General features: G+C 38.6%; 3 protein-coding genes, 1 long non-coding RNA gene and 2 pseudogenes across 6 annotated transcripts; 4 read left to right on the forward strand and 2 right to left on the reverse strand.

Moving 5' to 3' along the window:
- Positions 1-10841: 10841 nt before the first annotated feature.
- On the reverse strand, positions 10842-62439 carry ADAM21 (ADAM metallopeptidase domain 21). Its single transcript, XM_037007298.2, has 2 exons — positions 61818-62439; positions 10842-13713 (listed from the first exon to the last, which is right to left on the reverse strand). Exon 2 carries the CDS (start codon positions 13573-13575, stop codon positions 11419-11421), a length of 2157 nt encoding a protein of 718 aa, XP_036863193.2. The 5' UTR covers positions 13576-13713; positions 61818-62439; the 3' UTR covers positions 10842-11418.
- On the forward strand, positions 62140-64373 carry LOC108387817 (disintegrin and metalloproteinase domain-containing protein 29-like; annotated as a pseudogene).
- A 22733-nt stretch (positions 64374-87106) lies between these two features.
- Positions 87107-121857, forward strand: SYNJ2BP (synaptojanin 2 binding protein). Its single transcript, XM_017646179.3, has 4 exons — positions 87107-87276; positions 104477-104613; positions 114407-114502; positions 116383-121857. Exons 1-4 carry the CDS (start codon positions 87213-87215, stop codon positions 116521-116523), a joined length of 438 nt encoding a protein of 145 aa, XP_017501668.1. The 5' UTR covers positions 87107-87212; the 3' UTR covers positions 116524-121857.
- A 7792-nt stretch (positions 121858-129649) lies between these two features.
- On the forward strand, positions 129650-155143 carry COX16 (cytochrome c oxidase assembly factor COX16). The gene is made up of 4 exons (XM_073242205.1): positions 129650-129891; positions 135848-135919; positions 151656-151718; positions 154779-155143. Exons 1-4 carry the CDS (start codon positions 129838-129840, stop codon positions 154893-154895), a joined length of 306 nt encoding a protein of 101 aa, XP_073098306.1. The 5' UTR covers positions 129650-129837; the 3' UTR covers positions 154896-155143.
- LOC118968529 (cytochrome c oxidase subunit 7C, mitochondrial pseudogene) lies at positions 152376-152894 on the reverse strand (annotated as a pseudogene).
- Positions 155144-177392: 22249 nt separating the features above from the next.
- Positions 177393-249935, forward strand: LOC118968543 (uncharacterized). 3 transcript variants are annotated; one of them, XR_005056277.2, is made up of 4 exons: positions 177393-177886; positions 242810-244896; positions 247557-247629; positions 249532-249935. It is a non-coding gene; the product is annotated as an uncharacterized lncRNA (long non-coding RNA). The 3 variants fall into 3 exon arrangements; XR_012133770.1 differs by having other exon boundaries at positions 242810-247629; XR_012133771.1 differs by having other exon boundaries at positions 177393-177697; positions 242810-247629.
- The last annotated feature ends 6182 nt before the right edge of the window (positions 249936-256117 follow it).

Here is a 256117-nt window from a genome sequence, read left to right on the forward strand (position 1 = left end):
TTCTTAGTTCTTAGTTGTTGATCTGAGGTGTATATCATTAAATTCTCCCATTCTGCTTTCAAATGATGTGCTATTTAATACAGTATCACTTCACTTAAAATGTAACAACCCATTCTAGGCATACTCAAGGAGTATAATTGCATAAAATTTAGTATTTGTTCTACAGATATTTCCACAGCAAAATTGGGATAAACAAAGCAGAAATGGTACAGTTTTGATAACATGTTGAATGTGGCTGGTAAGTGTATAGGATTCATAATAATACACTTTTGGTTTTTGTATATATTCAAAAGTTTTTGGAAAATTTCAATGAATTTCTTAAATTACTAGAAATTTTTAGTTGAAAGTTCACTGATTTATTTTAAAATTAATGCAGAAATCCAAATAGAAAAAAAAGAAAGAGGTTAAGAAAGAAGAGAAGGAAGCGGAACAGGAGAAGGCCTGGAGCCAGTGTGACTTATCCGGTGAGGCACTGTGCTTATCAGTGGTAGGAGATGTAAGTTGCATTTAGTTGTCCTTCAGTTTGAAAGGAATGTTTTAGCATGCCCCAGACTGTTGTATCCCTAAACTGTCCTCATTGTGGTAGGCCCCTAAATATTTGCAGAAGTTTTCTCTCATGCTCTGACGTGCATTCACAATACTTGGCATTGCCTACTTGCTAGGTTTGATTAATGTGATAATATTGATATAGAGGACCAATGTGATGTTCTGAGGAGAGTCAGGATGATCAAATTATTTTAAGGTATATTGTAACAGAGAAGAGAAGAATTAAAACTAACATAGCTTTGAAGCAAGATTTAGGATTTACAGCCTTACCTCATTTTATTGCACTTCACTTTATCACCCTTTGCAGGTACTGTTTCTTACAAATTGAGGGTTTGTTGCAAACCTGCCTTGAGCAAGTCAGTTGACACCATTTTCCCAATAACAATTTCTCACTTAGTGTTTCTGTGTCACATTTTAGTAATTATCACAGTATTTCAACCTTTTAAATTACTACATTTGTTATGGTGATTTGTGATCAATGACCATTAGTATTACTATTGTAATTGTTTTGGGACACCACGATCTGTTCCTATATAAGACAGGGAACTTGATTAATGTGAGTGTTGTGACTCCTCCACTGACTGGCGGTTCCCCAATCTCACTCCCTGTCCTAGGGTCTCCCTATTTCCTGAGACACAACAATATTACAATTAGCATATTTAATAACCCTACAAAGGCCTCTAAGTGTTCAAGTGAAAGGAAGAGTTGCATGCCTCTCACTTTAAATCAAAAGCTGGAAATGATTAAGCTAAGTGAGGAAGGTATGACAAAAGCTGAAATAGGCCAAAAGCTAGGCCTCTTATACCAGTTAGCCAAGTTTTAAATGCTTAGCAAGAGATCTTGAAGGAAATTAAAAGTGCTGTCCAGTGAACACATGAATGATGAGAAAGAAAACGACCTTATTCTGATGTGGAGAAGTTTTAGGGTCTTGATGAAGACCAAACCAGCCACAACATTCCCTTAAGCCAAAGCCTAATTAAGAGCAAGGCCGTACTTCTTCAATTCTGTGAGGAAGCTGCAGAAGAAAAGTTTGAAGCTAGCAGAGGTTGGTTCATGAGGTGTAAAGGAAGAAGCTATCTTTATAACAGGTAAAGCAGCAGGCACTGAGGCAGAAGCTGCAAGTTCTCCAGAAGATTTAGCTAAGATCATTCATGAAGGTGTCTACGCTAAACAACAGATTTTCACGTAGACCAAACAGCCTTCTGTTAGAAGATGATGCCACTTAGGACTTTCGTAGGTAGAGAGAAATCAATGCCTTGCTTCAAAGTTTCAAAGGACAGGCTGACTCTCTTTTTTAGAGGCAAATGCAGCTGGTATCTTTATAGTGAAGCTGATGCTCATTTACCATTCTGAAAATCCTAGACCCTTAATTCTGTGAAATCTACTCTGCCTGTGCTCTGTAATTGGAACAACAAAGCTTGGCTAACCCCACATCTGTTTAATAACATAGTTTACTGGATATGTTAAGCTTGCTATTGAGACCTATTTAGTTACTGAATAATCCCAAGAGGTTGGGTGGGACAAGCATTATCATCATCCTTTTTAGCTTTTAGAGCAGAATGTTAGAAAATTTAAGTAATTTTCCCAAATTTTTACATCTCTTGAAAGCAATAGGCATTCTCACTACAGGGAATCCCTTCTGCACATAGACATCTTCTGGGCACTGAAGGGATGTCCCGTTGCACCACTCTGGAAGGTCACGTTCATTGACCTTAAGTCTACAGAGTTCCCCTGAGGGCATGAACTTGTAGTCTTTGCTTTTTCTATACTTATCATTAGGAAAACATCTCTCCAATTCCAAATCCTAATTCCAGTCCAAAACAGCTAAGTACTCAAGTGCTGATAAATGGGATCTACTACGTTGACAACTGGAAATACATCTTGTGCACCTTTGAGAAGTTTTTTTGGGGGTAAATGGAGTCTGGATTCTCAGATGTCTCTCTCCTTCCTTTCCCACAAATCATATTTGTGCTCAAGAAATACAAAGCGGGGGTGCGGAGCCAAGATGGCGGCATGAGTAGAGCAGTGGAAATCTCCTCCCAAAAACACATAGAGCTATGAAAATATAACAAAGAAAAATCTTCCTAAAATAGAGACCACAGGACACAGGACAACATCCAGACCACATCCACACCTGCAAGAACCCAGTGCCTTGTGAAGGGGGTAAGATACAAGCCCCGGCCCGGCAGGACCCGAGCGCCCCTCCCCCCGGCTCCCGGCAGGTGAAAAGAAACCGGAGCGGTTTTTTTTTTTTTTTTTTGGCGAGTGCTTTTTGGAAGCCTTAAAGGGACAGGGACCCCGTTGCTAGGGAGGCAGGGTGGCGGGACAGGTGAGCGGGTGCCTGGGACCGGCACTTGAGGACGGAGGAAATCGCGCATTTTCCCCCTTTTTTTTTCTCTTTTTGGCGAGTGCTTTTTGGAAGCCTTAAAGGGACAGGGACCCCGGTGCTAGGGAGGCAGGGCGGCGGGACTGGTGAGCGGGTGCCTGGGACCAGCTCCTGAGGACAAAGAATATTCCGCATTTTTCCCTGCGGGACCGGGGGGCGGGTGCCTGAGACCGGCACTTGAGGACGGAGGAAATCGCACATTTTTCCCTTTTTTTCCTCTTTTAGGCGAGTGCTTTTTGGAAGCCTTAAAGGGACAGGGACCCTGGTGCTAGGGAGGCAGGGCGGCGGGACTGGTGAGAGGGTGCCTGGGACCGGCGCCTGAGGACAAAGAATATCCCGCGTTTTTCCCTGTGGGACCAGTGAGCGGGTACCTGAGCCCGGCACCTGAGGATGGAGGAAATTGCGCGTTTTTCCCCTTTTTTTTTCTCTTTTTGGCGAGTGCTTTTTGGAAGCCTTAAAGGGACAGGGACCCTGGTGCTAGGGAGGCAGGGAGGCGGGACTGGTGAGCAGGTGCCTGGGACTGGCACCTGAGGACAAAGAATATCGCGTGTTTTTCCCCGAGGGACGAGTGGGTGGGTGCTTTTTGGAAGCCTTGAAGGGACAGGGACCCTGGTGCTAGGGAGTCAGGGCAGCAGGACCAGTGAGCGGGTGCCTGGGACCGGCGCCTGAGGACAAAAAAAAAATTCACGTGTTTTTTCCTTTTTTTTTTTTTTCTGTTCCCTCTCTCATTGTTGCTGTTGTTGTTTTGGTTTGGAGAGTGCTTTTTGGAAGTCTTAAAGGGGCAGGACAGGTCACTTAGATCAGAGGCAGGGAATCTGGGATTCTCTGGGCACTCTAACCCCCTGGGCAGCAGGGAGCACAGAGGCCCCTTACGGAGATAAATAGTCTCCTGGCTGCTCCCCCTCCAACGGGGCTCCACCATTTTGGAGGAGCAACCCCAGCCAGGCCACGCCCACAGCAACAGCGGAGATAAACCCCATAGCAACCGGGCAGGAAGCAGAAGCCCTGTCTGCACACAGCTGCCCAGCACAAGCCAAGAGGTCGCTATTCTCCCAGGTGAGGAAGGCCACAAACCAACAAGTGACTCTTCCAGCAGTCACTTGTACCAGCTCTGCACACTATCTCTATCACCATGAAAAGACAAAACTACAGGCAGACAAAGATCACAGAGACAACACCTGAGAAGGAGACAGACCTAACCAGTCCTTCTGAAAAAGAATTCAAAATAAAAATCATGAACATGCTGACAGAGAGGCAGAGAAAAATGCAAGAGCAATGGGATGAGATGCAGAGAAAAATGCAAGAGCAGTGGGATGAAGTCCGGAGGGAGATCACAGATGTCAGGAAGGAGATCACAGAAGTGAAACAATCCCTGGAAGGGTTTATAAGCAGAATGGATAAGATGCAAGAGGCCATTGAAGGAATAGAAGCCAGAGAACAGGAACGTATAGAAGCTGACATAGAGAGAGATAAAAGGATCTCCAAGAATGAAACAACACTAAGAGAACTATGTGACCAAGCCAAAAGGAATAATATTCATATTATAGGGATACCAGAAGAAGAAGAAAGAGGAAAAGGGATAGAAAGTGTCTTTGAAGAAATAATTGCTGAAAACTTCCCCAAACTGGGGGAGGAAATAATCGAACAGACCATGGAATTACACAGAACCCCCAACAGAAAGGATCCAAGGAGAACAACATCAAGACACATAGTAATTAAAATGGCAAGGATCAAGGACAAGGAAAGAGTTTTAAAGGCAGCTAGAGAGAAAAAGGTCACCTATAAAGGAAAACCCATCAGGCTAACATCAGACTTCTCGACAGAAACACTACAGGCCACAAGAGAATGACATGATATACTTAATGCAATGAAACAGAAGGGCCTTGAACCAAGGATACTGTGTCCAGCACGACTATCATTTGAATATGATGGTGGGATTGGACAGTTCCCGGACAAGCAAAAGCTGAGGGAATTTGCATCCCACAAACCACCTCTACAGGGCATCGTACAGGGACTGCTCTAAATGGGAGCACCCCTAAAAAGAGCACAGAACAAAACACACAACGTATGAAGAATGGAGGAGGAGGAATAAGAAGGGAGAGAAGAAAAGAATCTCCAGACAGTGTATATAACAGCTCAATAAGCGAGCTAAGTTAGGCAGTAAGATACTAGGGGGGCTAACTTTGAACCTTTGGTGGCCACGAATCTGGGGCCTGCAATGGCAATGGGTACATATCTCTCAATAGTCACCCTAAATGTAAATGGACTTAATGCACCAATCAAAAGACACAGAGTAATAGAATGGATAAAAAAGCAAGACCCATCTATATGCTGCTTACAAGAAACTCACCTTAAACCCAAAGATAAGCATAGACTAAAAGTCAAGGGATGGAAAAACATATTTCAGGCAAACAACAGTGAGAAGAAAGCAGGGGTTGCAGTACTAATATCAGACAAAATAGACTTCAAAACAAGGAAAGTAACAAGAGATAAAGAAGGACACTACATAATGATAAAGGGCTCAGTCCAACAAGAGGATATAACCATTCTAAATATATATGCACCCAATACAGGAGCACCAGCATATGTGTAGCAAATACTAACAGAACTAAAGAGGGAAATAGACTGCAATGCATTCATTTTAGGAGACTTCAACACACCACTCACCCCAAAGGATAGATCCACCGGGCAGAAAATAAGTAAGGACACAGAGGCACTGAAAAACACCCTAGAACAGATGGACCTAATAGACATCTATAGAACTCTACATCCAAAAGCAACAGGATATACTTTCTTCTCAAGTGCACATGGAACATTCTCCAGAATAGACCACATGCTAGCTCACAAAAAGAGCCTCAGTAAACTCCAAAATATTGAAATTCTACCAACCAATTTTTCAGACCACAAAGGTATAAAAGTAGAAATAAATTCTACAAAGAAGACAAAGGGGCTCACAGACACATGGAGGCTTAACAACATGCTACTAAATAATCAATGGATCAATGAACAAATCAAAATAGAGATCAAGGAATATATAGAAACAAATGACAACAACAACGCTGAGCCCCAGCTTCTGTGGGACGCAGCGAAAGCAGTCTTGGGAGGAGGGTGTATAGCAATCCAGGCACGCTTGAAGAAGGAAGAACAGTCCCAAATGAATAGTCTAACATCACAATTATCAAAACTGGAAAAAGAAGAACAAATGAGGCCTGGAGTCGGCAGAAGGAGGGACATGGTAAAGATCAGAGAAGACATAAACAAAATTGAGAAGAATAAAGCAATAGCAAAAATCAACGAAACCAAGAGCTGGTTCTTTGAGAGAATAAACAGAATAGATAAGCCTCTAGCCCAACATATTGGGAGAAAAAGAGAGTCAACACAAATCAACATAATCAGAAATTAGAATGGAAAAATCACGACGGACTCCACAGAAATACAAAGAATTATTAAAGACTACTATGAAAACCTATATGCCAACAAGCTGGAAAACCTAGAAGAAATGGACAACTTCCTAGAAAAATACAACCTCCCAAGACTGACCAAGGAAGAAACACAAAAGTTAAACAAACCAATTACTAGCAAGGGAATTGAAACGATAATCAAAAAACTACCCAAGAACAAAACCCCAGGGCCAGACAGAGTTACCTCAGAATTTTATCAGACACACAGAGAAGACATAATACCCATTCTCCTTAAAGTGTTCCAAAAAATAGAAGAGGAGGGAATGCTCCCAAACTCATTCTATGAAGCCAACATCACCCTAATACCAAAACCAGGCAAAGACCCCACCAAAAGAGAAAATTACAGACCAATGTCCCTGATGAATGTAGATGCAAAAATACTCAATAAAATATTAGCAAACAGAATTCAACAGTATATCAAAAGGATCATACACCATGACCAAGTGGGATTCATCCCAGGGATGCAAGGATGGTACAACATTCGAAAATCCATCAACATCATCCACCACATCAACAAAAAGAAAGACAAAAACCACATGATCATCTCCATAGATGCTGAAAAAGCATTTGACAAAATTCAACATCCATTCATGATAAAACTCAGCAAAATGGGAATAGAGGGCACGTACCTCAGCATAATGGAGGCCATGTATGATAAACCCACAGCCAGCATTGTACTGAACAGCGAGAGCTGAAAGCATTTCCTCTGAGATCGGGAACCAGACAGGGATGCCCACTCTCCCCACTGTTATTTAACATGGTGCTGGGGGTCCTGGCCACGGCAATCAGACAGAACAGGGAAATACAGGGAATCCAGATTGGTAAAGAAGAAGTTAAACTGTCACTGTTTGCAGATGATATGATACTGTACATAGGGAACCCTGGGGACTCCACTCCAAAGCTACTGGAACTGGTGTCGGAGTGCAGCAAAGTTGCAGGATACAAAGTTAGCACGCGGAGATCTGTGGCTTTCCTGTGCACTGACAGTGAATCGGTAGAGGGAGAAATCAGGAAAACAATTCCATTCACCATTGCATCAAAAAGAATAAAATACCTAGGAATAAACCTAACCAAAGAAGTGAAAGACTTATACTCTGAAGGCTACAAGTCACTCTTAAGAGAGATTGAAGGGGACACTGATAAATGGAAACTCGTCCCATGCTCATGGCTAGGAAGAATTAATATCGTCAGAATGGCCATCCTGCCCAGAGCAATGTACAGGTTTGATGCAATCCCTCTCAAATTACCAGCAACATTCTTCAATGAATTGGAACAAATAATTCAAAAATTCATGTGGAGGCACTGGAGACCCCGAATAGCCAAAGCAATCCTGAAAAAGAAGAATAAAGTAGGGGGGATCTCACTCCCCAGCTTCGGGCTCTGCTGCAAAGCCATAGTGATCGGGACAGTTTGGTGCTGGCACGGGAGCGGAGCCGCGGACCAGTGGAACGGATTAGAGACTCCAGACATTAACCCAAACATATATGGTCAATTAATATTTGATAAAGGAGCCATGGACATACAATGGCAAAGTGACAGTCTCTTCGACAGATGGTGTTGGCAGGGCTGGACAGCTACATGTAGGAGAGTGGGGCTGGACCATTGTCTAACCCCATATACAAAGGTAAACTCAAAGTGGATCGGGGACCTGAATGTAAGTCATGAAACCATTAAACTCTTGGAAAAAAACATAGGCAAAAACCTCTTAGACATAAACATGAGTGACCTCTTCTTGAGCATATCTGCCCGGGCAAGGAAAATAACAGCAAGGATGAGCAAGTGGGACTACATTAAGCTGGGGGGCTTCTGTGCAGCGAAGGACACCATCAATGGAACAAAAGGGAACCCTACAGTATGGGAGAATATATTTGAAAATGACACATCCGATAAAGGCTTGACATCCAGAATATATAAAGAGCTCACACGCCTCAACAAACAAAAAACAAATAACCCAATTAAGGGATGGGCGGGGGAACTGAACAGACAGTTCTCTAAAAAAGAAATACAGATGGCCGGGAGACACATGAAAGGATGCTCCACATCGCTAATTATCAGAGAAATGCAAATTAAAACTACAATGAGGTATCACCTCACACCAGTAAGGATAGCTGCCATCCAAAAGACAAACAAAAATGTTGGCGAGGCTGTGGAGAAAGGGGAACCCTCCTACACTGCTGGTGGGAATGTAGATTAGTTCAACCATTGTGGAAAGCAGTATGGAGGTTCATCAAAATGCTCAAAACAGACCTACCATTTGACCCAGGAATTCCACTCCTAGGAATTTACCCTAAGAACGCAGCAGTCAAGTTTGAGAAAGACAGATGCACCCCTATGTTTATCGCAGCACTATTTACAATAGCCAAGAATTGGAAGCAACCTAAATGTCCATCGGTAGATGAGTGGATAAAGAAGATGTGGTACATATACACAATGGAATACTACTCAGCCATAAGGAGTGGAAAAATCCAACCATTTGCAGCAACATGGATGGAGCTGGAGAGTATTATGCTCAGTGAAATAAGCCAAGCGGAGAAAGAGAAATACCAAATGATTTCACTCATCTGAGGAGTATAGGAACAAAGGAAAAACTGAAGGAACAAAACAGCAGCGGAATTACAGAACCCAAAAATGGACTAACAGGTACCAAAGGGAAAGGAACTGGGGAGGATGGGTGGGCAGGGAGGGATAAGGGTGGGGAAGAAGAAGGGGGGTATTAAGATTAGCAAGCATGGGGGGGAGGGAGAAAGGGGAGGGTGGGCTGCACAACACAGAGAGGACAAGTAGTGACTCTACAACATTTTGCTAAGCTGATGGACAGTAACCGTAATGTGGTTGTTAGGGGGGACCTGATATAGGGGAGAGCATAGTAAACATAGTATTCTTCATGTAAGTATAGATTAAAAATTAAACAAAAAAAGAAAGAAAGAAAGAAAGAAAAGGGGGATTACTCCTTGATAGGATAAAACTATTGGTAAATCAAAGATCAACGCATGCTTTAAATATCCTTAATGTTGATCACTTAAAGGGTGTCAGATGATCAGCTATGGAGGTACTCTTTTCTGATAATATTCCTTTCTCTTAATAAAAAAAAAAAAAAAAGCAGTTACTGTGTGCTGACGTCCAATGAGTTCTGCACAATGGTATAGAGGGCATGTCATAGTGTGGGCAAAGGGTCTGTTTGTTTCTATGCAGAAGATCAAGGCCTAGCTTGGATACCCAGAAAATGAACTAAGATACAATATGAGGAGGAGCTTCCGGCATCAGCACTCTCTGGAGGACTTGTGCCGGGGGATGACCATCAAAAAGCCTCCACAGGGATCCAGACGATACTGCGGTTGTGGCTGCATCCAGCCCACCTTCTCCTGGACTTGCCATAGGAATGAGGAGGGAGATGTCTAGGCTGGCATGTGCATACAGTGAGACAACGAATTTGACCGGATCTGTACTGTTGGAACTCAACCAGGAGTTGGGAGGGGTGCAAGGTGTAGCACTCCAAAATCTTATGACTATAGACTATCTACGGTTAAAAGAACATATGGGATGTGAACAGATCCCAGAAATGGGCTGCTTTAATTTGTCTGATTTCTCTCAGACTGTTCAAGTACAGTTGAACAATATCCATCATATCATAGACAAATTTTCACAAATGCCTAGGGTGCCTAAATGGTTTTCTTGGCTTCACTGGAGATGGATGGTAATTATAGATTTGCTTTGTTTATGTCACCGTATTCCTATTATGTTAATATGTGTGTGCAAATTAGTTAGTAGTTTAAAACCTATACATACTTAAGGTACTCTACAAGAAGATATGTCAAAGAAATAATCAATCCTCCCATGTTTCCTTCCATATGCTACATCTGTAGCTTTTCTTCTTTCTTCCTAATTACAACCCTTAAATAGAATTCGTGCCTCATATCGAATTTACCGAGTATCATAATTCCTCCAGGTGGTAAAGATACCTCAAGACAAGTGCTGGTCATAGAAGCCACAGGGCATAAATCTGCAAAGAAGTGAAAAGCTAACCTTTTCAAACCATATGGCTTCTCTCTCACTTACCAACTTTACATGTCCCTGTATGGCCCCGGAAGATGACTGGTTAGCCAGAGACGGGTAAGATTCCTCAAGGGAGGAACAACCTAAGACAGGCACAGTCGCAGGGGGGCCATCAGGTGAGAATTTGGGGATCAACAGAGGTGAGGCTCAGAACCTCACCCGCCCTGCTTTGAGAGAAATCTTCTGCATCCGTGGATGTTTTGCTGCCCTTGTCTAGCCTGGATTAATACTTAGTCCATAGGCATACACCTGATCATCTGATCATCTACATTTGCCCTCTTACAGCACTAAACTACGTTTTCTACCTTTATCTTGCATCTACCTACCACTTCAGCATTTTATTAAAAAAAAAAAATAATAATAATAATAATAAAGGGAGAAATGTGGGATCAACATATAAATCAAGTACAAAAATCAAACGAATATTCATATTTGACCTGATTGTTTATAGGTCATAATGCGTGATCAAAACCGAAAGTTTCTGTGATGAATGCCCTTGTACTGTTCACCATGTAAGAATTTATTCACTATGTAAGAATTCGTTCACCATGTAAGAACTTGTTCGTTATGCTTCAGAAGATTGGAGACTGACGAGAATTAGGCTTGAGATGGATTAATGATTGTACATTGAGCATTGACCCCCCTATACTGAATTTTATTGTTGTTAACAACCATTTGATCAATAAATATGAGAGATGCCCTCTCAAAAAAAAAAAAAGAAATACAAAGCGGACTAACTCAGGGGGAAATAGAGCTTTATTTGGTGCTTCCAACAATGAACAGTTTGTAGGAAGATGTTAAGAACTACTTTTGCTTGATGGCAAAGTTTCTTGATGCTGACAGTAGGAAAGTTCTCTGCGTTTTTCTGTAAACTGTTAGACAATGTACCCAGTTTCAGGCATGTAGTAACATTTCTACTGCGAAGAGTCTGAAACTTGATAATGCATAGCATATTAAATTAGAGGCATTTTCTTAACCTGAAGAGTGAGCCTGAGTCTCCTTGGGTCCAAAATGTTTTCGAAGGGAAATAAATATAGCAGTGGACAGTAAAACAGACACACTAAGACTAACAACTAGTGGCAAGAAAACTCTACTGGCAGGTGCTGGGCCGCTCTCAACACTACCTCCATAGCCTCTGTGCAGGCAGTAGGGTGGGGACCACCCATAGTTGCAATGGCAGTGATGTTTATTATTGCAAATCCCCTTCATGTTGCAGGTTTCAGGCAGGCAGACTTGTGACAAGAGAGGCAGACTGACACACTTCTTATGTATGCAGATCTTTTTTGGACCACACATAGTGCCGTCTTTCACTTCACCAACATCAGGTATGCCCATCCCTAAATGATAGTCAATACTCCAGCAGGTGACACCATTGATGTGAGTGCGCTGCAAAACAGAGTGATCACTAAGGTGGGGGATGTGTTTCACATTTTCACACTGAACTCTTCCACAGAAGATATTTGAGGCATTACATTTTAGGTATGTCATGCCGTTTATACCACAGTGGCCAAAACGGCTTCCCTGAGAGTTTATTTCTTCATAGCAACTCTGAGATGCACTCCTTGCACCTTCACCAAAAATATCCCTGCACTGTTCATCATGTTTATTACATCTCTTTTGATAGCAGTAGGCACTGTCACTACAGGGAATCCCATCCTGCACATACACATCCTCTGGACACTGATGGGATGTCCCATTGCACCACTCTGGAAGGTCACATTCATTGGCCTGATGTCTGCAGAGTTCCCCTGAGGGCATAAACTTGCAGTCTTCGCAGCAAAGCCCAAAAGCACAAGCAGCCCCAGGCCTCAGAGTGCGGTTCAACAGACAGCAGGGGTCTCGTTCACACTGCTTTACTGGTCCACAGTCACATTCCTCTTCCCCTTCAACCACACCATTTCCACAGCGCTTCGGCATAAAGACTTCCCCTGGACTTGGAAGATTGTGCAGACACGATCCCTGGTTTAAAGTGGTCTTTGTGAAATCTGCATAACTGCAATTGGTGAATCTCTCTGCTGGCACTCTGATAGCATTCATGATGCAACCACTTTGCCCACACAAACAGAATTCTTCATCGTGCCGCATACCCAAAGTGTGTCCTAACTCATGGGCCACAGTGAGGGCAAAAAGGGACCAAGGGTCTCCTTGAAAATTATTAACTCCACAGTCAATAGGAGGATGACATATTCCTGCAACATAGGCTATACCAAGTACACTTAAAAGTGAATTTTTAATGAAAATATGGGCAGCATCATACTGTAGCTGGGAAAGACTGATTTGTTTCCACTGAGAGAAGTCCTTCAGAACCTGTTCTATGCTTATCATTGGAATAACATTTCCATGATTCCAGATCTCAATCCCAATCAAAATCACATAAGTATCCAGCTGCTGATAAATGGAATCCACAATGTTGACAACAAGTAATACATTCTCCTCCACCACTGAGAAATTGCTTTGGGAGTAAATTAGGAAATTGTGATCTACCACCACAACCAGCTCCAGAAACAATGAGTGGGTCCGCCAGGTATAAGTAGAATTTTGTTTCAGAGTTGATCTCTTAGCCTCTTCAAATTCCAGCTGTTGGAATGCTGTTTCCTTCTCTGTTAAGCCACATCTCATAGGTGGGAATTGTGTCTCATTAGTGTTTATCTTGTAAACCAGGTGTTCAAATGTGGTAGAGTGCCTGATGGGCGTGATCTCATAAGCAAGGTCATTTATCTGTAGCATTCCTCGAAAACCTCCAGAACAGGTACTGAGGGCAACCAGGGACTTGGGGACCCCTGCCACATAACCATGATAGTGGCAGTCATCAGGAACAAAAGGCCGATCCTCCTCGAGGGCACTCTGGTCTGTGTAGGAGAATACTGGGAGGTGTCTGGAAACCAAGAGCTTCTTGACCTTCATGTGAACAATGTGTCTCTGGCCCCCAAACTGAAGGCTGTAGGAGAGCCAGCCTGGAGTCTTTGCCCCTTTGCCCCTGCCAGTCACCTTCAAAGGGATCACCACTTCTGGGGACCTGAGGTGTTGCAAGGGTGCAGTCTGGAAGAGACCAGAAGAGGGCAGAGATACTGCAGCCCAAAACAACAGGAGAACAACTCTCTTGGACACCTCGTCCTCACCAGCCACCATTATGGAGCTGTCATTGTGGAGCCGTCCAGAGAAAAAGAGTGTGAGGCACCGCTGGTCTGGCTCCTGAGCTGGTCATTGTGTAGAGCTGATCATTATGCATCTGTGTCCTGGCAGAGCTGGACCTTCAGAGCCGCAGTGCTGAAAGTGAAAATGAAAAGAAGGGTGGGGATGGTGGTGGGATTGGGTGAGAAAGGGGGGAGAGAGAAATAAATGAATGGTGAGAAAGTGATTCATGAATTAAGAATGTACGGATTTGCTTTCAAAGGGTTGGGGATTTAGGTGGGTATACATAAGACAATATTGGCCATATGTTGATAATTGTTAAGTTGGATGATAGATCCTTGAGTTTACATTATATAATTATCTTAGTAAATATAGATGGTACTAAAATCTCCACAATAAAAGCTGAAGTAAAACTAAAGAGACTTCAGTCTCTTGTAGGGTGACTGTGTTTCAATTTGCCAAGACCATGTTGGTTTATGCTTGCTGTGCTTGCATAATTACTGATACTTTATGACTCAAAATTACAGAAGTCAAAAAGAATCTCAATTCTTATGTCAGTTTGCATGGACTCATGAATTACTTTAGCCTCTCTTTATGTCAAGAAATACATGTCTCCTTGCTGTATTCTCCTACACTTATAACTCTACATGGCTGCAAAGTTTATGACTGAATGCAGGGTTTATGATTTTAATTCATTTTAGCATCCCCTATAATGCCTAGTATAGTTTTCTATACAATGAAAAGTGGGGAAGAGGGGGAGCGGTGGTGAAATACTTGGGTTATAGATGAATGCCACTTAAAATGTATTCATTTTTAGTAAAAAGCTAACCTTTGCAAACAATATGGCTTCTCTCTCACTTACCAACTTTACATTTCCCTGTATGGCCCCGGAAGATGACTGGTTAGCCAGAGACGGGTAAGATTCCTCAAGGGAGGAACAACCTAAGACAGGCACAGTCGCAGGGGGGCCATCAGGTGAGAATTTGGGGATCAACAGAGGTGAGGCTCAGAACCTCACCCCCCCTGCTTTGAGAGAAATCTTCTGCATCCGTGGATGTCTTGCTGCCCTTGTCTAGCCTGGATTAATACTTAGTCCATAGGCACACACCTGATCATCTGATCATCTACATTTGCCCTCTTACAGCACTAAACTATGTTTTCTACCTTTATCTTGCATCTACCTACCACTTCAGCATTTTATTAAAAATAAAAATAATAATAATAATAGGAGAAATGTGGGATCAACATATAAATCAAGTACAAAAATCAAACGAATATTCATATTTGACCTGATTGTTTATAGGTCATAATGCATGATCAAAACCGAAAGTTTCTGTGATGAATGCCCTTGTACTGTTCATCACGTAAGAATTTATTCACTATGTAAGAATTCGTTCACCATGTAAGAACTTGTTCGTTATGCTTCAGAAGATTGGAGACTGACGAGAATTAGGCTTGAGATGGATTAATGATTGTACATTGAGCGTTGACCTCCCCTATACTGAATTTTATTGTTGTTAACAACCATTTGATCAATAAATATGAGAGATGCCCTCTCAAAAAAAAAAAATTCATTTACAAGCATGCTTGGTATAGCCTATTTTGCAGGAATATGTTGTCCTATTGATTGTGGAGTTAATAATTTTCAAGGAGACCCTTGGTCCCTTGTTTGCCCTCACTGTGGCCTATGAGTTAGGACACACTTTGGGTATGTGGCACGATGAAGAATTCTGTTTGTGTGGGCAAAGTGGTTGCATCATGAATGCTATCAGAGTGCCAGCAGAGAGATTCACCAATTGCAGTTATGCAGATTTCACAAAGACCACTTTAAACCAGGGATCGTGTCTGCACAATCTTCCAAGTCCAGGGGAAGTCTTTATGCCGAAGCGCTGTGGAAATGGTGTGGTTGAAGGGGAAGAGGAATGTGACTGTGGACCAGTAAAGCAGTGTGAACGAGACCCCTGCTGTCTGTTGAACCGCACTCTGAGGCCTGGGGCTGCTTGTGCTTTTGGGCTTTGCTGCGAAGACTGCAAGTTTATGCCCTCAGGGGAACTCTGCAGACATCAGGCCAATGAATGTGACCTTCCAGAGTGGTGCAATGGGACATCCCATCAGTGTCCAGAGGATGTGTATGTGCAGGATGGGATTCCCTGTAGTGACAGTGCCTACTGCTATCAAAAGAGATATAAAAATGGTGACAAACATGTCAGGGAAATTTTTGGTGAAGGTGAAAGAGAGCACCTCAGAATTGCTATAAAAAAAAACACCCTGGGAAATTGTTTGGCACAAGTGGCCCTTTTCTCCTGAAGTGGGAGAGAAATAATAGCTGAAGAGCAATCACAAGTATAGATACAGTCCAAGAGCTCCAAAGACTTTTACACACTTGTCCAGAGCAAGTCTGTTATGCTGTCAGGGCTCAGGTGGGAAAACCTAGGACCACTGTACATGAAATGGTGACATCTGGGTGGATGCCCCTGAATATACTGGCTCTGCAGATCAATATGAACCCTCAGTGAAGTGTCCCACTTCTCTTCCTGGCTGCCCTATCTTATGTCTGGGATGCTGTACCCTACCCAGCATAATCAGGCTGAAGATGTACAAACCCTGATAAGGGAAGAATGAGATCATACTCTAAGGAAGCTGCAGGAACGAGGTAGCTTGTAGTGGTAAAAGCAAGGGGAATACACCTGGGATTGGAGTATATGAAATTTTTATTTGGTAAAGGGGGTAGATGTAATTAGGATAAGCATGAATTCATGAACTTGGGGGCACTTTCTTGAGATGTGGAATTTGTCACTCTGGCAAGGGCCCCACCCCAGAAGATGAGGCACACCCCCTGCTAGGGTGACACTTAACAACGGGAAGGAAGCAATAGCCCATCCTTGGCAAAGTGTAAATGTTAGTTTACCATGGAAATTGGCAGAACAAGTCCAAGAGATGTTGGTATGGCACATTGCATATATTATATGAGGCCAGAAGATCCATCAAGCATGCACTGGTATAAGGGATAACATAATCCCTAAGGAGTTCAGTTGTGTCTCTCCACTGCAGGCCAGTGCGGTGATGTGACACATTGTCACAGATCAGTATTTTAAGTTTTCCTGTTCCAGTTTCCCAGAGATTTCTGCTTGTGTGTTTCTGCTCTGGTTTAAGTGTGGCTTTCTGTATTCACTGTTGGTCTGTCCAGTTTCAGGGACAGCAGTTTTCCCCATGACCTCAATTCCCTTACACAATAGAAAAGGACTTAATAATTAGAAATTTTTTTATTTTAAATATACTAGATATAGTATATTGGTTTCAGATGTACAACATAGTGATTCAACAATTATATACATTACTAAATGCTCACATGGACAAATGTAGTTACCATCTGTCACCATTACCAAGGTACTACAAAATCACTGGCTATATGCCCTCTACTAGACTTCCATCCCTGTGACTAATTTATTTTATAATTTGAAGTTTGTACCTCTTTATCCCCTTCATCTATTCCCTCCCTCAACCTCGTCCACTGTCTGCTTTTATGAGTCTATTTCTGTTTTGTTTACTCAGCCTTTTACTTTGATGAACTAACGATGACTTCCAGAACATGCAGCAGGAACCCAAGTCTCCCTAGGTATACTTTTCTTGGTATTTATGCTGCTTGGTGTTCTCTGAGCTTCCTGGTGTTGTATGGTTTCTGTGATGAATTTTGGAAATACTGGCAGCCATTATTACTTCAAATATTTTTTTATTTTTTTCTACTTCTTTCTTTTCCTACTTGTACTCCCATTTTGTATATGTTATACCTTTTATAATTGTACTACAGTTCTTGGATATTCTGTTTTGTTTTTCTTTCTTTTTTCTTTGCATTTCAGTTTAGGAAGTTTCTACTGACATATTTTTAAGCAAGTTATAGAGTTCAGGTGGCTGTACTTAGCCAGAAACTAAGGGACCACAATTACGTACAAATTGATCAGCTTGAAGAGGCAACTGAACAGATTTATGCATAGGGACTTTTGAGGTATGAACAGATGGGAATCTCAGGTGGCAAAATATGAGTAGCTAAAGAGAATATTGCTTAACATCTACAATTAGGAGAAGGTGAAAAATGGAGCTGCAGGAGGCTGAGAATGGTTGTGTTATTAAAATCATGATCCCTGTTCAGTTCCTGGGCCAAAGCCAATTTTCAGATACAGAATCTGTTAACTAAAGAGATCATTACATTCTAGGAAGGAGCATATCAACACGACAAATATGTAATGCAATGTAATGACTCTCCCAGTCCTTCTCCTAAGAAACCTACAACCATTTTCTTGGGAGACTGTATAATAGGGGTAGAGAAATACATCATTTGTGAGCTTATTGTACACGGTGTCTACACTGACATTAATACTCAGAGCTCCAAAGCATCTTCCTGGGCCCTGTTATAGTGGGAGCCTGTGGATATCAGGCCTCAAGTGGAGTCGTAGCTGACATACAGTTTATAGTGGGTCCAGTGGTCTGCAGTCCAGCCCAGTGGTCACTTCTCCATGTCCCCAGGTATGTAAATGGGATTGATATCTTTGGCAGTTAGAATAACATGCTCCTAAAGGCCTTTGGCTTGTGGAATAAGACCTATCATCATAGCACTGCAGGTAGAAGCTTCTTGACTGTCCCTGTACCTCTGGCCAGCAAATTAAATCAAAGACAATAATTGCGTTTGGGGTGGGAAGGCAGAAGTAAGTGCTACCATTAAAGATTAAAAGATGCAATAGTTATTGTCCCTATCAGATCTCCATTTAATTCACCAAACTGGTTCCTGAAGAAAATGTGTTAATTCTAAGGACTAACTTCAGATTTCATTAAGCTCTACCCATTAGAGTCTCTTATTCCTGCTACTGGGTCATATAGATGTACAATTATTGCTAGAGTAATTTAATATGGTCTCAGGTGCACGGCATGCAGTTATTGATTTAGGAAATGTGTTATTTTCTATTTCATCAGAAAGACTGTCACAAAGAGTTAGCATTCATATGTCATGGATAAACTTATTTACTTACAGCTTTTCCCCAAGGCTATATTCACCTACCTGTCTCTGGCATAATATTATCCAAATATCTACACTATCTAAACATTCAGAAAACATCATACTGATTGATTTCAATAGTATCATGCTGATGAGAGAGGGCAAAAATGAGTAGGTTAGTTTATTGGAGTTCTTATTGGGAGACATGCATTCCCAGGAGTGGGAGATAAATCCTACAGAGATTTAGGGGCATATCATATATTAGAGTATTTAGGGATACAGTGATTAAGGTAATATTGGGACATACTCTCAGAGTAAAGGCAAATTGCCTCATCTTGCATTCCCTACCACAGAACATGGTGTCTGATATATGCCTCTTTGGGTTACTAAAACGTTTCACACTTATGAATACTATGCTGGCCCATATACTGATGACAGTGGGGGTGGCCATCTTTGAATGGGACCAAAAGCAAGAAAGGGCCTTGCTGTAGATCCAAGCCCTGATTCAGGCTGATTCATTATTTGGGCCATAAGTTCTGGTACACCAGAAGTCTTTGACCCTGTGGGAGTACCTATGGTGGAAAAAGATGTGGTGTGGCAGCTCCAGAGAGAAAACTAAGCACAGGCTCTTGGGGTATTGATATGAGGCCATACCATTTGCCTATCAAGAAACATCTCTTGGTACATCTATGTTACTGAAAATGGAAATATTTTATTCTTTTTTAAATGGCTGAACTGTATTCCATTGTATATATCTACCATATCTTCTTTATCCATTCATCCACTGATGGACACTTAGGTTGTTTCCATAGCCTGACTACTGAAAATAATGCTGTACCGAATATGGGGTGCATATATCATTTGAATTAGCATTTTTGTGTTCTTTGGATACATACCTAGAAGTGGAATTGCTGGATCATGTGGTAGTTCTATTTTTAATTTTTAGAAGAACCTTCATACTGTTTTCCATAATGGCTGCATTAATATATATTCCCACCAGCAGTGGTACAGGGGGCTCTATTTTGCCCACATCCTCACCAACACTTGTTATTTCTTAGCTTTTTGGTAATAGGCATTCTAACAAGTGTGAGGTGATAGCTCATTGTGGTTTTTATTTGTGTTTCCCTGATAATTAGTGATTTTGAGCATCATTTCATGTGCTTGTTGGCCATTTCTTACCTTCTTTGGGAAAATGTCTATTCATGTCCCCTTTCATGCCCCATTTTTTAATTGGATTGTGGGGGTTTTTGTTATTGAATTGTATGAGGTCTTTATATATTTTTGTATTACTCCCTTGTCAGATATAGATCTTTCTTGACTTATGATGACATTATGTCTTGATAAATCCATCATAAGTTGAAAATATCATTTGTCAAAAATACATTTAGTATACCTAACTTACCAAATATATTAACCAAACCTACTTTGAATATTCTCAGAACACTTACATTATCCTACAGTTGAGAAAATTATCCACTGCAAAGTAGATATAATTTATTGAATTATATATCATATAATTTATTGAGAAAAAGATTAGTTATATGGTAAAAAATGGTTGTAAGGGTATCAGTTGTTTAGTCTCATGATCACGTGGCTGACTGGGAGCTGTAGCTCACTGCTGCTGCCGATCATCCTGAGAGACTATCAAACTTCATATCACTAGATCAAAATTCAAAACTTGAAGTATAGTTTCTATTGAATGCATATTGCCTTTGCACCACCATAAAGTTGAAAACTTATAAGTTGAACCATCATAAGTCAGGAACCAAGTGTATATGATTTACAAATATTATCTCTGATCCAGTAGGTTGCCTTTTTATTTTGTTCATAATTTCCTTTGATGTGCAGAAGCATTTGAGTTTGATGTAGTCCCACTTGTTTATTTTTGCTTTTGGAATCAGATCCAAAAACTCATTGCCAAGACTGATATTAAGGAGTTTACCACCGGTGTTTTCTCCTAGGAATTTTATGGTTTCAGGTCTTACATTTTAGTCTTTAATCCAGTTTGAGTTAATTTTTGTGTATGATGTAAGTTAGTCTGGTTTCATTCTTTTGCATGTGACTGTCCAGGTTTTCTGACACCATTTATTGAAGAAACTGTCCTTTCCCCATTGTATATTCTTGGCTTCTTTATAGTACATTTATTGACTGTATATTCATGAATTTATTTCTGGGCTCCCTGCTTTGTTCCCTTGATCTGTGTATCTGTTTCTATGCCAACATACTGTTTTGATTGCTATAGATTGGTAGTATAGTTTGAAATCTGGGAGCATGATACCTCCATCTTTGTTGACTTTACACATCTTCTTTGCTAGAGGTTCTGGGACCTCTGAAAACTTTTCTGGGGTTATGCTTTTATTAGTGTATATGATTATTAGCATATATGACTAATAAATATGACTGGTATATTTATATTCTATATATGATTAGTATACATGACTGCTTTTAACTGTCTTGATTTCCCTAAGAGTTTTAATCTTGCTTCTTCTGAGGAGCTTTCAGTTTTGCTTTCTGTTGTATTCCTCTGCCTCTGTCTTCTTGCTCCCCACCGCACCTGCCTGTGGAACTGCAGATTCCCTGTTGCTCTACTGTGCCCTGGTGCTCACCTGTGTTTTCGCTTGTCTCTAATGGATGCTGCTGTTCTTGTTAGCGCTCTCAGTCAGGTAAGATAAACCAGTCCCTCATGCAGCCCCCCGGCAAACCAGAACATTGAAGAAATGTTCCACTCCTTTCTTCCCATCCTGAGGAAGGAGTCAGGAACTGGGTGATTTCCTCCTTATTGTGTCACGCTGTGCTGGTAGGGGTAGTATAAAGGCAAGCAGAAGCTACAAACTTTTCCTATTCTTTTTGGTGCAGTCCCTTCTTGACTATCTATTCAGCTGGGTGTTACAGCTTCTTAATTGGTATCTAGAGTTCTTGTAAAGGTATTTTGATCCATATCAGTGTCTCCCTAGGAACAATGGCCTCAGGCCCCTGTTCCTACTTTGACATCTCTTAAAATTTTCTTGTAGGGCAATTATGCTGGCAATAAGTTTGTTCAGTTTTTGCTTGCTTGAAAACATCTTTATTTCTCCTTCACTTTTTGTTAATTACACTATATATTTTGTAAAGTTAAACTGTATATTTTGAGGCAACTGCAGATTCACATACAATTGTAAGAGATAATACAAAGAAGTCTCACTCCTCATGCTGTTTCCTCAAATAAAAACATCTTGCAATCCTTAGCATAATACAACCACAACATGAACATTGATACAGTCAACATAGAGAACATTTGCATCATCACAGAATCCCTAATGTTGCCCTTTTACAGCCAAGCACACTTCCTTCCCCACCCCTACCCACTACTAGACTGTCCTTCTTTTTTATAATTTTGTAATGTAAGAATGGAATCATACCATATGGAAATATTTAGGGTTGGCTTTTTCTCTTAGCATAGTCTTTTGGAGATTCAGTCAGGGAAATATGAGTTCAATCCTTTTTATTCTTAATAGCATTTCATAGTGTGGATGTACCACAGTGTTTAATGTACCACTCATAGAGTGGATGTACCACTCACCTGTGAAGGACACCTTGATTGTCTACAGCTTTGGGGTAATACAAATAAAGCCACTCTAGACTTCATGCATATGTTTTTGTGTGAACATTATTAATCTTCATTCTTCTGGGATAAATGTCCAGACATAAAATTCATGAATTGTATGGTAGTTACCTTTCTAGTTTTCTTTTTTGAAACTGCAAAGATATTTTCAAGAATGATTGTACAATTTTACAGTCCCACCATTAATGTATGTGTTACCCCATTTCTCCAAATCACCATTTGGAGATGTCACAGTTTTTCACTTTTAGCCAGGTATTGGAGGAGGCTAGAAGAATTGAGACCTATAAGGTTGTGCTATAATTTTCCATTTCAACATAAATGTTCTCTCTATAGTCACCCTCCTATATGATCAAAGATGATCAAAGTATAGTTATTCTTGCTTATAAAGTAAGTCTAGTCTCATTAAATTTGGCCTGACTATTTATGTAAGTGCAGCAAGAATATAATTGACCACAAAGGCCATTTTGAGTTTGCTTTGCTGGAACTTTTTATAAGAATCTCAGATTAGACTTTTTAAAAAACTTCTCAAGGCTATTAAGCTGAGCCAAAAACTCACCACCAAACTTCACTTACTGTATCTGCATATTTGGGTGAATTCATCTGTTCTCAACGTCCCCAAAATATCTCAAGTTGCCTGGTCATGCTAGGAAGAAAGTTTCCTTACTCACCTGGAAGGCTGTAAAACCTGTAAGCCAGGAATAAGGCTGGTTTTTCCAAGAAAACTTTGTAAGCCAGTGGGTCTATAAAGTCAACTTTTGTTCCCAAAAGCTGCCTGGACATATCTCAACATCAGTCTAAAATATGACATTCCAGTAAAAGCTTTGGTGATATAACCAGTGTTTTTAATTGTTAAATTGTATGGAGAACAGTTTCTAATTGAACTAATACAAATAACCATATTGTCATGAAAATAAAAATAATCAGATTTTCTGAATTCTGGGGGGATCAGTTAGGGAGAAAAAAAATATTTTTTTAACAAAGGTATATTCTATTAAATTGTTGTGAGTTATTGATAGCTTGAGAGAAAAGCTTAAAAGAAAACAGAAACTTATATCCAGAATGATAATACTAAAGATTCAGGAATTCTGAAGTAAAAAAACAAAATGATAGTAATTCTTCATTCCCATGTAATATGTTCTTGCTTTGCTTGATCTTTGGTTCGTAAGTTATTTTGTGGCTATGGACAAACTGACTCCAAAGTTTATATGGATAAGGAGAAGACCCAGAATGCCCAACAGAATACTGAAGAACAAGGTCAGAGGACTGACACTACCCAGCTTCATTACTTACTGTAAAGCTGTAGAAATCAAGACAATGTAGTATTGATGGAAGAGTAGACAACTAGATCAGTGAAGCAGAATAGAGAACCCAGAAATAGGTCCATGTAAATATAGTCAACTGATAATTGACAAAGGAGCAAAGGCAATTAAATGGAGAAAAGATAGACACGTCAACAAATGGTACTGGCACAGCAACATCCACATTGCAAGAAAATGATTCTAGACACAGACCTTACACCCTTCACAAAAATGAACTCAAAATGTATCCTAGACTGAATGTAAAACAAAAGTATAAGACTCCTAGAATACGACATAGGAGAAAATCTAGATGGCCTGAAGTATAGTAATGACTTTAGATACAGCTCCAAAGGCATGATCTATGAAAGTAGTAACTAATAAGCTGGACTTCATTAAAATTAAAAACTTCTGCTCTGTGAAAAACAGTCAAGACAATGAGAGACCCACCACAGCTTGGGAGAAAACATTTGCAGAACACGTATTTGGAAAGGAACTGTTACCCGAAGTACACAAAGAACTCTTAAACTCAACAGTAAAAAAACAAGCTGATTTAAAAATTGGTGAAAGACCTGAACAGACACCTCACTAAAGAAATACAGATGGTAAATAGGCATATGAAAAGATGCTCAACACCATATGTCATCAGGAAAATGCAAATTAAAACAGCAATGAGGTACCACTACACATCTGTTTGAATGTCAAAACTCTAAAACACTGAAACATCAAATGCTTTTGAGGATATGGAATAACAGGTACTCTCACTGATGGTGGGAATGCAAAATGCTACAGCCAATTTGGAAGCTGGTTTGGCAGTTTATTACAAAGCTGAACATACACTTGTCATATCCAGCAGTCAGACTTCTTGGTATTTATCCAAGTTGAAAACTTATGTCCATGCAAAAACCTTGATGGTTATAACAGATTTACTCATAATTACCAAAATTTGAAAGAACCAAGACATTCTTAAGTAGGTGAATGGATAAACTGTGGTACATCCACAGAATGGAATATTATTTAGCATAAAAAGGAAATGAGTTATCAAAGTATGGAGGAGTCTTAAGTGCATAACACTAAGTGAAAGAAGCCAATCTGGAAAGGCTACACACTGTATGATGCTAATTATATGACATTCTGGAAAAGGCAAAACTATGGACACAGTAAAAATAACAGTAGTTGCCACTGTTGGGGAGCACGTTGGGAAACAGTTGAAACAGAGGATTTTAGGGTAGTGAAAATACTCTGATATTATTATACTGAAGGATACACATTATACAATGTTCATTCTTAAAATGTACTATTTTAAAAACGAACCCTACTATAAACTATGGATTTTGGATGATTAAGATGTGTCAGTGTGTGTTCTTGGAATGTAAGAAATGCACCATTCTTTGTAAGATGTTGATAGTTTGGAAGCCTATACATGTGGGGTTGAGGGGAGGGAGTTTATAGGAATTCTCTGTACTTTCTGTTCAATTTTGCTGTGAAACTAATACTCTAAAAAGTGAAGTTTATTAAAAATGAAAAAATAAACCCTTAAGATACAACTTAATGACCTTGAGATTGGCAGTGGTTTCTTAGATATCACAACAAAAGAAAAAATAGTTAAATTGGATTTCATCAAAATTTAAAACTATTGTGCATCAGATAATACTATCTGCAGAGTAAAAAGGCAATCCATAGAATGGGAGAAAATATTTGAAAATGGTATATTTGGAAAGGTTCTAGTATCCAAAATATTTAAAAAATGTATACAGCTCCATAACAAAAAGACAAATGCGATTTAATAATGAATAAAGTCTTTGAATAGTCATTTATGCAAAGCAGATGCACAGATGGACAACAAGTACATGAATATGATCAACTCCAGTAGTCATCAGGAAAATGCAATCCAAAACCACAATGAGATGAAAGTTCACATTTACCTGGATAGGTCTAATTTCAAAAAAGGAAATTAACACATCTTGGTAAGGATTTCAAGGAATTGGAATATTTGTTCTTTTCTGGTGGGAATGTAAAATACTACAGCCATGTGGGAGAAGTCTGGTGGTTCCTCAAAGAGTTTAACATAAAATTACAATATGAGCCAACAATTCCACTTCTAGGTATATACCCAAAATAATTGAAAACTGTTGTTTAAATGAAAACTTGTACAAGAACATTCATAGCCACTCTTCACAGCAGCCAAAAAGTGGAAATAGCATGGGTTGAAGAAAATGTCATAAAATTGGATTTTAATAATAGTTGTATGACTATGACATAATTTGATCACATCTTATGTTATGCAAATTAAGCCTCAATAAAATTGTTGTATATGGTAAGGTTGCTGTATGTATATCGTGATTGTGAATTATTGTGCCCCTTAATCCCCTTCCTCCTCCCTCCCATCCTCCCCAACACCTCCCCCTTGGTAACCACTAGTCCCTTCTTGGTGTCTTTTGAGTCTACTGCTATTTTGTTCCTTCTCTTTTTGTTTTGTTTTTATACTCCACAAATAAGTGAGATCACTTGGTATTTATCTTTCTCTGCCTGGCTTATTTCACTGAGCATAAAACCCTCTAGATCCATCCATATTGTGCAAATGGTAGGATTTCTTTTATTTTTATGGCTGAGTAATATTCCATTGTGTATATGTACCACGTCTTCTTTATCCATTCATATACTGATGGACACTTCAGTGGCTTCCATATTTTAGCTAATGCAAATAGTGCAGCAATAAACATAAGGGTGCATATATCTTAATGGCATCTGGAAACGTGTCTGTTACCTGTTGATTGAGAGAAGCTGCTTCCCCTGTAATCTTGACATTTTTAAAGCCAACTTCTTTCTAAAATTATCAAACCATCCTTTGATGGCATTAATTTCTCCAGCTTTAATCCTTAACCTTCCTTTTGTTTCAAGTTTTCATATAATGATTTCACTTTTTCCCAAATCACATTAGAGTCCATAAGTATACCTTTCTTAAAGCACTAAAAGCTGCACTTTCAATATGAGATAAAAAAGTATTTCACAAAAAGTGCAAGGTTTTCATGCCTCTGACATAGCTGCAGTTACAGCTCCACAAATTTCCTCTTCTCTGTTTCATCACGGACCTTTTGCTGGAGTCATTTATCTTGAAATGGCAGGCAACTGCAACTGCAGACCTCAGTCTTTTGATTGAAACAACTTTTCCTGTAATGTCATGACTTTTCTCTGCTTCTTGGGAACACTTCCAGTCTCATTAGTGGCACTTCGTATGGGTCCCCTGCCATTATTCAAGGCTTATGGTATTGTACATGGTTAACCTTAAAAATAAAACTCAGTTATTTTACCAGTAAAAAATTGTTTTCATTATGTATACTTCATATACAGTATTATACTGACTTCAAGTATACAGCAAGGTGGTTTGATGGTTACCTACATTATCAAATATACTATTTAATATATGATAGATAGTAACTGTACCATATTCTCCATTTCACTATTGCTGGTGAAAATATACAGCAAAGGCATCTGTGAAAATGTCTGGATCAAGGTACTTGGGTAATGTGAAGATAAATCAGGCATTTCTATCTTTATCTATCTATACATAGTCTGGTTTCAGAAAGAACTGAAGGCAGCTTTTAAAAATGCATAAAATACAGAAAGCAGAAATTAGGAATGCAGTTACTGTCAACATAGGTATTATGGTATTATTGACTAGATTCAGTATGCTGTACTTTGAGATTTTGTATCTCTTTATCCCCTTCACCTATTCCACCTACCTACCCAAACCATCCCTCATGTTAACCTCCAGTCTATTCCCTGTCTCTGAGTCTCTTTGTGTTTTGTTTATTTGTTTAGTTTAGTTTAGTTTAGATTCCATGTAAAAGTGAAATCATATGCATTTGTCTTTCTCTCCCTGGATTATTTCACTTAGCATAATACCCTCTAGATCCATTCATGTTGTTACAAATGGCAAGATCTCTTTCTTTTCTATGTCTGAGTATTATTTCCTTGTATATATGTACCACATCTTCTTTATCCATTCATCTATTGATGGACACTTTGGTTGGTTTCATATCTTCGCTATTGTAAATAAAGTGGCAGTACACATAAGGGAGTATATATATCTTTTCAAATAAGTGATTTTGTTCTCTTCAGGTAAATTCTCAGAAGTGAATTAGTAGGTTGTGTGATATTTTTATTTTCAGTTTTTTAAAGAACCTCCATACTGCTTTCCAAGTGGCTGGACCAATTTACATTCCCACCAACAGTGAGAAGCCTTTTCTCTACATCTTTGATAATACTTGTTATTTCTTGTCTTGTGGATAGTAGCCATTCTTACTGGTATGAACTGATATCTCATTATGGTTTTCATTTGCATTTGTCTGCTGATTGAGTGATGTGGAGCCTCTTTTCATATGCCTGTTGGTCATCTGTATGTCTTCTTTGGAAAAATATCTACTCAGATACTCTGCCTATTTTTTAATTGGGTTATTTGTTTTTACAGTGCTGAGTTGTATGAATGCTTTGTGTATTTTGGATATTAGCCTGTAATTGGGTATATCACTTGCAAATATATTCCTTTTTGTTTTGTTTATGGTTTCCTTTGCTGTGCAGGAGCTTTCTGGTTTGATGTAGTCCCACTTGTTTATTTTTGCTTTTGTCTCTCTTGCCCAGGAAGATGTACTCAGAAAAAAAATACATATGCTGATTTTCTAGAGATTTCTGTCTGTTTTCTTCTAAGTTTTATGGTTTCATATCTTACATTTAGGCCTTTAATCCATTTGGGGTTTGTTTTTGTGTATGGTGTTAGGGAGTAATTCAGTTTCATTCTCTTCTATGTTAGCTGTCCAGTTCTCCCAACACTATTGATTAAAGAGACTGTCTTTACCCCATTGTATATTCATGGCTTCTTTGTCATATATGAATTATATATGCCTCAGTTTATTTCTGGGCTCTTTATTCTGTCCATTGATCCATGTATCTAGTCTGGTGCCAGTACCATACTGTTTAATCACTGCAGCTTTGTAGTATAGCTCAAACATAATACCCCCAGCTTTACTCTTCTTTCTCAAGATGGCTTTGGCTTTTCAAGGTCTTTTGTGGTTCCCCATAAATCTTAGGATTATTTGCTGTAGTTCATTGAAAAATGCCATTGATATTTTGATGGAGATTGCATTGAATCTGTAAATTGCTTTGGGTAGGGTGACCATTTTGACAATATAATTCTTCCTAGCATGAGCATGGCATAGATTTCCATTTATGTGTCTTCTTTAATTACCTTCATTAATGTCTCATAGTGTTCAAGGTGCAGGTCATTCACCAACTTGGTTAGATTTATTCCTAAGTGTTTTATTGTTTTTGATGCATGGACTTGTTCTCTTGATTTCTCTTTCTATTTATTAGGTCTAATAGATTTTTGGTGGAGTCTTTAGGGTATTCTATATGTAGTATCATATCTACAAATAATGACAGTTTTACTTCTTCCTTATCAATTTGGATGCCTTTTCTTTTCTTCTCTTCTCTTCTCTGATTACTATGGTTAGGACTTCCAGTCCTATATAGAATAAAGTGGTGAGATTGGTCATCCTTGTTCCTGATCTTAAATGAAAAACTTGCAGCTTTCACCATTATATTAGGTATGGGTTGTCATATATTGACTTATGTTGAGGTATGTTCCCTCTGTACCCACATTGTTGAGAGTTTTTACCATGAATGAATGTTGAATTTTGTTACATGATTTTTCAGCATTTATTGAGATGATTATATAGCTTTTATCCCTTTGTTAATGGGGGTGTATCAAAGTAAAATTTATGGATATTTTTATCTTGCATCTGGAATAAATACCTCATGGTTGTGATGAATGATCCTTTTGATTTATTTTTTAATTTGATTTGCTAATATTGTGTTGAGAATTTTTGAAACTACATTCATCAGGGATATTGGTCTGTAGTTTTCTTTTTTATATTGTCTTTGTCTGGTTTTGGTCTTAGAGTAATAGTGGTCTCGTAGAATGAGTTTGGAAGCATTTCTTCCTCTTCTGTTTTTTAGAATAATTTAAGAAGGATGGGTATCAGTTCTTTGAATGTTTAGTAGAATTCGCTTGTGAAGCTATCAGCTCCTGGACTTTTGTTTGTTGGGAGTTTTTGATTACCAGTTCAATTTGTTACTAGTAATTGGTTTGTTCAGATGTTCTGTTTCTTCCTGGGTTAGTTTTGGAAGACTGTATGTTTCTAGGAATGTATCCACTTATTTTAGGTTGTCCAGTTATTGGCATATAATTTTTTCATAGACTTCTCTTATAATTCTTTGAATTTCTGTGGTGTCAGTTGTAACTTCTCCTTTTTCATTTCCAATTTTGTTTGTGTCCTCTCTTTTTTTCTAAATAAGTCTTGCTAAGGAATTGTTTATTTTAATCTTCTTGTTGAACCAGCCATTGGTTCTACTGACTTTTTTCCTATTGCTTTCTAGGTCTCTTATTTCATTTACTTCTGCTCTGATCTTTATTAATGTCCCTTTATCTACTAACTTTGGACTTTTCTTGTTCTTCTTTTTTCTAGTTCCTTTAGTTGTAAGATTAAATTGTTTATTTGAGAGTGTTCTTGTTTCTTGAGGTAGGACAGTATTGCTGTGAACTTCCTTCTTGGAACCATTTTTGCTGCATCCCACATATTTTGAACTATTGTGTTTCTGTTTTCATTTTTCCCTAGGTATTGTTTGATTTCCTCTCTGATCTGGTCATTGATCAACTGATTATTAGAAACATGTTATTTAGCCTTAATGTATTTGTGTTTTTTACTTTTCTTCATGTGATTAACTTCTATATTCATACCATTACGGTCTGAGAAGATGCTTCGTACATTTTCAATCTTCAATTGTTGAGACTTGTGTGTCTATATAACATATAACATATATTATAACATAAAATATGGTCTGCTCTGGAGAGTGTTTCATTTGCATTTGCAAAGAAAGTATTCTGCTGCTTTTGGGTAGAATGTTCTGTATGTATCTATTAAGTCCACCTGGTCTAATGTCTTGTTCAGCTCTCTGTTTCCTTTTCATTTTCTGTCTGGATAATCTATCCATTGATATGTGGAGTGTTCAAGTCCCCTACTATTATTGTGTTAGAGTCAATTTCTCCCTTGAGGTCTGTTAGTATTTGCTTTATATATTTTGGTGCTGCTATATTGCATGTACGGATATTTATGATTGTTATATCCTTTGGACTGATCCCTTTATCATTATGTAATGTCCTAATTTATCTCTTGTTACTTTCCTTACTTGGAAGTTTATTTTATCTGATATTAGTTGTCCTATTGTTGCTTTTTTATCTCATTTATTTACACAGAGTATCTTTTTCCACCACTTCATTTTTAAGTTATATGTGTTTTTAAATCTGAAATTAGTCTCCTAGACAACATATAGATGGGTCTTGTTTCTTTATCCATCAGCCACCCCATATCTTTGGTGCATTTAGTCCATTTACATTTAAAGTAATTATTGGTAAGTATGTACTTATTGTCATTAAAAATTGCAACTTTTAATGTCATTAATAGTTCCTTTCAGTTCCTTCCTCTCTTGCTCTCTTCCCTTGTGATTTGATTATTTTCTGTAGTGTTATACTTTGATACCTTTCTCTTTGTTTTTGTGTGTATCTATTATAGGCTATAGGTTTGTGGTCACAATTACATTCATAGTTTCCTAATATATATATATTAAATATATATTTTATTTTATAAAATATATAACATACATATTTATGTTAACTATAACATAACATAAAATATATAACAGTCTATTCTAAGTTGAGGGAGCTCTATTTAGAACCCAATCTAAAAGTACTTTTTTATTCTTCCTTCCCTCCTCCACACTCTATGTATGTCATAATCTACATACATCTTTTGTGTATCCCTTGACTAATTTTGTATATAGTTGATTTTACTACTTTTATTTTTTCAGCATCATGCTTGCTTTGTAAGTAATCGATCTACTACCTTTATTGTAGGTTTATTTTCACCGATGATAAACTTAAGATTTAAACTTTAAAAAAAGTTTAAAAAGATTTAAAGTTTAAAAAAAAAAGATGATTTAAACTTAAGAATATTTCCATCTATAGAAGTCCCTTTAACATAATCCTTGTAAGGCCAGTTCAGTGGTGAATTCTTTAACCTTCATTTGTCTGGGAAACTTTTAATCTCTCAATTCTGAATGATAGCTTTTCTGAGTAGAGGATTCTTGGCTGTAGGTTCTTCCCTTTCAGTACTTTGAATATTTCATGTCACTCTCTTCTGTTCTGTAAGTTTCTGCTGAGAAATCTGCTGATAGACTTATGGGGTTTCCCTTACAGGTAACTATGTACCTCTCTCTTGCTGCTTTTAAGAGTCTCTCTTTATATTTAATCCTTGACATTTTACTTACTATATGTCTTGGTGTTGTCTTTCTGGGGTTCCTTTTGTTAGGGGCTCTCTATGCATCCAGGTGCTGATGTCTACTTCCTTCCCTAGACTGTGTAAGTTTTCAGCTATTATTCTTCAAAGAGACTTTCTACTCCTTTGTCTCTCTCTTCTTTTTCTGGGACCCCTACTATGGAAATATTATTTCATTTGCAGGTGTTTCACAGCTCTTTTAGCATCTTCTCATTTTTAGAAATTCTTTTTCCTTTGTTCCTCAGCTTGGTTATTTTGCTGTTCTCTGTCTTCCGTCAGACTGATTCTTCTTCTTCCAGCAGTCTACTATTCCGCCCCTCTATTGTATTTTTCATGTCAGTTATTGTATTTTTAGCTCTGAATGGCTTTCTCATATATTCTATCTCTTTGTTGAAATTCTTCCTGAGATCATCTTTTCCCCAGTTCAGTGAGCATTTCTTTATGACTGTTACTTTGAATTCTTTATCAGAAAGATTCTTTGTCTCTGTTTGATTTAGCATTTTTTTCTTGTTTTTTTTTTTTTTTTTTTTTTTTTGGAACATACTGCTCTGCCTCCTCATTTTGTCTGGGTCTCTGTTTCTTCCTTTATATTAGATCAGTTATGCCTCATGTTCTTGAAAGTATTGGCTCTAGATAGTAGATGTCCTGTGGTGTCCAGAAGCTCAAGACTCTGCTCACCAGAGCCTAGTTCACTGTTGCAGTGGAGCCCTCACTGCTGTTCATGGGCTGTGGGTGAGGCCCGACTTTCTGCCTTTCGGCCAGTAATGTCACATATCCTCTGTTAGCCCCTGTGTGCCTTCTGCCAGTAATGGTGTAACCCCACAGCTACCCTCTGCATGCCCTTTGTGTGTTGTGAGATATTTCTACTGAGATTCACTGTGGGTGGAGCTGCCTTCTGCCTATTCCTCAGCAATGGCAGACTGCTGCTGGGAAAAGTGTGCTGGGTGGGGCAGCAGGGATTGCCAGGGCTGAGACAGCAGGGAGGATGGGGAGTTTCAGAGCTCACTCCCACATGCATCTGCTCAGTTGGACTGAGGGAGGGCTGGAAAAGTATTGTCTGCTTGCTTTTCTCAGCCAGAGAGAGCTCCGTCAGACCTCTGCCCCTCTGGCACATTTCCCATTGCTAGCCAATCTTTCAAACTGCTGTCTCTTTGTTAGGTCTTAGCTGGACTGACAAGGCATGCGACTCCTCCACAAGTGACTGGGGTTTCAGCTCTACACTGTGCTCCAGCTCGCCCTGGTGTCTGGACCATTAATCATCAAAGCCCAGTGAAATGTGGACTCATCTGCCTAGAGCAGATCCCTAGGGCCAGGTGTGCTGGGTCCCTGAGTGTTTATCCCCTCACTCTGTCCCTCTCCCTCCTGCTTGTGGACTAAGATGGGGGAAAGGCTTGGATCCCAATCAGTTGTGGCTCTGCCCCATTAATTTCTTGATGTGTCTTATCTTATTTACCAGTGTAGCTGGTCTGTTCTGCAGGCTTCAGATTGTTTTCAGGGTTAGTTGTATTTGACATAGTTGCTTTCTTGGTGTGAATGTGAGTGGAGGTTATCCCAGTGACCTCCTACTCTAGCATCTTCCTCCAACTTGTTCTGATTACATATTTTAATTCCTTTCTAATTGTAAGGCTGTATGGATTAATTTTTTCATGATTCAGCCTTGACCAAATAAAAATTGTGTGTTTTTAGGAATTTGCCCATTTCATCTAGGCTTTCCAATTTGTTAACATAAAATGTTCATAGTATTCTCTTACAGTCATTTTTATTTCTGTAAAATTATTAACATCCTCATTTCATTTCTAGTTTTGGTACTCTAAACCTTCCTTCCTATTTTTAAATCTAACTAAAGCTTGTCAGTTTTATTTATCTTTTACTACTACTTTGTTGATTTTTTCTTTTTTCTATTTTCTGCTTTATTGATCATTCTAATCTTTATTTTTCTTTCCATTTGGTAGCTTTGGATTTAGTTTGCTTTACTTTTTATAGTTCCTTAAAGTGCAAAGTTAGGTTATTAAATTGAGATCTTTAAATGTAAGCACTTACAGCTACAAATATACCCTTTGCTTTGTCTTTGCTGCATCTTATAAATTTTGATAGGGGATGTTTTTGTTTTAAGTTACCTCAAGGGAGTTTTCCTTGTGATATCTTCTTTGGATCATTGGTCATTCAAGACTGTGTTGTATAATTTCTACATATCTGAATTTTCCTGGTTCATTCTTCTCTTCATTTATACTTTCATGTCATTGTGTTTGGTAAAGATATTTTAAATTATTTCATTTTTTTTAACCTTATTAAGAATTGTTTTGTGGCCTAACATATACTCTAACCTAGAGAATATTCCATGAGCACTGTGGAAGAATGTGTATTAGGACTTCTAGTTTCTGGTTTCACATATAAAGAGTGTGGAAGTCACCTCTGTTCTAAGTCAAAAGATGAACAGATTGAAAACTGACAAGTCTTTTAGGATCCAAAAGAGAGCCAGAGCATATCCTGGCTCTCAAGATTGGAGAAACAGGCTATTACAGAGTTGTAACTCATGAGAGCAGAGATTCGTGAGTAGAAACAAGGTAGGAATGAGTCCCAGGAAATAAGAACTTGAACTGTAATTGAATAATCACTGGTGGTTCAGTGTGGACAATTCTGAGAGTTAAAAACTCCAGGATACCATCAAAGGGAGCCTTCTATGAAAATTAAGAGAAACCTCACTGAAATGGAGTTGGGAGGACAGAAGGGGGAGCTCTCATGTGGTACACCTGGTAGCCCTTTGCAGAACCAACAAAAAGAAGCCTGTACTTTACTATCCCAGTAACAGGAAGGAAGATTTCCTCCTTGCCTGGCACTGCTCATCCAGTGAGAGACTGTCATAACTCAACCAATGAAAGGCCACTATACATCGAATTCTCAGTTTACTCCACTGGATTTTTTATTTATAACAGCATCCTCCCAACATCCCCCTTTCCTCTATAAAACAGCATCCCCCTCCTTAGTTCTCTGGACTTGCCTGTGGTTTTGCCATAGCTTGTATGTCCTGAATTGCTCTACTATTCCCAAATAAACCCATTTTTGCTAAAATAACTGACAGTTTTATTTTTGAGGTTAATACCCTGCACTTTTGTGAGTTTGTCTACAAGAGCTTGTTGAGGATCTCACAATAAAAGAAAAACCCCTCATAGTTTGGGGTGGGGGCAAGGAATAATTTTGAAATATGCCAGAGCATTCTGTTCTTCTTCATAAGACCTGCCCTTAACAATAACTGGTTAACAAAAACCCACCATGTTTGGGTGCTACTAGAGCCCTAATGACCTGGGGGAAGGGAAATACCCAACTCTAGTCAGCTCTAGTCTTCCACATGGTAGAAGGGAAATATCCTAATCTGGTCCACTCTCTAGCCATCCTCTCTAACTCAAGGGGGAAGAAATAACATTAGAAACACTTGTGAATTTCAGGCACAATCCAGAGGCATAGACTCACTAAAAGACTGAGACCTAATCACAGCACTACATATGGTTATCCACATCTTACCACTACATTACTAAAGGCCTATATATGGAGCTTCCTTTTACATATACATCATGTCCATCCAGCAAGAAAAAATTACAAAATATGCCAGAAGGAAAACAAGCAATTATGAAGAGACAGAGCAAGCATCAAAACCAGAGAGAGATGTTGGAATGATCAGACTGGGAATTTAAAGCAAATGTGAGTAGTATGCTTAGGGCACTAATGGATAAAGTAGATGGCATCCAAGAACAGATGGGCACGCAAGCAGAGAGATGGAAATCCTAAGAAAGCATAAAAATTATAGAGGCCAAAACACTTTAACAAATTAATGCCACTAATGGACTTATTAGTATAGTGGACATGACTAAGGAAAGAATCTCTGAGCTAGGGGATATATCAATAGAATCCTCCAAAACAAAAAGCAAACAAAACAAAAAACCAAAGAGAACAAAGACTTTAAAAACAGATCAAAATATTAGTGGAACATCTACAAAAGGTGTAACATAATTTCAATGGGAATATCAAAAGGAGAAAAAAGAGAGGAAGTAACAGAAAAAAATATTTGAAACAATAATGATTGAGAATTTATCCAAATTAATGTTAGACACCAAGCAGAGGTCTAAAACTCAGAAAACACCAACCAGGATAAATGCCAAAGACAGCTACATCTAGGCATATCATTTTCAAATTACGTAAAATCAAAGGAAAAGACAAAATCCTAAAAGAATCCAAGGGGAGGGAAAAACATCTTACCTATAGAGGAACAAAGATATGATTTCTATCTGACTTCTTTTCAGAGAACATGAAAGCAAGTAGAAAGTGGAGTGAAATATTTAAAGTGTTGACAGAGAAAATCCTCCAACTTAGAATTCTGTATCCTGTAAAATTATTCCTCAAAAGTGAAAGACTTCTGCAAACAAAAATTGAGAAAAGTTTTGCCAGTAGACATGCCTTGCAAGAAATGTTTAGAGAGAAGGAAAACAATATAGATCACAAACTTGACTACATTAAGAAAACAGAATAAGTAAGGTAAAAAAAACTTTTATTTTTTGTATTCTTAATTGACCTAACATGATAATTTCTTGAAAATAAAAACAATGTATTTAAATTCTTATGTATATTATATGTATTTATAAATATATGCTTTTCATAATTACATATAAGTGAAACAAATTATAGCAATGATACAGGAATGGAACAGGAATTAGGATTATTTTATTATAAGATACACTACCTACGAAGTGGTACAGTGTTACTTGGAAGTGGAGTTGGATCAGCTGTAAATGACATGGAGATTACAAACCCTAGGGCAAACAATAAAAAGATAGGAAAAGTATAATTGATATGATAAGGAAGGAGAGAACATGGAATCATATAAAATGCTCAAATAGGACACAAAAGGCTGAAAAAGAGTGAGTGGAAGAGAAAAACAGAAAGAAAGAATAGGGCAACGAATAAAAAACAGTAACAAATATTTTGATACAAACTATATCCACAATAACTTTTCCAGTGGTCCAAATGCACTCAAATAAGTGGAAATACTGTATGACCCAACAATTCCACTTCTGGGAATTTACCTGAAGAAAACAAAATCACTAAATCAAGAAAATATATGCACACTTGTGTTCAATACAGCATTATTTACAATAGCTAAGATATAGAAGCAACCTAAGTGCTTTTCAAAAGATGAATGGGCAAAGAAAATTTGGTGCATGAATATAGTGGAATATTACTGAGCCATAAAAAAGAAGGAAATCTTGCCATTTGTGGCAATGTGGATAGACCTAGAGGGCATTCTGTTAAGCAAAATAAGTCAGAGAAAGACAAATAGTACATGATTTCACTTGAATGTGAACTCTAAAATGAAACAAAGAAAGAAATAGATCCATAAATACTGACAATAGACTGTTGGTTACCATGGGTGGGGGGTGAAATAGGTGAAGGGATTGAAGAGGTCCAAACTCAAATTACAAATAAATTATTCATAGGATCCAAAGTGTCGCATATAAGATATAACCAATAATATGGTAATATGTTGGTATGTTAATAAAGGGTAAGATAACACTTATCATGGCAAGCATATAGTAATGTATGTAATTATCGAGTCATTACATTGTATATCTGAAACCAATATATTATATATCAACTATATTCCAATAAAAAAGACCTAATTATATGTTATCTATAAGAAACCTACTTTATATATAAAGACAAATATAGATTAAAAGGAAATGTAATATGTATATGTATATATAAAGATACAGATAGATTTAAACTAAGTGACTGGAGAAAAGTATACCATGAATCAAAAGCAAGGAGGAATAGATTTATTAATTTTAAACAGAGCAGACTTTAAAGCAAGGAAAGTTTTCGGGGATAAAGAAGGCATTTACATAATGATAAAGGACTTAATTCTCAAGAAGAAATAACAATTTTTGATTTGTATGCACTTAGCAACAGAGCATCAAACTACATAAAGCAAAAACAGATAGGACTGTAAGAAGTCTATGAATCCACTATTATAGTAGGAGACTTCACACCTCTATCAGAAATGGAAGAGATACAGTAGGCAATAAGTCAGTAAAGACACGGTTGAACTTAACAAACTCATGAATCAGCTGGATATAATTGGCATCTGTAGACTGACTGCATTACCAAAGAGCAGCAGAATTCACATTCTTCTCAAGCTCACATGAAACATTCACCAAGGTAGATCACATTCTGGGTCATAAAACACACCTTAACAAATTTAAAAACTAAAATCATACAATGTCTGCCTGCAGATCATAATGTAACTAACCTAGAAATCAATGGAAAAATAACTGGAAAATTCCAACATATACACAGATTAAATAAATAGCACATTGCTGAATATCATGAGTCAAAGAAGAAATTTCAGAGAAGCTTAAAAATATTTTAAACTATGGAAACATAACATCAAAATTTGTCAGACACAGCAAAAGCAGTGCTTAGAGGTAATTTATAACATTGAATACATGTATTAGAAAAGAAGAAAGACCTAAACCAATAATCTTAAGTTTCCACCTTGGAAACCAGAAAACAAAGAACTAAGTCCAAAGAAAATATAAAGAAAGAGAAAGAATTAGAGCAGAAATTAATGAAATTCAAAACAGGAAATGAATAGAGAAAATTATGAAAAACAAAACTGGGTTCTTTCAAAATATCAATAAAATTAATAAACCTCTACGCAGGCTAATTAATTTTAAAAACCAAGAAAGATCTTCCTCCTCTGAGGATCTGTGAGAGTAAATTAACTAAACAATGAATAAAACAACAAAAACAAACAAAAAGAATGTGTATTTTGCTCTTGTTGGAAGGAGTGTTCTGTTAAGTCCAATTGGTTTGTGGTTTTGTTCAATTCCTATTTCTTTATTGATCTTCTGTCTTGTTATATAAAATATTTATAGTGGTGTGTGAAAGTTTCCAGCTATATTTGTAAAACTATATCCCTTCAATTCTGTCAAAGTTTACATCATATATTTTGGGATTCTGGTGTTTGTTGCATATATATTTATAATTGTTATATCATGTTGGTGAATTTAACCTTTAATATATTTATAACTTCCTACTTTGCTCTTTGTTCCTTACTTCCTTGAATATATTTAAGGCAGTTATTTTACAGTCTTTGTCTAGTAAATATGATGTCTGGACTTTTGGGGGGATGGTTTTTGTCAGTTTATTTTGTTCCTTTGAATGAGCCATGTTTTACTGTAGGTTTTTATGTTTCCTAATTTTTTTTGTTGAAAATTGGGCATTTTGAGCTTGTTCTTTAACAGAGGTTTACATGAATTTCTGGAGCAATTTAAGATGACTTATTTTTGATTGGGTGTTTCCTGTTAACCTTATATTTTCTCCCCCAAACTCCTATAAAGTTGGTTCAGTTAGTTTCTAGTTGTTATTTCAGTTTTTCTCTGAGGGAATGAGAGGTTGGAGCTTCCTAGTCTGCCATTTTACTAATGTCATTCTGAATACAAAGTAGTTTTATTCTGCATGTTTTCACAAAACAACACAGAGTAGTTTTAATGAAACCCAATATTTTGTCAAGAGTACCAGTGAGCAAGTATAAAAATCAAACGAATAATCATATCTGACTTGATTGTTTATAGTTCATGATGCGTGATCAAAACCGAAAATTTCTGTGATATGACTGCCCTTGCACTGTTCACCATGTAAGAACTTGTTGACCATGTAAGAACTTGTTGACCATGTAAGAACTTGTTTGTTATGCTTCAGAAGATTGGAGACTGTTGAGAAATAGGCTTGGGGTTATTAATGACTGTGCATTGAGTCCCCTATACAGAATTTTATTGTTATTAACAACCATTTGATCAATAAATATGAGAGGTGCCCTCTCAAAAAAAAAAAAAGAAAAAAAAAAGAGTACCAGTGAGCAAAACATAGTCATGTTTCATTTTTTGCCATAGGCAATGGTGTGAATTACAACCTTGTAAAGTCCATCGTATCATCTCTCATTTTCACATACAGCCAGACCTCTTTATGTAAGTCCTGTTTTGCTTGGCATCATTTATTGTTTGTTCTTTTCTTCTTTGTAATATAGAGTCTAATTCTACTGTAAGTATACCTCGGCCTATAGACTATTAACTTATTTTCTGGGCCATGGTAGTCTTAAAAATCTTACTGACTTTAAAACTGTGATTAATTTTAAATTTGTATGATAGTTTTTCAATTATAAAATGACTATTCATCAGCCTTCACATTCTAAACCCATATCAAAGACCCCTACACTTACTAACCCCATCCTCCTCCCCAAATACCCTCATTGCTCTCTCTTAAGCAGGAGATAATATGAACCAGAACAAGTATTGACAGGCAAGATACGAAAAAAAAACTTTTTTGAAAAGGTAAAGAGACTACATAAAACTAACTTATTCCTTGGTTCTTTCTGTGACCAGGAACAGTCTTCTTCAGAACATTTAGATGTGCCATGAATTTATGCATCATTTGCCTAGTGGCTTTCCGAGCGGTTCCTCCGCCCCTCCCTCCCTTCCTCCCTCGCTCCCTCCTTCCCTTCCTTCCTTCCTTCCTTCTTCCCTCTTCCCTCCCTCCCTCCCTCCCTCTCTCCTTCCTTCCATCTTTCCTCCAGCTATATCAAGATATAATTGACATGTAAGATTAAAGGTCACAGGCGGGAGCCAAGATGGCGGCGTGAGTAGAGCAGTGGAAATCTCCTCCCAAAAACACATAGAGCTATGAAAATATAACAAAGAAAAATCTTCCTAAAATAGAGACCACAGGACACAGGACAACATCCAGACCACATCCACACCTGCAAGAACCCAGCGCCTTGTGAAGGGGGTAAGATACAAGCCCCAGCCCGGCAGGACCCGAGCGCCCCTCCCCCCGGCTCCCGGAGGGTGGAGAGAAACCGGAGCAGTTTTTTTTTTTTTTTTTTTGGCGAGCGCTTTTTGGAAGCCTTAGAGGGACGGGCCCCCGTTGCTGGGGAGGCAGGGTGGCGGGACCGGTGAGGAGGTGCCTGGGAACGGCGCCGGAGGACAAAGAATATCCCGCGTTTCTCCCTGCGAGACCTGGGGGCGGGTGCCTGAGACCGGTGCCTGAGGACGGAGGAGGTCGCGCGTTTTTCCCCTTTTTTTTTTCTCTCTCTTTTTGGCCAGCGCTTTTTGGAAGCCTTGAAGGGACGGGGACCCCAGTGCTAGGGAGGCACGGTGGCGGGACTGGTGAGCGGGTGGCTGGGACCGGCGCCTGAGGACAAAGAATATCCCCCGTTTTTCCCTGCGGGACCGGTGGGCGGGTGCCTGAGACCGGCACTTGAGGACAGAGGAAATCGCGCGTTTTTCCCCTTTTTTTTTTTTCTCTCTTTTTGGCCAGCGCTTTTTGGAAGCCTAAAAGGGACAGGGACCCCAGTGCTAGGGAGGCAGGGCGGCGGGACTGGTGAGCGGGTGCCTGGGACCGGCACCTGAGGACAAAGAATATCCCGCATTTTTCCCTGTGGGACCGGTGGATGGGTGCCTGAGACCAGCACCTGAGGACGGAAGAAATCGCCCGTTTTTCCCCTTTTTTTTCTCTCTTTTTGCCGAGTGCTTTTTGGAAGCCTTGAAGGGACAGGGACCCCGGTGCTAGGGAGGCAGGGCGGCGGGACTGGTGAGCGGGTGCGTGGGACCAGTGCCTGAGGACCAAGAATATTGAGCGTTCCTTCCCTGCGGGACCGGTGGGTGGGTGCTTTTTGGAAGCCTTGAAAGGACAGGGACCCTGGTGCTAGGGAGACAGGGCAGCAGGACCAGTGAGCGGGTGCCTGGGACCGGCACCTGAGGACAAAAAAAAAAAAAAAAAAAAAATCGCTTGTTTTTTCCTTTTTTTTCCTTTTTTTTTTCTCTTTCTTTCTGTTCCCTCTCTCATTGTTGCTGTTGTTGTTTTGGTTTGGAGAGTGCTTTTTGGAAATCTTAAAGGGGCAGGACAGGTCACTTAGACCAGAAGCAGGGAATCTGGGGATCTCTGGGCACTCTAACCCCCTGGGCAGCAGGGAGCACAGAGGCCCCTTACGGAGATAAATAGTCTCCTGGCGGCTCCCCCTCCAACGGGGCTCCACTATTTTGGAGGAACAGCCCCAGCCAGGCCAAGCCCACAGCAACAGTGGAGATAAACCCCAAAGCAACTGGGCAGGAAGCAGAAGCCCTGTCTGCGCACAGCTGCCCAGCACAAGCCACTAGAGGTCGCTATTCTCCCAGGAAAAGGCTACAAACCAACAAGAAGGGAAGCTCTTCCAGCGGTCACTTGTACCAGCTCTGCAAACTATCTCTATCACCATGAAAAGGCAAAACTACAGGCAGACAAAGATCACAGAGACAACACCTGAGAAGGAGACAGACCTAACTAGTCCTCCTGAAAAAGAATTCAAAATAAAAATCATGAACATGCTGACAGAGATGCAGAAAAAAATGCAAGAGCAATGGGATGAGATGCAGAGAAAAATGCAAGAGCAGTGGGATGAGATGCAGAGAAAAATGCAAGAGCAGTGGGATGAAGTCCGGAAGGAGATCACAGATGTCAGGAAAGAGATCACAGAAGTGAAACAATCCCTGGAAGGATTTATAAGCAGAATGGATAAGATGCAAGAGGCCATTGAAGGAATAGAAGCCAGAGAACAGGAACGTATAGAAGCTGACATAGAGAGAGATAAAAGGATCTCCAGGAATGAAACAACACTAAGAGAAATATGTGACCAATACAAAAGGAAAAACATTCGTATTATAGGGATACCAGAAGAGGAAGAAAGAGGAAAAGGGATAGAAAGTGTCTTTGAAGAAATAATTGCTGAAAACTTCCCCAAACTGGGGGAGGAAATAATCGAACAGACCATGGAATTATACAGAACCCCCAACAGAAAGGATCCAAGGAGGACAACACCAAGACACATAATAATTAAAATGGCAAGGATCAAGGACAAGGAAAGAGTTTTAAAGGCAGCTAGAGAGAAAAAGGTCACCTATAAAGGAAAACCAATCAGGCTAACATCAGACTTCTCAACAGAAACCCTACAGGCCAGAAGAGAATGGCATGATATACTTAATGCAATGAAACAGAAGGGCCTTGAACCAAGGATACTGTATCCAGCACGACTATCATTTAAATATGATGGTGGGATCAAACAATTCCCAGACAAGCAAAAGCTGAGGGAATTTGCTTCCCACAAACCACCTCTACAGGGCATCCTACAGGGACTGCTCTAGATGGGAGCACCCCTAAAAAGAGCACAGAACAAAACACACAACATATGAAGAATGGAGGAGGAGGAATAAGAAGGGAGAGAAGAAAAGACTCTCCAGACAGTGTATATAACAGCTCAATAAGCGAGCTAAGTTAGGCAGTAAGATACTAAAGAAGCTAACCTTGAACCTTTGGTAACCACGAATCTAAAGCCTGCAATGGCAATAAGTACATATCTTTCAATAGTCACCCTAAATGTAAATGGACTTAATGCACCAATCAAAAGACATAGAGTAATAGAATGGATAAAAAAGCAAGACCCATCTATATGCTGCTTACAAGAAACTCACCTTAAACCCAAAGATAAGCATAGACTAAAAGTCAAGGGATGGAAAAACATATTTCAGGCAAACAACAGTGAGAAGAAAGCAGGGGTTGCAGTACTAATATCAGACAAAATAGACTTCAAAACAAAGAAAGTAACAAGAGATAAAGAAGGCCACTACATAATGATAAAGGGCTCAGTCCAACAAGAGGATATAACCATTCTAAATATATATGCACCCAATACAGGAGCACCAGCATATGTGAAGCAAATACTAACAGAACTAAAGAGGGAAATAGACTGCAATGCATTCATTGTAGGAGACTTCAACACACCACTCACCCCAAAGGATAGATCCACCGGGCAGAAAATAAGTAAAGACACACAGGCACTGAACAACACACTAGAACAGATGGACCTAATAGACATCTATAGAACTTTACATCCAAAAGCAACAGGATATACATTCTTCTCAAGTGCACATGGAACATTCTCCAGAATAGACCACATACTAGCTCACAAAAAGAGCCTCAGTAAATTCCACAATATTGAAATTCTACCAACCAATTTTTCAGACCACAAAGGTATGAAAGTAGAAATAAATTCTACAAAGAAAACAAAAAGGCTCACAAACACATGGAGGCTTAACAACATGCTACTAAATAATCAATGGATCAATGAACAAATCAAAATAGAGATCAAGGAATATATAGAAACAAATGACAACAACAACACTAAGCCCCAACTTCTGTGGGATGCAGCGAAAGCAGTCTTAAGAGGAAAGTATATAGCAATCCAGGCACACTTGAAGAAGGAAGAACAATCCCAAATGAATAGTCTAACATCACAATTATTAAAACTGGAAAAAGAAGAACAAATGAGGCCTAAAGTCAGCAGAAGGAGGGACATAATAAAGATCAGAGAAGAAATAAACAAAATTGAGAAGAATAAAACAATAGCAAAAATCAACGAAACCAAGAGCTGGTTCTTTGAGAAAATAAACAAAATAGATAAGCCTCTAGCCCAACTTATTAAGAGAAAAAGAGAGTCAACACAAATCAACAGAATCAGAAATGAGAATGGAAAAATCACGACAGACTCCACAGAAATACAAAGAATTATTAAAGACTACTATGAAAACCTATATGCCAACAAGCTGGAAAACCTAGAAGAAATGGACAACTTCCTAGAAAAATACAACCTCCCAAGACTGACCAAGGAAGAAACACAAAAGTTAAACAAACCAATTACAAGCAAAGAAATTGAAACAGTAATCAAAAAACTACCCAAGAACAAAACCCCGGGGCCGGACGGATTTACCTCGGAATTTTATCAGACACACAGAGAAGACATAATACCCATTCTCCTTAAAGTGTTCCACAAAATAGAAGAAGAGGGAATACTCCCAAACTCATTCTATGAAGCCAACATCACCCTAATACCAAAACCAGGAAAAGACCCCACCAAAAAAGAAAATTACAGACCAATATCCCTGATGAACGTAGATGCAAAAATACTCAATAAAATATTAGCAAACAGAATTCAACAGTATATCAAAAGGATCATACACCATGACCAAGTGGGGTTCATCCCAGGGATGCAAGGATGGTACAACATTCGAAAATCCATCAACATCATCCACCACATCAACAAAAAGAAAGACAAAAACCACATGATCATCTCCATAGATGCTGAAAAAGCATTTGACAAAATTCAACATTCATTCATGATAAAAACTCTCAGCAAAATGGGAATAGAGGGCAAGTACCTCAACATAATAAAGGCCATATATGATAAACCCACAGCCAGCATTATACTGAACAGCAAGAAGCTGAAAGCATTTCCACTGAGATCGGGAACCAGACAGGGATGCCCACTCTCCCCACTGTTATTTAACATAGTACTGGAGGTCCTAGCCACGGCAATCAGACAAAACAAAGAAATACAAGGAATCCAGATTGGTAAAGAAGAAGTTAAACTGTCACTATTTGCAGATGATATGATACTGTACATAAAAAACCCTAAAGACTCCACTCCAAAACTACTAGAACTGATATCGGAATACAGCAAAGTTGCAGGATACAAAATCAACACACAGAAATCTGTAGCTTTCCTATACACTAACAACGAATCAATAGAAAGAGAAATCAGGAAAACAATTCCATTCACCATTGCATCAAAAAGAATAAAATACCTAGGAATAAACCTAACCAAGGAAGTGAAAGACTTATACTCTGAAAACTACAAGTCACTCTTAAGAGAAATTAAAGGGGACACTAATAAATGGAAACTCATCCCATGCTCATGGCTAGGAAGAATTAATATCGTCAAAATGGCCATCCTGCCGAAAGCAATATACAAATTTGATGCAATCCCTCTCAAATTACCAGCAACATTCTTCAATGAATTGGAACAAATAATTCAAAAATTCATATGGAAACACCAAAGACCCCGAATAGCCAAAGCAATCCTGAAAAAGAAGAATAAAGTAGGGGGGATCTCACTCCCCAACTTCAAGCTCTACTACAAAGCCATAGTAATCAAGACAATTTGGTACTGGCACAAGAACAGAGCCACAGACCAGTGGAACAGATTAGAGACCCCAGAAATTAACCCAAACATATATGGTCAATTAATATTTGATAAAGGAGCCATGGACATACAATGGCAAAATGACAGTCTCTTCAACAGATGGTGCTGGCAAAACTGGACAGCTACATGTAGGAGAATGAAACTGGACCATTGTCTAACCCCATATACAAAGGTAAACTCAAAATGGATCAAAGACCTGAATGTAAGTCACGAAACCATTAAACTCTTGGAAAAAAACATAGGCAAAAACCTCTTAGACATAAACATGAGTGATCTCTTCTTGAACATATCTCCCCGGGCAAGGAAAACAACAGCAAAAATGAGCAAGTGGGACTACATTAAGCTGAAAAGCTTCTGTACAGCGAAAGACACCATCAATAGAACAAAAAGGAACCCTACAGTATGGGAGAATATATTTGAAAATGACAGATCTGATAAAGGCTTGACGTCCAGAATATATAAAGAGCTCACACGCCTCAACAAACAAAAAACAAATAACCCAATTAAAAAATGGGCAGAGGAACTGAACAGACAGTTCTCCAAAAAAGAAATACAGATGGCCAAGAGACACATGAAAAGATGCTCCACATCGCTAATTATCAGAGAAATGCAAATTAAAACTACAATGAGGTATCACCTCACACCAGTAAGGATAGCTGCCATCCAAAAGACAAACAACAACAAATGTTGGCGAGGCTGTGGAGAAAGGGGAACCCTCCTACACTGCTGGTGGGAATGTAAATTAGTTCAACCATTGTGGAAAGCAGTATGGAGGTGCATCAAAATGCTCAAAACAGACCTACCATTTGACCCAGGAATTCCACTCCTAGGAATTTACCCTAAGAACGCAGCAATCAAGTTTGAGAAAGACAGATGCACTCCTATGTTTATCGCAGCACTATTTACAATAGCCAAGAATTGGAAGCAACCTAAATGTCCAACTGTAGATGAATGGATAAAGAAGATGTGGTACATATACACAATGGAATACTACTCAGCCATAAGAAGTGGAAAAATCCAACCATTTGCAGCAACATGGATGGAGCTGGAGAGTATTATGCTCAGTGAAATAAGCCAAGCGGAGAAAGAGAAATACCAAATGATTTCACTCATCTGAGGAGTATAGGAACAAAGGAAAAACTGAAGGAACAAAACAGCAGCAGAATTACAGAACCCAAAAATGGACTAACAGGTACCAAAGGGAAAGGAACTGGGGAGGATGGGTGGGCAGGGAGGGATAAGGGGGGGGGAAGAAGAAGGGGGGTATTAAGATTAGCATGCATGGGGGGGAGGGAGAAAGGGGAGGGTGGGCTGCACAACACAGAGAGGACAAGTAGTGACTCTACCACATTTTGCTAAGCTGATGGACAGTAACCGTAATGTGGTTGTTAGGGGGGACCTGATATAGGGGAGAGCATAGTAAACATAGTATTCTTTAGGTAAGTGTAGATTAAAAATTTTAAAAAAAAAAAGAAAGAAAGAAAGAAAAGGGGGATTACTCCTTAACAGGATAAAACTATTGGTAAATCAAAGATCAACGCATGCTTTAAATATCCTTAATGTTGATCACTTAAAGGGTGTCAGATGATCAGCTATGGAGGTACTCTTTTCTGATAATATTCCTTTCTCTTAATTAAAAAAAAAAAAAAAAAAAAAAAAGCAGTTACTGTGTGCTGACCTCCAATGAGTTCTGCACAGTGGTATAGAGGGCATGTCAAAGTGTGGGCAAAGGGTCTGTTTGTTTCTACGCAGAAGATCAAGGCCTAGCTTGGATACCCAGAAAATGAACTAAGATACGATATGAGGAGGAGCTTCCGGCATCAGCACTCTCTGGAGGACTCGTGCCGGGGGATGATCATCAAAAAGCCTCCACAGGGATCCGGACGATGCTGCGGTTGTGGCTGCATCCAGCCCACCGTCTCCTGGACTTGCCATAAGAAGGAGGAGGGAGATGTCTAGGCTGGCATGTGCATACAGTGAGACAACGAATTTGACTGGATCTGTACTGTTGGAACTCAACCAGGAGTTGGGAGGGGTGCAAGTTGTAGCACCCCAAAATCTCATGACTATAGACTATCTATGGTTAAAAGAACATATGGGATGTGAACAGATCCCAGAAATGGGCTGCTTTAATTTGTCTGATGGTTCAAGTACAGTTGGAAAATATCCATCATATCATAGATAAATTTTCACAAATGCCTAGGGTGCCTAAATGGTTTTCTTGGCTTCACTGGAGATGGCTGGTAATTATAGATTTGCTTTGTTTATGTCACCGTATTCCTATTATGTTAATATGTGTGTGCAAATTAGTTAGTAGTTTAAAACCTATACATACTTAAGGTACTATACAAGAAGATATGTCAAAGAAATAATCAATCCTCCCAAGTTTCCTTCATATGCTACATCTATAGCTTTTCTTCTTCCTTCCTAATTACAAACCTTAAATAGAATTCGTGCCTCATATCGAATTTACCGAGTATCATAATTCCTCCAGGTGGTAAAGATACCTCGAGACAAGTGCTGGGCATAGAAGCCACAGGGCATAAATCTGCAAAGAAGTAAAAAGCTAACCTTTGCAAACAATATGGCTTCTCTCTCACTTACCAACTTTACATTTCCCTGTATGGCCCCGGAAGAGGACTGGTTAGCCAGAGACGGGTAAGATTCCTCAAGGGAGGAACAACCTAAGACAGGCACAGTCGCAGGGGGGCCATCAGGTGAGAATTTGGGGATCAACAGAGGTGAGGCTCAGAACCTCACCCCCCCTGCTTTGAGAGAAATCTTCTGCATCCGTGGATGTCTTGCTGCCCTTGTCTAGCCTGGATTAATACTTAGTCCGTAGGCACACACCTGATCATCTGATCATCTACATTTGCCTTCTTACAGCACTAAACTATGTTTTCTACCTTTATCTTGCATCTACCTACCACTTCAGCATTTTATTAAAAATAAAAATAATAATAATAATAGGAGAAATGTGGGATCAACATATAAATCAAGTACAAAAATCAAATGAATATTCATATTTGACCTGATGGTTTATAGGTCATATTGTATGATCAAAACCGAAAGTTTCTGTGATGAATGCCCTTGTACTGTTCACCATGTAAGAATTTATTCACTCTGTAAGAATTCGTTCACCATGTAAAAAAAAAAAAAAAAAAAAAAAAAATCCAATAAGAGGGCATCTTACAATATATTTTTCCAAAATGCTTCAACAATGTCACAGTCACTAAAAAACAAGGAAATTCTGAGAAATTGTGACAGCTGAAAGAGCCAAGTTTCCTTGAAATAATAATTAAGTGTAATATAGTATATTGGGTGGAATCCTAGAATGAAAAGAACATTAGGGAAAAACTAAGGAAATCTATTTAAATAAACTATGGTCTTTAGTTAAAAAAAAAAAAAAAAAAAGATTAAAGGTCACAATGTGTCTACTTGATACGTTTATATATTGCAAAAAGATAACCATCATATCATTAGCTAATATGTCCATTCTATCACCTTATTACTGTTCTCTGTGTGTGTTGAGAACATTTTACATCTCTCTTGGCAACTTCTTAGTATTTAACACAGTATTATTAGGTATAATTACCATGCTGTACATTCAACCCACAGAACTTATGATCTCCAGCTGGGAGTCTGTACCTTTGAACAATATATCCCCATTTCCCCCACCCCCAAGCCCCTAGTAACCACCATTCTATTGTTGGTTTCTCTGAGTTCATTTTTTTTTGATTCCACATCTAAGTGATCATATAGTGTGTTTCTGACTGATTTCACTTAGCATAATGCCCTCAAAGTTCATCCAGGTTGTCACAAATGGTAGGATTTTCTTTTTTCTCATGGCTGAATAATATTCCATTCATCCATTCAGTTTATGTTGTTTCTCTACCTGGCTATTGTCAATAATGCTGGAATGAACATTGGAGTGCACATATTGCTAAATTCCTGATTTAAATTTCTTTGTATATATGCCTAGAAGTAGGATTGCTGGATCATATGGTAGTTCTATTTTTAATTTTTTGAAGAACTACATGCAGTTCTTAGTGGCTGCACCAATTTGCACCCCTACCAACTATGTACAGTTATTAAGATGTAACTATCTAAATATATTTCCACACCCTCACCAACACTAATCTCTTGTCTTCTCAATGACAAACATCCTAAGACATGTGAGGTGGTACTTCCTTGTGTTTTGGGTTTGCTTTTTCCTGATGATTAGTGATGTTAGGGACCTCTTCATGTACCTGTTGGCCTTTTGTATGTCTTCTCTAGGAAAATGTCTATTTATTTCTTTGCCCATTTTTTAATTGGGTTAGTGCTTTTTTGTGTTGCTATTAAGTTGTATGAATTCTTTATGTATTTTTGATATTAACACCTTATCAGGTATATGATTTCCAAATTTTCCTCCCATCCCATACATTGCCTTTTCGTTTTCTTGTTTCTTTTGTTATGCAGAAGCTTTTGGTTTTAGGTAGTTCCACTTATTTTTGATTTTGTTGCTTATCCTCTTGGTGTCATATCATTCAGACAATCAGATCCAGACCTATGTTAAGGAGCTTTTTTCCTATGTTTTCTCCTAGGAGTTTAAAAGTTCCAGGTCTTATGTTTATATTTTCAATCCATTTTTTTAGTTCATTTTGTAAGTAGTATGATATTGGGCTCCAGTTCTGTTCTGGTTATCCAGTTTTCCCAGCATCATTATCTGTTATTCTTGGCTCCCTTGTCAAATATTAGTTTTACATAAGTGTGGGGAATTGTTTCTGGGTTTTCTATTCTGGTCCACTGACCCATGTGTCCGTTTTTATTCCAATACCATACTGTTTGATCACTATAGCTTTGTGTATAGTTTGAAATCAGGAAGGATGATGCCTCCAGTTTTGTTCTTCTTTCTCAGGATTGCTTTGACTATTTTGTGTCTTTTGCAGTTTTACATGAATTTTTGGACTGTCTATTCTATTTCTGTGAAAAATGCCATTTGAATTTTGATAGTCATTGCATTGTGTCTATAGATTGCTCTGGGTAGCATGAACATCTGAACAATATTAATTCTTTCAATCCATGAGCATGGGATATCTTTCTATTTGTTAGTGTCTTTTTCAATTTCTTTCACCATAGTATTGTAGTTTTGAGTGTAGAGCTCTTTTCACTTCCTTGATAAACTTTATACCTAAGTATTTTATTGTTTCGGCTTGTGTTTGGGACTGGTTTTTTTTCTTTTTCAGATGTTTTGTCATTGTTATAAAGAAATACTACTACTGCTTTCTGTAGTTGATTTTATATATTGCAACTTCACCAAATTCGTTGATTAGTTCTAGTGGTTTTTGGTGACCTTTATGATTTTCTGTGTATAATATGTCATTGGCAAATGGTGACAGTTTTACGTCTTCTTTCTGATTTGGATGCTTTTTATTTCCTTTTCTTGCCCGATTATTCTGGCTAGGACTTCCAATACTATGTTTTATCAGAGTGGTGAGTGTGGGCATCCTGTCTTGTTCCTGATATTAGAAGAAAATGTTTCAACTTTTCTCCATTGAGTATGATGTTGGCTGTTGGTTTGTATTAATGGCCTTTATTGTGTTTAGGTATGTTCCTTCAATACCAAATTTCTTGAGCATTTTTGTCATGAAATGATGTATTTTGTCAAATGCTTTCTCTGCATCTATTGAAATGATTATATGATTTTTATCTTTTTCTGAATGTGGTATATCACATTGATTTGTGTATGTTCATTTTTGTATCCCAAGGATAAATTCCACTTGATCATGTTTAATAATCTTTTTAAAGGGCTCTTTTGCTAATATGGTTTATGAATATTTTATTGAAATTTTCATATCAATTTAGCAGGGGTATTAATCTGTGCTTTCCTTTTCCTGTAGTGTCCTTATCTGGCTGTAGTATCAGGGCAATGCTGGCCTCATGAGTTTGGAAATGTTTCCCCCTAGCCAATTTTTTGCAAGCATTCTAAAAGGACTAGTGTTAATCCTTTAAATGTTTGATAGACTTCACCAGTGAAACTATCTGGTTATGGAATTTTCTTTGTTGGAGGTTTTTTAATACCTGTTAAATCTCCTTACTTGTAATTAGTCTTTCAGATTTTCTATTTCTTGATGATTCAGTTTTAGTAACTATTTATGTATGTTTCTAGGAATTTTTCCATTTCTTTCAGGTTACCCAGTATGCCAGCACTGAATTGTTTAGAGTAGCCTCTAATGATCTTTTGTATTTCTGTGGTATTGATTGTAATGTTCTCTCATTTCTGATTTTATATATGTGAGTTCTCTTTTTTTCTTGGCAAGTCTAGCTAAAGGTTTGTCAATTTTGTTTATCTTTTCAACATTCCAGCTCTTCGTTTCATTGATCTTTTCTCTTGTTTTTTGGGGGTCTCTATTTCATTTATTTCTGCTCTGATATTTATTTTTTCTTCCTTCTGCTAACTTGGGCTTAATTTGTTATTCTAGTTCATTGAGGTATAAAGTAAGATTGATTATTCAATATTGTTCTTATTTCTTATCACTTTGACACTATAAACTTCCATCTTAGAATTGTTTCTGCAGAATCCCATAAGTTGACATGCTTTGCTTTCATTTTCATTTATTTCAGTATATTCTTGATTTCCCTTTTGAGTTCTTTTTGACTCATTTGTTATTCAGGACCATGTGGTTTAATGTCCACTTATTTGTGGATTTCTAAGATTTACTTCTGTTATTGATTTCTTATTTCATAACATCAGGTTGGAAAAGATACTTCATGTGATTTTAACCTTCTTAAATTTGCTCATACTTGTTTTATGTCCTCTCATAAGCCCTATCCTGGAGAATGGTTGATGTACATGTGAGAAGAATGAATATTATGCTGCCGTTGAATGGAGTTTTCCTTATATGTTAGTTCCATTTGGTTTAAAATATGGTCAAATACAACATTTCCTCATTGATTTTCTATCTGGATGATCTGTTCATTGTTGAAAGTGGGATATTGAAGGTAGAGGAGAAAAAGATGGTGGACTACAAAGGTGAGGTAGAAAACTTCTTCCAAAAACACATAAAAGAAGAAACTACAGCAAATACAACTAAACCTGTAAAAGACCCGAAGACTGCAGAACAGACCACCTATACCTGGAGAAGAAAAGAAAACCACACAGAAAAGAGTAATGGGGCAGAGCCACAATTGAGCAGGACCCAACCCCAGCCCACAGGCAGGAGGTAGAAGAAAAGAGCAGGGAGGGGATAGAAGCCCAGGAACTTTTCACACCAGGCCCTGGAGATATGCTCCAGGAGTGCACATCCATATTACACTGGGCCCTGGTGATTCGTGGGGCTGGACATCTGGTCAGGTGGAATACTCTGGGAGTTTAGGACTGCAGCTGCTTATGGAGGACAGGCATGCTGTGCCAGTCCTGAGCCCAATGCAGAGGTGGCAGTTTGACTTGCCAAGAGGGGTGCCAGAGTACATTGGATGCAGCTCCATCCTCAGAAGAAAAGGCAAGTGAAGAATACCTCCCCAGCCCTCCCTTGGCCCAACAGGTGGGGAACTCTCAGGAGCTCCAGACATTCCAACCCCCTCAGTGGCAACACAGCCCCAAGGTGCCTGCCTGTGCACACTGCCGGTGAGCCAACCCACTCAGCCCAGCAGCAGCACATGACTTTGCTGTCTGGCAGGAAAAAGGAGACTCTCCCAGCTTTCTTGGTCCCATTTCAGCTCATCTGGGGAGGTGCCTGTAGGATCCCTAGAGTTCCTTACTCCCTGAGGGTGCCTAAGCCAGCTGCTGTACATCCCACCCTTCTCCAGAGCTGTAAAACAGCCCCTCCCACCCCATTAACACTGCAGCTCTGTCATCACTGCAAGGAGGCAGAGGGCAGCCCTGCTCATGTGATCCTAGCAGAAGTTTCAGCTGTGATCACAAGGGCTTCAGATGAAGCAAACTACAGGCACAGACTCAGACTACTATGGGAGAAATACAGAAGGATGGCTGTGCCTACTGTATTCCACCAGCTGGAACTTCCACAAAGTAGAACCAGGCACTGGAGAGTAGAGTTCTTGAGCTTCTGGGCATCATAAGCCTTCATAAATTCATTACTTCATAAATTCCTCCTTCATAAATTCATTACTCTATAGGCCAGGAAGTATAGCAGATCCGTCTAATACAAAGGAAGAAACACAGAAAACCTGACAAAATGAGGAGGCAGAGGAATATGTTTCAAACAGAACTACAGGACAAGACCCCAGAAAGAGCTAAATTAAACAGAGATCGCCAATTTTTGTGATAAAGATTTCAAAGAATAAGTCATAAGCATGTTCACTGATTTACAGAAAAGTATTCAAGATCTCAGGGAGACTTCAACAAAAAGACAGAAGACCTGAAAAAAAGCCACTTAGACCTGAAGAACACAGTAACTGAAATGAAACATACAGTGGAGGGAATGAATAGTAGATTGCCTCAAGTAGAGGAGACAGTCAATAAGATGGAAATTAGAGAACAGGAACACAATGAAGCTGAGGAACAGAGAGAAAAATGGATCTGTAGGAGTGAAAGGATGATAAGAGAACTGTATGACCAATCCAAATGAAACAATATTCGCATAATAGAGGCACCAGAAGGAGAAAAGAGAGACAAAGGAATAAAAAATCTCTTTGAGGAAATAATTGTTGATAACTTCCCCAATCTGGGAAAGGAAGTAGACACTCAAGTCATGAAAGTTCAGAGAGCCCAAAAGGAACCCCAGCAAGACAACACCAAAATATAATAATTAAATGGCAAAGATCAAGTATAAGGATAGAGTATTGAAAGCAGCAAGAGAGAGAAAAAAGGCTACTTAAAAGGGAAACCCCATCAGGCTATCATCAGACTTCTCAGCAGAAACTTTACAAGCTAGAAGGGACTGGCATGAAATATTTAACGTACTGAAACAGAAGGACCCTCAACCAAGAATCCTCTACTTAGCAACATTAGCATTCAGACTTGAAGCAGGGATTAAACAATTTCCAGATAAATGAAGACTTAAAGAATTCAGAACCACTAAACCAGCATTAAAGGATATACTAAAGCTACTGCCATAGATGGAAATGCTCCTGAGGCTAAATAGTTTTCAGCAGTGAAAATAAACCCACAGTAAAGGTTGTAGACATTTTAGTTAATTACCAAGCAAGTAGAAATTAAAACAAAAATAAGTAGCAAACCGGCCACACACAACATCAGTCAAGGGATGCATGAAAAGTGCAGATGATAACATCTGATACATAAAGTGTTGAGGAAGAGAAGAAAAAATAATTTTAGATTGTGTTGAAATAGAGCAATCACCAACTTATACAGACTGTTATATAGTCAGGAAGCTATCCTTGAACTACTATGGTAACCACACACCCAAAACCTATAATAGGTACACAAAAGTTTAAAAAAGAGAAATCCAACCACAACGCTAAAGAAAACTATCAAATAACAAGAGCATAAGAGAAGAGGAAAGGAACAGAGAAGAGTCATAAAAACAAAAGAATTAATAAAATGGCAATAAGTACATACCTATCAACAATTACTTTAAATGGAAATGGACTGAATGCACGAATCAAAAGACATAGAGTGGCAGAATGGATAAAGAAACAAGATCCATCTATATGCTTCCTGCAAGAGAATCATTTCAGACTCAAGGACATTCACAGACTAAAAGAGAGGGGATGGTAAAGATATTTCCTGCAAACAATAGGGAGAAAAGGGCAGGAGTAGCAGTACTTATATCAGACAAAATAGACTTCTAAACAAGAAAGCAATGAGACCAAGAAGGATATTACATAATGATAAAGGGATCTGTCCAACAAGAGGATATAATCATTATAAATATCTATGCACCCAATCTAGGAGCACCTAAATATGTAAAATAAATATTAACAGAATTAAAGGATTACAATACCTTCATCTTAGACTTTAACATACCATAGGAGACTTCACATCAATCGATCAACCAGACAGAAAATAAATAAGGAAACAGATGCATACACTGAATAGTACATTAGATCAGATGGACTTAACACACATCAACTGAACACTCCACCAAAAAGCAGCAGTTTAGATATTCTTCTCAAGTATACATGGAACATTCTCTAGAATAGATCACATACTAGGCCACAAAAAGAGCCTCAATAAATTAAAAAAGAATTGTATCAAGCAGCTTCTTGGACCCCAATGGGATGAAACTAGAAATAAATAACACAAAGAGAACAAAAAAGCCTACAAACACCTGGAGGCTAAACAACTTACTTCCGAATAATCAATGGCTCAATGAACAAATTAAAGCAAATCAAGTAATACATGGAGACAGATGAAAACAAAAATTCAACAGCCCAAAATCTGTGGGATACATGAAAGCAGTTTTAAGAGGGAAGTACATAGAAATACAGGCCTACCTCAAGAAACAAGAACAATCCCAAATGAACAGTCTAAACTCACAGTTAAAGAAACTAGAAAAAGAAGAACAAATGAATCTCAAAGTTAGTAGAAGGAGGGGCATAATAAAGATCAGAACAGAAATCAATAAAATAGAGAAGAATCAAACAATAGAAAAAAATCAACGAAACCAGGAGCTGGTTCTTTGAGAAAACAAACAAAATAGATAAACTCCTTGCCAGACTTACTACGAAAAAGGAGTACAAACATAAACGAAATAAAAAACAAAGAAGGAATAATCACAACGGGTACCACAGAAATACAAAGAATTATTAGGGAATACTAGGAAAAACTACAGGCCAATAAATTGGACAAACTAGAAGAAATGGACAACTTCCTAGAAAAATACAGCCTTTCGTGACTGACCCAGGAAGAAACAGAACATCTGAACAAACCAATTACCAGTAATGAAATTGAAATGCTAATCAAAAAACTACCAAAAACAAAATCCTAGGACCAGATGAATTATATCAAGCATTTCAAGATGAGATAATACCTATCATTCTTAAAGTATTCAAACAAGTAGAAGATGAGGGAATACTTCCAAATTCATTCTATGAAGCTGGCATCACTCTAGTACCAAAACCAGACAAAGACACCACAAAAAAAGAAAATTATAGACTAATATCCCTGATGAACATACATATAAAAATCCTCAACAAAATATTAGCAAACTGAATTAAAAATACATCTAAAAGATTATCCATCATGACTAAGTGGAATTTATTCCAGGGATGCAAGGATGGTATGATATTCATAAATCAATCAATATCATACATCACATTAGCAAAAAGAAGGATAAAAACCACATGATCATCTCAATAGATGCTGAAAAAGCATTTGACAGAATTCAACATCTATTCATGATAAAAATTCTCAACAAAATGGGTTTAGGGTGTATGTACCTCAATGTAGTAAAGGCCATATACAAGCCCACAGCCAACCTCATACTTAATAGCAAAAAGCTGAAAGCTTTTCCTCTAAGATCAGGAACAGACAAGGATGCCCACTCTCACCACTTTTATTCAAAATAGTACTGGAGGTCCTAATCATGGCAATCAGACAAAAAGAAATAAAAGGCATCCAAATTAGTAATGAAGAAGTTAAACTGTCACTATTTGTAGATTATATGATATTATACATAGAAAACCCTAAAGACTCCACCAAAAAAACATTAGAACTAGTAACTGAATTCAGCAAAGTTGCAGGATACAAAATTAATATACAGAAATCTATTGCATTCCTATATACTAACAATGAACTAGCAGAAAGAGAAATCAGGAAAACAACCTCATTCACAATTGCATTGAGAGGAATAAAATATCTAGAAATAAACCTAACCAAGGATGTGATATGCCTATACTCTGAAAACTATAAGACACTCATAAGAGAAACTAAAGAAGATACCAATAAATGGAAATACATCCTATGCTCTTGGGTAGGAAGAATTAATATTGTCAAAATGGCCATCCTGCCCAAAGCCATTTACAGATTCAATGTAATCCCTATCAAAATACCAACAGTATTTTTGATGAATTAGAACAAATAGTTCTAAATTTCATAGGGAACCACAAAACACCCCCAAATAGCCAAAGCAATCCTGAGAAAGAAGAACAAAGCTGGAGGGATTATGCTCCCTAACTTCAAGCTCTACTACAAAGCTACGGTAATCAAAACAGTTTGGTACTGGCACAAGAACAGACCCATAGATCAATGGAACAGAATAGAGAACCCAGATATAAACCCACACATATATGGTCAATTAATGTACAATAAAGGAGCTATGAATATACAATGGGGGAAAGACAACATATATGGTCAATTAATGTACAATAAAGGAGCTATGAATATACAATGGGGGAAAGACAGCCTCTTCAACAACTGGTATTAGGAAACTGGACAGCTAGATGTTAGAAAACAAAAGTGGATTATTGTCTAATTCCATACACAAAAATAAACTCAAAATTCATCAAAGACCTGAATCTAAATCATGAAACCATAAAATTCTTAGAAGAAAACATAGGCAATAATCTCTTGAACACAAATATGAGCATTTTTTTCCTGGAGACATCTCTTTGGGCAAGGGAAATAAAAAATGAATAAATGGGACTGCATCAAACTAAAAAGCTTCGGTACAGTAAAGGACACCATCATTAGAAGAAAAAGGCAACCTACAGTATGGGAGAATATATTCATAAGCAACTCATCTGATAAGTGGTTAATATCCAAACTATATAAAGAACTCATATGCCTCTACACCCAAAAAACAACCCAATTATAAAAAGGGTGGAGGACATAAACAGACATTTTGCCCAAGAAGAAATTCATATGGCCAACAGGCACATGAAATGATGCTCCACATTGCTAATCATCAGGGAAATGCAAATCAAAACCATAATCAGATACCTCCTCACACCAGTTAGAATGGCCACTATCCAAAAAACAAGAAATGACAGATGTTGGCAAGGATGTGGCGAAATGGGAACCCTCCTACACTGTTGGTGGGAATGTAAACTAGTTCAACCATTGTGAAAAGCAGTATGGAGGTTCCTCAAAAAACTCAAAACAGAAATACCATTTGACCCAGGAATTCCACTCCTAGGAATTTACCCTAAGAATGCAGGAGCCCAGTTTGAAAAAGACATATGCACCCCTATGTTTATCACAGCACTATTTACAATAGCCAAGAAATGGAAGCAACCTAAATGTCCATCAGTAGATGAATGGATAAAGAAGATATGGTACATATACACAATGGAATATTATTTAGCCATAAGAAGAAAACAAATCCTACCATTTGCAACAACATGGATGGAACTAGAGGGTATTATGCTCAGTGAAATAAGCCAGGCGTAGAAAGACAAGTATCAAATGATTTCACTCATCTGTGGAGTATAAGAACAAAGCAAAAACTGAAAGAACAAAGCAAAATCTGAAGGAACAGAACAGCACTAGACTCACAGAACCCAAGAATGGACTAACAGTTACCAAAGGGACTGGGGAGGATGGGTGCGAAGGAAGGGATAAGGGGAATAAGGGGCATTATGATTAGCACACATAATATAGTGGGGGGCACAGGGAAGGCAGTATAGGACAGAGAAGACAAGTAGTGACTCTACAGCATCTTACTACACTGATGTACAGTGACTGTAATGGGGTATGTAGTGGTGACTTGATAATGGGGGGAATCTAGTAATCACAGTGTTGCTCATTTAATTGTGTATTAATGATACCAAAAAAAAAATCCTAGTGAAATCTCCAACTTAAGCAATTTAAGCAATTTACAGCTCTTAATCAATAAGCATTTGTTTTGAGGTTATAAAACAACTTTTTTCCTGAATAATAAATAAATTGTTCATGTTGTTTCCTGTCTGATAAAATGGGAATAAGGACATCTGTTTACAAATACTGTTTATTTTTTTATTTGAAAAAAGAGAAAGACTGTCATCACAATAGTTCATAGGAATACTCAGTTACTGTCTCATAACAATGTCCTTTCCTATATAAGGTGATACAGTGCCAGACTGTATAATACCCTGTCTGTATAGTATTCAACAAAATGCATGGCAGCTTCTCTCTTCTTCTCCTTTGATTACATGGAAAATGAAAAAGAAAATTTATATATTTGAAAAAGACTGGATCCCACAATGGTGGGTGGTGAGGTGACCCTAGCATCACTGTGACCCTGGGCCACAAGTTTGGGAATACGGAGCATGTAACAACCCATAGCCTGGTGGCCTTTGGAGCAGCACGCTTTCCTGCACTACTTCAACAGAGGCATCCCCAGGCCACTGAAGTGCACCCAGGGGTCCGTCCTTTGCACGGCACTGCCGCGTCCAGTTTCATCTTGTGTACACGTTGGGGAGCTGGGAGTTTGAGAAATCCAAGAGGATGAATCTAGCTGTCTATGAAAATGACAGATGAGCAGCTCATCTGGATAATGGTTCCCTGTCTCTGAAGGACCCTTCTCTGGGAGAGAAGTCTAGATTTCAGGGTATTGAAGATACAATAAACTCCTTATGGGCTACACACACACACATTTAAGTTTCTTTGAGCCACATCACCAGAAGCTGACAGTCTGCAACCCTGATGAGGGCTCTCACAAGAACCCGACCATTCTGCCCTCTGATCTCAGAATTCGAAGTGTCCAGAACTTTAACCACTCTAGAAATGAGTAAGATGCTACAGTGGACATTGGGAGATCTTGACTGGAACTAAGGGGAAGAGAAAATGATTAAAATGTAACACTGGTCACATAAAAATAGCCCATATCAATTCAAACAACCCTCTGCTAAAGCATCTATCTTAACTTCCAATAATATATGGCTATTTTCTGAATGATTTTTTTTTTAAGTTAAACAAGTTACATGCTTCCAAAACACAATGGTAGGACTGGCATAGGATAGACACTCTCATTCCAAAAAGAAAAAATAGGAAAGAAGGAAAGAATAACAGATCCTAAACAAAACATAAGGGCAAGAGAATAATTCTCTTTGGCTCCATGTTCTTCCCCCTAGGTACACTGGGGATTTCACATACCCGTTTGCATGGAGGTCCTGCCTTCCAGACACACTGGGGTGGAAGTTCTGCCCCTGCATCTTTGCCGCACAGGGGTTGGCCACCCAAGGCTTCAGGAGGCCTCTCACATGGCTTTGCTGCGCTCAGCCCACACTGCAGTTGTATATCTGTGATTCTTCTGGACTGAAACAACACACAAGTGGCTCTACCAGTGTGAGGGCTTGGGCGTAGCCTGACTGCATGGATATGTAAGCATTTCCCTAGGAGGTTTTCTTTGTGGTGGCCCACCTCACTGGAGAGGAGCTCCTTCCCACACATCAGGAAACTGCTGGTATGATTTCTATTCCCTTGAATTAGTTTGCACTGTAATAGAACTTCACACAAATACAATCATATACTGAGTTCCTTTGGTCTGATTTCTATTATTATATCTGTGAAATAGACACATACATTTATGTGAATCAGAAGTTCTGATGTACTGAGAATTATTCAACCAAATGTATATGCCAGTTAGTTTATCCATACAACTATTACGTACTGGTTCCAGTTTGTGGAATAAATTCATAAATAACACAGCTATGAACATTTATATACAACTTGATGGTTATAATCACTGAAATATAGAGTAGGTATAGTTTATAAGAAAACATTACTACACAACTTACTTTTCTTCTCATGGCCTCTATTCACAGTTTGTTTCCATCAATCACCACTGACGGCATTCAATTTTTATAAAATGTGAGACACCCTCATTCAGTTCTCAAAATTCTTTTACAGAGAAGTTCCACTCTACTCACATTTCCTATTTTAATTACAGTTGACTCCTTATATTATTTAGTTTGAGGGGAAAAAAGTTATTAATTGTCTTAAAATCACACCAAACCTACTTACTATTCTCTTGTGACCTCTCCAAGACACCATAGGATCATTCCACCCAGATAGACACACGATTTTTTCCAGTTTCTCCTATTTTATCTCAGCTTTTGGGCCCTGTGCTAGGATCTCCGCCCCTGTAGGCACAACCTCCCCTATGAGCACCCCATTGTTAGGTAATAGCTTACCCACCCCCTGCACCTCTCTGGGGGTGCCCAGCCTCCAGCCTCTCTCTGCTCTCCTCATGACTACACTGATGGAAAAGGTGCTGTTTCAGGGATCATCTTGCCTGCCTTCCACTTGACTGCATTTCCTTCATCACTGGCTGCCTCACTAATGGGGGCTGCCTTGGCCCAGAACCACCTTATGGGTGAGCTCTGGCTGCCTCTGTTTGGGCTACTACTGTCCCCCCATCTGCTGCTCCCATGCCCCACCAGGATGGCGCTTCACTTCCTCTGAAATTGTGATCCCCAGGAAGGTGTCCCACAGGGGGTCTGGAGCTGAGATACAGGTCAGCTCTCCTACAAGATTCACTGTGGGGGCCAAAGATATGTGATTCACATGAAAGTCAAAAAGAGCTTGCTGCCCAGACATTTTCCTGTTATCACCAATAATGGTCAAGGTGCCATGCAGGAGGATTACCCCTTTGTCCCACGAGACTGTTACTACTACAGCTACCTGGAAGGGGTTCCCGGGTCCGTGGGCACACTGGATACCTGCTCTGGCAGTTTGCATGGCATGCTGCAGATGGATGACTTCACTTATGAAATAAAGCCACTGAAGGCTTCTTCCAAATTTGAGCATGTGGTATCTCTGCTCGTTTCTGAAGAAAGATCAGCAGAGCTAGGAAAGTGTGAGATTGAAGAGGAAGGTACAAATGAAGCATATGCAGAGGAAATACTTGCTGAAACTCCTAGAGCAGGTCCTGTGTATTTGTGGTGGCCACATAAGAAATACCTTAAAATACACTGTACTGTTGCTAACTCACTAGTTGTTCATAATACTAATCACACAAGTATAATAGAGAATATAGTGATTTTAAACAACATTATGCACACCATTTACAAACAATGTCATCTGGATATCAACATATGTGTTGTGTGCATATGGGATGCTATGGATCCATTTAATATCTATTTATATGCTGATGTGCAAAAAACTTTAACCGATTTTGGTTTGTGGAAATATTATGGATTTTGGGAGCAAATCCCATGACACTTCATTGCTTCTTACAGGACATAAAATCGGTGGGGTCTCATATTGCGCCCACCAAAATGGAGTATGCAACGCCAACTGGGGAGCATCATATGTTTTTGTAGGAAATTACCACATATTTTTAGCTGCCATGGTTTCAGTGCATACATTAGGTCATGGCCTGGGTGTTTCTCATGATTACTCTGGTTGTGTTTGTTTTCGAAGAAGAAATTGTGTCATGGTGCCTACACCTGGTCTTCTAGATACATTCAGCAATTGTTCTTATAACAGACTACATATAAAGCTTACTCATTGGGATCCTTGTTTGAGTGCTCCAAATGTACCATATGATAATTTTCCTTATGTAGCTCCTCGTTGTGGTGACAAGATCATAAACCAGAAGGAAGAACGTGACTGTGGCTCCTTAAAAGAGTGTGCTGACAATAAGTGTTGTGAGAACAACTGTTCCCTCTCCCTTGGCAGTGAGTGCAGAAACATGCATGGTATTTGTGATCTACCAGAATACTGTGTCGGGAATGCAGAAGACTGTCCAAATGACTTTTATATCCAGGATGGAACCCCATGTTCAGCATTAGCCGTTTGTGTGAGAGGAAACTGTAGTGACTGTGACATGCAGTGTCAGTCTCCTTTTGGCTACCAAATAAAAGACAGTTCACCAGCATGCTATCAAAAACTGAATGTGATTGGTGACCGATGTGGAAACTGTGGGGTGAGGCTGACCCGAGGAGGAGGAACACCTGTTAAATGTGAAGAAGATGATGTTTTCTGTGGACTGCTGCACTGTAGCAATGTCCACCAAATTTCTGGTGGAGGTGATCACACTACATTTCACCATGTAATAGTACAAGATGTTAAACAGGAAAGATGCTTTGGATATGATGCACACCATGGGACCAATCTTCCAGAAATAGGTCTTGTAGTGGAGGGTGCAACATGCAGCTTGGGAAGATACTGTTTAAAACAGAATTGTACTTATTATCAGGACATGAAATTTGACTGTGATGTCCAGACCTGCAGTTTCAGGGGCGTGTGCAACAATAACAAACACTGTCACTGTCAGTGAGGCTGGAGGCCACCAGACTGTAAAGAGAAAGGATCAGGCGGTAGTTTAGACAGTGGCCCTCCACCAGACACAGAGCCACGTCTTCATGCCAATGTACTTGTAACTGTAAACAAGACCCTAGTTCTATTAATTGTTCATTTAATTCTTCTTCTGATTTCAATTGTTATTGCTGTATTTTCACACACAGAATAAACTGTAGAAAAGGAAGCAGAGCAAGGAACTATTGAAGAGAGGTAATATCTTAAACCCAAGTAAACACTAACTAGAAAACACAAAATGGAGAACAACTCATTGGCATTTACTGGGAGAAATGATCAGTAATCACTCTGATAATTGCATAATCCTATAGGTAATCTGAGGTAGTCATTTTAAAATAAAATGACTTGGCAATGCAAGAAGGGTCTGTGTGTTTGAATTTGTTTAATGTTTAGTGTCTGGTCATATTTGTAGTGTTCCTATAGATGACAGGAGTCTCAGATTGACCAAAAAGAGGACCTGTACCTCTTCAAGATGTGGATTCTAATGTTTTATAGATGCACCTGTAGCATATCTTGTTTGCACGGATATACACTAGTTTAACAGCATAGTGAACTTTTCCAGCTGGTTATATACTGGACTTTTGGCATTTGTTCACTGTTCTGCTAGTGTCAAATAAGGATAAAAAGAAAACTTGACAGAGTCTGTAGATCAGAAAAACTATGTCATAGGCATGTGAATGTCAGCAGTATTCGACCACCTGCTAAGCATGTGATCTTGGACAAAGCCTTAAGCTTTCAGAGATTCAAGGTTACATGTTACATTGAGAGATGAAATGTGTTTTTCACAGGTCATAAGAAAGCATCTGAGAAGGGCCTGGAATGTGTTATGCTCTCTATGTTTTGAAGTATGGTTGATATACAATACTGTATTGGTTTCACATCCACAACATAGTGATTCAACAATTATTCGCATTGTAAATGCTTGCCATGACAAGTTTAGTTATCAGATGTCCCTACACAAAGTTATTATACTATTATTGACTATATTCCCTGTAGTGTACTTTTATGCCCACGATTATTTTATAATTCGATATTTGTATGTCTTTATCCTGGTCACCTATTGCATCCTACTTTCTTCCCTTATAGCAACCACCAGAATCTTGTCTTTGTTTATGAGTATATTTCTGTTTTGTTGTTTCAGATTCCAAATATAAGGAAAATCAATTGGTATTTGCTTTCTCTGCCTCATTTCCCTCTAGGTCAACCCATGTTGTCCCAGATGGCAAGATCTCATTATTTTCTATGGCTGTGTAGTATTTCATTGCATACATGTACCAGTTCTTCATTATCCATTCATCTACCAAGGGACACTCAGATTACTTCCATATAGTAGCTGTTGTAAATGCTGCAATTAATATAGGAGTACATATTATATTTTTGAATCAGTGATTTTTTTTTTCTTCAGATGAGCTCCCAGAAGTGGAATTGCTTGGTTATATGTTTTTTTTATTTTTAGATTTTCAAAAAACCAATACTGCTCTTCATAGTGGCTGGGCCAATTGTCATTCCCCAAACAGTGTATGAGAGTTCCCTTTTCTCCACATCCACACCAACACATGTCATTTCTTGTCTTTCTGGTAATAAACCATTTTGACTGGTATGAGGTAATATATCATTCTTGTTTTGAGTTTCATATTCCCAATGATTTGTGATGTGGTACGTCTTTTCATGTGTCTGTTGACCATCTGTTTGTCTTCTTTGGTAGAATGTCTGCTTAGGTCCTCTGCCCATTTTTTAATTGGAAGACCTTTTTTTTTCCTTTCTTTTTTTTTAGTGTTGAGTTGTATGCATTCCTTATATATTTTGGGTATTAACCTCTTGTCTGATATATCATTTACAGTATATACATTTATATATCATCTCCTATATTGAAGGTTGTCTTTTGATTTTGTTGATGGATTCCTGGGCTGTGCTGAAGTGTTTCAGTTTAATGTATTCCCATTGTTTATTTTTGCTTTTGTTTTCCTTACCTATTTGGATTTCCTATCATCAGAGGTCATTGTTGTCTAATGGCTACCGAGTGATCCCTTTCTAAAATCCCATTCTTAGAATCCACTCAGTATTGTTATAGTAGGCAGATTGGCAGAAATGAGCAGGGAGGGCCATGGTGCCTTTGGCAGGTGTTTACATTCAGTTGGATGTAAACTCTTCTGTGGGATGTAGGGAATAAGGGTATACATTACAGACCTGCCAAAACTGACTGGTTCCAACATGGAGGAGAAGTTGTCTTTGACCTTATCTCAAAATACATTATATGCTCATTAGCATAGTGAAAATCAGACCCCTGGGTGTCATGAAAGTTCCCAGGCAGACCATCTAAAGACAAGAAGAGGGTGTTTCCTTATTTTCTGGAAATTCCCTCCCTATTAAGAGAATACCTAATCTATGCTGATAAATATTCCACCACTGGCCTAAAGTCCAGATTTAAGACCACCCAACCCAAACCCCAACCTGCTGCTCATCTTGGACCATGCCCACTGTGGGGTAAAATAGCAATATTTCCAGAATCTCTTGCTTGGCCTTAGCCATTTGCATATCAATAGGTGTTTCTTCTCACAGCCTTGGGGGAGAGAGACTGTTCTCTCCTCTCCTCTGCTGTAATTGGTCTTGTGCCTGTCAGTCGCTGGGGACCTGCCTATGGAGTTTCCCCACCAAAGGGGTTGATGGAGTGGTGAGTGCACACCAGGATGGGAGAAACAGGAGGTCGTGGCTACAGAGTACAAACAGAGACAGACCTCTTGTGATCAACAACAGGGTTTCTCTCACCCTAGCTTTTCCCTTGACTGATTTGGGTTACACTGGTTTATTTGCCCCAGGCCAGGAACACACTTCCCCCAAAGCTACACCCACAATCCTTCTTGGAATGTGTACTGTTCCTTTATGAAACTACTTTTTGCTTGTACCTGATTGACCTGCTTGTGACTTCTTCTTCCATCAGAGTCAAGAACCTTCTCCTGGATCGAGGTCTCATTTAGCTGGCAGGAGATCTTCCTGTATTGGATTGCCTGAAAACAGTATTACTTCTGGTACCACCTATCTTAGATCAGTTTCTTTTTGATGTTAACTCAGAAAAAGATATGAGTTCAAACAGTTTATGTGAGAAGTGCCTCAAAAGCCCAGTTATAAGAGTGGAGAAATGAAAAAGCAAGAGAAATAAGGCAATACACTGTTAGTGAAAAGCCTATTACAGTGAGCACCTGGGAGTCCTTCATGATGTGGATCTCCAAGAAACTGTAAAACTTGCATCAAACTTGTTCAATATAAGTGTGGATAAAATTGCAATATTTTCAGAATCTCTCACCTGGCCTTAGTACATCTGCATATCAATAGGTGTTTGCAAGGGGTGGAGAGAAGTAGTCCATCTCCATATCAATAGTTGAGTATGATGGGGGTGGAGAGAGAGTGGGCATCTGGACCAGAGAGTATTTTTGGATTCTTAGCAGCTGGGTCATGAGAGACATGGGTGAGCAGGAATAGATGACTGCTTATAAGCAATAAATTGGTTTGTCCCACTTTATTTCTCCCTTGACTGATTTCAGCTTCAAAGGTTTATTTGCCTCAGACTGGGAACATATTTTCCCCCTGGAGTCACAACTGGCAGTAATTAGCAGGACCTCTGAACCCAAAATTTGTGTGCATGCGTGCAGTGCTTGGGCAGGCTACCCCTAGAGGTGGTAGGGAGATACCCAGAAACCACCCTGTGGATGGTGGGGAGGCCCCAGTAGCTGCTATGGTGGGGAATGACAACTCACCCTTCCCTCTGGCAGTGGTATATGGTGCAGCTGCACCCAGGAACCCCCATCTGTGGGACTTCCACTCGTGGAGCCTCTAGTGAGGAATTGGTGTAGGGTAAAGCACCTCCTAGATGGGTGGACCCTTCCCCAGAATTGGGAAGGGTGGAGATGCTAGAAGCTGTGGAATTAGCCCTCTGTGAGATAGAAGACTGCTTAGAGGCCCCGAGTGGCTGTGTGGTGGCCAGGATTGTGGGATGTTTGTTTCTTGAGATAGTTGAAAGGGTTATTAAAGAGAGAAACACTTCAGCATCACTTGGAGGAGCTGGGACATGACCTATGGGAATGCCCTTAAGAAAGAGAGACAGTTATTGACAAGTCAGGTCGCATTTCTGAAAGATATGTTAGAGTGAGGGAGGAGGCAGCAGGGGAATCCACGTTGCAGAGGAGAAACCATCGGTACCTTCAGCCCCAGAGATGGTAGAGGAAATATAAGGGGAGGATGAGAGGGTGGGGCTGAGGACCAAACTGTTGCCAAGGCCACCACCCGAGGCACAAACCTCTCCCATAATAAAGGCATGCTCATTTGTAATTAAGAAAATAAAACACAACCATGGTCTCCTCAGGGGGAGGAGCAATCCCTCCCCAGGTTGTGGAGCATTCCATGTACAGCCCCTATGGCCAAGATGAGCTGGGGAACATCCAGTTTTGGCACATGCCTTTGGAACCTCTGCCTATATGACTTTTGCATCTTTGGGATATGGGGGTGGAAAACATTGTTATGTCGGGTTCTGAAATGGGTAGACTGGTTTCCCTGATTATTCACCCTTCCCCCCAGCAGTGGTTGCCAAGTGCCCATCACACCCCAGGTAATCAGGCACTTCTGGATTGGCTGACAATAGCCATCAGAGCAGTTTGGCCTAATCTTGGTGATTTGCCATACTTACTCACTAGCTGGAAAACATACGCAGAGCTCCAGCAGATGTTATGGGAGTTGGGCATGAAAAATATGAGCTATAATATGGACCCCCAAGGCCCCAATGAGAAGTTGTTCACCATGGGAATGAGAAATTTGATGCTCTATACAACTCCCCCATCTCTCTTTTGGTTTCTAGTGACTATTCTTGCCACCACATAAGTGAGGCTACTTGTACTTTAGCAGATCTGGGGGTGGTTGAAACAATAAGAGCATGGAAGGGTGTATGGGCTGCAATGGAAAGTAGAGGGGCAAAGGGCCCTGTGAAGGTCTCAAGGACCCAGATGTGGGTTGATTTGATAAAGGCAGGGGTAGTGAGAGAAAAACTTGATGGGCAACCCAATAGGATCTTGTTAGAACTATGGCACCAATTAAAGCCAGAGCAGCAGTCCCAGCTGCTGAGGTCCAGGACATGGAAGCCAAAAGCAAATGCCCTGTGTTCATGTAGGACTTCCTGGGGGACAGTACTCAGGCTCTGCCTGGGCCCAGTACCAAGGTTCCAGGACCTGGTTTGTCTGTAAAGTTCTTGGGGGTTGTCTGGTTGGGTAAAACTAAAGTCATCAGAAGCAGTAATAGACAAGGTCCAGGCTTTCCCTACCCCTACCACTATGGCAGTATTACAAGAGTTTAAGGATCTTTTGGGCTACTTGAGAGTGTTTATCACACACTAGGCATAAATTCTGAAGCCCTTATACTGATTGGTATGAAAGGGCATCAGCTGAGACTGGGAAGAAAAATGTGCAACTGCTTTTACTGCTGCTAACTGAGCAGTTGAGACTGTACAGGCCTAGGGTGTAATTGATTTATCAAGACCCTGTGAGAAAAATGTTCATGTAACCAAAGACAGTTATGAATGGAGCCTTTGCCAGCAGCTTGAATGGACCTGCCAACCTATTGTCACAATTATAGAAAGGAGCAGAGATCTGGTACACCTTGAAAGAGAAGTAATGGGCTGCTTTGTACCACACCTTGCTGGCTATGGAGCTCATTACAAGAATAGCTCTGACCAAGGCAATAACTACCTATCCCATCATGGGGTGGGTGCAAGATGACCCGAAGGCAGTGGAGTGAAGTGGCACAGACACTTACACTGGCCAAATGGGGCGCATATTTACAGCAGCATAGCGCCCTTTCCACTAGCCCCCTGAATGGAGAACTCTAATGCTTATTGGGGCCAGTGACATACACCAGTGGAAAGCAGGAAGAATGTGTTTTGACCCAGTGGTAGCTGAGAGTCCTTATCAGAAGGGAAAAGCCCCGATACCTGAAGATCCTTGGTATACAGATGGCACCATTCGTGAGCAGCCCCTGAAGTGGAGGGCTGTGGCTTTCCATCCCAAGACTGAGACAATATGGATGGAGGACAGAAAGGGGAAGAGCAGTCAATGGGCTGGTTGCAGGCAGTATGGCTTGTGATCACCCGGGAGAACCTCCCCTACAGTTGTCTTTACTGATAGCTGGGCCATCTGTCAGGGCTTGATCCTGTGGCTACTGACATGGTACCATGCGAACTAGATGGTTGGTCACTGGCCCCTTTGGGGGCAAGAGTTTGGCAAGACCTATGGGCCTCTGTTCAGACTAAGGCAGTTACCGTATTTCATGTGATTGGCCATTTACCTTTGGCATCCCAAGGGAATGATGAAGCAGTCACATTAGCCAATGTGTGCTGGCTAGAAGGAAAGCCTGCCTCTTATGTAGCGCAATGGTTACATCAGTGTTTGTTGCACATGGGGCAAAAGAGAATGTGGGTTGTAGCCCATTGGTGGGGCTTGCCATTGACCTTTGAAGAAGTCAGCAGACCCTGGAAGGAATGCCTTGTGTGCTCTAAGAGGGACTTACACCTAGTCCCTCAGCTACATGGGACAATAGTAAAGGTGCTGAAATCCCTTTTCAGGTGGCAGATAGACTATATTGGGCCTCTGCCCGATATCAGTATGCCCTGACTTGTGTGGACACGGGTAGTGGACTATTGATTGCTTTTCCTGAACATCATGCAGATCAGCAAATGACCAAAGGGGGCCTAGAGCATCTCTTTGCAGCCTATAGCCAGCCGCAGGTGATTGAGAGTGATCAAGGCACCCACTTTACTGGACACGTGTTACAAGAATGGGTGCAGCAATTAGGAATAAAGTGGAAGTTTCATCTACCATATAACCCTACTGGGACAGGTATAATAGAGAGGTACAATGGTTTGTTGAAATCTGGCCTTAAGTCAGACACTAATAGTCTATGGGGCTGGTCAGTTCACTTATAGGCAGTGCTATGGCATTGAATGAGAAGCCCTAAAAAGGAGCCTTGAGCCCTGTGGACATGCTAACACACATTGCTGCCTCTCCTATACAATTGTATGTGCAAAGCAAAGAGGAGTTATTGAAGCCAGAATATGGCCATCAGAGCAACACCCTGCTGCCAGCCCCAACTGTATTAAACCCTGGAGACTGTTGAGTGCACTTGGCCTTGGACATTTTGACACACATGGACCAGTGATAGCTGGCCCTTTTGGCACCTTGGGGAAAAGGCCTGGAAGTTGGCCTCCTGTGTGTTCATGGAATAACAGTAGAATGGCCCCCAAAAATCCAAAGATCATGGTAGTTTACCCAAAACGTCTGGGAGATAAGAGCATCTTATGGGGAAGTTTTGTTTTATCTTTGTGGCCAATGCATGTACTTCCCATAGTCTTACATATTGACCCATCTGTAACTCCCACAGGGAAAGGGGTGAAGGTCTGGTATACTAGACCAAGATGAGATCCCTTCCTGCCACTGTACTATCACAGGACCACTCTCTCGCATGCATCCTACCTGATGGACAAGATTTGCCTATACTGGTGTCATTAAAACTTGTATCTTACTACCCTTAAGGTTATTTTTTTCTATGGTGGCCTTGACTGGCTACAGCTTCCATGTGATGATTGCCCTGAACTCTCTACACATTCAGCTACTGGCTGCCTGTGGAATGGATGAGCTATGGACTTAATCTGCATGGGACTTTGAACCCAGATGAATCCTCCAGGTTGAGTATTATCATCATTTTATTGCTGTTGTTATTGTATTATATTAGTCTAGTTACAGTGCTCGAGGTTTCTCACACAGGGACCGTTGTGCAAGATGGGGAGTGAGTAGATTGTGAAGCGAGATTTCTGGAGGGGCAGGCTGTGGGTAAAATTGCAGTATTTCCAGAATCTCTTGTCTGGCCTCCATGTGTCTCCATATCAATAGATGGTTCTGAGGGGTGGAGAGAAGTCCATCTCCATACCAATAGGTGATTACAAGGTGGAGAACAAGCAGGCACCTGGACTGGAGAGGTATTTTTGGCTTTGTGGCAGCCATGTTGTGAAAGACACAGGTAAGCAGGAGTAGATGACGGCTTGTAAGCAATAAATGGATTTCTCCCACTTATCTCTCCCTTTGACTGATTTTTGCTTCAAGGGTTTATTTGCCCTAGGCTGGGAACATATTTTCCCCCTGGAGTTACAATGAGGTATAAAGAAGCTGATTATTTATCTACTACTACCTCCCAGTGGTGGAGGGCTGTTTCTGGGATCATTGACTCCATAGCACTTGCTGCCCTTTCTTTTCTGAACAGAGCATTTTTCTGTACCTATAAAAAATAAAAATAATTAAAGCCCTCAGACAGAATCACAGTTAGATGCCTACATGTACTAGAAAAATAAGACAAAAAAGACACAGAATGAGGCATAGATCTACTGATCTGAGATACAACTGTAGGGGCCAAGAGCAGGCTGCCCCAAGATGTGCCATTGTGACATGCACATTAGTTCAGCGTTGAAATCAGTCAAGACCCAAAGACTCTGAAAATACTTTGACCTCCCACGTCTAATAGTACAGAAAGAATTTAAATAAAGGACCTCCTCCAGGAAGAGAGTTATCACCTTATATAACTATATTATAATGTAAACTAGGAGTGGAAAACATGGAGGAATGTGGCTAAGTCTGTTAAAATTCCTCTCTGTGCTTCCCCCATTGTTTTTGTGCATCCCAGCACATTTCTTTATTAAACATTTACTCTTTTCATATTCGTGTTAATTACTCCCCTTTTCCTTTTAAGTCTCAGACTTCTACTCCCTTCTCCTTGGTTCAGGATGACATATGTACCTCATTCTCTCTATCTTTGGAATCTATGTCTATGAATTCCCCTTACATATGTAATTAAGCATTGTTTGTTTGTTTTTTCTTTTTTTGAGAGGGCATCTCTCATATTTATTGATCATATGGTTGTTAACAACAATAAAATTCTGTATAGGGGACTCAATGCACAATCATTAATCAACCCCAAACCTAATTCTCAACAGTCTCCAATCTTCTGAAGCATAACGAACAAGTTCTTACATGATGAACAAATTCTTACATAGTGAATAAGTTCTTACATGGTGAACAGTGCAAGGGCAGTCATCACAGAAACTTTCAGTTTTGATCACGCATTATGAACTATAAACAATCAGGTCAAATATGAATATTCGTTTGATTTTTATACTTGATTTATATGTGAATCCCACATTTCTCCCTTATTATTATTATTATTATTATTTCAATAAAATGCTGAAGTGATACGTAGATGCAAGATAAAGGTAGAAAACATAGTTTACTGCTGTAAGAGGGCAAATGTAGATGATCAGGTGTGTGCCTATAGACTAAGTATTAATCCAAGCTAGACAAGGGCAACAAAACATCCATGGATAAGCATTGTTTTTTTTTTCTCCTGTTAATCTACCTCATGTCAACTTGATTCTTAAGCCAGCTAGAAGAACCTGGAGGGATAGAGGAAATTTCTTCCTGCTCAACACCACCAATAAGTATATATAAAATTTCCTAATGATTTTAATTTTGTTAGATAGAAAGACATGAGCAGCTGGAAAAGGGAAGATAAGATTCAAAGAGAAAGCCACCTGTAAGTCCAGGGAGAGGAAATCCCGGAGCAAAATACCTCTAAAAACCAAAATCAGTCAAAGAGAGAAATAAAGTTTAAAACCTGTTTATTGCTTACAAACTGCAGTCTGGGGCCTTCTCTCTTTCCTGCTCCAGCAGAGGCAAAACTGGCCCTCCCCCTTACCTCTTGGGTACAGATAAGCCCTCCTTGCCCAGGTAATTACCTATTGATATGCAGATGAACTTCTCTCCACTCCTGAGGAATGATGCAAATGAACTAAAGCCATACTTCTTTCCACCTCTGAATGCCTATTGATATGAAGATGTACTAAAGCCAGGTGAGATATTCTAGAAATATTACAATTTTACCCACAGACCACCCCTCCAGAAGTCTCACCTTACAATTTACTCATTCCCCCTCTTCCAACCAATCTAATAACATACAATAGCAACAGCAATAAAAGCTTGATAATCCTCAAGCCAGAGGATTCAGCCTTTGCTGAATTAAGTAAATGTACTTTACAGCACAGTCTCTCACTAAGCTCAAAATATGTTTCTACACTTGTTTACTCATTCTTAACAACCATGCTAGATTGCTCATAAAACTTTTACCAAATATTAGACAAAATCAAGGCTCCCTTTAAGCATTTTTTTCTTGACAACAGCAACACAATAATGATAATTCTCAAGCGAGAGGATTCAGCGAGGTTCAAAGTCTCATGCAGATTAAGTCCAAAGCTCATCCATTCCAGCCATCACATGGAAGCTGCAACCAGGGGACACATCCAGGACACAAGGACTGTAGAAGCAAATAACCGTGATTTTGGGGGGCCACTTTGCTTCCAGGCCTTTCCCCAAGGTGCCAGAAGAGCCAGTCATTGCCGGTCCATATGTCAAAATGTCCAGGGCCACATCCATTTTATTCCTAATTGCTGCACCCATCCTCACAACGCATGCCCAATGAAGTGGGTGCCTTGATTGCTCTCAATCACCAGGGACCGGCCACAGGCTGCAAAGAGATGCTCTAGGCCCCTCTTGGTGGTTTGCTGATCTGTACAATGTGCACGGCACTCCTTTTGGGCTTGGCTGACTTCTTCAAAGGTCAATAGCAAGCCCCACTGATGGGCTGCAGCCCACATTGTCTTTTGTCCCATGTACAAGAAACATTGGTGTAGCCATTGGCCTACATCAGAGGCAGGCTTTCTTCTAGCCAGTGTACCTGGGCCAATGCATCTGCTTCATTATTCCCTGGGGATGCCAAAGGCAAATGGCCAGTCACATGATATATGGTAGGTGTCTGTGCCATGCCACTCCATGGCCTTTGGGTCCAGTTTCTCACCCACTCTGTGATGGGGTAGGTGGTTGTTACCTTTGTTGGAGCTGTTCTGGCAATGGGCTCTGTAGCCAGCAAGGAATGGTGCACAGCAGCAAGTTGCAAGGTGACCCAGACCTCTGCTCCTTTCCATAGTTGTGACCAGGCTCCAGCTGGCAGCAGGAGCAGCAGTAGTGGCAGAAACAGTAGCCTTAGGCTTGGGCCATGGGCCGGGGTCAGTGCGGCCAGCAGTGGTGATGGTGCCTCCACAACCACACGAGTATAAACACACATCCTTCAATGTGAGCACCACTTCTCCCCATCATTTCTAAGGGTGGCCCTCTCAAAGGTCACACCCATTATGACAGATTTTGGGTTCAGAGGAATCCTACCAACTGTGCCAGATGTTAAGTCTGGGCAGAGGACATCCTGGGTCAAAATACCTCTGAAAACCAAAATCAGTCAAAGGGAGAAATAAAGTTTAAAACCTGTTTATTGCTTACAAACTGCATTTGGCCCATCTCTCTCTCCTGCTCCAGCAGCAGCAAAGCTGCAAGCAAGCCATCCCTCTCCCCTTAACCTCTCAGGTTCAGACACACCCTTGGTTGCCCAAGTAATTACCCATTGATATGGAGATGAACTTCTCTCCACCCTGAGGAATGATGCAAATGCCCTAAAGCCATACTTCTCTCCACCTTTGAAGGCCTATTGATATGCAGATGTACTAAAACCAGGCGAGATATTCTGGAAATACTACAATTTTACCCACACCCCCCTGTAGGGAAAATGGAAGTTCCATGGCCAGGACCCTCACCTAATGCCCACTGTGTATGTGCAATGAGGTAATACTTAACCTCCTGCCCAGGTGCTTGCTTGGATACCAGTTGGCAATAAGCCATTACTGCCAGTATTGCTATGAAAGTATTTCGCTCAGTGCTAAGAGCAGAGAGAAGCAGGAGAGCAGAGACTAAGCAGAAGAGCAGAGGCTGGGAGCCAGAATCTTGAGTGGAGGCAGGTGCCTGAGGCAGGCTGAGCCAGGGGAGGTAGTACTGAGATAGGCTTGTTACTTTAGACTGCCAGTTTCAGAAATGATTCCTACCCTTAACCTACCACCATGAGAATAAAACCTGATATAACCCCTTTTCACCCCCAACGTTGTTCTGCTGTCATTTTTCAGTCTCACAGTATCCAGAGTGAACATGCCCAGGGCTGAAACCCTCAAGTGAGACACACCCAGATAAGCTTCAAAGAAAAAGAAGCACAGACTCTGCACAGATAGGGGGTCCCAGTAAATACAACAAAGGCTTTACAGGGAGATAACTTCCTTCCCAAAGAGATCTCAATAGGGGGCACAATCAACTGAACTAAGAACTGCCCAAATCACATCTCGGCATGGGGAAAGGACATGCTCACTGACATGGATGACTGTGTAGAAGAACCTGTGAATCAAGTAACCCCATCTTGTCAAAGAGGTGCCTTTTGGCCACAATGTAATACATAAGCCTCCTGCCTAAAAGTTCAGTAACTTTGTCTACCTTAACTGTGGCCCACTCCTCACTTGCAGTGTATTCTAAAAAAACTTACACTCTGCTTCACTGTTATCTGTGCCTTTCAATTCTTTGTTGCGGCAGGGACAAGAACCAAGGAGAACAAACTCAACTGGTAACAATTCTACTTTGAATTTTCTATACTGTTCCACAGATCATCTTTCTGGCTATTCATTTATTGTACTGTTTTAATTACAAGTATTTAATTTAGAATATGTCTAAATATCAGATAGGGCTGTGAGAGGGCAAGCTCCCAGATCCTATTTCAGCCAATCGGAGCTTAGTCTCTCTCCAGTCAGCAAGAAGTACACCCACCACCCCTAGACCCTGCCAACTGACCAAAGCCACTACTCATCACCCCCCAACTACCCCCAGGCCCAGCCAATCAGCCAGAGCCATGGCCATCATCCCCCCAAACCGCCCTGGAAACCCATAAAACCTTTGTTCTGGGGAAAACGCGCTCTCTTTCTCTGGCACCTGGCCACTGTGTCGGCACGGGTGTGAGACTGAGCTCGGGCTCGCTCGAATAAAGGCTCTTTTGCTTTTGCATCGGTGTTGGCTCCTTGGTGGTCTCCTTGGGGTTCGCGACTTTGGGCACAACAGCTGTTTTCCCCCCTATTATCTTATTATTCTTCAGGAATTTTCTAGTTGGTTTATATTAATTTTCTATATATACGTTACAATCAAATCATCAACTCTAAAAAAACTTATTGATATTTTTATTGACTTGTTGAATTAATATCTTATGTTTGGAAGAACTGGCATCATTAGGAACGTAGAAGATGCTGTCCAAAAACAACAGGTATTTGTCTATTTGAACAAGTCAGGTTTTGTTTTATAGAATTTAAATTTCAATATATATATGTTGGGATATTTTTTACCAAAATACTCCTAATCTTTCATATTTGTTATTGTGAGAATTTCTCTTCCACTAAATCTTGGAAATGTAAGCCATATGTTCTTTTTTTAATATTAAAATAGTTCTATTATTAAAATTTATTATTTGTCATTATTTTATCATTTACTTATTTATTTATTATTGTAGTCCACTTTTCCAACCAATTCTGTTTTTGCTAGTATTTTGTTAAGGATTTTTGTGTGAATATTTATGAGGGATATTAGTTTAGTGTTTTTGTTTGTTTGTTTTGCACGGCCTTTTCTGGTTTTGGTATCAGGGTAATGTTAGCTCCATAAAATGAATTTAGAAGTCATCTCTGCTCTTCAATTTTCTGGAAGGAATTGTATAAAATTGGTGTTATATAGAATTCTCCAGTGAAATAAACTGTGTCTGGAGATTTTCTTTTGGGGGTAATTTTAAATTATAATTCAATTTCCTTAGTAGATAAAAGACTATTTGAATTATCTATTTCATATTAGATGAGTTGTGGTACTTTGTGTTCTTGTTTTTTGCTATCATTAATGTACAATTATATTAACAACATTATGGTTACTAGACTCCTCCTATTATCAAGTCCCCACCACATACCCCATTACAGTCACTGTCCATCAGCATAGTAAGATGCTATACAATCACTACCTCTCTTCTCTGTGTTATACTGCCTTCCCCATGTCCCCCTCACTACATTATACATGCTAATCATAATGCCCCTTTTACCCCCTTATCCCTCCCTTCCCACCCATCCTCCCCAGTCCCTTTTCCTTTGGGAGCTGTTAGTCCATTCTTGGGTTCTACGAGTCTGCTGCTGTTTTGTTCCTTCAGTTTTTTCTTTATTCTTATACTCCACAGATGAGTGAAATCATTTGATACTTGTCTTTCTCCACCTGCCTTATTTCCCTGAGCATAATACCCTCTAGCTCCATCCATGTTGTTGCAAATGGTAGGATTTGTTTTCTTCTTATGACTGAATAATATTCCACTGTGTATATGTACCACATCTTCTTTATCCATTCATCTACTGATGGACACTTAGGTTGCTTTCATTTCTTGGCTATTGCAAAAAGTGCTGTGATTAACATAGGGGTGCATATGTCTTTTTGAATCTGAGATGTTGTATTCTTTGGGTAAATTCCAAGGAATGGGATTCCTGGGTCAAATGGTATTTCTATTTTTAGTTTTTGAGGAACCTCCATATGGACTTAGTTGTATTTTTCTAAAAAGTTGGCCATTTCTTGTAGGTTGTCCTGTTTGTTACCATATAATTTTTCATAGTATTCTCTCATAATTCTTTGTATTTCTGTGATGTCTGTAGTGATTTTTCCTTTCTCATTTCTGATTCTGTTTATGTGTGTAGACTCTTTTTTTCTTGATAAGTCTGGCAAGGGGTTTATCTATTTTGTTTATTTTCTCAAAGAACCAGCTCCTGCTTTCATTGATTCTTCCTATTGTTTTATTCTTCTCAATTTTATTTATGCTCTAATATTTATTATGTCCCTCCTTCTACTGACTTTGGGCCTCATTTGTTCTTCCTTTTCTAGTTTCATTAATTGTGATTTTAGACTGTTCATTTGGGATTGTTCTCTTTTCCTGAGGTAGGCCTTTATTGCAATATACTTCCCTCTTAGCACGGCCTTCACTGCGTCCCACTGACTTTGCTGTGTTGAATTATTGTTGTCCTTTGTCTCCATATATTGCTTGATCTCTGTTTTTATTTGGTCATTGATCCATTGATTATTTAGGAGCATATTATTAAGCCTCCAAGTGTTTGTGGGCTTTTTCATTTTCTTTGTGTAATTTATTTCTAGTTTCATACATTTGTGATCTGAGAAGCTGGCTGGTACTATATCAATCCTTTTGAATTTACTGAGGCTCTTTTTGTGGCCTAGTATGTGATGTATTCTGGAAAATGTTCCATGTGCACTTGAGAAGATTGTGTATCCTATTGCTGTTCGATGAAGTGTTCTGTAGATGTCCATTAGTTAGGTCCATCTGTTCTAATACATTGTTCAGTGCCTCTGTCTCTTTACTTATTTTCTGCTGGTTGATATGTCCTTTAGAGTGGTGTGTTGAAGTCTCCTAAAATGAATGAATTGCCTTCTATTTCCCCCTTTAATTCTGAAAGTATTTGTTTCACATATGTAGGATATCCTGTGTTGGGTGCATAGATATTTATAATAGTTATATCCTCTTGTTGGACTGACCCCTTTATCATTATGTAATGTCCTTCTTGTCTCTTGTTACTTTCTTTGTTTTGAAGTCTATTTTGTCTGATATAAGTACTACAACTCCTGCTTTTTTCTCCCTGTTAGTTGCATGAAATATCTTTTTCCATCCCTTCACATTTAGTCTGCATATGTCTTTGGGTTTGAAGTGAGTCACTTGTAGGCAGCATATAGATGGGTCTTGTTTTTTTATCCATTTGGTGACTCTATGTCTTTTGATTGGTGCATTCAGACCATTTACATTTAGGGTGATTATTGATAGGTATGTACTGGTTGCCATGCAGGCTTTAGATTTGTGGTTACCAAAGGTTCAATGTTAACTTCCTTACTATCTAAGAGTCTAACTTAACTCACTCAATATTCTATTACAAATACATCTAAAGGTTCTGTTTTTTTCTCTTCCTTTTTCTTCTTCCTCCATTCTTTATATATTAGGTATCATATTCTGTACTCTTTGCCTATCTCTTGATTGACTTTGGGGATAGTTAATTTAATTTTGCATTTATTTAGTAATTAGCTGTTCTACTTTCTTTACTGTGGTTTTATTGCCTCTGGTGACAGCTATTAAACCTTAGGAACACTTCCATCTATAGCAGTCCCTCCAAAAAACACTGTAGAGACAGTTTGTGGGAGGTAAATTCTCTCAGCTTTTGCTTATCTGGAAATTGTTTAATCCCTCCTTCAAATTTAAATGATAATCTTGCCGGATAAAGGAATCTTGGTTCCAGGCCCTTCTGCTTCATGGCATTAAATACATCATGTCACTCCCTTGTGGCCTGTAAGGTTTCTGCTGAGAAGACTGATGCTAGCCTGATGGGCTTTCCTTTGTATGTGATCTTATTTCTCTCTCTGGCTGCTTTTAGTAGTCTGTCCTTATCCTTGATCTTTGCCATTTTAATTACTATATGTCTTGGTGTTGTCTTCCTTGGGTCCCTTATGTTGGGAGATCTGTGGATCTCCATGGCCTGAGAGACTATCTCCTTCCCCAGATTGGGGAAGTTTTCAGCAATTACCTTCTCAAGGACACTTTCTATCCCTTTTTCTCTCTCTCCTTCTTCTGGTACCCCTATAATGCGAATATTGTTCCTTTTGGATTGGTCACACAGTTCTCTCAATATTCTTTCATTCTTAGAGATTCTTTTTTCTCTCTGTCCCTCAGCTTCTTTGTATTCCTCTTCTCTAGTTTCTATTTCATTTATCCTCTCCTCCACTGTATCTAATCTGCTTTTAATACTCTCCATTGTGCTCTTCAGTGATTAGATCTTCGACCAGAATTCATTCCTGAGTTCTTGAATATCTTTCTGTACCTCCATGAGCATGTTAATGATCTTTATTTTGAACTCCCTTTCAGGAAGATTCATGAGGTTGATGTCATTTAAATCTTTCTCAGGAGTTGTATTAATAATTTTACTTTGAACCAGGTTCCTTTGGCATTTCATATTTGTATATGGCGCCCTCTAGTGTCCAGAAGCTCTACTCTCTGGAGCTGCTCAGCTCCTGAAGCAATGTTGGGGGTCACAGGGGAGTAGTATTTGTGCCTGGGGTGAGGAAAGAGCTGTTTCCTGTTTCCCGGCTGCTCTGCCTGTCTCCACTGGCTGAACCAGTGTGCCGAGCACACAGATATAAGCCTCTATGCTTTGCGTTTGTAGTTGCTGTAGACAGATCTTCCCTCTGGCTGGCCTAATGCCAGGGTAGGGTTTGCCGGTTTGCAAGCCAGGTGGGGCTGGCCAGGAGAAAGGTGCAGTAGGCTGTGTATCATGGAGGGGTCTTTGAAGCTGTGTCACCAGCCAGGGAGCTGGAGCACCTGAAGATCGTGAAAGCTCCCAACCTGCTGAGCAGAGTGCACCCAGACAATTTTGTGTACCTGTCCTTTCTCCTGAGCAGTAAACTCTGTGCAATCCTTGCCCCTTTAGCAGCCCTCTTACTAAGGGCTTCATTGTTAGGAAGTCCTCAGACTGCCTGCCTCTCTTTTGTCTCAGAGCAGCTGGATAGGGATCCCTGCTTTCCACAAGTGACTGGAATTTCATTCTCTCCAGGAATTCTGCCTGTCTTAGCTTTCCAATCCCCTAATCACGAGAGTATCATGAAAGCACCATGAAATGTAGGGTTGTGCTTCCAGAGCAGATCTCCAGAGTTAGGTATTCAGCAGTCCCATGCCTCCACTCCCTCCCGGCTCTGTTTCTCTTCCTCCCACTAGTGAGCTGGAGTGGGGGAAGGGCTTGGGTCCCACCAGGCCACAGCTTTGGTATGTTACCCTGTTCCATGAGGTCTGCTCTTTTCTCCAGGTGTATGCAGTCTGGCACAGTCCTCTTTCCTGTTGCTCTTTCAGGATTAGTTGTATTAATTATATTTTCATATTATATGTGGTTTTAGGAGGAAGCCTCTGTCTCACCTCTCACGCCGCCATCTTTAATCCCTCAACATGTCAAATTTTATTAACCACTTAACATAGAAACCAGTCAGGTGACTAAAAAAGGTGGACCAATCCAGAGAAATTGTGAAGGATTATATAGGAGGGAAACAACATAATTATATAGGTAGCTAATTTTTTAAAATAAATATTGACAATCCATTTCATAAGGTCATAAAAATATCACATCCATATCAATTGTTGCAAAGGCAGTCTGTGGAATGATGACTGAATATGCTAGGCAGGCCAACTCTCTCCAAAAGGGAAAAACAGCACATTTAAGAAGCAAGTGATCATACATCTGGGTCTGATATTGGAACAACAAGGTTTCATTTCCCAATAGCAGTATCTGATAAGGCCAATTACCATGAAAGAATAAAATGGTGTCAGTAGATACCAGAAGTAACAAGTTCTAATTTTAAAGAGACAGTTGCCAGTGTATATAAAAGCTGCAAACAAAGATACAGACTATGTAATTATGTAATTTAACCAGTTGTTACCAAAGGCACCAAATTATCTTTTGGCAGTCTGAAATAAATGAGACTACCTTTTGGAGGCAAACATTCTGGATTCATTTTGAGGCATAACGACCATCAGTGGGAAGAGCTAAAAGGAACACAGGCAATTAGAGCTAGGACACTATTAGGAGCAGCAGGTGATGAGAGAGCAAATGATAACTTCAGTGTGACCTTCAGCAAGTCACTGAGTTTAAGTTTCATCATCACTGAAATGCATTCAACCACTGATGGCCTACTATTTGCTGCCAACTCTTCTAGGTATAAGAGATATGGTACTGAACAAGAAGGAGTGCAGGCAGATGGTACAGCAAATGCAAACATCTAAAGCAAAGACAAGTTTATTTGAGGAATAGAGAGAAAGTCATGGAAGATGCAAAGTAGTGAGTGGGGGAAAGGAAGGGAGTTGTGGAGTAGATGAATTAGAGGGCTAGACAGAGGCCAGATTATGTGCAATTTTGTGGGCACTCTTAAGGACTTGGACTAAATTCTACATCACATGGTATTGATTGAAGGATTTCAAGCAGGGGCATGAAATGCTTTTACTTACATTTTTGCAGTATTGCTCCAACTGCTATGGGAAGAATGGATTGGGGGTTGGGAGTGGCAGCAGGGCAAACTGTTAGAAAGAATATTAGACATCTAAGCAGTAGATATTGGTGGGTTGGAATAAGATGGTAGTAACAGAGATGGTCAATACAGGCTATATTTTTTAGTACATAAAGACAACTGAGCTTTTTCATGGGTTGAATGTGGGGTATGAGGGAAAGAATGGAATCAAGAATGGTCCTGAAGATTTTTATTTGAACTGAGTAAACAAAGTTACCCAAGAAAGGAGAAAGACTAAAGGAGGTATAGGTATAGGGTATGGGAATTAGGAATTCTATTTTCATCATAGTAATTTAAGATGCTGTTTAGACATCCAAATCTTGAGATGACAGGTAGACAACTGGGTTACATAAGAGTGATGTTCAGTGAAGAGGTGAGGGCTGGCATAATAATAGCATTTACAGCCAAGGAACTCAATTAGACTTCTTTTGAGGAGGGTGTATATATATATATATAGAAAAGAATGGAGAGTACCAATCAAAAAGGCTGCTAGAGAATGAAATAACTGTAAACTCCTTGTTGTTATCAACAGTTGGGGCCTGCAGTGAAATTTACCCCAAGAACTTGGAAATTAAATAAATAATACTACTTTAGGGTTAAACTGTAAAACCAACATGTATTGGGCCAGAACAGAGATATGCAATATTTTAAAGATAAGGAACAGTTCCAAAATCTATAAGACTTCACTATAATCTGTGTTACAGATGAACTGTGTCCCCACAAAATTCATATTTTGAAGCCCTAATGCTTAGAGCCTCAGAATATAACTATATGTGGTGATAAGGTATTTAAAGAGGTAGTTAATTTAAAATGAGATCTTTAGGATGAAACCTAAACCAATAAGGCCCATATCCTTCTAAGAAGAGGATGTCTGGATATATACATGCACACTCATAGGAAAGATCATGTGAAGACAGAGGCAGAAAACAGACATCTACAAGGCAAGAGAGAATCCTGGGAAGAAACTGACACTGACAACACCTTGATCTGGGACTTCCAGCCTCCAGAACTGTGAGTAAATAAATGCCTGTTGTTTAAGCCATCCAGTCTGTGATAGCCCTAACAAACAACCATCTGTTTAAATGTAATAACACAACAGAGTAAAAATTGTGTCAATCAGAAAGAGGTTTAATCACCTAAGGAAGCATAGAAAATACAAAATATGCAAGAGTTTGAAACCAAAGAGGTCAGTTACAGGACAGCAATTGGAAACAAATGGCATATCAAAGGAGAGGTGGATAAGTCCTAAATACAAACACATCCATAAGATGGTCATCAGAGAGGCTGACAGAATAAAATATTGAAGGAGGAGGGAGCAGCAGCAGACAGGAGATTGGAAAGACAAAGTGAATGTATGACATGAAATGCACAAAAAACAAAGCAAGGTGTTAGTAACGTGCCTCAAGGTGTGTTTCCACTGATCTCATAAATTGTATGTTAAGGCCACCAAGTTTCTTACTTTTATTATATTTCAAGGTCATAAGGCCTTAAACAAAAAGGCTACTTCAGGCAGAAAGTGTCACTTCTTGTGTTGGAGACTACCAATGGCCTCCCAATATCCATTCTCACCTTCTATAATAGTAACCCTGATTTTTCAGTTGGCACATTTCCATCCCATTAAAATATAACATACCCTAGCCCTCTCTTACAGTTAAGTAGAAACAGTGACCAGGTTTCTGGCCAATGAGTTATAAGAAGTATACGAAACTTCCAAGAACTCTCCATAAGGATATGGAGCTTTCGTTGCCTATTCTTCACTGCTTTCTTGGAATGTGGATATGATGGATGAAGTTCTAAAACCCATCTTAACATCTTGGACCATGAAGCAAAGGCCACACTTCAGAGATGGGGGTTAGAGAGGGGAACAGAAAGCTAGAACAAACCTGGGTCCTGTTGACTGAGGAGCCTTCATATCAGCCCTGTACTGTCTATTTCCAGAGTTCTTTAATGTGAGAGAAACAAACTTCCCTCTTAGCCTATTGCATATAGTGCTCCTTCATGATCTGTTTCTAGCCCACTTTTTCAGTGTCACAGATTCTGTGTCCCATTCTCCATGGCTATCCTGATTCCATGATTTTTCTCAATTGTTTTCTTTTAAGTGGAAACCCCTATTGCCTGTTTTCTGCCTTCGTAGATTTTAAGTTTCCTAATTCTTAAAAACTATACTTATAATAAAAGTGTAAAGGCAATTTACATGCTGACTCTGTCCATTTAATATCAGCATTTCCTGAACTTATTTGATGACCCTTTTTATTTTACTGTTCTATGTGTTTCTTTTGAAGCTGTGTTTTCAGATGAAAAGGGCAATTTTCCCAGGTACAGATTAGTGATTTACCACTCAGTAGTCTACAAAAGATTTTGTTGTTTATTACCTTCCAAATTAATTAATTAATTTTGACATATAACTGACATACAGTATCCTATTATTTCAGGTGTACATCATAGTGATTCCATATGAAACCACTTAGTTGCCACTTGTCACTATGCAAATAGTGTAGTTACCATTTGTCACTATACAAAGTTATTATAATATTGACTATATTCCCTATGCTGTACATTACATTCCCCTGATAATTTTATAACTGGAAGTCTGTACCTCTTAATTCCTTCACCTATTTCACATGTCCCCCAAGCCCTTCCTACCTGTGGTAATCAACAGTTTGTTTCTTCTATCTATGAGTTTGTTTCTATTTTGTCTTGTTTGCTTGCTCCAAATTTATTGATGACTGTTTTGACTTTCTTTTCCCATTCCTATTTGATCTCTTCTCTCTTGGTGTTTCAAGGTCACTTACTTAACCTTTTTTCACTTATGATACCCTGCTTTTTATTATGATCATTTTGTTCACTCATTCAACCAAAATATACTGAGGAAGTTTGGAAGTGTAGGTGTAATGACTCTGAGTATGAAGTCAAGAAGCAATTTTTGGAATTTCATTTAATCCTTTCAACAACCTTTTAAAGATCTATTATCATGTCCTTTGTTAGATGGGGAAACACAGATGTTAGGTTACCTGTTCAAAGCCAGAGAACTGGAAGAAGATGGGAATGAAACTTTAGACCAGGTTTTCTGACATCACCTCATGTTCTTTCCAACTACTCTGTATTAACTTCTTTGAGGATTAGCAAAAAAGAGGCCTTCCTGCTGATTCTGCCTCTTTTTTGCTGGTTTGGTAAACAGTAGCATCTGGTTTCACTATTTAATCTAAATTTGATTCTTAATTGAAACTGCACTTTTCAGTCTACCAGGGTCCTCACCAATCCCTGAGGTCTAACTCCAGGTTGTTTCCCACATTTAGGTCACCTTCTTGGCCCTTTAAGGCTTTCTGAGTTTTTGACCCCTGAAAGTTCATTCAATCCCTGTTTTGGAATTCTACCTCAAACGTTAGGAAGGCTGGGCTGAAATCACAGCTAGTTCATCCTAGTCTTTCTTACTGAAAAGTGTGAAACATTAAAATTTTTTCCCTGTTACCACAAGGAAGAGACTTTTACTCCTATCACTTTTTTCTTGAGCAAACTTGTAATTAAAAACCCTTCCTCTGTCCCTTTTATATGTATATAAACCGTTTTAAAAGCGAAATAAGCCTCTCAAGGCAGGTACAGCCCCAAGTTTTCCTTAAGGTCCTGGGAGGCCACTCTTTGAAATGTAAAAATATCAAAGAAGATCGTGCCTCATCTGCCGTCACCGCGGGAGCTGGCCTAAGCGCCCTACTCCAAGCTGTACATACTATTGCAGAGAGAGAAGTTTTATTTTTCCTCTGCTTCTTGTTCATCTCACAGTTCGCTTTGAGGAGTGGGCGAGACGAGACAACGCAACGACGGCTGGAACCACGACTCCCAGAATCCCTGGCGCTCCTAACGCTCCCGGCTTCCTCTTCCGGTCCGGCAGCAGCGGAAACCGAAAGGGCGGTGTGGCCGCCGCTAGAGGTTGGTTCACCTTCACCTGTGCGAGTCCCTAGCTGACCCAAGTGGGTAGCTAGACAAGCAGTAAAACATGAATGGAAGAGTGGATTATTTGGTCACTGAGGAAAACATCAATCTTACCAGAGGACCCTCAGGTATGTGCGAAACAGGACATCCCCGGGAGTAGGGTAGGTGAGGCTGTAATTGCGAAGCAAGCACCTTTTCTGCTGGGCCAGATTCATTTAGCTTAGCAGGCAGGCGCCAACCTAGAGGTTTCCTGCAACGCCTGCGAACACATAGAAGAATATATTGGCATTCAGTGTTAGCCAGACACAGATCTGAAGAAACCATACCATTTTTCAGTCAAATTACCACATGTATTGACAGACTGGAAGGGTTTATTTCTGCTACTGGTACTAGTAAATTCTGGGGGGAAGCTTGCTTTTTAGCCAGCATACTGTGAACACCGCATCCTTCCTTCCATTGCCAGCTCTATCCCTGTTCCTATGAGAGACTGTTCAGTAAAAATGGGAGCATAAATGGTGTGGACTGTAAATGCACAGCCGTTTTCTTGGTGCTAGTATCCCTCCCCGCTTCCTTTCATTTCTGGAAAACTCATTTAGAGTGTTAGCTAGAATGTTAAAGCAGACAGAGACCTTAAAGATCTGTTACTGCAGTTCTTAAACCTGGTGCTACCCCAAAATTAAACGCGGGTTTTTTGGTTTTGCTTTAAAAAAAACGTTAAATCCTAGGTCCCAGCTCTAGGAATGTGGATTCAATGAAGGTGGGGTTTTTTTGTTTGGGTATTTTCTTTCTTTAGTCTTTAAGCAAGCGCGTTATGTTATTCTGATACTGCCAGATCCTCATTTAAACCCCTACAGTCCACTTCCCCCGTGACGCTTTACTCTCGACTGGGCTCTTAACATTACTATATGCTGCCTGCCTTGGATTTTCTTGCCTTTCTTTTATCGCTTTCTAGAGTTTGGAGTAAGAGCTTTAGTTTTGGGTTTATGTAGATCCAGATGTGCTATTTAATCTCTTACTAGTTCCTTGATATTTATTGGCTGATGATCATTACTGATATAAGGCTTAGTTTCTTATCTGTATAATGTTCATGATAACAGAATAGTATACTTAGCAGAGTTATGAGAATGAAATGAGTTATTTATGTAAACAGAACATTGACACCTGGTAAGCACTATGTGTTTGCTGCTATTGCAGTTATTGTTAATAGATGAATGGTTAGATTAACACAGTAAATCCTGTTAAATACTGTTATTCTAAGAATCTCGAATAAGTCATCAAGTACTCTGAAATGTTTCTGTAAGCCTTCCACTCCTTTCTGTTTCCACCACCACTACCTAGAATAGTATATCATCTTCTCTGGAAATTTGCAATAGCTTGATCACCATTCATAGATTATTCTTCATAATGTATGGCTTTCAGAATCATCCATACTTTGTCTTTTTGGAAGTCGACTTATGAGAATATATGTCATTGTTAGTCTGCATGATTTGGTGTCATGCTCCATATGAGCTCCTCAACTTTTGTCAAAAGCTCATTCAACATGCCCGAGTCTCTTAGATTCACTTTTCCAATTTTAGGTAAGTTTCTCCTTTCCAACTCAATATTTATTGACTTTTGAGGCCAACATGGAGAATTATTGTTAAGCCAAAATCTATGTTTCTGTACTTTTAATTCATTAGTACTTGTTCTTTTCCTAGGGCCAATTAAAACAATGATAGTTCCTTTTCTGATTGCCCCACCAAGTATTTAAAGGCATCAGTTGTACTCCTGTTCCATTTCTTCCTTAGTTAGCTCTCTTGTGATGATAATCTTATCTCTTGCTTAAGAATTAGTGTACTTTGATATAGTCCTTTGGCTATGGCATCCACAGTATTTTCAGGATCTCCTGACTAGAGCAGAGCAGAACTCTGATGTCGTTTTGCATGTTCTAGTCACCAAATACTTTTAAAGTTCAGAATAATATCACTTCACCTTTTTTTGGTATTTGCATAACAGTGTTAATGTTCATTTCACCATTCACTCAATTTTCTGGTCCTGTTGATTTTGCAGATCTAAAGTTTGTAGTGTTAGCATTTTTCTGAGTCATTGAAGTTAGGACAAATTTCAAGGGACTAAATAAGAAGACTATTTATATCTAGCTAATATATTTCATCCAAAAGTGGTTTAGTTTCTAGACGTATGTGCACTTATTCAAAATGAATGGATTTATTCACTGAGTGATTTATTTAATTTTCCTAAGGATTTTCATGTGTTACTCATAAGTTGATAAATTTAGGAGTTTAGGAGAGTAGAGCCACAAATTTAGGATTGAATTTGGATAAAAATGGTCATTTAAACTTTGGTTGGTTTAGTTAACAAGAAAGGTTCAAGTTTCTATTTGTCATCTCTTAGAACTGTTACCTGGTAGGCAGTACCTCTAAGAAGTCTCACTGTGTAATTCAGCTTTTCTTACTGCATTATCATGAAGAGGCACAGGGATTAAGTCAGTTATCACCACTGGAAACTTCCAGTAATTTTGGTAATCCTGTAGAGCTCTTTCTATAGAAGAAATATAAAATGCTTCTAGTTCTAAGTGTATGTTTCTGTTTGTAGGCAGCATTGCCATTCTTTGTGTACAACTTCCTATGCAGGGACCTGATAATTTTTTCAGGTAACTTCAAGAATGTATCTACTTTTTCTTTTTTGTGCTAGTGTTCTGTCACGGGCAAGAGTCTTGGATATTTCTATGTTTGGGCCCATTTTGCAAGGCCGATTAACCTATTCTGACTGGTCTTGCTTACTGCAAGGGAAATAATGAAATGATAGGGAAATTTTGACAATGAAGCAAGTACCTGGTGAGACAAAAAGAAGCTTGGCATGTAGTTTGACATCTGTCTTATGTGTACTTCCTCAAATGCATAAGGAGAGGCTTCGGCTGGGGGTTTCTTCCACTTCTAAGAGTTCCTGATTCTTAGGTCCATTCTGTGTCTTATGTTATGGTTCCTGCCTTTTTGGACTAACAGTGGGTGACCTGAAGAATCGCCAGACATATAGGTCACGATCTCAAATGCCTTCAAGGGTTAGGAGAGTTGGCTTTTATCCTTTATGGAACAGAGACTCTCTCTTTTCTTTCTATGGGAGTCCAACTTGATTATAGACTCTAAGCCTCCCACTTTTTCCTGTATGTACTTAAGAGTTCTTAACGTTGGAAAGATACAGTTACTCTAAGAAGTCTCACAAGAATATAATCTAACTTTTTTTCACTGTAGCAGGTAGAGGTTGGTCATAAAAACAACCCTGCTACACACTGGATGTTAGGATTAGGATTCCTAGATCAGGACTGAGGCCTCATGGGTTTCAGCAAGTTGCTCTGGATATACCATCTTTGAAGAGGGAAAACAACCTCTCTTTTTCTACTTTCTTTAAAGGAGTTACAAAGGTTAGTGGATTGGTACAGTGTTTTAATAATGAGTAATTAAGAAAACACTATCTTTCTGGCACTGTTCTAGTTATATGTATATGTACATTTATATGTATATTCCCTCATTTGATCTTCACAGCAACCCTGAGTAGTACGTGATTAATCTACATTATTAGTGAGGAAATTATCTCCCAGAAAGGTTAAGAATTTGACCAAGTTATGAAGCCAGTAAATTTGAGGAGCCAGGAATTTAACCCACATCTGTTGATTCTACTGTTCCATATCTTAATATATTACTTTCTAGTATAGTAGCCATGTTCAAGGAGCTGAGTGCCAACCTTTCCTTTATTTTGTTATATCATGCCTTGTTCCCAGAAGGATTTGAGACATCTTAAATGACTAACACAATCCACAGTGGAAAGTTTTTATAGTTTGCTGTTGATAGAGCTTCAGGCATATCAAGGTGAGAATCTAAAAACAAGAAACCCTATTAAATCCAAGTATTTAAGCTTTTGCAGACCCGTCATGTGCTTTGCATTCAACTTTGAGACTGTTGCTAACAGTTTTCTGATCTATTCCTTCATGCACCAAATAGATCTGAGACTAACATACTATATTCTTCCTCTGTTTTCTCTTGATTACATGAAGTCTAGCCATCATGGAATTTATCTTCCAAGAGGGTATGATATCATATGTAAAGTTAAGTCTCAGTGCAAAGGTACAGGTAGTTAAGGACCATGAGGAGCATGTATGCAGAGCAAAAGAAGTATGGAGGGGAGTCTGTTAATCTGGAAAAATTCAGAGAATGGAGCCATTGATGAGGGCCACACTGATCAATTACAAGAAGGTGGAATTTATGTTGGTCTTACATACAGGTTAGGCATTGCTAGGAACAGGCACAGGTATGGGCTAAGCAGTATAGAGAAAAGAAAATAACTACAGCATATTCTGAAGCCAGTGAGTCAACCAGCCTGGATAGAAGTGAGGCTCATTTAGGAGAGTTAAGGGAGATAAGTTTGCACAGGTAGGTAGAGACTGGAGTATGAAAAGTTCTCAGTGCTAATGTGGATACTTTACATCTTAATTTCTTCCCCTTCCTGTTCATTGGTTAAGGACTCAATGCAAGTACCTCCTCCAGGGAGCCTACCTTATCCAGTCTAAATGATATCTTACTATGAATATCATGCATCATTTATGAGTGCCTGTTATGTATGCCTTACTAAGCACTTTGTCTCTTCTATTCCCAATAAGGAACAGACGAAATGGTTATCCCACTTTATAAATGAAAGAACTTTGAATCTTATGTCACACAACTCTTTAAGTAGCAGAGGTAAGAACTGGGTACAGGTAACTTAAAAAACCTAACCTCTGAACCAGCAAAGGAAGTTTGTTTTTTTCCCTTTCTTACACTCCCAAATGACTGTGCATACCCCTGTCTTAGTGTTTATTTCTAATTTGCTTCCTTATTTGTGTCTCGTCCTCCCTCCAGTTCACTCTGAGCTCTTCTGAGTCAAAGGATGTATATTTCATTTCTTGTTTTCCTAAAGCCTTGCCTAGTGAATGACACAAAATGGTCAGTAAGTGTTTGTGGAATAACTAGGCAAACTGATGAATATCATAAAATAGAATGTTGGTAAGTAAAGAGAACCAGTAACATAGCCTGTTTTGCTTTCAAACACTCATGAATAAGGTTCTCCACTAAATGCAATGTGAGAATGAGTTTAAATACAGTGTATTATAATGGATAGGAAATTGACTTAAGATACCAGAAACAAGGAAATGGAATAGAAGGAAAAACAGAGTGAGAAGAGTATATGGTACAAGTCTCATGTGTCAAGGATCTGTCTTATTAAGATTTATTTCAAGACAGTCCTTAAGAATAACTGTAAAGTAAAATATCTATGAACTATTTTGGAAAAGTAGAAAGGCAAACTGATAGATGCTCAACTATAGAAACATTTTGCAAAGCCATGTGACCAGGCAGTAAAGTAGACTATATTTGAATAGATGCAAAATAACTTACTAAGGAAAAAATTTATACTTAGAATCAGAACAAACTATTGGTTTCATGAAACTCAGAAATAAATAAAGGGAAGCTGTTTTTGAAAATACTCATTTAGTGTTTTCTATGTGCCTATACTATGATGAGGAATCACAGATACTGGAGTAAAGAAGGAATAAGAAATGAGCCATATTTTTAAGAATTTTGCAGTTCAGTAGGAGGATAATTATCATGTGCTAAGTATCCTCAAGAGATAGAATAAACAAATAGCTATAATAATAGTATATAATAGTAATATTACTATGTATGATATAGTAATATATAACAACCAAAGGACCTTCATAAGATAAGTTCTGTTTCTTATAGAGTCAGATTCAATGGACCGTTTCAGACAAAAGACTCAAGAAAATATTCAGTGCCTTTAGGAGGTGTTTCAGAAACAAATTAGATGTCATTCTCCCCTTGTAGAAAACTATGATATATTCATGCCAAGTACAATGTACCATTTACCATGTGTTGGGCAAGAAGCAGTAGAATAAGAGAAAGTTGAAAAAAAGGGCAATGGAGAGGTACAAATTGTAATATGAGGCAGAAATGAAGAGATTGAAACATTTCAAAAGTAAGGAAGCAAATGGAGACATGATCTAGTACAGACCTGGCATATACATTCAGTGCTTGACCAAGGGCCTATCCTAGAATGAGAGAATAAGAATGCCTACCAAGATACTTGGAAGAGAAGTGCTGCCTGAAACATCTTTGGTAGGCCATGTTCTTTGTTGTCCCCATCAAGTGGATCACTGGGATGAGGAGGGACTGACCATGGGCATAATAACATTTTTTCACTGTTGTACCATCTCTCTGTTTCATTGAAGTTAAAGATTTTCCCTCTTTCTTTATTTGTCAATACGTATTTGTTACTGTCTTTTGGGAGAGGTAACAAGTAAAAGGTGACATATTTGATCCTTGGACCAGAGAGTTTCTCCAGAGAATATAATAGTTTTGGGTGAAAAGATACTTAGTCATTTAATCACATGAGTCACTCATTGGAATCATTCATTCATTCTTCAACTCACATGTCTTTATTGAACAACAACTATAGGGTCAGTTTCTGTTCTAGACAGTATGTATACAAAAGAGAACTGAATTTTAATATAATTGCACTGAACAGCAGATCATAGTGATTAAGAGTCACAATGCCTGAGTACTAGTTGTGTGACCTTGGGGAAGTTACCTCACTTCTATATGCCTGATTTTCCTTAGGTATAAAATGAATATTAATAGAACCTACTCATAGAGTTGTGAGAATTGTTTTTGTTTGTTTTACAAATACTTTTATAGTGTTTACTCTGTACCAGGCATTGTTCTAAGCATTTTACCAAAAGATAACTCAGGTAATTCATTTAAAGTGCTAAATGGTGCCTGACATTACTGTTGCTATGTGGAGAATAGGCTTTAGTGGGTCAAGAGTTGAGTCATTCAGGAAAGGCAGGGTAACCTGTGTCATAGGAATTTTAAGGACATTCGACTTTCCCTTCTATATTTCCCTCCTTTTCCTTTGTGTCTTCTTTTCTTGTATTATGAAAAAGCCTGTGAGAAGTTCTCAGAGACATTTTTTAACTTGCTAGGTTTCCCCAGAACTAAAAATGTTAGGAATCTTTGACCTATATGTTATTTTCAATAGCATTAACAGTCACTTGACACTGACTGAGGTCTGTGTATGTATTAGGCACAGGAGATATAAAAATGAACAATTACCTGCATATGGATGCTTATAGCAGCTTTATTCATATTTGGAATGAATTACTACAATATGGTAAAAAGATAATTCAACTGGTACATTTCAGTGAGGTATGTTTCCAGGCAAAGGGAAGAGGGCATCCAAAGTCATGGAGATATGGAACAGCTATTTGTGTGGAAGGGGGAAAAGCAGGGAGGTAGGAATTACTAATTTTTTAAAATTCATACTTTATTTATTTAGAGAGTTTTAATTTCACAGTAAAAGAGAGAGGAAGGTACTGAGGCATCCCATGTGCACCCCACCTGGATACATGCACAGCCTCCCATGCTATCAACATCACCCACCAGAGTGGGACATTTGTTACAGTTGATGGAACTTATATTGAAGTTGTAATCAACCAAAGTCCACAGTGTACACTAGGGTTCACTCTTGGTGAATTCTGTGGGAACGGACAAATATATAATGACATTATCACCATTGTAGTATCATACAGAGTATTTTCACTACCCTAAACCACTTGTGCTCTGCCTACACATCCCTCCCCCACCCCAAACCTAGTAACCAATGATCTTTCTACTCTCGTCATAGTTTTACCTGTTGGAGAATGTCATAGTTGGAATTATACAGTGTGTAGCCTTTCCAGATTGGCTTCTTTAACTTAGTAATGTGCACTTAAGTTTCCTTCGTGTCTTTTCTTGGCTTCATAGCTCATTTCTTTTTAGTGTTGAATAATATTCCATTCTCTGAATTATATTCCATTCCAAACTAGTTTATTCATTCACCTACTGAAAGACATCTTAGTTTCTTCTGTGTTTTGGCAGTTATGAATAAAGCTGCTAAAAACGTCTGTCTACACGTGTTTGTGTGCACATATTGTCAGCTCCTTGGATCATATGGTAAGTATGTTTAGTTTTGTAAGTAACTGTCAGACTCTTCCAAAGTAGCTGTACCACTTTGCATCCCCACCAGCAATGAATGAAAGTTACTGTTGCTCCACATCCTTGCTAGTATTTGATGTTATCAGTATTCTGGATTTTGGTTATTCTAATAGGTATGTAGTGGTATCTTATTCTTGTTTTAATTTGCATTTCCCTGATGACACACAACATGTAGCATTTTTTCATATACTTATCTGGCATCTGTATATCATCTTTGTGAAATTATTTAATTTTGTTGTTACTGTGTAGTGCAAAGCGTAGGGAGTGTCCAAAGGTAGCTAGAAAGGCTTCTAGGTCAGCATTTTCCTTTTTTTTTTTTAACTTTCAACTCCCATTCACATTAATATTTAATCTTGAGACCACACTTACAATTTTTTTTAATTTGTCATATTTGCATAAGAAAGGTGCTGTATAAGATTTAAAATAGCATAACCAAAATTTTTGCCTAATTGTCACCAAGTAATTGGTTCTTCAAGTAATTCTAGACTGTCTTTTATTATTGACTAATACTGTCACTAGCAGATGCTTAGAGTGCTTGCATATTTGCACTGACCAAGTTTATTTTAAAATCAACTTTATTACAGTATGATTGCCATTCAATAAAGAATGGTCTAAGTGTAAAGTCCTAAGAAGTTTGACAAAAATATACACATGTAATAATGACTCATCACTTCAGCAAATTCTGTGTATCCCTGTAGGCAGCTCATTCACCCCATGCCCCAGGCAGCCACTGATCTGATTTATGTCACTGTAGATTCCTTTTGCCTGTTATAGAAGTCATAGAAGTGGAGTCATAGAATGGATATAGGCTTCTTTCACCCATCTATGCTTTTCTTTTTCGTTGCTGGGTAGTATTTCATTGTATGACTACACCACAACATGATTATCCATTCATCTACTCATTTGTCATTTTGCTTTGTTTCTAAGTTTTGACTATTTTATAGAGCTACCATGAATATTCATATACAACTCTTCATGTACATATGTTTTAATGTATCTTGGTTAAATACCTAGTAACTAGGAGTGGGTTTGCTATTTTTTTTAAATTTTTTATTAATGTATGATTGATATACACTCTTATGAAGGTTTCATGTGAAAAAACAGTGTGGTTACTACATTTAGCCATATCATCAAGTCCCATCCATACCCCAATGTAGTCACTGTCCATCAGTGCAGCAAGATGTTGCAGATTCACTATCTGCCTTCTCTGGGCAGCACTATTCTCCCTGTGATCCCCCACACCATGTGTACTAAATATAATACCCCTCAGTACCCTTCTCCCTCCCTCCCCACCCACCCTCACACACCCCTCCCCTTTGGTAACCACTAGTTCATTCTTGGAGTCTCTGAGTCTACTGCCATTTTGTTCCTTCAGTTTTGATTCATTGTTGTACTCCACAAATGAGGGAAATCATTTGGCATTTGTCTTTCTCTGCCTGGCTTATTTCACTGAGCATAATATCCTCCAGCTCCATCCATGTTGTTGCAAATGGTAGGATTTGTTTCTTTCTTATGGCTGAATAGTATTCCATTGTGTATATGTACCACATCTTCTTTATCCATTCATCTACTGATAGACACTTAGGTTGCTTCCATATCTTGGCTATTGTAAAAAGTGCTGTTATAAACATAAGGGTGCATATGTCTTTTTGAATCTGAGAAGTTGTAATCTTTGGGTAAATTCCAAGGAGTGGGATCCCCAGATCAAATGGTATTTCTATTTTTAGTTTTTTGAGGAACCTCCATATTGCTTTGCACAATGGTTGAACTAGCTTACATTCCCACCAGGAGTGTAGGAGGGTTCCCCTTTCTCTGCATCCTCGCCAGCATTTGTTGTTCTTAGTTTTTCGATGCTGGCCATCCTTATGGGTGTGAGGTGATATCTCATTGTGGTTTTAATTTGCATTTCCCTGAAAATTAGCAATGTGGAGCATTTTTTCATGTGTCTGTTGGCCATCTGAATTTCTTCTTTGGAGAACTGTCTGTTCATATCCTGTGCCCATTTGTTAATTGGGTTATTTGCTTTTTGGGTGTTGAGGCATCTAAGTTCTTTATATATTTTGGATGTTAACCCCTTGTCGGATATGTCATTTACAAATACATTCTGGGTTTGCTATTTTTACAATATGTGTATGTTTAGCTTTAAAACAACTGCCAAACTGTTTTCCAAAGTATTTATGCCATTTTACACTTCTACCAGCAATATATGACAGTTCCAGTTGTTTAACATTCTTGTCAACATTTGATGATGTCATTCTTTTTATTTCAGCCATTCTAGGGGCTGTGGAGTGGAACTGTGGTTTTTATTTGCATTTCCCCTGATAACTAAAGATGAGGAGCATATTTTTATGTTTGTTGGCCATTCATATTTATTCTGAAGTGTCTAAGTTATTTGCTCACTTTTATTTGGTTTGTTTCTTCTTATTGGATTGTAGAACTTCTTTGTATATTGTGGACACAGGTCCTTTTTCATGTATATGTGTTGCAAATATTTTCTGGTCTGGCTTGCTTGTCCTTTTTTAAGGATAGGGCATGTGTTTTGAAGAGCAGAAGACTAAGTTTTATGAACATCAATTTATCAGTTTTTTTCTTTTATGGTTGGTGCTGTATGTGTCATATCCAAGAAATCTTAACTACCCCAAGGTAAAGATTTTCTTTTATGTTTTCTAATACAAATTTTATAGATTACCTTTTTTATTTAGTTCTGTGATCCACTTTGAATTATTTTGTATTTTGAGTTAAGCATTGAAGTTCATTTTTAATTTCTATCTTATATAGATATCCAGTTCTCCCAACACTATTTGTTGAAAATATTATCCTTTCCCCATTGAAATCCATTATTGTCTATATAAAAAAAAACACTTGACCATTTAATATGGGGGCCCCATATTGATCTCTGTTAGTTCCATTGACTTGTCTTTCTCTATACAAATACCTCAGTAAGTTGATAAATGTAGTTTTGTAGTAAACCTTGAAATAAAGTAATGTCTTCCAATTTTTTTCTTTTTCAAAAATGTCAGACTATTCTAGAATAGAACTTTAACAATATAAATTTTCATGTAAATTTTCGAACCATCTTGTCAATTTGTAGACAAAAACATATGCTGGGATTTTGATTGGGATTACACTGAAACTATCCATGTCAATGTAGAGAGAATTGCTACCTTAAAAATACTAAGGCTTCCAGTCCGTGAACATGATACATCTTTATTTAGTTTTTAATTAATTTCTCTCAGTAATGTTTTATAGTTTTTAGTATAGAGATCTTCAGCATTGTTCAGGAAATTTATCCCTAAGTATTTATGTTTATTTAAATAGTGTTTTAAATTTTTTTAAATTTACTTACATAAATGGTATGATTGCAAAATTTCACTTTCCAATTGATTGTTATATATTGACTACCCTGCAACTTTGATAAATTCAGCTATTGACTTTAGTAGTTTGCACATTTTTTATTTTTAGATTCGTTCACATTATCATCAGGTTATCTGTGAAAACTTTTGTTTCTTTCTAATCTTTGTCTTTTATTTATTTTTCTTATGGCACTAAGACGTCTAGGACAATGCTGAGTATTAGTGGAGAGAGTAGACATCCTTTCTTCATGCCTACTTTTAGAAAGGGTAGCTGTTTGCAGATGCTTTTAATCAGACTGATGAAGTTCCCTTATATTCTTAGTTTGCTGAGAATTTTTATTTTATGAAAAGATGTTCAACTTTACCACATGCTTTTTTTTGCATATACTAAGATAATATTTTTCCCTTATTTTATAAATTGCTGAATTTGTTCATTAGATTGACCAGTATTAAAATAAATTTACATTCCTTAAATAAACCCTGCGTTCATCCTTTTTATACATTGTTGGATTCAATATGCTAATTATTTCTTGATAATTTTTGATTCTATATGTAATTAGAAATATTTTTCAGTAGTTTTGTTGTAATTTATTTTTCATATTTTGGTGTCAGGTTATCTTGTCCTCATAAAATGGGTTGAGAAACATTTTGTGGAATTACTGAATTGTATTATGGAATTTGTTACATAAGATTGGAATTATTTCTTTGTTAAATGTTTGCTCCAACATGCCAGTGAACACTCTAGGCCTACAGCTGTCTCTGTGGGAATGTTTTTGATTATGAATTTGTATCTTTGATACATTTGGAGATATTTTTTAATAGATATGGTTCTATTCTGATATTCTATTTCTTTTTTAGTCAGTTTTGTTAACTTGTGATTTTTTTAAAGGACTTCCATTATATCTAAAGTTACCATAATTATTCATAATATTCCCTTATTTTTTTAATGTTGTTAGGATATATAGTGATAACCTATTTTGTATTCTTGATGTTGGGATGTTGGTAATTTCTAAATTCCATTTTCCCAGATGAGTCTTGCTAGCAATTCATTAATTTTATTAACCCTTTCAAAGAACCATCTTATTTATTTTCTATTGTGAGAATTTAAAGTTATAAATTTCCCTCTAAACATTGCTTTAGCTGCCTCCCACAATTTTTAATTTTTAATATTGTGATTTCATTGTCATTCAACTAAAATATTTTCTATTTTCCCTTATAATTTCATCTTTAACTTATGGGTTATTTTATAAATATTCAGGGATTTTTTTTGATATCTTATTACAGACTGAATGTTTGTGTTCCCAACCCCCAATATTTGTATGATATAATTCTAACCCCTAATGTGACTATTTGGAGTTAGGACATTTATGGAAGGAATTAGGGTTAAGTGAAGCTTTAAAGGTGGGGCCTGATCCTGTAGAATTAGTGTCTTTATACAATCTAATCTTCTAGATTTTAGAGAATATAAGTGAAATGAAAGGTTTTCCTTCTCAGGCCTGAAAGTAAGCAGTAGGGACCCTGACTAAGGTAACATAGCTCCAGAATGACCATCTCTACCTCTGGAATATGTTACCCTTGGGATTGTCCTACAACCCTTCTACCAACATTGCTTTATTCAGAGCCAGCCCAAAGACAAGTTGACTCTCAAGATAGTCAGCAGTGTTTAGCAGACTTTTTTTCTAAAGCAACTATTCATATTTTCTAGAAAGACACAGTATAATAAAACAGTTTAAGACTCACACATTAGAACCAAACATGCTAATTTAATATTTTGGCTGTGTCACCTTTTGTAAAGTTACCTAATCTCTTTATGCCTCATCTTTTAAATTCATCTGTAAAATGTGAGTAATAGTTACTTGGGTGTCCATTGAGTAGATTAAATGAGATAATGTATATAAAGTGCATAGCTACTACCTGGTACATATATTAAGTACTCACTAGTGTTAGTTGTTGGTGCTGGGATTGCTGCTCTTATTCATAAATAGGCTCAAGGGCCAGACCTGGAAATGGTAAATTCACAAGAAGGCATTTCTTGTTTAACTTTCCAAGGCTTTTATACTAGGCACACTTTCTTTCTTTCCCAGTCCTATGATGGTGTCATTCTTATGCCATCTTTACTTTTTTTTGCATCTAGACTTCTCTTCTAAATTAGAGACCAAGCAACCCATTTTAATCTTGCCACATTTAAAAAATTTGTCACATTATAACCAGAGTTCACTAAACATACTTCTTCATTCACCCACTTTATAAAAATATCTGTTGAGTCCTATTTTTTTTCCTTCTGCCTCTCCCCTCAACAACTTTTCCATCATAGATACCAAGAACTGAATTACATCCTATAGCTTCATAACACATTGTTATCATCAGTACATGCAAGATCCCTGTCTGTTTTATTTTTACCCTTCATCCTAAACCTCATCCTTTATCCTTCCTCCGTAAGTACCCACTCCAGTGTGTCTTCACATGTACTTAAATATGCATACATTTTAAAAATAGGTAACATTATTTTGTGTACATGAGTTTTTATTATATAAGAAGATATTGTGCTATTAATACCAACTTTAAAACTGTTACTTTATATATGATTACTGAGTGCTTATAACTTTTAACTATATTTTACTTACCTATTTTCTAGAGGATGGACACCCCAATTATTGCCAGTTCCACAAAATATGCTTCAAATAACATACTTTTACTCTACCCTTTATTGATTGGATGATCACATTGGTCCAAACTAAGATGCTTTTAACATTGAGGGGGACTGTTTTAATTACACAGGGACAGGAGGTGTATGTCAAGACTCTCAGACAAACCAGAATATGTGGTCCACCCTATTACAGAAAATTTTACAGACATAGCTGATAATCAGCAGATGTATACTGGGATAGCTCTTCCCCTTCTGGTTATTGCAATTGGTTGGTGCATGTGCTGGACTGATTGTTGCATGTTTTAAATACCATTCTTGTTAGAAACTATTCATGAGAGGGAATTAAGACATACTTAATTTCAGTAAGTTTGAGTTCCAGTCCAGTCTTTTCTCATTAATAGATGGATGGACTTTTTAATCTGTCTTCCTGTATTTCAGGACTTTTCACATTTGTATTGTATATTTATTCATCATTTCTCCATCAAACTATTTAGTTTGGAGGTGTAGCAGACGCTGCTAGTTGATTGATAGCTTCTCTTAGTGCAACTATTCAATATAGCAATCACAAGTAATTTATAAAGGATTTTTTCAGATTTTATGTTATTGACCCATAACAATTACCTTTTGAGGTAGAGAGGGCAGAATTTGTAAGTCTTATGTTACAGAAAAGGAAGCTAAGGATTGGAGGTACACTGACTTTCTTTAGTCCACATATCTGATAAGTTAGGGAGTTAAGTTTGTGTCCAGGTCTTCAGACTTTAATTTGTTTCTGTAAAATCTAAAAAGAACAGGAAAAAGGATAAATTTCTGTTTTGGGCTAAAGCAGGGACTGTCCAGTTTAGCTTTATGTCTTCTGCAGAATATAACACAGTGCCTGACACATAGTAAGATCAATAATTTTTAATGAACAAAACAACTGAGGATTATGTAGGTATCCATAGGACCCAGGTTTGAGTTGGTAATACTGCTGCTCAGTGTTTGGTGACTCTTGTTTATTGCAGCAGTGCTTTGAATTATAGGTATGGTCAGCTCTGTAAATGTTCTGGCTGAAGAAAGGGACTTCATGTCAGTCCAAGTGTTCTTGTAAGTGGTGGGGTTCATTTGTAACTGAAGTAGCAATAGGTTATAGACATGCCTTTATAATGGGATTTCTTGTGGGGGAGTAGACTGCATTTGTTGGATTATAGATCTTCAGTAAGATTTCTTCCACCTTCCTTTTTTGGACAGTGTTCTGTAGCTTTAAGTAACCAATAGCAAAGTCCCTTCTCTTTCTAACTGCTATATTGTATCAGCTGCTTAATACATGCTTCCTGTTCCTAAGGTCCCCAGAGGCAGCTGTAGTGTTTGGCAAGGATGTTGGATTTCATTGAAAGATTCTCTCCAAATAGTTTCTTCTCTTGTTGAAAGAGGCTCGTTGGTCTCAGCCATCTTTCTCAAACCCGTCACAGTTTTGAAGTCATTTTGGAACCTTCCATAATCAGGCTCTGTTTTCCTTTCCATCTTACCTCAAATAACTACTTACCATCCCCTGTCCAATACCTCCCATCCACCATGACACAAATTGAGAGTGTTCGAGAGGAACAATTTAATAACTTTAAGTTTTCATACTCTACCTCTCATGGAAGTTGAAGTAGTCATCTTCCAGAAGTAACTTTCTGACATGTATCCTTATTCCTTCTTTTCATGCTCTAGCTGTAGATACTCTGTACACAAGGTATGCTGTTTAAATTAGATGCTTCCTGCAGCTTCTCTCTTTGGGCAGAAGTTTCCTTGAATCACAGATTGATTTGCTAGTGCTTATTTTAATACTCTGAGCTTCACATGTAAGTTTGTATCCCACTAACTGGGGGAACTGTTTAAAAAATCCACATATGTCTCTTTAAATATCTCTTTTCTACTGAAATCAGTAGTAGGCTAGTGATTTTGGCTATTCCTTCCAAGTGTGCCATCAGATTTTTGTTTTTTAATTGTTTCCAAACTATCTCCTTTCTTTGTATTGTCACTCTGAAATGTACAGTATGTGACAATAAGAAAACCCTGGAGAAGTTCTTTTTTTTTTTCTCTTTAATGTACAGGTAAAATCCCTTTATAACAATGGTTTTTGTAAAGTGAAATCCTTCCCCAACTTAGTGGTTGGTCCATGGAAATAGTACTTTGGTAGTCAGTTTTCTGTCTTTTTAAAATTTAATTCTCTAACTGTTGAAATCACTATGTTGTGTATATACTTGAAACCAATATAATATTGTATGTCAACTACAATAAAAAAATTTTAAAAATACATTTTAATTTAATTCTATTGTGGCAAGAATGCTTAAATGACATCTACTCTCTTAATAGACTTTTAAGTGTACAGTAACACTTTATTATCCATACGCACAATGTTGTACATTAGATCTCTACTCTTGCATAACCGAAATTTTATAGCCATTTAAAATAGTCACTCATATAAGGGAAGAATAGAATGGTGGTTGCCAGGGGTTAGTGGGCGAGGGTAAGGGGGGATTGCTAATCAGTGGGGAGTCAGTTTTCAACAGTGACTTGAATGTATGTGGTTGTTTGCACTTGAGGTAGAAAAGGAAATAAGAGTAAGTTCGGAGATTTAATCATTATAACCATGAGTTACCTTGCTAGTTACCAGATTTCATGTCAACACCAATACTACAGCTCCCTCAACTCAAAATTGAAACTCCCAAAACTTTCTTCCAAAACACCACCCTACACCAACTCTCCTGAAGGTTGGGAGAAGTATGGAGGGGAACTTTTAGTTAGGAATCTCTCTCCCACTAAATTAGGAACAGTTCATTTACTAATTAACTAAAAGCATAATTTCTTCTCATGAATACAGCTAACTCTGTTATATTTTAATTGGTAAGTCAAGAATTGGGTCCTCTGAATGCCTCCAGCAGAATCAAAATCAAATGTGAACAGAAGTACATCTTACAAAAATCACCATTATTCTTTCACTGAGTTCAGTATACATATTTATTTTTATATTCCACAAACTATGTTGATCCCTGTTTTTGTATTTTTAGTCCTGCCTTGTCTGAGTCGGCAACTCTGGGTATGCTTGACCTGTTCGGCTAGTACTGTTCACTGACCTTGCCCATAACTCTTCCAGCTGCATCACATTCTGATTCACCAGCCTTGCCTCCCTATTTACTAGGCCCATCCTCTCTCTCCCATTCTGTTCTAATCCCTTTCTTTCTTCTTCACCCCTATCTCCTTCACAACAACTCCATGATTTTCTCAGGGCTGGGCTTCAACATCGTCGGTGGGACAGATCAGCAGTATGTCTCCAATGACAGTGGCATCTACGTCAGCAGCATCAAAGAGAATGGGGCTGCGGCCCTGGATGGGCGGCTCCAGGAGGGTGATAAGATCCTCTCGGTGAGAACTGGCTTCGGCCTCCTTCACTGTCCCTTGCTCCCTAGGCCCTAGTTCCTACCCTTTACCCCTTCCTTGGGAAGATTCCTGCCTGCCTTTTTTGGATCTGGAAATATCCAGATTGTAGAATTCAATGGGAGAGACCTTGATCAGCCATCTTTCCCATAGAACATGGGGATATTACCTCACTTGACAGATAAGGCATATTAAATCCAGAATATGAAGTTACTTACCCAAGTTCAAAAAAACATGAAATAGGGAGGCATGAGGGACTAAGATGGTGGAAATTTTTTTTGTTCTTCCATTATACTTTATCATTTCCCTTTTGCTGATTACAACAGTAATGTGTGTCTTCCTTTACTCCAAAAGAAACAAAAAAGGGAGGTAAGAATTAAGTAACCTTTTCAGACTCAGAGCCCGTTTTCACCCATTATTAAGATGTAAAATTGGGATGCAGTCTGATTTGGATATCTGGCCGCTGTTGCTCCCATTTCACTCTGCTAGTGTTTCTAATAAAGTAGTCATTACATGGTAACTATTAAGTTTATTCTATTTTAATTTTATTTTCTGAAAGTTCCTCAAGGGCAGGGACCAGATCTTTTTATTAACCTTTTACATCTTAGCACAGTGCCCAATATATATTTAACACATGAACAAATTAGGAAATTCAGGCAAACCTAGAAAGATCAAGAATATAAATATAATATCATGGATGACAATATCTCATTTTAGTACTTCCTCCTATTGTCCCTCTCTTCGGTCTATTAAGCTTCTCCTGGGTCCTGTTTTTTAATCTGTCAGATAGAGACAGTGATGATCAACCCTTTATTTCAAAAAGATGCTGAGAAGATCAGAAGCAGATTATTTCCTGTAGCCCTTAGGACAAAGACATTCTAAAACCATGAAATCAACCTGAGTGGTACATTAAGGAAAACTGAGACTGGGTTGTTAACATGAAGGTATACTATGTAGTTAGAAACTGTGTAATTTAATATTTGGTGCATACTGCATTCTCTCCGGAATACGGGGGCCTGGGCACCATGTGTGAAGAGAGATTTGAAAAGTATAGGGGTTAAAAAGAGAGCTATATTATTCAAAAAGCTTTGATTAAAGTTAGAGTATTAGAAAATGAGAATGGTTAGAAGTTTTTGAGCACTATATGCCAAGAAATATACTGAGAACTTTAAACCATTTAATAATGTAGTAATCCTATGAGGTGGGTACAATTAATATGCCTGTTTTGCAGTTGAGGAAGCTGAGGCTTGTTGAGGTCAAGCAGCTTGCCCAAGGTCACAAACTGTTAAGTGGCTGGCAGAGGACCAAAACTTTGGTCTCTCTGAATTTGGATCCTCTACTTTTAACCAGTATATTATATACTGCCTACTAAAAGGTAAATGAGGAGCTAAGATTGGTTATCCTAATCAGAAAGTTGCATGGTGAATTAATAAATTCTATGTATGGTTTTATATCAAAACTGAAATTAGCCTTTCTATAAAGGGGTAGAATTAGGGAGAAAAGGACATAAACCTCAATGTGAGAGAAATTTATTAGACATGTGGGCCATTGCCTTACAGACAGAAGAATTATTGGAAGTCCATTCAAATTTTTTAACAGAGTATGGTAGAAGATAAATGTCAATGAAGAGAAAAGTAGGTATGTAGAATTCTCAGCTCACTTGGCTTTAAAATTTATAGCAAAGAGGATTTTACTTCATCAAAATACAAGAAATATTACAAAGATCTATATAAAATATATGTAAGACATATTACAAAGAATGATTCAAGTTTATGTTCTGGCAATTAAAGAAAAGACGTGGAAGAAGAGAGGGGGACATGTCAGGCAAAGAAATGGCAAAAAATATCAGATGTGGAGAGAAATGAAGACAGAGGAAGAGGAAAAAAATGGAGCATATACAAGAGGAAAAGGCCGGCATAACCTCTCCATTCTTTCTGGAGCTACATCTTTGACTCCAGTTTCCCTTTCAAGAGTTTGCTCCAGAATTATTTCTAGATGCCATTCCCTCAGAAGTACCGCCGTAGCTGCCTCACTCACCGTCCTGTTCCCTCCCTATCCTTAAGTAAACTTGTTAGGCATTAACATTAAACAGTCACATCTATTCTTTAGCTCAGTTTATCCCTTTGATGTACTTAAGTACTCATTTATTAGTTGGATTTGGAGTCTCTGTAAAATGGTGCTAAATTATTTATTAGCCTATGTTCCCATATGTTCTTTTTGGGCTTTCCTGTTCTCCTCACATGAGTGATTTTTCCATGTTGTAAAATATGCCCAACTCTTGTTTTTGAACTTTTGCTATATAAACAAATTAAGAAATCTGGCCCTTCCTTAGCACATACCCATTTTGGTTAACAAATAGAAGTATCATTGAGTGATCTAGATTTCCTGTGAGTTATTATTGACTATTAATTTAATCTTCCATTTCTCCCTAAATAATGCACATATTCTGTTTTAATTTCAAGTTCTAAAATTAAATATCATGCAGTTACCCCCTTCTCATTAAAAGTGAAATTTAATTTTTTTGTGGTCACTGTGGAAGGTTTAAAAATTTAGAAGAGAAAAAAATTTTCTGTAGTGAATGTAAATGATTTTAAGGCCTTATTGCATCTGACAGCCATGAAACAAAAATATATTACCAAGATAAAAATAATAATAGAAGAACAGACCTGAAGTTGAGGTGAGAACTGGCGATTTCTTACCCAGAGTTCATATTGTGTGTGTGATGGTAAGGGTGATTTAATATTTGTATAGGTTACCAGGGAACCTGGGGATATTTTACTTTTGTGGAAATAAAAAGCAAACTAGGTTTCTCATTTCCACTGTGTGTCTGCCTAAATGAAGGGAGGTGGGTAGTCAAGAATAGCCAATCCTCAGTGAACTCTCCATTTTTGTGAAGCTCAGGGTGATGTAGCTAATTATTATACTGCATAGCTGAATGTTCCATTTTGATCAAACCCCTTATATAGCCAGATGGCACAGATTGGACCATAGCTGCATTTTATAGTCTCTTAAATACAATTCTTGATTTGGTGAATGGAAGAGTTGAGTAGTCATCAATATTTATTAACTATTGTATTTCATGTGCTTGCAGAGCACTGTGCTAGGTACTATGGAAAATTAAGAGAAAATGGAAGATTTGTCTCTGTCCTTAGTTTAGAAATCAATGAGAAAGATCCACCAGAAACCCTCATCCAATCTCATCCAATCAGCTGCAGAGACATCAAAATATATACAGAATCCTTTAGATGAAGTACCTCTAAGGGAAGAGTCTTTGTTTTCTCATCTCATCATTTTTGTATCCCCAGCACATAGGCCTAATAGCTGTCGCAGAGTAAGCATCTAGGAAGTCAGTTGCTCTGTGAGAGAATTAGGGCATAACTGACTTGTTGGTTGGGCCTGATTAATTGGAACTAGATAACAGTGGGGAAAATAGAAGTTCTTGTGGCCAGGATCTTTGCCCGACCCTAAACTACTTGATGATGTAATTGGCTTCCTGCTAGACTAGTGCTTCCAAACCTGTTGGCAATGAGCTATTATTGACTGAGTCACTGTATAAAGAGCTCTGCCCACAGATGGAGGTGGTCTAAGGACCTCTAGACTGCTGGATGCAGATGTGTTTCTAGTGCTCAATCTATCGCCATGACAATAAAGCTGGGTATAAAGCCTTTTATCTCAAGAATGTTCTTTTATCATTTCTGGTCTCACTGAATCCATAGAGAACTTGCTCAGGACTGCAACCCTCAGGCAAGACAATAACCGATTTTGTTTTTCTTCCTTCAACTTTGATGAAAAAAAAGAGGACCAATCCTCCCACCCCAAAAATCACTTCAGAATCTTGATTAATTACAAAATTCAAATATCCGGAGTATAATGAGGTCAATGCTTATATAATTGAGCCTGTTTTTTCTCTACATCTGATACATCTACATTTATATTATTCTGCAGTTAGAGCTCCTGTAATTCTAACTTTGTCCTAAGATGTTAGAGTATCCTGAGGTAATTCAAATTTATTAATCATCAAAGAAAACTAATTTTAATTCAGTTTACTCATTTTCTAAGGCAGGAAATAGGAAACTCATTTGTCAAGACAGGTAACAACCATAGTTAAAGCAAAAAATTATATGTTTTTCCCTTTAGTTAACTAGAACACCACCATCCCAGTTCTCTGAACAGACAGCAAAATTTTCTAGCATGCTGCACATTTGCCATAGTTTAGGTTCAGTAAAACTTACTATGCCATGAGTTAAGGAAGCTGAAATAGCAAATTTAGCAGTGTTTCTCAGGTGAGTAGCTCTTGGTACTAAAAAGTCCAAAGACTATCTGGCTACCACCTGGGAGGAGCTTGTTAGAAATGCAGTCTCAGGAACCTTCCCAGACCTACTGAAATCAAAATTTGCATTGTAACAAGATCCCTAGGTGAGACTGTGAGTAAAATATGAGAAGAATTGCTATAGGCAAGTGTTCTTTAAGCCTTTTAAATTATGACCTGTAGAAGAAAGTATTCATGCATATACACACATATAATTGAAGCAAAGTTTAACAAAATTATATTTCTCTCTTCTGGATGTGCTGCATCTGAATGTTGTGTTTTCTTCTAATTTTAAAAATTAAATACTGGCCGTGACCCACCTGATTGATGTCACTATCTTGTGTAATGTATCAACAGACCCATATTTGAAAAATCACTACTCCAGGAAGTGGGAAATCACCAGTGAAATCTGTGTATCCATAAAATATGTATTAAATAAGGTAAGTAGGCTGTGTATAGAGTTAGAAATGGTTAAAAGACTAGATAGTTAGAAGACTATTTCAGGTGGTTAGGTTAGCACTAACTCAAACTTCAGAATCACCTGGAGGTCTTGTTAAAGCACAGATTACTAGCCTACTCTTTTCTCCTTTTGACAAGTTCCCAGGTTAATGCTAATGCTGTTGGTCCTGGGATCACACTTTGAGAGCCTCTGGTCTATATTAGGAAGGCTGGTGATAAAGAGCGTGGATTCTACATATATTTTGTGGTAAAATCTATAGAATTTTGGTGGTTAGTCAACATGAGGTAGAATTTGTAAAAAGGCTTAGAGGGAGTAAAAATATTGGAAAGCAAATTTGACTTTGGAGCAGAGATGACATTGTCAATAGAAGAAGACTCACTGTTTTATGGGGCTGGTTTACCTTGGGCAAGGGATGAAAAATGTTTTTTTTCAAAAAAGAAATTCCCTGTGCATTTCTATAATGCCTCTTGTTTGGAGGTTTATTTTTAAAAGGCAGTTAGAGTAACTGTCCTCATTTATTAGATACCTTTAGGCACAGGGGAGGTTGAGAGGCCTAATTGTCCTTTGTCCTGTATAGCACCTTCTTTTGTCTGATGTCTCCAATGTCTTTCTTCCCTGTTAGCTGAAGGAGGCTCAAGTGAGGACGGAGATTACACACTGAGTCTTTGGCAGGTAAAGCTGCTGTTAGAGTCAAGGCCTTCCAGGCCATCAGCTTTGTGTGATATTGAGACTCTTTTAGTCAGGCTTTGTGTGGTTATGGTTTTTCAGGGTGTACTCTGCAACCAAACCTCAGGAAATCATGTGACGTTTATTATACTAAAGCACTGTTGTTCAAAGCACTATTCTGGTATTACAGGGGTTATAATGATGAGTCGAGATACAACCTTTCCAAGTTATTTACAGTAGAATGTGAGGTGATATAAGGCAGAGTTCAGTTTGAGCTTTAAGATAGTTACATAGTATGGAGATTCAAAGCAGTCAGTTACATCTAGTGGAGTTATCTAGAAAGGCCTTGTCAATAAAGTTGCACTAAACTAAATTACTTTTTAGGTTTAAATGCTACTTCAGTATGTACAGATGTGTAAAATATTAATATATAAGCACCTTAGGTTTTTACATAACTCTAAAATGTTTTAAATATATAACATAATTAGATACAAATAAAACTGCAAAACCAATAAAAATTTAATTTACATTAATGTGACTGATAGATAATGATATGTTGCTGAAATAAAATCCTTGCTTACAATGTCAGTATCTATAGTTTAGTGTTTAAAAATGAAGGGGTTGGGCTGCTTGAGTTTGAATCCTGGCTTTGCTACTTTCATTTTCTATGCCCATGGACAGGCTATATAGCAATTTGTCTCTAGTTTTATCACCTATAGTATGGGGATTCCTAGCTTATAGGACTGTTGTGAAGTCTAAGTTATTACATGTAAATAAAATGAATAGATAGCTCCAGACATGATAATAAAAATGCAGTTAGTTATTCCTGGCAATTATTACTGACAACTATGGCAAAGATTATTTTGAAGTCAGTGTTCCTGCCATTGAGTGTGTCATGTTGTGACTCAGTTCTCCCACTTGAATTTATATTACTATGAAATTTGTCTCTGATACTGAGCTGTGACATCTTGGCATTCGTTGACATGACTGCATCATAAACTTTTTGTCTCCGAGAGAAAATATCTATTTCCTTACAATGAGAAATAGTTACCACAGGGGCTAGCTTAGTTAAGAGCATTTTCACTATAATCAGCAATTTCACACCTATCCCCATCCCCAATCAACTGGAAAATTGAGTCATTAGGAACTCATTGTGGTAATTCTAGAAACTCTGAAGTTCTTTCCCTTTGGCATACCTACTCAAAAATCCAAGACATAATCAGAAGCTGGCTTGGTAGCATGAAATCCTTGTCCATCAACTGGAAAACCTGTATTCATTTCTATACTATAGATAGTAGGACTGATTCAATTTAAGATAAATCTTGGGAGAGAAATAGAAGTTTTTCAAAGGGAAGAGTATTCAGATGGTAGATGTAGCTTGAGCACAGGCTGAAGGCAGGAACATATGTTTTATGTCCCAGAGTCAGTGAGTTACATGAGTTAACTAGAGGGTAGGATATAAAGGGAGTAACAAGAGATTAAACTAGAAAGGTAGGCTGGAGTTGTTTCTTGGAAGACTTTGCATACCAGAATGAGAAATCAGGCATCCCCTCTTTCCTCTCCTGCTCCCAACTTTGTTTTTGTTTTTTGAGTAGTAAAGTGGTATAAAAAGAATTGTACTTTGGAAGGTTGATCTGGAGATACAGTATTTGACTGCTTAGAATGGGGGAGGACCTAGAGAAAAGTGAATCTGAGAAGTTGATTACAGTAGTTCAACAAAAACAATCCGCAGCCTAAAGAAAGAGGCAATAGAAAGAAAAAAGCATGAGTAATGTTTGTTAGACTATAGAATTTGGCAATATACTGTATGTGAAGATTGACAGTGGAGTTTAAAAGTATTATCAAAATTATAGTCCAAAGGAATTAGTAGTGGCAATAAGAGGGAAATCAGAATAGTTTGGTTTTGTGGCAAGCCTCTAATAAAGAGGCTTTGGATATGTTGAATTGGTATCTAGCAGAATATCTAAGTACAGGTACCCAGCAGGAAATTGGCAAATCCAGAAGTAGGAGTAGAGATAAAAGAAGTAGAGTTTCTTATAGATTACAGTTGGAATTGTGAAAGGTCACCATGAGAGAGAAAATAAGAGGACATATATATTAACTTACCTTAAAAAGGAAGGAAGGAAGGGAAGAGGAGTCCGAAATGGAAGAGTTCAAGAAACTTTAGAGAGCTGAGTGAGTGTTCATAAGCTAAGACAGGAGAGAACTGCAAAAGGGAGGAGATGGTCAGAAGACCGAAAAAGGGCTGCAGGACCTGGTGATTGGAGGTCCTGTTGACCTGCAGGACAGCATGTTCTTCCCCATCCCACCTCATATATTATGAGATTACAAGGGAATAAAGGGGGGATGGGTGCTGAGGAAGTGGAGGCAGTGCACACCAACAGATCTTTCAACAAATTTTTCAGTAATTGAGAAGGAGGATTCCAAGAAATATTATTTTTCTTTCTTTATAGATGAAGATAATTTTAGTTGGAAAGGAGCAGTGATATTGATTAAGAATCAAGAAGAGAAAGTGACTGCTTAAATTCTGTAAGGAGGTTAGAAGAAATGTGACCACGAGCACCAATGGATGCTTTAGCTTTGATAAAGGAAATAAATCTAGTTCAAAAACAAAGGGAAAGCAGCAGTGAAATGATATCAAGACTTGGAAGGGGAAAGAAATAAAATGTAATGTTTGTGAGAAGTTCTCAGTATTCTTAAAGGCAAGGCAAAGTTATTGGCTGGGAAGAGAGATGGGATTGGAGTTGAGGTTTGATGGTAGAAAAGGTCTAGAACAGCTCTGGCTGGATGTTTATCACGGTGTCACTAGATGAGTAAAAAGGCTATATGGATATAGCAGGAGCCAGCTAGCATAAATCTATGGTGGAGATTCCATATGTATGCAGTAAGTAGTAAGAGAGGTAGACAGTCTTTGGGGGAGACAATCTATGGGTATTTTTCTCCAGGAATAATACAACTAATGATAAGGCAAGTAAATGCATTGTGTTGCCCAGGGCTAGAAAGATGGCAAATCACTGGGGCAAGAGATTCTAATAGTTTACCAAGTGCTTTGTTGAAATAACAGGAACTCCTAGTTGGGTAAGGATGCAAGTCAAGTCTGAAAGGTTAAAGCTTTGATGAGGATAAAGAGGGCATTCAATAGAGGAATAAGAAATGTGAAGGGAGTAGAGATTATGGTCAGTTTTTTAAAGGTTTGAGATATTGGAGCTGAAGCATGCTGATGTGGAAGTCCAAGGCTTATGCCAGTTGGTGACTAAAACGGAATAAAGCTGGAAACCATTCATTTGGGAAGGTAGTCTATTCAGCCTACATGTTAGTAGATTAATTCACCTAGGATATTGGCAGGAGATAGAGTAGAGAGAAGATTATGAACCCCACAGAGAAGGAAGACTGTGGTAAGGAAGATGAGGGTATTGAATAAGTCAGTGGCTTGAACTTAAGCTGAGCAGAGAATACTTGGTGAGTCAAGGTGGAGGAATAATAGTGCAGAGGGAGCAGCAAAATGCAAGAGTACTTTCATCTTCCTTCCAGTATTTAACAACCCTAGCCCTAGTTCCTACCCTTACTATGACTTGGGTAAATTACCTACCTTGCTAAGCTTCAGTTTCTTCATTTGTGAAAACAAGATAAAAATAATGTCTACCTCATAGGATTATATGAATGTAAAGCATATAGCACAGAACCAGCTAAATAAATATATTAGATGTTCTTGCTGCTGTTATTGACATTGACATGAATAAAAGATATGTAGATCTTGCTTAAAGTGAGCTATGCCGTGTCACTAAGTGCAGCATAGGATAGATATCACCTGTGGTCAGGGTCACTCCTAACACTAAAAAATCTTAACACCAGTAGCTCTTCACATCTCTCACCTCTACATGGTAGGACTGACCTACACTGAAGCATTTTTGAGGAGTTTGTGTCATCACAGAAATAAGGTTTTTGGTAAAAAGGAGTACCCATGGAATTAAGCACAATTTTTCACAGTAGACAGGAGCAGAAAATGGGCCAGAAGGTTTGCACCACATCAAAATAAATTGTGGGAGTTCCATAGAGTTCTATTTCTAAAGTTGAAGCTGGCAATGCATGGGATTTGTATTAGAAAGAATAGGGTGATAGCCTGGAAGATATTCTTTTTATATGGCCCATGGAACCTCTCAGTTCTAGGAAAGCATAGCTTTGAAAACAAAAAAAGTTACCCTGAGTTCTAAGTAACTTTACCCATTCTCCTAGCCCTTGGAATTTGCTCTGTAGGAGTTTGTTTTTTCAAAGATGAAAGTAAATCTCTGACTTAATGAGAGTTTGCCTTCTACCTCTCTTACCACTTTCCTCGCCATTTCTGACAGGTAAATGGCAAGGACCTAAAGAACCTGCCACACCAGGACGCTGTAGGCCTCTTCCGTGATGCAGGCTATGCTGTGTCCCTGCGAGTGCAGCACAGGGTAGGTGTCATGTGCAGCCAGCAGCCTGGCCCAGGCTTTATACCATACTTGTGAATAAACCCTGGGGTGTGATCTGTAGTTGGCTTTTTCTTCTTTCAGTCTCACTCTTGAAGAGCTTGTCTGCTACAGGCAGGCATCTTTTGGGACTTCTGCTTATCATTAAAGGAAATTCTTAACAGTATGCTTGGAACCCAGAACCTAGCTTTAAGGTACTGTGCCTTAAAGATAAAACTTGGCAACCAAATTAAAGTAGATGGGGAAAACAATACAGTCAAATAAATTTTATTTTTTGGCAGGGAAGGAACATAAGCCTGCCCTTGACCATTCTCATTTATGAAATTCTAAGTACAAAGAGATGGTGGGTTTTCTAATACCCACTATGTGCTTTTCCTTCTCACTACCATGAACCCTTTTCCTATCAACTTGGTGACACTTTTGACCAAATCTCAGTGCTCGAAGGGGAGCTCCAGGAAAAAGGAGATGGAATTCAGAATTCAAACAAGGCAGCACATATCTGCACCTCTACTTTTTAGTTCCTAGAATTTTATAGTTTGCGTGATGGGAAGAGAAGCCTGGGTAGACATAGTCCTCCTGTAGCACCAAGGCTTCAGAGGCTGCAGAAGAGCTCAGTAGGAGATACTAAGAAAGTAGAGGGGGCTGGGCATGAAAAGGAGAAACTGAGAAAAGAGCCAGGAGTGCAAGTGGAATCTGGGTGTGATGGGTTAGGAAACAAGTCGATAAGAGATAATATTGGTAATCAGCTGCCTCTGCCTTGTGTCTTCTCTGTTTCTAAAGCATGGGAGAATTTATGTAATAGATAAAGATAAGTAAATATAGGTATACACTTCACTTTTTAGGAAATATCCATTAGTAATTCCTAAAACAGATCCTTTATGTCAGGGAATTGGCCGAGCCCTAAAATCAGTGTCTTTCTGCTGAGCATGCCCTTTCAGGGTAACTCAAGGAAATGAATGGAAGATGTAGAGGTGGGATAGAGGATAAAAAGGTAGTTTGTGTGATGTTGCCTTTCAGATTGGGTCAGTTTCATGGATTTAATGGAGAGGTTAAATCTAACCAAAACAAGATGGTACCATAATTGTTGCAAGTTAGCTATTAGAAGTTAATATTAAGAAATGTCACCTTTTTAAAAATGACTGAAATGACGAAACACCACCAGCCACGGAAGGGAATGCTTAGGCAATGGAAAATTATAACCACTGGGTTTTGACTTCTTTTTACTTATTTACTTCTGAGTCTTTTACCTCCATTCCAAGTAGGTTTCACCTTTACCTGTGTCCAGTATTACAGAATAGGGGATGAAGGACATGACCCCATCTTAGGAGGGAGTGGGTGCCTTTGAGGAGTTGGAAAGTACTTCCAAATAATGATATTGCAGCTGTGTTAACATTGCTTAGATTTGCTCTTACTGCACTCTGATGACTGCTAATCTTTCTAAATCAGCATTTCTAAAAAGATGCATACCCCGCTCTTTCCCTCACCCCAGTAATTTCCAGGTTCCCTTTCGGATCAATAGGCTTCATCTCATATCTTCATTTTCCTGATATGATACACATGTAACTAGTGGAGGCAGTACAGAAATACAAAGAGGTTGTCTGATTTATCCTTAGGAGTCCCTTTAGGTCACTTGCACAGCAAGGTTTTAAATGCCTCTCCAACAGATTATTTTGTTTTCAAAGAGTCAGTGATACTGATGTGTTAACCCAGGACAAATAGAGAGGACACCTTCTGCCTGATAGTGCGTGGGGTTTACAGCTTTGGGTGGTTATAAACTGTAGCCCCAGGTAATGTATCAACCTGGGTATTTCAGCTGTGCTAAACAGAGGTTGGTCACTAGAGTTAATGTTTTTTTCCCCTTCTAGTTACAGGTGCAGAATGGGCCTACAGGACATCGAGGTGAAGGGGAGGCGAGTGGTACTCCCATAGCTATGGTGCTGGTGCCAGCGCTTGCCCTCGCCGTGGTGGCAGCCTGGGCCTTCATGAGATACCGGCAACAGCTTTGAGAAGCTTGCTTTTTTTCAGTGCTCCCGATGAAGATACATTTCTCTCTTTCTCTCACCCTGCTCCCCTGCCATTCTCCTACATATTTCCATCTCTGCATAGCTGACACATGATGTAAAGAGACTTCCACCCAACCAGAACCTTGCTGTCCAGAATTTCCGAATCCTTATCTTCTAATGTGGGAGTAAAGGCTTGTGTGAAGGAGGACTGAAGAAAAGACTTGCATAGAACAAATGAGGTGTTATATACTTTACTAAGACCACCAATAGAAGTTCAGCTACAACCCAAAGACAGAAAGGTCCAGTCTTCCCATCACCATGGTTGATAACTTTTTTCTTAGCTGGCATGCCTCAAAGGTCAGCTATGTGGTATAAGAGGAAGAGAGGATTTTTCCTTTTTAATGATCTTCCTTGGGAAGTTTTTGTGGCCTTTATTTAGTTTCTGATTACATACTTGGGTGCCTGTATCAAAGGATAATGAGGAGAGCATTTTTAACTTCTTTAAGAAAGCAAATACATATTTATATACACACACACATATGCATATGTGATAGTATAATAGTGATGCCTTATGGAGGATGAAGAGGTGGAAAGCTACCCTGCAGTTTCCAGGTTTCTGATGTACAGGGTGATCCGAACTGAAGACTTTGATATACAGTGAGAGTGAGAGAGTGAGCCTTAGAAGAGGATGCCCAATCTGAGTCATTAAAAAATAAAGAAAGAAAAGTCAACTGAAGCAAATAAATAAGAATCTTAGAACAGTGTTTCTTTTCATAGTAACTGGTGAAGTTGAGGTAAAATTCCATAATCCAGCTTTGTATGAACCAAATTGTTCAAAAAACTTGGAGATGTAAAGATAAATCTTACCCATTTCTGGGCTATCCTAGTGATTTTTTTCATACCCCACAGCCTGTTTAGGGGTCAGTTGGAATGATTGTGGTCAGAGCTATGGTGATGGGCCAAACCAACCCAGTGGGAAAACTCTGAAAGGCAAAAAAGACAGTGCCTCCAAGGTGGTCACTAAACCCTTTCAGGCCATCTGCCAGTCTTTTCAGTTCCTAGTGACAGACAAAATCTGAGAGAAGGAACTGCTTGCTAGCAGGGGAGGCATCAAATCAGCTCTGCTTCTGATACGGTTACTTTGAAAGGGTTTGAATTACTGGCTTTTTGATAAGCTCTAAATACTAGTTATGGGCTTCTAATGAATAAACCATTTTGCAAGGAAGGAGAAGAAAAGAGTTCTTGTTTGTTTTAGGGGGTAGGGAAGCTTGGTGGATATTTCATGGGGAACCCTTTGGAGAAGAATATGGATACATGGGTACTAAAGAACCTGTGAATATTAATGAGGTGGGGACTATTCTATTCATGCGGTATTGAAGGTTGGTTTTAAATCAGTAAGGAAAGTTTGAACCAAGGCTAGTCTGGCTTTAAGAAAATCATTTCCATCTTCCAAATATACTGGCCAGAGTATAGGCTTTATGTAATCTTGACAGCAAGAGTATGAGGACTTGCCCTCAGGCAACCACTTGTGTTCAATTTTTAGCAAGGATTATCTAGTAGGAATTGTACAAATGTTGATTGGACATCAGTTTACTTCTACAAAGAAGTAAAATATGTAGCCTCCATCCTAATGGGTTTGTTTGGTTCCAGGTAGGAAGAGAATATCTGTACATAAAAATGGAATTGGGTGCACAGGTAGGACAACAATGTAAACTGGTGCCAAATTTACATTGCAGACAACAAAAGGGAACAATTGCTGGAAATTGAGACACTTGAGAAAGTTTCATGGAAGAAAGGGGCAAGTTAAGGAACCTTGAGGAGCTCATAGTCTTATGAGAATTCATAAATAGGTGAGAAGTTAAAAGTATAACATAAGGTTAAGTGACCATTGAGAACAATTCTAAAAGAAATGCAGCAGCAAAGATGTGCAGACAATCATCACTTTATTAGGAGTTTGTGAAAAGAAGGCTGCCATATAATGGCATCAGGCCCGAGTGGAAAGGAAAGGCTTTTAAGAATGAAAAAGTCCAGTAAGACCTTGCCTCTGGGTTAACTATTGTGAGAGGGAGCAACTTGCTTTAAACAATCCTGATAATGCCAGATGCCTTTAGACCTGAACTCTTCAGGACCTGTGAAACTCACTTAGACAGCTGCTCTCTTAGGGTCCACACAAAAGTGCTGACAGCTTTCCAATTTTCACCTGAACTAGACCATCTGTGGAGGCACAGCCTCTGGTCCCTCTAGAGGCTTGTGCAGCAGCTTCTGTTGTGGACCTGTTTACCTCCCAGGATTCTTCTCAGGGTTTGGATATTAATTCCCAAGAGGATCTTGAGATGTACACAATGAAGCAAATGGCAAGCAGAAAAGAAAGCCATTTAGTTCTTTGTATTTGTTGGTATATGTAAATAAAAACACCTATCCTGTACCATTATTGGTAGAAATTTTGCTTAGGTTGGTAATGATTCTGATGCACTTTAATAATTTAGTTCTTTTTTCCTGAGTGAAATAGCATTTAAAGATCAATATGGTAAAGTTTGGGGCAGGTATGCTATTCAATTATATTCCTATTTCTGATCCTCTAGAAAACTTACTTTAGATGAGGTGTTGGAGTCTATTGTTAGTCACCACAAAAATTCATGCTCCTTATAGATTGAATCTAATATTGCTATCACTTTGTAGATTTTATCTGATGTTACTACCAACCAAAATTAGTATATTCAAAGTTTTAAAAATTGAATTTGTCATCCTATTATTTGTATAATTCTAGCAATATATTGTTTGCTTCAGTCTCTATTTTATTTCCCTGCTAAGTTTTAATCTGTGCTATTGATTATTTAACTTAGTTGATCACAGCATCTACCCATGTATAATGGAAAAAGGAAATTAATATCTGTTACTGCATTCTGTGGCAGGGACTGTATTAAACTCTGATTGGCATGCTATTTGTTAATACCTCACAATTCTGAGATCTAATATAAAGAAAAGAGAATAAAATACTTTCCTAAGATTACCGGGGTGGTAATAATAGATTTGGGATTTAAACTCATGAGCAGTGGTATCACCATCAATGATATTCCTCTCTGGTAGCACTCAAAGTGAGGTCTCTGGACAAAAGCATCAGCATTACTTGGTAACTTATTAGAATAGCACATTCTTGGGCTTCACCCCAGACTTGCTGAGTCAGAAACTAAATGGGGCACCCAGCAACCTGAGTTTCACTAATCCCTGCACGTGACTGATTGACCTCAAAGTTTGAGAATCATTGCTCCATGCCAGTAGTTGTCACTATATTCCTTTTCAGGTTAGAAGTACCCTGAGGAGCTTATAAAAATTCTGATGTCCAGATTAAATAGAATCTCTGCAAGTGGGACTCAGGCAGCAGTAAAATAAAACTCATCAGGTGATTTCTAATGTGTAGTGTCAGTAAGAAACATTCTATGGCGTTTGAACTTGGACGCTATTTAAATTGCTAAATTACACACAGGCATTGCTCCAGCCGAAAATGAGAATTTCACTTGGGCCTTAATAGAACCTGGTTCTCTGTGAGCTTCTGTCCCAAGTATAGATACGGAGTAACAAGAAGCATTCTTTAGCTTCTGACTTGCTAAGGATGGAACAAACTCCAGCAAATGTATTAGTGTTTCAGTTTGTGCATCTGTTAAATCAGAACCAAATCACAGAACATTGGAGCTTAAGGGGAGCCAGGAAGATTCTAGAATGAATCTGTTTTAGAGATGGGAAAAACAAGTCTTGGAGTGGTAAGCTGACTTAACCCAGATCAAAGACTTAGTCTGCAGAGGTGCTCTGTCTGCCTCATATGTATGTCTTGAGTGTAGCCACTATGTAAACATACACAAAACTGTCCTTTTTATCTCAGTACACTTCCATTTTCTCTCTTTGGGACCGGAAGAACTGATGGGCAGCCGAAGGGTATTGCAAGTATCATGCAAAATTGGGAGATGGTACAGAATATTCTGAGAAAGACCTAATATCAAATTAATAGATGAACTCTTCGGAGACTACTTCCAATAGTTCTAAACTGGAGAATGTTTTTGACATTGGACATTGTTTTTATTGTGTAAATATACAATTAAAAAATATATTTAAAGAAATGAAATACCATAAGGAACATCAGGCTGTCAAGTATGTGGGGGAGTGGTGCTCATGTAATCTCATATGGAGCCTATAAAGATTTTATTCTAGTCAATTTTAGTCAAAAATTTATCTTGGATGGATGAGGGTTTTCTCCTTCATTCAACATGAGTGCCTGCTAGGTGCTGAACATATAAAGCTAAACAAGATAAAGTCACTCTTAAGCTGAAATAGCTCATCATCTGAAAGTGGAGGAGTATTTGTTTTTGATCTTACTATTTTTCTAACATCTTCTGAAGTAGAAGATTGAGTTATGAAGCTCTCTACCTCTCACCCATAATAGGTTTATAGTTGGTTACTATCCTGGGGTAAGCCCCTTTTGCTGTTTCTCTTCTCCAGATCGTTCTGAGACCAGCATTCACATCCAAAAGGGCAATTGTAATCTAAAGGAAGATGGTATTCTAGGGAAATATGTTTTGATTGGAACCAGATTCCTAACTGCCATAGACTCTTGTCTGATGCTGATATTTATATGTAGACTATCAAGCACTTGATATGCTTTCCTGATGCACTTGATGATACTGTAATAACCTATATTGTAAGTGTTACTGTGTCTAAGGAATCCAGTTGTAGCAAACACTAGGCCATGTTGCTGAACATTTTCCTTTCTGTTCTTATTCTCTTTTGCAGAGGTAAAAGGCTGGAGGAGAGGGCTGAAGTATGTTTTCAAATGCAAGTCAGTCATTAACAAACAGTGATTTATAAAAGAACTTTGTATTTATTGTAATCATTAAATGTATTGACCAATCACAGGAAAATGGGATGATCCTTCTTAGTTGCAGATTGGTGAATGGAATTGCAGAATTGAGTCCCAATTTAATTGATTTGAATTTGAGTTCTTACTGGGTATATGTGCATTTTGCCATCAGGCTGTGTTAGTTCTTATAAGTTATTTTCCTTATGAATCTTATTTTGCTTCCTTTCTACTTTCATCCTAATGTCACAATGCTTGCCAGGATCTAAACAGCAGATTATCAGATCAAATGGATGCCCTATAGATGGAAGACACATAGACATAAAACTATCTTCTAGGGAATATCACTACTGATTAAAAATGTTAATGCGGTTATCAAAATAGATAATAATCTCTCCTAAACTTTGCTACAGATACAGCAAGTGAGATAACGGTGTATCTAACTGCCTAGCTCAGTTTTGGCATTCAATAAAAACTTGTTGCATTTGTCACTGAATCTTTAAAATCTTTTTTTTTTCCATCTTATTTTGGAGATTGTTGAATAAGTATCTCCTTATTTTTCTGCCAACTTCTTAGAGTGGTACCTCTGATAGAACAATGAAAAGAAGAAAAATTAATCTTAATATAGGGCTTAGCTTTGACATGGAAGATAAGGAAATAAGGATAAGGGCACCATCACTGCTGCTAATATCACTGGCTAACAGTTGAGCTTTTATCAATATTTCTGCTACAGTTGTGAGCATGTGTTCATTTAGGCCTCATCACAACTTTGTAACTGCTCTTGTTATCCCCATTTTACAGATAAGTGAGGCATAGAAAGATTTAAATAATTTGCCTAAGTCACACAGCTATTAGGTGTAAGAGTTGGAATATAAACCCAGGCAGTCTAGCTTCAGAATTTGCATACTGAATTTTGCATAACTATGTATACAAAATTTGCATAACTATGCATACAGAATTTGCATAACTATGACACTATACTGTCTCTTCTCCATGGTGGGAGACATTACATTGGGCTGTCCTTTTGCATAATTAATGTCAACAAATGCTCACAACAATGCAAGGCAGTTTTAACAATTCTGTTTTTATAGATAAGCTTAAAGAAGTTGGTAAGTTACTCAAGATACACAGCTAATTAGCGCCAGACCTGAGGATTTACTTCAGGCCAATGAGATGTCCACTTCCCTTTCCCATCATTCCAGAAAATATGTATGCTCAATTTGGTTCAACCACACTATCCCAGTCTTCCATTATAGGTAATAAGGAATTGACTATGTTTAATGTTCTACAACAATAAAAGTAGCAGTACCATTTATATGAGCTTTGGAAGCAATTGCCAACATTTACTCTCACATGTATCGCACCCCGACTCCAACCCCCAAAAGCCTTACAGGTTACATAGAAGGCAGAAAAGGGTTTGTACCACAGGATGAAAAAGGCTTGTCAGAACTGAATGTTGACCTTTTGCCTAAGTGGCTGCATGTAGCTGATTTTGATATAAAAGATAAAAAGCAATTACATTGGTCATTATTGTTCTATCACATGGCTTAAGCGAAGTTCAGACCTGGAGTCAAAGTGCTTGTCTATAACTATAGGTGTGTACAGAATGACCATTTTCTCCTTTAATGGGCAAAGGAGTTGTGTTACCAGTCACATAAAAAAAAAACTACAAAAATCGAAGTGGCTTAGAATAACAATTTTTCAGTAATTTTTTGAAAGGTTCTTTGGTTTGTGTGTTTTTTCTGCTGACATCATATGGGGTCACATGCAAGTGCATTTATCTGATGGCAGAACAGGAGTATGTAGTCCAAGATGGCCTCTTCCTCCCTGTACGGCAGTTAGTGCTGGCTATCAGCTAGGGTGCGTAGCTTTGTCTCCACATAGCTTCTCATCTTCCAGTGGACTAGGTTGGGCTCTTCAAGGCATGGCAGGCGAAGGGTCTAAAGGAAGTGTTCCCAAGAATGTGAGCTTCAGTGGGGAAAGCACTAATCAAGCCTTTGCATTTGTCACATTTGCTGATACGTTATCGCCTAGACCTAGCCATGGCCAAGCACAGAGTTATTGTGGAAGGGGACCTAAACTTCACCCCTTGTTGGGAGTAATGAAGGCAATTTGTGGTCATTTTTAATACACCACCAGAAGAAATAAACTTTCAAACAGCAAAGACCAGAGGTCAGCAAACTTTTTCTTAAAGGACCAGATAGTAAATATTTTAGACTTGCAAGCTTTGGCAAGTTTTAGTGTAAAAGCAGCCATAGACAGTATATAAACAGAAGAATGTAGCTGTGTTCCAGTAAAACTTGATTTACGAAGACAGGAGATCCTGCCAGATGATAGTATAAGGGCCTTTGGCGAAGTCTAGACTCTGACATGGTGAGACAGACTCCCAGCAGTGAAAATGAGAGGAGAAATCCCCCGAATGCTGACCCCTTTGAGCCCCAGGTTGAAGAGCACTGACACATTCCTAGGAAGGGCTTTTTAAAAAATCTCTAATCCTTCAAGAAAGAGAAGCCAGGGCAGGTCCAACAAAAATTTCCGTGGGTATAATTTTGGAAATGAGTTGGGAGGATAACCATTGTCAGACTTAACTGAGTACCTTTCATTGCCAGGCCACCAAATTCAAGGATTCACATAAAAATACTAGCAATATTAAGTACTCACTTTATAGAAGTTATTTAATGCTTAAATAATCCTATTAGATATAGGTTTATTCCCCCATTTTAGACATAGAAAAACAGAACTTTAGAGTTTTGAAGTTACTGTCCCTAGTTAATATTACTAGGTTTGAATGATCAAGATTTGAAGCCAGAACCGGAGCTTTTTCTGTGCTCCTTAAAATCCACCACACTGCCCTTGCTTTTTGAGTTTAAGAGGAAAACAATGTATGTAAAAGGATAACTTATTCATGGGAAACTTATTGCTAATAGTCACAAAAAAATAGTGTCTCTTCAGGTGCAGATAGGAGATAGAGAAAAAAAGGATTGGCAGTTTTCTCCCACCTGTTTTAAATACTGTATATTAATAGAATACTTAAGATCTAATAAGGCCAAAAGATCAGGAGACACTGACACAAATGATGGTTTGTTACAGCTGCCAAGAGAAGGGGGCACAGCCCGCCATGGGACCACAGAGGGAAGCCCTGGCATTGGTCACCAGGGAGAGCGAGAGCCTTTATTGCAGTTTCTGTGGGAAGAAGCAGGCAAAGCCCCGTAAGCAGGATTAGGATTGGCTAATTTGAATAATGTCAGTAGTCTCTGTGGCACAGGGGCTGCCCCTCATCTGGTACCTGGCCATGGATGATGGCATCTGGACAATGACCCTGAGTGTGAGCGCTCAATAGAAGAGGCAGTTGGAACATGGATTCTAGATTAATTGGTTTGTATTTGAAAAGCACACTCATGACAGAGTTGTTTACTATCTCTAAAAACTGGCTAACCCTGGGAGGAGCAGTTCCTGCAGGGCCAGCAAGGCTTTAGATGTCAAAATACCAGAATGTAGGCAATAAAAAAATAGTGAATATGCTACCATGACTACTACAGTGGGTTCTCTGTCCCTCTAAGTTCTTCCTTTATTCCAAAGCCTACAGAAATTTACTGAAATATCCAAAGATAATAAGAACTATCTAGAAAACAGCCAGGAACAAGGAACAAAACAAAAAATAAACCACAAGCAACCAAAGCAGGTATCACTAAATCCATGCACAAAAGTCCTTAATTTTATTTTATACACCTTTATAACAAGATTGGTTGACCAGTTTCCTAGCCCATAATAACTACTAGTTAAAATAATGGCTAGCTCCATGACATGCCAAGGTCCAGTAATATGTACCTGCCAGGGCCCCAAGCGGGTAACTAGGAGGGGTTCCTTCATACCATGACTTTCATCCATCCTCAACTGCAGTGTAATTATATTTCATACTTTGCACATGGGTCAATGGTTCATTAGGAACCACTCCAGAAAAGAAGTTTTAAGCCAGTGTTTCTGGACAGCGACTATTAACTAAATCAGAGGCTACTGATCTGTTTCTGGCCATGTCAAATGACCCTGGGTACCCAATAGACCTTGAGCTTCTTAACTTCAATGACATGCTGCTTTAAGCATTTTATTCTGCCTCCTACTGATTATTCCCAACCTTTCACAGTGTTCCTTGAATCTCAGTCCAAACCTCCATCCAACTGCCTTCTTCACTATCCACTAGGTTCCCCTCCAGTTTGTCTTCCACAGACTAGAGATCCTGGTTGTGGATAAAATGAGAGTTCCTGTGGCCATGATTCTCATCTGGCCATGGTTGACTAGCTCACTGCACATCTGTTGGCAATACATGGCTGTTGACTCTATAAAAAGAGCTCCACCCAGTGCTCCGGGTGCAACACGGTGGCAGGGCTGCAAGGCTGCAGGAGAGCAGAGCAGAGGCTGGAGTGGTGGCAGCGCCAAGGACAGAGGCCCAGAGGACGGCTGTGCAGGACAACTGTGCAGAGAGGCCCAGAGGATGGCTGTGTGAGATGACTGTGCAGGATGGCTGTGCAGAGAAGCCCAGAGGACAACTGTGAGGACAGAGGGGCCCAGAGGTAGAGACTGGCTTGCTGCATGCAGACTCACTCTGACTGAATGGGATTCTAATGACTGACCTGCCACCTGGAAATAAAGTTGGGTATAACCCTTTCACCCCAAGAATGTTCTGCTGTCATTTTCTTTGGTCACACTGAATCCATAGCGAACTTGCCTGGGGCTGAAACCCATTGGCAAGACACTGGTAAAACATAGATTTGATCATGTCTCTCCTCTTTTTAAAAATCCCCTAGAAGTTTCCCACTGCGTTTAGAATTCAGTCTAAAATACTTAGCAAAACCCATAAGGCACTGCATGATCTGTATCCTGCCTTCTCCAAACTCATTTCACTCTGTGCTCCACTCTTTCTCGCCGATCCTTCTCCTTCCTAGCTTTTCCGTTACTCAGAAATGCCAGACTTCACCTCAGGGTCTTCCTATAAACTTTAAAGTTGTGTGTTTTTTCCACTGATTTTTCTAGCTAAATTCTCATCTTAGGGATATTTCCTCAGAAGCCTTCTTTATTTCCACGCTTCTTTAGCCTTGAGGACACTTTAGACTTGGCTGCCTAGACACATTCTACACACCCCCTCCTGGTCACAGCACATTTCAGGTACCTTCTTTCCATAGTCCCACCTGCCTTTCTGTGGAAACCTCCACAAATTAACCCTTTAATATCTAGCTTCTCCATCCATCAGTCCATTCTGATACAAACGATTTCCTTATTTACATTTGTCTTTAAATTTGCTTTTTTTCCCCTCAGTATTGCTGTAGTTTCCAATCCTTCCCCTTGGGTTTCTAAATCTTCCCTGTGCACTAACTCTGGGGCTACACAGAAAGTGATAATTTTTGTTTGAGGGACACCCAACATATATAGAGTGAAGACCTTTGTACCCAGAGAGGACATAAAAGGCAGCCTGTAAGAGCTCAAATGCTTCCAGAAACCTTCAAACAACTGGCAGAGGAAGTTGATATCAACTCTGATCATACAGACAGCCAGAGGAAAAAGGGCCTTGAACTCATAAACTATAAACCCCCTTAAGGTAACAGTGAAAGTACCTATATAATAGTTCCCAAGAAGATCTTAATAGAGAAGGAATAAAATTTTGCACAGGGGTGGTGGTACAGGAAACATGTTTATTTTAATCTAGCTTTGGGTGGGGAGAGGGTTCTGGTATACAAGTAAAAAGAAATTTAACAGCATCACTGCAGGGGGCATTTAATGTTTGTCTTTGCGACAACAAAGTGAATGACCAATTGCTGAGACAGAGAAAGTATAAAAAGCTTTTCTTCAGCTCAGCAGTATTTTATGGATAAGGAAATTTATTTTAGACTTTAAGTAAGTAAATATGGTTTTTCTGTGGCTGTGCTAAGTAGAGATTAATCCTCTTAGATAATGAATACGAGATCAAAGTTATCTTTCCAAGGGAACTTGTGCTTTGATACATGTGGCCAAAATAGAATATATTTTATTCCCACTGTTGATAAACCTTGCCCAGTCTATTCACTCTGTAGTTTGCTAAAAAGACCAGTTTTTCACTGGACTTTCGAAAGATAGTTGTAGTATGGCTCAATTAATGATGACTGTTTCCTCCTATGTCATAGCCAAGGGCCTACTCCTTCTTAATGGTAAATTTCCAATTTCCTTAGTAATTGGTATGTTTGACTTTTAAATGATCGTTTATTTTCTTATCACAAAACCACCAATTTTTCTAACTGTTCAATATATTGTAATAGAACTTAGAATTCTCATGTAATCATTTTTTAAACTTTTGTATGTGTTTTTGTCTGATTCCTAACAGATTTAAATATTTTTTCCTTAATCAATTAATTGACTTTTTGTAATAATAAGCTTTTGGTTTAATATTCAGTTTTTCTGGTTTCATTTGTTTTCCATTTATTTTATTTTAGCTAATTCTTCCTTTACACTTTCTTTTGGTTATTTTTTAATTTTGAGAGGTTATTTTTCTTTTTTATAAGAAGATTTGTTTTGTCATTTGGAGTCATAGTATTTCACATGAAATTTTTTCCTTGTTATTAATTTCCATATAACTTATAATTTCCATCTTGATATCATTCTTGATTTGGGGTTATTCAAAATAGTGTTACTAATAGTGGTATAGATCTTAAAAGTTCTCATCACAAGGAAAACAATTTTGTAATTATGTGAGGTGGTAGATGTTAAATAAACTTACTATGGTAATCATTTCACAATATTAGACATATGTTAAGTCATGTTGCACACATTAATCTCATATACATTGTTAATTATATCTCAAAACTGGAAAAAATTAAAAATTTGAAAAAGTGTTACATGATTTGGAAGTGGTTACTTTAGGAAGTAGATTAACTTTTGAGGTATCAAGTTCTAGTTTTATTGGCTGTTCATTGTATTTTGATTTATTACAAACTTTAGTACAATGATATTTGACTTTTTTTTTTAAACCAGTGGTAGATAACAGATGTTACTCAAGCACTTAAAACATAGAAGGGACATTTTTTAACGGTGTCCTTTTCAAAAAGTTTATCTTGAAACAAAAGCACACTTGCTCTGGATTGAAACATTTGTCTTTACATTTCTCAATAAAAATTTTTCTACAAAGTTTTTTTAAACATTAATTTCAATAGACAAAGTCTCGTTTCACCAATGACATATATCACAGAAGCACACATCCTCCAACCCAAAAAGGAGTATGGTGTGAATGAGAAAGACTGGCAGAAAAGGCAGGCCAAAGTCATATTACAAAGGACCTTGAATTCCTTGCTAAGAAAAGTGGAGTGATTACTGTAGGCAAAAAGCCAGGAGAATCTCATCATTAGCTACACCTCTTCGATAAGTTTCAGCAGTGTGGAAGATAGATTTGAGAATCACAATTAAGTTTTTTTGTTTGCTTCATATGTTTTTCATACCTGATCCAGTGGGCTTATAGGTATGGGTGGTGGTGTAGAAGCCTAAGGGTAGATCTGGAGTTTCTTCTCCGTAGACCACTTTGGGGCTACTTCAATTATGTAGAAAGATAAGGGATTAAACCAGGAACGATTCAGTGGCAATAGAGAGGCAGGGACGGATGGAAAGAGTTCAGGGAGAGTATGGGAAATGTCACTCTATGTTACCCGCACTCTATATTATGTCCTCTCACCTTGATAGGTAAGGCTTTCTCTTATACACGCTGGGAAAGGGCACACGCGGGAGCTGTTTTCAAAGCTACTGTTGTAGTTTAGGTACACGTTAATTTGTGTGAGCATTAGATTGCCAGCTTTTTTAAGACAGAATAATATTGTTTGATCTCAGTGTTCCCCCTGCAGAAAGGTGTGCTGAACGGAAGTTGAATGAGTGGAAAACAGACATTCGTAAATGACTGCAGATTACAAACTATCTAGCAGTAAGGGCACTAGCATTAAATCAGTGATGGCAAGACACTACACTGATTACCATTTGATCTAACATTTCGCGGCGATTTATTTCTAAAAATCTTTAAACTGGCAAACTCCCCGCCCCATAAATAAAACAGAAGCTACAATACTAACTCCAAAGTAACGTTTTTCCCCTTTAGCTGATTTTGTCAGCGGCTGTGTGACTGGGAGTGTGCTAAGACGCTGGTTAAGACCCAGAAAGTGGGAGGTACCGGTGTCCATATTTGACGATGCGTACAACGTAAATTCCGATTACAAACCGGCGACCCGGAACCCGATCCGCTTAACTCGAATTTCCGGGCGGACGCAAGTCTACGTTGCGATGGATCGATTGCTTTTGCCTGGTGGAGACTTAGGAGAGTACCATGCACCTGACGGGGGAGGAAGGGAGGTGAGTCAAGGACAGTCTTGTCGGGAGGGAACTTGAGCCGCTGAAGTCAGAAGGCTGCGCTGGGCCTGTTGGCGGGGCGTCCAGGCGAGCGGGAGAGTTCAGTCGTATTTGCACCGGCCATGATCCGCGCTTTGCGCAGGAACAAGACCCTCCGCTACGGAGTCCCCATGTTGGTGAGCGCAGGGAGGAAAATGTATGGGGGCGGGATTCCGGAAGGGGTGGGATCTCACGTTTGGCAGGTTGGAGGAGACTGAGGGGAGTCCGCCGCAACAGGTGAAGCTGAGAAGTGCAGCCGGGATGGGAAGGGGCTGGCTTTAGATAGAGAAATTGCAGTCAGTCGTCCTAGTCTTCTCCCCGCGTTGGTAGTACGATAGCATTAAAAGTCCCTCTCTTACCTTCCCTGGTGGCTACCAAGGTGTGCTTCAGAAAGCGATGTCAGAACCAGAATTTAACCCTAGTCTGGATGATTGTTAAGCTTGTATTTTCTCATCCCGCTATAGCTTGAAGATACTCTGGATCACGGAGACTAGATGTATTTACCTCATTTATCTGTACGTTCGGGCATCTCCATGTTTCAGCTTCCTAGTCTAGCTGGCATACTTCAGGGTTGTTAGGAGTTAAAGCCTTATGACGTGCGTATTTAGCACGGTGCCTGCCACGTTGTAGCAGCCCTCAAGGTGTTGCTGAATCGTAGTTGATATATTTAAAGCACATTGAAAGTAGTTTCTCTGTTCTTAATGTTTGCGTTCAGTTTTACACTACGTTCCCTGAAGATCCCTTTCAACATGAAGATACAGGTGGAAGTTGACGTAACACCAACTAGAGTTGGAATCCAGCCACACAGCTCCCCTTTATTTGCTGTTTAATCTTGGCAAGTTATTTTGTTTCAGCAAGTATTGATGTCATAGTGAATGAAAAAATTTAAATAAAGCATGTGGACAAAGCCACTTTCTTTTAAATACAGAATAGCTTATTATTGGTATGGATATTGGTACTGGTGAGGTTACCAGCTTTTGCATTTATTCAGGATTAAAGCAAATAAGTGACTAGAAAAACAATGAGTTTTTTTACTTATCTCTGATGAATCTGATTTTTTTAAAAGTCTTTGGAAACTCCTTTTTATATCTTTTTTAAAATTTAAAGAAAACTTTGTATTTATAAGATAGTATAGTCATTTATGTAGGGTATGTGTAAAAACTATCCTCTGCACATTCTTCTGCCCCCAAATGCAGGTCCATTCAGCAGCATTGTGATTGTAGTCACTAACTTGAGGTTACCTGTATGTCCCAATGGAAGCCAGTTTGATTTTGTTTTTTTCAAAATCATCAAAGCCAAGTATTGAAGCGCCTTCTAGAGGTTTCCTCATTTTTTTTAGGCAAAGTACCACAATAGCCTTTATTAACCTTAAACATAAAAGTTATTTTGCTAGCAAAAATGGATTTATTCAGAATGGCAGAGAATTGCAATTTGGAACATGAAACCTTTGGAGAAACCATAGGCATTAAAAGAGAGGAACATTATTTTATGGAGAAGAAGGAGGAAGTTGGGAGGGGTTATTTTGAATCAAAGTCCAAGGGGAGAAAAACAGGAGTTCAGGGTGATGTGGGTTTCTCATTGGTTGAGTTGCAAGGATAGTCAGTTTCCTGTAGGAAATGCAGTGTACATCTTTTCCCTTTTGGGGTTTGTAATGGATGATTCTTTCCTGTTGAGGCTTCTTCTGTTGGGGTCTGTAACTGACACGGAGTGGTACTGCTTCACCTCACTCCACTTTAGAGAGGTTTCCTTTTACTAATTTTCACACCTTCTTCACCAAGTGTATTACCTACCCAACATGGACCTAGGGGACCACGTTTCAAAATATGGGTCCTAAACATAAATAATTTTGTAGAGGAAAATGTGTAGTTCAATACTGTAAAACCCAGTGCTCCCGGAAAGAATTCAAAAGGTACACTCTTTTTATCATGTATCAGTCAACGCTACAGAAAGAATTAAAAATATACATTCTTTTTAATCATGTGTCAATCAAATATGTCATAATTACTATATTTATCTTTAAGTTGAAATTATTTCCTCTCTTGGAAAAATATTAATGCTTCATATGAATCTTTATTCAGCAACATACAGAAGAGGGCTTGGAATATCAGGTATATGCTAATAATACCCTTCTTACCTTCACTTTCAAACAATTTGAGAAAGAGAACTTACTTGTTGCTTCAGCTTCCACATTGTCCATTTAGTCCCTAGAATTTACCTTTCTGATCTGACCAGTGACTTAATTGTTCCTATACACCAAAATTAGCCCAATTAAAGCGTTCTCTTCCCTTGTTTTTAGTATATTCACAGTTATGAGCTGTTACCACAGTCTCATTTTAGGACATTTTTATCAACCCCAAAGAAACACCATCCCATTTTTAGTCACTTCCTTTTCTTTCCTCCCCCTCCTTCCACCCTCCCTAGGCAATTACTAATCTACTTCTGACTACAGATTTAACAGAATAGTACAACATGTGGTCTTTTGTGACTGATTCCTTTCATTTGGCATAATGTTTTCAAGATTCATTCAAGTTATGAAGTGTATCAAAACTTCACTTCTTTTTATGGCTAAATAATATTTCATGATTTAGATAGACAACATTTTGTTTATCCATTGATGAACATTGGGGTTGTTTCTGTTTTTTGGCTATCATGTATAATGCTGCTATGAACATTCATGTACAAGTTTTTATGGACATATGTTTTCATTTCTCTTGGGTATATACACAGTAGTAGAATTGTTGGGTCATATGGTAAGTCCTTGCTTAACATTTTGAGAAACTGTCAGCTGTTTCCCAAAATGGCTACATTATTTTACATTCACACAATGTGTGAGGCTTCTGATTTCTCCACATCCTTGCCAACACTTGTTATTGTTCATCTTTCTTATTATTATTATAATACCCTTCTGGTGAGTGTGAAGTGGTATCTCTTTGTGGTTTTGATTTGCATTTCTGTAATGACTGTTGCATGAAACATCCTTTCAGATATTTATTGGTTATCTGTGTATCTTCTTTGGAGAAATGTCTTTCAAATTTTTCGCCCATTTTTTTAATTGGGCAAAGGTTTCCTTAAACACCTGGAACCAGTAATTCTCTTAGCCTTTGTCAAAGGGCTCTGTGTGTTTGGGCATTGAAAGGAAGGAGCGACACACAGCAGCAATTCACCGGAGAATTCTGCTTTATTAGGGAAAGGTGCTGGGTTATATAGGAAGGGATATGGGGTGATTGTGGTGTTACTTCTACGGGGCTGGTGGCTGTTGGCTAGGTGCTGGGATTGGGAGGGAGGAGAGAGGTGATTGGGCTTCAGGTGGTGCCGGCGGGAACTGAGGACCCGGAAGAGAAGCCCGAGGTTCGCCATCTTACGGGTGGGGGCCCTTCAGGCATATCTTCAATACTCACCCAGGCAGGTTACAGCTCAGCCTTAAGCTTTTACTTTTGTTTTCTCAAAGCCTCAAGGTTAGCCATAGGTGAGTGTTTAGGGCCTTCTCAGGTCTTTCATGAGTTTACACACTGCTTTGGGCATAAGCACAGTTCTGTTCATGTGCATGTCCTAGATTCTCGGGAGTATGTTTGAGCTTTTCAAGTCCTCTATGGACACCTTATACCTCATATTTTCCTTTTAGGTGTTTTTGGTTGACAACTGTTTGCTGTACCATTGTCTACATAATTTTTTTTATGATTAATCATGCAATGGTGAACAAAGTTTTGATGATACAGGAAGTGGAAGAATTGATGTATTGGTATCTTTCAGTAAATGAGATGGGATCTGGTGCACAAATGAAGATATTTAGTTAGGGTTGTAGATACTATTGTAATGAGTGGTAGGTGGTACAATGTGGTACTGACACTGACTCAGAATTAGCTCAGACATCACAGATTAAGGGCAGAGTCCTCCAAAAAACACCCCTTTCTTCAGACACCAGCTGAAAGCTCTGGCGTTCTTAGAGGACCTGTGCTTCTGATCAACTGGTTACATACTTGAGGTTTCTATTATCCTCTAAGGTCCAGTAATTCACTAGAATGACTCATAGAACTCAGGAAAGCATTATACTTATGGTTATAGTTTTATTAAAAGTATACAAATTAGGAACAGCCAAAAGAAGAGACCCATGCAGAGTTTCCATGTTTTCTTTCTGTGGAATCAAGGTATGCCACTCTCCCAGCACACTGATGTGGTCACCAACCAGGAAGCTCAACCAGGTTTCAGTGTACAGAGTTTTTTACTGGGGTTTCATTATCTAGGCATGGTTGATTGAATCACTGGTTTCATGACTGAACTCAGTCTCAGCTCTCCATCCTCCCTGAAGGTTGGATTGATATCACATGGCTTAAAGCTCCAGCCCTCTAGTCTCATGGTTATTCCAGCATGGCTAGCCTGTATCCTGCAGCTGGAGGCCCACCGTGAGTCACCTCATTAGCATAAACTCTGGTGTGGTCCCAGAGATCCACACATATGTTAACAAAGATACTCTTGTCACTCAGGAAATTCCAAGTTACTAGCTCCCTCCCAGGAACCTGGGACAAAAAGCAGACAAATTCCTTAGTATGTAACATGTAGGTACTGTGATTTCTGTATGACAGGAAAGAGATGTTGGTGGCCTCAAGTAGAGTGTTAGGAGAGGATTAATCAGAAATTCTCAGATTTAAGAAATATCTTCAAACTAGAGGTGGAAGAACTCCAGTGTATTAGACGCAAGAGATGAATGAAAGGAGATGACTCCAAAGAAGTTGTCTTCAATAATAGGATGGAAGTAGTTGACATTTACTGGGATGTGAAAGACAGTTAAGGGCAGTTTGGGGCATAAAGACTATTGGGTAAAAACTCAAAGAGTTTTTTTTAAATGTAAATTTATATATACCTGTTAGATTTTCAAGTAGACATGTCAAATAGGAAGGCAGGTCTTCAGTTCAGTGGGATGTTTCCCATTGAAAATCTACATTTGGAGGTTGGTAGGTTATAAAGATTATTTAAATCTGTGGAATTGGATGACATCACTTAGGGACAAAGTGTTGGTCATGAATAGGCAGAAGATGTGTGCACACAGCCTTTTGGAATACTCCAGCATTTTAAGGTTAGGAAGGTAAGGAAGAATGAATAAAAGGAAAGAAGAAATTAGGAAAACCAGGGGTGTGTCTTTGATCGAAACTAAGGGACAAAAGTTATTTTGCTTACAGAAAGAACTCTTACAGATTGCCACTGCAGGTATCAGCTACTTATATACAACATATTTTTCCTGATTTGTTGTGTTTTGATTTTGTGTTATTTTTATTTCATTTATTTGTCAAAGTAGATGTTTTAAATTTTTATGTGGTCAGATTTATTGGGTTTTGAAATTCATATCCTCAAGGTTTTGTTGGTATTCTGACTTCAAAATTGCAAAATTTTATGTTTTATAATGCTTTATATCTTTTTATATTTAATTGCAATATTAATATGTTGGTATAAAAAGAAAGGCAGGGATCAATCTTTATTTTTTCCAAATTGCTAGACTTCTGAAGCTTTAGGATGAGGGATGGAAGCCCATTAGATTGTTGATAGAGATGATACAGTAGCAATGACAATTCAAAGGCTTTTTAAAGGTTTACTGCATATTAAGAAGTATGGCATATTTCATGAGATTCTTTTATCACTTGGTAAGAAAATGGAGAAAAATCTCCTCCAATCAGCTTGTTTTGCAAAATCACACAATTGAAGGAATTCTGGTCTTGAAGAAATAAGGCCAGATTTTTATTCCTGGCTTTACCCCATGTAATCATGGGCAAGTCATTTAGTTGGCTGTGGTTTTATTTCCTTGTCTATATGGACTTTTTTCTTACTTTATAGATCTTTTGTAAAGATCAACTATTAAATGCTTGTGGTGATATTTAAACCAAAGGTCAAGTAAGGGTATGGTGTACTGATTTTGGTATTTGGTCATGTGTTAAAATGTTTCCCAGTGACAGTCTATACTACATCTACTCTGCACAGATAAATGGTAACTCAGCAGGAAAAATAATCTCTAGGATTTCGTATCTGTTACTGTTGGCATTTAGATAAGTACACTATAAATCGATTGAATTCTGCCCTTCTCTTTTGTTTGTTTCTTTGTTTCAGTTGCTGATTGTTGGAGGTTCTTTTGGTCTTCGGGAATTTTCCCAAATCCGTTATGATGCTGTGAAGATTAAAGTAAGAATTATAATTGGGGTTTGACATGTGCCCTTGTATATGTGTGTTCTGGTTTAGGAGATATGTGTACTTGGTGTACTAAGCAGTCTGAGTTTTGTCTTGCTTTTCAAGGTTGATATATGATCTTTGGGCTCCTGTTTTTTAAAACAACATTAATGATCACATGGAGGTGAATCATGCAATATAAAGAAGTTAAAAATCTCCTTATTCACTAGAAAATCTGCAATACTGTTAGCTTTCATTGATGTAGTTTTTAGGATTTAGAAGAGACTAAAGAACATGGAACAACAATTTCACTCCATTTTATTGCTTCAGTTATAACGTTAGGTATTTCATATTCATAACAATAATTTTATAAATTATACTGATCTGTATTTTTAGTAACACTTAAAGGAAAATTATTTTTCACCATAAATGATACTTATCCTTTTGAAGGTATACCTTTGTGGTAGGACTCTGCTAGTTTTCAAATATATATATATATATATGATGGTCTTTATTTTACTGGTGAGAAGCTGAGCCTCAGAGAGCTTAAGTTGCTTGCCCAAGTTATATGGCTATTTAGGGGTAAAGCTAGGATTCTCACCCTCTATGACTGACTAGTTACTGTCAGATTCAGACCAAGTGTTACATAAGAGCTCTGATTAATTAATACAGAAGTATGCATTTTTTGTTTGTGGCACACATCTGATATTTGAGTGTTTTTCCAAGTAATATATACATATATTTTTTTCATTAGCAGACCTCAGTAACTAACTCCAGCTAGTCTTTAAGACAATAGTTAATAGGGTGAATAAACATTAAATTTAAAAGTGACGTTAGGTTTTGTGAGGGAATAGAGCAGTTTTCAACTGTGTTTAAAAGTTTCTGTTAGTATCCCAATTACTTTATTTAGGATTTTATCCCTCTTTCTCTTTAAGATGGAAGTTATAATAATATGAGTTTTGGAAGTGGGATGACATGTACAGATAACATGTACCTATTTGAAAAATAGTTGAATATTTGTAATTTGTTTAACATGTGTTAAATCATACTGATATCCAATAAACTGGTTCTTACAAAGCTTATAGCATAATCGAGGCTGGAAGACATCTGACATAAAAATATACCCAAAGATATAACAATGCCCAGTAAAATTCTGTATTAGAATTTTGCATAAAACATTACTAGAACTTCAAGGACAGGCATACAGTTTAGACTTGGGAAAGGGGAATCAGGAAGGTTTGCCAGAAGTATCAACCTTTGAATTAAGGCTTTACGAATGAGTAAGAGTCTGGCATGATAAATTTAATGTACTGCAACAAAAGGACCTCCAACCATGAATCCTCTACCTGGCAAGATTATCATCTAAATTTGAAGCAGGTATTAAACAATTTTCCAGTTAAACAAAAGTTGAAGGAATTCATAACCACTAAGTCAATCTTACACAGTATGTTAAAAGGATTGCTCTAGATGGAAATGACCCTAAAGCTAAATAGCTTTCACCAGTGAAAATAAACCCACCATAAAGGTAGTAGACCAACTAATTACCAAGCAAGTACAAAATTAAAGTGAAAGTAGTAAAACCAACTGTACACAAAAATTAGTCAAGGATACACAAGAAGTGCAGAGTATAACAACTAATACATAAAATGTGGAGGAGGAAGAAGAAGAAAAAAGTACTTTTAGACTGTGTTTGGAATAGAGAAATCATCAACTTAACATAGACTGTTAGTCAGGAAGCTATCCTTGAACCTTATGGTAACCACACACCTAAAGCCTATAACAGATACACAAAAAATTTAAAGAGGAATCCAATCACAACACTAAAGGAAACCATCAAATAACAAAAGAGAAGAGTATAAGAGAGGAAGAAAGGAATAGAGAGGAACTATAAAAACAAAAATAATTAATAAAATGGCAAAAAGTATGTACCTATCAATAATTATCTTAAATGGAAATGGACTGAATGCACTAATCAAAAGACGTAGAGAGGCAGAATGGATAAAGAAACAAGATCCATCTATATACTGCCTATAGGAGACTAATTTCTGATGCAAAGAAACAGACTAAAAGTAAAGGGATAGAAAAAGATATTTCATGCAAATAATAGGGAGAAAAAAGGAGTGGTAGTACTTACCCCCAGAAAAAAATAGATTTCAAAATAAAGAAAGTAACAAGAGACAAAGAAGGACATTACATAATAATAATGGGGTCAGTACAACAGGAGGATATAACCATTATAAATGTCTATGCAACCAACATAGGAGCACCTAAATAAATATGTGAAACAAATACTAACAGAATTAAAGGGGGAAATAGATAGCACACCTTCATTTTAGGAGACTTTAACACACCATTCACATCAGTAGATCAACCTGACAAAAAATAAATAAGGATACAGAGGCACTGAACAATACATTAGATCAGACAGACTTAACAGACATCTACATAACACTCCACCCAAAAGCAGCAGGATACATATTCTTCTCAAGTGTATATGGAATGTTCTTAAGACTAGATCACCTACTAGGCCACAAAAAGAGCCTCAGTAAATTAAAAAAGATTGAAATTGTACCAACCAGCATCTCAGATAACAAAGGTATGAAACTAGAAACAAATTATACAAAGAAAACAAAAAAGCTTACAGATCAATGGAGGCTAAACAACATGCTTCTAAATAATCAATGGATCAATGATCAAATTAAAACAGAAATCAGGCAATACATGGAGACAAACAAAAACAAAAATTAAACAACCCATAATCTGTGGGAAGCTGTGAAGGCAGTTCTAAGACAGAAGTACATAGCAATACAGGCCTACCTCAGGAAACAAAACAATCCCAAATAGTCTAAACTCAGAATTAAAGAAACTAGAAATAGAAGAACAAATAAATCAAAAGTTAACATAAGGAGGGACATAATAAAGATAAGAGCATAAAAAAATCAATGAAACTAGGAGGTGGTTCTTTGAGAAAATAAGCAAAATAGATAAACTCATAGCCAGACTTACCAAGAAAGAGAATTCACACATAAACAAAATCAGAAATGAAGAAGGAATAATCACAATAGATACCACAGAAATACAAAAAATTATTAGAGAATACAATGAAAAATTATATGCCAATAAATTTAACAACCTAGAAGAAATGGACAACTTTCTAGGTAAGTACAACCTTCCCAGATTGACCCAGAAAAAAACAGAAAATCTGAATAGACAGTCACCAGCAATGAAATTGAATTAGTAATCAGAAAACTCCCAAAACACAAAATCACAGGACCAGATGGCTTCACAGCTGAATTCTACCAAACATTTAAAGATCTAGTACCCATCCTTCTTAAAGTATTCCACAAAGTAGGAGAGGAGGTAACTCATTCTCACTGCCAAACTCATTCTGTGAGGCCAGCATCACTCTAATACCAAAACTAGACAAAGATACCACAAAAAAAAGAAAATTATGGACAAATATCGCTGATGAACATAGATGTAAAAATCCTCAGCAAACTGAATTTAAAATACATCAAAAAGGTCATCCATCATGATCAAGTGGGATTTATTCCAGGGATGCAAGGATGGTATAATACTCATAAATCAATCAATATTATATACCACATTAACAAAAAGAAGGATAAAAACCACATGATCATCTCAATAGATGCTGAAAAAGCATTTGACAAAATTCAACATCCATTCATGATAAAAACTCAATAAAATGGGTATAGAGGGTACATACCTCAACATAGTGAAGGCAAACCCACTGCCAACATACTTAATAGAAGAGAGCTGAAAGCTTTACTCTAAGATTGGGAACAAGACAAGGATGCCCATTCTCATCACTTCTATTCAGCATAGTACTAGAGGTCCTAACCACAGCAATCAGACAACACAAAGAGATAAAAGGCATCCAAATGGTAAGGAAGAAGTTTAATTGCCACTATTTGCAGATGACATGATATTATATATAGAAAACCCTAAAGAATCCACCAAAACCTACTAGAACTAATATCTGAATTCAGCAAAGTTGTAGGATACAAAATCAATATACAAAATTTGTTGCAGTCCTATATACTAACAACGAATTAGCAGAAAGAGAAATCAGGAAAACAACTCCATTTATAATTGCATTAAAAAGAATAAAATACCTAGGAATAAACCTAGCCAAGGAGTGAAAGATGTATACTCTGAACACTGTAAGACACTCATGAGAGAAATTAAAGAAGATACCAAAAAAATGGAAGTCTATCCTGTGCTCATGGATAGGAAGAATTAATATTGTTAAAATGGCCATCCTTCCTGGGGCGGAGCCAAGATGGCGGTGTGAGTAGAGCAGTGGAAATCTCCTCCCAAAAACACATAGAGCTATGAAAATATAACAAAGAAAAATCTTCCTAAAATAGAGACCACAGGACACAGGACAACATCCAGACCACAGGACGACACCACATCCACATCGCAAGAACCCAGCGCCTTGCAAAGGGGGTAGGATACAAGCCCCGGCCTGGCAGGACCCGAGCCCCCCTACCCCCGGCTCCCAGCGGGTGGAAAGAAACCGGAGCGGTTTTTTTTTCTTTTGCGGAGTGCTTTTTGGAAGCCTTAAAGGGACAGGGACCCCGGTGCTAGGGAGGCAGGGCAGCGGGACTGGTGAGCAGGTGCCTGGAACCGGTGCCTGAGGACAAAGAATATCCCGCGTTTTTCGCTGCGGGACCAGTGGGCGGGTGCCTGAGACCGGCACTTGAGGACGGAGGAAATCGCACGTTTTTCCCCTTTTTTTTTCTCTTGTTGGCGAGTGCTTTTCGGAAGCCTTAAAGGTACAGGGACCCCGGTGCTAGGGAGGCAGGGCGGCGGGACTGGTGAGCAGGTGCCTGGGACCGGCGCCTGAGGACAAAGAATATCCCGTGTTTTTCCCTGCGGGACCGGTGGGCGGGTGCCTGAGACTGGCACTTGAGGACGGAGGAAATCACGCGTTTTTCCCCTTTTTTTTTCTCTTTTTGGCGAGTGCTTTTTGGAAGCCTTAAAGGGACAGGGACCCCGGTGCTAGGGAGGCAGGGTGGCGGGACTGGTGAGCAGGTGCCTGGGACCGGCGCCTGAGGACAAAGAATATCGCGCGTTTTTCCCTGCGGGACCAGTGGGCGGGTGCTTTTTTGAAGCCTTGAAGGGACAGGGACCCTGGTGCTAGGGAGACAGGGCAGCAGGACCAGTGAGCGGGTGCCTGGGACCGGCGCCTGAGGACAAAAAAAAATCGTGTTTTTTCCTTTTTTTTTTTTTTTTTTTTTCTGTTCCCTCTCTCATTGTTGCTGTTGTTGTTTTGGTTTGGAGAGTGCTTTTTGGAAGTCTTAAAGGGGCAGGACAGGTCACTTAGACCAGAGGCAAGGAATCTGGGGATGTCTGGGCACTCTAACCCTTTGGGCAGCAGGGAGCACAGAGGCCCCTTAGGGAGATAAATAGCCTCCCGGCCGCTCCCCCTCCAACTGGGCTTCACCATTTTGGAGGAGCAGCCCCAGCCAGGCCACGCCCACAGCAACAGCGGAGATAAACACCATAGCAACCAAGCAGGAAGCAGAAGCCCAGTCTGCACACAGCTGCCCAGCACAAGCCACTAGAGGTCGCTATTCTCCCAGGAGAGGAAGGCCACAAACCAACAAGAAGGGAAGCTCTTCCAGCGGTCACTTGTACCAGCTCTGCAAACTATCTCTATCACCATGAAAAGACAAAACTACAGGCAGACAAAGATCACAGAGACAACACCTGAGAAGGAGACAGACCTAACCAGTCCTCCTGAAAAAGAATTCAAAATAAAAATCATGAACATGCTGACAGAGATGCAGAGAAAAATGCAAGAGCAATGGGATGAGATGCAGAGAAAAATGCAAGAGCAGTGGGATGAAGTCCGGAAGGAGATCACAGATGTCAGGAAGGAGATCACAGAAGTGAAACAATCCCTGGAACGATTTATAAGCAGAATGGATAAGATGCAAGAGGCCATTGAAGGAATAGAAGCCAGAGAACAGGAACGTATAGAAGCTGACATAGAGAGAGATAAAAGGATCTCCAGGAATGAAACAACACTAAGAGAACTATGTGACCAAGCCAAAAGGAATAATATTTGTATTATAGGGATACCAGAAGAAGAAGAAAGAGGAAAAGGGATAGAAAATCTCTTTGAGGAAATAATTGCTGAAAACTTCCCCAAACTGGGGGAGGAAATAATCGAACAGACCATGGAATTACACAGAACCCCCAACAGAAAGGATCCAAGGAGGACAACACCAAGACACATAGTAATTAAAATGGCAAGGATCAAGGACAAGGAAAGAGTTTTAAAGGCAGCTAGAGAGAAAAAGGTCACCTATAAAGGAAAACCCATCAGGCTAACATCAGACTTCTCGACAGAAACCCTACAGGCCAGAAGAGAATGGCATGATATACTTAATGCAATGAAACAGAAGGACCTTGAACCAAGGATACTGTATCCAGCACGACTATCATTTAAATATGATGGCGGGATTAAACAATTCCCAGACAAGCAAAAGCTGAGGGAATTTGCTTCCCACAAACCACCTCTATAGGGCATTCTCCAGGGACTGCTCTAGATGGGAGCACCCCTAAAAAGAGCACAGAACAAAACACACAACATATGAAGAATGGAGGAGGAGGAATAAGAAGGGAGAGAAGAAAAGAATCTCCAGACAGTGTATATAACAGCTCAATAAGCGAGCTAAGTTAGGCAGTAAGATACTAAGGAAGCTAACCTTGAACCTTTGGTAACCACGAATCTAAAGCCTGCAATGGCAATGGGTACATATCTCTCAATAGTCACCCTAAATGTAAATGGACTTAATGCACCAATCAAAAGACACAGAGTAATAGAATGGATAAAAAAGCAAGACCCATCTATATGCTGCTTACAAGAAACTCACCTTAAAGCAAAGATAAGCATAGACTAAAAGTCAAGGGATGGAAAAACATATTTCAGGCAAACAACAGTGAGAAGAAAGCAGGGGTTGCAGTACTAATATCAGACAAAATAGACTTCAAAACAAAGAAAGTAACAAGAGATAAAGAAGGCCACTACATAATGATAAAGGGCTCAGTCCAACAAGAGGATATAACCATTCTAAATATATATGCACCCAATACAGGAGCACCAGCATATGTGAAGCAAATACTAACAGAACTAAAGAGGGAAATAGACTGCAATGCATTCATTTTAGGAGACTTCAAAACACCACTCACCCCGAAGGATAGATCCACTGGGCAGAAAATAAGTAAGGACACACAGGCACTGAACAACACACTAGAACAGATGGACCTAATAGACATCTATAGAACTCTACATCCAAAAGCAACAGGATATACATTCTTCTCAAGTGCACATGAAACATTCTCCAGAATAGACCACATACTAGCTCACAAAAAGAGCCTCAGTAAACTCCAAAATATTGAAATTCTACCAACCAATTTTTCAGACCACAAAGGTATAAAAGTAGAAATAAATTCTACAAAGAAGGCAAAGGGGCTCACAGACACATGGAGGCTTAACAACATGCTACTAAATAATCAATGGATCAATGAACAAATCAAAATAGAGATCAAGGAATATATAGAAACAAATGACAACAACAACACTAAGCCCCAACTTCTTTGGGACGCAGCGAAAGCAGTCTTAAGAGGAAAGTATATAGCAATCCAGGCACACTTGAAGAAGGAAGAACAATCCCAAATGAATAGTCTAACATCCCAATTATCAAAACTGGAAAAAGAAGAACAAATGAGGCCTAAAGTCAGCAGAAGGAGGGACATAATAAAGATCAGAGAAGAAATAAAATTGAGAAGAATAAAAATAGCAAAAATCAACGAAACCAACAGTGGTTCTTTGAGAAAATAAACAAAATAGATAAGCCTCTAGCCAAACTTATTAAGAGAAAAAGAGAATCAACCCAAATCAACATAATCAGAAATGAGAATGAAAAAATCACGACAGACTCCACAGAAATAGAAAGAATTATTAAAGACTACTATGAAAACCTAAATGCCAACAAGCTGTAAAACCAAGAAGAAATGGACAACTTCCTAGAAAAATACAACCTCCCAAGACTGACCAAGGAAGAAACACAAAAGTTAAACAAACCAATTACTGGCAAGGAAATTGAAATGGTAATCAAAAAACTACCCAAGAACAAAACCCCGGGGCCGGACGGATTTACCTCGGAATTTTATCAGACACACAGAGAAGACATAATTCCCATTCTTCTTAAAGTGTTCCATAAAATAGAAGAGGAGGGAATACTCCCAAACTCATTCTATGAAGCCAACATCACCCTAATACCAAAACCAGGCAAGACCCCACCAAAAAAGAAAATTACAGACCAATATCCCTGATGAATGTAGATGCAAAAATACTCAATAAAATATTAGCAAACAGAATTCAACAGTATATCAAAAGGATCATACACCATGACCAAGTGGGGTTCATCCCAGGGATGCAAGGATGGTACAACATTCGAAAATCCATCAACATCATCCACCACATCAACAAAACGAAAGACAAAAACCACATGATCATCTCCATAGATGCTGAAAAAGCATTTGACAAAATTCAACATCCATTCATGATAAAAACTCTCAGCAAAATGGGAATAGAGGGCAAGTACCTCAATGTAATAAAGGCCATATATGATAAACCCACAGTCAGCATTATACTGAACAGCGAGAAGCTGAAAGCATTTCCTCTGAGATCGGGAACCAGACAGGGATGCCCACTCTCCCCACTGTTATTTAACATAGTACTGGAGGTCCTAGCCACGGCAATCAGACAAAACAAAGAAATACAAGGAATCCAGATTGGTAAAGAAGAAGTTAAACTGTCACTATTTGCAGATGATATGATTCTGTACATAAAAAACCCTAAAGACTCCACTCCAAAACTACTAGAACTGATATCGGAATACAGCAAAGTTGCAGGATACAAAATTAACACACAGAAATCTGTAGCTTTCCTATACACTAACAATGAATCAATAGAAAGAGAAATCAGGAAAAAATTCCATTCACCATTGCATCAAAAAGAATAAAATACCTAGGAATAAACCTAACCAAAGAAGTGAAAGACTTATACTCTGAAAACTACAAGTCACTCTTAAGAGAAATTCAAGGGGACACTAATAAATGGAAACTCATCCCATGCTCATGGCTAGGAAGAATTAATGTCGTCAAAATGGCCATCCTGCCCAAAGCAATATACAGATTTGATGCAATCCCTCTCAAATTACCAGCAACATTCTTCAATGAATTGGAACAAATAATTCAAAAATTCATATGGAAACACCAAAGACCCTGAATAGCCAAAGCAATCCTGAAAAAGAAGAATAAAGTAGGGGGGATCTCACTCCCCAACTTCAACCTCTACTACAAAGCCATAGTAATCAAGACAATTTGGTACTGGCACAAGAACAGAGCCACAGACCAGTGGAACAGATTAGAGGCTCCAGAAATTAACCCAAACGTATATGGTCAATTAATATTCAATAAAGGAGCCATGGACCTACAATGGGGAAATGACAGTCTCTTCAACAGATGGTGCTGGCAAAACTGGACAGCTACATGTAGGAGAATGAAACTGGACCATTGTCTAACCCCATATACAAAGGTAAACTCAAAATGGATCAAAGACCTGAATGTAAGTCATGAAACCATTAAACTCTTGGAAAAAAACATAGGCAAAAACCTCTTAGACATAAACATGAGTGACCTCTTCTTGAACATATCTCCCCGGGCAAGGAAAACAACAGCAAAATGAGCAAGTGGGACTACATTAAGCTGAAAAGCTTCTGTACAGCGAACGACACCATCAATAGAACAAAAAGGAACCCTACAGTATGGGAGAATATATTTGAAAATGACAGATCCGATAAAGGCTTGACGTCCAGAATATATAAAGAGCTCACACACCTCAACAAACAAAAAACAAATAACCCAATTAAAAAATGGGCAGAGGAACTGAAGAGACAGTTCTCTAAAAAAGAAATACAGATGGCCAACAGACACATGAAAAGATGCTCCACATCGCTAATTATCAGAGAAATGCAAATTAAAACTACAATGAGGTATCACCTCACACCAGTAAGGATAGCTGCCATCCAAAAGACAAACAACAACAAATGTTGGCGAGGCTGTGGAGAAAGGGGAACCATCCTACACTGCTGGTGGGAATGTAAATTAGTTCAACCATTGTGGAAAGCAGTATGGAGGTTCATCAAAATGCTCAAAACAGACCTACCGTTTGACCCAGGAATTCCACTCCTAGGAATTTACCCTTAGAACGCAGCAATCAAGTTTGAGAAAGACAGATGCACCCCTATGTTTATCGCAGCACTATTTACAATAGCCAAGAATTGGAAGCAACCTAAATGTCCATCGGTAGATGAATGGATAAAGAAGATGTGGTACATATACACAATGGAATACTACTCAGCCATAAGAAGTGGAAAAATCCAACCATTTGCAGCAACATGGATGGAGCTGGAGAGTATTATGCTCAGTGAAATAAGCCAAGCGGAGAAAGAGAAATACCAATTGATTTCACTCATCTGAGGAGTATAGGAACAAAGGAAAAACTGAACGAACAAAACAGCAGCGGAATTACAGACCCCAAAAATGGACTAACAGGACCAAAGGGGAAGGAACTGGGGAGGATGGGGGGGCAGGGAGGGATAAGGGGGGGAAGAAAGGGGGTATTAAGATTAGCATGCATGGGGGGGAGAAAGGGGAGGGTGGGCTGCACAACACAGAGAGGACAAGTAGTGACTCTACAACATTTTGCTAAGCTGATGGACAGTAACCGTAATGTGGTTGTTAGGGGGGACCTGATATAGGGGAGAGCATAGTAAACATAGTACTCTTCATGTAAGTGTAGATTAAAAATTAAAAAAAAAAAAAAGAAAGAAAGAAAGAAAAGGAGGATTACTCCTTGATAGGATAAAACTATTGGTAAATCAAAGATCAACGCATGCTTTAAATATCCTTAATGTTGATCACTTAAAGGGTGTCAGATGATCAGCTATGGAAGTACTCTTTTCTGATAATATTCCTTTCTCTTAATAAAAAAAAAAAAATAGCAGTTACTGTGTGCTGACCTCCAATGAGTTCTGCACAGTGGTATAGAGGGCATGTCAAAGTGTGGGCAAAGGGTCTGTTTGTTTCTATGCAGAAGATCAAGGCCTAGCTTGGATACCCAGAAAATGAACTAAGATACGATATGAGGAGGAGCTTCCGGCATCAGCACTCTCTGGAGGACTTGTGCCGGGGGATGATCATCAAAAAGCCTCCACAGGGATCCGGACGATGCTGCGGTTGTGGCTGCATCCAGCCCACCGTCTCCTGGACTTGCCATATAAATGAGGAGGGAGATGTCTAGGCTGGCATGTGCATACAGTGAGACAACGAATTTGACCGGATCTGTACTGTTGGAACTCAACCAGGAGTTGGGAGGGGTGCAAGTTGTAGCACTCCAAAATCTTATGACTATAGACTATCTATGGTTAAAAGAACATATGGGATGTGAACAGATCCCAGAAATGGGCTGCTTTAATTTGTCTGATTTCTCTCAGACTGTTCAAGTACAGTTGGACTATATCCATCATATCATAGACAAATTTTCACAAATGCCTAGGGTGCCTAAATGGTTTTCTTGGCTTCACTGAAGATGGATGGTAATTATAGATTTGCTTTGTTTATGTCACCGTATTCCTATTATGTTAATATGTGTGTGCAAATTAGTAGTTTAAAACCTATACATACTTAAGGTACTCTACAAGAAGATATGTCAAAGAAATAATCAATCCTCCCATGTTTCCTTCCATATGCTACATCTGTAGCTTTTCTTCTTTCTTCCTAATTACAACCCTTAAATAGAATTCGTGCCTCATATCGAATTTACTGGGTATCATAATTCCTCCAGGTGGTAAAGATACCTTGAGACAAGTGCTGGGCATAGAAGCCACAGGGCATAAATCTGCAAAGAAGTAAAAAGCTAACCTTTTCAAACAATATGGCTTCTCTCTCACTTACTAACTTTACATTTTCCTGTATGGCCCCAGAAGATGACTGGTTAGCCAGAGACGGGTAAGATTCCTCAAGGGAGGAACAACCTAAGACAGGCACAGTCGCAGGGGGGCAGCAGGTGAGAATTTGGGGATCAACAGAGGTGAGGCTCAGAACCTCACCCCCCCTGCTTTGAGAGAAATCTTCTGCATCCGTGGATGTCTTGCTGCCCTTGTCTAGCCTGGATTAATACTTAGTCCATAGGCACACACCTGATCATGTGATCATCTACATTTGCCCTCTTACAGCACTAAACTATGTTTTCTACCTTTATCTTGCATCTACCTACCACTTCAGCATTTTATTAAAAATAAAAATAATAATAATAATTTAAAAAAATGTCCCTCCTTCCTAAAGCAATTTACAGATGCAGTGTAATCCCTATCAAAATACCAACAGCATTCTTCAATGAACTAGAACAAATAGTTCTAAAATTAATAGGGAATCATACAAGGCCCCAAATAGCCAAAGCAATCCTGAGAAAGAAGAACAAAGCCAGGAAATTATGCTCACTGACTTCAAGCTCTACTACAAAGCTACAGTAATCAAAACAGTTTTGTACTGGCACAAGAACATACCCATAGATCAATGGAACAGAATAGTGAACCCAGATATATACCCACACATATATGGTCAATTAATATACAATAAAGGAGCCATGACTATATAATGGGGAAAAGACAGTGTCTTCAACAACTGGTGTTAGGAAAACTGGCAGCTACATGTAAGAGAATGAAAGTGGATTATTGTCTAACTCCATACACAAAAGTAAAGTTAAAATGGATTAAAGACCTGAAGGTAAGTCATGAAACTATAAACTTCTTAGAAGAAAACATAGGGAAAAATCTCGTGAATGTAATTATGAGCAAATTTTTCCTGACACATCTCAGGTAAGTGAAAGAAAATAAAAAATAAACAGTGGGACTATAAAAAACTAAAAAGCTTCTGTACAGCAAAGGATACCAACACCAGAACAAAAAGGCAACCTACCGTATGGGAGAATATATTTGTAAACAACTCATCTGATAAGGGGTTAACATATAAAATATATAAAGAACTCATATGCCCAACATCCAAAAAACAAATAACATGATTAAAAAATTGGCAGAGGACCTGAACAGACATTTCTCCAAAGAGGAAATACAGATGGCCAGCAGGCACATGAAAAGATGTTCAACATCACTAATCATCAGGGAAATGCAAACAAAACCACAATGAGATATCACTTCACACTAGTTAGAATGGCCACTATCCAAAAGACAAGAAATAACAAATGTTGGTGAGGATGTGGAGAAATAGGAACCCTCCTTCACTGTTGGTGGGAATGTAAATTGTTGCAACCACTGTGGAAAGCAGTATGGAGGTTCCTCAAAAAACTAAAAATAGAAATATCATTCAATTCAGTAATCCCACTCCTAAAAATTTATCCAAGGAAAACAAAATCTGATTCAAAAAGACATATGCACCCCTATTTTTATCGCAGCACTATTTGCAACAGCCAAGATATGGAAGCAACCTAAGTGTCCATCAGTAGATGAATGGATAAAGAAGATGTGGTATATATACACAATGGAATATTATTCAACCATAAAAAGAAAAGAAATCCTTCCATTTGCAACAACGTGGGTGGGTGGATCTAGAGGGTATTATGTTCAGTGAAATAAGCCTTGTAGAGAAAGACAAATGCCATATGATTTCATTTATTTGTGGAATATAGAAATAAAGCAAAATAGAAGGAAGAAAACAGCAAGAAACTCATAGACACTCAGAAGTGACTAGTGGTTACCAAGGGGGAAGGGCTGGGGAAGGATGACGGGGATAAAGGGGCACAGTAATTCACAATCATAAGTTAGTCACAGAATGGTAGTACAGCATGGAGAATATAGTCAATGATTCTATAACATCTTTCTATGTTTACAGTAACCACACTAGAGGGAGTGAGGATTTAATAATATGGGTAACTGTTGAAGCACTGTGTTGTACATTTGAAACCACTATAAGATTGTATATCAGTGATACTTCAGTGAAATTTTTAAAAAGGATGAACAAAAGATTTATAATCTACTTGATCTGTTAGTTTCTCAGGAAAGTGTGTTAAGCTCTTCTAATATGTTTTGTGTATTTATTTAATCATGTATTTTTATCCATTTTGCATAAATTCCAAAGAAGTGTAGTCATGTAAAAAATTTAAAATTATAATATCTTCTTGAAAAACTTTTCCATTTATCAGTATAAAATGTTCCTTTTGATCCTGTTTGCCTTGAATTCTGTTTTGTCTATTGTAAATAGTGCTGTGTATTGATCCTTCTGCCCCCACTAGTTTTTTTTTGTATATCATTTTTGAACCCTCTACCTTCATCCTATACTTTCTTTTCTTTCTTTCTTTTTTTAGCGAATTTCCTGTAAGTAGTGTTTAGTTGGATTTCTAAAAATTTCAGTCAGAAAAATCTGTTGATAGATGAATTCAACATTTATTGGAATTACTGTTATGTATTTCTACCAAACAGTGATTGACTTAAGAAGTCAAGAAAGATGAGAGAAAATAGTAAAACGGGTTCAACGTAATCTCTCAATATCAACATTGAAAATATAATTTTATTTTATTTTAGCATTCGATGTTGCTTATGGGCACTCTTTTTTTCTAATTCTCATCCCTTTTTAAGTAAACTGTCTTTTCAATCTTCACTTTTAAGATTTTATTTTTATCTTTAATATTCTAAAGCTTCACTATTATTTGATTAAAAATGAGCTGTTTTTATTGTGTTGTGGTTATTATGTATTGTGTTTCAGTCTGAGGACTCTTGTCTTTTGTATATATTATTCATTTAATTACTGATCAGTTATTTAATTATTACTCTTCACTGTCTTTATTGTCTGATTCTAATAGACATATTTTGGAACTTTTGGATCTAGCTTTTGTAATACAGCTTTTTTGTCTTTCATCCCAGCTCGGCATCATTCCCTCAGTTGTATTTCCAGTGTACTAATTTGGTCTTAAGCTGTGTTGAGTCACTATTTCTGCTATTCCATTTACTTTAATTTGGGTTTTGTCATTGTTGTGTGTTTGTTTATTTTAGCCATGATATTCTTCTTTCCTAAAACCTTGCCACACACAGGTAATATGGCATCAGCTCCTATTTACGACTTTGGAATCCTAATTTTTTTCTTAGATGCTTCTTTGTTTCTGGTATATGGAAGGTGTTCTTTCTGTTTTTGAGAGCAGCATTTATTTATTAGTATTTTTATGTAATTTCTGTGTAATAGTATAATTTAGGATGGTGGTTAATAGCATGGATTCTGGAGGCAGAAGGCCAAGGTTCAAAGCCAGGTTCTCCCTCTTTGACAACTTACTCAAACTCCTTGGGTCCCATTATCCTTACTTGTGATTGTAAGGATAATACTTCTCTCATAGATTTTTGTGAGGATTAAAAGAGATTACGTATGTCCAAATGGCTGACACATAACAAATGCTCCGTAAATATTAGCTGCTGTTAGTTATACTAGTGGTGGTTGTAGTACATTAGTTACCATTACAGATTGGATGGGTAGTGGAGGTTTTTCCATGTATTTGTAGTCCACCATATCATATGTAACTTTCTAAATTGAAATAGAGTCTAACAGACTAAAGTAATTTATGGTTCCTCTTTCTTTTCTACAGATTGATCCTGAATTAGAAAAAAAACTGAAAATGAATAAAGTGTCATTGGAGTCAGAGTATGAGGTAGAGTACATTAATGCAGTTTCTCTTTTATAACATTCTTCCTAGTCAGTGACTGGTTCTGTCTGCCTTAAAGTAAACTCAATGATCACCAGTGCAAAAAAAATTAATTTACCTTAAATTTATGGTACTGACACAACTATGTAGGCATTGGAAAAGAAAATAAAGATGGGTCTATATTTCATATACCAGAAGTGAATAAATTCTAGATGGATCAGGAGTTTAAAAATGAAAAATAAAATGTTAAAAAGAAAGGAGAAAAACAGATATTCTTTTTGGTGATCTTGAGTTAGAAAGTCCTATTTAAGTGTGATATGTTTTAAAAGTGAAAATTGATGAGTTCATACATAAAAATTCAAAAGTTTAGCCTAAAAAAATAATACATATATTAAGTTACTAGTTAAATGAGAAATCCTAAAAATATTGTTTATCTTATCATGATGAGTTAATTTATTTATATATGAAGATCATCTACATATGAATATGGAAAAGTTCAACAACTCGGTCAGTAGGTACATGGGCAAACCATATGAAGAGTTCAGAGAAAAGGAAATATTCTTAAAGATATATATTGGATGTTACTTAAAATTATAATGAGGTGTCATTTTGTACCCATCTGATTAGCAAAAATCAAAGAATTTGATAGTACATTGTATTATAGGTTGTGGTAAAGAAGGACATTCTCCATCTCTTATAGTTATGTTCCTTTTTTGGCTCGTGTTTGGATCGTATTTTCCCATATCTTTGTATGTTTGGTCATTTTTTTTTTTTCATGCCATAAGTTTATTTACAGACATCTAGTATTTTGAACTCAAGAGTTTGATCCATTTTCAAAGAGACTGCACCTCTTAAAATGCTCCCCTGCATATCTGCTTCATGAATTAAGTAAAATATCCTTATTTCTTAAGCAGTTGTCGTCTTACTATAAAGAAAGATGCGGCAAATCCAGACCCAAGGTACAGAGTCACCATAATTAGTAACCGCCACTTGTTTTCCACCAAAAACAGCAAATTCTTCCCTGGGCCCTCCTCATAGTGGCTCCTACGCACCACAGAGGTTGTGAACCTCCGGATGCTCTGTCCCAGCATAGCGCTGTTGGGAGTTCTGTGAAAGGTGCAGAGACCAAAGGCGGAAGAAATGGCGGCACCACACCAAGTCCTCCGATTTTCACGACCTTGTTCCCTGAAGTGTTTGGTCATTTTTAAGTGAAAGGTGAACACTGTGAATAATAGATTGAAGAGACTTGTGGAGAGTGTTGATTTTCATTTAAGCAAGCAGTTAAATAATTGGCGGGGATCATGTTGAGCCTGGTTTTGTGCTTTGTAAGGAAGATCTATGGAAAGCTTTTAATGTGTCCTCAACCCCTTTAACTCTGTGGGTACTCATTTCCAAATTATCTCCCCAAAGGATCTTCTTAGAGCTTGGCTTTAAGCTTTATTGGGGTGAGTCTAAAGTAGGTTTTACTCTTAGCATAATCCTTAGGCCTAAAAAGCAGTTTTTTTGTTGTCTCAGCTGGATGTCAAGGTAGCAACTAGATTATTAAGGAAAGATCTCCACTCTGGCAGGCCTGAAAATCCAGCATCAATACTACACTGCTTTTCCTCAGCACTTCTTGGCTCCTTTCCACACTCAGTTGTACAGCAGTTGGCTGTCACGTGGTAAGCCTGAGGTGGCCTTGCCTCGCACAGGTATAGCCTAGTGTTCAGCACCTCCACATATTTTGCAAAATTCTATAGGGAATCTTTACTTCACCATAGCTCTCTGAAGAGTGGACCACTTTTATATGAAGTTGTTCTCCCAGCCTTGCATCCCATCTAAGAATTATCCTTCCATTCTCTTGAGCATAGATGTCTAATGTATCTGGGTGAAGGCCATTAATTATTTCTTAAGACCTTTTTATAACTTTGGATCATTTCATACTATACTTGAAAATAATTTACTCTCTTCTTGGACACTAAATTAGTAGAATTTTGTTCATCCATATATACTTAGTACAGACTCCTGGTAAAACTATAAGTGAAATTCAGAGAGTGGTTTCAATTCACTACCTCTCCATTATTTTGTCATAACCTCTAAGTTGCTACTTCTTGATATATAAGCACTGTGTTAGTAATGATGCTGGGGAGGGTTCGTCTGGGAGTAGCTTTTCCTTATAGTTCTTTGAGAACTGAAGAAACCATATAGACCATTTTGTTTAGTGTTTTCATTATTACTTAGGAGGGAATTAGTGCCTAGATGGCTTAAATTACTTGCCCAAGGTTATACAGCTTTTAGTAAAAAAGCAATGCTTATTATTCCAAGTATCAAGGTAAATTTCTATTATTTTCCCTGTCCCTGGATAAGCTATCCTGGGTTCTCTGAACATATTTTTCTATTTTAACTCAATTTAAGTTCAAAATAATCAAAGCAAATGTGTGAAAGTTACTGTCAGAGTGGTGTCAGAGGGTGAAGAAACATTTACCTTCTTCCCTTTTATCCTACCTTCATTCCTGTGCTGGAGAGATACTTCATACTAACTGAATATTATAATCCAGACTGGACTGGAAACTAGTTTTTATTGCCCGAAAGGGCTTTGTTCATAGCAGCTATGGGGAATATCTTTTCATTCTTAAGCCCAGCCTCATTTCCCAGGTATGGGACACATCATCTTGATCTCTTTTCTTCCTTCTGGCAGATTTTAGGGTATCCATCTTTGTTCTTTCCTCTCATTCATTACCGTCACCCAAGCCAACCCATCCTAATCATTACATTAATATGCTGGTTCAACCTTCAGAGTTTCTTTGTGCTCTCAAAAATAAAGCACGTAGACTCTTGCTATCTTAATAGTTTTATTCTGATGGGAGAAAAGATAGGCATAATGTCAATAGCAAGCAAGAAAAATCCTAATCCTAAGAAATATGACAGTTCTTCAGTTATTGTGCTTGATAAGCAGTTGATTTATTTGCTAAAATTGTAATTAAGGGCCTATTGGATAATTTACATTTACTTATTCATTCATTCATTCAGTGATGTCCTAATCAAAGCCACTAACATATATGTACTTTAATTTTTGTGGCTCTATAGAAAATAAAGGACACCACTTTTGATGACTGGAAGAATATTCGAGGACCCAGGCCTTGGGAAGATCCTGAACTCCTCCAGGGACGAAATCCAGATATCCTTAACACTAAGACAACTTGACTATGCTGATTCCTTTTTTTTTTTTTTTTGGTGATATATCAACTGAAATTCCTGCTACATACTCCTATCCAGTGGGAAGAAAAATTCCACACTTGCAGAAGCCTGATGTGAGTAATTTAATGACAGATAATCTTGATAAAAGTCAAGTACAGGTTCTTATATTTCCCAGCTCTTCCATTTTCAAATGAAAGTAACAAGGTTGATATACACATATTTTATACTGCTCAATAAAAATGTGAATACTGCTACTTAGAGAGTGTCATTTCACACGCAGCTACCCACCCAGATTCCTTTCTCACCCTACAAAGGCAGCATTCTTATACTTCAATCTGATTCCTAATGAGAATAGTAGGTCTAGATCCAAATTCTCACAGTAACATCAAGCAGTGATTTTATGTCAAACTATGCAGGAAAATAGTATTAGTCATATTCTGATAAGAGTCTTAGTTTTATTTATAATACCTCATGTGGAAATGCTAATCAGTTTCCAAAGCATTACCTGATGATTGTGTTGATACCATTAAGATGTATTAAGAAGATTATATTCTACCTGGTTAAAGCAAAAAAATCATGGAAGTAGAACATACTATATGCAGATACAGCAGATTTGTTCAGGTCTTCCACAGATGACTACAGAGAAATACTGATTTAAGATATGCCTTATGTCTTAGCATAATTTGCATGCAAATTGACTAGTTTTTTTTTTAACTTGGGGTTTACTGTAATATAAATACTAGGCAAAAGTTAGAATTGAGGGATGTTAGTTTTTTTAACTCATTTCTTCTTTTCATCCCTGTCTTGCGTGGCTGTGAACCCCACTTTCTGATACTTTCTCAAGAGTTCCAAATACCTAAAGTGTAAGTTGAAATGTGCCCCATATAATTGTCAAATATTGTAAGTCCACCCACTTCTGCCTCAATCAGAATCCCTATTTTCAGTGGAGTAGTTTTAGCAAAAAAGGAAAGCAAGTTGATTATCTACCAGTGATACTTTGTGATATAGATAATTTATAACAGTTATCTGTGGGAGCAATTGGATTTCATAGACCAAAAAAGAAAAGAAAAAAGCTACCACCTAAACTCCACTCTTTGTACAAAAAAAGTCAAAATGGATCAGATTTAAAATCAGATTTAATTTAAATCAAAACAAACTTATGAAAAAATATAAAGAAGTTTCTTAATGAATAGTTCTTACCATAAAATTCTTAAGAAGAAAACTTGATAAATTTGACCTCATGAAATTTAAAACTTTTTGCTCTACAAAGACCCTGTTAAAAGGGTAAAAAGATAATGTTCAGACTAAGAGAAAATATTTGTAAACTATATATGTGGCAAAACACTTATATGTAGAATACAGAACTCTGAAAACTCACCAGTAAAAAAAGCAAACAATCCAATCATAAAATGGGCGAAAGACATAAAGTTACATTTCACTGAAAAAGATATATGGATGGCTGTGGATAAAATGAGAGTTCCTGTGGCCAGGATTCTCACCTGGCCCTGGTTGACTGGCTCACTGCACACCTGTGAGCAATACATGGCTGTTGACTCTATATAAAGAGTTCCGCCCAGTACTCTGTGTGTGATACGGTGGCAGGGCTGCAAGGCTGCAGGAGAGCAGAGCAGAGGCTGGAGTGGTGGCAGCGTCGAGGACAGGCCCAGAGGATGGCTGTGTGGGATGACTGTGCAGAGAAGCCCAGAGGACAGCTGTGCAGACAGAGGGGCCCAGAGGCAGAGACTGGCTTGCTGCATACAGACTGGCTCTGAGTGAATGGGATTCTAGTGACTGACCTGCCACCTGGAAATAAAGTTGGGTATAACCCTTTCACCCCAAGGAGCGTCCTGCTGTCATGTTCTTTGGTCACATTGAATCCATAGTGAACTTGCCCAGAGCTGAAACCCACTGGCAAGACAATGGCAAATAAGAATATGAGAAGAATGTTTGACATCACCACCCATTAGGGAAATACAAATTTAGACCACACTAAGAAATCACCGCATACCTATTGGAACAACTAAAATTAAAAATAACGACAAAATTAAATTCTGACATGAATGTGGAGAAACTAGATCTCTCACACTTTTGTTGGAGTAATGGAAAATAGTACAACCATTCTGGAGAACTTTGACAGTTTTTAAAAAACATCACAGGGACTTGTGGTTTCCAGTCCAACATGTAGGAATCTTGGAAGTCATAACTCTCACCCTAAAACAAAGAAAAAAGCTGCTAGAAATCAACCACTGTGTTTTGATCCATAAGAGAACTGAGGTCACAGGACAAAACTACCACCCTGAAAACTCTGACACAAAGTACGCGGAGAATCATAGTTTAGTTGGAAGAAAACCACCTGGGAACCACTGCTGGAGCTAGCATCAGGTAGGAATACTTAAAGGGTAATTGACTAGAGACTGAGCATGGACTAACTCGAGAAGTTAACAACTGGAGAGCAGGCCAGTGGCACACTTGTGGGTTTTACTTTGTGGAACTCCACCAAGTTCTCACAGTGAATATTGGATAAAAATCTCCTTGTGCTTCCAGCAGAGGGAAAGGAAAGTAACCATTTTAAAATGTGCCTCCCCCACCCCAAAAGTTTTTTTCTCCATAACAGAAACATGGCCTCAAAGGAAACTGTTTTGCTACAGCCTAATTAACTGGGTTTCAGGAGAGCCTAACCAAGTGGGGTAAGAGAAATACACAACCCCAGCCCCCTCTAGCCTTTCTGTCTTACCTAAACGGAGGCAGGGAGGGTGGCGGGAAAGACTTAGAAGCAGTTGTGAAGGTTACATCCCAGGAACCAAGATCATTAAAGACTGAAACCTAATTATAAGATGATATTTCCCCTCTCCCTACCCAGTGCCACCACATTACTAAAGGCCTATTCACTGGAGTTTGTTTTACCCAGTCCAACTGAGTAATGTCCAACTTTCAACATTAAAAAGCATACTAGACAAAAAGCATAATTTGAAAAGACAAAGCAAGCATCAGAAGCAGATTCATATGTGACAAAAATGTTAGAATTGTCAGACTGAGAATGTTAACTAATTAATGGGCTTAGAGCTCTAATGGAAAACACAAAACTTGAAGGAACAAATGGGTAATGTAAGCAGATAGATGGAAGTTCTAAGAATCAAAAGGAAATTCCAGAAATAAAAACACTGTAACAGAGAGAGTGCCTTTGATGGGGTTATCAATGGAGTGGACATGACTGAGGAAAGGAAAAATGAAGGTGAGAGTAAGAGGGAGGGAAAAAGGTACATATACCATGCTAACACTAATCAAAAGAAAGCTGGGGAAGCTATTTAATTTTAGGCATAGCAGACTTCAGAGCAAGGAAAATTATCAGGGAAATTATCAGTGATAAAGAGGGAGTATTACATAATAATAAAGCAGTCAGTTCTCCAAGAAGACAGAAAAATCTGTAACATTTGTACCTAATGACAAAGCAGCAAAATACATAAAGCAAAAACAAAATTGGAAAGAGATGAATCTACACTTACAGTTGGAGACTTCAACAGCCCTCTGTCAGAAACGGGCAGATCCAGCAGGCAGCAAATCAGCAACGTCATAGTTGAACTCAACAACTCCATCAGTCAACTGGCCTGACATCTATAGAATACTTATCCAACAACAGCAGAATATACTCTTCTCCAATACATACCTAACATTTATCAAGACAACATTCTGGGCCAGAAAATACACCATAATAAATTTAAAAGAATAGAAGTCATACAAGGTACCCTGTCAGACCACAGTGGAATGAAACTAGTAATCCATAACAGAAAGATAGGTGGAAAATCCCAAATACTTGAAGATTAATCAACACACTTCTAAATAACATGTGTCAAAGTATAAAGAGAAATTTAAAATATTTTGAACTAAATGAAGTTGAAAATACAACTTAGCAAAATTTGTTGGTTTGAGGAAAAGCAGTACTTCAAGGGAAATTTATAGCATTGAATATACATATTAGAAAAATATATATAAAATTACTAATCTAAGCTTCTAATCTAGGAAACCAGAAAAAGAGCAAAATAAACCCAAAGCAAGCAGAAGAAAGAATAAACTAGAGCAGAAATCATAATCAAAATGTTGGAAGAGAAAGGAAATCTTGAAAGTAACAAGAGAAAATATAGTAAGCTTGGCAGATGATTTCTCATCAGACACAATGGAGGCCAGAAGGCAGTAAGATGAAATATTCAAAGTGCTGAAATATAAAGTCAAACAATAAACCCATAGCCAGGAAAAGTGTCTTTCAAAGAAGGTGACAAAGAAGGTGAAATAGACATTTCTAGATAAACAGAAGCTGAGAGAATTCTTTGCTAGCAGACCTGCTTTACAAGAAATACTGAAGGAAGTTCTTCAGGCTAAAAGGATGTGAGACCAGGTATAATTCATATCTCCAAGAAATGACAAAGAGCATTAATAAAGATAATTAGGTAATTATTTTTAAAAGTTAACAATTACTGTTTCTTTTTCTTTTTTTTCATAATTCATTTAAAAACCAAACACTTTCTATAAAATGTATTTTGACATCTATAACATAGAAATGTCATATATCAGGCAATAATAGAACAAAAGAAAGGGGTAGAAATGAAGCATTATTGGAGCAAGGAAATGATACCAGATGGTAACAATCCCCAAGAAGCAATGAAGAGAACCAAATATGGTATTAAATAAGAATGTTAATACAGAAAGTTTAAAATTAGGTTTAAAAAACTTCTTTAAAATACATAGGACAGCATAAATCAATGATTATAACACTTTTGTCAGGCTTGTGACATACATAGTGTAATATGTATAGTAATAATACAAAAAGCAAGGGAGAGAAACAAGCTAAACAGGAAAATTTCTATATCTTATTGAAATTAAGTTAATATAAATCTGTAGTAGATTCTGGTAAATTAATATGTATATTGTAAGCCCTAGAGTAACCCTTAAGAAAATCACTTAAAAATGTAGTTGAAAATTATAAAAGGAATTAGATGTTACACTAGGAAATATCATCATAATACAAAAGAAGTCAGTAAAGGAAGAATAGAGAGACAAAGTCAAGTTCTTAGAACAATGACTGGCATAGACAAAGCACTCAACAGATGTTAGCTATTATTAAATAGGAAAGAATATTAGTAACAACAAAAATTCTTATCAATGTAATGTCCCCTCTAGAAATAGTATTTTAATATGCACAGCTCCTGCAAACCCACACACCCAGATCCACCAATAAGCTAGTTTCTGTCACAGGAAACTAGTGAGGAATGTTACATTCTATAAATTAAATATACAAGTATTATCTTGGGAAAATTATTTAGCTATTTTAGTGTCTCAGTGTCCTCATGGAAAATGGGAATAATAATAACAATAGTAGCATCATAGAGTTGGTGTGAGTTAATTATGTCAAGTTCTTAGAACAATGACTGGCATAGACAAAGCACTCAACAGATGTTAGCTATTATTAAATAGGAAAGAATATTAGTAACAACAAAAATTCTTATCAAAATGTCCCCTCTAAAATAGTATTTTAATAATATTGCTCAACAGTCTATTAAATTGAAGGCAATTAATACTATGTGGGAAGATCTATCTAAATGATCTTTTTATTTATTTTTATTTTGTTATCATTAATCTACAATTACATGCAGAACATTATGTTTACTAGGCTCCCCTGTTCACCAAGTCTCCCCCACAATCCCCATTACAGTCACTGTCCATTATCGTAGTAAGATGCTGTAGAATCACTACTTGTCTTCTCTGTGTTGTACAGCCCACCCCATGCCGCCCCCCACATTATACATGCTAATCGTAATGCCCCCTTTCTTTTTCCCCGTCCTTATCCCCCTTATCCCTCCCTTCCCACTCATCCTCTCCAGTCCCTTTCCCCTTGGTAACTGTTAGTCCATTCTTTGGTTCTGTGATTCTGCTGCTGTTTTGTGCCTTCAGTTTTTCTTTGTTCTTATACTCCACATATGAGTGAAATCATTTGGTACTTGTCTTTCTCCACCTGGCTTATTTCACTGAGCATAATACCCTCTAGCTCCATCCATGTTGTTGCAAATGGTAGGATTTGTTTTCTTCTTATGGCTGAGTAATATTCCATGGTGTATATGTACCACATCTTCTTTGTGTCTCTTCTGCAAACAGCAAGGTTCAGGGGGAAAACATGCAAACTGATAGACATGAATTGCAATCTTGGCTCTGTCAGTTTGTCAGATTTCACACTCTGTAATCTTACACATACTACTACAACTGACTTGAGTCTCAAGTTGCCTCGTCTGTGTACTGGAGTTCTGTAGTTGTCTGTGTTAAGTAATGTCCGTGAAATATGCAAGAAACTCAGCAAAGATACTAGCAAAGAAAAGATAGGTGCTAAAGGAGAGGCAGTTACTACTAATAGATGAAAAATAATCCACTTACAGATGATAGACATTCTATCCTAAGTCACTGCTTCAAATCAGTTTTTTAAAAATTTGTTTCCTGCCTTTTGACCCTTCGACAATGTTTAGCCTGCTAGAAGCATCACAAAATGATAGAAGGAAAGTGAAAAAAGTCTTCTGAAACAGATTTTTTCTTTCCTCTAGATTGTGATAGTGGAGACTAGATTTTGAGGAGAAAAGGTTTGACAAGCATTATTACTTTGGTCTGTGGTGTTGCCAACAGAAATCATACTGGTCTGGGAAAGCCCTGCTTACTACCACCAGGGGGCGTGCTAAGACCATGCAACAGTGGTTTGGGGGCTTCACCTCTTGGATGAAGTCCAGCCCTGATGTATGGCCGCACTCTTCCCAGCGGTCCTGTAATCATGAATCCTGACCTGTTTTCTTTGCAAGCTCTCTTTCATACTGTGAAGTCAGGAGATTCCAGGCTACGTGAATTATCTCAGCTACCTCCTCTTTGTGGAGAGCTGTCTCCCCAAGAAGGGGCATTGCCTGGAGCCCAGCAGAGCCACACAAACCCTGAACTTTACAAAGATGAACATAAGAAACCACAGATGAGAAAATCCTACACATTCGGTGCCTTAAGGAGCTTCCAGCCACCTGGGTCTGAGCTGGGCTCCTCTCTTTCTTCTGCCTTCATGCTCAGTTTTCTCCTATTCTCAGCCACCTTTTCCTTGCCAAGTTACATTACCCACAAGACACCAGAATTCCTTTGCATCAGATGCCTCTAGCCAGTAATAATAAAATCTTCCTGCTGGTCCTTTGAGCCTGCTGCTCCACAAGCATGCCGACACACATGTGCCCACACACACAGGTGCACCAGCCAACCCCTGTGTGGGTGCCTGCATGGGAAGGAGCCACCTGGGACAGCAGCCTCAGGAAACTCTGAGGCCTGCCCTCAGCCTCAGTTGCAGTCTAGATCATGTCACCAGGGGGCACGTTTACTCCTGTGCACTGAAGGGACCACGTCCTTGCAAATTGCATTTCACTTGAAATGCAGGAATCTCTTCTAAGCATATCCAAGTTTCCTCAGGCATTGGGAGAACAAGATAAGAAACCCCAAACCCTACACTGGACAATGTATATGACAAGACACCCGACTTTCAGAAATCCCAGCACTTTGCCAGCAGAGTCCCAGCAGTGAGGTTCTTCATGGGTCTTGTTTGATATTTATGGGAGGGGCCTGGGTAAGCAGAGTAATTATATAGTAGTATGACCCTTTTCAAACACAGGGAAAAAAATCTTGACAAAACCCTGGTAAAAGTGTACACTCATAACCAGTTCCTTGGACTTTACAAATTGTGAAGGCCCAAGGCACAGCCTTTCGTCCCCTACCTGCTTCCTCCCTCTGCCCTCCCCATTAAAAGAGGGCGAGAAGCCACCAAAGTTGTCACCCTTTTCCTCTTCTTCCTTTGCTCTGCTAATTGCTTTTACCACGTTCTTTCCCTGAGGAGAAGGCCTGTACCGATAACCAAGTGTTCTACCCTTCCAAGCTAGGCTCTACATCAGTTTTGCCCAACTAATAACCTTAGCTTTTTCTACAACTGATACACTTATTAAATGGTCTACATTTATTAAAATGTGAGAGAGTTAGAGAATGTGAAATTGAGAAACTTAAAGATCACCCATCTTTGACTAACACCCTCATTTTACAGAAGAGGAAGATGAGGGCAGAGAAAAAAGGTGACTTGCCCAAGGTCACACAGCTGATTAGTGGAAGATTCTGGACTGGAATCCAGATACCAGGACTATCAAGTGAAGACAATCCTGTTCATCCTCAGTGTAAAGTTTTGGGTGGGAACCGTTATTTTTTTCCCCAAAGGTGATAAAGTCTTCCTGTCTCTATTTGTGGATGTGTGTGAGGATATAAACCCCTGAGAGCAGAAACAAGGGTTTGGCATTTGTAACAGTGCTAGGCGAATACATGCTAAAAAATGTTCATTGAATGATTAGATGGAAGTATGTGAACAGGGAGATGGGGAGTGGCCAGATGCACAAAATTATCCTGTGACTCAACAAAAGTAAACGATTCAGGGACACATAGGTGATAGCAAGTGTGTTTGTCCCTGGGTATGAAGCATGGGTTAGGGAGAGCCTATCTGTGTATAAGTGATGTATGTAAGCACCAGGTATGCTGAGAGACCAGTCTGTGATCCTGGAATTAGACCTAACATTCTTGGGCTCCATATCTTTATCTTACTTAACATTAAGGAACTGGAGTAGACCTCTAGGGATTGTCCCAGATTGTCCTCAGACCACAGGCCTCAAGGAGGACATGGATTTCATAGGAAAGGTCATGTTGTGTTATGATTCTGTGACACTGTGCCCTTTTGGAGGGGAGGGGTCTTCCTGGAACATCTAATAGGTAGAAAACCAGCATTTCCTCCTCTTAACCTCTGAAAGGAAAGGAGCGACACACAACAGCAATTCACCGGAGAGTTCCGCTTTATTAGGGAAAGGTGCTGGGTTATATAGGATGGGGCATAGGGTGATTGTGGTGTTACTTCTACGGGGCTGGTGGCTGTTGGCTAGGTGCTGGGATTGGGAGGGGGGCGAGAGGTGATTGGGCTTCAGGTGGCGCCGGCGGGAACCGAGGACCCCGAAAAGAAGCCGGAAGTTCGCCTTCTTACTGGTGGGGACCCTTCATTCCCCCCTTTCTCCTCTATGGGTTTGTGGACGTTGCTTTCTCTCTGACTGCTTCCTGCTGAACAGGGGCGGAGAAGGGAGTGAGGGTTTGAGGATTGGGAGGAAAGGGTTGATAGGACTCCCCACAGTAAGGATGAGTAGATGTGGACTTCTTCAGGTTGGAAATCAATGAAGGTTCCCTGTAACCATAGGTTGAGGACCTGTTGATTCCAATGGTGCCAAGAGGATATGGGTGTCAGGAGCCAGGCGTCTGCGGCCATTGTTTCCAGGAACAGTTTCCAGCGGAGAGAGGGGTCCATCTCAGCATGTGGTGAGGAGGTCACGTGAGGGTGAGGGGTCTTCCGTGGCCAGAAGCTGGTAGTTCCTGAGTAAAAGCTGGTTGAAAGCTTGATTAGAGATTTTTCCGACTTGGGATTTGATGAACTTTATTATACAGGGTAAGAAGAGACAGACGAGAAGAATGACTATTATGGGGCCTGCAATGGGCCAGAGCCAGGTGAGGAGGGGGTTTGTTAGTATTGAAGAGAATGGGTTGGAATTGGAAGCAGAGTGGAGGCTGGAGGCAAGGTCAGTGAGTTTGGTGATGTCAGTTTCTACAATGCCGGATTCGTTGATGTAATAGCAGCACTCTTCCCGGAGGAAGACGCAGGTGCCACCCTTCTCGGCTGTAAGCAGATCTAGGGCCCACCGGTTTTGAAGGGTGACTTTAGCTAGCGAAGTGACCTGTCTTTGGAGAGAGGCTAGGGAATCGGCAGTGGATGTCAGGGCTCCCTCAAGTTTGGCGTCGAGATCTCTAACTGCCCATAGAGAGTGACCCAAGGCTTCTCCCGAAAACCCCACCCCAATGGCTGAGGTGATTAAAGAGATACCGACCATGATGGGAAGGAAAGCAGCCCTTTTTGTGCGCGAGTGCAAGGGAGGTTGGAGCTCAAGCATTTCTGCCATGCTGTAAAGTGTAAGCTGTGGGATTAGGGTGACGAGAATGCAGGGTGTATCGGAGTTGAGAGGTAGTGAGTTGAAAAGGCTGCCATTACACCAAAAGAAGTGTCCTGGTTGTGTAAAAGTCTTAGAGCCGGAGGTAGGGGTGTAGATAGAGAGGCAGTGAAGTGCACTGGAGGGGGGTGGAGTTGGGCCTACACAGTGGTGGATGGTGAGATTATCTGGGTATTCTGGTTCCCATAGGGGTATGTCTGCCAGGGGGCGGAGGGGTTGTCCTTCTGCATGGAAGGAGTAGTTGGAAATATTAAGGGGCACGGCGGCCAGCAGTGGGCGCTGTAGTGATGCGCACAAGAAACAATTGGCGGTGTTGAGGGTGTGGTTGAGAAAGATGGTGGTGTCTTGAATGGGCTGTAACCAAGAGTAGGAGGAATAAGAAGATGAAGAGGTGCCATCAAGAGTTTGGATAATGACTTTCTCAGAATGTCTGATATCTGATGCAACTTGAGAGATCTGGGAGCGAGAGGGAACATACTCTCGAGAGATATGAAGGGTACCGTCGGGGGTCGAGGACCCCTTGTAGTAAACTGAGGCTGTTACTCCAGCAGCCCATCGAGAGTCCCAGGGATCTGGGATTGATGAGAAGAATGAGCCGTTGGGATATTTCATGAAACGGTTGGAGGAGTAATACTGTGGGTACTGGAAGTCACCCATGTAGTGAATGGTGCAAGACCAGTAGGGGCATCCCCCGTAGGTGTCTTGCCATCGCCTGCAATAGGCTTGTCTTTGGTCATAGAGGAAGCAGAGGTAGGGAGAATAAAGGTAGCTGTAAATGAATACTTCAGTGGAGGGAGGAAAGTGGAGGTACAAAGGCTCAGAGCAGCCTTTCAGAGGGCAGTCTGATGTGGCAATGAGGGCAGTAACTTTTGTTTGATTCTGTGTGTAAGTCGGCTTGACTTTGAATCGCCATACAAAGGAGGGTGGGGCGGCAGGGAAGACAATAGGAATGAGGGGAAAAAGCGAGAGAGCAGTAAAGGAGGAAAAAGTCATGATTCAGGTATGGATGGCAAAGAGGGTGCACGGGAGATGCGGAGCTTCAAGGGATCAGAGGGATGAGGCGTGGTAGAGTAGACAGCGTCTTGGGCTGTATCCGAAGGACTCTGGATTGTGACTGATGGGTCTTGGGTGTCCAGAGAAGGTGAGTCTTGGGTATTTGGTTTCAACCTGGAGATATGAATCCAAGGGGTGACAGAGTTATCAGGCAGTGAGAGCTTGGCGGCCGAGGGGGTGCAGAGAATAACTGGGTGTGGACCTTCCCATTTCGGGGTGAGAGAGGGCTGATCTTCTGGTGGCTTATAAAACACTAGTTGGCCGGGCTGTAAGACAGGAGGATTTTGGGAGGCGGATGGATCAGGAAGGAGCCAATCCTGATATTTCCACAATTCAGTGCGGAGGAGAGAGAGTAGTGGAAGGGCTATATTGGGAGGAATTGGTCCTTTGTGGGAAGGGAGCCCCGGGGGTAGAATCGGGCGGCCGTACATGATTTCAAAGGGTGACAAGAAAGAAGGTTTCTTTGGGAGGGCTCGAATGCGGAGTAGAGCTAAGGGAAGTAAGCGAACCCAGTCAAGGTGTAGTTCTAGAGATAGTTTGGTCAGGATGTCTTTTAGAGTCCTTTTGGCTCTTTCTACTTTTCCTGAAGCTTGTGGTCGATAAGGACAATGTAAATGCCAGGGAAGCGAGAGCGACTTGGAGAGGTTCTGGATAATTTGGGCAGTGAACTCAGGGCCGTTATCTGATTGGAGGGAAGTGGGCATCCTGAACCTAGGAAAGATCTGGGTGAGGAGGATAGAGGCAACTACGGATGCTCGTTTGTTAGTGGTGGGGAAAGCTTCGACCCATCCTGAAAATGTATCTACTAGCACGAGTAAGTATCTGGTACGTCGTACAGGGGGCATGTTAGTGAAGTCTATTTGCCAATCTGCAGCGGGGACATTACCCCTTGCTTGATGAGCTGGGAAGGGTCGGGCTTTGAGGGGGGTATTAGGGTTAGTGCGTTGGCAGATGGTGCACTTGCAGGTGATTTGGTTAAGTAGGGTTTTGTCTTCAGGAGAGAGAGGAAAAAAAGATTGTAAAAAATGGATTAAGGATTGGGGGCTGGGATGGAACAGGTCATGTAAGAGGCGGAAGAGAGACTCTTTGTCCTGAGAGCAGAGGGCGTCTTGTGATAAGGCTAAAACTGCAAGGGCAGACGGATTGTTGTCTGGTGCGTTTTCTGATAGGGCAACTGACTGGGCTACTCTGTCGGCCTTGTTGTTACCTCTTGCAATGGGGGAGTCATCTTTTTGATGTGATTTGCAGTGGACTATGCCTAGTCGGTGTGGGAGTTGTGAAGCCTCTAAAAGTTTAGTAATTAAGGCTGAATTAGTTATGGAATTCCCTTTTGTGGTGAGGAGGCCTCGTTCTTTCCATACTGCCGCGTGGGACAAGAGAATGTGGAATACGTATTTGGAGTCAGTGTACAATGTGAGAGACGTGTCCCGGGCCAGAGTGCAAGCTCTGGTGGCTGCAATGAGTTCAGCCTGCTGATTGGTTGTACCAGGGGGTAGGGCTCGTGCTTCAATGACATCTTCGAGGGAGACTACTGCATATCCTGAGTAGTGGATGCCCTCATGTTTAAAGGAGGACCCATCAGTAAACCAGATGAGGTTGGAGTGTGAGAGGGCTCCTTCGTAGATCGTGGAGTGGCACGGAAGGAAGTTGTGAAGGCCTTCCAGGCAATCATGCGAGGGAGTATGAGGAGAGTAGGGCAGAGGAAGAAGAGTGGCCGGATTTAGGGGCGGGCAGGGGAGGAAAGAAATGTTTGGATTTTGGAGGAAAGAGGACAGTAAGGTCAGGAGTCTGGAGGGGGGGAGAGTCTGTAAACTTTTGTAGGTTAAGAGATCTTTTAGGTGATGTGGGGACAGAATGGTAAGGGGCGCTCCGAATGTTAGTTTATGAGCTTCTTTCTGCAAGAGCTGTCCAGCGGCTAATGCCCATAGGCAGGGGGCCCATCCCCGAACTGTGGGGTCTAATTGCTTGGAGAGATAAGCTACTGGGGCAAAGGATGGGCCATAATATTGGCCTAGGACTCCTAGAGCTTGACTGGACCTCTCATGAATGTTTAATGAGAAGGGTTTTGACAAATCAGGGAGATGGAGAGCTGGAGCTTTTACAAGGGCTTGACGGAGCTTAATGAAGGAGTGTCGGGGTGAGGATGATAATGGTTCTTCAGGGGGGCCCTTGCTGAGGTCGTATAGGGGTCTTGCCAACAGGGAGAAGTTAGGGATCCACGCTCTAAAATACCCAGCCAAGCCTAGAAAGGAAAGGATTTCTGTCTTGGTTTTGGGAACGGGCAGGTCAGAGAGGAGTCGTTTTCTGTCTAAGGTAATGGACTTTCTTTGCTGAGATAGAAGGAATCCAAGGTAAGTGACAGAAGGGGAAGAGATTTGAGCTTTGACAGGGGATACTCGGTAACCTCTGGAAGCTAGAAGGTTAAGTAGAGACGCAGTGTCAAGTTGAGACTGTTCTCACGAGGGACTGCAGAGCAGAAGATCATCTACATATTGTAATAAAGTGGACTCGGGGTGATCATGGTGAAACTGTTTGAGGTCTTGAGCTAGGACTTGTCCAAAAATATGGGGACTATCTCGGAAGCCTTGTGGTAAAACTGTCCAAGTAAGCTGTACAGAATGTCTGGTGTATGGGTCCGTCCAGGTGAAGGCAAAAAAATCTTGGGAGGAGGGGTCTAGAGGAATAGAAAAAAATGCGTCCTTGAGATCTAGGACTGAGAAGTGGGATGCAGAAGCAGGGATCTGCGATAAAAGGGTGTATGGATTTGGAACTAAGGGATGGATAGGGACAACGGCTATGTTGATGAGGCGAAGGTCTTGGACAAGGCGGAAAGATCCGTTGTTTTTTTTCACAGCTAATATGGGGGTATTAAATGGGGAGTGAGTGGGTCTGAGGTAGTTTTTGTTTAAGAGATCTTGAATGATGGGTTGGAGGCCTATGAGGGCTGAAGTGGTTAGGGGGTATTGGGCCTGACAGATATACTGAGAGGGGTCACGTAATTTGATAGAGGCAGGGGGACATAGGGCCATGGAGGGGCTTGTAATGTCCCAAACTTTGGGATTTACAGGGTGTATAAGGGCAGAACTGGAGCTTTCATTGGGTAGAGGGGGGTTGTCGGCTATGAGGGCCATCAGAAAGGGAGTACTGGGGGCTGTGGGATTGGATATAGTTATGGAAACGTGGAGGAGGGAAAGGATGTCCCGTCCTAGTAAAGGGATGGGACACTGGGGCATAACTAGGAAGGAGTGGGAGAAAGGTATGGGACTGTCTAGGATTGTGCATAAAAGGGGGGGGGGGTTTAATGGGAAAATCTGTTTACCTCCTACCCCGACTATAGGAGTAATGGCTGGCGTGGTAGGGCCCCGGTATTCTCGCAAGACTGAGAAGGTGGCTCCTGTATCTAGGAGGAAGGAGATGGGGCGACCGTCTACTGTTAAAGTAACCCTGGCCTCCTGTTTGGTGATGGAAATGGTCGGGCGAGAAGCCCCCGGGCCCCGTCAATCTTCTTCTGCCAGCCCCACTACGGTGGGCTTAGGATGGGGGTTGTTCGTCCAGCCTCCCCTTCGGGTGGTTGGGCAATCAGACCCCCAGTGGCCCTTTTTGTGGCATCTGGGGCATGGGGTGGTAGGAGATCTGGGGGAGGGGCACGCCCTTGACCAATGTCCCTCTTTTCCGCACTTGAAACAAGCTCCTGAGGGGGGCTTGTCTGTAGAGGGGCGCCCAGGTTGTGGTTTTATCAGCTGGGTCAACATCTGGAAATTGGCCTGATCAGCTTTTTGTTTACGGTGTTCTTTCTCCTCCTCCCGGTTATGGAAAACTTTAAAGGCCACTGTTAGGATCTCAGTCTGTGGGGTAGCGGGGCCCTGTTCTAACTTTTTGAGTTTAGCTTTAATGTCGGGGTAGCTTTGAGCTAGGAAGTATGTCATAAGGACCTGTCTTCCTTCAGGTGTTTCTGGGTCCAGGCTGGTATACTGTAATAGGGCTTGAGTGAGTCTATCTAAGAACTCGGAGGGGGTTTCGTCTCTCTTTTGAATTATGTCTTGGAGCTTTTGAAAATTGACTACTTTACGAGCTGCCTTTTTTAGACCTGCTATTAAGCAGGAGGCAAAAATATCTCGAGAGTGGAGACCCACAGCGGTGTTATAATCCCAGTGTGGGTCTTGTTCGGGGACAGCAGTGGGACCAGGGGGACAGGTGGGGTCAGTCCTGTGGGTTTCGGTAGCATGCATTTGGGCGACGTCCCAAGCTCGTCTACGCTTCTCAGGGAGGAGAGTATTGGCCAGGAGCATGAAAATGTCATGATGCGTGAGGCTGTAAGACTGGAGGGTCCATTGAAACTCCCTGATGTAGGTCGTGGGATCAGTGGAAAAGGAACCTAGGCGTTTCTCTAGTTGGGCTAAATCTCCTAAGGAGAAAGGGACGTGAACGCGCAAGATGCCTTCGGATCCTGCTACCTCCCAGAGCGGGGCGATAATTTTGGGAGGCCCTCGGGACCGAGTCTGAGGGGGACTGAAGGGTTCTGGCTCAGTCTGTGCAGGGGAAACAGGTAATGGGGGCAAAGCCGCGATAATTTTGGGAGGCTCTCGGGACCGAATCTGAGGGGGCAAAGACGGACGAGGCTCTTGGAACTTAGTTAGAGGGGGGCTGAAAGGCTCAGGCTCGATTTGCGGGAGGGGGGAAGGTGAGGGGGACGGAGGAGGAGGTGGTGAGGTGCAGGAGGAGATGGTGGAGGAGTGGGAAGGGAGAGGATGGGAGGCTTCTGCGGGGGTGGAGGCGGCGGCGGCGATAGAGGAAGGGGGAGGGGCTGTTGTAGGAGAAGAAGGGGAAGGGAGAGGATGGGAAGCTTCTGCCGCGGGGAAAGAGGCAGCGGTGGTGGCGGTAGAGGAAGGGGGAGGGGCTGTTGTAGGAGAAGAAGGGGAAGGGAGAGGACGGGAGGCTTCTGCCATGGGGAAAGAGGCGGCGGCGGTGGCGGAGGGTGGAGGGGTTGTAGGAGGGGGAGGGGCTGAAGGGGGAAGTCTGTATGGCGGAGGCTCGTCGGCCGGGTCAAAGGTAATTGAAGAGGGACTGGGAGTGTGTGGAGGGGAGGGAGACGGCTTGCAGGCTAGGAGAACTTGGGGCGGGAGCAGGTGGTGCAGAGGCTGGGATTTTGAGCTAGGAGGCGAAAAGCTTCGATATAGGGAATCTCCTTCCATTTTTTCAGGCGCTGGCAGTAGTTAAAGAGATTGCGAGTGATGTTAGGATCAAGAGTTCCCCCTGCGGGCCATTGGTTGTTATTGTCTAGGGGGTATGTCGGCCAATCTTGGGAGCAATATTTACGGAGAAGTTTTGGTTTTATATCAGTCGTCAGGGAGAGGGTAGCTAGATGCTTAAGCAGGCATTCAAGAGGTGAACTTTCAGGGAGGGATGAGGAGGCTCCCATGGCTAAAGGACAGAGAAGGAGACAAACAGGGGAAGACAAACGGAGATCCTTGGACTGGAGGCAGACCACAAGGAGACAAAATGGCTAAAGGACAGAGAAGGAGACAAACAGGGGAAGATGAACGGGGATCCTCGGACTGGAGGCAGACCACAAGGAGACAAAATGGCTAAAGGACAGAGAAGGAGACAAACAGGGGAAGACGAACGGGGATCCTCGGACTGGAGGCAGACCACAAGGAGACAAAGGGCGTCCCCGATGATCCTTGGTGGTCTGCGGAAACTCGTATACGAGTCGGAATTTCTTGGGAAGTGTGGGTCGTCACCCAGACTTCCCTAAGAAGGCAGAGTGCCGGAGTCACGAGGTACCTAGCTCTAGGCGTTTTCGGCAGACCGAACAGGTTTCGGCGGACGGAACAGAAGGAGGAGGGGGCGGGAAAGGGAGCGTTCTCATCCGCAAAGGAGTCACCTCATTTATGGCTGTTGGAGGGGGAGGGGGCTGAGAGTCTGCTGCAGCCGTGAAGGCCTGAGGCGGGGATTTATGGCTGTCGGGGGAGGGGCCTGAGGGTCCGCCGCAGCCGTGAAGGCCTGAGGCGGGGAGCGTTCCCTCCTCGTCCCCGAGCATCAGGGCCTTGCCGGACGACCACGGTCAATGGCACTGCGATAGCTCAGGGAAGAGTGGCCCACCCCGGGGAAATTTTGCTTAAAAAGTTTCAGCTGAGGCGGGGGTTTATGGCTTTTGGAGGAGGGGCCTGAGGGTCCGCCGCAGCTGTGAAGGCCTGAGGCGGGGAGCGTTCCCTCCTCGTCCCCGAGCGTCAGGGCCTTGCCGGACGATCACGGTCAATGGCACTGCGATAGCTCGGAGAAGAGTGGCCCACCCCGGGGAAATTTTGCTTAAAAAGTTTCAGCTGAGGCGGGGGTTTATGGCTTTTGGAGGAGGGGCCTGAGGGTCCGCCGCAGCCGTGAAGGCCTGAGGCAGGGAGCGTTCCCTCCTCGTCCCTGAGCTTCAGGGCCTTGCCGGACGATCACGGTCAATGGCACTGCGATAGCTCGGGGAAGAGTGGCCCACCCCGGGGGGGGGGGGGGGGGGGACTTACCTAAAGGCCAGAGAGGAGTGGTGAGTGTGATGAGCCAGCGCTGGAAAAAGAGGACGAGGGCAAGCTGCTGCTGGTGTTGGGGGAAGACGGGGCCCAGTTGGGGTGTCCCGTCTCCCGGGTTTCGGCACCAATGAAAGGAAAGGAGCGACACACAACAGCAATTCACCGGAGAGTTCCGCTTTATTAGGGAAAGGTGCTGGGTTATATAGGATGGGGCATAGGGTGATTGTGGTGTTACTTCTACGGGGCTGGTGGCTGTTGGCTAGGTGCTGGGATTGGGAGGGGGGCGAGAGGTGATTGGGCTTCAGGTGGCGCCGGCGGGAACCGAGGACCCCGAAAAGAAGCTGGAAGTTCGCCATCTTACTGGTGGGGACCCTTCAACCTCCAACACATCTGGCTCCACTCCCAAATCCCAAGCCCCATTTCTCCCTCTCCTCTGTTCGTGAGGAATAAGAACTTGGAAAAGACATAGAAGATTGTTTTGAACTGCTTGTAGCTGATGAAACAGCCTTGAAATAACCAGTGGGCTGTTTAAATTTTTAACACCTACTTGGTTATTTATTTTATTTCATATCCCAATCCATATCCAGTGAAATCAAAGTCCATAACGGTTTATTCTCTTGCCTATTATGGAAGATGTTCCAGTAAAAAACAAAGGAGCTGGTTTCTTAAATTACATTTTATATTGCCACCCCAGACCATGCACGGCCACTTCTGACTACACTTGCCCCAAAGCTCCAGTGCCGCAGCACCAGGCAGGTAAAGCAGCAGCTGGGAGGGGACCAGAGGACACACCAGCACAGGGTGGTGACCAGCACAGAGTGGCTCTTCTCTTTTGCAGACTAGGTTTCTGGTACTTGACAAGTCAGTAAAGGAGAGTAAGTCTCCGACGGTTGGCTGGGTGGATTCTGCTGCCTGCCTCAAGTATCAGAAGCAAGCCTGGCTGCTCCAGCTAGATCTGTGATTCCCCAGCACAAGAAACTATTACCATGGCTGGAGGGCACCCTGGATGCTGGGCCAAATTATGTTTCTGTAGAAATGGGAATTAACCCAAGCTTAATTCCTATCTTTGTAAAATAAAAACCAGATGAATTAAAAGGTATGACACCCTGTTTCACCATGATTTTCAATGAATTTTGTACAGGGAATGGGCTCATTTAAGTTCTCTCTGATTTCATCAACTAACTGATAACAGATTTAAATTCAGATTCTGGTCTCTGCTCAAATCAGTTTTATGATATATTGCAATACACAAATATACACCCAGGTGCTAGGGATTAGGTTCCTGAAAGGCATAATAGTTTTGGTAGTTGATATAATGACCAAATATATACTTCTCAGGTAGATTTGGTCTTCATCCACAGTTCCTGAAGACACTTCAGAGTCTTAAAGGTGAAATGGGTGTTTTGTCATGTTAATGAGAGCCCTTTAGACCCCCACCCAAGGTCAGGGCTGGAGGTTGAATCAGCCAATGGCTAATAATTAGTTAATCACGGCTATGTAATGAAGCCCTCACAAAAATCTCTGAGAAAACTTCACTATCTTGGATCCTGCTTTTCAGTCATGGAAAGCTTCTACACTTGGGGAACCAGAACGCTCGCACATGCCACCCAGCCAGGGCCCAAGCCCCATGAGGATAGAAGCTCCTTTACTGGGGACCTTGACCTCTTCATCTGGCTGTTAACTTGTATCCTTCATTAAACTGGTAAACATTAAGTGTTTTCCTGAGCTCTGTGGGCCACTCCAGCAAATTAATGGAACCTAAGCGGGACGTCGTAGGAACCTCCAATCTGTAGCCGGTAGGTCAGAAGCACAACTGCCTGGGGCTTGTGACTGGCCTCTGCAGTAGGGGGTGGGAAGCAGTCTTGCAGGATGGAGCCCTTAACTTGGGGAATTTGGTGTCTCCAGGCAGATAGCATCAGAATTGAATTCTTGGACACTCTGCTGGTGTTTGAAAATTGCTTGGTGTTATGCATGGGAAGACCCCCCTCATGCTCTAACACATACACACACTAGAATCAGGTCCAGGAACCCAAATAGAGTTATTCTATTACTGCTTGTATAATACTATTATTGTTGTATATGAAAAAACATCACAAGTGGGAAAATAAGTTCTCTGAAAAAAATACTGGGAATGGAAGCATTTAGTCTGAGACTGGTCAGCACGAGGATGACTTACATATGTTCCCCAATTGTGGGAATTTTGCAAAACTAGTTCTAACTGGGGGGAAAATCTGTCTCCTGGGGCACATTACCTTTGAAACCAAAATCAGTCAAAGGGAGAAATAAAGTGGGAGAAACCTGTTTATTTCTTACAAGCAGTCCACTTCTGCTCTCCCATGTTGCAAAAAGGGACCCCATCCAACCTCTCCAGTCCAGATATGTCCCCTCTCCCCCTTGTTATTACCTATTGGTATGGAAATGAACTACTTCCCTTCACCCCTTGGAAACACCTATTGATATGGAGATGTACTAAGGCCAGATGAGAGATTCTAGAAATATCGCAATTTTACCCACACTAGTGATCAATTTTTTGTCTGTGTTACCCATGAGCCTAAGGAAGGGCACAAAGTGCTTTATTGGCAGCAAAAACATTAAAGATACTGAACTGAATAAAATGTCAGGAAGTTGCCAGTCAGGCTGATCAGGGGTTTCTGTCATGGGCAGATTGCAGCAGAGAACAGACGGCAAATATTAGTTAATGATGGCAATTGAGTGACTGCTATGAGCCAGGCAACAGTCTCCCATTTAGAATACTGAAACGGTAACAACAGAAAAAGATCTCTGTTCTCGTGGACTTATATTCTAACAGCTGGTTAGTGGAAGATACATTATGTAATAAATATGTAAATAAGTAAATTCTATGTTGTTAGGAATCGATGAGTGTTATAGGGAAACCACAAAGTAAAGAAAGATGACAGAATTTGGGAGTATAGGGGAAGGGACAGCAGGTTACAATTTTAAATAGGGTTCTCAGGATAGGACTCATTGAGATGACATTTCCTTCATCCAAAGGACTAAAGAAGTTAGCCATGTGCATATCTGGGGTAAGTGGACTCCATGCAGAGGAAATGGTGCAAAGGCCCTTTGGTGGGAATGTAATTGGAGGAATGCAGGAGGCAAGTAGGACTGAAGCCAAGTGATTCAGGGGAAGAGTAACAGAAGTGATGGAGTGAGAGGTAAAGGACAGAGGGAAGGGTCAGATCACGGGCTTTATTGGCCATTTTAAAGCCTTTGGGAAGGTCTTTAAGGCCTGAAGGGAATGATGAGCTATTGGAAGGTTTTTAGCAGAAGAGATGATCTGATGATCCACCTATCTCCCTAGTTGCTGGATTGAGGCATTCATCTGACCAAAGGCTTCACATCCAGATAAATAACCAAGCAGGTGAAATATGGAGATGTGTCCATTGTGCACAGGGCAGCCAAAGAAGTAAAGCTAAAGTCAGGTATGGAGTCATCTATGAAGAGGATTGTTTTGAACAATCCTGTGCTGAAATTCCAGAAACATTTCCCAACATGTATTAAGTCTTTCTGCAGTCACTGTCTATTTTCATGCCCTAGAAAGTATGCTTACTCCAAGTGTGCAACTTCAAGGACATTGAACAAGCTCCACTTGGTATATAGTTCATCCTCTGCTGGTGGGCAACACAGAACCAGGGCCTTAAAACCTCAACTCACCTTCTTTGGCTCACTCCAGCTGTCATTTTTTTTTTTTATTCCATAACAGGGAGGAAACTGCCTTTCCACAAAGTATGCCTCTAATCTCCTCCTATGCACCAACTTGATTAAGGCACTGGCATAGAAGACTGATTAAAATCATCTACATCACCATTCATTCTGTGCACATTTATTAAGCATTTGCCATATACTTGGGACTTTTTTAGATGGAGATTCAAACAGTAATACTTTCTCCTCTTTTCACATTGCTTATATTCTTATATATGGTGGAGACACTTGATACATTAAAAATAAAAGACTATGATATGTGTTTTGTGATATATGAGTCAAAGATTCTGAGAGTGAATAACATTTGCAGAATAAAGGAGGCTTCATCAATGTGGAGCTGCATGTGAAGTTGTCTAAGTTCATGGAATATTCAGAGAATGGTGTCTCCTCTGGGATGGAGTATACAGTGAATGGGGGATAGTGGCAAGAAGGCAGGTCAAAGTTATATTACAAAGAAAGGACTGAAATCCCTTGCTAAGAAAATTACAATGAATACTATAGGCAAAAGCAGGAGAATCCCATATTTGACCCTGTGATCCTTTAGACGTGGGTATTATTGGAACAGCCTGAAGCCAGGAGATCAGGAGTTTTTTCTCTGGAGACCACTTAGGAGCTACCTTAACAGGTGGAAAGATGACAAGGGATTAAACCAGGAACGTTTCAGTGGCAATAAAGAGGCACGGACAGATGGAAAAAGTTCAGGGATAGTATGAGAAATGTTGCTCTGTGTTACCCGTACTCTGTATTATTATGTTCTCACCTTGATAGGTGAGTCTTTCTCTGACTCACCCTGCCAAAGGGCACATATGGGGGCTGTTTCCTAAGCTACTGTTATACTTCAGGTACACGTTCATTTGCGTGAGCATTAGATTGCCAGCTTCTTTAAGACAGGATAATATTGTTTGATCTCAGTGTTCCCCCTGCAAAAAGGTGTGCTGGATGGTAGTTGAATGAGTGGAAAATAGACATTCCTAAATGTAGATTATAGGCTATCTAGCAGTAAAAGCCATTGCTTTAAAGTTCAGTGACAACACACTACAATGATTACCATTCAACCAAAGATTTTGTAGCACTTAAGTTTTTTTTTAAATTAAGCGGGCAAACTCCCACAATTAGCCACCAATAGTGAGAGGCTAGAATACTGTCATCAAAATAACTTTTTTTCTCAGCTGATTTTGTCAGTGGTTATATGCAAGGGAGTCCCCCAAAAAGATATTACTCAAGACCAAGCACGTGAGAGAGATACCAGTCTCCACATCAGTGCGAAGTTGACCGAGAACCCAACACAAATCTCTTAATCCCAACTGCACGCCAGCGTGCCGGAACCAACCGTTAAAGCTGGGATTTCCAGTGGACGAGCAAGCATGTTGCGTTGGAGCGATTGCTTTTGCCTGGCGGAAGCCTATCAGGAGAGCACCGCGAACTCGGAGGCCGCTAAAGGGTAAGGTAGCCTGTGCGGTCCTCGTCGGGAGCAGCTTGAGCCGCTGAGTTTCGGGAGGACGCTGGGCGCCTGCTTAGCGGGGTGTCCATGCGGGTTGGAGAGTTCAGGCACGTTTACATCGGCCGTGCTACACGCCTTGCGCATGAACGAGACCCTTTGTAAAGGAGTCCCCACGGGGGTGATGGAGAGGTGAGGGCAGGGAAAGCTGAGGAAGAAGCGTCGGGGCGGGATTCTGGAAAGGGTGGGGCCTCTGCTCGGCGGGATCCAGACTGCGGGGAGCCTGAAGTGTGCGAGGCGGAAGGCGGGGACCCTGGCACGGACGGGGCGGGGAAGGATTGGGAGTTTTCAGACAATCCTTGTGGGCAAGGGTGAGAGACTTTTAGGAGGTAACAAAATTAACGTACCTCAGACCCAGATTTTAACTCAACTTTGGGTGACTACAAAGCCTGCATTCTATTAGTACAGTCGACGCTTCTCAGGATCACTGGGACTAAATGTAGTTACTTAATAATTGTGCAATTTTCGGCATCTCCATGCAGCAGTTTTCTAGTTTGTGAAAAGGGCTTAATTCGTATTTCACATAGTTGGTGTAGGAGTATTTGAAGTGTCTAATACGATGTCCGCCAAATGGTAAGAACTCTAAAAGTGGTAGCTGCGCTTTCTTCTATCGTTCTGTTACGTACCTTTAGTGTATTGCTGCTCACACGATCATTGATTGTATTCTTGATGTGTTCTGTCCCGTTTACACTGAGTGCCCTCAGAATGGGGACTTTGTTTCATTGCTCAGGGTAATGTAGGTTGATACTGGTATAACAACGGAAGGATCCTGTTTTGGAATCCTTTAGATCCCAGTTGGAATCCAGATTATTCCCTTTACTGGCTATGTGACTTTGAGCAAGTTTGCTTTTGCAATCCTTAGGCTTGTCCTTAACCAGCGTAGTATGGATAAAGCTTTAGAACAGGAGGAAGGGCCTTCCAATCTGAGTTAAGTCCAGTTATACTAATGAGGCCAAGGACAAAGGTCACTTAATTTTAAACCAAACATAGTCTGTGTTTGGGAAGGATTATAAGCCTTATCTCTGGTGGCCCATCAAGTATACTAATTGACCTGTTGGCACAGTTGGAGTCAGGTATTCAGAAAATATTGTATGCAATGCTCTTAAATCCAACAAAACTGCTGAAATGAACTCAAGTAATACATGCTCTTTCCCATAAAGGAATATTATGTAAAGAGCAGCATATTACATATATCCCATAATTACTGTATCTTTAAGGTGGATTATATCCTGTGATACATACTAGTAATCTTCATGGAACAACATACAGAATAGGGTTTTAAAGTACCAGGTATACACTATTCTCTCCTTTCTTTCTCTGATAAACCTCTTGAAAAAAAATTAATTTGCTGCTTCAGCTTCTTCCCTACCCATTCCTTCCATTTCCCCGGCTGGCATGATCAGTGACCCACTACTTTCTAAATTTAGGACTTTCTCATCTTTGTCTACCCTGATGGTTCTATACTATGTGCTACCAAGGCTGACCTACTGCTTTTCAAAAACGCTGTTGTCTGATAGAACCCATTGTGTTTCCTTTTTTTTTCCTTTCCTTTTTCTCTTTCCTTCATAGTTTTCTTTGGTCTGTCCATCAATCTGTATTTTACATCCTAGGCACTTCTAACATATCCAAACACAAACTTGATTCTTCTTCCAAGCTTTGTTCCCTACTCTTCACCTCCTTGGCTACCACTACTAGAGATCACCCAGGTCTTATTCAGTCTGTCTCTTTAACTGTCTCTCTATTCTGGTACCTATTTATTTTCCCCATCAACATAGGTTAGTCCCCAGTCCTATCTTACATTTCTATTCAGATTCGCATGTTTCCTATTCAATGGACAAGAAAATTTGAATGCTTGGGGACTAGTATTATCACGAGGCTTCTTCATGCACATATTTAGCTCCTAGCCTGGAACCCTGGACCGTTCTGAAAGGGGATATCTGGAGACTTGAGTTCCAAATGAACCAGGTGTAAGCATCTTTTTTTTTTCTTTTTAATCTACACTTGAAAGTAACCCAGGTTCATTTCTGTTGGATTCTATTAGTTACATGTAAACCCTAAAGCCAGCTTCAAGGGCAGAGGAATTAAGACTCCAACTCATGATGGCAGAAAGGCAAAGTCACCTAGCATAAGAAAATGTGGGATTGGAGATATCTTTGGAAAATATAATCTGTCAGATATATATAATATATGTGTATGTATTTGTATGTGTATGTGTGTGTGTATATACACAAAGAGAGAGTTTTTTCTTTGCCAAAGAACAATATTCCTAAGTTACTCTCAACTTTTTTTTCTGTTGTTTTGCAGGAATCAAGGTTTTGCCCCTATCAGTGTCACTCCCTCTCTCCTCCCCAGAATTTTAGTAGTAATGCACATGGCTACTTGTGGATAAAATGAAGGTTCCTGTGGCCAGGATTCTCACCTGGCCCTGGTTGGCTAGCTCATTACACACATGTGGCAATACGTTGCCATTGACTATATAAAGAGCTCTGCCCAGTGCTCTGGGTGACATGGTGGCAAGACACTACTACATACAGGAACATATCTTTGGACTGGGTAACTACTGTGCAGGCAAAATGGCATTTGCCACTTTAAGTATTTGGAATGATAAGTCTTACCAGCTCTTTACCTTAAGTATACCTTCATAAAGAGGAAAGTGATCTGGTTTCTCAGCCTTTATCACTAACCAAAAAATAGAGAACAGAATGTCTTCTTTCTTCCTGTAATTTGACTAATACATGTAATCTGAATTTACTGAAGTTTCCTGAGCATATTAGCAGATTACCAATCCTTTTCATGGTGTCCTATATCCTGGATTTCAACTAATAACTTTTTTGTCACTTCCATGTTGCTTTTCACCATTGGAGGAAAATTTTTAACATGTGCTTGAAATTATATTGATACATAGTGTCTTGCCAATGGATTTCAGCCCCGGGCAAGTTCCCTATGGATTCCATGGGACCAAGGAATAACAGTAGAATGTTCTTGGGGTGAAAGGGTTTATACCCAACTCTATTTCCACGGTGGCAGGTCAATCACTAGAATCCCGTCCACTCAGAGTAAGTCTGCATGCAGCAAGCCGGTCTCTGCCTCTGGGCCTGTTTTGCCACACAGGCTGCTGTCCTCTGGGCCTCTGTACCCACACAGCTGTCCCAGTCTCTGTCCTTGGTGCTACCACCACTCCAGCCTCTGCTCTGCTCTTCTTCAGCCTTGCAGCCATGCCACCGTGTCACCCAGAGCACTGGGCAGGGCTCTTTATATAGCGTCAATGATGCATTGCCCACACGTGTGTAGGGAGCTAGCCAACCAGGGCCAGGTGAGAATCCTGGCCACAGGAATCTTCCCTTTATCCACACATAGGCAGGTGCAATTTTTGAATGTAACACAGGGCTTTTGGAATTGTTGTGGTAGTCTCCTAATGAGGGCCCCTAGGGCCAGAGAAAGAAGGTGCCTCATATTATGGTTAACTTCAGTTTGCTATAATGTGGTTAGGATAAGAGAAAGTTATAGCAGAAGAGTGAAATCCCTAATTTTGCCCTCCTCCAAGGTAACTCTGCTTTCCACTGGTAGTTACAACCCCAGACATACAAGTGTCCCTCAGGATTCTCTCATTCCCAAACTCTGTATTGTGCTTCCACATTTTTTTGTAATACCTGTGTAGACCTTACTGTATTAGTTTGAACTGTTTAATCTGTATTAGTTTTCTGTTGTGACAAACGACCACAAATTTAGTAGCTTAGAACAGTACAGATTTATTGTTTTATAGTCCTGGAGGTCAGAAGTCTGACATGGGTGTTACTGGGCTAAGATCAGGGCATTGTTAGGATTGCATTCCTTTCCTGGAGACTGTAGGAGAATCCATTTTCTTGCCTTTTCTGGCATATAGTTGCTGTCCACATTCCTTGGCTCATGGTCCCTTCCTCCAAATGCAGAGGGAGCAGTGGAGGGGTCGGTCCTCACATCACATCTCATCACTCTGACCTTTTCTTCTGTCTCTCTTTTCCACTTTTGAGGATCCTACTGATCACATTGGGACCACCTGGATAATCAAGGGTAATCTTACTGTTTTAAGGTCAGCTGTTAGCTACCTTAATTCCATCTGTATCCTTAATTCCTGTTGGCCATATAAGATAACATTCACAGTTTCCAGTGATTATAACATAAGACATCTTTGAGGGGCCATTATCCTGCCTACCGCAAAATTTCTATTATTTTTTTGGAGAACTCCTATCTGAGTATGCTACTAAGTTGATAGGAAGAAGGTAGAAATATCATATCTCACAAATAATCATCATCATCATAATCTTCCATTAAAAAACAAGACATTAAATATGTTTGAAAAGTAAATGATAAACTTATACATATAAATCAACTCACTAAAATATTTAAATAATAAATGACACTATCCACAAGTTACCACTTGACACTTAAATTTTTTTCAGCCTTAATAATATCCAAAGAAATATGAGTCAATGATAAATAGTAGTCTGCCTACTAGATCGTCAAACATTAAAACATTTGATAACATAAAAGGTTAGTGAAAATGTGCAGAAATGATGCACACTCATTCACTATTATTGGTATTAATTTGATAGAAATTTGATAAATTTATCAAAATTTAAAATGGCTATCCCTTTTGACTTAATACTTCCACCTCTGCAAAGTAAATATTCAGATGTTCTTTAAAATACTATTATTTATTTTGAAGAAAAAAAAAGGAGACCATGTATGTATGTAAAAGAAGCTTTGATGTGTATAAATTATGATATATCTATATGTTAGGATAATTCCCATCCCTTAAAAAATGTATGGGTGGAAGACTTCTAGTTCTGGCCAAGATGGAATTATCCTCATCCTGCCCTAGTACTCCCTCTTACAATTAAAAAACGCATGGACATAATTCAACAGACAAATACAGGAAGACTCTAAAAAGTGGAAAGAAGGTGGCAAGACTACCTAGTGACCTCATAAAACCTAGTTAAGAAATGAGATGAAGTAGTCACCTGGACGTTTCCCTTATCTTGTTGCATGCAGGTCTTTTGGTAAATAGCCAAGTGTATTTAAAAAGAAAGAAGTCCTTTATGGAGAAGTCAGCTCATCTTAGACCTCTGCAGAGTTGCTCCTTTGTTTCAGAGTTCATTTACTTGGGGACAGAATGACTGGAAACCAGATGATAGTCCCTGGGGACTTCTACACTTCTGAAGAAACATTCTTATTATAAAACTCAATCTGTATAAGTAGCTTAGAAATAAAGTCATTTTTATTAGAAAGTCTCCAGTTCTACAGTATGAAAGGCATTAACATAGAGGTTGTTGGGGCATTTGGCTCACATAGCCGCTCTGAAAAAATCCTATTGAAAAGCATTGAAACTTACATGGCTCTGAGGATGATTACAAGAAAGGAATATGGGGATTTAGGGGGAAAAAAAAGTATGTGGAGTGGATTACAATATTTTCAAGCAGGGCATACCAGGGCAAGGAAAGAAGGTGGTGGTACTGGGGGATGTCACAGTGGGATCTGTCTTCTTGGATCATTTTCTTCATTTGTGTCACCTACTTAATGTAGTAATTGGAAATGTAGTTCGCTTTGGAGTAACTCCAGGAATCAAGAAACCTACTCTCTAGTTCTGTAGGATTTCTATTTTTGAAATGCTGAAAATTGAATTCATTTATCAATTCCTTTGTAAAACCAGCTTTCTCCAAAAGTTATCACACCCTTGTCCTGCGATCCTTTTCTCAGCTTTCCCCATTCTTCCCTATCCATCCATTTTCTGTTGGTCTTCCTGTTGAGCAGTACCAATACCTGTACGTGGCTGAGGAGCAGATCTAGTGTTAGTGCCCCGTATCTAGTGCTGGTGGTATCAGTGATACAAGCTGCGGTGCCTGGGCCTGTTAGCAGAATAGGTGGTGCCTGGGCCTGTCAGCAGCATAGGTGATGTCTGCCCTGAACCGTCTGTGAAGCTAGGTTTGCTCTAGCTTCTAAGTTACTGTGATTAGCTCTCTGGCTTTCCCAGATTCTGTGAGCAGCTTAAATTACTTAGATTCAGTTCCATACCTGAAAGCAAGAACATAGGCTGATATAAACATCTATAAAGCATCTACTAGTTGACATGATCTGGTGCTGCAGAAATGAACACAGTCCTTTCTCGCAAGGAATTCACAGTGGAGTTCAGGAAAACTAACAACTAAATAACTAATTATAGGACTTCCACTGTCAATATTGAAGCAATAGACTGGATAATTCAAATCAAACTGAGAAAACTAGAAAATTTAGATAAAAATTTTTTGTGGTTTTTTTTGTTTTACTTTTTTAAATTTTATTTTGTTGTCATTAATCTACAATTATATGAAGAACATTATGTTTACTAGGCTCTCCCCTATACCAAGTCCCCCCACAAACCCCATTACAGTCACTGTCCATCAGCATAGTAAAATGTTGTAGAATCACTACTTGTCTTCTCTGTGTTGCAAACCCTCCCCTTTCCCCCATCCCCCAACATTATATATGCTAATCATAATAACCCCTTTCTTCTCCCCCACCCTTATCCCTCCCTACCCACCCATTCTCCCCAGTCTCTTTCCCTTTGGTAACTGTTAGTCCATTCTTGGGTTCTGTGATTCTGCTGCTGTTTTGTTCCTTCAGTTTTTCCTTTGTTCTTTTACTCCCCAGATGAGTGAAATCATTTGGTATTTGTCTTTCTCCGCTTGGCTTATTTCACTGAGCATAATACCCTCTAGCTCCATCCATGTTGTTGCAAATGGTAGGATTTGTTTTCTTCTTATGGCTAAATAATATTCCATTGTGTATATATACCACATCTTCTTTATCCATTCATCTACTGATGGACACTTAGGTTGCTTCCATTTCTTGGCTATTGTATATAGTGCTGCGATAAACATAGGGATGCATCTGTCTTTTTCAAACTAGAGTGCTGCATCTTTAGGGTAAATTCCTAGAAGTGGAATTCCTGGGTCAAATGGTAAGTCTATTTTGAGCATTTTGAGGAACCTCCATAATGCTTTCCACAATGGTTGAACTAATTTACATTCCCACCAGCAGTGTAGGAGGGTTCCCCTTTCTCCACAACCTTGCCAACATCTCTTGTTTGTCTTTTGGATGGTAGTCATCCTTACTGGTGTGAGGTGATATCTCATTGTGGTTTTAATTTGCATTTCTCTGATGACTAGCGATGTAGAGCATCTTTTCATATGTCTGTCGGCCATCTGACTTTCTTCTTTGGAGAACTGTCTGTTCAGCTCTTCTGCCCATTTTTTAATTGGATTATTTCCTTTTTGTTTGTTGAGGTGCATGAACTCTTTATATATTTTGGATGTCAAGCCTTTATCAGATCTGTCATTTAGAAATATATTCTCCCATACTGTAGGGTACCTTTTTGTTCTATTGATGGTGTCCTTTGCTGTATAGAAGCTTTTCAGCTTGATATAGTCCCACTTGTTCATTTTTGCTTTTGTTTTCTTTGCCTGGGGAGATGTATTCATGAAGAAGTCACTCATGTTTATGTCCAAGAGATTTTTGCCTATGTTTTTTTCTAAGAGTTTTATGGTTTCATGACTTACATTCAGGTTTTTTATCCATTTTGAATTTACTTTTGTGTATGGGGTTAGACAGTGATCCAGTTTCATTCTTTTACATGTAGCTGTCCAGTTTTGCCAGCACCATCTGTTGAAGAGACTGTCATTTTGCCATTGTATGTCCATGGCTCCTTTATCAAATAGTAATTGACCATATATGTTTGGGTTAATGTCGGGAGTCTCTAATCTGTTCCACTGGTCTGTGGCTCTGTTCTTGTGCCAGTACCAAATTGTCTTGATTACTATGGCTTTGTAGTAGAGCTTGAAGTTGGGGAGTGATATCCCTGCCACTTTATTCTTCTTTCTCAGGATTGCTTTGGCTATTCGGGGTGTTTCCATATGAATTTTTTAACTATTTGTTCCAGTTTGTTGAAGAATGTTGTTGGTAATTTGATAGGGATTGCATCAAATCTGTATATTGCTTTGGGCAGGATGGCCATTTTGACGATATTAATTCTTCCTAGCCAGGAGCATAAGTTTCCATTTGTTAGTGTCCTCTTTAATTTCTCTTAAGAATGTCTTGTAGTTTTCAGGGTATAGGTCTTTCACTTCTTTGGTTAGGTTTATTCCTAGGTATTTTATTCTTTTTGATGCAATTGTGAATGGAGTTGTTTTCCTGATTTCTCTTTCTATTGGTTCATTGTTAGTGTATAGGAAAGCCACAGATTTCTGTGTGTTAATTTTGTATCCTGCAACTTTGCTGTATTCCGATATCAGTTTTAGTAGTTTTGGAGTGGAGTCTTTAGGGTTTTTTATGTACAATATCATGTCATCTGCAAATAGTGACAGTTTAACTTCTTCTTTACCAATCTGGATTCCTTGTATTTCTTTGTTTTGTCTAATTGCTGTGGCTAGGACCTCCAGTACTATGTTAAATAACAGTGGGGAGAGTGGGCATCCCTGTCTTGTTCCCGATCTCAGAGGAAAAGCTTTCAGCTTCTCACTGTTAAGTATAATGTTGGCTGTGGGTTTGTCATATATGGCCTTTATTATGTTGAGGTACTTGCCATCTATACCCATTTTGCTGAGAGTTTTTGTCATGAATGGATGTTGAATTTTGTCAAATGCTTTTTCAGCATCTATGGAGATGATCATGTGGTTTTTGTCTTTCTTTTTGTTGATGTGGTGGATGATGTTGATGGATTTTCGAATGTTGTACTATCCTTGCATTCCTGGGATGAATCCTACTTGGTCGTGGTGTATGATCCTTTTGATATATTTTTGAATTCGGTTAGCTAATATTTTATTGAGTATTTTTGCATCTACATTCATCAGGGATATTGGTCTGTAATTTTCTTTTTTGGTGGGGTGTTGGCCTGGTTTTGGTATTAGGGTGATGTTGGCTTCATAGAATGAGTTTGGGAGTATTCCCTCCTCTTCTATTTTTTGGAAAACTTTAAGGAGAATGGGTATTATATCTTCTCTGTATGTCTGATAAAATTCCGAGGTAAATCCATCTGGCCCGGGTGTTTTTTTCTTGGGTAGTTTTTTGATTACCGCTTCAATTTCTTTGCTGGTAATTGGTTTGTTTAGATTTTGTGTTTCTTCCTTGGTCAGTTTTGGAAGGTTGTATTTTTCTAGGAAGTTGTCCATTTCTTCTAGGTTTTCCAGCTTCTTAGCATATCGTTTTTCATAGTATTCTCTAATAATTCTTTGTATTTCTGTTGGGTCTGTTATGATGTTTCCTTTCTCATTTCTGATTCTGTTGATGTGTGTTGATTCTCTTTTTCTCTTAATAAGTTTGGCTAGAGGCTTATCTATTTTGTTTATTTTCTCAAAGAACCAGCTCTTGGTTTCATTGATTTTTGCTATTGTTTTATTCTTCTCAATTTTGTTTATTTCTTCTCTGATCTTTATTATGTGCCTCCTTCTGGTGACTTTAGGCCTCATTTGTTCTTCTTTTTCCAATTTTGATAATTGTGACATTAGACTATTCATTTGGGTTTGTTCTTCCTTCTTGAAATATGCCTGGATTGCTATATACTTTCCTCTTAAGACTGCTTTCGCTGCGTCCCACAGAAGTTGGGGCTTTCTGTTGTTGTTGGCATTTATTTCCATGTATTGCTGGATCTCCATTTTAATTTGGTCGTTGATCCATTGACTATTTAGAAGCATGTTGTTAAGCCTCTATGTGTTTGTGAGCCTTTTTGCTTTCTTTGTACAATTTATTTCTAGTTTTATGCCTTTGTGGTCTGAAAAGTTGGTTGGTAGGATTTCAATCTTTTGGAATTTACTGAGGCTCTTTTTGTGTCCTAGTATGTGGTCTATTCTGGAGAATGTTCCATGTGCACTTGAGAAGAATGTGTATCCTGTTGCTTTTGGGTGTAGAGTTCTATTAGGTCCATCTGTTCTAGTGTGTTGTTCAGTACCTCCATGTCCTTACTTATTTTCTGTCTGGTGGATCTGTCCTTTGGAGTGAATGGTGTGTTGAAGTCTCCTAAAATGAATGCATTGCAGTCTATTTCCTCCTTTAGTTCTGTTAGTATTTGTTTCACATATGCTGGTGCTCCTGTGTTGGGTGCATATATATTTATAATGGTTATATCCTCTTGTTGGACTGAGCCCTTTATCATTATGTAATGTCCTTCTTTATCTCTTGTTACTTTGTTTGTTTTGAAGTCTATTTTGTCTGATACTAGTACTGCAACACCTGCTTTTTTCTCCCTATTGTTTGCCTGACATATCTTTTTCCATCCCTTGACTTTCAGTCTGTGCATGTCTTTGGGTTTGAGGTGAGTCTCTTGTAAGCAGCATATAGATGGGTCTTGCTTTTTTATCCATTCTATTACTCTGTGTCTTTTGATTGGTGCATTCAGTCCATTTACATTTAGGGTGATTATCGATAGGTATGTACTTATTGCCATTTCAGGCTTGAGATCATGGTTACCAAAGGTTCCAGATTACTTTCCTTACTATCTAAGAGTCTAACTTAACTCACTTCGTATGCTGTTACAAACACAATCTAAAGGTTCTTTTCTATTTCTCCTCCTTTTTCTTCCTCTTTCATTCTTTATATATTAGGTATCAGATTCTGTACTTTTTGTTTATCCCTTGATTGACTTTGGGGATAGTCAATTTAATTTTGCATTTGCCTCTCAATCAGCTGCTCCACCCTCCCTACTGTGATTTTACTACCTCTGGTGACAGCTATCCAACCCTAGGAACACTTCTATCTATAGCAGTCCCTCCAAAATAGTCTGTAGAGATGGTTTGTGGGAGGTAAACTCTCTCAGCTTTAGCTTATCTGGAAATTGTTTAATCCCTCCTTCAAATTTAAATGAAAATCTTGCTGGATAAAGTAATCTTGGTTCCAGGCTCTTCTGCTTCATGTCATTTAATACATCATGCCACTCCCTTCTGGCCTGTAAGGTTTCTGCTGAGAAGTGTGATGTTAGCCTTATGGGCTTTCCTTTGTATGTGATCTTATTTCTCTCTCTGGTTGCTTTTAGCAGTCCTTATTCTTGATCTTTCCCATTTTAATTACTATGTGTCTTGGTGTTGTCTTCCTTGGGTCCCTTATGTTGGGGGTTCTGTGGATCTCCATGGCCTGAGAGACTATGTCCTTCCCCAGATTGGGGAAGTTTTCAGCAACTACCTCCTCAAAGACACTTTCTATCCCTTTCTCTCTCTCTTCTTCTTCTTCTTGTATCCCTATAATGTGAATATTGTTCCACTTGGATTGGTCACACAGTTCTCTCAATATTCTTTCATTCTTAGAGATCCTTTTTTCTCTCTGTGCTCAGCTTCTTTGTATTCCTCTTCTCTAGTTTCTATTTCATTCATTGTCTCCTCCACTGTATCCAACCTGCTTTTAATACCCTCCATCGTATTCTTTAACAATTGGATCTCTGACCTGAATTCATTCTTGAGTTCTGGGATATCTTTCCGTACCTGCATTAGGATGTTGATGATTTTTGTTTTGAACTCCCTTTCAGGAAGAGTCACGAGGTCCATATCATTTAAATCTTTCTGTGGAGTTGTAATAACAATTTTACTCTGGACAACGTTCCTTTGGCATTTCATGTTTGTATATGGCGCCCTCTAGTGTCCAGAAGCTCTATTCTGGAGCTGCTGAGACCCTGAAGCAATGTCGGGGGTCGCAGGGGTACTGGTGCCTGGGGGTAGGAAAGAGCTGTTCTCCGCCTCCTGGCTCCTGTGCCTGTCTCCACTGCCTGAGCCAGTGGGCGGGGCACACAGGTATAAGTTTTTGTCCCAGAGCAGCCAGATATGGATCCCTGCTTTCCACAAGCAGGCGGAATCCCAGTCTCCCCAGGAACTCTGCCTGTATTAACTTTCCAACCCGGTAGTCTTGCGAGTCTCATGAAAGCACTATGAAATGTAGGTTTGTGCTCCCAGAGCAGATCTCCGGAGCTAGGTATTCAGCAGTCCCAAGCCTTCCACTCCCTCCCTGCTCCGTTTCTCTTCCTCCTGCGGGTGAGCTGGGGTGGGGGAGGGGGGAGGGTCCCACAAAGCCACAGCTCTGGTACATTACCCCCGTTCGCTGAGGTCTGCTCTTTTCTCCAGGTGTGTGCAGTCTGATGCTGTCCTCTTTCCTGTTGCTCTCTCAGGATTAGTTGCGCCAATTAAATTTTGTAATTGTATCCAGTTTTAGGAGGAATCCTCTGTCTCTCCTCACATGCCGCCATCTTTAATCTGATTCTAGATAAAATTTTTAATAAGGAATCTACTTGAAGGCCTAAAAGATGTAACAAGGTAGGTAATAATTATCAGGTTGAGAATGAAGAGAAGGAATCAGAAGGCTGAGCATGGAATTTGGTGGTGTTTTTTCCCTTGTGGTGTTTCTTCTATAGGCTGAATGTTTGTATCTCTCCAAAATACATGTTGAAATTTAATCCCCTTCATGATGGTATTTGGAGGTGGGGCCTTTGGAAAAATAATTAGGTCATGAGGGTGGAGTCCTCATTAATGAAGTTAAGGCCCTTATAAAAGAGACCCTTGAGATAAGTCTCTCTGCCTTTTCTGCTATGTGAGGCTGCAGCCAGCAGACTGTGAGCCAAGAATTACTCTTGCATCCAGGCACAGGTAGGAAAAAAAAGTTTAATTCTCTCTGGAGAATGAAAACATCATCTTAGGCCACAAAATGATTCTAATTTTGCAAATACAATATGAAACAACTTTTTTAAATGACTAGGCATGAAAAGAGACAAGGTAACATAAACAAGAACCAGCAGAAATAAGTAAAAGATCCATGAAAAATCTAGCTATTGAAGTTATCAGGCAGAGACTTAGAAAACTACACTTAATAGATTTAAGATGATAAAAGAAAGATTTTTAACATTGGCAAAGACCCGGGTACTATAAAAGGCATAGTAAATTTGAAAAAGAACCAATAGGTATTTTAATAGGAAAAATACATGAACAAGTGTTTAAAACTTAGTAGATAAAAATAGCAAGAAATGAAACATAAGCAAATAATAAGAAACAAAAACAGAGAATTACTGAACCGAAAGAAAGTCCTGAAAGAAATATCCAGAATAAAACATGGAGACAGAGAAGGATGAAAAATATTGATAAGAGGTAAAATATAAAGAGGGTTCTACAAGAAGATCTAACATGTAAATGAAGTTCTCAATAGCTAGTACAAAATGAATGGGATAGAAGAACATTTGAACAAAATAATGGTTGGGAATTTGCCAGATCTCAAAAAAGCTGTCAAGCTGCAAATTCAAGTGTTACAAACTACATGCAGAGTATTAATAGTAATATAAGAATAATGATAAATGTACATCATAGAAAATTTGCCAAAAACCAATGATGAGGAAAATCAACATAAAAGCAGCTAGGGGGAAAGTTCTCTAGCATATTATTAGTACTAAAAATGGAGAGGAAGTTTATTAATCTGATAGAATGTTATCTGTAGAAAAAAACCTACAGTGGATTTCAGGCTTAATGGTAAAATGTTGAAATCATTCCCTTCAAGATTGGATCAAGGATCCCCACAGTATTCCCATATTACTACTTCTGTTCAACAATGTACTAAAGTCCTAGCTAATCCAGCAAGGGAAGAGAATGAAAATAATTGGTGAAATGTTAGAAAGAATTTTAAATGGAATTATTTTAAATGAGCATGATTGTGTGAAAAATCTGAAAAAAATTCCACAGATGAGATATTAGAATTACTAAAGGAGTTTAACAAGTTTGAAAGTAAAAGATAGTAAGGCAAAAATCAGTTGTATTTCTATATAGTATGGTAAAACATTTCAAAGTTAGTTTTAGAAATGATACATTTTGCATAGTGTAAAAATGCCCACTATTTTATGTCAAATGAAAGGTATTCAAGAATTCTTCACAGAAAAATTAAAAAATATTATTGAAGTTAAAAAATAACCTAAAATAAATATGATGATGTATCATTTCATGGGTTACAGGATTCAAAATCATAAAGATACCATCCCAATCCAGAATGAACTATAACTTTAGTGCAATCCAATCATAATTTCAACAACTATATTATGAAATTTGAGATGATTCTAAAGTTTCTGTTGGAAATTCAGAGAGCCAAGATTTTCCCAAGGCAGTAATTAAGGTATATGTGCAAGAATTGATGAATAGACAAGATTAAAAATAATAGAGATTTCAAGAAAAACCCCATATGTATCAATACTTGACTTATGAGAAAAAAGCAAAACATAGAGCAAAGGAAGATCTTTTAAATATATAGTCCTGGGACTAAGAAATATTCGCATGACAAAAAAATAGAATTGACTTCTATTCCACACCACATAAAGTCAGTATTACATTAGCTGTATATCTCTGTGTAAAAATTTAAAAAATTTTAGATAATATTACATTCAAATATTAGATTTGAATATTTGAATAATAATTATGAAGATAGTAATAGATTCAAAAAATTAATTATTAGAAGGGATACAAAAATCAGTAAAGGAAAATATTGATAAATTGGACACTATTAAGATTAAGAACTTATGTTCATCATAATTGTCAAATCACTATGTTGTACACATGAAACCAAATAGTATATTGTATATCAATTATATTTTAATTAAAAATAATTGCTTAATCCCTATCAAAATATCAAGAACATTGCTTCAATGAACTAGATAGAGCAAATAGTTATAAGCACATGGAACCACAAAAGACCCTTAATAGCCAAAGCAATCCTGAGAAGGAAGAAGAAAGCTGGGGGGATTACACTCCCCGACTTCAAGCTCTACTACAAAGCCACAGTAATCAAGACAATTTGGTGCTGGCACAAGAACAGACCCATAGACCAGTGGAACAGACTAGAGAGCCCAGATAAAAACCCAACCATATGGTCAATTAATATATGATAAAGGAGCCATGGATATACAATGAGGAAATGACAGCCTCTTCAACAACTGGTGTTGGTAAAACTGGACAGCTACATGCAAGAGAATGAAACTGGATTATTGTCTAACCCCATACACAAAGGTAAACTCAAAATGGATCAAAGATCTGAATGTAAGTCATGAAACCCTAAAACTCTTAGAAGAAAACATAGGCAAAAATCTCTTGAATATAAACATGAGCAACTTTTTCCTGAACGCACCTCCTCGGGCAAAGGAAACAAAATAACAAATGAACACATGGGACTACACCAAACCAGAAAGCTGTGCAGCAAAGGACACCATCAATAGAACAAAAAGGCATCCTACAGTATGGGAGAATATATTTGTAAACAACATATCTGACAAAGGCTTAACATCCAAAATATATAAAGAACTCATGCCTCAACACCCAAAAGCAAATAACCCGATTAAAAAATGGGCAGAGGATATGAATAGACACTTCCCCAAAGAAGAAATTCAGATGGCCAACAGGCACATGTAAAGATGCTCCACATCACTAATTATCAGGGAAATGCAAATTAAAACCACAATGAGATATCACTTCACACCAGTTAGGATGGCCAACATGCAACAGACAAGAAAAAACACATGCTGGCAAGGATGAGGAGAAAGGGGACCTCTCCTACACTGCTGGTGGGAATGTAAATTAGTTCAACCATTGTGGAAAGCAATATGGAGGTTCCTTAAAAAACTAAAAATAGAAAAACCATTTGACCCGGGAATTCCACTCATAGGAATTTACCCAAAGAATACAACTTCTCAGATTCAAAAAGACATATGCACCGCTATGTTTATCGCAGCACTTTTTAGAATAGCCAAGGAATGGAAGCAACCTAAGTATCCATCAGTAGATGAATGGAATAAGAAGATGTGGTACATACACACAACGGAATACTATTCAGCCATAAGAAAGAAGCAAATCCTACAATTTGCAATAACACGAATGGAGCTAGAGGCTATTATGCTCAGTGAAATAAGTCAGGTAGAGAAAGACAAATACCAAATGATTTCCCTCATTTGTGGAGTATAACATCAAAGCAAAACTGAAGGAACAAAACAGCCACAGACTCGCAAACTCCAACAAGGGGCTAGCAGTTATCAAGGGAGAGGGGTGGGGGAGGGCAGGTGGGGAGGGAGGGATAAGGGGATTGAGGGGTATTATGATGAGTACACATGGTGGGGGGGTTCATGGGGATAACTAGCACAGAGAAGACAAGTAGTGACTCTGTGGCATCTTAACTACACTGATGGACAGTGACTTCAATGGGGTATGGGGGGGACTCGATAATATGGGTGAATGTAGTAACCACATTGTTTTTCATGTGAAACCTTAATAAGAGTGTATATCAATGACACCTTAATACAAAAATTATGTTCATCAAATGTTCACATTAAGAGAAAAAACAAGCTTTAAACTTGGAGAAGATACTTGGCATACAGAAAGTCAGTAAAGAGCTTGTTTCCAGAATATAAAATGAACTTCCTATAAATAAGTAAGGAAAAGGACAAAATCTTCACTGAGGAGGATGCCTATATGGCTAACACAAATGTGAAAAGGGTTCAGCCCCTTTAACCAGGGAAAGAAGGAAATACAAATTAAAACCACAATGAGATACCAGTACACATCTAGCAGAATGGCTAAAATTAGGGGGGAAAAAAACAATAGCAGGAATGGGCAAGGATGGGAGGCAACTGGAAATCCCACACTGCTGGTAGGGTATAGATTGGTACAGTTAATTTTGAAAACAGAAATGTGTGACTATATATCAAGATACAAGTATAAGATTGTTCATAGCTGCATAATAGCATAACTCATAGCAGTAAAAAAAACTAAAATCAGCCAAAATATCCATTATCAGTAAACTGAAAAAGATAAATTCATACAGTGGTATTCTCTACAACAATGAAAATCAACAAACATATGCAATAAGATGGATGAATTTCACAAATGTAATAGTGAAAAATATAAAACAATACATAGTGTACAGTTCTATTTACATAAGCATCAGAAGTAAAATACTGTTTAGGGATTTGTGCTTAGATGGTAAAATTATGAAGAAATAGCAATTACTATATAATGTCACAATAATGTTTATCTTTTGAGAGAGGTAGGAGATAGTCATTAATTCTGAGTTGTATGGGATTGCTATAGGTTGGGTGTAAGTAATACAATTACTTAGTTACAATTACAAATCTGGCCTGCCTCCTGTTTTTGTCAAAGTTTTGTAAGAACACATCTATGTATTTTTGTTTACTGTTGTCTATAAGTGCTTTCACTATAACAAAATATAGTGACAGAGTCCATATATCTGCAAAGCCTAAAACATTCACACCTAGCCTTTTACAGGAAATGTTTGCCAACCCTTGCTCTTGGTGATAATTACATGAATGTGCTTTGTGATCATTCATTGAACTGTACAGTGTTGGCATGCATACATCTCTGTATTTTATATATCACAGTTTTTTTAAGTTAAAAAGATAAGCAATGGTCTGTAATAAATGCTCTAGTGCAAACATTTCCAAATCCCTGTGGAAGCACAGCAAGGGGGTCAGAACTCTTGAGGCATGAGGAGTTCCCGAGGAAGTGATTTTTGAAGCTGAGTCTGGAAGCATGAATGAGCTTATTGCAGGTGCCTGAAGTGGGGAAGGGCATTAGCAGCACAGGCACCAAAGCATGAGAAGGCACAAGATGTGAGGGAAGAGAGTACATTTGTAGAACAGATGTAGTTCCGTGAGGTGGCCTGGGCAGAGAGCTAGGAAATGAGGCTGAAGAGACAGCTGGTAAGGGGGCAAACAGTGGGGCACATTGTGACTAAAGGTTTAGAACTGACTTTGTGGAGTTGGTGGTAACTAAAGGGCATCAAGCAGAGATGTGAAAAACTCAAATTTCATTTTGTTAAGATGATTTTGGCAACAGTATAGAAAGGATGGGTAGGAAGAGGACAAGACTGGTGTCATAGGGAAAGCAGCTAGAGGACTGCTGTGTTGCCCAGAAAAAAGCAATTTTAATAGGCTGCCACCCCTGCAGCACGTGCCTAGGCCATTTAACAGCTGTTTTTTCATTCTGCTCTTAGTGCGTCCACTGGTGGTGGTCTGGCTGTTTATCTGATCCGTCCCTCACATCGTGCTCAGTTTAGATCATAACTCATCCAGCATATAGTCCTTACCTTGCCTCTCAGACTTGATGCATGATCTTGACTTCTCAAATATGACCGACTTTTGTTAGCCACTAGCTGTCTTGGGTAACACTACTCCAGGATTAACCTGGCCATCAAGACCTTCCAGTCACACACCCTCCCTCAGACAGTATTCCCAGCAGGCCTTTCTGGTTAAAATAAGCCTACAACACAATAGGTGAGAAATGGTGAGGATGTTAACTGAGACAAGTAAAGACACAACAGAGTAGAGGAGAGGGAGGTTCAAGAAAGATGAAAATGGGTCTGACCAAGTATGGTGACAGGTTTGATGTGGCAGTGAGGAAGGGGGCACTCTGAGTGAGGTCCCAAGGTTTCTGAGCTGTGCTGTAGGGGAAATAGGAGACAAGCAGATTGATCCTACTCTGTTCATTTAGCAAACGTCACCGAGCACTGTCTGTGTCCTAGGCACTCTGCTAGGCTCTGGAAATTCAAACGTGAGTGAGTGCAGTCAGCTGATCTTCATTTGAGGTTCGCAAGAGCCCTGTCGAATCCAGACAATCATTTGCATTTGACGGCTAGGCTCTCAAGGCATGAAATGTCACAATAGTTAATGGTGAATCTGGGACTCAGTTCAAGTCTCTTTGCCTCAGGGCTTTTTCTTCAGCCAAATAAGATGAGATGGGGATGGGAACATTGTACAAGGCCTCAGAGGTGCACATTTCCCCACCCCAGAGCTGCTAACAGCCAGAGACTCAGACACACAGACAAGCATGTGTCCCCTGTGAGCAAGCCAGGCTTCCAGCTTCCAGAGTGGCTGGAGGGCAGTGCCCACTAGCCCACTAACTTGTTCCATGGTTGGCTTTTGTCATAGCGATCAACAACTGCTTTTCTTGGTCTGGGAAAATCAAAAGCCTTTATTCATATATTTCCCATGTATTACTTGGATGGCTATGAGGTGGTAGAAACTGAGCAACGTATTAGAACCACAAAAGAACTAGACACATTCTGTGCCCTGAAGGAACTCTCAGTCATGTGCATAAAGGCAGATACATAAGCCAGTGAGTGAAATAGAGAGTTTGGGCCTTTACGAGACATAAGGACATAACATAGCACAGAGAAGGAAGTGGTCAGTTCTCTTGGAATTTTGTCTTGAAAAGAGGTAGTTTTGCTTTTAGAAGGACAGTTGAGCAGGTATTCAGGAAAGGAAGCAGTTTAAACTAAGCTATAGAGCCAAAAAAAAATCTATTGTGTTGGGGAAGCTTCCTGAGATCGTGCTGTTCACATGATTATATCAGTATATAGCTGACCATGTTGTTACAGAAGGCAAAATCAGTATCCATTCTTAAGGTGACAGTCCGAAGAAGATATAAGACAAATGAGTATATGCTCCAAAGGAGGCCAGGTAAAAAATCAGAATAAAAACAAACAACACCCCACACAAATAGGTTTGATCATGGAATGACATCATACATAGAAGTCAAGGGAACAGAGTTTTTCAAGAAATGTCCATCTCTGTTAAATGTTTGAGACTTTATGTTTGAAGAGAATAGTGAACTGATTCTTGAGTTTGGCAACCTGGAGGTCATCAGGATTTATGGAAGTGATTTTAGAAGAAGAGTAAGGATAAAACTGAATTGGGGTGATTGAAGAAAGAATGGAAAGAAAAGAAAACAACTAATATGGGAGACTTCTGAGAGATATTTTTCAGTTAAGGGAGGTAGAGAATGGAGTGGTCACTGGAGAAAGAAGGCTGAATTGGTTAGTCATGTTACAGAAACTTTTTCATTGGCAATGGGAACCATGGAAGAGTTCAAAATCAGAAAATTCTTTGAAAGTGTAGGGTTGAGAAGAGGAATATGACAGTAATAACCTGAAGGAGAGGATGAAGTTGAAAAACTAGTGAGCAGACAGGCCAGGAATAAGGGGAGAAGGCTGTGAACCTTGTTGGTGGCTGCTAGCATGGGAGTTGACCAACAGTGAGGGCCGTTATAGACTACTGGATTTTGCTGTTTCAGCAAAATGCCCCAATCACTTGGTTGAGACAAAGCAGTGGAGCTGATAGGCTTTCTAAGTATAGATCTTTACAGAAGAGGAAACAGAGACCCAAGAAAGAAGGAGCTGAAGCATTTATCTTTTAGGAAATAAATTATGTTAAATGTTAACACATGAATTTATACATATATTTATTCAGACATAAATATACCTAAGGACACCCCAGTTAGGGGTCCTGGGTAAGATTCTCTGAGCAGTTTAGTGGACATAAAGTTCAGAATTTCTTCACTACTAAGATGGTAAAGCAAATGATTCCTTTTGGGCTCAGCTAGTTACCAAAGAGACCCAAATAATATTCCTTCCACTGTATAATCCCAAGAACTTTTAAACATCATGAGTAATTCTCATTTTTTTTCACTCCACAGGACTTTATTTCTAACTTTATGTTATTGTGGTAATCTATCTTGATATTCAGTTCCTTCTGTGAAATAGCAAATAATTTAAACTTTCTCCAAATTTAACAATTTGACCATAGTTATTCCTCTAATGGAGTATTCCTGGGAGAAGAAAGAATGGGAGAAGTGGTTCTGAAAGGAAGAGGTGATATTCTTTTTTCTGAAGACGTAATGTTTCCATATTATGAATATCCCTTTTGCCTCCTATACAGTTTTCTTCAAAATATTTTTGTAATAAAGAGCATGACTGTATTTTTTGATGTTTGGCATCTTTTAAGCCTCGCCTCTCCTTCCCCCCCGTCCCACATGTGGGCAAGCTGATAAGAAAGCCCAGGTAATCCTTCCTTTGTGCCTGTGGAAGTCAAACCAGACATGGGAACCCTTGCTCTAGTCTCCCTCTAGTCACCCTCTCTATTCATTATAAAAACCTCAAGCAAATCTTTTCTTTCTCTCTCAAGCCATTTTGGGCCTGCTAGTAAGGCACCCCTTTCTCCCCAGAAGACCTCATTATGGGAATAGTAAGTCTTTTCATACTTCCTTGGTGTGTGTGTTTTTATACATTCTACCAGATTTGAAAAGGAGTCCATCCTGACTGGTCACTACGGTGCGCCTGCAACAATTTTACTAAATACTTATTGCATACAAAGGAATATTTATATGTTTGAAATATAAGGGCAGCAATTTAAAGTTCTAGACTTATCACCCATCCTATTTCTTAGGTTTCAAATTACCAATGTATTTGAAGCTTTTCCCCAATTTCACGCCTCACCTTCCATAAACCAGTTCCCCACCCTGACTCAGCATTATCCTGGATATTTGATTATTTTTCACTTTACCTATTTTCATTTTGCATTTTAACCAGAGATGTAAGCATTCCTAAATTATATAATTGTTTTGTTTTACATGTTTATTAATTCAATATAGATGAAATTATACTATATACAGTATTTGGGTACTTTTCTTGATACTATTTGAAAGTTTTCTTCATATTGATCTATCTAGCTGTATCCATGATTTTTTCTCTACCAAATTGTATGGACATTATATGATATATTACAAGCAATTTATGAATTCTAGTAGGCATTTGGATTTTCCCCCTATCTCTTGATCTTACATATAATATTGCTATTAATATTCTTATACATAAGCTCTGGTGAAAATGTGTAAGAGTTTTTCTGGAATATATGCCCAGGAGTGGAATTTCTGCATCATACAACATCCATGTTTTAATTCTGTTTGATGATGATGAATTGATTTCCAAAGTGGCTGTAAAAATTTACATTCCAATTTCATATCTAACTATTTGGATAAATAATTTTCTTAGTGACATTTATTGAAAGGTTCTTAACCCACTGATCCATATTATCACCTCTCTCATAAATCAAGTTTGCATATACATGTGGTTTGTTTCTGAATTCTCTGTTCTGATCTATTTATTAGTCTGTTTTAGTCTGTTTCTGTACAACCTGGGCTTATAAGTATAGTTTAGTTATGAGCCTTGGTATCTAATAGAACAAGGATCCCATTTTATTATTTTTCTTCAGGAGTATCCTAACCATAGAAATTTTAGAAACAGCTTATAGAGCCACCAGTCAAAACAAATAAAAAGCAAAACTTGCTAGGCTTTTCATTGGGATTGAATTGAATCTATAAATCAGTTTGAGAATTGACATCTTTGCAGTACTGAGCCTACATATATAAAAGAGGTAACTCCCTACTGATAGAAGTCTTCTAATGGGTCCTTCAAGAAAATATTACAGTTTTCCCCAGGAAGGGCTTGTGTATTTTTGGTAAGGTTTATTTAAAGCTACCTCATTTTTTATCCTATTATAATTTTAATCTTTATCTAAATTAGGTTTTATATTTTAAAAGCTGTGTTTTGTATTGTGTATAAAAGAAACTGACTTGTTTATCTTGGTTTTGATTCCAAATACAGTGACCTTACAACACTTTCATTGCAGTAACTTATTTATGGATTATTTTGGTTTTTCTCTCTATATCTGAATAACAGTTTGATTATTCCTTTCTAGTTCTTGTAACTTTCAATTTCTTCTTGTCTTTAACTGGCTAGAACCTTCAATACAATGTTGTATAGAAATGTCTTGTTCCTGATTTTAAAAGAGAAGTTTCACCAGTAAGTATGTAGACTCTTGTAGATACCCTATGCTGACTGATGGTGATCCTGAGAGTGCGACAGTGGAATAGCTGGGACTGGTAACACTGCCTCTCTCAATGCAGCAGGAGGCGTTACACCTGAGACTGACCACATGTGAGACTGGAGACTCTCCTTTCACAAGGTGCTGGAATCCAGTTTTCCTAAGATCATTAGTAAAAATGAAAACATATAAAGACTTGAACACAATTGTTCATAGCAGCATTTCTCCCAAAAGCCAGAAAGTGGAACCAACCTAAATGTCCATCAGCTGGTAAATGGAAAAACAAAATATGGTCTAGTCATATAATGGAATATTATTTGGCAATAAAAAGGAATGAAGTATTGATATATGCTAAAAACTGAATCAACTACAGTCATTACACTCAGTGAAAAAAAAAGTCATGAAGAACACATATTGTATGATTCCATTTATGTTAAATGTCCAAAAAAAGGCAAATATATTGAGATAGAAAGTAGATTAGTGTTATCTAGAGCTGGGAATGAGAATGGAGAATGGCTGTCAATGGATATGAGGTTTCTTTTTAGGTTGAAGGAAATGCTCTAAAATTAGGTTGTGGTGATGGTTGTACAACTATAAATGTAATAAAATTCATTGAATTATATACTAAAAATGGGTGAATTTTATAGTATGTAAACCATATCTCAGTGAAACCATTAAAAAAATTTTTTTAAAGCAACTGATACTCCATGACAGTTATCTGAGTGATTGGCATCTAAACTTAGACCTTTTGGTGTCTAGGTCCTGACTGGATATTCCCTGCATTAGAGGCTGGTTTGATGCTTGCTTAGAAGGTAGGATAGCAAAGGGGCAGATCATTGCAAACAAATCACTGAGCAGCTGCCCTTGAACCCAGATTGCTTGCTACCCAAGTCCTAACTGTATTTCCTGATTGAAAGGCACTCCCACTCCTACCCAATAATAAGCCTTGTAGCAAGGCTACACAGTACACCTCTCCCTCATCCCCAGAGCAGAGCCACTGCTCTCTCCAGCAGTTCTCTGACCTCTGCTCATCTCTGCATTGGATTATGAGAAAAAGGAGGAAACAGGTCTTGTGCTGAAATGTTCCAAGTTTCCCTCCCAAACAAAGCAAAACAAAAACATAAGACCTTTCCCATATGCCCAACCACATGTCAGTGTAGTGTTTGCTTTCACGTCCTCTCCTAGTTTGCCAGCAGTTACTGTGATGGATGTTGAATGATTGCATTTTTTTTCCTTTTGAGGTGATTGAGGTGATTATTCTGTATTTCTCCTTTACAAAGTTGATGTGGTGAATTACATAAATCTAATATTAATCCAGTCTTCCATTCTTGAGACAGACCAACTTGGTCAATGTAGCAGACACTGTTAGTACCCATCCCAGATCCCTTTTACCTGTTGGGTGTAACAGCTCACATCCACATCACTTTCAGGAAACTTGCCCTATGTAGTTGAAATTACCTCACTAGAAGGCACTTAGAGTTACATCCTCCATGGTGGTCTTAGAGGTACCTTTTGAGACATAGGGTCCCTAGAAAGCACGAGTAGTAGAGCTGTAGAGCAGTTCTCAGTCAGTCATTGGGTCTTGCAGTGCTGATGCAATGGGCTCATGAATGGAGTAGCCATTGCAGGAGGGAGAAACGCTGTGCATGGACACAAAAGCATGGCATCCTTCCCCAAAGTTCTGTGCTACTGCTACAACTGCCTGTCAATAACATGTTGAGCCCTTGATAGCACACGAGTCTCCAAGGGGGCCAATCAGCAACTTATTATCACTTGATTGCATAAGACCCTTCCAGTCTGACAGGGCAGCATTTCATTTTGACTAAGATTGACATGTTTTCTATGTGTGAGTTTGCCTTTCCTGCCTGCATTGACCTGTCAGCACCTATTCAGGGGCTCACAGAGTATCTGCTTCACTGACAGGGTCTCTCCAACATACTGTCACTTCAGATCAAGGGACCTCATTTGTGAAAAAGGTTCAGCAGCAGGCACCTGCCTGCATGATTCACTGGTCCTGCTACCTCCCACGTCATCTGTAAGTGCTAGCTCAGTAAGCATGGAATGACCTCTAGGAAACACAGCTTGGAGAGCTCAGGCAGCAGCTTGATGATACAAAGATGGAGAACTACCCTTCAGGATGCAGTATGTATGTTAAGGCAGAGGTTAGTAAATTATGGTCCAAAGATCAAATCTGGCTCACTGTTGTGTTACAAACAAAATTTTATTGGAACACCAGCACACTCACCATTTATGTAATGTCTATGGCTTCTTTCATGCCACAGTGGCAGAGTTGAGTAGCTGTGTCAATACTTGTTCACAAAACCTAAAATATTTACTGTCTGGCCCTTTACAGAAAAAGTTTGCCACTCTTGCCATAAACCAATGATCATGTGTGGTTCTGTGTTACCACTGGGAACCAAGGAGTGGGAACGAGGATGGCTGTGTTCCAGCAACCCATTTGGGAAGCTTGCTACCAGTTCCTGGAACTTACAGCTACCAGTTCCTGGAACTTACAGCTCTTTGGTTTAAGAACAGGAGCTCCTGGTCCTGAAAAAGGGGATACTTCACCAGAGGACACATCAATAGCTCCACTAAACTTAAGGCTTTGGCTGTCATTGATCATTTTAGACTCATTTTGCTAGGAGAACAGCAAGAACAGAAAAGATTCTAAATTCAAAGGGGTTGTTGATAATGGTGAGGAGGTAGGGTTCCTGCTACATAATGGTGGCAAGGAAGAGTGTATTTAGCACCCATGTGAGCCACTGGGGTATCTCTAGATAATTGAAACCCTAGTTTGGCAAGTAGAATTCAACTGTGGCCAGACAATGGAAGGTCAGACCCCTAAAGTGACAGCATCAGGCAAGCTGCCTCGACCAGAGGTGCTGGCTCAGGGTGAGGGGAGTATAGAATGAGTAAGAAAGAAAGAAAGTAACCAGTATCAGTTCTGACCTCAGGACCAGCTGCAGCTGTGGAGGCTGTAATTTGATAACCTTAACTTTTAAGTTTTTCTAGAAATTGTGATCAACAGAATTCCACAACCAGGATCCTGGAGAAGTTGTAAAAGAATGGAGTGAAGTTAATGTGCAAAGCCAGTGAACCCGCATGGCACAAGGGGTGGAGCGTAACAGACAATGCTGGTGCTCTGTCCAGATCTCCTGGGCTTCCTTATATTGGCTCACTGTGCCCATTCTCCAGCTGCCGCATGTGGTACTACAGCCACTTATATTGGTTCACACCTGCAATGTTTTCAAGAGGCTTGCCCTTGGTAGATTGGAAGAACATCACCAAGAGGTGTCTGGAAGTCATGCACTACTCATCCCTGTTACAGCCTCTAAGGAATGACTGCCTAATACCTGATCTGGAGGTACAAGAGCCTCACCTGCTTAGTGTTAGGTGGGAGAGACTGTGGTGTGACACATCTGCGCACCTGGAGATTGGAGGCTGAGGCTAGGTCCCGCTGAAACCACAGGCTTGCTTTACTTTTTCCGTTGGCCGCCTCTGTTTCTCCTCATTCTCTTAATAGAATTTTCTTTTCTCTTTTTGTATAGATTGAGGATGGACCTTAAAAGATGCTGTTAACATGCTGATTGGTCTAAACCAGGCAGCCTAGGGGTGTGTTTAGTCCAAGATTTCTCATGTCATTTCTCCCTTGAAGAACTTGGTCTTACCTGCTTTTGTAAAATTTGTTCTGTATTTTTTCCCTGTTGTTTAAAATTGGAATGCTTATAGTTCATTAATTTTGAGCCTCTTTTATGCTTACTTAGGAATATACAATTATCCATTTTCCTCAAAGTAAGACTTTAGCAGTGTCTCACAAGTATTTGAATATGACATTCTTTATCACTCAGTTCTAAGAATTTTCTGATTTCCATTTTGACTTTTAAAAAATACATTTTTAAGTTTTCAAACATATGAAAGTGTTTCTACTTGTCTTTTTGTTATTGATTTTTTTTTCAAAGTTTAATAAAGTTTTGTAAAGATGAGTTCTAAATGACAATGACTTTGTGTTTCAGCATCCTAAGTTTTGTGAAACGGGGCACCAATCCCTATGTTTGTATTTCTTTATATCATCTTTGACTAGAAACAAGGCCCAATTTGCTCACTTGTAATAAATTTGGTATTTAGGTCTTTTCAAAAACTCTTTACACTTGGGCATCTAATATGTTTGTTGAAATCTCTCATGGAATGTATATATGGGAATCTTTGTCTAATGTAAATAAATCCACAATTCTATCACATTATTTACTTAATGCTGCTACTTTGTTTTCCCAAATGGGCCAGTGCTAAGAGGGCATCTATAGAAGCACTTAACTGAATAAAGAATATAAACCAATCACTATAGAACCTTTAATATTAATTATATTTTCTGGACTGAGAATCACTATATCCTGTAGATATAGATTGATTTCAAAACTTTGTATGAACATATGTTTGTTTAGATGTCAACTGGGGATGGGCAGATTGCCTAATCACTCATTTCCTTTCTTAATTTCCAGACTTCTTTTTTTTTTTTTTTTTGAGAGGGCATCTCTCACATTTATTGATCAAATGGTTGTTAACAACAATAAAATTCTGTATAGGGGACTCAATGCACAATCATTAATCAACCCCAAGCCTAATTTTCAACAGTCTCCAATCTTCTGAAGCATAACGAACAAGTTCTTACATGGTGAACAAATTCTTGTTATTGATTTTTAACTTGATTTTATGGTTGTCAAGTAAGTGTTCTATATGATACCAGTTTTTTGAAACTGAATACTTATTTTATGCACTATCATAAATATTTTATGCTTGAAAAGAATGTATATTCTGCAGCTGTTGAATGCAGCTTTCTATATATGTTCTTTTTATTAAGCTTGTTAATTGTGTTTCTCAGTTCTTTATACCCTTATGTTTGGCCTATTTAATTTACTATGAGAAAGTAGTTAAAATCTTGCTCTATGATGGTGAATCTGTTGTGCATAAAGTTTAGGATTGTTATATTTTCCTGATACATTGAGGCTTTTATCATTATGTAGTGACCGTCTTTATCTCTACAAATGCTTTTTTCTTTAGTCTATTTTGTATGATATTAGTATAGCTACATCAATTATTTTTTGTTTAGTATTTTCCTAGTCTGTTTTTCCCATGCTTTGACTTTCACACTTTCTCTGTCTCTATGCTGTAGGTGAGGCATTTCGAACAGAACAGAGTTGAATTATTTTTAATCCAGTCTGACAATCTTTGACTTCTAACTGAATAGTTTAGACGATTTCCACTAATTGTGATTAGTTTTATATTTTATGGTAGATTATTTTATTATCAAAATATTCACTGACCCTTCCTAAAAGTTCCTCCTCACAAGGCTCCTTTCTTCCAAAACCGTTAAAGTATTACACTTCGAACTCTATTAACATCTAAGCCCACTAACAGGCTTAGCCATGTACTTTTTTTTTTTTTTAACCAATTAAAAATGAGTAGAAGTAAATGTGCTACCCTGAGTAGAAACTTTTAGAGTCACCATGTTCTTCTGAGTTATTCTCTGCCACAATACCTGTGGTGTTACAGGCTGAAGCTTTTCCTTTGGGCTAGGTCCCAGATTGAATAGCTAAAGCCAATGTAATGTGAGTGAGAAATAAACTTTAGATTCTATAAGTCACTGAAATTTAGGGATGACTTATTAATTCAGGATAAACTTATAAGATCCAATTAATACATATAAATTAATTTCTGCCATATCATTGCTGCCCTTTATTGTGCTCTCTCTCTGTATCCTTTTTTTCTCATATTGTGCTACTTCTTGACTGATTTTTAAGAAAATTTTCTTATTGAAATATGTTGGTTTCAAGTGTACAACATAGTGATTTGACAAAAATATACATTACAAAATGCTTACTATGAGAAGTGTACTTACCACTGTCACCATGCAAAGATGTTACAAATATTATTGGCTATATTTCCTATGCTGTACTTCTCATCACTGTAACTTATTTATTTTATAATTGCAAGTTTGTACTTCTTTATCCCCTTCATGAATTTGACCTATCTCCTCTTCCCCTCTGCCATGATAACTACCAGTTTATTCTCCATGTTTATGGGTCTATTTCTGTTTTGTTTGTTTGTTCATTTGTTTTAGTTTTTAGATTCCACAAGTAAGTGAAATCATATGGTATTTGTTTTTCTCAGTCTGCCTTATTTCACTTATTAGAATACCCTATAGGTCCATCCATGTCATAAATGGCAAGATTTTATTCTTTTCTATGGCCATAGAAATTTTCTATGGCCAATGTAGTATTACACTGTATACATGTACCACCTAGAAATTTTCTATGGCCAATGTAGCATTGCATTATAATATACATGTACCACATAGAAATTTTCTATGGCCAATATAGTATTACACTGTATACATGTACCACATCTTCTTTATCAACTCAGCAATGAGTGGGCATTTAGGTTGCTTCCATACCTTGGCTATTGTAAATAATGCTCCAGTAAATATAGGAGTGCATATATCTTTTTTAATCAGTGATTTTGTTTTCTTTGGGTAAATTCATAGAAGTGGAATTACTGGGTCATATAGCATTTCTATTTCTAATTTTTTGAGGAATCTCCATACTCTTTTCCGTAGTGGCTGCAACAATTTACATTCTCACCAACAGTGAATGAGGGTTCCTTCTGTCCACATTCTTGCCAACACTTGTTATTTCTTGTTTTTTTTAATATATTAATTTAAAAAATTTCTTCCTTAACAGTTTGAAATTATATTCTATATTCTTTTAACTTATTTCTCTATGTATTTTAACTTGTATGCCAGTATCTGTTAGGATAGACTATATTTCGTACTGGGAATAAACAATTCCAAATTCTTAGTGGCTTAGAACAATAATGGTTTCCATGTTCCCTCTGCAATATAGGCTGGAGGGTCCACCATTTGGGAACATCAGTTGTAGTAGCAAGATGAGAGAATGGATAGACCAGTGGTTAAATGCATCTGCCTTGGGTCACTTCTTATATTTCATTGGACGAAAGTCAGATGACCACACTGAAATTCATGGTAGGAGGGAGTGAAGTCCCCCTGTGTAAGTAGAAAGAGAGGAAATTTTGAAATATTGGTAAGGAGATGTGTGGCTGCACAGCAATCACTACAGTAGTTCTTGATGTGATTACTCTTGCTACAAGCCCTTTGAGCTAAAAAGTCAAATTGTGTTCAGTACATGCTCCCAATATACAGTGATGAAACACATCATAACCAAGGTAGTACTTAAAGTTTGAAAAGAAAAATTGTGGTACATAGCAATTACTACTGGTCCACGGCAATTCTGCAATTCTGGTGGGCAGATATTGGTAAGGCCTTCTATCTTTGGGGTGGGAAATGTTCCTTGATTAAATCTGTTCTCTATAGTGGAGGGACCTCATTTTTCATTCCCCTCTTTGGCCATGACTCTACATTCTGGAAAGTTCTTCCTTTTCCATTTACCTTCTTGCCACATTTGAAATAGAGGTTAACAGAATCTCCTGTGGGCCATGCAGTTTTCTCAGCTCTCTTCTTACTCTACTTCTGCTGGTGATAAAACTTCCCCAAACTTCATAGACTTCCTATCTTATATGATTCCAGTCAGCTCTGTGTGCCAGTATAGTTCTTCATAAGATGCGCTTTCTTAGAGTGTATATATCTCTTCTTTTAGAAACAAATACCCCTATATCTGCAACCCCTTTAATTATAGGCAACTGTGTCTATAAGATGTTATTGAGAAAGATACATACTTTAGCTCTTGAGTTATTTTATCTAAATGAAGCAATATGTTGGATATTACACCCTTCCGTGGGCACACTTTTAATTTGACCTCTGCTTCAATGCTGAAGTATAATTAGCGTTTGTTGCTCAAGGACTTTCTTCAATTTAAATTTTATATTTTGGACTGGTAAAGTAGTTTTCTTTTCCATCTCTGAAGGCCAGTGAGTTTTTATATTCTGTTTCCTTTTAATCCTATTTGCAAACATACAAATAATTTCCTAAACTCAGGAAATGGTCAAATGCATCCAAAGTTACCAACACTTAATAGTAAAGTTTTGTTTTCTAACTTCTTCCCTGAAGCTACATATAACTTCATTAAGTACTTATTTCCTAACATAGAGCAGATAACATTTTGCCAGATGTTTTGGTGTTACATACTTCTCACCTTCAATACTCATTTCCCCACTGCTTCCAGTATCAGTGTTTGTTTCTGTTAAAGTAATTTATACTGTTATATGATCAACCCCAGATTTTGAGAAATAACCAAGATTTCATCCTTACTCTGGATTAAGACTATTGAAAGTTCAACAGGAATAGTCCTTGTATACTTTCTCTTGGAAGTGACAACTCCATTCATGTTTCACTGATGAAAGCTAGGTTTATGGCCAAAGCGAACTTGCAGTAGGCAAGGAGGTCCAGGCCCCAACATTCCCCAGAGGAGAAGAGAACCATAAACACTCAAGAGTAACATTAATGTCTGCAACAAAATACAAAGTTAACATCTCTGGCCTATTCTAAAATAAAATAAGGACATAAAAAAACTTTAAATCTAATTTCCCCCAACCTAAATATATTTCTCAGGATCTTAGCTTTATTTTTTAAAGAATTTTTTGTCTCCCAAATTATGTATTCTTGTTTTCTATAGTCAATGCTTATTTAGGTTAATGTCTACCACTTTATTTCTTTTCTCACATCACGTCTTCTTACTAAATTCAGTTTCTTTTTTTGTGTGAGTGTGTGAACTATTTTTGTCTGAAAAGGTTTTATTTCATCTTTTTTAAGTGAGAGTTTATTTTTCCTGGGTACCCAATTCTAGGTTTTCAGATTTTGAAGGTATGATTCCACTCTCTTATGGTCATTACCATTGTTGGTGAACAATTCAGCTGCTTGTAAAAGTGCCGTTACTTTGTATCTAATCTGTTTTTCTTTTTAGCCTCTTTTACAACCTTCCTTTCTTTGCTCTTCTGTAGTGCACTATGATGTGCATGGGGGTGGAAGTCTAATTTATCCAGCTTGGGGCTTGCAGATCTTAAGGTTCTTATCTTTCATCAGTCTATAAACTTTCAGCTTTCACCTCTAGGAATATTGCCTTTATCAATTCGATCTTGAAACTCTGATTCGATATAAGATGTATTATCTTACTCTAATGTCCAGGGGTTTTCATCTGTCTTATAGTGCTTATCTTTTTGCTTCTCACTCCATTTTTGTGTTTTTTTGAGAATTTCCTTTACTTGTTAGCACAACTGTGTGCATATAAAGTAATTGGGAGGATTTAAAAAAATTACCCAAATGTTTAAATTATTTTGCAGTGCAAGCTTAGAACTCGACATATTGTCTACCATTCTGTCCAAGAATCTCCACCACTTTCAATTTCGGCAGTTACTTTGACCCTTTCTTACTTTGTCCGTTTCCTTGTTTTTATGCCTTCCTTGAATCCAGAGTGTACTCGGGTTCTGACCATTGTCTTTGAATCTCACTTTAAATCCAAAACTGGCCACTTAGACTTGAACACAAATTTAGCTTTCTGAGTTCTTGTATCTTGATATGCCCTAGAATTTGCCTTAGGGTTTGCCTGTTTTGCTTTTTTACTGTTATAACCGAGTATTGCACTTGATCATAACCTACACTGAAAATCTTACTCTGTTTTTAGCCACCTGACTTTGTGGATAACCTGTTCCCATTCAAAGAAGAAAACTTAGGGAAAAAAGATAACCTCAGTTCCACTTGTGACCACTCTTCTGACAGTGATCAGATTTTGGTGTTTAAGCCCAATATACTTAATTTTGTTTTGCTGTTGGCAGTGTTGTTATTAATATTATTGCATCTCTTAATATGTACCAGGTATTGATTTATTGTCATCACAAGTGTTTTCGACTGCTCCTCCTAGATGGCTTCTTCATAGGTTACTTTTATTTACACAATTTTCCAGTCTTTGTAGTTGCCATTCATTTCAGTGCTCCAAACATGGCATCTAGATCTAAGGAAACAGCTCTACTGTGTGTGCACATTTTCATCTTCAAATAAAATACCATGGATAGAAGAATGCATTGCTCTTATTGGCCAGGCTGCTGCCTGTGTGACAACTCCCAAAACCAAGAAAGGATTTAGTTTCTTGTAAATTGAAACCCCAGTGAAAGCATGGTGCTTTTATCAGAATAAAAAAAAATGCACGGAAAATAAAAACAGACACCTCTATTTTTCACTGTGGTTTGGACAAAGTCTGGCTATAAAAAGATTTGGTAGAGAAAGAAAGTGTTCTCACCCTAAAAGCCTCCACTCCTTAAGTTTTCTTTTCCAGTGCTTTTAAATAACTGATTGTCTCTCTACTAATCCACTCCCCCTCCTTTGTGGTTTAGACAGACAACCTGGACCTTGAGTGCCTGAAGCCACGGCACCTGTTCCATGTGAACCTAGCAGTTTCCATTTCTTTCCAAGCCCAGTTCCAATTCTTAGGATCTTCCAGGAGCTCACTGCAAGATACAGAAGGCCTAAACAGTTACAAGTATAAGGAAGAGAGACTAGGTGAGCCACAAGTTGATTAGTCCAAGTAGATTCAGTTTTCCAGTCTTACTGAATGGGGCAGTGGGAAACAAAACAGAACTACACATATCACCCTTTATTCCACAATGGCTGCCAGTCAGTGAAGTGTGGCCCAGACAGTATCCCAGAATTTGATGAAATATTTGCAACTCTTCTTCGGGATTGGGATGAATTAGGGAAGAGCAAGAGAGGAGAGTGAAAGAAGGGAAGAAAGGGTAGAAAGAAGATTATCTTTCTACTTCGATATACTATCCTTTCTGTTATTTTTCTAAGCATAAGGGATAATGTAATATTTAGTAATAATTTTTTAATTGAGTATATTTTCTATGTCCTTAAATGTTTGATAGAATGCAATTTTTAATCACTGAATAAATTCCCAATCTATATTATAATATATCTAATCAAATCATTATTTTTGGATAGTTGAGGTATTTCCAGATCTTCTATATGTAATGCTGTAGCCAACTTACATAGAGTTAAATATACCAAAAATCATAGTTATTTTCTTTGAACAAATCACTGTAGATGGTATTACTGGCTTGAAATGAGCAAATATTTTCAAGGATAAATATTGTTAAATTCTCTTCCAAGAAATGTGTACCAATTTATACTCCTCAAACAACATATTTGTTACTTATTTCTTGTCTTTTACCAAGTTGATTCTCTGCTTATTTGTATGTCTTAAATTGTAATGATATTGAATATTTTATTAGAACTGTAATTTTTTTTTACACATCTATTGCTTCTAAATCTCTTTTTCAATTCTCTGTGCGTATCCTTGATCCAGAAACTCTTTGGTCCGATTTGGATATATAGCACTCCTGTCAACTTCCAGGACAAGAAAGTATTAGCAGAAGAGGAATTTGTATCATCGTGTTTTTGAAAGAGCGCTTCCCTTTCTTACCAGTGTATTTTGTTTATGTTCTCGTTTCCTTCTCCACTCCACCATCACTTTCCCCCTCACATGGTTACTCCTGTGAACAGTTTGTGGAGACATCTATTTCTGCCTCATTCAGAGTCCTCAGAACTCTGCTACCAAAAGGTGGCCACCTGATAAAACATCCTTTTTTGACCTTTCCTGGTCCCCTAGTTTTTGACACAGCCTTTCATTCAGTTTCTTGTGCAGCTGGTTCTGATGAATTCACCTTACAGCCACTTTCACTATTAGTGAATCTGTCATATTAAAATAGCACTTTGGAGTTGTGTGAGGCAGTGAGGAGGAAGAGAAGAGGAAGAATGAGCAGAAAGAAGAAAGGAGGGTGAGGTGGGAACCTTGTGCTTGAGGCAAAAAATTAGATTGCCCTGAAAGTAGGCTCCACTTATTTCTGAATCAGCCCAATATTCTATCTAATACATTTGACAGCTGAGTAGACTATTTTTTAACATTTCTTCCTTTCTCTAAGTTATTTTTAGGAGTAATCATGAAGTGAAATAAATAATAGCCAGGAAAAATTTTAAGCAGCAAGCATTTTCTTTCATCAAACCTCATAATACATTATGTCATTGAAAATAAAGAGAAGAAAAATTCCATTTCAAAATAGGAAAGGAGTGAAAATTTTCTTCTATTGAATTTTCCATATGTAATCATACAACTGAAAGAGTTTTTTTAAAAAAGTAAAATTTTTTTAAAAATACAAAAGAGAAAAGATAGATGAACACTTTTTAAAATACATTAATATATGTATATACATATGTTAGAAAGAAATAAAGTAAAACATCTTCATATTGGCCTATCAGAGTAATGAATAACAGCATGACAGTTTCTGTCTGAGCTTCAGCTTCTGCAGATTTGTCAATGACTTTGTCAAAATTCATCTTCACATACTCATGTTCATCGGATATATATAGCCGGCTGTGTCAATTAATTTATTATTAATTTTCAAAGTTTTGTAACATGAAGCAAGATAATTAACTAGTTTAAAATTTTTTAAGCAAAAGAATAATCAGATTCATAAGAATCCAGTATCACAACAAGATCCAAAAATTGCAAAACTGCCCTGTCTTTATTTCTTCAGGATGAATTCTAGCATCTTTCAAATTATCTCTATAATCCAAAATTCTAAACACAAATAATAACTTCATCTTATCACAGAGAATGACACAAACTCAAGTTTTCTTTCTTCATCTTTATAATCACTCTGCTGTTACTGTTTATTTGAATCTTTTGTTTAAATGCTGGAATGTGTGGTATCATAAGAATTGGAGATAAACCACACGCAGTTTGAATGATTATGAACCTTTACAAACTTGCTCTCAAAAGGAATGCATGTAGCTAAGTCTGCATGCATGAGGACTTTCATTATTAACCTCCATGTAGAATGCAATGTTTATTAAAGAATAAGCAACAAAAACGCCAAGTTGAAGGTCCCATATATATAATTAAAACTCAGCAATAGAATGGCAATTATTTAGAACCTAATATAACAAAGAAAGTGATTGTGGATAAGTATGTATCACTGACTATTTAGAATTATCAATTTATAGTAATAATAAAAAGCAGGCAGACTTTACCCAGTTTTCAAAAGATTCTCTACCGATAATATCCTTTATTTCCTGCATCTGGGCAGACTTGTAACCCTGACCTTGGTACAAAAATTAGAGCACATTCTTGTAAGATCAGCATAAAATAATAAAGAAAAGTGCTACCAGTCACTTACTATTTGTAACAGACTGTGCTTTCCAAATATTTCATTAATCCCTACTCTAATCCTATGAGGTTAAGTATCTTGATTATATATATTTTACTAATGAAGAGACTGAGGCTTAAAGAGGTTAAGTAACATAGACAAGACTTCACAACAGCTGGAAAATAATCCAGTGAATCAGGACTTGACCCCAGATCTGTCTGATGCCAAAGTTTAGTCTTAATGAGTGCATGACTATTAGAAAATAAACCTATACTTCTCTTATCAGCTACTAGAGTTTCATGTTCATAGCAATGAGTAGGCACTTAAGACAACTGGATGGAGAAAGGAGGAAGCAAGAAACAAAATGGGGTCAGAAAGCTGTAACTGTGGTGTAAGTGTGAAGAATGACAGACTTGTAGTCTTAATACCTTTATTTGATTTGCCAAATGATCTATGAGACCAATAGTATCTGATAGTATTTTTGCAGGATGTAGCCTATAGTAACAAATGAGTATTTCTTTAAAATACATATTCCTAGAGCTTACTCCAAACCTGGTGAATTTGAATCTTTGGGTTGGAGCTCAGGAATAGGAAATACACCAAATTTAAGTTGAAAAGACCACAAGAAACTGAGTACCTGGCAAAAAGGTGTGACAAACAAGATACAGCAAACAAGGTTTATGTAATAAACTGTTTCAAATCAATGAAATAATGACTAACATTCCAATAAAAATAAGCAATTAGATAAACATGAGATACAAATAAGCAAGAAATATATGAAAAGATGCTCAGCCTTTGTGACTGCCCAAGGTATGCCTAAAGGTGGTCAGAGTATAGAGACACAAGAATTCTCAAAATGATAGTTGTAGTATAAATTGGTAAGTTGCAAATTGGAAAGCCAGCAATTCTCTTTCAAAGAAAATATTAAGAAGGTTCTCCATCTTGGACAATTTGGCCAAGTAGGTATCTGGAATAACCCTCATAAATTGAAATAATTTAAATTATAAATAAAGTATTTTTTAAAATTCTTGACAGTAGATGTGGGGAGACCATAGAGAAGCCATAAAAAAGGAAAAAAATGTCTGGTTTCTGGTCTTCCCTCTAAGGAAATTGGAAGTCATCACTTTGTTCTAACAACAAAGAAAAAGCTGAACACACTGAAAAATCAACTTTTCTTAGATCCACCAGAAAAGTGAGATCATAGGGCAAAGTACTGCCCCCAAAACTGGAGAGACATGTGGATACAGAGAATCACAACATGCAGGAGAAGAAACCCTAAAGCAGAAGCCTCTGTGGAAACCAGTGCTAGGATACAAAAACCTGAACAGTTATTGAGCAATTGCTGGAGGTCATTGTGGGCAAGTCAGAGAGAGAAAAACTCCAGGGGGTACCAATGATTAGAGGATCCTCACCTTTTTTTGAGTTTTACTTCCAGAGGCTTTATCAGGCCCTCATAGCATCAGAATATCCTTGTGCTTTGGAGAGTTGGAAATAAAACCATTTTGAAATACACCAGAGAATCTTATTCTTAGCAAAGCCCTCCCTCAAGTGAAACTGTTTTATCAGAGCTTTATATATTGGGGTTTTATTAGGGCTTAACCAACCTGACAGAAGGAAAATACCCAAATCTAGCCTGCTTTAGCCATCCTGTCCCACCTGCGACAAGAGCAAACTGGGAAGTATTTGTGAAGTTTTCATCTCAAGGGCCCAGGCTCACTAATCATAGGACTATAGAACATATCCTGTCCCCCACACCTTGTCACATTACTAAAAGCCTACTTACCAGAATTCCTTTACCCAGTACATCACATCTGGCTTTTGACAAAAAAACTACAAAGTATTCTATAGGCCAAAAAAAATGCAGTTTGAAGAGACAGAACAAGCATCAGACTTAGGCTCAGATATTGCAGAGACATTGGATTTATCAGGAATTTTTAAAACTATGGTTAATGCGTGAAAGGCTCTGAAGGAAAAAGCAGACAACGTGCAAAAACAGATGGATAATGTAGTCAGAGGTATGAGCATTTTAAGAAAAAATCCGAAAGAAATGCTAGAGGTCAAAAACACTTAACAGAAATGAAGAATACCTTTGATGGGCTCATTAGTACACTGAATATGCTGGAAAGACTCTGTGCTTGAAGATATATATAGAAAAATATATATAGATATCTGTGGGACAACTATAAAAGGTATAATATAAAAGTATGGGAATACCAGAAGAAAGGAACAGAAGAAATATTTGAAGTAATGATGACTGAGAATTTTCCATATTAATATCACACTGAAGTACAGGTCCAGGAAGTTTATAAAACATTGAGTTAAAAACTACACTTAGGCACAAAAAAACCCACAAAAAAACAAAACCAAAAAAACTACACAGTCATATATTCAAAGTGCAGGAAATCAAAGATTTAAAAAAATTTTAGAGCCATAGGAAAAAAAATACCTTTCTTTAAAGGAACAAAGATAAGAATTAGACTTCTCAGAAACCATGCAAGAAGAGTGGACTGAAATATTTAAAGTATTGAGTGAAAAAAAACCAACCTAGAATTCTGTATGTTCCAAAATTAGCCATCAGACATGAAGGAGAAATAGACTTTGTCCAACAAACATGAATTGAGAATTTATTGCCAGTAGCTATGTATTAAAAGTTCTTCAGAGAGGAGAAATGTTATAGGCTAGAATCTGCTCTACATAAAGAAAGGAAGAACATTTAAGAAGAAATAAGTAAAGGTAATATAAAAAAATTATTTCTTATTCTTGATCTAACAGATAACAGTTTCTTCAAAATAATAGAAATAATATATTTAATAATTACAGCTTATGTAAGTGAAATGGATGACAGCAGTGAAACAAAGGGCACAAGGGAGGACTTAAGAGTACTTTGTTATTATTAGGAACTTGCACTACCCATTAAGCAATATAGTGTTATTTGAAAATGAGCTTGGATTAATTGCAAGTGTATCTTGAAAACTCTAGGGCACTCACTTAAATAAGTAAAAAAAGAAATATAATTGATATGCTATAAAAGGAAAGAAAATAGAATCATACAAAATATTCAATTAAAACCAGGAGAGGCAGAAAAACAGTGGAAAACACAAACAGAAACAAATAACAAGGGCAGTAAGTAAAAAACAGTAACAAATATGGTAGAAATTAACACAACTATATCAATAAAAACTTTAAACACCACTGGTATGAACACACCAATTAAAAGACAGAGATAAATCAAAGGCCATGATAGTCAAGCAACATGACCCAACTATATTCTGTCTACAAGAAACCAACTTTAAATTTAAAGACGTATAGATTAAAGGACTGGAGAAATATATCCATGCTCACACTAATTAAAAAGAAAAGCTGAAGTTACTATATTAATTTCAGACAAAGCAGACTTCAGAGCAAGAAACTGATAAGACAGTCATCACATAATGGCAAAATGGTCAATTCTCCAAGAAGACAGAACAATCCTTAATATGAATGCCCTAACAAAAGAGTGTCAAAATGTGTGAGGCAAAAACTGATAAGATAGCGAGGAGAAATAGATGAATTTGCTATCATAGATGGAGACTTTAACACCCTTCTTATAGATATGGACAGATCCAGCTGGCAGAAAATCAGTAAGGACATAGTTCCACTCAACAGTGCCATCTATCAAATGGATGTAACTGATTATAAACTAATCATCTAGCAATAGCGGAATACACATTCTTCTCAAGCTCACGTGGAACATTCACTAGGATAGAACACATTCTGGGCATAAAATACATATTAACAAATTTAAAGGACTAGAAATCATACATTTGCTCTCAGATCACAATGGAATCAACCTAGAAATCAATAATATAAAAATAGCTGGAAAATTCCCAAATACTTGGAGATTAAGCAACACACTTCTAAATAATACATGGATCAAAGATGAAATCCAAAGTGAAATTTAAGATTATTGAACTAAATGAAAACAAAAATACAACTTACCAAGATTTGTGTGTTGCAGGAAAAGCAGTGCTTAGAGGGACATTTATAGCATTTGAATGCATATAAGAAGATCTAAAGTCAATAATCTAAGCTTCCACCTAATGAATCTAGGAAAAGAACAAATTAAATCAAAAGTAAGCAGAAGAAAATGAAAATTAAAGCAGAAATCAATAAAATGGAAAACAAAATCAGTAGAGAAAAAATCAATAAGACAAAAAGTGAATCTTTGAAAATATCAATACAATTAATAAGTTTATATATAGGCTAATTAGGGAAAAGTGAGAATAAACACAAATTATTAATATCAAAATGAAAGAGAAGAAATCACTATAGAATCCAGGGATGTCAAAAGGACAGTAAAGGAATACTGTGAACAATTCTACGCCCACAAATTCAATTGTCTAGATGAAATGGACCAATTCTTTGAAGGATACAATCTACAAAAACTCATACCAGAAAAAAACAATCTGAATAGGCTTATATCTTAAAGAATTGAAGCAGTAATTAATTACCTTTCAAAACAAAAAGCACTGGGCACAGATGAGTTCACTGGTGAAATCTACCTTAAAGAACTTATACCAATTCTCTACAATCTCTTCCTGAAGATAGAAGTAAAGGGACTACTTCCTAACTCACTTTTTGAGGCCAGCATTACTATAATACCAAAATCAGATACATATAGTACAAGAAAGGAGAACTATAAACCAATATTTCTCATGTAGATATAAAAATCCTCAACAAAATATTAGCAAATAGAATGCAACATTTAAAAATAATGATACACCATGACCAAGTAAGATTTATCCCAGGTATACAAGGCTGGTTCAACATTCAAAAATGAAAATTCATTACATCAATATGCTAAACAAAAATGGCATGGTCATAACAATAGATGCAGCAACAGCACTTGACAAAATCCAACATCCATTCATGATTAAAAACTCAACAAAGGGGAACTTCCTAAATTTAATTAAAGAACGTCTATTTTAAAAAACCCTACAGCTAACATTTTATTTAATGATAAGAAACTAGAAAAAAAATTTTACCCACTAAGAACAGAAGAAGGAAAGCATATCCCCTCTTAACACTTCTCAAAATCATATTAGAAGTCCTAGCTAATTAAGTCAGACAAGAAAAGGAAGTAAAAAGTATGCAGATTGGGAAGGAAGAAATAAAACTGTCTTTGTTCACTGATGACATGATTGTCTTAAGTGGAAAATCTGAAAGAGTCGATAGAAATTCCTGACACTAAGTGATTATAGCAAGGTTACAACATTCAGTTTAATATACAAAAGTCAATCCTATATCCTAAATACCAGTAATGAGCAGTTGGAATTTGAAATTTAAAACTTGTTTATATTAGTACACTCTCCCCCAATGAAATGCTTAGTTGTAAATCTAACAAAATATGTACAAGATATAAATTAGGAAAACTATAAAACTCTGATGAAGGAAATCAAAGAACTAAATAATTATAGAGATATTCCATGTTCAAAGATAGGAAAACTCAATATTGTCAAGATGTCAGTTCTACCCAACTTGATCTATAGATTCAATGCAATCCCAATCAGAATCCCAGCGTGTTATTTTGTGGGTATCAACACACTGATTTTGAAGTATATTGGAGAGGCTAAAGACTCAATATTGAAGGAGAAAAACAAAATTAGAGGACTGACACTACTTAACTTCAAGACTAACTATAAAGCTACAGCAACTGAAACATTGTAGTATTGGTGAAAGAATAGATAAATAAATTAGTGGAATGGAATAGAGAGACCAGAAATAGAACTATATAAATATAGTCAACTCTAAATAGAAGTTACAAAAAAAGAACCAAATTGCAATTATAGAACTGAAAAATATAATAAAAGAATTCTTTTAAATTGATGGATTCCATAGTAGAAAGAAGGTGCCAAAGATTAGAATCAGTAAACTTTAGCACAAAACAATAGAATTTACCCAGTATGAACAACAAAGGTAAAATAGACTGAAAAAATGAATAGAATTTCAGGGACTCAGGGACCTTGGGACAATGCAAACATTCATATAGGAGTCCCAGAAGAATGAGAGAAGGAAGGGGACTGAAAGAGTATTTAAAGAAATAATAGCTGAAAATGTCCCAAGTATGGTAAGAGACACAAACCTTACATATTCAAGAAGCCCAGCAAATCCCAAACAGGACAAACCCAAAGAAGTCTGCTCCAACACAACATAATTAAAGTTTTGGACACTAAAAAAACAAAAAAAAGTCTTGAAAACAACTAGAGAAATGATGCATTACCTATAAAGAACAGTAATTCTAGTCACAGATTTTTTTTACAGAAAACATGCAGGCCATAAGGAAGCATCAGATTTTTCAAGTGGTGAGAGAAAAGAACTGTCAACCATGAATTCTATATCCTGTGAAATTATTCTTCAGGAATGAAGAAGAAATAAAGGCATCCTCAAAGGAAGGAAAACTAAGAATTTATCTCTAGCAGTCCCATCCTTAAAGACTGGCTGAAGGGAATTCTTCAAAGAGAAAAGAAATGATGAAAGAAAGAATCCTGTTGCATCAGGAAGGAAGAATAATGGAAAGAGAAGAAATATAGATGCATACAATAGACTATCCTTCTCTTCTGGGTCTTAGAAATTATATATGATGATTGAAACAAAAAGTTTAATACCGTCTGATATTCAGACATGATATTTAAAAGTAGGGAAGGCAAAGGGACCTAAAAGTAAAAAGTAAGGTTTCCAAACTTCACTTGAAGTGCTGAAAGTCACTGTAATAATTCATATATTTATATTGTAATGCTTAGAGCAAATACTATAAAGTGTGCAAAAAACATACTCAAAAACACTCTAAATACAATTGAATTGTAAAAAAAATGTTTGAATAACCCACTGAAAGGCAAGAAAAGGAAACAAAGGAATCAGATCTAGAAGAAACAAACAGAGAAAAATAATGAGTGGCCGACATAAGCATTAACAACAATCATCTTAAATGTAAATGGTCTAAATACAGGAATTAAGAGACAAACTGAGTTGATAAGTAAACATGACTCAAAAATATGCTGTGTACAACAAACTCATTTCAAATTCAGTGAAATAAGTAGGTTGAAAATAAAAGGACTGAAAAAAATTTGCCATGTAAACATTGATCAAAAACCAGAAATGGGGGGTGGAGCCAAGATGGTGGCGTGAGTAGAGCAGTGGAAATCTCCTCCCAAAACCACATATATTTATGAAAATATAACAAAGACAACTCTTCCTAGAATAGAGACCAGAGGACACAGGACAACATCCAGACCACATCCACACCAGCAAGAACCCAGTGCCTCGCGAAGGGGGTAAGAAACAAGCCCCAGCCTGGTGGGACCCAAGCGCCCCCCACCCCAGCTCTGGGTGGGAGGAGAGGAGTCAGAGTGGGGAGGGAGAAGGAGCCCAGGACTGCTAAACACCCAACGTTAGCCATCTGGACCAGAGCGCAGACACAGTGCATGCGTGGGGTCCTGGATACTAGGGAAACAGGACAGCAAGACCTGTGAGTGGGTCCCTGAGGCCAGCACCCTGGGGACAAAGAAAAGCGAGTGGCTTTTTTTTTTTTTTGGCTAGTGCTTTTTGGAAGTCTTAAAGGGACAGGGGCCCCAAAGCCGGATGGAAGCATCCTGGGACACTTGGTCCAGCAGCAGGGAATCGGGGGAACTCTGGGCACTCTAACCCCCTAGGCAGCAGGGAACATGGAGGCCCCTCACAGAGATAAATAGCCTCCCAGCTGCTCCCCCTCCAACGTGGCTCCACCATATCAGAGCAGCAGCCCGAGGAAAGCCACGCCCACAGCAACAGTGGAAATAAACTCCATAGCAGCCAGGCAGGAATCAGAAGCCTGTCTGAGTGCAGCTGCCCAGCACAAGCCACTAGAGGTCGCTGTTCTCCCAGGAGAGGAAGGCAACAAACCAACAAGAAGGAAAGTTCTTCCAGCCATCACTCGTGCCAGCTCTGCAAACTATATCGCCTTGAAAAGGCAAAATTTCAGACAAAGATCACAGAGTCAACACCTGAGAAGGAGACAGACCTAACCAGTCTTCCTGAAAAAGAATTCAAAGTAAAAAGTCATAAACATGCTGACGGAGATGCAGATAAATATACAAGAGCTAAGGGATGAAGTCCGGAAGGAGATTACAGATACGCGGAGGGAGATTACAGAGGTCCAGAAGGAGATTACAGAAGTGAAACAAACTCTGGAAGGATTTATGAGCAGAATGGATAAGATGCAAGAGGCCATTGATGAAATAGAAACCAGAGAACAGGAATGCATAGAAGCTGACATAGAGAGAGATAAAAGGATCTCCAGGAATGAAACAATATTAAGAGAACTGTGTGACCAATCGAAAAGGAACAATATCCATATTATAAGGGTACCAGAAGAAGAAGAGAGAGAAAAAGGGATAGAAAGTGTCTTTGAAGAAATAATTGCTGAAAACTTCCCCAAACTGGGGGAGGAAATAATCGAACAGACCACGGAAATACACTGAAATCCCAACAGAAAGGACCCAAGGAGGACAACACCAAGACACATAATAATTAAAATGGCAAAGATCAAGGACAAGGACAGAGTTTTAAAGGCAGCTAGAGAGAAAAAGGTCACCTATAAAGGAAAACCCATCAGGCTATCATCAGACTTCTCAACAGAAACCTTACAGGCCAGAAGAGAATGGCATGATATATTTAATGCAATGAAACACAAGGGCCTTGAACCAAGGATACTGTATCCAGCACGATTATCATTTAAATATGATGGAGGGATTAAACAATTCCCAGACAAGCAAAAGTTGAGGGAATTTGCCTCCCACAAACCACCTCAAAAGGGTATATTAGAGGGATAGTTCTAGACGGGAGCACTCCTAAAACTAAAGAGATGTCACCAGAGAAAATAAAATCACAGCAAAGAAAGCAGACCAACCAAATACTAACTAAAGGCAAAAAAATAAAATCAACTACCCACTAAAAGCAGTTAAAGGAAACATGAAAGAACACAGAATAAAACAACCAACATATAAAGAATGGAGGAGGAGGAATAAGAAGGGAGAGAGAAAAAAGAATCTCCAGACAGTGTATATAACAGCTCAATAAGCAAGCTAAGTTAGGTAGTAAGATACTAAAGAGGCTAACCTTGAACCTTTGGTAACCACGAATCTAAAGCCTGCAATGGCAATAAGTACATATCTCTCAATAGTCACCCTAAATGTAAAGGGACTGAATGCACCAATCAAAAGACACAGAGTAATAGAATGGATAAAAAAGCAAGACCCATCTATATGCTGCTTACAAGAAATTCACCTCAAACCCAAAGACATGCACAGACTAAAAGTCAAGGGATAGAAAAACGTATTTCAGGCAAACAACAGAGAGAAGAAAGCAGGGGTTGCAGTACTAATATCAGACAAAACAGACTTCAAAACAAAGAAAGTAACAAGAGATAAAGAAGGGCATTACATAATGATAAAGGGCTCAGTCCAACAAGAGGATATAACCATTCTAAATATATATGCACCCAACACAGGAGCACCAGCATATGTGAAACAAATACTAACAGAACTAAAGGGGGAAATAGAATGCAATGCATTCATTTTAGGAGACTTCAACACACCACTCACCCCAAAGGATAGATCCACTGGGCAGAAAATAAGTAAGTACATGGAGGCACTGAACAACATAGTAGAACAGATGGACCTAATAGACATTTATAGAACTCTACATCCAAAAGCAACAGGATATACATTCTTCTCAAGTGCACATGGAACATTCTCCATAATAGACCACATACTAGGACACAAAAAGAGCCTCAGCAAATTCCAAAATACTGAAATTCTACCAACCAACTTTTCAGACCACAGAGGTATAAAACTAGAAATAAATTCTACAAAGAAAACAAAAAGGCTCACAAACACATGGAAGTTTAATAACATGCTCCTAAATAATCAATGGATCAATGAACAAATTAAAATAGAGATCAAAGAATATATGGAAACCAATGACAACAACAACACAAGACCCCAACTTCTGTGGGACGCAGCGAAAGCAGTCTTAAGAGGAAAGTATATAGCGATCCAGGCACACTTGAAGAAGGAAGAACAATCCCAAATGAATAGTCTAACATCACAATTATCGAAACTGGAAAAAGAAGAACAAATGAGGCCTAAAGTCACCAGAAGGAGGCACATAATAAAGATCAGAGAAGAAATAAACAAAATTGAGAAGAATGAAACAATAGCAAAAATCAATGAAACCAAGAGCTGGTTCTTTGAGAAAATAAACAAAATAGATAAGCCTCTAGCCAAACTTATTAAGAGAAAAAGAGAATCAACACAAATCAAAAGAATCAGAAATAAGAATGGAAAAATCACGACAGACTCCACAGAAATACAAAGAATTATTAAAGGCTACTATGAAAACCTATATGCCAACAAGCTGGAAAACCTAGAAGAAATGGACAACTTCCTAGAAAATACAATCTTCCAAGACTGACCAAGGAAGAAACACAAAAGTTAAACAAACCAATTGTGAGCAAAGAAATTGAAACGGTAATCAAAAAAACTACCCAAGAACAAAACCCCCAGGCCAGGTGGATTTACCTCGGAATTTTATCAGACACACAGAGAAGACATAATACCCATTTCTTTAAGTTTTCCAAAAAATAGAAGAGGAGAGAATACTCCCAAACTCATTCTATGAAGCCAGCATCACCCTACTACCAAAACCAGGCAAAGACCCCCACCAAAAAAGAAAATTATAGACCAATATCCCTGATGAATGTAGATGCAAAAATACTCAATAAAATATTAGCAAACAGAATTCAACAGTATATCAAAAGGATCATACACCATGACCAAGTGGGATTCATCCCAGGAATGTAAGGATGGTACAACATTCGAAAATCTATCAACATCATCCACCATATCAACAAAAAGAAAGACAAAAACCACATGATCATCTCCATCGATGCTGAAAAAAACATTTGACAAAATTCAACATCCATTCATGACAAAAACTCTCAGCAAAATGGGTATAGAGGGCAAGTACCTCAACATAATAAAGGCCATATATGATAAAGATAAACCCACAGCCAACATTATACTTAACAGTGAGAAGCTGAAAGCTTTTCCTCTGAGATCGGGAACAAGACAGGGATGCCCACTCTCCCCACTGTTATTTAACATAGTACTGGAGGTCCTAGCCACAGCAATTAGACAAAACAAAGAAATACAAGGAATCCCGATTGGTAAAGAAGAAGTTAAACTGTCACTATTTGCAGATGACATGATATTGTACATAAAAAACCCTAAAGACTCCACTCCAAAACTACTAGAACTGATATCGGAATACAGCAAAGTTGCAGGATACAAAATTAACACACAGAAATCTGTGGCTTTCCTATACACTAACAATGAACCAATAGAAAGAGAAATCAAGAAAACAACTCCATTCACAATTGCATCAAAAAGAATAAAATACCTAGGAATAAACCTAACCAAAGAAGTGAAAGACCTATACCCTGAAAACTACAAGTCACTCTTAAGAGAAATTAAAGGGGACACTAACAAATGGAAACTCATCCCATGCTCGTGGCTAGGAAGAATTAATATCGTCAAAATGGCCATCCTGCCCAAAGCAATATACAGATTTGATGCAATCCCTATCAAATTACCAGCAACATTCTTCAATGAACTGGAACAAATAGTTCAAAAATTAATATGGAAACACCAAAGACCCCGAATAGCCAAAGCAATCCTGAGAAAGAAGATTAAAGTAGGGGTATCTCACTCCCCAACTTCAAGCTCTACTACAAAGCCATAGTAATCAAGACAATTTGGTACTGGCACAAGAACAGAGCCACAGACCAGTGGAACAGATTAGAGACTCCCGACATTAACCCAAACATATATGGTCAATTAATATTCGATAAAGGAGCCATGTACCTACAATGGGGAAATGACAGTCTCTTCAACAGATGGTGCTGGCAAAACTAGACAGCTACATGTAAAAGAATGAAACTGGATCACTGTCTAACCCCATTGACAAAAGTGAATTCAAAATGGATCAAAAACCTGAATGTAAGTCATGAAACCATAAAACTCTTAGAAAAAAACATAGGCAAAAATCTCTTAGACATAAACATGAGTGACCTCTTCTTGAACATATCTCCCCGGGCAAGGAAAACAAAAGCAAAAATGAACAAGTGGGTCTATATTAAGCTGAAAAGCTTCTGTACAGCAAAAGACACCATCAATAGAACAAAAAGGAACCCTACAGTATGGGAGAATATATTTGTAAATGACAGATCTGATAAAGGCTTGACATCCAAAATATATAAAGAGCTCACCCACCTCAACAAACAAAAACAAATAATCCAATTAAAAAATGGGCAGAGGAACTGAACATACAGTTCTCCAAAAAAGAAATACAGATGGCCAACAGACACATGAAAAGATGCTCCACATCACTAATTATCAGAGAAATGCAAATTAAAAACCACAATGAGGTATCACCTCACACCAGTAAGGATGGCTACCATCCAAAAGACAACAACAAATGTTGGCGAGGTTTTGGAGAAAGGGGAACCCTCCTACACTGCTGGTGGGAATGTAAATTAGTTCAACCATTGTGGAAAGCAGTATGGAGGTTCCTCAAAATGCTCAAAATAGACTTACCATTTGACCCAGGAATTCCACTCCTAGGAATTTACCCTAAGAATGCAGCACTCAAGTTTGAAAAAGACAGATGCACCCCTATGTTTATTGCAGCACTATTTACAATAGCCAAGAATTGGAAGCAACCTAAGTGTCCATCAGTAGATGAATGGGTAAAGAAGATGTGGTACATATACACAATGGAATATTATTCAGTCATAAGAAGAAAACACATCTTACCATTTGCCATAGCATGGATGAAGCTAGAGGGTATTATGCTCAGTGAAACAAGCCAAGTGGAGAAAGAGAAATACCAAATGATTTCACTCATCTGTGGAGTATAAGAACAAAGAAAAAACTGAAGGAACAAAACAGCAGCAGAATCGCAGAACCCAAGAATGGACTAACAGGTACCAAAGGGAAAGGGACTGGGGAGGATGGGTGGTAAGGGAGGGATAAGGGGGGGAAGAAAGGGGGTATTATGATTAGCATGCATAATTGGGGGGTAGAAAGGGGAGGGCTGTACAACACAGAGAAGACAAGTAGTGATTCTACAACATTTTGCTATGCTGATGGACAGTGACTGTAAAGGGGTTTGTTGTGGGGGGGACCTGGTATAGGGGAGAGCCTAGTAAACATAATATTCTTCATGTAATTGTAGATTAATGATAACAAAAAAAAAAGAAAGAAAAGGGGGATTACTCCCTGATAGGATAAAACTAACTGCAAATCAACGATTAATACATGCTTTAAATATCCTTAATTTTGGTCATTTAAAGTGTGTCAGATGATCAGCTATGGAAGTACATTTTTCTTATAATATTCCTTTCCCTTAAAAAATAAAAAAGCAGTTCCTGTGTGGTGATCTCCAATAAGTTTTTCACAGTGGTATAAAGGGCATATCAAAGTGTGGGGAAAGGGTTTGTTTGTGTTTATACAGAGGATCAAAGCCTAATTTGGCTACCCAGAAAACGAATTAAGATATGATGTGAAGAAGAACTTCCAACATCAACATTCTCTGGAAGAGTCATTCATCAAAAAACTTCAACAAAGATCCTGGTGCTGTTGCAGTTGTAGCTGCATTCATCCCTCTGGTTCCTGGACTTGCCATTGGAATGAAGAAGGAGATATCTAAGCTGGCCTATGCATACAGTAAAACAACAAATTTGACTGGATCTATAATGTCAGAACTCAACCAAGAATTAGGAGAAGTGCAAGTTGCAGTGCTCCAAAATCTTGCGACTATAGACTATATACTGTTAAAAGAACATATGGGATGTGAGCAGTTCCCAGGAATGTGTTGTTTTAATTTGTCTGATTTTTCTCAAACTATTCAAATTCAGTTAGACAATATCCATCATATCATTGATAAGTATTCACAAATGCCTAGGGTGCCTAACTGGTTTTCTTGGTTTCACTGTATATGGCTGGTAATTGTAGGTCTGCTTTGGTTATGTAGCTGTATTCCTATTATGTTAATGTGTGTACGCAATTTAATTAGTAGTTTAAAACCTATGCATGCTTATGTTACACTACAAGAAGATATGTCAAAGAAATCATCAATCTTCTCATGTTTTCTTCCATCTGCTACTTCTATAGCTTTTCTTCTTCCTTCCTAATTACAACCCTTAAGTAGAATTCGTGCCTCATATCGAAATTACCGAGTATCATAATTCTTCCAAGTGGTAAAGATACCTCAAGACAAATGCTGGGCATAGAAGCCACAGGGCATAAATCTGCAAAGAAGTAAAATACTAACCTTTTCAAATAATATTACTTCTCTCTCACTTACCAACTTTACATTTCCCTGTATGGCCCCGGAAGATGGCTGGTTAGCCAGAGACGGGTAAGATTCCTCAAGGGAGGAACAACCTAAGACAGGCACAGTCGCAGGGGGGCCATCAGGTGAGAAATTGGGGATCAACAGAGGTGAGGCTTAGAACCTCACCCCCCCTGTTTCGAGAGAAATCTTCTGCATCTGTGGATGTTTTGTTGCCCTTGTCTAGCTTGGATTAATACTTAGTCCATAGGCACACACCTGATCATCTACATTTGCCCTCTTACAGCACTAAACTATGTTTTCTACCTTTATCTTGCATCTACCTACCACTTCAGCATTTTATTTAAAAAAATAAATAATAATAATAATAATAAGGGAGAAATGTGGGATTCACGTATAAATCAAGTATAAAAATCAAATGAATAATCATATTTGACCTGATTGTTTATAGTTCATAATGCGTGATCAAAACTGAATGTTTCTGTGATGACTGCCCTTGCACTGTTCACCATGTAAGAACTTGTTCACCATGTAAGAACTTGTTCATTATGCTTCAGAAGATTGGAGACTGTTGAGAAGTAGGCTTGGGGTTGATGAATGATTGTGCATTGAGTCCCCTATACAGAATTTTATTGTTGTTAACAACCATTTGATCAATAAATATGAAAGATGCCCTCTCAAAAGTAAATAAATAAATAAATTTAATAACATGAAAGAGTTAAAAAAAACAGAAATGGCTACATTAATAGCTGATAAAGTAGTTTCAAAGCAAAGGATATTACTGAGACAAAAAGGAATATTATACAATGATAAAGGATCAGTTCACTAGGATGATGTAATAGTGTCCTAGTACTGTGGTAACAAAGTACCACAAGCTGGGTGGCTTAAAACAGTATAAACTTGTATCACAGTTCTGGAAGGCAGAAGATTGAAATTAAGATGTTGGCAAGGCTATGCTCCTTCTGAAAACTGTAGCAGAGAATCCTTCCTTTCCTCTTTCATGTTTGCCAGCAATCTCTGGCATTCCTTGGCTGATAGATGCATCACTCCAATCTCTGCCTCTGTGTCTTCTTCCTGTGTCTGTCCAAATTTTTCTCTTCCTCTAAGGCCCACTCTAATCCAGAATAATCTCATTATAACCTGTCTATTTCTAAATGAGGTCACCTTTACAGATACTAGGGGTTAGGATTTCGACATACCTTTTTGGGAGGGGGACACAGTTCAACCCTAAATATGTATGTACTCAACAAGAGAGCCTTAAATTACATGAAGCAAAAACTGATCTAACTGAACAGAGAGACACACCACAATTACAGTTGGGAATACCCACCTCTCAGCAACTGATAGAACTACTAGGCAGAAAGTCAACCATATCTTGTTGATTGGTTGTGCTGAATTCTACCCAGCAGTCAATAAATAAATAATCCCAATCTTAAACCAACTCTTTCAGAAGTTTACAAAAGAGAACATTCTCCAATTTAATTTAAGAGACTAGTGTAATCATAATACTTAGCCTAAGAAGGAGAGTACAAGAAAGAAAATTGCAAGTAATGCTCAATAATGAACATGGATTTAAGAATCCTAAACAAAATATTAGCAAACTGAATTTAACAATGTATAAAAAAGATAGTACATTATTACCAAATTGATTTTATTCCAGTAATGCAACATTGGTTCAACATTTGAAAATCAGTTGATAAAATTCACTACATTAACAGATTAAAGATAACTGTATAAACAGGTCAGCTTATATAGTTCCTTGGTTAAAATTCAACACCCATTCATGACTTTAATAAAACACTGTTAGCAAACTAAAAATAGAAGGAAATTTACTTCTATAACAAAAATAAACCTACAGCAAACCTACTTGCCTCTGAAACAATGAAGCATTCTTAAGATTACTTAGGAGACACAGGTTGGTTATCTGTTACCACTTTGATTAATCATTGTTCTGGTTAGCACAGTAAGGCAAAGAAAGAAATGTGCAAGTATTATAGAAGTAAATAAAACTGTCATGATTCATAAGGGACATGATTTTCTTTGTAGAAAACACCCAAAAATCTACAAATTATTAGATTAGGAACATTTAGCAAGTCTGTTAGATAAAATAAAATTACACAAAAATAATTACATTTTTGTTTAACAAGAAACAGTAAAAATAAAATATTTATAGAAACTTTAAAAGCAAGAGCTAACGTAGGAGAAGCTAACACAGGACAAAATACCTTCACTGAGGAAATTATAAACCTTTAATGAGTTAAGGTTACTGAATAAAAGAAGAGGTACACCCATGTTCATGGATTGGAAGACAAAATCATACAAGATGTTTGTTCTCTCCAAAAATGATATATTTATTCAGTTCCAGTCAAAATCCTGATACATTTTGCTGATCTCAAAAGCTAATTCTGAGGTGTTCATGGAAGACTAAAGGGCCAAAAATAGCCAAGACACTTTAGAAAACTTCAACTTGGGGAGACGTACCTACTGGATATGAAGAATCCTAATGCAGGTCCATGTACTATTGGTGGATATATAAATAAAGATTCTAGTGGAAAGAATGAAAGCCTGGAAAGAGATTCACATCAATACTGAAATTTGGCATATAATAGACTTGTGAGAGCAGATCAGAAGAGAAAGGATAAATTTTTCAATAAATGGGGCTATAATCAGTTCTCCAAGTGGGGAAAAATGAGATTATACTCATACCTTACATTATTTACAAAAATTAATATCAGATGGTTTAAGAATTGAAATGTCAAAGACAAGTCCATTAAAAGATCTAGAAGACAATATAGATGAGTGCCTTCACAAGATAGTCCTCTCAATCCAGGGCCTTTACGGATGCTGGTCCTTCTGTCCTGAATGATCTGCTATGCCCTCTGCCTGCCTAACGGCAACTCACCCTTCAGATTCCAGCTCATTACTTCCTCAGAAAGGCTTGATTATCCAGACTTAATCAGATCCTCCAGTTATAAATGCTCAAAGGTCACTCCACTTTTTTCTTTAACTCTTTCTTTAGCGTATACTTTACATAAAATAAAGTGAACAAATCTTAACTGTATATAGCTTGATGGATTTTTATGTGGGTAAATACCTGGGTAACCACTACTCAGATCAAGACACTGAACATGGTTGTCTCAGGTTTAGGCATGTGGCTTCTCCCTGTTGTTAAAAGGGGAAGCAGTGAGGGCTGAATGGAGGTTGGACTAATACATAATGAAATGCGGGAATAATTCATTGAGGCAGGAGTCAGTGCAACCCCCAGGTTTGTTCTTAAAAGGAATGGATGTCACATACTGGCCTAGAAAAGAAAGCCCGCTTATTCTACTCAGAGCAACTTCTAATTCATGTTTGTGTCATTTTCTAAACTCTATTCTGTGTGTGTCTATTTTTGATACGAGTTTCGTTCTGATTTCAATATTGTGAACCTTTAGTGTATCCTCATATATGATACTGATTGTAACCCCTCCATGCACTTATTTGTCAATATCACTTTTCTTTTGAGAAATTTTTTCAATATTTTTCCTCCTAGATCACTTTTAGAATAATTTTATAAAGTAGCCATAAAAACATGAAACATTATAGGAACACACCCTATATACCTTTGGTTTAAATTTTTCATTTATGTCCTTGGTGGCAGAAACCACTAATGTGAATTCTGGCCGCTGGAACATGGATTAAACTGATGTATGAAACAGCCAGCCTGGGCTCATAAAAACCTTACCACTCAATCTCCTTCCATTCAAAAATCTTTCATGCTCGTTTTCCCATCTGCCCTGGCTGGCTTGGAGGTAGAAACAACCCCATGGCAGCTTTGCAAGCCACATATTGAAAATGGAGGAGTCACAAGGTGGAAGTAACCTGGGTCCCTCAATCCCGTCTGGAGGAGAACTGCTCACCGATCAAAACACTCATTTTGACCTTACGTGAAGAAGGGATAAACTTTTATTGGGTTGAACTCCTGAAATTTGGGAGCTGTGTATGATCACAGGTAGCCTGTTCTCAGTAACACATCCTTTAGGAGGTTCTCTAGATCGCTCCATTACAGAAATTGTACTAATTTAATTTCTTTTTAGTTATATGTTGATGTAACAATGCAATAGAAAAAAAGAAATTAGGAAAGTAAATTAAAATCACTACCATTCACTGGTAACTTTTTAATATTTTGATTTCTATCTTTTCATTGGTCTTTCAGTGGATCACTGAATCTCTGGGCTTTGATATATTGTAAATAAAAAATCAGTTCACATTCCTTAGATTTCTGCACTTGTCCATGCAGCAGAATTGTCAGATTTAGCAAATAAAAATACAAGATCCCTGGTTAAATTTGAATTTCAAATAAACAATGAATAATTCTTTAGGATAAGTATATCCTGTGTAATATTTGAGAAATACTTACATTTAAAAATTGTTATTTGTCTGAAATTTGTGTTTAACTGGCTGTCCTGAATATTTGTCAACCCTACCATGCAAGGGCTTAATATCACTCAAAGTGTGACCCAGTTGTTTTTCCTGAGTTCCATGTGTCCAGAAACAGGTCCAGCGTGATCTTTTTCCTGATGTCCAGCTGCACTACTGCTATCCCCCTTTGCTGATGGTCCTCATAAAAAAGTCTTGCAAAAGCTTTATATACAGCTTATTAGAGAATTCTAGACAACAAATAAAACAGCTACAAGCCTAGACCCATCTCAGAGTTCATATTGGGTACCTCTCTCCCAAGATCCTTACTGTGTCCACATAGTGGGACCTTTTTGTTCCCATAATTGGGAAAACTCAGAGCATCTCTGTGTCCTAAGTCCAGATTCAATTTCCTTGAGGCCTTAATGAACATTTCTCTGTCCCAGGCATTGTGCTAAGTGCTTTATGTGTATTATCTACTTTTTTTGTATTAAGGTATCATTGATATACAATCTTATGAAGGTTTTACATGAGCAACATTGTGGTTACAACTTTCACCCATATTATCAAGTACCCCCGCCTACACCCCATTGCAACCACTGTCCATCAGCATAGTAAGGTGCTATAGAGTCATTACTTGTCTTCTCCATGCTGTACTGTCTTCCCTGTGACCCCCCTATATTATGTGTATTAATCATAATGCCCTTTAACTCCTTCTCCTTCCCTCCACACCCACTCCCCTTTGGTAACCGCTAGTCTCTTCTTGGAGTCTGTGAGTCTGCTACTGTTTTGTTCCTTCAGTTTTGCTTTGTAGTTATACTGCACAAGTGAGTGAAATCATTTGGTATTTGTCTTTCTCCACCTGGCTTATTTCACTGAGCATAATACCCTCCAGCTCCATCCATGTTTGTTGTAAATGGTAGAGTTTGTTTTCTTCTTATGGCTGAATAATATTCCATTGTTGTATATGTACCATGTCTTCTTTATCCATTCATCTACTGATGGACACTTAGGTTGCTACCATTTCTTGGCTATTGTAAATAGTGCTGCAATAAACATAGGGGTGCATATGTCTTTTTGAAACTGGGATCCTGAATTCTTAGGAGTGGAATTCCGGGGTCAAATGGAATTTCTATTTTTAGTTTTTTGAGGAACTTCCATACGGCTTTCCACAATGGTTGAACTAGTTTACATTCCCACCAGCAGTGTAGGAGGGTTCCCCTTTCTCCACATCCTTGCCAGCATTTGTTGTTCCTAGTCTTTTCTATGTTGGCCATCCTAATTGGTGTGAGGTGATATCTCATTGTGGTTTTAATTTGCATTTCCCTGATAATTAGTGATGTGAAGCATCTTTTCACGTGCCTGTTGGCCATCTGAATTTCTTCTTTGGAGAAGTGTCTGTTCATATCATCTACCCATTTTTTAATTGAGTTATTTGCTTTTTGGGTGTTGAGGTGTGAGTTCTTTATATATTTTGGATGTTAACCCCTTATCAGATATGTCATTTACAAATATATTCTGCCATACTGTAGGATGCCTTTTTGTTCTACTGATGGTGTCCTTTGCTGTTAAGAAGCTTTTTAGTTTGATATAATCCCATTTGTTCATTTTTGCTTTTGTTTCCCTTCCCTGAGGAGATGTGTTCAGAAAAAAAGTTGCTTATGTTTATATTCAGGAGATTTTGCCTATGTTTTCTTCTAAGAATTTTATGGTTTCTTGATGTACATTCAGGTCTTTGATCCATTTTGAGTTTACTTTTGTGTATGGGGTTAGACAGTAATCCAGTTTCATTCTCTTGCATGTAGCTGTCCAGCTTTGCCAACACCAGTTGTTGAAGAGGCTGTCATTTCCCCATTGTATCCATGGCTCCTTTATTGTATATTAATTGTCCATATATGTATGGGTTAATATCTGGACTCTCTATTCAGTTCCACTGGTCTATGGGTCTTTTCTTGTGCCAGTACCAAATTGTCTTGATTACTGTGGCTTTGTAGTAGAGCTTGAAGTTGGGGACATAATCCCCCCAGCTTTATGTATTATCTTATTTAATTGGCTGGTGTGGGCAACCATTGTAGTTGCTAGGAACTGTCCTAGTTTTAGTACTTCATGTCCTGGTTCCATGAGACCCCCTCCCTGGGAAGAAAAATCCTGGGTTTTGGTGATGGGTATCAAAGTTTTGTGGAAAAGTACAAAACTCCGACAATGTCCTAAAGACTAGAAACTGAAACTGTTGAATGGATACAGCATAGATAATCTATCTTTCATAGTAGCCACTGTTGCTGATTTCCCCTTGTTTGCTGATATTGGAACTGTGATTTGTGATCTTCCATTGTTGCATCATTCTGAGTGATGCAACTGAACGAATACTTAGCATTGTAATCATGACTGTTAACAGTTTTCCTTGACCGCCTTTGGATGAACTGTTTTGTTTTTTATCAAGATAGTGCTAGTTTATTTTTTCACATTGTGAATATTGTGACTGTGTTTTCTTAGAGTTCACATGTTGATAATGAGAATGATTACAATAACAATGCCAGCATGACTCAAACATTGCTAAAAGAAAATAAGGCAAAATTTTATTTTTTAATGTTATTTAAATAATAAATGGAAGGACACATACAACTGGATTAAGGAGGTAAGTAACTAAAGCAGAGCATGCTGCACAATATTTGGGATTGGGCATGGTAGAGAAGGGAAGGAAAAGCACATACAGAGACTGTATCTCAGAAATCTAGGATGAGACAGGCAAGTACTTTTAAATTAATAAAAAGTTTACCTCCCCAGAAAGACACAAATGCTCAGTTAAAAAGTACAGCTGCTGAATTAGCTCAGGTACGCCCCAGGAGAAAATAAACACATTGTTCTTATAGTTCCTTTGATTGCTCCACAAAATTGAATAGTTATGTTTCCTGATTCAGAAGTTGCAATTAAAATGTTCTGTGGGCAAACAAAAGGGCAAAGTTTGATAAGAAACATGTTGGTCCCTTTTTTAGTGCATGTGCTTTTAGTGTAGTGCTAGTTTTGTCAGTTTTTACCAATGATCCTGCTTCTACAGTACATCAAATGATGCTTTAAATTATTGCAATTAAAAAAATTCCCCATTCAACTCTTATATACTATGATTTCAAAAAATGGATTTTCAGATCATCTTGACTTCTATTAAGACTTAAAGGGAACTGCAGGAAACATAAGAATAAGATTGTTGATACAAACTAGACTTGCTCATCTGCTGTATATTCAACAGACAGTGCAAATTTAAATTTTGGAAGTTCCATTCAGTCTATTAACACCTTATCAAAGAAAATGAATATATTATAGCTCCTCAATACATTGCACATCTTGTATATAACACTGCTAACAAGAGGTGACTTGCTTACCTGTGAAATTGAAGCTTTCATAAATAAAAATTTTGGTTATTTTGAGTTTTCTCAAAATATACAAAAGCATTTAATGAGATTTTTGATTTTACAGAATAGAAGGAAATAGCCTCATTATACATGTGCCTTTAAGACAGCTATCATTGTTACCATCCTTACAAAAGATGTTAAAATGTTGGCCTACTATAAAATCAAATTTTCTAAGTGTGAGGTAAAAAGAATATCCTCTAATTTGAAAATATATTGAAGAGAAAATGATTGTAATAAAATAGAAATTTATATGTTGTTCGTCTAAAATTGTTTGATGATCTGGGAAGAGGCATTAAACAGGATGAACTGACTGCACCTGAGGTGTTTGTAAGTTGTGACAAAAATTCATGCAGTGAAAAATTCATACAGTCTTTGGAAATAAGACGGCTTCAGAACTCAGAAAGAAAAGTACTATCATAAAAAGACAACCAAGTTAAACAGGACTTCCTAATTTCCTTGACACCTTGTGACTTAACTTAGAATCCAATTACAATTTCACAAATTCAGTTTACTGCTGTGCTTTATAAGCATTTTCCCTAAGAAGGAGAGTTAAACTTAGGATGGCATCCTATGTGTTTCAGAATGTTTAAAAATGATGGGTATTTATTTGCAACAACGTGGATGGATCTAGAGGGTATTATGCTCAGTAAAATAAGCCAGGTGGAGAAAGACAAGTACCAAATGATTTCCCTCACTTGTGGAGCATAAAAACAAAGCAAAACTGAAGAAACAAAAGAGCAGCAGACACAGACTCCAAGAAGGGACTAGTGGTTACCAAAGGGGAGGGTAAGGGAGGGCGGTGAGAAGGGAGAAGGGGATTAAGGGGGACTATAATTTGCAGTCACAATATAGGTATGTCATGGGGGGAGCAGTACAGCACAGAGAAGAGAATTAAATGACTGATCTCTTACTGCGCTTATAGTACATGGTCATATAGACAGTGACTACAATAGAGGGGATAAGGACTTGATTATACAGGTGAATGTTGAAACCACTGTGTTGTTTATTTGAAACCATCATAAGATTGTGTATCAGTGATACTTTAAAAAAATTTACTTAAAAAGAATAAGAGAAATAAATGAAATAAGAGGCAAAATACTAAAAATTGTTAAGAGTTGGATTATGGTCACATAGGGTTCAGAATATCTTTTCCTCTACTATTGTATATACTTGAAAATGTCCTCTATAAAAGGTTTTTTTTTTTAACGGATATTTAAGACGTGGATAGCCTGTATGATGAATCCATAGATGCAAAGGCCCTAATTGACTGACGAAGAATTAATCTGCAAAAGAATGGAGTTGGACCCTCTTTCACATCACATACAAAATGAGCTCAAAATAGATCAACAAACATAAAAATGAGAGAAAAAATTTTGGAGAAAACATAGAGGTAAATCTTCATGACCTTTGGTTTGGTAAATGATTCTTAGATATGATGATAAAAGAAAAAAATTAATTTGATTTCATCAAAATTAAAAACTTTTGTGCTTGAAAGGACACTATAATGAAAGTGAAAAAGAACACAGAGCATGGAACAAAATATTTGCAAATCACATATTTGATAAAGGACTTGTATTAAGAATATATAAAGAGCTCTTACAACTCAATAATAAAAAGAAAATTTTAGAATGGGCAAAGGATCTGACATTTTTGTGAAGAAGCCATGCAAATGGCCAATAAAGCACATGAAAAGATGCTTGACATTATGTCCTCAGGGAAATGCAAATCAAGACCAAGTGAGATACCACTTCACACCTCTAGGATAGCTAGAATCAAAAAGTCATATAATAACCAGTGTTGGCAAGAATATGGAGAAATACCTCATATGCTGCTTATGGGAATATAAAATGGTCCAGCTGCTTTGGAAAATAGTCTGGCAGTTCCTCAAAACGGTTAAACATAAGAGTTACAATATGACCCAGTAATTCTACTCCTACATATATACCCAAAAGCAATTAAAACATATGTCCACACAGAAATTTGTACACAAATGTTTATAGCATTATTCATAATAGTCAAAGGTGGAGATAACCCAGATGTCAATAACAGACAAATGGATGAACAAAATGTGGTATGTCCATACAATGGAATATTATTTATTCCATTAAAAAGGAATGAAATACTGATGCATGCTACAATATAGAAGAACTTTAAAAACATTATGCTAACACAAAAAGAAAAATATTGCATAATACCACCTACATGGAATATCTAGAATAGGCAAATTCAGAGTCAGATAGTAGATTAAAGTTTCCTTAGGGCTTTGGGGGGAATAGCTAAAAGATATGGAGTTTCTTCCTGAGGTGATGAAAATATTCTAAGATTGACTATGGTGATGATTGCACATTTTAGTGAACATACTAAAAGTCATTGAATTGTAGACTAGATAAGTTATATAATATGTGAATCATATCTCCATAAAGCTTTTTAGAAAGGAACTCATGATAATATAGAGTTTACATATCAAACACAAAGTTTTAAAAAGTTTAAATAAACTGCCTGTATTAGACAGAAACATTAAAAAATATTGTTGTATTTTTCTTACACATGATTTGTTTAATCCTACTGTTAACTATTACCAAATCTTACTATCAACTAGTCCTAATTTTGTTTTGTTTAATAACATTTATGTAACAGGAAAGTACATAAGTCTGGTATGACTGTGCCCCAGGTTGGCACTCTAAAAATCTGGTTACCCCGGTTAATTCCCCATGTAAACCCTATGAGATCATACTATTATTTTCATCAATTTATAGATGAGAAAACATGTTCAGAGATATTAATTAAAACCACAACATAATAAATGATGGAGTTTTTTCCTCCCTCCCATCTAATGTTCATCTACTCAATTATTTCCTCTTTTAGGATGATTGAACATGGAAATGAACATTCTCTTTAATATAGGGTTCAGAAACTAGTAGTTCATGGTGTGCGCTTGTGTATGTGCACTTAGCTGCATGTGTGTGTGTTTTGGCCAGCAGTGTATTTTAAAAAGAAATTCCACATTAAAAAAATCTTGATTTCTGTTTTCTCTTGAAAACGTAGGTGATCTGGAAACAGTGAGCCCACATTCCTTCATAGCTGCAGCTGCTAACTAGTAGCTGTCTTTTCAGTCAGGACATTCATCTCTAGTTTGGCCAGTTCACCCTTCTTGCCATCTTATATACTGCCAGCTTCACTCAAGGACATTACACTTACTTTAAACAGGTAACAGATCATAATGAAGAGCCTGGCTCTGGAGCCAGATGGGTTCAAATCTTATCTTTGCCACTTACTGGCTCTATAACCTTGGACAAGTTACTTAACCCCTCTATGCATAGATTTCTTCAGTTTGTAAAACTGAGCTAATAATAGTTTCTTCATAGTGTTTTTGAGGATTTAAAGTAATAATTCAAGCAAAACCCTTACAACACTCTTAAGCATAGATGTGTTTCCTATTATCATTACTGTCACAGTGTAAGCACTTCAGTTTGCATCCCTTGCTGTAGAGGAAACCCTATCCGTCCACCCTCAGGGGTATGTCTCCATCCAGACAATAAGATCAGATCACGACAATCCAGCAGCTGTGCTTTATGGGTTATTCCATCCTGAGTAATTCCACATACAGGCATCCATCATCCAGCCATGCTGAGCTAAACCATGGCCAGTCCAGTTACTTTTTATAGTCTCTATTCTAAAGGGAAGATCCTTTCATCCTTCCTACAGTGTTCAGTTTCCCAGCTCCAGATACCCTGCACATAATTAACCAAAAAGGAACAAGCAACATTTAGCAAGGCAGTGCTCTCCAAGTTCACACAGGCAAGCAACAATATTTTTTCCACCTTCACCTTAAACCCCACCCCAAAGTTAGAGTTTCAGAGATAGCTCTGATTCAAACATACTTGAGAAGGTCAGTCACCAAACAGAATACTAGGCACTCACTCTAAATCATCTGAGTCAAGTTAAGGGTGACCCCCTCACCTCGCCCCCCCAGGAAAGGTGAATGAACTCTCTACCTCTTACAGGACTGAAAAAACTGGAAATTTATAAGCAATCCCAAAAGAATCTTAAAGGTCTGGCTTTAAATAATCATATCTAGATATAATTTTAGATTACAAACATAATGTGCATATTATTTTAGCAAAATAGATTCTATTCTCCATAATATCTTAAAATTTGTTTTCATTTAGCACTGTATTACTAACATTTGATGTCAATACATTTAATTTTACAATATTTTTAGTGGTTTTTATGCTTTTCAGCTGTATGAATGTAATCAATTCCCTACAGTTGGACACTTGGATTGTTTTCTGATGTTCACTAAGACAATAATGCTAAACTTTTTATAAATTTGGAGAGCAGCTTTATTTGTTTACCATGGGAAATTTTCCTAGATGTAGTTCCCCTAGTCCTGCCCATCGTTGGAAAGAATCCATTTGTAAGAAAAAAAAATCTTTAAATATCTTAATTTTAATACTCAATCTATTTCATGTTAGGCTCTAATTGACACAGAAACTATTATTTACAAATATCTACTGTGTGTCCTGTACTTACATTCTTTACTTAAGTCACTGAACAGCCTTTTGTGATGGCTATTATTATCCTCATTTAAGAAATGAGGCTCAAAGAAGTATAGTAGTATGTCCAGGACTACAGCTAGTTAACAGCAGAAAATTTGAGTTCTTGTTGGTCTGACTTCAAAGTTCAGGAACTTTGCTTAGCACCATATACTGAAGAGATTCCATAATAAAATTTTTGTATAGATCCAGCAATACATTAGATGCTTTGAGAAAGATGAGCATTTAAAACTGTTAGGGAATGAATTTGCAAAATGAATACCATTTACTAAAAATTGATGGCAATTAAAATGTTTAGTTATAAGGCTCCTGAAATTGAGATATTTCTAATTTACTTTTGTCCTGAAAACAGAATTTGTACCGTCTGCTCTGAGATGGATGCATGCTTAAGCTTAATTCCATGCTCTTCCTTAGTGCCTGCCCAAAGCTCTTTGAGAGATCTCTATTCATGAGTTTAATTCCTTGTTCTTACACTATATAGGTTAGCTTTTCTCCATTGGGTGTTCTCAGTAACATCAGTACCAATACCAACATGTTATAGATGTAATAGAGGACATGTTTAAAGAGTTTGCTACATTAACTACACTCAAGGTATTGTGAGGTATAGATTCTTGTTGGCTCCTTTTTGCCCACTCTGATCTAAATCTGTCCATCTTTTGGAAAGACAGATTTCTACCATTGGAAAGACAAATGCATCCCATTGACCCAGATGGTCAATTCTTGAGGTTGAATTAGTTTTTAGTTTTATAGTTACTACAATATTGAGGCTGCCTTTCAGAAAATTTGATCCTCTTCACCCATTGGCCATCTTTGGCATGTGTCAATTAGGATAAGTTTACCTGCAAGAAAGAATGTCTTAAGCCAAGAGAACTTTTCTTCTTTTTTAAGAAAGATTCCCTAAGTGGGCACTCCCAGAGTTGACTGGCAACTCAAAAATGTCATTGAGGATCTAGTCACTTTTTCATTCTTCAGCTGTAGCATCCTGAGCATTGCTGGCTTTTCATCCTCATGCTTGTCACCATGTTTCATAAGATGGCTGCCACAGCTCTGGGCACTGGGTCTTCACTGTACATTCAAAGTGGAGGAAAGGGGGGGCAAGAAATGAAAAAAAAATACCTGTCTTATTTATCAGGAAGGAAATGTTGTCCAGATTTTCTTCTATGTGCCTGATGGGAACTGGATCACATGGCCATCTCTATTTGCAAGATGGGCAGAAAAATGAGTATCTGTCAAAGAGGTTTCAGTTTCCTGTGACTGGTTTAGACCAGTCACAGTTATGTTTATTCAGCGTTTTTATTCCCACCTTTTTAGTGCTTTTTTTGATCTTTCACTCTTACTGTGACTGAGGCTGAAGAAGGGAAATGACTATTGGACAGGAAGCTAACAGCGCCTGCTGCTCATGTGACATGGTAAACCATGTGTTCCGGTAAGAAAGGACAATAAAGTCACCTATATTCTATGATTAAGGCTAGTCAACAAATGTTTGGTCTATACGTGGCTCCTGCCTAGCCTTGGCCACAGTAAGAATGAAAATGATAATAAAGACACCAAAATTGTAAGAATACAAAAGCTGATTAAAATCTTCCATAGGCCAGACTCATTACCAATACCACTATGAGGCTCACCTGGGCCAAAAGAAAGAGGTCAGTTGAAGTTGTGGTTCCAAGTCAGACAGAGAACAGTTCATCTCTGATAGCATCTTTGCTGAAGACAGCTACCCTTATCTTTTAAGACTAAGAACATGCCAGTTTCCCTGGTTAGAAAGACTCACTTCTTAAGGCAAAAGTCAGGATGTGTGCCATGTTATGGGCAGTCAAAAATTTTTTTAAATGCTGTTTGTGTGGGTGTGTATGTGTATGTTCCTCAGCAATGAATTATGCATGGAAAGAAGTCTGATTGACAGTTATATATCAAATAAAATAATCTGCTCTAAAAACCAGTCTCCAGATCTCTGAGTCTCTCCGATCTTCTTTGTGTGATATTGTCTAATGAATCAGAGAGGAGAGCCAAGAGGCTGCCAAGGTTGTAACATGACAGTATTTACCTCAGAAAATAGCCCTAGGACATAATTTTGGCTTTTGCCAACCCCAGCCTCTCCTGCACAATTTCCTTTGGTATCACTATAGCCTAGAGCCCAGTTTGTGGTTTTATAATGTACTGTCAGTGGAAAAGTGATTGCTAAATAATGTTTCATTTAAAATTAGGATACAAAATTGTAGCTACCAAATGACCTCAGGTATATACCTGTATGTTACATGTGCAATTATATGAAATTAGAAACCTTAATAATGGTTATTCCAGATGATAATATTTTGATGATTCTGCTTTATACTTTTCTTCTTGTTTAATTTTCCAACAATAAATATGCATTGCTTTCCTAATTAGGTAAATATCGTTGTTTTTTCTCTCTTTAAATCAGCGTCAGAGTGGAAGATGCTGCTCCAATAGCTGTTTGTAGTCACCATCTTGGGAAGGAGCAAACCATTCAAGAGCTGTTTTCTTTTCATCAGGAAGTGCATTTCTCACTGGTGTGAAGGAGAATAATCAACAGATCAAGACCAGAAGTTTTGAGATGATTTCTCAGGGAAGAGACTGCCCCGGGTGCTTGGGGCCTGATCTGTCCGGCTTCTTGATGCTCCAGGCTCTCTGCCGAATTTTGCCCCTGTGCTCCAATGAGACTATTACTTTTAGCTCTGTTGACTCCTAAACTGTAGGCAAACCAACAAGCAAGAGACAAAGTATCTTGCAGATGGTCAGTCAAGCTCTAGTATGCAGATGGTCACACAGCCCTTAGGAAGAGGCCTCCTTACACCAAGAGGAAGAATGATATGGTATCTTGGGTAGAAAGTATTTACAGAAGATGAAATCAAGCTAAAAGCCCAGGGATTCCAGGCTGCCAGCTCCAGTAGCAGCCAGAGCTGCAGACCTTCTTCATCTCCTGCCACTCTCCTCCATCATTCACCAGGCTCCAGCTAAGACAGCTTCTTATTCCTCAACCAGCTGCTGCTCTCTGCCTCAAATCTGCAACTGTTCACTTCATTGAAGTCGCAGCTTAAACGTTACCTCATTAGAGAAACTTCCTCTGAGAATTCAATCTAAACTGCCACCAAAACATCCCCACCACAGCCACTCTCTCACCTTTCACTTGGCTTCAGTTTTCTTCATGTCACTTAGTTTCATTGGAAGTTTTATAAAAATGTACCTGAGTTTACTTGTCCATTATCCCCCATCTCTGTGCTAATGGGAGCACGATGGGAGCCAAAACCTTGTCTTGTTAACAGTGAAGCTTGACATCTAGAACACTGCTGTATACAGTTGGCTTTCAAGAAAGAATCATGTCATCCATGAACAAATCACTTGCCGCCCCCTTCACCTTTGTAGGTGGTCGTGAGGCTGCTTTCCACCCCTGAGGAGGGCTACCTGTACACCACTGTTGCCCCCCCTTGTCATCACGATCACTGCCCAACAGCACATGCCTCTCACTTATCTCAACTTACTTTTATTTGTGTCTAGTTCATTTCCTTCAACCTGTCCTCTGGGAATCCCCTTAGAACCTCAGCCTTTTTCTGGGTGTTTCACTTATGCCCTTCTTTTTTTTGCCAGCTGTATTGAAGTATGATTGACAAAATTTGCATTTAGGTTGCATAAGTGATGACAGTGTATTTTTTGAGTTATGGTGAGAACATTTAAGATCTACTCCTAGCAAATTTAAAGTATACAGTATAGTATTACTAACTGTACTCAACTTGCTATACATCAGATCACAAGAACCTATTCATCTTATAACTGAAAGTTTGTGTCCTTTGACCAAATTTCCCCATTTCCCCTGCCCCCCAGCTCCTGGAAACCACCATTCTACTCTCTGGTTATATGAGTTCAGCTTTTTTAGGTTCCATGTATAAATGAGATCATACAGTATCTTTCTGTGTCTGGCTTATTTCACTTAGCATAGGTTCCTTCAGGCTCAGCCATGTTGTTACAAATGGCACGATTTCCTTCCCTTGCCTCCTTACCATAACCAAAACCTGTTCTTTACCATCTGGGCCCAGTCCCTGAACCTCAGTGTCTGTAACTAGTGTCCAGGGGCAGTAACCTGGAGAATCCCACAGTGGCATCTTTGTTGCTGCAGAAGCTCCTGTAGGGCCTAAGTCATCCATGACACATAATTCAGCACCCTGACTTTTCCTCCCTAAAACAATGGAGGGGGTAATCCTGTGTTAAAATCTCTTACCAGCTCTGGAGCTTTGGCTAGCATCTCATGATCCTGAGGTTACAAGCTTGAGAAGAGTCAAAACACCAAGAACAGTTGAGCAGAAATTACAGACAGATCCTGCATCCTTGATGACATGAGTGAGCTGCCGAATCACCTGAGATCACTTTCCTTTGGATTTCTTGTGGTGTAAATGGATGAGCATTCTATTACTTACAGAGGGAAGAAATACTAACAGGGCTGTGGGATTGAGCAAGGACTTTTTTAATGATGAAACGTCCTTTTACAAATGGAAGGTGCTTGCGCATATAAATCTCTATTTTTTTCTTCTGCACTCCTATTATATCATTATTTGCAAACAGATAACTCTATCAAAATACCAGTGTACATTTGGGCTTATCTATTATTTCTGTTATAACAGTTCTTTTAATATCATGAATAAGACAACAGTGCCTATTATTTCTTCTGTTATTCAACATTACTTTATAGATTTTAGCTAATACAATAATAAAATAAAACAGTAACTATCAATAGTTAAATAGTAAAATTTACATTTGCAGATTAGATTATTTTCCTAGGAAGACTAAGAAATTCTACTTTTAAGTCTGTTTCCTCATCTCTAGGATGGATATAATATTATCTACCTTATATAGATATTGTAAGGGTTAAATGAGCTAATACACATTATATCTTTAGAAAAATGTCTAGCCCATTGTTAGGTCTCTGTGTTAGGGTATTATTATCAAAATCATTGAATAAGGTGACTGGATACAAAATTAAAATACAAAAGTAGTCTTACTTTTAATATATAGAAATTTAAATGTGAGGAAGGAGGAACTACCATTTTTAGTTAAAACCCAAACTACAAAATGCCTAGAAATAAAATTCACAAGAAAGGCAAAAAGTGCCTTAAATTAGTAAAACTATAAAAATCTTATGAAATGTGAAGTCACAAGTTCCTAAGATGGAATGATATAATATCATAACAATGTTTACCCTTCCCAAATTAATTTATATATTTAATGAAATTTCAACCAGAATTCTATTTTGGTATTTTTTATACTGAATGATTTTAAAGGTCAATGGAGGAATAGTTGAGAGTAGTCAAGGATGTTTTTACAAGAAGATGAAATGGTGATATTCAAATTTGCTATAAATCTAATAAAAATAAATAAGCCAAAAAAGGGTGACTTGGCACAATCATACACAAATAGATCAATGAAACAGAATCTAAAATTAATTCAAGCAGATATGAGTCTTAGTATTTGACCAAATGGGAGAGGTTAGTTTATTTAGTAAATTATACTGATAGAATTGGCATCTGAAGGAAAACAGGTTAGAACTATGCATCATACCAGGTACAAAAAATTCTAGATAAATTAAAAATATAATGTAAAATATAAAATTTTAGGAAATCAGTTTTAGGAAAACATTTCTGCAAGCCTGAAGCAGAGACCTTAAGCAAAACATAAAAACCAGAAGTGATTGTGAAAAAGATGCATTTTATGCATCTTTTAAAAATTAAAAGACTTTTACATGAGGAATGATACCATAAGTAATATTTTTAATGACAAATAGACTTTGGGAAAGTATTAACATGTGGCAAATGAGCAGTTCAAATCATGAATTAAATTGAGAATACTTACAAATTGATAACATTAAGAACTAGAAAAATGGACAGAGGATATAAATAAAGGGAGTATATGCAAATGGCTAATAAACATAATTAAAAATTTTTTAAATATCTTGGAGTAAAATGGAATACCATTCTATATATTAGGTTGGCAAACATTGAGAAAGTAGTAATGTATTGCATTAAACTGACAAATTCAAGAAGTTCTATGAAATTCAGATAAGATAATTTTAGTGAAAGCTACACCCAGGCACATCATAGTGAAACTGATAAGAACCAAAACCAGAAAAATTTAAGAAAAACAGATCAAGCAGATCTATTAGCTGAAAAACAGCATAAAAAACTGACAACTGGCTTCTCAACTGCCTAGTTTATATTATATTTAATCAAGCAAGGGTACATGTTGTAATTGCTACGCCAGAGGTTTGCAAACTTTCTCTGTAAAAGTTTGAATAGTATTTCCCACTTTATAGGTCACACAATCTCTGTTGAAACCACTCAGCCCTGTTGTAGTGCAAAGCAATCACATATAATATGTAAACAAATGGGTGGCTGTGTTCCACTAAATTTTACTTACAAAACAGCCCACAGACCAGATTTGGCTCACAGGCCGTAGTTAGCTAACTAATCCCTGCTCTAGGATGATTGGTAAAAGACAAATGAAAGAATGTGTAACTGACTGTACCTACTCTACCTGGGTGTTCTCATGTGTTCCCATGGCCTCAATGACCACCTGTATATGCTGGTGGTTCCCAAGTCTGTGTCTCTGGTGACATGCCTCCTGAGCTTCAGATACATCTCCAACTGCCTCTGAGGTTTCCCATTTGAATACCATGCAGCTTCATCAGTGTTCATCCAAATGACATTTACCAGGTTCAGCCAAAATGACACTTACCTCCTTATTCTCCAAACATGTTTTTACTCTCATGTTTCCCAAGTCAGTGCTGCTACCCATCTGGTTTCTCAGGCCAGGCACCTGGAAGTCATGCTGGACTCCTCCTTCTGCCTCATCCTTTGGTCATTCAGCAAACAAGGCCTACTTCTTCCACCATGGAAATATTTTCTCTCAAATGACTCACAGTCTAGCAATAAAACCTTCATGAACAAATGTAGAAATTATATAAGAAGTAGAAGGATGGTTCGCTGAATGTTAGATGAGGGTGCTTATACTTTTGAGGAAGTTCACTAAATATCAAGTAAGTCATTGTAACCTATGGCTGGAAAAAGTGTGGGAGTCTAGAGGGAGAGGGCAGTGAGGACGCTTTAATACAGACATGTTGTTCTTTTATTCCATGATAACCATCATCTGCTTCCCCCCAACAGAAACACAGCCTCCAAGAGCAGCCGTTCCCACCTTGCCAAAGCCTGCTGTGGACATTGAGGGAGGCCTGTTCAGGTAGGAAGAACATAGCAAGGAGAGAATCTTCAAAGGCAGGAAATTCCAGGGCCTAGAAGATGAATAAAGTTCTCCTATCCTGTGGAGCACTCTCAGGATCGTGGTACCCAGGGAAGGCAGGGAGAGAATGTGACGGCCCAGTGAGGCAGAGGCGTCTGGATGAGTGGAGAACCTAGTGACCAAGAAAATTCTCTGTTTTCGTGAAAAGACAAATTTGGGAAGATTTTTTTTTTTAAGAGTTTCAGAATGGAGGCAAGCTGCTTCCTATCTTGTATAATTTTACTTAGAAAATATATAATAATTATTTGACATTTATATAGCATTATACAATTTTTAATTATGTCTGTAGATATTATCTTCTTAGAAACTAATAATAAGCCTTGAAGGTAGAGATTCTCCAGTTCAACAGATAAGGAAACAGAGGCCCATAAATGATTAAGCTATTTACTTTGGGGCATGTGGTTAGTGGAAGACTTGGGACCAGAACGCATGGCCTCTGACTTCTAGCTTAGGGTCCTTCTACTCTACACTCCTTTCTGTAAAGGAGTTATTCAGTTTCTGGTATTCTTTATTGGTTGGGAAAATATACCTACAACCCCTTTAAAAAGACCATACAAACACTAATCAAAAGATGAAAGCTATAGCTATGGTAATATCAGATAAACACTTTAAAAGAAAGAAGCATTGCTAGAGAAAGAAAAGGAAAGATAATAGCAATTCTAAATATGTATGCACCTAAAAATGTAATCTCAAAAACAAACTGTCACATACTGCATTATCAGACCTAACCCACAATTGCAGTGAGAGATTTGAACCTATTACTCTTAGAAACTAAGAGAACATGCAGATAAAATGTAAATAGAAAAATAGATTTGTACAATACAATTAACAAACTTGACCTGATTGAAGTATAAAACACTGAATTCAATAGCTGAAGAACACACATTCTTTCCTGAAGGCATATAGAACGTATCGGCATATGCTGGGCTATACGGCAAGTTTCAATACACTTGAAAGACTTAAGTCATCCAGAGAATGTTTTCTCAGCACAGTGGAATTTAGGTACCAAAGCCAAAAAGATAAAAATCTCCAAATATTAAAAACTTGGAAGTATACTCCCCAGTAACCTATGGGTTAAAGGAAAAACAATCAGTAGAAGTTATAAAATGTTTTTAACTGAATGGTAAATAAAATTACAAGCTATAGAATGTTATGAAATAACACTTCATAAGTACAGCTAAAACTGCTTAGGGTGAAATTTAAAGATCTATATGCATGGATTTAAGAAGGAGAGAGATTGGAAATCAGTGGTAAAATATCTATCTCAAGAAATAAGGGAAAGAAAAGCAAATCAAACCAAGGAAAGAAGTAATGACAAATTATAGAGGTAATAATAACAAAAATTAATTTAAAAAATGATAATCATACATTAGACAAAGTCCACAGAGCTAAAGTTGTTCCTCTGAAATATCTTGAAAAGACAAAATTATAAAGCCTGGCAAAACTATTCAAGGAAAGAAATAGGAAGTGGCATAAATTATCAAATCAAAATTTAAATAAAGAAAAATTAAAAAATGCAGATCCTTACAGACAATAAAACAATTTTAAAGAGCATATTATGAGCAACCTTATGCCAACAAACTTCATAATGTATATGAAATGAACAAATACCTTGAAAAACTCCAACTGAAACAAGAAATAGAAAATGTGAATATGTGTTATATTTAATTTAAGTATCTGTGGTAGACAGAATAATCATCCCCCAAGGAGTTCCATATCCTAATCCCTGAAACCTGCTATATATATACCAGGTTAAATATAATGTTGCCTTATATGGCAAACGGAACTTTGCAGATGTAGTTAAATTAAGGACCCTGATAGAGATTATTTTGGATTTTCCAGGTAGGCCCTTTCTAATCATATGGATCCTTAAAAGCAGAGAATCTTTCCTACTTGTAGTCAGAGGAAGATGTGACTAAAAAAGAATGGTCAGAAATATGCAATGCTGCTGGCTTTGAAGATGGATGAAGGGGGCCATGAGCCATGTGGGTGGCCTCAGCTGCAAAAGGCAAAGAGCAAGATTCTTCCCTAGAGCCTCCAAAAAGGACCATAGCCCTGCTAATACCACTGAGATTCATGTTGGACATCTATCCTACTGAACCTTAAGGTAATAAAATTTGCAATGTTTTAAGCCACTAAGTTTGTTGTGGTTTGTTACAACAATCATAGAAAACTCATTCAATTTATTAAAGAATTTGAATTCCTAATTTAAAAATCTTCCCTCATGAAAAAACTCCAGTCTCAGATTGGCTTCACCAATGTTACACATACTTTTCCAGAAAATAGAGAAGGAACACTTCCCAACTCATTTGACAATGCCAGAGAACCTTGATAACCAAATATAACAAGGACAGTACAAGAACAGAAAATTACAGACCAATCTCCACCATGAATACAGATACAGAAGTCCTTAACAAATTATAAGCAAACCAAATCCAGTAGTATACATAAAAGGAGAGAACATCACAACCAATATAGTTTTTATATAAAGTTGGTTTAATTTTAGAAAATGAGTCCATGTAATTTACCATTTTGATTAAGGAAAAATTTCATGTAATTGTCTCAGTAGATATAAAAAAAGCATTTGGTGCATTCAAAACAAGTTTCATGATTTTTTTTTAAAAGCAATAGGAAACTAGGAGTTGAAAGGAATTTTCCTTAATATATTTTCTACAAAGAACATAGAGCAAATGTCATATTTAGTGGGAAAATAAAGTATTTCCATTAAGATCAAGAAAAAAAACAGATCACATTATGTCTACTTCTATTTATCATTGTACTTGAGGTCCTAGCCAATGCAAAAATTAAAGATTTGAAAGGAAGAAAGTTATAAACATGGCTATGTAAGAGGAAAACGAATGAACAAACAAAATCAACAAATAAACTGTTAGAATTAAAAATAAATTTAGCAATGTCATCGTATGTAAAGTCAATACAAATATCAGCTGTAAATAAAAAATAACATAAAATTTTGTTTAACAACTAAAAGAAAACAATATCATTTACTTGGTATCACAAAACCTAAATACTGAGGAATAAAGCTAAAGAAATATGTGCAAGACATGCATATTTAAAAATTTTTTAAACATTACTGGAAGAAATTAAAGACAACCTAACTAAATAGATAATCCATGTTCATGGGTCAAAAGACTCACTGTTGTAAAGATGTCAGTTCTCTTCAAATTGATCTATAGATTCAGTGCAACCTTAATTTAAATCCCAGAAGGCATTTTTATGAAAACTGACAAGCTGACTGTAAATCGTATGTATAATTGTAAAAGGTCAAGAATAACTAAAGTACTCATGAAGAACAAAGCAAAAACAGTCACTCTACTAGATATCAATATTTCTTATAAACTACTGTAATTAAGACAGTGTGATGTGAATAACAGAAATAGAAAAATAAACCAATAAAACAATGGAGAGTCCATAAACAGACCCAAGCATACACACTTCGTTTATATCAAAGGTGACATTGTAGGTGAAATTCTCTTTTCTACAAATTATAGTGGGTCATTTGTATATCCATATGGAAAAAAATAAAATTCCACTGTATTTCATATTAAATACAAAAATGCAAGTCCAGGAAAATTATAGATCTAAATTTGAAAGATTAAAAAAAAAAGAATTCTAGAAGGTAACAAAAATATCCTGATGACCTTGGATAGACAAAGGAACAGGAATCGCAGCATGCTTAGGATAAAGAAAAAGTTATAAATGCACATTAAACTTAAGAACTTTTGTTCATCAAAAAACACAAGAGAATGAACAGGCAAGCCACAGACCAGGAGAAGGTATTTGCAATGCCTATAACAACAGACGATTCACATCCAGCATACGTAAAGAATAGGTCAATAGGAAAAAGACAGACAACCCCATAAAAAAATAAGCAACAGACTTGAACAAACTCTTAACAAAAGAAGATATCCAAAAGCCAATATATGTATGTAAAAGTTCCTATTTCAATAGTCACTAGGAAAATGTAAATGAAAACCATCAATTACAATTAAATACACTCCTACCAGAATGGATAGATTGACAACACTCAGTGGGACAAGAATGTGATGCAACAGTGCTGGGGAGGCAGAGATGTAAATTGGTACAAACAACTATTATTATTAAAGCTTCAAGTTCCATACTTTATGAGCCAGCAAGTTCATACCTATGTATATACTGACCGAGAAGTATGTACATATATATGTGTATATAGAACCAAAAGACATGTATACAAATGTTCATAGCAGCATTATTCAAAATAATAAAAAACTGGAAAGAACTTAGATGTCAACCAAAAGCAGAATGAAAAGTTAAATTGTGACATTCATTCAATAGAAACACTACAGCAGTGACAAATAGTAAACTGCTGCCACACACAATATGGAAAAACCTTACAATGTTGAGCAGACAAACTAGAAAATTTTATGCTTCCATTTATGGAAAATTCAAAGTCACATAAAACTCTTGTACGGTTTCAGAAATCAGGGAACTAGTTACCTTTGGAAGTGAGACTGGGTGGGGCACCAGAGGAATACCTGGGTCTCCGGTAAAATTTATTGTTCTGGGTGATGATCAAATGAAGTTCTAAGGAGGTTGAAAATTATATAAACTATAGGAAAGAAGTATGTCCCACTGAACACACCAAATGGAGTGTATTCACTTCGTGAAAATTCTTTGGGCTTATGCTTATGCCACTGTCTAAATGTCTGTTTGACTTCAACAATCTTACTAAAGGAAAATAATTTTAAAAAATTAAGTGACAAACTTTGAAAATGCAAGTTCTAAGGAGATTGAAAATTATATAAACCATGGGAAAGAAGTATGTCCCACTGAACTACTCTACTATCAAACAGTGCTTTGGAAACTATCTCCTCTACAGAGCTGCTCCAGAGCTTGCTTTAAGCTTCCACTTGGTTGTCTGCTCCGGCCTCCCCCCAACTGCTGTCAGATTGTGCAGTCTGTGGAATTGTGCAAGCTGTGGAATTCTGACACCTGGGTGCAGCAGGGCCTGGGACAAGCAACACGATGATTTGTGTGCAAAACAGCTAATGGCAGCAAAGGCAGGCAGTGCTGATCCTTGTGAAGTTCCTCAGGCCCCATGTCCGGAGAGGCACGAGCTTGTGGAGGCCTGTCTGTGGGACCTCCTCCTATCCTTGGGGCCTTTCACTTTGCACATTTGAGACTTCTTCCTCTTCAGATGAAGGGATAGTATGCATTTCTCAAGGTGAGCGTGAGGGCTAAATACAATAATTTTTCCTGAACCAGTCTGATACACTTCTACTTCAGAACCTTCTTCCCTCAGCATCAGCGTGGCTCCCTCTCCAGCCTCCCTCTGGTTCTTAACTGTTTCTCAGTGAAGCTTCTGCCACAAACTCCCTGACTCTTCATCAATGAAAACATCTAACAGTTTCCCCTCCCTCCCTCAGCAGTGCCTTACACCTTATTCTCCCCTGCTTTATTTTCTCTCCACAGCACTTCCCATTTACCATGCCCTATGTATTTTGTTCATTTATTTTTGTCATATTTTTCTTCCTTTAGAATGTAGGCTCCATGAGGGCAGGGATTTTTATCTTTACTGTTCACAGCTATATCCTCAGCACTTGTGAGTGCATCTCGCACATAGAAGACATCCCACAAATATTTACTGAGTGAAATAACATGTAAAAGGGTATAGCACAGTGTCAGAGCAGGCATTCGATAAAAAGCCAGTTTTCCTTTTTGTTAAACTGTAAAATGTGTGACGTTTCAAGGTTCCAAATAATCCCAGATAACTGCTTGAAATTGGAATATAACAAGGACTTGAAGAATCAGCCAGAATACTTGGATCCTGTATTGGTCTGCTAGGGCTGCCATAACAATACGACAGACTGGGTGGCTTCAACAACAGAAATTAATTTTCTCAATCTCTGGAGGCTGGAGTCCAAGAGCAAGGTGTCGGCAGCTTTGGTTTCTTCTGAGGCCTCTCTCCTCGGCTAGCGGACGGCTGCCTTCTTGCTGTATCTTCACATGGCCTTGCCTTGGTCTGTGTCCTAATCTGCTCTTCATACAAGGACACCACTCTACTAGGGGCCACCCTAGCAACCCCATTTAACCCATTTGACTCTTTGCAGTCACGTTCTGGGGTACTGTAGGTTACCACTTCACCATATGCATTTGGAGGACGCAGGGGTGGTGGGGGAGACACAATCCAGCCCCTAACAGGTTCTACCTATTCCTTGCTGAGCTCTGTGACTGGGTCAAAGCCTCTCACTTCTTTGGGCCTCAGTTTCCTCCAAACTTGAAAATGAAGTTTGTAGCTATTTCTCCTAATGCTGAAGAGAAACAGCGTCTTGACTGGTTTTCCTGTGGGGATGAGTCCTAGCACAACCAGAAATAAAGGCATAAACAATGGCAGAAATTGAAGCCCTGATGTCATCAAATTCACTGTTTTCCAACCCTGTATGCATGTAGTAGAGAGGGAAAAGAGTGAGACTCTGGTGTTCAAGGAAGAAAGTCGGCTGTAGAACTAAACAGTGGGAGAGAAGTGTAGTTGAGGTGAGAAAGACAATTAACATATATCTGGGAATTCCTCTTTAGCAGAAACTGTCACTTCACTGAATCCTCACAACTATATGAAATGGTTATTACTGTTATGATTCTTACTTCCATTTTTCTGGGGAGGACATGGAGGCTCAGAATGCAGAGCTGGGTTATGTCGAGTCTGCCTAGAACTCAGAACTCAAGTCACTCTGCCTACAGCGTGGTTGAATATGCTCTGGCATTTTCCCTCACGTCCCATGTTCCTACCCAGCAATGCCCTGCTACAGGTAACAAGAGGAAAATGATACTCCTGTCAGTTTTTTGGTAGTCTTCTAATAAAAGGACAAGACCACCTCTGCTTTTATTGTTGCTGTTGTTGTCTTAGTGAATGGGTAATGTTCATTGAAGGTACCCACAGATAGAAAAAAAGCAAAAAGAAAATTCTAGAACAAGTGCAACTAATCTATAGTGACAGAAAGCAAGCAGGTGAATAGTTGTTCTGGAGGTAATGGGGGATAACTGCAAAGGGGTCTGGAGAACTTTGGGGGAGATGAAAATGTTCTGTATCTTGATAGGGGTTGTTATACTTTGTGCTTTTGTCAAAACTCATCAACCTGTACACTTACAACAGGTGAATTTTATTATATGTGAATTATGCCTCAGTAAAGTTGATTTAAAGAGAAAAATAAAACCAGTATTCCCACCACCCAAATATAACCACCATTGCCATTTTGGTGTTTTTATGCTGCCAGGGCATGTGCACGTACGTGTGCACACGCACACATACACAGTATTATACTCTCTACCTTCTGGTTTTTTTCCTCTCTCAATAACATATGAAAACCTTCCCATGTCAGTACCTAGCATCCTGCATCAGCATTTTTATGGTAGTAGAATACACCATTATGTTAGTGTAACATGATCTACTCAACCAATTAAGATGTTTCCAATTTTTCACTACTATAAACATGACTATCCTATAATGAAATATTTGAGCACATCCTTCATTATGGCCATAGAATACATTTCTACCAGTAAAATTACTGAGTCAAAGGAGTTTCACATTTTTAAGGAATCAAATAGAGCTTTCAAAATTGCCCTCCTTATAAGTTATAGCACTTTATACACCTACCAGCCATCTCTTGGTCTTGACTATAGATCATCAGCATCATGGATCTCCATGGAAACAGACACAAAGTAAATCCCACCCATTGACGTATCCTGAAATCCCAAACTTTTAAAGTTATTGAAATCATACAGAATCAGTGTCTCAGCCCCAACTTTAACTGAATTCAAGGCTCATAAAGGTTCAGGGCACTGAGATCACAGGACAAAGGAGCTCATGCAGGACTCAAATGCAGGAGGGAAACCATCTCGTGATTTGCTGAAAGAGCATGGAGTCAAGGAACCAGGAAACAACTCACACCACCCCAGGCTCAGAAGCCCTCTAACTCCAACACCTGCTTAACGTCTTTGCACCAAGCCTTGTTTGAGAGCAATCCAGGGAAGCCAGAGGTCCTGGATCACACCTACTGCTGTCGTTATCAGCAAAACCCTGGTTGCTTCCATCTTATTCTAATCCTTGGTTCTGCTGCTTGTGGCCTTGAATGGATATTTAGCCTCTCTAAGGCTCAATTCCCTCAGCAGAAAAATACAGTAATTGTACCTTTCCCATAGAGTTTTATGAGGCTGACAAGAACTAATACAATCAAATTCATTAGCAAGCACCTGGCCCTAACTAGGTGCTGATACTTGCTAAGTATTATTCTAATTTGTTGGCCCCTCATACTTGGCTTCAAGCAGCAGAGGCCTGAGAGGAACAAGTTCCCACCCTTATATTCCATCCCAGAATCTGCACTGCTGTCTCTACAAAAAGCCAGCCATGTGCTCATTTTAGATCTGCCTAATGTCA

This window comes from Manis javanica, chromosome 8 (assembly GCF_040802235.1).
Source record: "Manis javanica isolate MJ-LG chromosome 8, MJ_LKY, whole genome shotgun sequence".
Lineage (NCBI taxonomy): Eukaryota > Metazoa > Chordata > Mammalia > Pholidota > Manidae > Manis > Manis javanica.

What these genes read in the sequence shown, in the direction of transcription:
- ADAM21 (XM_037007298.2), bottom strand. Translation starts at nt 13,575, where the DNA reads ATGGTGGCTGGTGAGGACGAGGTGTCCAAGAGAGTTGTTCTCCTGTTG.
- SYNJ2BP (XM_017646179.3), top strand. Translation starts at nt 87,213, where the DNA reads ATGAATGGAAGAGTGGATTATTTGGTCACTGAGGAAAACATCAATCTT. An exon ending in TCTTACCAGAGGACCCTCAG is followed by an intron (nt 87,277 to 104,476) that starts GTATGTGCGAAA and finishes TGATTTTCTCAG; the next exon opens with GGCTGGGCTTCAACATCGTC. An exon ending in AGGGTGATAAGATCCTCTCG is followed by an intron (nt 104,614 to 114,406) that starts GTGAGAACTGGC and finishes CATTTCTGACAG; the next exon opens with GTAAATGGCAAGGACCTAAA.
- COX16 (XM_073242205.1), top strand. Translation starts at nt 129,838, where the DNA reads ATGATCCGCGCTTTGCGCAGGAACAAGACCCTCCGCTACGGAGTCCCC. An exon ending in ATGATGCTGTGAAGATTAAA is followed by an intron (nt 135,920 to 151,655) that starts GTAAGAATTATA and finishes TCTTTTCTACAG; the next exon opens with ATTGATCCTGAATTAGAAAA. An exon ending in CATTGGAGTCAGAGTATGAG is followed by an intron (nt 151,719 to 154,778) that starts GTAGAGTACATT and finishes GTGGCTCTATAG; the next exon opens with AAAATAAAGGACACCACTTT.